We start from the raw sequence: 288,358 nt of genomic DNA on the forward strand, positions 1-288,358 counted from the left end.
GAAGAAATAGAAATGGTATTATTGAGAAAAAGCAGAGTGACTGAAGAAATACTACTAACCAGTTATTTCATTTCTTTGCAAATTGAGATAAATAACTTAAAGTACTTAAAGTTACTTAGGTTAAAAGATACCCACAAAAGACAACAATTTTCCATGACCTTACACAGTCTTCCAGGGGAATCTGCTCAACCCAGGGATCAAACCCAGGTCTCCCACATTGCAGGTGGATACTTTACCATCTGAGCTATCAGGTAAGCCCAAGAATACTGGAGTGGGTTGCCATGATCTTCTTCAGGGGAGCTTCCCGACCCAGGAATCAAACCAGGGTCTCCTGCATTGCTGGTGGATTCTTTACCAGCTGAGCTAGGGGAAGCCCCATATTACACATTAATTTGGATTAAATCTCACCCTCAATCTCTTTGTTGATTGAATTGCTTACCTATAAAAACATATTTTGATATGTTTTCTGTTTTCTATTTCTCAGTTTATATCTCAGATTTCAGAGGAGAAAAGAATGAATTTTCTAGAAATTTGAACACTAAGCAGCAGAAATGACAATTGAATATTGAATATTGTAGGTGTTACTGATCCTTGGCTCAAGAATTCTGACGCTGAATCCTGTGCCAAGATGCTCTTCAATAATCCTGCAGTGGAAGCAGCCCCTTTATAAATCAAGGAGTCAGAAGAGGGGCTTTCCAGGTGCTCCAGTGGTTAAGAATCCACCTGCCAATGCGGGGACCATGGGTTTGATCCCTGGATCAGGAAGATCCCACATGCCTTGGAGCAACTAAGCCCGTGTGCCACAGCTACTGAGCCCACTGAGTCTGTGTTCTAGAGTCTGTGAACTGCAACTACTGAAGCCTGTGTGCCTGGAACAGAGCTCTGCATCAAGAGAAGCCATGACAATGAGAAGCCTGCCCACCACAACTAAAGAACAGCCCCAGCTCGCTACAGCTAGAGAAAGCCTGTGTGCAGCAATGAAGACCCAGCAGCACCCCCCCAAAATTAATTAATTAATTTTAAAAAACTTAAAAAGGGGAGAGGGGCAGGAGAGACACTGGAATGTCTATCTGATCATTTGTGGAATTAAGGAAAAAACAAACAAACAAAACCACCATCTTCAGTCGAAGTAGTAGCTATGGTCAAAAGGAAAAAGGACTAACTAACTAAAAGCTGTAATCCTAATAATTTCCACAGTTTTAACCGTAACACAATTTTAAATTCAATTCTTATAGGATTAGTATTTTGATCTATGATTAAAATTTAATAGGGATTCCACAGCCAGTTTCTGTTGATTGTTAAAAAGAAAAAATCTAATTTCATTAAAAACTCCATGAACATTATCAAAATTTGTTCTTTTATTTCAAATATCTATGAGAAAAATTTCAAATATATATACATAAATCAGTAATGAACTTGTTTTTTTTTGACATGGAGATCATCTTATATTATTTAAAGTGGAATTTAACCTGTATTAAATTTAATTGTTGAAGAGGAACTGAAGAGCTTCTTGATGAAAATGAGAGGAGAGTGAACAAGTTGGCGTGAAACTCAACATTCAAGAAACTAAGATCATGGCATCCTGTCCCACCACTTCATGGCAAATAGATGGGGAAACAGTGGAAACAGTGACAGACTTTAATTTTTTGGGCTCCAAAATCACTGTAGATGGTGACTGCCGTCATGAAATTAAAAGACACTTGCTCCTTGGAAGAAAAGCTATGACCAACCTAGGCAGCATATTAAAAAGCAGAGACATTATTTTGCTAACAAAGGTCCATCTAGTCAAAGCTATGGCTTTTCCAGTAGTCATGTATGGATGTGAAAGCTGAGCACTGAAGAATCAATGCTTTTGAATTGTGGTGTTGGAGAAGACTCTGGAGAGTCCCTTGGACTGCAAAGAGATCAAACCAGTCAATCGTAAAGGAAATCAGTCCTGAATATTCATTGAAGGACTGATGCTGAAGCTGGAGCTCCAATACTTTAGCCACCTGATTCGAAGAACTGATTCATTAGAAAAGACCTTGATACTGGGAAAGATTGAAGGCAGGAGGAGAAGGTGATGACAGAGGATGAGATGGTTGGATGGCATCACCAACTCAATGGACATGAGTGTGAGCAGGCTCCGGGAGTTGGTGATGGACAGGGAGGCCTGGCGTGCTGCAATCCATGGTGTCACAGTCAGACATGACTGAGCAACTGAACCGAAATTTAATTGTCTACTTCAACCAAGACATCTATAGAAAAATACTGAATGTTTGTTCTTCTGATAAAATACAGCAATTATTTACTATATTACTTCCCCGAAGCAAATCAGCCCAATTTCAACACACCCACTGGTGTGTTGAATTCCATGGAGAGGAGCCTGGTGGGTTACAGAGAGTAGGACATGGGGCCACAAAGAGTAGGACATGACTGAGCACACACACAGACAGGCAGCATATACATGCGATATATTTCACCATCCCTCCTATGGAAGCTGCTAGTTAGGGACACATTTTAGTGCTCAGACAGCCCTGGGTTCAAATGCTGACCTCTCCACTCATTAGGTATATTACCTTAGACAAATTACTAGCTTCCTTGGCTCTAAAATGGGAATTGTTGTTGTTTTGTCACTAAGTCGTGCCTGACTCTTTTGTGACCAAATGGACTATAGCCCACCAGGTTCCTCTGTCCATGGGATTTTCCAGGCAAGAATGCTGGAGTAGGTTGCCATTTCCTTCTCCAAAATGGGAATAAGAATCTTTACATTTGTCAGAGCTTAGTTACAATAACTATGAAGACTTAAATACAACCTGGCATGTAGTAATGACTTTAAAAATAGCTGCTATTAGTATTACTGAAGGAGTTTGAATCTTTCGGAGCTCATTAGTGATTGATCAGTGAACGTGATCTTGGACTAGGCAGGCCTCTGCCCAAATCTGCTGCAGTGGTGACTAAGCTCACACTCAGCAAGTCACTGGACCTATGGCATTGGCAGCTGTGACTGCATCTGATGAGCAGAGGCATTGGCAGCTCATGCCAGGCACACCAACACAACTCCACGAAGCAGCAAACGGCCAGGGCCTCCCTCTTATATACCTCAAACCAACACCACGGGTCTGTGGTTTGTCCACGCAATACAGAAATGTGCCTTTTACTCAGAATGAGGCTTAGGAAAATAATGGTTACAAAAATAGAACCATTTCACCCTTCCTGGGACCACTCACCTACCTACCAGTATAGGATAAGAACTTGTAATTACACTTTTCTAAGAATTTCAGAGTCTTAATCTAGGCCTGCTCAATACCAGCTACAGTGAAAGAGAAAACTTCAGTCAACATGAAACCCACTTTAAAGACAAAGAGTATATGTCTATATACATATATATATATACATAAAATGAAAAAAGGACTTTTAAAAATTTAAAGCTGGTTAGAAAATTCTTATGTTATATGTGAATGAACAATATTGCTAAAAGGAAACTAGGTCCTTTTATTATAAAAAGCAGCCTTCAACAGTTAAAAAAAGTATCAAATATAATAGCATTACCTGAAATTCTAACCCCATGATTATGATTTCTAATTAATAGGATTGGCTTTGACACCTGTGACTATAACATGATTTTACTGAGCCTGAGTGAATTAGACTAGACATCAGGAAAATGGAAGGGCAGAGGATTTAAAGAGTCAGCAGACCTGGGGGCTCACTGCTTATTTTACTGTCTAACCCTGAACACCTTTAAACCCATGGATTCTTATTTCTCCTTCTGTAGAATACTGATAAGACTATTTCTCTCCTTTGTTTGCTGTGAGTGTCAAACTAGACTCATCTACTTAGAAGTGTTGTATGAACACTGAAGAGCTGTCGCACCAGGTGGCTATTGCTAGAGAAGCCACATCTTACCATGGATTTATTAAACAGACTTGGGTTGTTGGGAACAAATCTGGAAGCTGGGAGGGTAGTCCCTGGGCACACCACACAAGGAGAACTCTGCCCTCATTACTGGGCAGAACTGCTAAGCTCCCTGAGAACGAGTCCATGCCAACACAGACCCAGTGGATAACAGGCTACTGGCTGCATGGAAATCTCATCTTCCTTTAAATTCTGGAAATACAGTTTCCTTTATTTTGATTCTATAAATTCGGGTGGAGGGACAAAGCAGGAAGATGGACAAACTCACATGACATTAAAGATCATGGATACTGAAGGCCTAAGAAAAAAATAAATCAAGATATTAATCACAATCTCTCCCAATTTTTAAAAATCCAACTCAGTCTCATATGAGCACCGTTACGTTTAGGTGTCAAAGGTGATATACAGACATGAGGCCAGATGGGAAGATGACTTCTATTCCTTCATCTTCAGAAATACAAGAAGCCGTTTACAGCCACTGGAAGAAGACTAAATAACTACAGTTCACACAGCCGACACTCAAGCCTTCATTGCCAGTTATAACACTATTTGGAGAAGAAGCGGAGATTTGGTTTTCTCACTTTAAAAATATTAAATGCCTGACAGGTTTTGTTAAAGTATTAACATTTATTAAATATTTACCATATGCCAGACACTATTCTAAGTGCTCTGGATGTAAAAATTTAATTCTCATAATAATCTTAAGAGACTAGTACTATTATTGTCCCTACTTTTTAGAAGAGGAAACCATGGCACAGAGAAGTTATAAAACTTGCCCAAGATCACATACCTCAATAGGGGAAAAGCCAAGGCCTGAATCCAGGCAGCCTGTAACCAGAGATCAAACCCTGAACTAATAAATACTCTACCGCCTAATAAAATGATGAATAATTAAGTAGAATATACACTTTTAAAAAAAGCATCTCCTAAAGGCCTACTATTCTTACACATATGAAACGAAAGATTTAAAGACACTAGATTTAAATGGAAGTTCATGGGCCAGTCTCCATTTATTAGTTAATTAATCAGGTCATCACATTTATTTGACTTGGGCGCTTGAGGGATAGGAGGTGAAGAGGAAGCAAGGGCTGAGAAAAGTAACTACCACTATTGAAAATAATATTGCTCATCTGGAAAACACCTGACTAATCTAGTCTTCATAAACAGGTTTGATCCTAACCAGTCTCCCTTCTACTCCCAGTTCCCCATATCCTCTCCTTGTAGGGATCCAACAGTTCCTCATGTTGCCCTTTGTTTGTCCAAAAGCCCTGATCAATCATCTCCTGCTGTGCCATCACAATAGAATTTTGCAGCCCAGAGCACTCTTCTTCATCAAGTCCTCTTCAAGTTGGCTCCAGTGGCTGAAGTCAACCAGATATGAAGGCAGAAAGGGTATATCAGACTAACTAAAGCACTAAAGCTTCCCAGGTGGCCCAGTGTAAAGAATCTGCCCCGCAAATAGGCTCATCAGTACCATCTTTCTAGATTCCACATATATGTGTTAATATACAGTATTTGTTTTTCTCTTTCTGACTTACTTCACTCTGTGTAATAGACTCTAGGTTCATCCACTTCATTAGTACTGACTCAAATGTGTTCCTTTTTACGGCTGAGTAATATTCCATTGTGTATGTGTGCATGCACGCACATATATACCATAGCTTTTTTATCCATTCATCTGTCAATGGATATTGAGGTTGCTTCCATGTCTTGGCTATTATAAACAGTGCTGCAGTGAACACTTGGGGACACATGTTCAAAAGGAACTCTTGATTTTACCTCCCTAATCTGTTGCACCCACACTCTTTCACCTCAGTTCAAACCATCCAGAATGCATCCTTTAAGGTGCTTAGGCCAAAATGCCTACAGTTAATACTGACTCCTCTCTCTCATCACCCATTACGCAATCTGTCAGAAGGCCCTGTTGTCTCTGATTCTATCCACCCTACCATACTCTCCACCTGAATTACTCCAACTGCCTCCTAATGAGTCTCACTGCTTCTCCCTGCACGTCCTTCACCTTCAGATTGATAATTCTCAGCACAGAAGCCAGAAAGAAGAGAAATAAAAAAAATACAAGACATGAACTTAAATTCGTAAATAACAAGACACATCAAGTACAGCTGACCCTTGAATAACCTGAGTTTGAACTGTGTGGGTCCACTTACAGATGGATTTTTATTCAATAAATACTACAGTTACCTGATCCATGGCTGGTTGAATCTGTGGATGCGGAGACACAGCCATGGGACTTCAGCAACCTCAGATTTTGGTATCTGTGGTGGGCCCTGGAACCAACCCTCCACGGGTACTGGAGGATGGCTATAACTAACTGTAACACTTACACCTATATCATGACTACAGCAATGATGAAGTACAGGCTACTAACAGGTATGCTGATAGGAAACTCAAATACTGTAAAAGGCACTGCTGTCTGTGACACAGGTTTTTTAAGACTGGGACAATACTTTTTCAAATTTTAATTAAATATGTTTTCCCTTAATTGGGGCTTCTCTAGTGGCTCAGATGTTAAAGCAATACTACTACTAGGTTAATAGTAAAACTCACTATTTATATTTCTACCTCTTGATATAATGAAAAGATTGCGAGTACACATTCAAATGACCCTTGGAAGCAAAATGGAGTAGAAATGGCAGTTAAAATCAGCCTATTTTTCTGAAAGGCATTATTTATTGTCTTAAAAAAAAAAGCAATATTTAATAATTTCATCCCTCACAGTCCTCATTCTGACAAGGCAAAATTTGCAAAGAATCTGCACAGTAACATACTCCAGAGGCAAGAGCAGCTCACAGGAGAAAGTATTAAAGTGAATGGAACATTAAATCAACTGGCTAGAAATAGTATAGCTTTCAGTGTTATCTGTTTATACCTATTTTTTAAAGTGAGAACATTTTAAAGTAGAAATCTCCTTCTGAAGAACAAACATATGTTAAATATTTAATTTCTTGAGACTATAATGAAATCATCAAGAATGAAAAGCGTCAACAAATTTTTTCCTTACAGAGATATGTGAAGTTTAGGTGACTCCAAACCATCAATATTTCTACTTATCTTCCAACTAGAACTTTATTTACTTCTATATCATTTATCCATTCAATTACCATAAAGCCCAGAGCCCCTAAAAGGAAAGCTTGTTTCTATCAAACTAGAAAAAGAATACTGTTTTTAAAAATCAGTCATCTGCTTCTCATCCATATTCATCTTCAGACCAAGATATACTTGTTTATCCCCAAACACATCATGCCCCGTATGTGCCTTTCTAGGTTCTGTATCTGTTATTTCCCAGGCTTCTCCTGGGAACGCCTTCTCCTGCCTCCCTGCAGACCAACTCACCTTTAAACAGTCGGCTCAGACGACCTCCACAAGCAGTCCCCCTTAACCTTTGCAGCTGCAGTGCCCCCCGTGGGCTCCCACAGCACCTCCTGCATTCCACTATTTTCCTTTTTAAAGTTTCTTTATATTGGGGTATGTTCAGTGGCTCAGACGGTAAAGAATTTGCCTGCAATGCAGGAGACCTGGGTTTGATCCATGGGTTGGGAGGATCCCCTGGAGAAGGAAATGGCCACCCACTCCTGTATTCTTGCCTGGAGAATTCCATGGACAGAGAAGCCTGGTGGGCTACAGTCCATGGGGTCACAAAGAGTCAGACACAACTGAGTGACTAACACTATTACTATCACGGTTGATTAATAATGTTGTGACAGTTTCATGAGAACAGCTAAGGGACTCAGCTATACATATACATGTATCCATTCTCCCTTTCATTTCACTAATGCATAATTTATAACATGACCATAACCACTCACTTATTTAGCCCCTAGTAAACTTTCTGGGAGTCAAAAGACTGGGCCATACCATGTCCAACAGAACTGCTGATGAAGAGAACAGCTATGGAAGATAACGGTAAAAGGCTCTGATCATTTTACAAAAGAGCCAAACTTGGAGGTCTACTATTTCCCACAGTTTTGTGCTGGGACTTCCCTGGTGATTCAGTGATTAAGAATTCACTACCAATGAAGGGAACACAAGTTTGATTGCGGGTGGGGGAACTGAGATCCCACATACCAAGGGGCGACTCAGCCCTTTCACTGGAAGCCCGTGTGCTGCGACTAGAGAAGTCAGCACGTCACAACTGAGACTCCACGTGCCACAGCTAGGACCTGGCACAGCCTCATACACGGATAAACACTGGACAAAAGAAAAGCAGATCTGCTATATATGCTACCAATTATCCTACCAATCTAAGGCTCAGCCAGTAGATTTTTTCCCCAGGGAAGAAATACATCTCCACAACCGACATTTAAAACAAGTGCCTTTGATTCACACAAAGTCTATTAAATGCATATAAACATTCACACTTATCAGATATTTACCAGAAAAAAAAAACAAACCCTATTTAGATTATGATTCATCCAAAAAATAGTAAGCACACACACAAAAAAGCATACCACAGACACTTCACAGGGAACGTGGGTGTGGTTACTGAATACTACAACTCATGCCTTTCAGGGTCAAAAAGTGCTTGAACTTGGGCAAACTCCAAGAGATAGTGAGGGACAGGGAGGTCTGGCGTGCTGCAGTCCATTGGATCACAAAGAGTAGGACACGACTTGGCAACTGAACAACAACAAGATGACTAAACTCCCACTGTAAACTGCAGAACCATGTGTGTAGTTACGATTACCACCTACAATGTCTGGTCAAAAGATAGAGAAAGGAAGTATGAGAGGTGAGTACATAGCACAGCAGAAACACCCATGCACAAAACTTAGCCACCAGAGACAGTAAAGTAATCTACAGAGATGGACAGGGGATTCAAGAGGTATGCAATTACCATATGTACACTCATGCTTTATAAGATCACGGTTTCATTTCATTTTTACAGTCACCATGTAAGACAGTTATTGCTAACCTCGATTTAATGGTTTAATGATTTCCGATAAGCCCGGAAAGATAAAAGCAACCTCACTTGTCCCATGTGCCTCCATTTCCCTCAATGGACAATGGCCCAAGTTCTCTGAGCCTGCACCACAAATCAGGTACTAGGGACGGATATATACTTGGGGTGACCACTCATCCAGGTTTGCCTGGAATAGCCAGTTTCATTGGTATCCCAGCATAATTATCAATAGCACCATGGTTCAGAGAGTAAAGAATGTGCCTACAACGCAAGAGACCAGAGTTCGATCCCTGGGTCAGGAAGAAACCCTGGAGAAGGGAATGGCTACCCACTCTAGTATTCTTGCCTGGAGAATTCCATGGACAGAGGAGTCCAGCAGGTGAGAGTCTGCGGATCACAAAGAGTCAGACACGATTGAGTGACCAACACTTTCACTTTACTTTCACTCTCTAAAGTGTCAGGTTTGAACAATTATATAGTCTCCTTAAGCATAAAAGAAAAAAAATCTACTTACATAAAAATATATCTAGCCTTTGTCTGAAACGAGACTGAAGCATTTGGGGAGAGCATCACTATTTTGATAAAAATGATGACTGTTATCATTCAATGAATTTTTCACATACAAAGTCCTTTACACGTGTAACTTACGCTTCAGTTTAGTTCACTTGCTCAGTCGTGTCCGACATTTTGCGACCTCATGAACCACAGCACGCCAAGCCTCCCTGTCCATCACCAACTCCCGGAGTCCACCCAAACTCATGTCCATCGAGTCGGTGATGCCATCCAGCCATCTCATCCTCTGGCGTCCCCTTCTCCTCCTGTCCCCAATCCCTCCCAGCATCAGAGTCTTTTCCAATGAGTCAACTCTTCACATGAGGTGGCCAAAGTACTGGAGTTTCAGCTTTTGCATCAGTGCTTCCAATGAAAACCCAGGACTGGTCTCCTTTAGGATGGACTGGTTGGATCTCCTTGCAGTCCAAGGGACTCTCAAGAGTCTTCTCCAACACCATAGTTCAAAAGCATCAATTCTTCGGTGCTCAGCTTTCTTCACAGTCCAGCTCTCACATCCATACATGACTACTGGAAAAACCATAGCCTTGACTAGATGGACTTTTGTTGGCAAGTAATGTTTCTGCTTTTCAATATGCTATCTAGGTTGGTCATAACTTTCCTTCCAAGGAGTAAGCGTCTTTTAATTTCATGGCTGCAGTCACCACCTGCAGTGATTTTGGAGCCCCAAAAAATAAAGTCTGACACTGTTTCCACTGTTTCCCCATCTGTTTGCCATGAGTGATGGGACCGGATGACATGATCTTCGTTTTCTGAATGTTGAGTTTTAAGCCAACTTTTTCACTCTCCTCTTTCACTTTCATCAAGAGGCTTTTTAGTTCCTCTTCACTTTCTGCCATAAGGGTGGTGTCATCTGCATATCTGGGGTTCTTGATATTTCTCCCGGCAATCTTGATTCCAGTTTGTGCTTCTTCCAGCCCAGCGTTTCTCATGATGTACTCTGCATAGAAGTTAAATAAGCAGGGTGTAAATATACAGCCTTGACATACTCCTTTTCCTATTTGGAACCAGTCTGTGGTTCCATGCCCAGTTCTAACTGTTGCTTCCTGAGCTGCATATAGGTTTCTCAAGAGGCAGGTCAGGTGGTCTGATATTCCCATCTCTTTCAGAACTTTCCACAGTTTATTGTGATCCACACAGTCAAAGGTTTTGGCACAGTCAATAAAGCAGAAATAGATGTTTTTCTGGAACTCTCTTGCTTTTTGGATGATCCAGCGAATGTTGGCAATTTGATCTCTGGTTCCTCTACCTTTTCTAAAACCAGCTTGAACATCTGGGAATTCATGGTTCATGTATTGTTGAAGCCTGGCTCGGAGAATTTTTGAGCATTACTTTACTAGCATGTGAGGTGAGTGCAATTGCATGGTAGTTTGAGCATTCTTCGGCATTGCCTTTCTTTGGGATTGGAATGAAAACTGACCTTTTCCAGTCCTGTGGCCACTGCTGAGGTTTCCAAATTTGCTGGCATACTGAGTGCAGCACTTTCACAGTATCATCTTTCAGGATCTGAAATAGCTCCACTGGAATTCCATCACCTCCACTAGCTTTGTTCATAGTGGTGCAAGGCCCACTTGACTACACATTCCAGGATGTCCGGCTCTAGGTGAGTGATCACACCATGGTGATTATCTTGGTCGTGAAGGTCTTTTTTGTACAGTTCTTCTGTGTATTCTTGCCACCTTTTCTTAGTATCTTCTGCTTCTCTTAGGTCCATACCATTTCTGTCCTTTATCGAGCCCATCTTTGCATGAAATGTTCCCTTGGTATCTCTAATTTTCTTGAAGAGATCTCTAGTCTTTTCCATTCTGTTGTTTCCCTCTATTTCTTTGCACTGATCACTGAGGAAGGCTTTCTTATCTCTCCTTGCTATTCTTTAGAACTCTGCTTTCAGATGCTTATATCCTTCCTTTTCTCCTTTGCTTTTCGCTTCTCTTCTTTTCACAGCTATTTGTAAGGCCTCCTCAGACAGCCAGTTTGCTTTTTTGCATTTCTTTTCCATGGGGATGGTCTTGATCCCTGTCTCCTATACAATGTCATGAACTTCCGTCCATAGTTCATCAGGCACTCTGTCTATCAGAGCTAGTCCCTTAAATCTATTTCTCACTTCCACTGTATAATCGTAAGGGATTTGATTTAGGTCATACCTGAATGGTCTAGTGGTTTTCGCTACTTTCTTCAATTTAAGTCTGAATTTGGCAATAAGGAGTTCATGATCTGAGCCACAGTCAGCTCCCGGTCTTGTTTTTGTTGACTGTATAGAGCTTCTCCATCTTTGGCTGCAAAGAATTTAATCAATCTGAATTCAGTGTTGACCATCTGGTGATGTCCATGTGTAGAGTCTTCTCTGTGTTGCTGGAAGAGCGTGTTTGCTATGACCAGTGCAAAGTCTGAGTTTTTGGCAAAACTCTATTAGCCTTTGTCCTGCTTCACTCCGTACTCCAAGGCCAAATTTGCCTGTTACTCCAGGTGTTTCTTGACTTTCTACTTTTCCATTCCAGTCTCCTATAATGAAAAGGACATCTTTTTTGGGTGTTAGTTCTAAAAGGTCTTGTAGGTCTTCATAGAACTGTTCAACTTCAGCTTCTTCAGTGTTACTGGTTGGGGCATAGGCTTGGATTACTGTGATACTGAATGGTTTTCCTTGGAAACGAACAGAGATCATTCTGTCGTTTTTGAGATTGCATCCAAGTACTGCATTTTGGACTCTTCTGTTGACCATGATGACTACTCCATTTCTTCTGAGGGATTCCTGCCCACAGCAGTAGATATAACTTACTCTTACCCAACATCAAATGAGAAAACTGCAATAGAGGATTCCAATCACACAGTGAACTGAATGGTACCTAGACTGAATGGTCCATTCAGGTAGATGGAGGCACTGTCTCAATTCACTGGGACAGAAACCAGGTCACAGACAACGACTCTACTAAGACGAAAGCCACTGGTGCATTCAGGAGGAGATGCAGACAATCTCACATAATTACCCACTAATCTCATCTTCACAAACTCAGCCATATGGAAGAATAGTCATTGTAATAGTCAATGTGTAATCTGATAATCATATTTGCCTTTAAGATTATTCTGGTGATAAAAGGAGTCAACTTGTAAAGTTGTAATACACACACATACACGTGTGCGTGCGCACAGACGCAGCAACTGTTATATAATTTAAAAAAAAAGATACAAATACATATTCCTCGCATACAAAGATACCCAAGAAACTGTTAACAGTGGTACTTTTAGTTAAAAGATGAAAAATGAAAGGAGGTAATCTTCTTTTGCATTTTATCCCTTTCTACACATTTTGTACTTACTGAATTACTTAAAGGTAGCGATTTCTTTCAATATAGAAGTTAATCCTTAGTCACAAAGGGGCTCTGGTGCCCTCAAATCTATAAGCATTACTGGAAAATATTAAGAGTCGTATTCAGAAAAATAGCACAAGTAAATTAACAAGGTTATACTTTAGCACTGAGAGGTACAGCATCTCTGTGAAAAGAAGGAACTGGGGACAGAAGGGAGACTGGTTAGGACAACAGTGTTTATGAAGACTAGATTAGAATAGGTATATTTCCTAAAAATCCTTAAATTTCTTGCTCAGGTATAATCACTGTAAACAAAGTGGAGTCAATGGGGAACTGGGGCAGAAATAAATCATAAATCAAAGTATCTAAGAAATTAAAATAGACATCCTAATTATCTCATTCAATCTATGAAGATTTTATTAAGTTTGATTCAGTGTCACTGGCAATCAATCCTGGAACATTTAGACTGCCATGACACTGGATATCACAGGCACGGGGAAAGGGAGAAGATTTAAACATAGGGAGCCACTGCTCTTTATCATTCCCAGGGATGCTGGGCCCCAGTTTGGGAAAGCACAATCCCAGATACACAGGTACATGCCACAGTCTAATATGAATGGCAACCTGGGAATGCAGACTGTCCAGCCCTGCCCAGAGACTGATGATCCCTTCAACACTTGATTCCGTGTATAGTCCATCTCAAGAAATATGTCTTTATAGTAACATTTTCAATAAGGCATAGGATGAATCTCAGACACGGTCACAGTCATGGTCAAACTTTAAAAAAAAAATCTATTTTCAAATTTCTGAATACAAATATATTTGTTTTAGAGAAGCTGTAATGAACTATCTACAGATAAACAGGTAGATAGGCAGACAAAAAGATCATAGTACTGGCCACAGAGCAGTCTACCTTCTAGCTGCATTGCATGAGCAGTTTGATCTTTCTTGTTTCTCCCAGCGCCAACATCAGGAATTACGTACGTCTGCTTATGTTACATTCTGCATGCAGGCCACTCATACCACATGGTATTAAAGTTGAACAAACCTTTAGGTCTACACCTGTTTGTATTTTTGTTTAAACTGTCCACTAGGCACTATTTAATACAATCTAAGTTTTCTTTAAGTTGTTACAGAATATTGAGCAGAGTTATACAAGAGGTGCTTGTTGGTTATCTATTTTAAATATAGTAATGTGTACATGTCAATCTCAAACTCCAAAGATACACAGGGGGCCAAGAGGCACAAGACACCAAGAAAAGATGCTCAACATTGCTGATTATTAGAGAAATGCAAATCAAAACTACAATGAGATATTACCTCACACCAGTCTGTATGGCCATCATCAGAAAGTCTATAGTAAATGCTTGAGAGGATGTGGAGAAAAGGGAACCCTCCTACCCTGTTTGTGGGAATGTACACTGTATAATGACTATGGAGAACAGTATGGAGGTTCCTTAAAAAACTAAAAACAGCTACAAACTAATTTTTTCAAAAATATTTACTTACTTATTTTTGGCTGTGCTGGGTCCTCATTTTGGCGCATGAACTCTTGGCTGCAATAATGGGCTCAGCAGCTGTGGTGCACAGCCATAGCTGCCCAGTGGGCATGCGGGATCTTAGTTCCCAGACCAGGGATCGAACCCAAACACACGTCCCCTGCACTGGCAGGCGAATTCCTAACTACTGGACCACCAGGGAAGTTCCTACGAACTAATTTTTAACTGGGCATTTATTTTCTTACTGACTTGAAGGAGTTCTTTACATACGGGTATTAACTCTAAAAATATATATGTAATAATATTCACACACGTACACACACACAAACATATAGAGAGAATACTTTTTATGAGTTGACATATGCAAAGTTTAATTTTTTTAATGTAACTACATACATAAATCATTCTCTTTTTAAATCTTTACATCTGTATTTTACTTTATCTTTCCCTGAAAACCCCAAGTCAGTTATTTCTGAACATTCTCTTCTAGTATATTTATTACATTTTTATATTTGTTAGTTGTTATTTTTAATCAATATAACATTCTTCTGGGCTGTCTATTCTGTTTCAAGCACTGGTCTACTTTATGCTATTTTTGACATCATACTATTTTTGAATCACTATTTATTAAAAAGCAGAGACATTACTTTGTCCACAAAGGTCCGTCTAGCCAAGGGTATGGTTTATCCAGTAGTCATGTATGGATGAGAGAGTTGGACTGTAAAGAAAGTTGAGTGCAGAAGAATTGATGGTTTTGAACTGTGGTGTTGCAGAAGACTCTTGAGAGTCCCTTGAACCGCAAGGAGATCCAACCACTCCATCCTAAAGGAGATCAGTCCTGAGTGCTCATTGGAAGGAGTGATGTTGAAGCTGAAACTCCAACAACTTTGGCCACCTGATGTGAAGAGCTGACTCATTTGAAAAGACTCTGATGCTGGGAAAGATTGAAGGCAGGAGGAGAAGTGGACGACAGAGGATGAGATGGTTGGATGGCATCATCGACTCAATGGACATGAGTTTGGGTAGACTCTTGGCAGTTGGTGATGGACAGGGAGGCCTGGTGTGCTGTGGTTCATGGTGTCGCAAAGAGTCAGACACGACTGAGTGACTGAATTGAACTGAGTTTGCCTTTATTATTCTTTATATAAATATTTCTTGGCTCTTATTTATTTTATAAATACGAAATTCAGAATCACTGACCTGTAAAAAATTCCTGCTGATATTTTGATTAGATTATATTAAACTTATAAATCGATGTAAAGAGATGGAAAATAATTAATGAATTGTCTTCCATAGGGAGTCTCTGCATCCTGAAAGAAGGTTAATGCTTTCCTTCCTACATGCCACTTGCAGTTCTCACAAAGTTTAATCCTCAGCACAATTTTTGTTGCTACTATGAATGGGTTCCTTTTTCTCACATTTTGCAACAGGTTATTATTATTATATAGATCATGATATTGCCATTATTTGCATTGGAACTTTACTACAGTTTATCAGTTTTAGTTGATTGTGATTTTTTTTCATTAGCTACAAATAATTTTATCCTCCTTTCCAACTGTTTTCTCTCTTGCGCTTTTTTCTTAATATACTGATTAGGTATTTCAAAGATATTTTGGGCAGTAGCGTTGACAGCTAGTTTGTTGCTTATTCTAATAAGAGAAAAAAATCCTGTGTTTCACCATTATTGGTATTTTGGCTATTAACAGCTTGATTCCAATTTTGTTTATACAATTATAGCTACTTCCCAGACAACAGAAAGAGCTGAAATATCTCTCAACAGTGAGATAGAGGGTGATTTTATTTTGCTTCACATTTTCCCAGTAAATTATCGACTAGGTTTTCTCAATCTACCTTTCTATATTTTAAAATTCCAATTTTACTGATTTATGTTTTTAAAAAAATCATCCATTTGATTAAGATTCTCAAACATATGTGGAGAAGTATATACAAAAGCATTACCACTTTTCATTTAGATAACTACAGTTATATCCCATAACTGCCCGCTGTCTATATTTGTGAAATGAGACTAGCCATAAACTCTTCCAATTTATTTTCCATGTTTCCTAAATTGAATGGACACACACATCCTTACCTCACTATTTCTAAAATTTCTTGCTTCAGGAGAACACTTTTAACTCCAAATAATCTTGGTTAGCAATGAGTATCTTGCAGAAGGCAAGAAAGAAGCAAACCCTAAAAAAACCTTTCTCTTTAGAAATATTGTACTGTTCCTTGTAAAAGACAACAAATCTAAACATAATATCTAGATACAAATTTCTCAAAGTAAACCTATTCTGCTAATAAAAATGACCTTCTTCTTTTTAAAAATATATTCATGCTTATGACCACAGTCCAAGATGCCATAAAATATTAACAATCTGATATTAGGAAATTAATAACATCCCCTAATCTCAGCTTCATGAAAACCAGATTCTAATACTGTTTAAGACTTGCACATTAATAAATGTGTGTGGCAATCTCTTCAAATCTTCAGCAAATCCTGTTTCTTTATTTCATTAAGTAACCATTATACTGAATCTGTCTTGCCATCTGAAACAGTTTGAGATCATTATCAGAACAGTATCAACTTCTAATAAAAACAGCTACATTTTTCATTTTTACCCTACCAGGAAAATTTCAAAGTGCTAAAAAATGCAAACTGCTAACCATTTCCTAAAAACAGAAATGAAATAATTAGGTCACAATAGATGGCTCCTTTCTCCTAGAAAAAAAAGATGATGATGAATGCAACTGGAATGTTTATTGTCACTGAAATTCTTCAGGCCTGGATTCCAGGCCTTGATGCAGGTTACTATGACAACTTACATTACAGAAAATATTCCTCCTTCTTTCTCCACAAGACCATTTCAAGCCTCCTGAAGCCTGTTTGGACCAATCTATAACAACAAAAAACACCTCTTTACAAGTTTTAACAAAAATGCCCCCATCTAAACCCTTAAAACCAAGAACAAGCATATAAAAATAAATTCCATTAAATCTACAGGGGATAGAACACCTAACCTGAAAATGTACATACAAAGCTTCAAATACAAAATGCTGAGAGTACTCTGAAACTGCTCCCCATTACCAGAGGCACAGGGTGTATTACCACCATATGCTTCACTACAGAAACTATGGGAAATTACTTGCAAGGCAGTTTTGAAAGAAGATTATAGAGCTAAGCCGTGTTTACCATTATTTTCCCCTCACTAATGCTTTTTACAGGAAAGCACCAGAAAAGGAGGGTGGGGGAATACTACAGTGCTATTTAGAACAGAAAGAGGCATAAATAAGCAATCTGTAAAATCTAAAGTTGGTTTTACCTCATCTTTTACACAAAACATGGGCTTTATTTTGTAGTTAGCTCTCACACAGCCTCAACTTTATAAGATGCCTTTTGATAAATAACACTGTGAATTATTCTCTATCCTCATTCTCTAAGAGAATAATAGCTTAGGAGAAATTGCATTGTGATGGAGAAAGGTGACGTAGCAGAGTTATTCTGATCTTTAAGTCAGTAAAAATTTAAAGTAGCTGCATTAAAAAAAAAAGAGGTAGTTTTACAATAATGCAATACTAAGAATTTCAAAGTTGGTTTTGCTGCTCATCAAAGTTAACATGACTAAAACGATATGCTTCATTTGAGAAGGCTAGGGAACTCACATATGCTGTTCCTGTGAGTAAGCTGGCTCAGTAGTTGGCATGGGCAAAAAAGTTTTGTTAGTTCAAACTAAGTTTTATTTAAAAAAGAAAAACAGAGCAGTATGCATAATGCTAAAGGGGTCTCTTTGCTCTTGAAGTCAAGACTCAAAGACTGTTACCGAGCATTTGAGAAGAAACAGTGAAAAATGAAAACTCTTCAGCAGTAAACTCCAAGCAACTCAGATATCGCTGTCCTATTTGTATCAGTAAATAAGTACTAGTGTTCCAAGAGAAACAAAATAATTGAAGCATTCAAATCCAAATGTATACCATCCTTAAATGTTAAACCTGAAGCACAGTTCCTTCATGGTGTAACTTAAACATCAATCCTCCTGTATAGAAAATAATGAATGTGTAAGAGAAAGACCTGTAGAACAGTTCTGTCAATAATAGGAGCTAAAACTAAAACTTAAGTGATGATACAACCATGGAGAGAACTTTAGTCAATGGAGCTACATAATACAATTCTTCCTTATGCTTTTTTTTCTTTTTTGTTTTTTTGATCATGCCCACTGCATATACTTTATTTTTATTTTTTTAAATTTTAATTGCAGGCTGATGACTTTACAATATTGTGGTGGTTTTGCCATACATTCACATGAATCAGCCATGGGTGTACATGTGTTCCCCATCCTGACCCTCCCTCCTACCTCCCTCCCCATCCCATCCCTCAGGGTCATCCCAGTACACCAGCCCTGAGCACCGTCTCATGCATCTAACTGGGACTGGCAATCTATTTCACATATGATAATATACATGTTTCAATGCTATTCTCTCAAATCATCCCACCCTTGCCTTCTCCCACAGAGTCCAAAAGACTGTTCTTCACATCTGTGTCTCTTGGTTTTTTTCTTTAGACTATATTACAAATTGCAGGGCTCAACTAGGATTTTTCAGGGCTCACATGAATATAATGAATTTACCTTATTATAACCAGACTATCCTTCATTCTCAACACTTGGAGCCTTCTGGTCATAGTTTTCGCTAATGCCAGAGCAATGCAGTAGAGTCCACAAGAGAACTGAACTGATGTGGATGTGAACTTGTGGTTTTAGGAATCCACTCCTTCCACAGCCTAGCAATTACCAGAAGGCTCTAAGGGGAAATTAATTTATAGGAGACCTTCAAAACTTATCATCTAGGCAAAAATGCAAGCACATAACTTTTGTAAATGAGGGACTAAGGAATTTATATGACAGCTTGCTGGTTGGTGCCCTTAAAGAGTTTATTCACCTGTAAAATGTGAGCAGTTTATTCGTAAGTGATTCACTGACTACAAACAAGGTCAAATTATTTCCCCTCTTGAGACCAATAAGTCACCTTAATGTTCAAGAGACAAGAGGCCATACACATCGAGCATACAAAAATCAAGGGGAAAATAGTTGTGTATTCCCACCTCAGGGGCTTTTGTGCCCCATTATTTAATGAAGCCAGTTATTACATTCAGATGGACACTCAAACTATAAGATATATTTCAGACTTACCAAGATCTTCTAATCTTCAACTGTTAGAAATTACTTCTCTGTTTTAAAAGAAATTGCCAAGTTTAAAGCATTAATAGAATAGTGCTCCGGAAGCCCAAGAATGGTGATACACCAGTTTGCAAAATTTTGCCTCAGACTCCAAGTTTGAATCTAGAATTTATAAGGCAGTGAGACAAAAGATACTATTGCTAACCACGCTTCGTACTTATTTAAATGAACTGTTTACAAATGATTTGCCAGTGAACACAAGCTCTGAAAGTCTCTCAAAACTTTGAAAATTATTCTTTAAAAAGCCACTGGAAGTGGTAGTCTTCTAGGATGCAGGAATGGAGTACAAACTTGCTGACTCACCTTCTCAGGCTGGAGTCCCCAACTGGGAGCAGTGTGAGGTAGTCTTGAAGAAGGGTGGAGCACCAGACAGGTATTCTACGCAGGAGGAGCTACGCAGGCACCTGAAAAGGTCCACAGTGTTCTTAGAATCCTGGCTAACTTTTATCTTAGACATGCTAAATCATTCCCATTTTAACTTTTAATGAAAGAGAAAAATACACAAGCTTTTAGCTTCAAATGGTTTTTCCAAAAAGAATTTTTCCTCCCCTCATGGTCCCTCTCCTCTGGTCATCTGACTGCAATGCCTGTGGGGTAGATTGGTTTGGTTTCAATTAGTGTGCCTTTGAAAGAGGAATTTTCGTTGTTTCTCTAAAAGGTCATTTGATGGGCCCATGGTGTTCTAGGAAAGATGTTGTGCCTTCTTTTTCTCCTGACCAAAGTTCTCTGAAATACCACAATAATTTCTTGAAAGCAGTTTAGCAGTTAGACATTTGGAAAACTGCCTAACGCCAGGGTCTAAAAATGAAGCTGAAGGGGAGAACTTGGGGTTTTCAGTCTTTAAAAAATAAAAACAAAACCATGCCACATTCTTCCTTGGTGAGTACAAATGACAACCACTGGCTAACCTAAGAAACAGGGTAACTTGGCACCAGTTCTTTTGACCATTCACTTGCCTAATACTGTGAGAATGTGAAACTCTGCCATGACATTAGTTATAAAGAAAGCCAAAGAAAGAAATCTTGGCCACAAGATGGGAATTGACGCAATTCTTATGTCTGCCACATTCAGACTATGCCTTTTGCAGACGTTTCTGGGTTTATTTATAGAAAGGCTGACTTTAGTAACAAGACCATGTTCCATTAATGACACTTTTTAAAAATATACCAAAACACCCAACTACTTTTATTGTGAATAGGAAATACCACCCCCCAAAAGTTGATAGTCCTTAAAGTCTTAGCTATGACATAAAACAAAGTATCAAATTAGAAACATTATAGAACTATCTGCTGCTGCTGCTAAGTCACTTCAGTTGTGTCTGACTCTGTGCAACCCCATAGACGGCAGCCCACCAGGCTCCCCTGTCCCTGGGATTCTCCAGGCAAGAACACCAGAGTGGGTTGCCATTTCCTTCTCCAATGCATGAAAGTGAAAAGTGAAAGTGAAGGCACTCAGTCGTATCCAACTCTCAGCGACCCCATGGACTGCATCCTACCAGGCTACTCCACCCATGGGATCCTCCAGGCAAGAGTACCGGAGTGGGGTGCCATTGCCTTCTCCAACTATCTGGTGGACCCCAAATCTGAGGCAAGCTATCAGAAAATATATACTTTCCAAACACAACCGAGGAAGGGAAAATTAGACCAAACCTCCCTCTTCCAGAGAGCACTGGGTTCTCCCTGTTCAGCTTCTAAACCCCTGCGAGGAGACACTGCTTCCAAATCTGGTTACTAGTCAAGTACTTCATATAAGTCAATAGCTGTTGTAAAAGTGCCCTTCATTTTCAGGTTACTTTTTCCATGGTGTTACAGCTCCAAGAGCAGAGGTACATTAGTGCATGCTTCTAAGTTTTAAAGAAAAGAGTAGCACTCACATTAAAATATTTTCTAATGAAAACATTTAAGCCAACTAGATACCATAGAATTCCTGTTTCATCATCTTCTATCAGATGGGTTATAGAGCCTTCTGCTTCAACAAGACCTACCTACCTCCTCAAGAAGCTACAAGACAGACACAGATTTGCAGCTAACACCCCTTTGGTAAAAGAGCATGTCCACGGATTATGACATTGTCCAAAAAGCAAGAGGGGTCCACTCTGCTGGGAGAGAGGGCTTGCAGAGAACTGGGTGGTGAATTCAGAGCCACGTGAGAAGAGGCAAAATAGACCAATCACCCTGATTTCTACCTTGGACTTAGAAGCTAGCTGTATGTAGTTTGGCTGGCAAAGGGATTCTTATTAATCTAATTCAGAATTTCTTTCCCCATCCATCTTCTTTTCTTTAAAGCCTCATCACTCTTTTTAGCTTTGCTTTTAAGCAAGTCTTTTGGAATTGGGAAGTGGGTACTTGAAAGTAGTTTTTAAAATTGACATTTGTTGTTTAGTCGCAAAGTAGTGTCCGACTCTGTGACCCCGTGGACTGCAGCACGCCAGGCTACCCTGTCCTTCACTGTCTCCCAGAGTTTGCCGATTCATGTCCATTGAGTCCAGATGCTATCTAACCATCTCACCCTCTGCTGCTCCCTTCTCCTGCCTTCTATCTCTCCCAGCATGAGGGTCTTTCCCAGTGAGTCAGCTCTTCACATCAGGTGGCCAAAGTACTGAAGCTTCAGCTTCTGTATCAGTCCTTCCAATGAACATTCAGGGTTGATTTCCTTTAGGACTGACTGGTTTGGTCTCCTTGCTGTCCAAGGGACTCTCAAGAGTCTTCTCTAGCACCAGAGTTCGAAAGCATCAGTTCTTCTGTGCTCAGCCTTCTTTATGGTCCAACTCTCACATCTGTACATGACTGGCTTCCTGCCAAAAACCAGATCAAGTTTGCCAGGCTTGTGAGGAAACCACCTTGGCAGCAGACCTTCTAGTTCCAGTCAAGCCTTCCTGTGGACCACTTACAGCACAGGAAGAAATCTGGGCTGCAACCTCATGAAACATCCTGAGCCCCAGCTGCCCCCCCCAGGACTTTCCTGACTTCCTAATACAAAGAAACTAGGTGAGATAAAATGCTTAAGTCCCTAAGTTTCTGGCAACTTGTTATGCAGCCAAACAGCCTTTATTTAAATTAGCTTGTAAGAATGCAAACAGAAGTTGTTGATGTAAATGAACACAGTACCAGGATATTATGGGCTTTCCAGGTGGTTTAGGGTAAAGAATCTGCCTGTCAATGCAGAAGTCACATGAGATGCAACCCCTGGATAAGGAAGATTGCCTGGAGTAGTAAATGGCAAGTCACTCCAGTACTCTTGCCAGGATAATGCCACGGACAGAGGAGGCTGGTGGGCTACAGTTCATGGGGTCACAAAGAGTCAGACATGATTAAGTGACTGTGCATACACACATAGGATATTGCAATTCCTATATACTGAGTCCAAGCAAAACAGGATGATTACGGATAACTCAAGAGCAAAGTAAATCCCAGTTTCTAAGAGGTGTTGCCTTTTTTTCCCATTAGAATGCAGAGAATGCAAAAAAAAAAAAAAATTTTTTTTTTCCAAGAAGGCAGGCCCTTCATTTGCTTGTATTAACAGATGTCTCTGCACAACTGCTGATTAATTGTTGGATATATTCTCTTTCCCCAAACTAGGTCCACCAGGATGGATAATAAATGGACAGCAGGGGCATTTTTATTACTGTAGAAATCAGAAAAGAGCTTATCACTGCCTATTCAAGTCTCACAGGTGATATAAGAAAAAGCCTAAAGGAAGCTACTCTCTACTCTCCAAGATGCCAGAAAGTTCAAAAAGCACATTCCTTCTTATTGAAAAAAGAAAGCCATCTAACATTCAAATGTAAATATTCAACTGTAAATAAAATGTGATGGCACATTTTCATAAGTGCTATCCCTTTGTTTTCACAAAATAAAACCACAAATATAAAAATCAGAAATTCTCCTAAATTTCTAATTTTTTCTAATAAAAGAAAGGTAGGAACATTCAGGTTTTTTTTTCCCTTTTTTGATACCAAAGCTCACAGATGTCCCACATCTTTGAATCATCAGCTCTGCTAAGAGCAACATGCAAAGGTAGTAAGGAAAGTATCTTGGGTTCTACATATTCCATATGAAATATTAAAACAATAACATGACTACAGAAACAGTAACGGAGATTTTCTATGGAAATGAATCCATTATGAGGCTATCAGCTATATTAGTTTGTAAAGCAGAGAGCAATGGTAGTAACAATAAAAATAATTGTTCAATTTTAATAAACATTTACTAACTCCTTACTATATTTAAAATACAGTAGAAATTTAAGGGGCTTTCCTGGTGGCTCAGATGGTAAAGAATCTGCCTATAATGCAGGAGACCGGGGTTCAGTCCCTGTGTCGGGAAGATCCCCTAGAGAAGGGAATAGCAACCCACTCCAGTACTCTTGGGGCTTCCCTGGTGGCTCAGATGGTTAAAAAAAAAAACAAAAAACAGATAGTAAAGAAATTATGAAGGTAAAGTAACAAATGAATTTCATTCTATCAACTGTGCAGCTTTGTGAGATGTAACTAATATTGTATTGGCCAACCCAATATGTAGTAATAATACCACCAAATAAATGTTTTGGAAGCATTAAAGAGACTTGTAAAAAAAGCCTACAGTAGAGTTCATATCCTGGGAGATGATCAAGGAGTTTTTGTGAAATAAGTCTTTCTACTTGTATTATGGCTGTAAATTTTCTTAGCTTTTTCATATTAAGATGTTTGAAGTCCCTAGATGACAAAGATGAGGTTCACAAAGATTAGACAATTCGATTTGAACCCAGTTAATGTCTTTTAAATGGTTGAACCCATGTATCCTGTGGCTCCTGCATTGGCAGGTGGATTCTTTACCACTTGAGCCACCTGGAAGCCCAAGTAATAGTTCAGTTTGCTCAGTTGTATCCGATTCTTTGTGACCCCATAGGCTGCAGCACGCCAGGCTTCCCTGTCCATCACCAACTCCCGAAACTTGCTCAAACTCATGTCCATTGAGTCTTTGATGCCATCCAACTGTCTCTTCCTCTGTTGTAAGCTTCTCCTCCTGCCTTCAATCTTTCCCAGCACTGGGGGCCTTTCCAATGAATCAGTTCTTTGCATCAGGTGGCCAAAATGTTGAAGTTTCAGCTTCATCATCAGTCTTTCCAATGAATATTCAGGACTGATTTCCTTTACGATTGACTGGTTTGATCTCCTTGCAGTCCAAGGGACCCTCAAGAGTCTTCTCCAACACCACAGTTCAAAAGCATCAATTCTTCGGTGCTCAGCTTTCTTCACAGTCCATCTCTCACATCCATCCATGAGCACTGGAAAAACCATAGCCTTGACTAGATGGACCTTTGTTGGCAACGAAATGTCTCTGCTTTTTAATATGCTGTCTAGGTTGGTTGTAACTTTTCTTCCAGGGAGCAAGCATCTTTTAATTTCATGGGTGTAGTCACCATGTGCAGTGATTTTGGAGCCCAAAAATATAGTTGCTCACTGTATCCATTGTTCCCCCATCGATTTGCCATGAAGTGATGAGACCAGATGCAACAAGCTTTGTTTTCTGAATGTTGAGTCGTAAGCCAACTTTTTCACTCTCTTCTTTCACTGTCATCAAGAGGCTCTTTAGTTCTTCTTCGCTTTCTGCCATAAGGGTGGAGTCATCTGTGTGTCTGAGGTTATTGATATTTCTCCCAGCAATCTTGATTCCAGCTTGTGCTTCATCCAGCCTGGCATTTCTTATGATGTACTCTACATATAAGTTAAATAAGCAGGGTGACAATATACAGCCTTGATATACTCCTTCCCCAATTTGGAAGCAGTCTACTGTTCCATGTCCAGTTCTAACTGTTACTTCTTGACCTGTATACAGATTTCTCAGGAGGCAGGTAAGGTGGTCTGGTATTCCCATCTCTTGAAGAATTTTCCACAGTTTGTTGTGATCCACACAAAGGCTTTGGTGAAGTCAATAAAGCAGAAAAAGATGTTTTTCTGGAACTCTCTTGCTTTTTTGATGATCCATGGGGTTGCAAAGAGCCAGATAGGACTGAGTGACTAAGGCACACCCACAAGGGATGTTGGCAATTTAATCTCTGGCTCCTCCACCTTTTCTATATTCAGGTTGAACATCGTGTACTGTTGAAGAGTTATTTTCAGAAGATCAACTGCAGAGTTTGTAGAAAGTAGCCTCAAATCATCTAGGTGTCTTTACTGAAGATCCTTTACTCTGGCTTGAGTTGGCCCCAAACCAAGAACACTGTTAAATGCATCCAGATGAAAGGACAAACATAACCACGCTAACAGAAGCTGCGCTTCCCTACAGAACACTTACCAGAGAAATGTTACACTGGGACACATGAGAGAGCTACATCCAGCAGCTCTTGGAAAAGGGCCGCAGGATGACCGCTGTGGCCCAGTGATCGGAGCGGAACACGTGGCTGGATTAACGACTACACCCAGCGAGCACTGGGAAAAGAGCCGCAGGATGACCGCTGTGGCCCAGTGATCGGGGCAGAACACGTGGCTGGATTAACGACTACACCCAGCGAGCACTGGGAAAAGGGCCGCAGGATGACCGCTGTGGCCCAGTGATCGGGGCGGAACACGTGGCTGGATTAACGACTACACCCAGCGAGCACTGGGAAAAGGGCCGCAGGATGACCGCTGTGGCCCAGTGATGGGGGGGGGGGGGAACACGTGGCTGGATTAACATTTTAAGAGGAAACCAATGGGAGAGAAATGTTAGGTAGGAAAAAGACCTGAAGAATAGAAAAGGAAGCAGAAACAGGCTTCTTCGGCAAAGGACATATCATAAGGCTGTCTTTGCCACTTCTCAGAAAGTGCAAGGCTCTGGGAAGACACAGTGATTTTCAGAAGAATTTAGGTGGAATTGCTATACCCTTCTGAACCCCTATACTCCTCCAAGACTGGCACAAACTCAAAAGAAATTAACTGGCCTTTAATTTAAATGAAGTAAACTACAAAGGTTAAAAAAAAAAACCCAACACCTGATAAAGTTGTGAATTGTTATCAGCAGATAACAATTTCTCTGAATACAATGAAAAGATTCTTCGGCGGCTTCCACAGTCTGTTGTGTTATTTGTCAGACCCACGCCCCTCCTGCATCATGGAACTCTGTCTTGTTTCTTCTTTATAGTCCCAGCGCCTAGCACCAAATCTAGCACACTCAATAAACGAGGATGAAGGGCAGGCCAGGAGGAGGGTCTAGATAAAGCAGGAATTTGACATGCTATTTCCTGAGGTGGCAATGCAGGCAGCCAGCTGACAAATTTCTCTTTTCCTTTTCTCCCTACAAGGACGGACTGGTGGGGGAGACTGGAGGAGGGTAATTTTTTTAACTGAAAGAAAACAATTTTTAACTAACAAACTTGTGGCTTTATTTTTTGCATTAATATAAGTGAAAGCTCAAATACTGATTTCAACTGACACTCCCCAATCACCCTGGAAATTTTCCTAAAAACTACAGATTGATCTAGTTAACCTCTTCCTAGCTTATCAGATTTCATTATTCAGCTGGATTGTTATCAATTAACCATCTGTTCAATACTGCTATCAGACAACAGGAAAAATCCCAAGGTTGTTTTTAAACACCTGACAGTTCTGACTAGAAGGTTGTTTGCATGGATGTTTTAAACTTTCTCCCATTTTTTTCCCTAATGGTTTCAACAGAACTAATTTTTAAAAGCCCCTACCCTAGGTGGTTCAGTGGTAAAGGATTTGCCTGCCAATGCAGGAGCCACAATAGATGTGGGTTTGATAAGATCTCCTGGAAGAGAAAATGGCAACCCCATACCAGTGTTCTTGCCTGGAGAATCCCATGAACAGAGGAGCCTGGTGGGCTACAGTCTATGGGGTTGGAAAGAGTTGGACATGACTTAGTGACTAAACATGAGGGATTTCTTTTTTAAATAATGTGAATTAATTTCAAGTGACAATGATTTTCATTCTTCATTTAAAATAAGGGACGGTAGAAAATGTTTAGCCTGTGTCTAAAAAAAAAAATAATAATAAAGAGCAAAGAATATTCTACTACTAAAATTGAAAATTACTATAGTACGTTGGCATGTTCAAGTACATGTTAAACAATTACCTAATTTCCTAAATTACACTGTTTCAAAATTACGTTAATCTTGAATAAATGTCATTTCAATACAAAGAAAAGTATAAGCAATAAGGCTACCTTAAGCTGAAGAAAAGAGTATCTTTTAAAAGAGTATGTTCAAACAATACTTATGCCAGGCACTTGTGTGGATTACACTTCACCTATTTCTGAAGCCTTATCATTTCTTGCCTGAATGTCTTAAAGAAGGGACATCCTTGGATCGTTTTTGGAATTACCATCTCCCACAGTTTGTGGTCCACTTCTGATGTACTCTCTCCCCTTGCTGACAGCACATGGTATTGACTACAATGCTGTGTTAATAACGTCCACTTTGGCTCCAGGCTAATCAAAAGAAACCTGAGAGGGGAGACTGCACAGATCACAGCACCTATGATGGATTCAACTCAGACCTTGTTCCAGTTCATACCAGCTCGCTGTGTAGTGATGAACTCCCAGGTGTGGGAAAACGGCAGAAACTCACAAGGGCTACAAGAGGGGAAAGAGGATAAAGAAGGGGAAATTATTAAAGCCAACAGAAGCAGCAGCAAGTCACAGAGAACTTCACCAGAGTTGTGAGACGCCAATGACCACAGGTCAGACACGAGGGGAACTCAGAGAATAAGCCAATGGATATCTCATCTCCCACACACTTTGGAAAGAATCTGGGTTAGGAGGGCAGAAGGGCTCCCCTAAAAGGCAAGCTGCCCTGGCATACTATGCACAGTCTGCATCTCAGAAGTCCCCAAGGGGCACATGGAATCCAGAAGCCCTGATGGCCCCTGCTGACCCAAGAAGCGCAATGTCACATGCACTGTATGAATTCAGGGCTCCAAAGAGCAAACTCGCCTTGTCCTCTGCACGTCCTAGAGGCAGAACAGCCCGCACCCTCCCCCAGCTCTGCTGAAGTAACTTTGGAACAGTCAGAACCTCCCTGGGCCTCAGGGTCTCATCTGCAGGGCCAGCTCTGGGAAATGAGCGCAGCTGAGTGTCTGTTCACTGGCAACATCCCTCTGGCACTGGAAGGCCACAAGATCCTGGAGGAGGAGGACCTGATGCATGTCAATCATCAAGGCCACGCCCACCTTCCTGGTGCAGGGAGAACCCAGATTGGGATGCTGGGGAAACCAGACTAGATGCAAGTATTTCAGCCCTTTCAGACTGAGGGCAGGCTCGCTACATGCCAGAGACCAGAACTGTCTGCTTCTTCTGGTGTTTCTCTCAATACTGTAGTTTACAGCCTTTTCTGGGTCAAGCCACTGGGTCTCCCGTATTGGAGGCAGACGCTTTAACCTCTGAGCCACCAGGGAAGCCCGTTCTAAGTACTTTATGCATATTATTTCATTTACTTTCATTAATTCATAAGAATCTCTCATTTTCTTTTAGCCACAGACTTCACTGTTTGAATATTTGCAATTACTATTCTATACACAAATTTTAATTTCTTACAAAGCTCTATATTCTGTATTGCTAGGTCACTTCACTGTCCATTTTATGCCACATTTCCATCCAGAACTATTTCCCCAAATCACAATCTGGCTGATTGTATGCTGTTGTTCAGTTGCTAAGTTGTGTCCAGCTCTTTGCGATGCCATGGACTGTATAGCCCACCAGGCTCCTCTGTCCATGGGATTCTCCAGACAAGAATACTGGAGTGGGTTGCCATTTCCTTTCCTAATTCCTGATTTTCTGATGAGGTAAGAGACATGGGGTGGTTAGACAGTTTACAACCCAGCCCCCTGCCGCCGTGCACAACACCCTCCCCCGCCCCCCACTAGCAAACAGCAGTCCGCACACACGCCCAGTCCTGCTACTGCGTCCATGCTCTGAAGCTCCCCTGGCACGGAACCCAGCAGCTGGCTCTCCTGACGAGAAGGCCTTCTCTCCCACAAATGACTGATTTCAGCCATCCCTCCCTAACTTCCACATCAGTAAGATGGGGTAAGACCACCACTTTCTCCCCATTGAAACAGAATGTTTTTATGTGAAAATGACTAACCAATACATGAAAAGATGCTCTACACCAGGGGTCCCCAAGCCCTAGACAGGTACCAGTTCATCGTCTGTTAGGAACTGATTCGCACAACAGGAGGTAAGTGGTGGGTAGAAAGTGAAGAAGAATCAAAGAACCTCTTGATGAAAGTGAAAGGAGAGTGAAAAAGTTGGGTTAAAGTTCAACATTCAGAAAATTAAGATCATAGCATCTGGTCCCATCACTTCATGGCAAATAGATGGGGAAACAGTGGAAACAGTGTCAGACTTTATTTTGGGGGGCTCCAAAATCACTTCAGATGGTGACTGCAACCATCAAATTAAAAGACTCTTGTTCCTTGGAAGAAAAGTTATATGCTAGACAGCATATTAAGAAGCAGAGACATTACTTTACCAACAAAGGTCCATCTAGTCAAGGCTATGGTTTTTCCAGTAGTCATGTATGGATGTGAGAGTTGGACTGTGAAGAAAGCTGAGCACCGAAGAATTGATGCTTTTGAAGTGTGGTGTTGGAGAAGACTCTTGAGAGTCCCTTGGACTGCAAGGAGATCCAACCAGTCCATTCTAAAGGAGATCAGTCCTGGGTGTTCATTGGAAGGACTGATGCTAAAGCTGAAACTCCAATACTTTGGCCACCTGATGTGAAGAGTTGACTCACTGGAAAAGACTCTGATACTGGAAGGGATTGGGGGCAGAAGGAGAAGGGGATGACAGAGGATGAGATGGCTGGATGGCACCACCGACTTGATGGACCTCAGTTTGAGTAAACTCCGGGAGTTGGTGATGGACAGGGAGGCCTGGTGTGCTGCGATTCATGGGGTCACAAAGAGTCAGACACGACTGAGCGACTGAACTGAACTGAACTGATGCGAAGAACTGACTCATTGGAAATGACTCTGATGCCGGGAAAGATTGAAGGTGGGAGGAGAAGGGGACAACAGAGGATGAGATGGCTAGATGGCATCACTGACTCGATGGACGTGAGTTTGAGCAGGCTCTGGGAGTTGGTGATGAACAGGGAAGTCTGGCGTGCTGCAGTCCATGGAGTTGCAAAGAGTCGGACACAACTGAGTGACTGAACTGAACTGAGCAAGCAAAGCTTCATCTGTATTTACAGCCAATCCCCATCACATGCATTACCACCTGAGCTCTGCCTCCTATGGTTCTGCACGGCATTACATTCTCATAGGAGCTCGAATCTTACTGTGAACTCTGCATGTGAGGGATCTAGGTTGCCCATTCCTTATGAGAATCATCTTGAAACCATCCCCCCGATGCCTGTCCCAGTCTGTGGAAAAACTATCTTCCACAAAACCAGTCCCTGGTGCCAAAAAGGTTGGAGACGTCTGCTCTACACTGTATGTCATCAGGGAAATGCAAACGAACACAATGAGATCCACTATACGCCTATTAGAATGGCCCAAATCTGGAACAGACACCACCAGATGCTGGTGAGACTGTGGAGCAACAGGAACTCATTCACTGCTAGTGGGAATGCAAGACAACGTGGTCACTTTGGAAGGCAGTTCGGTGGTTTTCTTATAAAACTAAACATACTCTTACCATACAATCTTGCAACTGTGCTCCCTGGTACTGACCCAAAGGAGTTAAAAACTATGTGCACACAACACCTGCACATGGGTATTTGCAGCAGCTTTATTCATAACTGCCAAAACTCGAAAGTACCCAAGACGTCCTCCAACAGATGCATGGATAAATAAACTGTGCCACATCCAGACAGCAGAATATTACTTAGCATTAAAAAGAAATGAGCTAACAAGCCCTGCAAAGACACAGAGGAAACATAAATGCCTGTTACTAAGTGAAAGAGCCAATCTGAAGAGGCTGCATACTATAATCCAATGATACGACATTCAGGAATAGGTAAAACCATGGAGACAGTAAAAAGACTAGGGGTTGCCAGTGGTTAGGAGAGAGGGTGAGATGAATGGGCAGAGCACAGAGGATTTTCAGGGTAGTGAAAATACTCAGCATGAGGTTATAATGGTGGATACATATCATTATTTGTATGTCATTAGGATACATTTGTCCAAACACACAGAATGTACCATACCAAAAGCTAACAGTCACGTAAACTATGGGCTTTCTACCACAAGGACGTGTTACTGTAGGCTAGTCAGCTGTAACAAATGTGCCACTCTGGTAGAGGGATGTTGATGATGGGGTAAGCTATGTGTATGAGGGGGTGGGGGTAAACAGGAAATCTCTGTACCTCCCCCTTGATCTTACTGTAAATCTAAAACTGCTTTAAAAAAATGAAGTCTTCCAAGTCATGCCCAACAACAGCTGGCACACTGCAGATACCCAATAATTGCTAATTCACTCCTTCACCTCATGTAATCACTACTCAGACGGAGGCCACCCTCTGCCCAGCCCTCCATGTTTACATCTAGCTGAGGCCCTGGTCATACTGGCTCCCTGCACAGCCAAAGAGCAATCACAGGACGGAGAATGCCTTTCCCCCAAAAAGCACCAGTGTGTGTGCCCCTGTGACGGACACAACCTGAATCTAGAGATGCCCGGGGAGCTATGGACAGCAGAGGACTTGTCTGAAGCCAGCAACAAAAGATCCCCCATTTCTAGGCTGTTGGCCGGTATACTACTGCAACAGGCCACAGGCCCACAGTTACAGCATTTGACAGAAAAAAAACAAAAAACCTTTAGCAAACCACAGAACAACTGTGGGATGTTTTTTAGAACATCTTTCTGTACAGTGCAGCAAAGGCACGTCACCCTCAGAGTTTACCTGAAAGTTCGCTCCTACTACTACCAGCCAACAGATCGGGAAAAATCAAAACCCCACACTCAGAATCCACGTGACCTGCATGTGAAAAATGAAAGGCTCACAAGAAGGTCTGTATCACCACCCTGGATGTTTTCCTCTGGACACATTCCAGCTTGTTAATGTTCAGAAAACTTGGATCCCAAATGGCCTGATTTGCACGGAAGATTTATTACCTGTGCTGATCCCTCCTTGGCTTTTCCAGGTTAAACTATTTTCATTAAATGTTAAATAGGTACCAAATATGAAAAATGAGATGGTTAGATAGCATCATTGACTCAATGGACATGAATCTGAGCAAACTTCAGGAGACAGTGAGGACAGGGAAGCCTGGTATGCTGCAGTCCTTGGGGTCAGAGTCAAACATGACTCAGCAACTGAACAACAAAGAATTTCAAGGGAGCAAACATTTGTGTACCCATAACCAATTTTACAAAGAAAAAGTAAATTACTAAAACCTCTGAAGCTCCTTTTGACTCTTCCTTATACACTCCCTTTATCCTCCACTAGCAGGCAATAACTCTCCTAAATTCTGTGTTTATTCTTGCCTTTTAAAAATAGTCAAATCACACTTCTGTATCCCTAAACTACTGTATCCATAAAATCTACTGTTTAGTGTGCTTAAATCTCTGAACTTCATCTAAGTAGAATTAGACCACATATGATCTTTGCAATCTGCTTTTTCCACTCAACATTATGTTGATATAGGAATCAGTGATCCATTCATTTTCAAAGCCGGGGAAGGGGCCGACACGCACAGGTGTGGGCTGAGGCTCGCTGTTTCTGGGCAGCATCCCTTCTGACTGAGTGCTGCCACGCTGTACTGGCTGTTCATCATTTCTAGTATTACTCCATTCTACAGTAGTTCACTGTATAAACTATACCTCAGTTATGTTTTATACAATCGATGTTTTGTTTTCTTCCAGGTGTTCTGTGGTGGGCCACGTAAAGCGCTGTGAACAGTGGTGGCCATAACAATATCCGTTTTCAACTTTATTAAAATCAGTTTTCCTGAAGACTGTGGTAATAACCACTGGGGTTCATAAAATTTTCTAGATAAAACCCAACTTTTTTTTTTTAATGAAAAAGTGCAAATTAGAAAGGAAAACAGCAAGGAACACTACCCTTAGGAGGATATGATCAGTTTCTCAAAACACTGGCTTAAATTATACACATGTATCTGTATGTCTACCCGTGTCAGTAAATGAGCGCCTTACTATGGGTGACAGTCAAAAGGCTCAGAATCGCCTTCTAGTTGATTAACTCTCTTTGCCTACGTCAAATTTAACTCTCTTTGCCTTTGTCAAATTTACCAGATTTACCATTTACCGTTCTGATTTTTAAATTCCAATCACATATTTATTTAATTTCTCAAAGCTCTATCTAGTTCTCAGACCTCCTCTGTCATGGTTACATTCATTCGCTATTTACTCACATTTTCAACCTTCTCATTGCTTCAGTACAAAGCTGTTTCACGTTCTCTGTCTGACAGCTGTATCTGGAATCACTACATGTCTAATTCTGTTCCTACTATTTTGTCTGGTTCTATTGGTGACACTTTGCTTTACTTATCTATTTTATAGTTTTTGACTGTGAATTAAGTTTTCTTGTGGTTACATTTTTTTGAACTCTTTGAAGCCTAGATTGAACAAAGATTCCTCCAGAAAGACCCTGTGCCTGCTTCTGCCTTGAGCTACTGTGCCGGAACCACTGTTTACAACTGTATACATTTCCCCCTTTGGGGGCTCACCTGGATAGATCCAAATTAGGGCTGTAAACCTGCATGGATACTGGCTACTGGTTATAAAATATTAGATAGGCAGTTTTCCTTCGAGTTGCTAAGGGGCTGGGAGGAGGTCAGGGGGAAAGCTGTGTTTCTTGTTCAACACTGTGCTATCGAAGTAGCCTTCAGGGAGGTGGTCCCAGAGTTCTGTGGAGACATCTTATATCAAACATTTTCCCTTAGCACAGACTCTGGGCTTTGTCTCCTGTCTCCAAAGCAACAGGAGCCCGAGGAAATCAAAGCATACATTTGCTGGATTTGGCAAGTGCTCTCACGCTGGATGTCCACTCACCTCTCTGGGTTCTCACTTTCACTTTCAATCCAATGTTTCTTTCTCAACAATTTTATAGCCATATTTATAAAATTTATCTAGCATTTTTATTTTTAGTTTGTGGTGGAAAAACAGAGTATACAGTGTCAAATACCACCAGAAATGAAAGTTTGGGCTAACTTCTTAAACAACCGGTGTTTCCTATTAGCTTGTACTAAACTTGTTCCACTAAAACCATTAGGTGTTTTTCATATGAGCTGTGTTGTTTCCTCATCTCTGTACTTGCATAACTGTTATTATTTTGAATCTAAATGCAGAAATTCATATTCTGACCCATTAAATTTAGTCTTTCCTTGTTTTAAGTCATTAAAATCATTCTGAACTCTCCATCGGTCATTTTTAGATTTTCATCTACATCCTCAGACTTTTCCATTCACAAACTTGATTAACATACCCCTACAGATCAATCCCAAGTTGAAAAAGATGTGGACTCTCATATTATTCAGCATATAATTCACTATGAAAATAATTTCTGAAAACAACTGATGTATCTAGAAAGTAGCACCCAATATCTCCAATATTATACAAGCTGTTTGCCTAGAAATGTGCTTTTCTATCAATAAAATCAGTGTTTTATTATCTTTACCTCAGTGCCATTTAAGGATGATTATAAAGAAGTTTTAATATAGACCCTTGACATGGGGATTGCTATGCTTCCATCACACACCACAAGTCAAATTTGATACCGACGTGAAAGTAGGAGAGTAGGTTCAAGTTAACAAGAAGGATGCCTTTGAAAACTATAAGGTAGAAATCATCAGTCACCCTCTAAGTGGTGCAGACAAGTAAAATCCTGACAGTAACAGCAAGATCCTTCAGGAAAGGCTGAGAGTCACTCTGAGGTGAACACGCCTTTGTTTCAGTGATTAATTTTACAAGAAGCAGCATGGCCATCCAGCACGCCTGCCTCATTCCACCTCTACGGGAAAGAGATCAGCAACTAAAAAACACATTAATGTTATGTAGGGTGACCATATAATTTATCATTAGGACAAAAGTTCATCTTCTATGCCAAAATAAGACAAGTGAAGCAGGCCTGACCCAGCAGATCAGGAGAGAATTCACCCTAACAATATATATGTCTTTCCTTTTTAAATAAAACCATTGCCTCAGTATTTCCTTATACTGCCTATAAACCCTAAAAGCACTCATCCATTGCTTATTTTCTACTGGACAAAATCTAAATTTACAGGATAATATGCTAATAATGTCCTTTAACACTCCTCAATATTATATTTAATATATTGTTTGTTAAGGGTGGCAGTTTGATATCCTTCATTCTTAAGATGAAAGTTTTAAAGGAATTTATCTTTTAAAAAAATCACTGAATTAAAATTTCATTCCATGAATTGAAAACAAAAACTAGCTTGATTTTAATTATTCTTGAAATGAGACTATCCCGACAGTCCAAAATTTCCATCCCCTGGCAGAGGATACTCAAGGTAACCAAGAAGTCCTCTCCCACAAACCTAGGACTTAAGCACTGCCCCGACCCCACTCCCACTAGCTAACATGGGGACACTGTTAAAAGTTTTCAGAGCACAAACCCACCTTCTGTTATCTGGGATTTTGTTCTGTTTGACCAAAGTAAGTGGTTTTCTTTTTTTTTAAGGATGGAAGTTACCAAACATATGACTTCTCTGAAACAAAAACTTGAAGATTTGTCAAACCCTGGTCCACCCATGTGTCCTAAGGGCAGTGATCCGCTGGAGCTGAGCAGGGACTGCCCCCTCTTCCCCCGCCTTAGGTAATTCTGCGCTCTCTAATTTGCCACAGTCCTCACCACTCATCTTTACACCAAAGCCACTTTTCCCTTCATGCCATCTCCCTGCCTGCTGCAATGAGTGCAAACTCTGCCATAAAGGGCTTGTAAATAAACACGCACCCCCACACACGAGAAGGCTCACTCATGCAAGACCAGGGCACTGTGGGCCCAGAGCCCCCAGCACCACCCCAGGCAGCATTCTGTGCTCAGTGCAGGCTCCTCCTCAGCTCTGCAGCTTCTCCATATGCCAGCCTCATTCTAGCAGACCAGCTTCCCCAGTGGGCACTTAACTTTCTGTCCTTTAAGAAATCTCTCCAAGGCTATTTTCTCATTTGTTAAATGAGTAAATTTACCTCGCAGAATTGTGAAGATAAACGAAAATGTGAGTGAAGAGCCTATCACAGCCCTGAACACATGATAACCACTTAGTTCATGGTTCTTACTATTATTTAGGTCAATAAACCCTCAAGCAAAACAAAGAGTGAGCCACTGGAATAAAACCACTTTTGGATAAGCAAAAAAATACAAAAAACAAACAAAAAAACACAAAAACCCCTGTTTTATGGAATTTATTGGGTTTCAAAAAGTTATAATTTGCTTGCTTTTAAAGACTAGATAACAAAACTGTTACATAAATAAGAAACAATAAATTCAGCTGCATCACATAACCACATAGTAGAGAGCAGGCACCTGTGGCCCAGAGGGACATTCACTCAGAGAGATTTCCAGAACTGTTTTGTGCTAATTTCCCCATTCTCCTCATCAAGGCAACAATTTTATTTCTTGTAAGGTGCTTTTAGTGAAAGCACAGAAATGATTACAGAAGAAGAGTAAAGACTCCACAGAAAGCATCATGGTTACTCCATCTTTTTAACCAAAAAAACTGACCACTTCACTGCATATACGTATGTGCTTTTTTCTTAAAATAGAACACGCGAGGGAAGTCTTTGGTTTTTCTTTCTCTAGAGAGAAAGTCACATGTAATTACGAGTAATAGAGCACACCGACGCACCTAGCCAAAACAAACAGCAACAAAATGTCCACATTTGTGGGTTCAGAACCTCCTTAGGACAAACTCTGCAGGCTTTTAAAGACACGGCATGTTTGCGTGAATCAGTCTTTAACCATGAGAGAAGGGTACTTAGAAAACTTGATAAAAACATAAGAAGCAGACCTAAGTATGAAATCCAGTTTCTCACATGTGATGTTTTAAATCAGCACTCTGAGGTTTGCCACCGTGAGCCTCAGGGCACACAGGGTCTTCTCCAGGGGGCCTTCCCTGATTCTCCTCTCCCACCTCCCACAACGAAAGCTGGCCCCTGCGTCCCTGAGTCCTGACTCCACCTCAGCAGCGGGAACTACCTGTGCTGTTGAACCATCCTCAAACCTTGTGAGATTTCCTCAAGGTGCTGGCTCTGTGTCACCACCACTCAACTCAGGACAAAGAATACATGAGTACCAGCCTCTCTCGTCCACAGTGAACCTTCAGGATGAAATGGCAGCTGAAGTCCACAGCGGTGGAGCCATGCCTGAGTTAGAACCTGAGCTCTTCTGCCCTACTCTTCCACCCCTGTGAGTTTGGGCAAATTATTCTGTGCATCAATTTTTGCATAGATTAAAAGGTGAGGAAAAAAGCAGAGACTCTCTGAGGTGGTTGTGAGATTTAAATGAATTAGTGCATATAAAGTGCTTAGGACCTGGCACATTATAAGTGCTCAGATAGATTATACACCAAATGACTCTCATCATTTAAAAATCGACCTACATTTCCTCAGACTCCTCAATTCAGTGCTACCTCACTTTTCTGGAGACGATCACAAAGGCTCTCCTCATCGCCAGAAGTCAAGTCCTTACCCTACTTGGCTTCCATCTTCAGCCTCAACGCAGCTGGCTAGCTCTTCAATTATGAGGCCGTCTCCGCCACATTTGGGAGGGCGCTTCTTCTCTCAGTCTTTCTCTCTAATTTACCTTCCTGCCGGGGCCAGTGAGTGCTCCCCACAGCTGACTCTCTTCTTTACCAGCTTCCAGCTCAAGCTTACCTAGTCATTGTTCTTCATCTACTACCAACTGTGGTAACTACTGCCACATGTTAGTAAGTAGAGTGGAAAATTCAATATATTTTCCCTTTGGGGGACAGCAATAGAATATAGTGACATATAGGTTACATTTATATTAAGACTTAGGAAAAAAAAATATATGCATGCCATTGACTCACATCTATTCTACAGGTAATGTATCCAACCTCTCTCCCCAAATCATGTATATCAAGTTTAACTACCAAACTGCATCTACCACATACTCAAATATGTAAATATTTGCACATTGCATTCACCAGGCTGTAGCTTGTCTAAAGTGTTTGTACGTATGCGTGGGTGTCAAAACCTTAGCTTCACCTCAGCTAGAAATGTTTAAATCTTTAGCCCATATTTTTTCTCAGAAAATTACACCTGAGACTCACTCAGTCTTTAGGCTGTCTAAAGTTGGTATAATGCAAACAGACATTAAGCAGATAATATACACATGTACTACCCATGCTACCATAGTTTGGGCAAAACCCACTTTCCACATTTTGTTGAGACTATTCACTAATCAAACTAATGTGACCGCTAATAAGCACACCTCTCTTTTTTATTAAATAGACTACACAAATAATAATGTAACCTTCCAAGATATTGCAACAGCCGAGATGAGTTTCAACATCTGTAATATACTCCTGGAAGATTTTCAGCAGAAACAGCCTGTGCTAGTCTGTGACAGTGCTGAGGCTGATGGGGGAAGGAATGCATTGCCCAAAGGTGTGGGGGGGCCACACTTGAGAGGGTGTTACAACAGACAAATGCTTTGGGGACACTTAGCTCATTACCTACTGGGTGGATTTTCTTTGGTGGAATCAGCAGCTTGCTAATTAGCATGATGAGTGTTAGAAACAGGATCACATTGGTGAAATTAGATAATTCTAGTAAGTGAGCTTGCTAAAGTGTTTCAGAGACACTTCTACCCTTGAATGAACAGGGTAAGATCATCTCAGTTCAGTTCAGTCGCTCAGTTGTGTCTGACTCTTTGCGACCCCATGAATCACAGCACACCAGGCCTCCCTGTCCATCACCAACTCCCGGAGTTCACTCAGACTCATGTCCATTGAGTCAGTGGTGCCATCCAGCCATCTCATCCTCTGTCGTCCCCTTCTCCTCCTGCCCCAATCCCTCCCAGAATCAGAGTCTTTTCCAGTGAGTCAATTCTTCACATGAGGTGGCCAAAGTATTGGTTTCAGCTTTAGCATCAGTCCTTCCAATGAACACCCAGGACTGATCTCCTTTAGGATGGACTGGTTGGATCTTCTTGCAGTCCAAGGGACTCTCAAGAGTCTTCTCCAACACCACACTTCAAAAGCATCAATTCTTTGGTGCTCAGCTTTCTTCACCGTCCAACTCTCACATCCATACATGACCACGGGAAAAACCATAGCCTTGACTAGACGGACCTTTGTTGGCAAAGTATTATCTCTGCATTTCAACATGCTATCTAGGTTGGTCGTATCTTTCCTTCCAAGGAGTAAGTGTCTTTTAATTTCATGGCTGCAATCACCATCTGGAGTGATTTTGGAGCCCAAAAAAATAAAGTCTGACACTGTTTCCACTGTTTCCCCGTCTATTTCCCATGAAGTGATGGGACCAGATGCCATGATCTTCAGAATGTTGAGCTTTAAGCCAACTTTTTCACTCTCCTCTTTCACTTTCATCAAGAGGCTTTTTAGTTCCTCTTCACTTTCTGCCATAAGAGTGGTGTCATGTGCATATCTGAAGTTATTGATATTTCTCTTGGCAATCTTGATTCCAGCTTGTGCTTCTTCCAGCCCAGCATTTCTCATGACGTACTCTACATATAAGTTAAATAAGCAGGGTGACAATATACAGCCTTGATGTACTCTTTTTCCTATTTGGAACCAGTCTGTTGTTCCATGCCCAGTTCTAACTGTTGCTTCCTGACATGTATATAGGTTTCTCAAGAGGCAGATCTTACTAGTGAAGCCTGAATCTCTGATGGTAACTTAGAGACCAAGAATCTTCTCTGCCATGCTGTTTTTTGTTTTCAGTAAGCATTTCTCGAAAGGTGTACCAGAACACCTAAAGACACAAAGCTCAAGGCTTACAAGTCAACTGCATGTGTAGTAGTTAAGTTGAAACTTGCTTTTAACCTGATTGTGAGGTTGTAACAGAACAGAGAAGCCCTGCTGCTTCAGGCTTCTTTCGCAGACACCCTCATGTACTGACTCTCTCAAAAAAGACACCTAGAAGTTGGCCAAGACCAATGTGACTGTGGAAGAATGTTCTGGATACCTGTTATATTAGATGATGTAGTCTTTCTATGATTGAACTTGACATGGAGAATGTGAGTGATGTTTAAGCCTACCATTTGCAGACATTTGCTGTGATAATCAAATAATTTAAAAGATGTGAGATTGACCTGAAAACTGTAAGGCGCCACCATTATGTGTAATACTCTCATAACTTTATTGACTATACCTTGAAACTGAAGGACGCTGGCCTGGCTGTTACCCTGCCTCTTTCCTGGATATGAATTTTTTCCATGTGCCTGTTTTTTAAGGTTCTCATCCCATGGCTTTCGAATTGGCTCCCCACCAAAATACACGTACACGTGCAGGTTTCTGTCTAAAATCTAAAACATTCTGGACTGCAAGTGAAACAATATTTATTATCTATTAACACAATTAATATCATTATTAACAAATTATATACATAGTATATAATTAATGTAATACTAAATAAATAAAGATAGGAATGAGGGAGCTTAGAGGTTTTATGACTGCCACTGCAGGTATTCTTGCTAAACAGGAGAGGCTGGCCAGTCTGGCTTCCAGGTATATATGGGTATTATATTTAGGCATTGCCCCAGTCATTTAAGAGCTTAAAAATAACTTGATTTGACCTTAGAATTTTACAAAGTGTTCCAGATCGGCTCTCTCTATTGGAAGCTCAGACGCCTCTGCATACTTGATTAGAGTCTATTTTATTTTTTAAGATAGTATGTTAGAGGAGTTCCATCTTCATTTCCAAGACAGGCCTAAAACTTACTGTCATTAATATAATGCCATCAAATTGCATTCACTCAGCGCTGATAAACAAGTACTTACTTTTATCTATTCTCTCTTGGGTGCCTTTGTTATCAGACGAGGAAATGCCTCCATCTCCCACACTTCCTTCAGAGACAAGAAGGGCCAGGTTGGGTGGGGGAGTGAGGCCTGGCCCTACTGCTAACAGAGAGCACTTGAGGATCTGAACAGAGAAGTGTGGCAAATCTGAGTCCCTCATCAACCACTATGTGACCTCTCACTTCTATTCTCCAGGGGCTGCTCTTCTAAAAGAGAATATGGTAAAACAACCTCCCAAGCCTCTCCCAGGGTCAACACCACCACACCTCTATAGGAATCCTACAGGTTAGAACTCGATGTCCGTGGTTCTTAATTATAAAAACCAGTATCTTCTCCCTTATTTATAGCTGCCTCACAACCTAGTTGTTCTCAGTAGTGACTTTCAAAGGGCCAACTCTGTTGCTCTGGACAAAATCAAAGAACATATTTAAAGAGCAAGTTTCTCAGTTTTTTTTCCTTACAAGTATTTTAAGTTGTGTACTTAACTTCACAAGTCCTATTGCTTAAAAATGATTCACAAAGGTAGTACACACTTAACTGTCTTAGCTTGCTAAATATCTGAAAGACAGAAAAACAATTTTCCTGCTAAATGTATGAGGTTAAGAATAAAAATTCCAATGATTTGCGTTGATTACTTCCAGAAAAAAAATTATCAGTTGAATGACAAATGCTTGCTAAGAAGTTAGGCTGTTCCTTAGAGAAAAAAAAAAAAAGATGGCTATGGGCAAACTCCCATATAAGCCAGTCAATTTCTGTCTGTGTGATGATTATGGATGTAACCCATAATCTCAGCCATTTCAAAATACTTAAGTCACACCCAACGGGGAGGAACCCATGCAAACATCTTGTCGATGTCATAACAGGGCAGGCATGCATTTATCAGCAGTCAGAATCAGTGGAATGGAAGGCCATGGCATAAGGACTTCATGGAAGGAACCCTGGACCAAAGAGGGTCCTGACGTTGCTATTTCTAATCCGTCCTCAAATTCTCCTAGCTGAACCATCTTGGGCTACTCATTTAGGCTTTTGGAAGGGACTTATCTGACTGTAAATTATCTGATCTATTTCCAGTAACTGTTAACAGTCAATATGAACACAAAAATGGTTGAAAAACTGAACTGTGGGACTTCCCTGGTGGTACAGTGGATAAGAATCTGCCTGCCAGTGCAGGAGACACAGCATCAATCCCTGGTCTGGGAAGATTCCACATACCGTGGAACAACGAATCCTGTGCACCACAACCACGGAGCCTTGCCTAGTGCCCCAGATCAGCCACTGCAATGAGAAGCCCACACACCACAATGAAGAGGAGCCTCTGCTCGCAGCAACTAGAGAAAGCCTGCGCCGAAACGAAGACCCAGCGCAGCCAAGAATAAATAAATAAATTTTTTATTTAAAAAACAGGAAAACAGGCCACAGTCACAGGCGAGATGCAGATCACATCCCCCAAGAGACACATGACTGCCAGATCCAAGACCCTTAAAGGAACTGACAAGTGTGTCATGGGTGAGAAAAACAGAAAAACTGAATTGTGTTCTGAAAAAAATCTAAAGTGAGGAGAATCAACACTGAGGGATTAAGCTTCAACCAGGGAAACATCCTTCAGATTCTAACCAAAAATCAAAACTTTCCTGGTAATCTGTGCAAAACCAGGAGAGTCCCTGTCATGCGGTGTCAGGATAAGGTGAACTGGTTTTTCTTTTTCTTTTTCTCTTTTGGCCACAGCCTGCAGCATGTGGGATCTTAGTTCCCTCACCAGTGATTGAATCCATGTCCCCTGTAGTGGGGGGCTTCCCTGGTGGCTCAGACAGTAAAGAATATGCCTATGATGCAGGAGACCTGGGTTCGATCCCTGGGTTGGGAAGATCCCTTGGAGGAGGGCTTGGCAATCCATTCCAGTATTCTTGCCTGGAAAATCCCATGGATAGAGGAGCCTGGCAGAAAGTCGACACAGCTTAGCGGCTAACACTTTCACTTCTCTTTCCTCTGTAATGGAAGCCCCGGGAGTCTTAACCACTGGACCATCAGGGAAATCCCAAGGTGTACTGTTTTCAACACAGCAGATAGGAGACTAGAGACAGTGGTGGCCTGGGATGGAGAGAAGACCCATACAAAACTTGTTCAAAAAGCTTGCAATAAAGTCCAAATTCCTCAGTGCAGCAGGTAAGATACTGTCGGGGCTCAGCCACATTTTCAGCCTTGTTTCTCTTTACTCCCAACAATACCCCCAGACTGAGTGACTCCAGACACTGTTCTACGTCCCAAGGGTATACTCTACATACCTACGATCCTGGGCTGGCCTCCACCGAGCTCCTCTTTCCAGCCCTGGGCCCACCTTCACACCACTGTCCATCTGTCACATTTCTTTTGGTCCTTCAGTCCACGATCAGAGCGAACTGTCTTCTAAATAGATTTCTCTGCTTTCCATGGTTGTAAGGAACAAGCCCTTCCTCTTTGCTTTTGCTATTATCTTTATTTCCATAAGGAGGCTTTTGAAAGTTCAAGTTTGCTTTGTTAACTGTAAGCTTCCTGAAAGGCAGAAGCCATTTCCTGCCTCTGTATTACCATCCACAGCAAAGAGAATTCCTTGGACTTCACGTATGCTTCATGAATGTTTGTCGGCTGAATAAAAGGTGACCTCAGTACACTGAACTTGAAGGCACAGAATCCTGGCTAATTCTGAAACAATCTCAACATTTCCCAATGTAAAATCGGAAGAGGCAGAACTCTTAATGCAGGGCAGAGTTGGAAAAATTGTGTTTCTCATAACCAACACTGTCATCAACAAAAAACTAAACAAACTTCAGGGCAAGGTGATATCCCTTCCCCAGGGGAGGATGGATGACTCCTATGCTGAGCTCCTGCCATTCCCCACTCCACGATGCCCATCTAACCTTAGTGACACCACAACTAGCTGCAGTTCTCCAGCAGGCCACGTTCTCCCTCCCACACTGTCCCTTTGTACCTGCTATTTCATCTGTATGGAAGACACACGGGAGAAAGAGCCTTTTCATCCTCAAGTCTCAGTTCACTCAGAGAGTGAACTTTCCTTTTAAACCTCCCCCTGAGTTCCTCAGACAGACTAAGGACCACCTTTCCAGCAGTACTCACTTCCAACCCCTCCCCCAGGATCCCACATCTCCACTTGATTATTATCACATTCCAAAAATGACTTCTTCAAAGGCTCAGCCCAGATAAAAAGGAGCTCAAAGATAAGACTGGTTCTTTTTCACTTCTGCATATCCAGCCCACAGGCCCTCAACAGATGCTGTCTGAAGGGATCAACAATGAGTAAAGGTGCTTTACAAACTACCAACCTTGTTTATATTCACTGTAAGGACTGATGCTGAAGCTGAAACTGCAATACTCTGGCCACCTGATGCAAAAAACTGACTCATTTGAAAAGACCCTGACGCTGGGAAAGATTGAAGGCAGGAGGAGAAGGGGATGACAGAGGATGCGATGGTTGGATGGCATCACCAGCTCAATGGACATGAGTTTGAGTAGACTCTGGGAGTTGGTGATGGACAGGGAGGCCTGGCATGCTGCAGTCCATGGGGTCGCCAAGAGTCGGACACGAATGAGTGACTGAACTGAACTGAACTAAACCTTGTTTACCTACAAATAGCTAATCTTCCCTGTTTACTAGGTGGGGCAGTGGCAAAGAATCTGCCTGCCAAAATGGGAGACCTGGGTTTGATCCCTGGGTTGGGAAGATGCCCTGGAGAAGGAAATGGCAGCCCACTCCATTATTCTTGCCTGGGAAATGCCATGGACAGGGGCACATGGCAAACTATAGTCTGTACGGTTGCAAACAGACAGGACTGAATGACTGAGTGTGTGTGCACGCATGCGTGCATGTACACACACAGACACACACACACACACACCCCTAAGCTCTACAATGCATTCAGGGTGAGCTGCTCAGCCACTGCTTTCCTTGGAAGAGGCTGACAAGCTAGATTGCATCCCTAGCAGTTTTTACCAGACCCGAGTACCACTCCTATAGAAATCCCAGGTGGTGCTAATGGTAAAGAACCCGCCTGACAATGCAGGAGATGTCAGAGATGCAGGTTCCATCCCTGGGTCTTAAGATCCCCTAAAGGAGGGCATGGCAACCCACTTCAGTATTCTTGCCTGGAGAATCGCATGGACAGAGGAGCCTGGCGAGCTATTGTCCATAGTGTTGCAAAGAATCGGATATGACTGAAATGACTTAGCACGTGCCCACAGAAACAATACTACCCATGAACAGGGTTCCAGGCTGGCCTTTGAAGCCCTATTCTATTTGAAAAGATCTCAAATAATTAAAATTGTTAGTAATTTGAGGACTCTCAGAGCTAGAAAGGAGAAGGCAATGGCAACCCACTCTAGTACTCTTGTCTGGAAAATCCCATGGACAGGAGCCTGGTGGGCTGCCGTCTATGGGGTCGCACAGAGTTGGACACGATGGAAGCGACTTAGCAGCAGCAGCAGAGCTGGAAAACATAATACGGGCACACTTCATCTTCTCGCCCTTCACTTCACTGAGCTACAGAGATAGTGCATTTTTCACAAATTGAAGTCATGGGGCAATCCTGTGTTGAGTTAAGCCTATGGGCACCATTTTTCCAACAGCATTTTCCACAGAATTGTTTCTATGTCATTTTTATGTATTTCTCACAATATTTCAAACATTTTCACCATTATACTTGCCACAGTGATCTATGACTAGTGATCTCTGATGTTACTACTTAGTGGCACCGTGAACCCTGCTCTTAGGAGAACCTAACTGCTAAATGTGTGTGTTCTGACTGCTCCACCCACTGGCCTTTCCCCTGTTTTTCTCTCTCTCCTTGAGTGCGTGCTAAGTTGCTCAGTCATGTCTGCCTTGTGCGACGCTATGGACTGTAGCCCTCCAGGCTCCTCTCTCAATGGGGATTCTCCAGGCAAGAATACTGCGGTGGGCTGCCATGCCCTCCTCCTCTCTCTCCTTGGCCCTCCCTATTTCCTGAGACACAACAATATTAAAATCAAGCCAGTTAATAACTATACAGTGGCCCTGAAGTGTTTATAGGAAAGGAAGAACTGCATGTCTCTCACTTTAAATCCAAAGCTGGAAATGATTAAGCTCAGTAAAGAAGGCATGTTGAAAGCAGAGGCAGGTCAAAAACTAGGCCTCTTGGGCCAAAGAGTAAGCCAAGTTGTGAATGCAAAGGAAAAGTTCTTGAACGAAATTAAACGTGCTATTCCAGTGAACAGAGAAATAAGAAAGTGAAACAGTCTTATTGCTGATATGAAGTTTTAACAGTCTGCTTAGAAGATCAAACCAGCCACAACATTCCCTTAAGTCAAAGCCTATTCCAGGTGAAGGCCCTCACTCGCTTCAATTCAGTAAAGGATGAGACAGGTGAGGAATCTGTAGAAGAAAAGTTTGAAGCTAGGAGAGGTTGGTTCATGAGGTTTAAGGAAAGAAAGTGTCTCTGTAACATGAAAGGACAAGGTGAAGCAGCAAGCGCTGATGCAGAAGCTGCAGCAAGTAATCCAGAAGATCTAGCTCAGATCATTCATGAAAATGAGTACACTAAACAGCAGATTTTCAGTGTGGCTGAAGCAGCCTTCTGTTAGAGACAGATACCACCCAGGAATTTGATAGCTAGAGAGGAGAAGTCAATGCCTGGCTTCAAAGCTTTGAAGGACAAGCTGACTATTTTGTTAGGGGCTAATGCAGCTGGTGACTTTATACTGAAGCCAGTGCTCTTTAGCGTTGTGAAAATCCTAGGACCCTTCAGAATTAACACTAAATCCACTCTGCCTATGCTCCAAAAAGGGAACAACAAAGCTTGGATGATAGCACATCTGTTTACAACATGGTGTGCTAAATATTTTCAGCCTATTCTTGAGCTCGGGGGGCAGAGAAGATTACTTTAAAAATATTACTATTCACTGAGAGTGCACATGGTCACCGAAGACCTCTGATGAAGATGTGTAATGAGATTAATGTGATTTTCAAGACTGCTAACACAACATCCATTCTGCAGCCCATGGATCAAGGACAAATTTTGGTTTTCAAGTCCTATGATTTAAGAAATACATTTCATATGGTTATGGCACCCACAGGTAGTGATTTCTCTGATGAAACTGGGAAAAATAAACTGAAAACCTTCTGGAAAGGAATCACAATTCTGGATGCCATTATGAACATTCATGATTCCTGGGAAGAGGTCAAAACATCCATTCATAACAGGAGTCTGGAAGCAGTTGGTTCCAATCCTCATAAATGACTGAGGGATTCAAAATTCCAGTGGAGGAAATAACTGCAGATGTGGTAGAAACAGCAAGAGAACTAAAATTAGAAGTGGAGCCCAAAGAAAGTGAAGCCACTCAGTCGTGTCCGACTCTTTCCGACCCCATGGACTGTAGTCTACCAGGCTCCTCTGTCCATGGGATTTTCCATGCAATAGTCCTGGAGTGGATTGCCATTTCCTTCTCCAGGGGATCTTACCAACCCAGGGCTCGAACCCGGGTCTCCCGCACTGTAGACAGACGCTTTACCATCTGAGCCATCAGGGAATCAACCAAAGCTGTAACTGAATTGTTGCAATCTCATGACCAAACTTGAATGGGTGAGAAGTTGCTTCTTAAGGACAAGCAAAGGAAGTGGCTTCTTGAAATTAAATCTCAATCTACTCCTGGGGAAGACTGTTGAAATGACAACAAAGGATTTAGATTATATCAACTTGGTTGACAAAGCAGTGGCAGGGTTTGAGAGGAATGACCCCAGTTGTGAAAGCTCTGCTGTGGGTAAAATGCTAACAAACAGCACTGCATGTTACAGAAAATTCATTTGTGAAAGGAACAGTCAATGAATGAAGCAAACTCCACTGTCGTCTTATTTTAAGAAATTGCCACAGCTATCTTAACCTCAATAATCATCACACTGATCAGTCAGCAGCCATCAACAATGAAGTTAGACCCTCTACTAGCAAACAGACATGACTTGTTGAGGGTGCATGTGATTCTTAACATTTTAGCAATAAAATATTTTAAAATTATTACATTTGTCACTTTAGACATATGCTATTGCATACTTAATAGACTATGGTATAGTGTAAACACAGCCTTAAATGCACTGGAAAACCAAAAAATTCATATGACTTTGCTTTACTGCAGTGGTCTGGAACTAAACCCGCAATATTCCTGAGGCACACCCATATTAATAGAAGTTCCCTGCCTGTGTTGTGGGCGAGACTAAAATCCTAGCCTTCCCTTTTAATGTAAATACCATGGAGAAAGATAACCTGCAGTCCGAACCACCGTGGTCTTTACGGGATTCACATCATAATCAGACAGTGCTCTCTTTGTGGATTGGTCATGGCCCCTCTTATGTGTCAGGTGGCTTTCTCCCTCCTTCCCTTTTCGACCTCCACCACGTGTATGGTCAGGAAGAATTGGTTAAATATTAGCCCAAGTAAAACATAAATGGAGCTTCTAGAAGAAAAACTCATACACTGCCTGCACATTTATGCTCCCACCATAGCTGGGCCCGCAACAAGGCTGAACCCTCCCTCTACTTTCCCTGGAATCCCAGCTCACTGAGGACTTGCACTGCCCGCCCCAAAGCTTCTCTGCTGTGCTCAGGCCCCCACCTCAAAGCTATGTACTTTCGCTTGCTAATAATCCCCACCTCACTTCACAGAGAAAACAAATGGCAACTGGACAGGAGTTCCCTCCCCGAGCATCTGCCCTTTCTAACTCCAAATTTCACCCATTTATTTTTAACATTTATGTGTTTATCGGGCTGCACTGAGTCTTAGTTGTGGCATGCAGAATCTTTAGCTGCGACATATGGGATCCAATTCCCTGACCAGGGATTGAACCTGGGGCCCCTGCATTGGGCACACAAAGTCTGTGGCTAACTCCAAATTTTAAATGAAGGACCTCACCATCTGGCAGACCACTTCACAGACTCATCATTGTTATCTCAGTTTAATCCCCATGCCAGGTTTCTAAGGAAGATATCAGCACACCCAGATGACTGATAGATGAGCAAACTGAGGGTTAAAGGAATTAAGGAATTCAAGGATGTGTCCACAGTGCCATGATCACTAAATGACAAAACAGAATCTTGGTCTCCTAACGCTGAGTTCACATTGTACTGTACCACATATTTCAGGACAGCCTCAACCTACCTTCTCGACTCTCCTTCACACGTCCCGTGGTTTAAACTAATTGACCAACTGAGTCTACACAAGCACTTTACAAATAAATTGCCTTTGCTCTTTAAAAAAAAAAAAAGCTTTTTCTGATTGTAAGATACATGCGGATTATAGAAAATTCTGGAGAACACAGAAAAAAGATGAAAGCATAAGATTAAGTCATCCATAAAGTACTTCCCTGGTGGTACCGTGGTAAGCATCTGTCTGCTAACTCAGGGGACACGGGCTCTATCCCTGAGCCGGGAAGGTCCCCCGTGCTGTGGAGCAACTACTGAACCTGAGCTCCAGAGCCTGCAAGTGGAAGCCACTGAAGCCCCGGCATTAGAGCCCGTGCTCTGCAGCAAGAGAAGCAGCCCCTGTTCTCTGCCCCTACTGGAAGCCCACACGCAGCAGTGGCCCGTGCTCTGCAGCAAGAGAAGCAGCCCCTGTTCTCTGCCCCTACTGGAAGCCCACACGCAGCAGTGGCCCGTGCTCTGCAGCAAGAGAAGCAGCCCGTTCTCTGCCCCTACTGGAAGCCCACACGCAGCAGTGGCCCGTGCTCTGCAGCAAGAGAAGCAGCCCCTGTTCTCTGCCCCTACTGGAAGCCCACATGCAGCAGTGGCCCGTGCTCTGCAGCAAGAGAAGCAGCCCCTGTTCTCTGCCCCTACTGGAAGCCCACACGCAGCAGTGGCCCGTGCTCTGCAGCAAGAGAAGCAGCCCCTGTTCTCTGCCCCTACTGGAAGCCCACATGCAGCAGTGGCCCGTGCTCTGCAACAAGAGAAGCAGCCCTTGTTCTCTGCCCCTACTGGAAGCCCACATGCAGCAGTGGCCCGTGCTCTGCAACAAGAGAAGCAGCCCTTGTTCTCTGCCCCTACTGGAAGCCCACATGCAGCAGTGGCCCGTGCTCTGCAGCAAGAGAAGCAGCCCCTGTTCTCTGCCCCTACTGAAAGCCCACACGCAGCAGTGAGGACCAGCAAAACCAAAAATAAATGAATAAATAATTTTAGACAGTCATCCCTAATAATAAGAGTAAACGATTTACAATCATACACAATGTGGATGAATCACACAGCGTTGAGTGTGAGAAACCAGACACTAAAGAGTACATGTTGTCCGATTCCATTTATAAAAGAAACAAAAAATACTCAGAGCTACAGAATGCCATTAGGAGTCAGGAGCACACGGGGGTTTATGGGAATGAGGGTAACATCCTAGTTCTTCATCTGGGCACTTGTTGCATGAGTATGTTCATGTGTGAACATTCAATGAAGCTTAATTTATGATATGCATGCATATGTGTACACAACTGTACATGTACAAACATACATACATGCATGTAATATGCTTGAAGTCAGACAAAGTGTTTATATTCTGGTGTTTTCTTCCTGGTGCTTCTTTTTCCATTGTTAAATTATGATCACACTGTATATAAAACTTTATCTTCTGTCATTTCAGTAACAAAAAGCATATGCACTTACCCCAGTTACTAGAAATGCTTCATCAACACTTTTAATAACTGTGTGACAGTCTCTCTGGTGCCTGCATCAGTGCCCTGCGATCAACCACTGAGATGTTTCCAATGTTGATTATTACAGATACTGCTGTAGTGAATGCCTTTACCCTTTCAGTCACTTAGGCACTCTCCTGCTCTCCTTTATATATTTATAATATTTATCTTACAGCATATTCTGCCACATGTAATCACTTATCATACCCTCACTGTTCATAATAAGCTTCCCCAAACTACAGACCCACATTACCCTTCCTTGCAACCTCCACAGAACCATCCTTCTAAACACAGTAAGTGCTTATTATTTGTTTAAGTGTTTCCAGAAGCCAAAGAAAACCTTCTTTCCTACAAACCTAGATTTCAGTTATCATCTCAGTCATCCATATAAAATGAATGATTCAGTCAGCTATATTCCAACTCTTCGTTTAGTCTGCACAGCTAAATACTTAAGAGGCAGTTTATCATGGTTCCTCTTGAGGGGATAAATGTTAGCTAGAATTCATCCAACAACTAACAGTGTTGTTGTTAGTAGTTAGTGTGTTGATCCAAGTCCTAAGGATCTAGTGAGAATCAAACAAGTTCCTCCCATCAAAGTTTACAGTCGGTGGAGCATTACATAAATACAGATCTTGCATTCAGGAAACCATAGTCTAGTAGGAAAGGTAACATGAAACAAACCCCAATTCCTTCTGAGCTTTCAAATCACAACTGTACAGATGGGAACAAATACCGGCCCCAGAGCCAAGCTCTGAAGACTTGGCCTGGGTGGGTGCCTTCATGTCTGTTGTCTGTGAACAAAGATGCTTGCTGTCTTTAAAATACACTTAAAGTAATTTTACAAACACTACTAATTCCATCATATCTGATAATGTAAAAAGTACAACACGTTTAAAGTGCTAATAAAAAAGAGATGCAAATACGACAAACATAAAAGGAGAGCTAATAAAAATAGCTAAGTAGCGTAAAAAATATTTGGGAAGAAGCCTGAAGAGCAAAGGATGAATGGGGCGAAAGTGAAAAAAGTTAACTTATACCTGTTATAACCTAGCAGTCATAAGTAACCAAAGAACTTCAGAAGCTTCTCCATCCTGAACACAACAGGATGATCAGAACCAAAGGTGGAAAGTTGGCCCAATGTTAGTTCAGGAGGCCAGGAAATTGCTCTAGAACAAAAAGGCTGAGCACACAGGGCTGAGCCCATTGAGGCTCTTGCAAACCAGGAGGTGATGAGTGACCCTGGACTCCAAGGCCTACTAAGGGGCTCCCCAGGGCTCCAAAGAGACAGTGGAGGAGCCACCTGCCTCAAGAGATTTTTAATATGGACAAAGCCGCTCCACTTCAGAAAGCGATGCCACACAGAACATCCAGCAGCAAGGGCAGAGCGGGCTATAAAGCTTCAAAGAGCCAACTTACACTCCTTGAACCGGATCAGGAGACTGCAAGCTTAGAGTCTTCTTAGTCACTTTGAACCTGTGAACAAATGAGCTTAAGAAGAGCCCCTCAGAAGCTCAGCTGTTTGAAGTAGAGAGCCTCTGAAATTACAATGCAAAGGAAGGAGAGACATATACACGCATGTGGTGGAGAAGGAAGGCAAGACGGACTCCTGAGGGAATGAGCACCTCCTTCAGGAGCAGAGGTTAGCCAGGTTGAAGGGTATTTTGGTAGGGAAGGGAAAGGGTAAACCATTTTTTTCATGAGATCAAATAGCACGTTTAGATGTTTCAGCATCAGTGCATGAAACAGCGTGTTAATTCAGTTCTGCTGGAGCCTGGCTTGTCCAGATGACAGGGGAAAGCTGGAGGGCAGCCAAGCTGGGAGGCAGGGCAGCCACAGGGTGGGAGGCCAGCGGCAGATTTCACAGATCCTGTGGGCTGCAGAAGAGTCTGAACTCAAGCCTGCAGGCAGTGACGGAGTGGAGTTTTCAGCAAGTCAGTGAGATCCATGTATCCAAAAGCTCTGGTGATATGCAGAAAATGGGTCTCAGGCAGGGAGACCAGTGACGTGGCAGCAGTCCAAATGAGAGATGCTAAATTAGGGTAGTGAATGATGGAGAAATGGAAACGATTTCCTGAGCTATCCAGAAGGGTGCTCAGGACGAGATGAATTAGTCAAGGTGAGGCGGTACAGGAAAGGCAAGATTAGGAACAAGGTGGATGAGGGTGCCACAAAGCCAGGTCAAGCATCAAGGAAGAAGTCCCTGATCCCGAGGGACTGCTGTGTGTCTTGTGGAGAGGGGTCTGCAAGTCACAGTACAGAAACAAACAGAATTTTGAAAAAAATATTCCAGGTGGCTCAGAGGCCCCCTGCTGTCCACATATAACTGAATTTTAAGACATCATAGGTGTGGGAGGTAGGAAGGAGGTCTCAAGCAACCTTTCTCAACCAGGAGGCTACTAACAAAATACAAGGGACATGTCTTCACCACATGGCCCAGGTTCTGCCTGCTACACGGTGGAAATACCTGTAACCTGGACTCTGTGACAACCAAAAGATACCCCATGTATCTCCAAATGGTACCTCTGTTTGGGAGCTTCTGGTCAAAAAGGAGAGGAAAAAGCAAAGAACATTTAGTCTGAAAGATCAGAGATGGAAGGAAAAGCAAATCTCAGCCTCCCCTCCAGCCAACAGGTCAACCCCATGTCCAAACACACCACTGTGTGACCCTTCTCTCCATTTACACCACTAGCACCTTACTACTCCATCCCTGGCGTGAATTACTACGGTCATTTCCTCACGGCTCTTCCTGCTTCCATTCTTTTTCTCTCCTTTTTATTAAGTCACCATGCTGTACATGACTTCCCTCGGGACTTATAACTGTTTCTGTACTGTGTGACTCCCTCACCCATTTCATGCCCCCCATTCCTACCCCTTATTTGTGCAATTGTAAAAGCCTGCACACGTAAGTGAGATCGAGATCATATAGTATTTGTCTCACTCTAACTTATTTCACTTAGCATAATGTCCTCAAGGTCCATCCATGTTCCGGCAAATGATGGAGTCTCTTTCTTTTTCCTGGCAGAATAATATTTCACTGAATATGGACACCACATTTCCTTTATCCATTCATCCACTGATGAGGACTCAGGCTGTTTCCACATTTTGGCTTCCCGCTTCTATTCTTTTTTAAAGACTATCTATCTACTCATTCATTTGGCTGTGTGGGATCTTTTGTTGCAGTTTACGGACTCTCTAGTTGTGTCCTGCTTCTGTTCTTAATTTCCCTTTTCACAAGACAGCAAAGTGAACCTTTTCAACATTACTATTTTATTTAACAAGTACTTTTGTAATGTTTGGGGCTTCCCTGGTGACTCAGATGGTAAATAATCTGCCTGCAATGCAAGAGGCCTGGGGGTTCAATCCCTGGGTTGGGACGATGCCCTGAAGAAGGGAATGGCTACCTACTCCAGTATTCTTGTCCGGAGAAATCCATGGACAGAGGACACAATCCACGGGGTCACAAAGAGTCAGACACGACTGAGCGACTAACCCTTTACAGTGTTTACGATCTGCCATCCTCTGCTCTACAAGCATGAACTCACTGAATACTCAGAACACTGGGAGATGGGTGTCATTCCTAATCCAACTCTACCAGCAAGGCGCAGAAGTTACCGGACTACTCCAAGGGCGCAGAGCCAGTATGTGCAGGGCTGGGATTTCAACCCAGCCAGCCAGCCCCAGAGTTCATGCTCTTGCTGACTACTCCATGTTACTCTCCAATTCATACATTCCTCTGCTCAAGACCGTCAACTGTCTTCTTACCCAAGAGTAAAACCCAAAATCCATGTCACAGCCAATAAAGCCCTAGTACAGGGGTCCCCACTACCTCTTCTCCTTCATCTCCTACAACTGGTCTGGCTACTCTGATGGGCACACCCCTATGTGCCTGTTCCAGGGTCTCTGCACTCACTGTTCCCTCCACCTGGAGAGTGTCTTCCTCCAGACAGCTACAGGGTTGGCACCTTCACTTCATTACTGTCTCTACTCAAAGGTGCTCTCCTCAGTGAGGACTTCCTGCCCATCCAATACCAGATTACATCTCTGCTCCCACACTAGTATTCTCAATTTCTCCACTCTCCTATATTTTTTCCTCCAAAACATTTATCATTGTAAAATGAGTGTACAATTACTCATTCATTTATTATCTAACTCCCCCTGGTAGAGTACACTTTTCGTGAGAACTGGAGTCCGTGTGTTTTGTGCTCTATTACAGCCCCACACATGGAAGGGCATGCAGTTTATTTTTGAATGAATGAACAAAGAGCGGTGACAAGGAAGCCAAGGAGAAGTTTTGAAGCAAAGAGAGAGAGGTCAATAGTGTAAACACGCTACAGAGAACTTTGGTCGTATTCGGGTTTTCATATTGAAAAGCTCCCATTGATTCCGGCAACTAGGATATTGGTGCCTGTGGCAAAAAAATGTTTCCAAGAAATGGCACCTTTGGAGAGTGAGTTGGCAGGTAAATGCAGCAGAAGCAGTAAGCACAGACAACTCCTGTAAGAAGTAGGCTGTGAAAGGAGACACAGGAGCAGGACAGTCAAGAGAGACTCGGGCATGTTCTTTCCAGGCTGAGGATGAGGAGCTGAGGAAAAGTGAGACAGAAATTTAATGAGGGACTTCCCTGGTGGTCCAGTGGCTAAGACTCTGCGCTCCCAATACAGGGGCCGGAGTTCAATCCCAGGTCAGGGAACTAGATCCCACATGCCACAACTAAGACCTGGCACAGACAAATAAATAAATGTTTTTTTTAAAAAAAAAGAAAGAAAAGAAAAAGAAATTCAATGAGTGGAAGTGTTGTCAATGGAGAAGGCTGTGGGGATGGCTGCCTCCAGACTGTGGGGGTGGGGAGGGCCGCCCACGTCAACTGGCAAACTTTCTCCTCCCACCCTGGATGACTGACACTGACAGTGTTCTCTCTAACTCAGGTGTTCCCTGACCATCGATCTGGACAGGCTGCAGACGACTTAGAACGAGGTCTCTCCGAAGAGCCCGGAGGCCTGTCCAGACCTCCAGTTCAGACAGAGTTCGGCGGAGCTGGGTGAGGGGAAAGGCACCAACTCCTCACTGAGACACTTCACACACTTTCATTTCCACATACACGCAGACATCTCTCTTATTCCAAACCAGCCCTGAGTGGCAAATCAGTAGCCCCATTTAAAGACTGGGGGGCATGAGGCTGGGCCAGTATCATAACTTTTCTAGGGCTACCCAGGTCCAGCCTGGCTTTTAACTGAAGTGGTACTCTTTCCAATGTGCACTGCATGTCATTACTCAGGAGAATATAACACGAGGAGCTGCCCTATGGCATCTTACTTAGTTCCCTGACCACGGATCAAACCCTTATGTATTGGAAGGTGCACTAACCACGCCCATCAGGGAAGTCCCCCTAACTTTTTCAATGTACAAACTTATTTCTAGAAGAATAATGTAATCTTATTTTCGATTTTCCAATATGAAAATTACTATTATTAAAAGATGAACATGATTTAGCACTCAGAAGCCAATGACGGTAAATAAGAGTGACAAAATATATTGCCCACATAAATAAAACCTCGTGGAAAACTATCAAAACTCTCTTGTTAAAGCCTGTATTTTTATCTGATTTCTAATCAAAACAAAGAATAAAGCATATACTTCTGAATGAGAAAATGCCTTTCTTCATGCATAAAACTTGGATAGCACTGGAGTTAAATATAGCAAGATCTGTGCTATATCTGAATATGACCAAAAATAAAAAATAAAATTGCCAAAAATAAGTCTTCTAAATCCTACAGCAAAGCTGTGAAATAAATAGGTAATAAATGCTATTGGTGCTAAAACGCTTTTGGCAACTTCAAGGTCATGTAGTTCAGTTCAGTTCAGTCCAGTCCAGTCACTCAGTCGTGTCCAACTCTTTGAGACCCCGTGGACCGCAGCACGCCAGGCCTCCCTGTACATCACCAACTCCTGGAGTCTACCCAAACCCATGTCCATCGAGTCCGTGATGCCATCCAGCCATCTCATCCTCTGTCGTCCCCTTCTTCTCCTGCCCCCAGTCCCTCCCAGCATCAGGGTCTTTTCCAATGAGTCAACTCTTTGCATCAGGTGGTCAAAGTTCTGGAGTTTCAGCTTCAACATCAGTCCTTCCAATGAACACCCAGGACTGATCTCCTTCAGAATGGACTGGTTGGATCTCCTTGCAGTCCATGGGATTCTCAAGAGTGTTCTCCAACACCACAGTTCAAAAGCATCAATTCTTCGGTGCTCAGCTTTCTTCACAGTCCAACTCTCACATCCATACATGACCACTGGAAAAACCATAGCCTTGACTAGATGGACCTTTGTTGGCAAAGTAATCTCTCTGCTTTTTAATATGCTGTCTAGGTTGGTGATAACTTTCCTTCCAAGGAGTAAGCGTCCTTTAATTTCATGGCTGCAGTCACCATCTGCAGTAACTTTGGAGCCCGGAAAAATAAAGTCAGGGTTACTGGCTACTCTGCATGACCTTTTCTGGGCTCCAAGGTCATGCAGAGTAGCCAGTAAACATGTATACACAAGGGCTTCAACAGTGTCTTTCTTCTCCAGCACAGGGTGGCTGGAGGTCAGGTGGTGCGAATGGTAAAGAATCTTCTGCTAATGCAGGATTCCCAGGTTTGATCCCTGAGTCAGGAAGATCCCCTGAGGAAGGGAATGCCAACCCCCTCCGGTATTCTTGCCTGAAAAATCTCATGGACAGAGGAGCCTGGCAGGCTACCAATCCATGGGGTCGCAAAGACTCAGACATGATTGAGTGTGTGCACACAACACACACACACACACCCCCAGGGTGCGAGCATCCTGGGGCACAGAGCCTTCCCACAAAGGCATGTCACACCGTGCACCCCTCTTCAGTCCCACTCCCAGTATTTTTATACAAGGAAAAGCAGGCTTAAATAAGGATCAAGGTGAGGAAAAGGGTCTGGCTAGAGAGGGCATGTCTACTTGTCATGGCTTCCTGACTAGAAAATAAAAGATGGGAAAATGAGGAAATGACAAGAACAATCTCCTTGAGTGAAGCCCATGTATGAAAAGCTGAAGATATCTTTTCATGATGTTAACCAGGTAAACTACCCACTTCTCTTCCATAAGAGCACCTAGCCCAGAGCTTGGCACATAACAAGAGGCTCAAAATGCTTTCATCTCCCTTGTTCTACTCTCCCCACCTGAACCCATCCAACTTTTAGGTGGCAAAAACTCAGGGTCCAAACCACAAAGATACAGAACATTTAGGGGAAAACTAGAGGCTGAGTGCAAAGAAATAAATCCTACAATCACCTCCTAAGTGCCCCGTACACTTGGTGACCTACCAGATACAAAATTGGGAAAGAACTGGAATTACTGCACGCTGAGGGTGTGAGGGGTAAGTTCTAAAAGGAAATCAAAGTCCTAAAAAACTAAAGTCAAAAGAACATGTGGATGATTATGCAAGAAGTAGAGGCCAGAAACATTAATAAAGACATAAATACTTCAGAGTCATAGTGCATCAAGTGAATATTTTGTAAAGAGCAACCACATGACAAAAACACTCAAAGCTTTAAGCCTTCCTTGGCCCTGGAAAGTCATGAGACTTTTTTGGCTAGAATAAGGAATGTTTCAGAGAGAGGGGAAAAAGAACTTCCATACCTCTAGGTGGCCCCCATTTTTAAGCAACTACCTCTCTACCTTAACTGAATGGCCAAGCGATATCCAGTTATTTATACAAGTTACAGCAACACCTGGACAGTACTGGGCATCTTCAGGTCTATAACTCTGCTTTTTCTACCAATTTGTCCTTCCTTCCTTTGAATTCGATCACTGTGTAATCCACAGCTGCTGACTAACATGTTATCACATGACATGCAAAGTAATATGACATGGTAAGGTTTTTTTCATTAGCACAGGATTACTGAAAGAAAAAAAAAACAACCCTAATCCCTTTAATGATGTACTTAGAAAAAAGGATTATCTACAAAAAATCACAAGAGTAACACTAATTAAAAGGTGTCTCAGTTTATTTGTGAATTTTCCATAGAGCCTCAATGTATTCATTTTACCTGATATGTGCAAAGGTTATTTCATGGTATACATAAAACCAGCAAAGAAGGAATGTAGGAGATAACCAAGCCTGGCTTTTGCGTTAGGAGAAGTAGCTTTAACAGTGATAAAGAAGGCAATCAATATACAAATCACAACTTGTATTACTGTCTTACTCATTACAATAATGGTTATTAAACATTTATTATACACACAAGAAGCACTGGTATCTACAGACTAGTGAATAAACCAGGCATTATTTCTGCTCTCAAAGGCATGAGAGAAACATGAGACAAATAATAATTATAAATTGTGGTAAGCATTAAGAAGGAAAAGCTAACTCTATGAGGGAGACAATAAAGGGGTTCTAAGTTGCATGACTTTAAGAGTGGCCTTCTCAGAGAAGACCGTTATAGAGGATATCAGAACCAGCACAGAGGATGAGAAATTCCTCGAGGGGGTGATCCTAAAACAGACCACCAGCAGTAGCCCTAGCTGAGCTGGCTGTAGAGTTGGATCCTGCGGCTGACCACAGATGATGATGGGGGACGCTGCCAAACCACACAGGACCTTGTAGATTTTATATTTCATCCCAAGAAGAAGAGCTCTGAAGACTTTAAACAGCAAGTGACTTCTTTTTTCCCTTTCTGGCTGCTGGTGGGAAGAAGGGCTGGAAGGAGGGCAGAGCGTGAGCAGCAGGTCTCTACAGTGAATGAGGATGGTGGCTTGAACTAAGATGGGAGCCCAGTGGAGACTGAAATCCGGTTTCAAAGAGATTATGCCAGAAAAAGTAGACAGGACTTTGTGACAAACTGGCTAGGTGGGGGTGACAGAACAAAAGACCTAGTGGAAGCCGACTCCAGCCTGAGCCACTCATTAGGTAGACGAGATGAAAAACAGAGGAGGAACAGAGGAGGAAAAGTGGATTAATCCTGAGCTTGGTTTTTGAGAAGTTGCAGATGCTGCCATTTATTGGCTAAGATGTGTCGGGCATCACTTTTACTAATGATATCCCCATTTTACAGAAAGCAAACTGTAGCTCACAGATGTGGAACCAGCTCCACCAAGCTCATTCAGCTGGAGTAACAAAGTTACACTTACCACCTGAGTCTGGCTGGCTGGCTGTGGGATAAGCATTCTTTCCACTATAGAGAGCTCTTGGAAAGTACCTCTGCCCTCTGAATTTTGAAATCTATCTAGGGCTGGAGCAAGCTAGCATACAAGGAAAGTAAACAGGTGATACGTTAGTTTTAAAATCCATATCCTCAGAGTTATGCTGTACAATGCTTTCCTGTCTCACTCTCATCCTTGCTCCATTTCTACCTGCAAAAGATTTTTGCAATGTTTTAAACATTAGCAAGATATCTGGGACCTTAATGCCGTACAATAAACAAGCAAAGTCATTATTCCAGGAATCAACCATAATGAAAAGAGCAGTAATATTCAATGACGAACAATATTTTTACTCTCAAGTTATTACCTGTATCAACATAAGATAGACCAATTAATGAGTAAGAAATTCTCAAACCCTTATCACAGCTCAAAACGGCCAAGGCATTCAAGTCAAAAATTAACACAAGCCACCCAGTAGAGGCTACAAAGGCCAAGCATTGAGATTCACATTAAAAAATTGAAACCTTAATAAAAATAAAATTTTAGGCAAAAAGAAATGATACCACAACCTTATCGTCTAAAATCTGCAATTCACAAATATCTCAATCAAATGCCAAATTCAGGAAACATGCACCCTAAAAGCAATCTAAACATTCTCCCTTCTTTTTAACTGCTTTTCCCTGCAGCATGCTGACACTTCAGCAAACTAAAATGCCTTTCCTCCCTGCACAATCTCACGATTTCCTCCCTCTCAGATGTCCCCTTTAGCTACTGAAGCCCCCAAATTAGGCATCATCGACGAACCTGGAAAGAATTCAAAGCATTACTGCCAACTGTGTCTCTTATTGAGAGCACCACTTTGAGACTCTTAAAAGGAGAGAAAATGAGGCAGGGGAGATTTTTGGAAGGTTTTTACCATCTATATTACAAATTTTATTTTTGTTGGGTTTGATCCTTCAAAAGAATGACCATCAAATCATACTCGTTCTTCTTTAAATGGGGGATGGTCACAGGTAATGTTTATGGTTTGGGGACAGTTCCCCATGGGGATAAACAGGATTAAAAGTCCAATTAATATGCCAGAGAGAAGATAACATCTCACATAGACCACCCTCCAAAACTACAGAGCTCTTCTCTGTCCTGCCTCCTGATTCCCGGGTCCATTGAGAGCTTCCCGGGTCCAGAGGGCTAGCTGGCATTCACTGCTGCCTCACCCAGGCAAAGGTTGGGATGCTGAAAATCCATCAAGAAAGCTTCCCATTTTTCTGTTCCTTCACAACATGACTGCCAACTCCTGGCAGACCAGACATGAAAGACTTCAGAAAAAAGAAAATAAAAAGCAAAAATAAAAGACTACCTGGGGTCTCCTACCAGAATGGGTGGTTAACCCAATCGACACAAAATTAGAGATCTATACACATTTAAAGGGGTTTCCTGCGGACAAAACAGACCTAACGAAGAACTGCTGAGCCACATTATACTAGAAAACTCATAAATGTTCGTCCTCGCTGTCACCAGGCTGCAGGATTAAAAACAAAAACAAAAAATGCAATGCGTCCATGTATTGACTGCGCTAACCTGACGGGTTTAAGTCAGCTATGAAACGTGCCCTGCATCTACTTCCCGTCTGAATGCCTAAAGATCAGTGGACAATCACATCCGACGCTTGCACTGCTCAAGATGCCGTTTGATGCTGAGAAAGTAGTGGTGTAGCAACCCCAGGCGGCTCTAGGATGCTAAAATAACAACGCAACACTCGATTAGAAGTCCAGGTACTCGGGTTGTAAGACACTGGGCCACCCGTGGACCTCACATTCAAAGCTCACGTCCCTTCAGGTTCAATCTTACTAAGCTTTCCGCGACGAATCCTCTCAAAGTTTCTAGTTGAAAAACGGAATTACTTTGAAAGTCCCCTCATCTGGACTCCCCTCCCCAGACGGATTGGCGGCAAGCGGGAATAGGAACAGGATGGTTAATTGTTCAAACAACATTTAAAAACCTGTAAACCAATCATCGTTTCAGAGGAAAGAAATAAGCTTTCACCAAGCCGACGCTGGGCAAGCGAGCATCCGATTTCTATTCAGAGAGAAAAATATTAAAGAAGCCAGTCATACGTTTCCCTTCCCAACAAAAGTGGCCTCTAAACTCCCCGGCCAAGGACACTGGGAGGAAACAGAGAGGCTGGGAACAACCTCGTTGTCTTGGTCAAGGCGCGGGTCTGCGGCGGGGTGAACGCGCAAAAGGGGAGACAGCAGGCAAAAGGTGAACCGGAGGAAGCCGGAGCCCGCGGAGGCGGCGGGGTTGGAGCTGACCGGGCGAGGAAACCCGAGGTGCAGAGAGAGGGGCGGGGAAGGGAGAGCCCAAAGGCTCCGGGAGGAGGAGGGAGGGGTCCCCGGACGCTGCCCAGAGATCGCGGCCGCCCAGTAAAGTTAATACTTACTCAGTTTCGCAACTGCGCCGCCCCCGCAGGCCGCCCCGCGGGGCCGGCTGGGGCGCTGGGGACGCGGCGGCGGCGGCCGGAGCCCAGCGGCCGCCCAGCGCCGGTCCCCGGCGGCGCAGCCCCGCGCGCCTCGGTCCCCGGCGCTCCGCCGGCCGCGCGCCCCGCACCGGCGGGAGGCACCGGCGGGAGGCCCCGGCTCCGCGGCGCGCCCTCTCCGCGCACCTCCGGGCCGGCGCTAGGTGAGCGCGGACGCCCCGGGCGGGGGTGCCGGGGTGTGCGAGCGCGCGGGCAGCCGCGGCGCCGCCGGCGGGAGCTGCTCCCGGCGCCGCGCAGATGGCCGCGAGCGGGCGGGCCGGTGAGGATCGGCGAGCAGCTGGGCGCCGGGCGCGGTGAGGGGTGCCGGACGAGCGCGGGCGGCGGACTCGGCGGCCGGCTCGCTCCCGCGGCCGGTGCCTCTGGGCGGGGGGCGGCTGGGGGCCGGGCCGGGCCGAGCGGCAGGCGGCTCCGCCCCTTAGCCGGGCCGCGGGCTGAGCCCGCGAGAGCGGCGGCGCGGGGGCGCCCCCCTCGGCCGGGCGCTCGGGTTACAGCCGCCGCTCCCCGGCTCCCCCTCCCGCGCCTCGCCGGTTCGCCGGCGCCGGGAGAGACATTGTAACGGAACTGGGAAGCCAGCGCTGCATTGTGGGATCTTTTAAAGCGGCGGGGAGCGCGGCCCGGCCGCCCCGGCCCCCGCCCCCTTCGCCGGCGCGGCCCCCGAGCCACCCGGCCCGCGACGCACCCCCGCCCACCGAGGCCCGGTGGACCCGAGAGCCAGACACGGTGCCTCGCTGACTCTCACGGAGCAAAATCTTCCATCGCCCGGGGGTGAGACTTGTAAAACTGCCCTCCTCGGTCACCCCGGAAAGTAGGAGGCTTTTTCTGCAGACTCTGTTAAAAAAAAAAAAAGGAAAGAAAAAAAAGGGCCCTTCCATCCCCCCAGGACTGACGGTCTGAATTGCTTTTCATCTGGAGTGGCAGTGATTCAGCGACCCCCTTCTCAGCAGCAGGCAGTGACAGAGACAGGAGACGAAAAACACAGCGAATGAATCAGACGTGAGTAACCAAGTTTAGAAAGAGCTGGGCTCAGATTCAGAAAACCGCTCCCCCACCCAACCTCAGCCCCTACACACATCTACCTTAGAATAGAGCACATCGTCGAGGAAGGAGAGCGGTGTTTTTATTTGGAAACGCACATGTATGTGTCGTTTTCACTGTTCCACCTCTTTTCTTTGGCATGCGGTTACTCTAGTCACCGGACAAAATTCGGTCTTCGGTTCAGACTTGTAGTCACACAAGCTCACAACTCAGGAAGGGCTTTCAGTTTGGAGGGAGATGGTATGAGGATAGATGATGAATGAGACGCAAGGAAGCATTTCGAAGATAAAGTGTCCCTTTTGATTCTCCAGACACTCGTCTTTTTGTTGGTTTTTTAATAATTGAAACCGGCATGATTACATATGAAGCACAGCTTGTGACCGCTCACCTTACTTAGGCTTGACTTGTTTGGAGTTTGAGTTGGTAGACTTTTTGTTTCTTCCTCTTGTTTTTTTGACCTTTAGCTCTTGCACAGCTCATTAGTTCCTCTGCTTCGGAGGTGAACTGAGGAGAGAGGTGATAAGACTCAAATTTGGCTAATCAACAGTTGGAGGATTTGGGGACAGGAAGAGTTCTCTATGATTCAAGTGTAAAACCCAGGGGAACTTTTTGAAAGATGGAGGGCATTGGATCCTCTTCTCAGAGGAGTTTTCCAGCCTTAATGTTAACATTTCTTAAGCTTTCATTCCCTGTCAACCTTTCACTCCGCTGAATAACATCAGTCACTGCCTGATTGCCAAATGTGATGGAAAAATTCAGCCCCCAAGTGACATTTGCCACTGTTGACCCCTTCTTTTGTAGAACCTGCCTCCCTTGTTTTGCTGGAACAGTCATCCTTTTTTTATGGAGGTCCTGAAACAGGGATGAGTGATAACAGTATGGGGTGTGATTATTGTTGAACCTGGGCTCCAGCTCTTAACCAAGCAGAAGAACCTTAATCTTGTTTCTGTTGATCACCAGGAGGGTGCTGACCTCGGTTTTATCATTTGTCCAGAGGTGAACAAGTTGACTGACTCATGACAACCACCTTTCATACGACCAGCATGTAAATCAAGATGAAATTTATTATGATTGAGTAACTGTGTCCACTGTTTAAGAGAAGCACTTGCTAGGATCCAGGAACCTGTTGAGGTGTCCTCATGCCCATGTGTTGTCCTCTTGGTGGCTACAGATGCCAGTGAACTTACCACTGTCCAGCCTGGATAAACCGAGACAAGTCTTTTCCCTACCTTAGCCCCACGTGGTTAATTCATTCTTTGTTCAGCATATAGTATAATTTGTTTTGAGCTTTCTTAGCTGTAAATCACATCCCTGTTAAGCCTTCCTGAGATCACACCAAATGTCCTTGGCAGGATTTGTAAACAACCTTTATTTCTGGTCTCTAATTATATTCCCTGAAAGTAACCTAACTTGAATAAGTGAGTATTCATGCACTTAAAGCCCTGTGACACAGTCAGATTTTGTATGCAAGAGAAGAATCTGAGAGGGTGGATTCAGAAAAGAGGAGAATCCCAAGGGAGAGAGACATATGTCTCCTCTTTCCTGAATCAGTGCGAATGAACTAGTCAAAAGCACCTAAAGTTATGTTGTATGTATTATTAGTTTCCTGCTGCTAACTGTAAACAAGTTACTGCAAACTTAGAGGCTATAAGAATGTGTTATTACATTACCAGAGATCAGAAATCCCAAAATCAAAATGTGGGCTGTTGTTTGTCTTGGAGGCTTTAGGGGAAAATCCACTTAGTTGCCTCTTCTAGTTTCTCCATCTCTTGGCTTATGGTCTCTTTCTGCATCTTCAAGGCCACAGAATGGAATCTTTAAATCTCTCTTTTATGACTTCTGCTTCATGGTTAGGAAGACACCTCTCTTTCTGGGCTAGGCAAAGAAAGTAGGACTTGATGAAGATGCATTTCTAGCCATATATGTCATGAACTGAATTGAGTTATTTGCAGAAAGAAAAGATACTGTCTTCATTACTAGTGAAATTGTTATCTGAATAGCTTTTTTGACTGTGATTGCTAAAATGATGCCTCATTAGTCCAATAAAACCTCTTTCCTTTTGGTGACCTATATAACTGAAACCCAAGGTGTTAACCCACTAAGTTCACATGTGCAGTTCATGGAAATTAATTCCTTTCTCTGGAAATCCCTGGCAACTCTTTTTGTTGTGTCTATGGAATCATATGGCTAAGCTGGAGAAATATGTATCTAGGCCAGCATTTCCCAAACTGGTCCACCAGGACACCACCTTGTAAGATGGGATGCTGGGAAGACAGTTGTACTGTGCTCAGATAAGGCCCATGAAACACAATTGTGTCTATGGCTTAGGCCAGAAGAAGCTTGTCAGTGGGTCAGATCCATTAAGAGCCACGTGTGTTGGGAGGAAGTCCCAAGAGAGAAACAAACATTTTTGTCTCGAAGAAGGTATGTGTGCTGGAAGGAGTGAATTGTGGACTTTAACTTAGACATCCCATTATTATCTAACTCCACTGTTTTTCCTTCTTTCCCCCTCCTTCGTCACACTCTGTGTTTTACCCAGAGTACTTTAATCTCAACCAGTGGCTCAGGACCACTCCTAGGTTCTCTTACCATGTGACCCTGAAATTGCTCCCCAACCTCGCTCCCCCATCCCCTTCGTAAAGCCAGGGGCTATCTTGTATTTGTCTGTGTATCCCCCGTGCATGACACAGGCCTGGCTCAGACTGGGAGCTCAATTAATATGAGTTGAAATAACAGTGAAATGAATGAACGACAGTATAAATGCAGTAAACTCATGTCACCTGCTCGTGTTATATTTGCCTTGGATCATTTTTCTAATGCATAACGAGCAGAGAGTTCCATTTCATTAAATAATAAACATAGCAGAAACATAATAAATATGGTATTGTGCTAGGTTCTGAGCTTAACGCAAATTGACATGACATAATCTCAGCCTTCTGTGAGCTCACAGTCCATCTGAGAAGAGTGGTGCTAAAGAGGAAAAAAAAAAAGTGAAGTTGCTCAGTCGTGTCCGACTCTTTGGAACCCCATGGACTGTGGCCTACCAGGCTCCTCCATCCATGGGATTCTCCAGGCAAGAGTACTGGAGTGGGTTGCCATTGCCTTCTCCAGGGGATCTTCCCAACCCAGGGATCGAACCCAGGTCTCCCGCATTGTAGGCAGACGCTTTACCATCTGAGCTGCCAAGGAAGCCCAAAAGAGGAAAAAAGGCAAATAATGCTAGTTGCCTATCCCATTCTCTTTCTCCACTTCTTTCTTAGAAATAGAAACCTGATTTTGTGCTCAATGAGAAGTTCTCTCTCACAGCCTTCCTTGCAGATGGGGGCTACTAAGTTTTGGCCCTGTGGACGGAAGGTGTTGTATGGGCCTTCCAGGAAAACTCATTTGTGTGTCCTCATTTATGAGCACGGCTGACTCAAGCACTATTCTTGCCTAAAACACAGATGTAATAGCTGGAGTTACAACTCCAGTCTTGTGACATCAAGGCTACCTAGAAGCCTGAGGTCATCTACTAAAATTTGTACAAATGGGATCATTTAGAGTTTTTCAGAAACTTACCAAGCCTGCATTTAGTCACTGTTACAAGTTTAGAAGGAAAAAAAAAAAATCTCTCTTCAGTATGTGTGTAGAAAGCAATTAAATGTGTTTTTTTATCCTTCCTAATGAAAATCTTGTACACATACTGAAACACAGCAAAGATCTATAATTATTGTGATTTGCTTGACCAACATAAAGGGCCTTTTTAGAAACAACCAACAATTCTCAGATCTATAAGAATTTTAAATTTAATGATAGTTTCTTGTTTAAAAAAATAATAAAACATTTAGATGCCAAATCATAAACAGCTCCTTAAAAGACCCTCTAATAATGTGATGGGGAAGGAGGATGATGATCAATATGTTTTATTAAACAGTGAAAAGCAGTATGAAAAGAAAAAGCGTAAACTATAAAAGGAAATTATAACAGGGTATATCGAAAGGAATAAATGCAAATATATTTAGAAATAGGATTTAAAATGTGATTGGCTTCTTATTTAGGTAGAAGTTTTTGAGAGGCTAATACCATGAAAGTTTTCTTATTTTTTTAATTATAGGCCAGAAGAGTAGATTTAGTCAGCTGAGACTAGCTCAGCAAGAGCCTGTACTGGGAGTAGAATATTGGGGAAAAACAGTGAATGCGGTACTTGATGTTATGAAGTTGTACCTTTGTAAATATGTGCAGTAAAATCTGAACTGTCTGACATTCTTTCAGCCTGAAAGCCACTCACCAACTCCCTCCATGTCTCCAGTGCTATAATTGGGGTTTATAATGATGATCCCATATGACTGAATTATAGCAGCAAGATTAAATTATCTCCTGCTTTGCCTTCATGTATTCAATTATATATTTTTATTAATTGCAAACTGGAAATCTGATCTGTTTATAACACTGCTGGTTTAACCAGAGCCTCCTTATCAAGGACCCAGTCATGGACAATAATAAAGTTTATAGTTCCTGGAAAGGAAACAGCCCAACAACGAATTTAAAATGTGAGATTTATATGATCATAGTAAGAATAATTAGTATAAAATAATTTAGAATCATTCAGCAACATTTGAAAGAACTGTAACATATATTGATTAATAATAAATGCTGCACATCCAATTCTTTTAACAAGTATAATAATTCATATTCTGTAAGAAGAGAGAAATTAGAGTATGAACAAAGTAAATCTTCATTTCAAATTTGGTAGAAGGTGGACTGTTAATGTTAGCAGAAGGGCAGATATTAGGTGTAGGGCCAGGAATAGGGAGCAGCAGAGGATGAGATGGTTGGATGGCATCACCGACTCAATGGCCATGAATTTGAGCAAACTCTGGGAGATAATGGAGGACAGAGGAGCCTGGCATGCCGAACTCCATGGGGTGGCAAAGAGTCAGACACGACTTAGTAACTGACCATCGACAACTGGAATATTATACGCTGAGTGGGATTATATGTCCCCATTTGGTTAGGGTCCTGTCAAGCTGTTCCTCTTCTCACCCTTGGTTTCCCCAGAGATGTATTGCTATTGTGACAATAAAGGACCTCTAGTAAACACAAGATGAGCCTGTATCTTAGATCAGGTTCTCTGGAAGTGGAGTCTAAGGCAGGGATTCTGTGCTTCAGAAAAAGGGGGAGGGGAAGTGCTTCCTATGGGAAATCCAGAGCAGGAACTGGGTTGCAGAGTTGGTCCCTTGGCGCAAAGAGACTGGCCTTTTACACCGCTATTATTGGTCACTCATTGGCTGTGGGTTGGTGGTAACACCTAAGGCATGGCACCTCCTGTTCCCCAAGGGCAAAGAGGATTCTCTGCGACGGAGGCACCTGCGTTTAGTAACCGACACAGCCCGAGAAAGGGATCTGAGAAGGGTACCAGCAGTACCCACTAACAAATCAGAGCCCCACACCAACCCTTACTGATCCTGTAACAACTGAAGCATACTACTAAAAAGTTGCTCAGAGGCCAAGTACCACGTGTGACCATGTTTCTAAAGGAAGGTATGTTCAGAGCACAACTCGGCGTTGTGAGGAGCCAACTCCCTCCCTCCTCACCTGCACGTCATGCTAAGCAGGGGTGGATGGTGGAGGCTGAAGGGACTGAGGTGCAGTGCCCAGCAAGGAAGGAGCAAAGGATGTTAGGGAAATATAGGATAGCTCCAGACAGGCTGGGGTGGGACAAGGGCACCTTGGGTTAAGGCTTATGTCTGAGGCCCACTTGCCAAGCTCCCCCTTTCTTCCACTGCCCCCAGAAACGGTACTTGCCTATTTATCTTTCTTCCATCAATCCCTGAGCTGCACACCAGGGTTTCTGTCTTCCCTGGCCACTGGAGCTGTACTTGCCTTTCTTCAAACAGCTTTTCCACAGCTCTCTCTCTCTTTTTTTTAATTGATTTGCAGTCTTATGTTAGTTTTGGGTATACAGCCAAGTGATTCAGTTGTACGTTCCTTTTCAGATTCTTATCCCTTTTCCCCACCACTCTTGATATAATGAACATTTAACTTCAGCTCCTATGACATCCTATAATACTTTGACAGCTAAATATGATAGTGGACATGGGGAGATTTTTAATTTGTCAGTCACTAAGTTGTGTCCCACTCTTTGTGACCCCATGGACTGCGGCATGGCAGGCTCCTCTGTCCTTCCCTGTCTCCCAAAGTTTGCTCACACTCCTGTCCATTGAGTCGGTGATGCCATCCAACCATTTCATCCTCTGTCGTCCCCTTCTCCTCCTGCCCTCAATCTTTCCCAGCACAAGGGTCTTTTCCAGTGAGTCAGCTCTTCACATCAGGTGACCAAAGTATTGGAGCTTCAGCTTCAGTATCAGTCCTTCCAGTGAATATTCAGGATTGATTTCCTTTAGGTCTGACTGATTTGATCTCCACGCAGTCCAAGGGACTCTCAAGAGTCTTCTCAGCACCACAGTTTGAAAGCATCCGTTCTTCAGCATTTAGCCTTCTTTATGGTCTGACTCTCACACCTGTGCATGACTACTGGAAAAAACTGTGGCTTTGACTAGATGGACTTCCGTTGGCAAAGAGATGTCTCTACTTTTTAATACACTGTCTAGATTTGTCATAACTTTTCCTCCAAGGAGGAAGTGTTTTAATTTCAGGGCTGCAGTCACTGTCAACAGTGATTTTGGAGCCCAAGAAAATAGTCTCTCACTGTTTCCACTGTTTCCCCATCTGTTTGCCATGAAGTGATGGGACTGGATGCCATGATCTTTGTTTTTTGAATGTTGAGTTTGAAGCCAGCTTTTTCACTCTCCTCTTTCTTTCACCTTTATAAAAAAAAAAACTCTTTAGTTCCTCTTTACTTTCTGCCATTAGGGTGGTATCATCTGCATATCTAAGGTTGTTGATATTTCTTCTTGCACTCTTGATTCAGCTTGTGCTTCATCCAGCCCAGCATTTCTTATGATGTACTCTGCATATAAGTTAAATAAGCAGGGTGACAATATACAGCTTTGACACACTGCTTCCCAGTTTGGAACCAGTCTGTTGTTCCATGTCCATTTCTAACTGTTGATTCTTGACCTGCATCCAGATTTCTCAGGAGGCAGGTCAGGTGATCTGGTATTCCCATCTCTTGAAGAATCTTCCACAGTCTGTTATGATCCACACAGTCAAAGCTTTAGCATAGTCAGTGAAGCAGAAGTAGATATTTTTATGAAATTCTCTTGCTTTTTCTATGATTCAACGGATGTTGCCAATTTGATCTCTGGTTTCTCTGCCTTTTCTAAATCCAGCTTGTACATCTGGAAGTTCTCAGTTCACATGCTGTTGAAGCCTAACTTGAAAGATTTTGAGCATTACCTTGCTAGCATGTGAAATGAGCGCAATTGTAAAATAGTTTGAATATTTATCCATCCCAGGCTGTTTCCCTTTCTAAGTTTAGCTCCATGAGCCAAGCCCAGTGTGGGTACTATGGTTGGTCTTTGAGAAAAACAGAGGCTGTGCTGTAAGGCTGCATTTCAGGGGAACACCCCAAGGCTATCAAGGGAGGTGCTGAGGAAAGGCTCTGTGGTCTTGTGGGGGAGTGAGGGAGGCAGATGGAGAGCCCCCCGGGAGACACAGGTGTGGGCAGGTGTACAGGAGAGGTTACAAGGCAGTTAACCGTGTTCCTCTAGCAAACTCAGAGACTTCCCTTCTCTTCCTCCCCTGGCCCTTCAGCCCCAAGCCTTCCACTGAAGGCACCATTTTAGACTAATGGAAGGTACATTTTTGACATGAATGAATAGATGAGTATGGGGCAAGAGTGCAAGATACTGGCTATTATAGGCTCTGAAGGAAGGGAGGAAGACCATAATTTTTTCCCTAATCAGGGAATGAAAGAGATGTTCCCTTTACCCTGCAGGCTGGGATAGAAATAAATGACTCCAAGAACTACTGACGTTGAGATTATGAATAGTACCACCCTGGCTGGAACCAGAATATTTCCCGATATGGTTCTCAAATAAGTAAGGAGTTGGGGTGCCCTTAGCAGTATCGCCCACATAGGTGCCGTGTGACACAACGGGGTGGCTGGTGAAGACAGTAATGGTGCCATCGTCTTATTCTTCACACTTTTCAGGAGAGGCCCTTCCCTTCCTGCTGCTGCTCAGCACCCTGGGTGGGGATCCCAGTCTTCCTGACCTGCATGGGAGGTAATTCAGTCTGTTGAAATAAAAGAGCTTTAAGAGAACTTTAAAGCTCTTTTCTCAGAAAGATTGGGAGGATGTCAAGACAGATCTTGGTTCAAGTCCTGACTCTGCTTCTTACTATCTGAGGCCTTAACTTTCTTATCTGCCAAAGAAGTACGGGGTAGGGGAGAAGAGGATAATATTGGTAGCATGTAAAGAGTTACAGTGATTAACTGGAATAATGTGTGTAAAGCATTTACATGGCTTGATAACACTTATCAACATTTACTGCTTGATAAGTAAGTGTTGTTGTTGCTATTATTATTATTACCTGCAGGCTTATAGGTGAGTATATACTTTCAGTTCAGTTCAGTCACTCAGTCGTGTTCGACTCTTAGCGACCCCATGGACTGCAGCATGCCAGGCCTCCTTGTCCATTGCCAGCTCCTAGAGTTTGCTCAGACTCCTGTCCATTGAGTGGGTGTGCCATCCAGGCATCTCATCCTCTGTTGTTCCCTTCTCCTCCTGTTCTCCATCTTTCCCAGAATCAGGGTCTTTTCAAATGAGTCAGTTCTTTGCATCAGGTGGCCAAAGTTTTGGAGCTTCAGCTTCAGCATCAGTCCTTCCAATGAATATTCAGGCTTGATGTCCTTTAGGATTGACTGGTTTGATCTCTTTGCAGTCCAGGGGACTCCAAGAGTCTCCTCCAGAACCACAGTTCAAAAGCATCAGTTCTTCGGCACTCAGTCTTCTTTATGGTCCAGCTTTCACATTCATACGTGAGTACTGGAAAAGCCATTGCTTTGAGTAGATGGAACTTTGTCAACAAAGTGATGTCTTGGCTTTTTAATACTGTTCTAAATACCTCTAACATAATAAGTTTTAAAATATAGCAACCCATATCATATATACTATTATAATACCCATTTTATAGATTAGGAAGCCAAATCATAGTCCGTCATTAGATGTGGCACAGCTGAGATTCAGATCCAGGAAGTCTGGTTTCAAAATCTACACTTTTTCCTATTATGGTATGTGGTTAATGAGTGAGGCAAGACTTAAAAAGAGTTGAGAGAATGAAGCATACAGTTGGCATGGGTTCAGGTTGCAGAGATTAGACTGGAATTGTAAAATGAGGTCTGGGTTAAGCAGATCCCTTTCACCTGGTCCTCCAAGTGTGCTGAGGCTGAGGGATAGAGAGTGAGGATTGGGCAGTCCCAGCAGCATCAAAGCTTTCTCACCATGGACTGCTCACCCAGCAAAAAAAAAAATAAACCTACTATTTTAGAATGATTGATAAGTTTCCAAGTCAATTTATAAGCAAACCAGGCATATAGCTCACAAGTGAACTATGGCTAAGACAATGATGTGCATTTTCAAGAACATTCCTGGTCTTACATGTCTTTTACCAGAGAAGAGACCATCCTGGTAAATAACCCATTGAGTGCCAGTTCTTCTGCTTAATTAGCTTTGTGACCCTGGGCATGTCCATTTGCCTTCTTGCACCTCTGTGTGGTGGAAGCGTGGCCTGACAGAGGTTCTTTGACGTCACCATTGACTGATAGAGCTGGCTGCCTGGTGGGAATCCCCTTTCCTCTTCCAGTGTTCTCTGAATACCCTCCATCTGTGTTTATTCCAAGTGGACCAAATATACAGGTGGGTCTGCATTCCTTTCACAGCAAGGGCTTATAGAATTACCTTAAATGTCACATCTAGCTCTAACATTCTGAGCATATGAATCAGAAATTAAAATGATTAGTGCCATTGAAAGAGAAGAGACATAGAAGGCTTGCTTCAGCTGCTAATAATGACCCAAAGAGCAGTTCAGAAATCCAATTAAGAAATACAGGAAAAAAAAAAAATGAGTTAGGCTTCATTTGCACCAGGAACATAATACTCAGTGAACATAACTCTGTTATTTATTTATTTTTTAACCTTATTCTGTGACTTCACTCCTAGCATTCAATTTGTATATTGATTTCTGAGCATTGATTTCCAAAACAGTCATCATCCTGTAAGGAATACAGGCCACCAGGGCTTTATAACAAATAAGTGGACAAAGACTGGATACTTTATGAAGAAACAGCCTCGTGTTTCTTGCTGCCCTCAAAACTGTGACGTCCATGTACTAATAGGGGTCGTGACAGCATGTCAAGCTGCAGGAAGAGTATCAACTGCATAATACTCTAGTGATTCTAGACAGAAGTAGATAATCAATTCAGCCCTGGACAGCTTCAGAGAGTAAGTCAAAAAGAGATCTTTTTATTTCCCTCAGGGCAGAGATGTTTTTTGGTTCTGTGTTTTAATTTTAGCACCTGCTGTTTCCTAGGGAAGTGTTGCATAAAACAAAAACTCTGTTTATTAGATCCAAATGTCAGGAATTAATCAGAGATGAATAGCATGTCAATTTCCCTTCTCCTGTAATATAATAAAAGAATAATCATGACTGTAACTCTGGGGGTCTGTGCAGGTAAGGAGTCTAGTCCTCTTTGGCCATTTTATGTAGCCACAAATAAAGGAATATAAAGGAGTTATTAGGAACAAGTTAAGTTTAAAAAAGCAAGACAGAATGAAACATGGGAGCTAAAATTCCAGGCCTTGGCAATCAATCCCTAGACCTGGGTGCTCTGCAGAAAAAGGAAACTGATAGAGACTCCATGGCAGGTCATTTTAACTTCTGCCTTTCCAGTAGTCTGGAGTTGGAAGAGGGAGATAGTGATCTCGGGTAGGAACTGCTTTACATGTAATAAATAGTTTACTGTGAGTGCTCAAAGGACATCCTTAGGATATATTTTAGAGACAGTGAGGAATTCACATGAATAAATAAAATTCAAGTTTCTAAAACTGAGAGAAAGTACACTATGGTGATACCCTAATTTCTTAGTATGGGCAGAAAGTAACATGGGCAGAAGAGAAGATGCATTGGGAAGTAACATAGGTTTAAAGGAGGTTTGAAAGGTTTTTAAGACCAGAATATAATCCTCCCAGGGTGTGGATAGCATCTTGGAGTGTTCCCTTCTTTCAAACCGGCTCTCCAGCAGCCAATTCAGTAGTCACTATGCACAGAAGAGGTGCTTGCATGAGTCTTTTTGTTAGATAAATGAAAAGCAAATTAATGCACTTTTCAGAACTCCCTTCAGAGTCCTGAGCCTGAGCAAGGACAATTAGCAAAAGCCATAGACTATTTGAGAATGAAGTATATTGAAGTCTTCTAATGCTGGTTGTCAGTTTTTAACCCTTCTTCATCCTCCTCCTCACTCTTGCCCCACTCTTGAGAACAGAGCCCTGTAGATGCCTCCAGGCAACCCGGAAGTGAATGGATTAGCATCTAGAATAGGGCTAATAGGGCTGACTTCAGGCTGTTTATCTGTCTGGGCCTTCATCTCTGCATGTATAAACAGAGATGATGATAATGAATATTTACCAAATAATGTGATCTGACCTAGGGTGGGCCCCAGTTCAAGGTAGCCTTTATCCTTACTCTTACTATAGACATCAGAAGTTTCAGGTTGAAGGCCTGATGTTTTAGTGAGATGCTTTCCCTTCTATCTCATGGTGGGACAGTGAGTCAAGTGTGAGACCAGAAACCCAGCCTCTTTGTTAGGAACGGGGAGAGGAATGCCCTGGTGATGATTCAGAAGCGAGCACCGATATCAGTTGGGCAAGTATGAGACAGAACAGTTTCTTCACATAGTTGTTTGTTTTTTTGTGTCCATTCTGCTGATAAACATCCTCACTCAGAAGTTATTACTTCAAATGAAAAATACTGATAAGTCAGGTGATTTGGCTGAACCGATTGCTGAATCTCTCTGTCAAGCAGTCAAGTCCATTGTCACGGACAAACTGAAGCTGAGAAAACTTGAATTACTGCCTGTCAGTTGAGCTGGATGGGGTCTTAGGTTCATCTCATCCGATGTCTTCGATTACTGGTTGAAGAGTCAGAGCAAGAGATGTCTGGGGACTGCTCAAAATCATGCAGTGAATTAGACTCAGAGTTAAGACTCAAGACTGGATGCAGACAAACATTTGTATTTATTGAGCTACACACCATTTCTATTCCTTGTGTCAATAACTTGTATCTCTCTGCAAAATAGTCAATGCAGCAATAAACCGGGATAAGTGAAATTTGTGAGTGAAATTGTGCTGACAGGTTTGGGGTTGCTTAATAGTCTCTGAAACCACAAAGAGCATTTGATTCAATAGTTTGCAGCCAATTTGAGAATTTATATTTATTTTCAAAAGGTGCTTTCATTTTCAGAAGTTCAAGAAATCTCTGTTTGATGTTCAGTCTTCAAAAAGGCTGGGTGGGCTGGTGATACCCGTGGTGATGGTTCTTTGTGGCCAGTGCCACCGTTAGACCAAGTACTGCTCAGAAAGCAATTCGATGCAATTTTGGAGGAGCCCAATGTCATGTCTTTCTGATTATAGTACGTGCGGTTGTCAAGCGAGAGAAACCACATCCCTTGGTGAGTTCTGCAATCAATGGGCTGTGAGCAGTCAGCCATGCTCGTGGGGAACAGCTTGCCACTGTATTTAAGACATAAGACTTAACCCTGGATCAAGCTGCTCAAAATTGCCTTTTTACTCAAGATCAAGCATCTTCAGAAGTCCTCTTGTATTAAGGAACTATTAAGTTGCACTGAAATAAAACAGCTAGAAAGAAGAAAAAATATGTGTACTTGAAAGATGCAAAAAATTACCTTCATCGGGGTCTTTTCTGCTATCAAGATTCTTCTAGTTGACTTTTTTTTTGGCTGTGCTGGGTCTTTGTTGGGGCTCAAGGCCCTCTTCCATCTGGCACAGGGGCTTAGTTGCGTCATGTGAATTCTTTGTTGTAGCATGTGGGATTTTCGGAGAAGGCAATGGCACCCCACTCCAGTACTCTTGCCTGGAAAATCCCATGGATGGAGGAGCCTGGTAGGCTGCAGTCCATGGGGTCGCTAAGAGTCGGACACGACTGAGTGACTTCACTTTCACTTTTCACTTTCCTGCATTGGAGAAGGAAATGGCAACCCACTCCAGTGTTCTTGCCTGGAGAATCCCAGGGACGGGGGAGCCTCGTGGGCTGCCATCTATGGGGTCACACAGAGTCGGACACGACTGAAGTGACTTAGCAGCAGCAGGAGTGGGATTTTAGTTCCCCGACCAGGGATCGAACCCACATCCCCTGCACTGGAAGGCAGATTCTCAACCACTGAACCACCAGGGGGGTCCTCTAATTTGCATTTTGATATGTTTTCCTTTTCTTAATTTTAAACCACAAATTTTCCTTGTGCCAATTAGAGTGAAATGAAATAGAAGTCAGTCACTTCCTAAATTCCTCTTAGATCATGAACATTCTTTCTCTCCCTGTGGTCATGTGCATGCTGCCTCTACCAGTCTGAGACCCTCATGGCAGGCAGTAATCAACGTCCTGGAGATGGGATCAGGGAAAACTCGAGCCTCATTGTTCCCATCCTTCCCCCTAGATGGATGCCTGTGTCCGTCTTGGTTCCTTTCCTCCACACTCAGCTGTGTCTTTCCTTCTGCTCATCTCTTTATTCACGCCTTGTACACTAGAGGCTTGAGCACAGGAGATTTTTCTTCCCTTCTGTTCTCTTTCCTGGTTACCTTTAGACTCCTCTCCTTGTACACCCCTGTTCATTATATTCTCCCTCCCATGTTATTCCAAAAATCTACCTGTAATGCATGGCTGGTAAGCATATTCATTTTGCTTACAATTAACCTCAAAAGAGGACTGCACATTTTGGTGTGTTTTTAAATTAAAGAACCACCAGAATACTTCTGAGAGTTCCCTTTGACTTTATATTAAAAGTATTAATATTCATTTCCCACTCCCCCCACCATATCCTTCTCTAATTAAACTTAAATTCCTTACTGAAAATATTTTTAAAAAATATTTCTGGCTCACATCTTGAGTGCTGCAGTACAGTATTGTGTTCCAGTACCTTTCATTGCAGATATACCACAGGAGGTAAATGAGCCCTTTTGAAATAATTTTGGAACCTGGCCATTTTTAGAACATTGTTTCTATGAGAAAACAAATTCCCAGCTTTTAGAACATGATTTATTTTAAGTGGGGTATTTCCTTTTTCTGTTTGGTACAAAAAAAAAAAAAAATCTTTTTGATGTGGTGACATAAAATCAAAGAGACCTGCCTTAGTTTTTACCTTGTTTAATATTTTCATAGTAGAAAAAACTGAACCTGTTGATTTCTTACATTTTATTGTTCTAGGGGGCATTTTAGAGACCTTTGCAATGCATGTGGTTGGTGATTTGTGAATTTTTCATAATTAGAGTATGTGGAGACTGCAGTTGTCCACTATTTCTGTTTTTCCCCTCTTCCTTCCAGGCCACATAGAGAGACTGCCATGATTTTCCAGTCTGCCACGGAGCCAGGTGTGGCCGTGGGACTGGATGCTTGCCAATGGAATGCGAGTACAAGCGGTTTGAAGAACTTTTGCCTTACCTGCTTAAGTGGATCTCCCTGGCGGGAGACTCCCTCTCTTTCCCCTACTTGACCAGCTAGACCTGAACAGCCCTGCACACCAGCTGTTGAGGGCAGAACTGTTGCCAGCCTGGGTCTCCAGTGACTGACGCAGAGCTGCCCACCAAGCTGGGGCACTTATCTTGCCCCGTTAGCTGGGAGACAAATAAACTTCATTGTCCTTGGAGCCATGTACTTTGGGGCTCTTTTCTTAATGGCAGTTTAGTCTACTCCATAAAATTACTACAAAAATTTTTTACAAGATGTCCTATTGTATTTAACCTCAGTATACTGAATAATCAAACTATATAAACACAGAGTCATTTTCCACAGAAAACAAAACTCTGTAGATATTTGTCTTTGTTTCTCCTAGGAGTTTTCTCTATGCATTAAGAAATGGCTAAGGCTAATTTAATCTTCCATTCAAACATAAAAATCTGTTTGCCCAAGCCAGACATATTTTCCAAAGAGTAAGGCTCATTTAATCTTCCATTCGAACATAAAAATCTGTTTACCAAGGCCAGACATATTTTCCAAAGAGTTGTTATTCGAAAAGGGTAATATGTTCTGGCCTTCATTATATCTATTAAAGGAAAATAGGTAAAAGAATACCCACCTCAGAAGCACATTTCTTTGATATAGTATCCCACGATAATCCTATTTTAATTAGGGCCAAATTCTGCTTATGATCAAATGCGGTCTCAAGAAACAAAATTCTTCAGGGGTCACTTTATAACACAATAAGGAAAGAAGCATAAAGCAAAGTTAACATCATTGAATTTCAAACAAGAAAAATTATAAATTGGAATGAGGGCAGAATCACACACATATTCATGGTTTGTTTTTATACCACAGTTGGTGTCATATCTAATGGTACTTCTTTGCTGAATATTTTTGTTTATATAAGTTGTTGATTTGCTTTGTTTTCCTCACAAAGTAAAATAACATTTATAATTAAGGCTTTTTGTATGCTTCTTCCATGGTATCCATTAGAATAGATACTGATAAAATAATATAAAATATGAAAGTTAAAATAAATAGTGCCAAATTGGCCCATGGCTAAAGAGATAACATGTAGGCTTTGAATGAAATAGGGATGAATTCATTCCTCAAAATCTAAAAATTGAAGAAGTAGGAAATGGGTTACAGAAGAATCTATGTGATTAATGTTGCTGTTGTTTAGGCGCTAAGTCACCTCCAGCTCTTCTGCAACCCCATGGACTGTATAGCTCACCAGGCTCCTCTGTCCATGGAATTCTCCAGGCAAGAGTACTGGAGTGGGTTGCAATTTCCCTCTCCAGGGGATCTTTCCAACCCAGGGATCAAACCCATGTCTCCTACATTGGTGGGCAGATTCTTTTCCACCAAGCCACGAGGGAAACACTAGTGGATATTACTGTATTCTTCATGGAACTCAAAACTCTGGGTAAATTCTGAGACAGAACTTTTAAGAGGATAATATAGGCATTCAGTTCAGTTCAGTCACTCAGTCGTGTCTGACTCTTTGCGATCCCATGGACTGCAGCATCCAGGCTTCCCTGTCCATCACCAACTCCCAGAGCCTACTCAAACTCATGTTATCAAGTTGGTGATGCCATCCAACTATCTCATCCTCTGTTGTCCCCTTTTCCTCCTGTCTTCAGTCTTTCCCAGCATCAGGGTCTTTTCCAGTGAGTCAGTTCTTTGCATCAGGCGGCCAAAGTATTGGAGCTTCAGCTTCAGCATCAGTCCTTCCAATGAACATTCAGGGTTGATTTCCTTGAGAATTGTCTGGTTTGATCTTCTTGCAGTCCAAGGGACTCTCAAAAGTCTCCTCTAACACCACAGTTCAAAAGCATCAATGTTTCGGCACTCAGCTTTCTTTATGGTCCAACTCTCACATCCATACATGACTACTGGAAAAACCATAGCTTTGACTAGATGGACCTTTGTTGGCAAAGTAATGTCTCTGCTTTTTAATATGCTGTTTAGGTTGGTCATAACTTTTCTTCCAAGGAGCAAGCATCTTTTAGTTTCATGACTGCAGTCACCAATTGCAGTGATTTTGGAGCCCAAGAAAATTAAGTCTGTCACTTTTTCCATTGTTTCTCTATCTGTCTGCCATGAAGTGATGGGACTGGATGCCTTGATCTTTGTTTTTTGAATGTTGAGTTTTAATCCGCCTTTTCACTCTCCTCTTTCACTTTCATCAAAAAACTCTTTAGTTCCTTTTTGCTTTCTGCCGTAAGGGTGGTGTCATCTGCATATCTGAGATTATTGATATTTCTCCCGGCAATCTTGATTCCAGCTTGTGTTTCATCTAGCCCAGCATTTTGCATTATGTACTCTGCATATAAGTTAAATAAGCAGAGTGACAATATACAGCCTTGACTTATTCCTTTCCCAATTTGGAACCAGTCCGTTGTTCCATGTCTGGTTCTAACTGTTGCTTCCTGACCTGCATACAGATTTCTCAGGAGGCAGGTAAGGTGCTTCAGGAAAATATTTCATTTTCTCCTGACATATTTTAATTAGTAGTAAATTCATCTTAAAAAGAATACAATCCATTAAGTCCCCTACATATGAATGAATTTCATTCTGAGAGTATGTTTGTAAGGCCAATTTGTAAGTCCAGCAAAGTTAGCCTCTGTTCAGTTCAGTTGCTCAGTCATGTCCGACTCTTCGCAACCCCATGAATTGCAGCACGCCAGGCCTCCCTGTCCATCACCAACTCCCGGAGTTCACTCAGACTCGCATCCATCGAGTCAGTGATGCCACCCAGCCATCTCATCCTCTGTCGTCCCCTTCTCCTCCTGCCCCCAGTCCCTCCCAGCATCAAAGTCTTCTCAAAGTACTGGAGTTTCAGCGTTAGCATCATTCCTTCCAAAGAAATCCCAGGGTTGATCTCCTTCAGAATGGACTGGTTGGATCTGCTTGCAGTCCAAGGGACTCTCAAGAGTCTTCTCCAACACCACAGTTCAAAAGCATCAATTCTTCGGCCTAGTACCCAACTAATACAAATGGCTACTCGGTATTGTACTGTAATAGGTTTATAATACTTTTCACACAAATAATAGGAAAGAAGCACGAAAAATCAAACTTTTTTAGTCTTACACTACAGTACCTTGAAAAGTGCAGTAGTCCAGTATTATAGCTGGCATTCAAGGCTTGGCATCAAGTGAAAAGGCAAGAAGAGTTACTGACTAGAGGAGAGAGGAGGTGGGACATCTCCTCTTAGAGCTGAAGGATCATAAGCAATAGGAGATGGAGGGCCAGCTGCAACTTTCCTCATGCCTGATGTTGATGGCACAGGTTTTGGTTTCTTGCTGACGTAGACGCATATTCTCATCTTGAAAATTGTAACGTTCTCGTGTTGGGGACTTACTGTACTGGACTTTAACTCTGTCTGCCAGTAAAAGATTATGATAGCAATTATCTAGATCTTCTTTACTCATATGAAGCTTTTTACTTCAACTTTATACCAACATCTGTAGATCTTTGCTATAGTAAACATTGCTTCCCTTCTTCCACCAATCCCTGGCTGCCTGACTAAACCAAGTGGAAGCATCGTAACCGGCCATCGACCGATGAGAGAACATGCTTATATCAGGGGGAGCCAGTATAATACGGATCATAGGTCTGAAAAGAACCTTGATTAAATTTTGTGTCTTGGTTTCTGTGCTTAAAAATATAACGTATATATTATAAGCCACTTTATAGTAATTGACTGCAGTGTGACGGTTCTTCTGGAGTCTTAGTGCAAAGAATCTTCAAATGCTGGCTTTAGTGCTACTCAACTCTTTGATAGATCCAAACTGGGCCTCAACTTCCTTATCTGCAAATGGGAAGACTGTATTAATTTTTTTTTTTTCCCTAAACCCCATCTAGAGGAAGTCTCTACCTGCAGGAAATAACGTGGCACACAACTCTTCATTTAAAACAAACATAAAGACAGTTTTTAAGAGGAAACAGTATCACAATGGGGAGGGAGGAATAAAGGGCTGAGGAGCACGTGACTATGGTGAGGGCCCTGAAATGGGTCAGCCAACCAGAGGACCAAGTCCAGCCTGCTGCCTGTTTTGTTAAGAGCTAAGAATGACTTTTCCATTTTTATTTTTTTAAAAATAATACTAGTATTAACATTAATATTCTTCAAGGTGGATAATTTATTTATTGTTTTTTATTTTGGACCATATTTGAAATGGTTTTGGAGTCTTTCCGAAAAGTTTGGTAGCTTAGGTGTAAGAGATGGAGTTGAAAGGATCAGAGACTGAAATTAACATGAAAGATTCAAGAAAAGGAGAGGAATGAGTGTTCAAGAGGGCAGTGTTGAAGTCACTTGTCTGGAGTCCAGATTGATTGGTAAAGCAAGGGAAACCAGAAGGAACTTGATCAGCTAGGATTAGAATGAAGACTTAAGAAAGAAATGAGACCAAGATGTCATTTCTATAGGATAAAGCAAGGAGAAAAGATAGAAATCAACGAAGATGAAATCAGAAAGAAGGACTTCTCTGCTTCACCATAACCAAATTAAAGATCTTGTAATATTGAGACTAAGGTGTAAGATCTGGCTATTATGGGGACTGTGGGAATGTCAGAATAAATCTGAAGATGCAATTCAAGGAACGTCTGCTTTATCCTGGAAGACATTTGTTCCACAGGAAGTTTTTCTGTCCATGGATAAGTGATGTCTGAGCTGTTGCTAGTGGGACTAGGTCACAGAGAACAGCCTTAGCCAGAGAATCTTAACTTGAACCTCAGGGGTTTGGTTGAAACTAAATAGTCCTTTGGAGTGGAGCTGAACAATGACTCAACTCATGGACTTTGGCTCACTGGGCACCCTTTCCCTCCCTCCTAGGGAAACTAAGATTGAGTGAATAATAGCTGTGAAATACTCCCTTGAGAACAAGACTCCTACACACTAATAAATACTAAACGCTTTTTCATTACAATTTAAGTGAATGACTTGCTTCCTTTCGAAATGCCTCATAAATGAATGGCATGAGAAAGAATGATATTTCTACAAAATGTTGCTCATTAACACTAATTTATTTTAGACCCATGAATGTCTACAGATTTTGTTGATTGAAAATTAATTTGCATAAATATTTGAGGAATGGTAGGAAGGAACTTAATAAATATCCGAACCGTTTAATTATTTGAAGTACCTAGACTTAACTAAAATTTACTAAAGGATAATTTTAAAGCTGATTCATTAAATAGTGATATTTGGGCCTCATTTGAAATTTTAAAAAATCTTTTATTTTTTTTTTCCTTCAGCTCCTGTTTTATCTCTTCTCCCCTTACGCTTGGTCCCAATCCCCATCCCATCCCCCTTGCCCCCAGATATTCTTTCAGAAATTCAGCAGTAATAGGAAGGAAAATATTCACATATTCCAGAAAGCAAATAATTTCTTGGTCTTCATGACATAAGAATACTAGCTCTCCCACAGAGAAGCAAATTGGATGACAATTTTAGGATAATTGAATTGTTTGGTGCTTTTCAGGTTGTTGGGAAACTGGTGCTGTGAAAACCAGTTTATTTTTCAGTGCTACCTGTAGTTTCCTCTAGCAGGAGACTTTTTATTTACACATTAAAAACAAAACACAGAGCAAAGACTTGCAGATTTGTGAGTAGGTTTATGTTATCCAGTGGCTTTGAAAATGGATACTTGGTAAACTAAATTAAAACAAATTGAGTTGCCCAAATTTTCAGTGAGTTCCATATAATAATTTGGAGTGTGGATACTAATTTTAAACCATCTTTTTTACCCCTTTTGGGATGGAGATGAGGGGTTGGTAATTAGGGCTTTCAGGTATGAAATAATTGATAATGATACCAAACAAAATGGTTGGTAATCACAAAGAGATTAAGGCACAAAAAGAAAAGTATCTGGGCAGAGACAGATCATGGAACTGAACAGAAGCTGAATGACTTAGGCCTTTGTTTCTCAACATTGATCATGCATCAGAATTACCTGGAGGGCTTATAAAAACACAAATCTCTAGGTCCCACCCCAGGAGTTTCTGACTCAGTTGATCTGGGATGAGGCCTGAGAGTTTCCTTTCTACCAAATTTTCCAAGGATATGGATGCTGTTCATTCACTTTAAGAACCACATTTTGGTTGGTTTAGGCAGTGTCTAGAGACAGAAAGGTTTAATAAGAAAGCATTGAAGGACTTCACTGGTGGTCAAGTGGTTAACAATCTGCCCACCAGTATAGGGTGGTAGTGGTTTAGTTGCTAAGTCATGTCCAACTCATACGACCCCATGGACTGTTGCCTGCAAGACTCCTCTGTCCATGGGATTCTCCGGGCAAGAATACTGGAGTGGGTTGCCATTTCCTTCTCCAGAGGATCTTCCTGACCCAGGGATTGAACTTGAGTCTCCTGCATTGCAGGCAGATTCTTTACCAACTGAGCTGATGTGTAGGTTCTGTCCCTGGTCTGGGAAGATCCCGCATGCCACAGAGCAACTGTGCCTGCATGCCACGACTGTGGCAGCCTGCACACCTAGCGCCTGTATTCCACAACAAGAGATACCATGGCATGAGAAGCCCATGTTCTGCAACTACAGTAGCCTCCACTTGCCTCGCTTGATCTGGAGAAAGCCCACGTGCAGCAATGAAGACCCTTTGCAGCCAAACATTTATTAAAAACCAATATTAATTTTAAAAAGTGTTGATGACTATGATAAGAGATAAGCCAATTTATAGAGGAAATTAAAGGGAAGAAGGAATTAAGACAATGGAGTGATGACTAAAGTAAAATTAAAATAAAAGTAAAGTAAACTTTAATTAAATGACAAGCTCTGTGCTAGACTCTTTACCTTCACATTTCTGCCAGGTAGTCAAAATTATAATGTTACGAAAAAGCACAAGATGTTCACATGAGTGGATAAGAATGACTATAGTAAAATAGCTTTGCAAGGTCAACACAGTTAAAAAGTGGTCCTGAGTTCAAAGCCACTTAAGAGATAGACAAGGAGAAAGACAGATGGAGATCAGAATACCATACTTATTACTGATTAAGGCTGGGAGGGATAATGTGGGGTTAGAAGCGCAGCATGCTTCTTAATGCTATAGCTCAGAAATAGGCAGACCAATCTACTGGGCCAGGCCAGATGGACACGTCTCCTCCAGTGGGGGCCTCCCCTTGTAAAACTTCCAACATGGAGGACAAGATGTGCATATATGTGCATTACTGGAGCCGTTCCCCAAGGAAGGAGAGCTTGACAGTGGCTGAGCTTTTGCAGGCCCTATTTACTTTTCTCAAATTTATCATTCAGTAATTTGCTGTTCATTCTCTGAGACACATTGTTAAAAGAGTAAGGAGGCTAGAAATGTTACAAGAACTGAGGTCTCTCTAGATGCAAGGAAAAACATGAGGAGCCTGGAATAATAATCCTCCCCCTGTAGGTAGGAGAACCTAGGACAAAAGCTGACTCTTTCCCTCTAAAGCCTGCTCTGTTTCAGTGATTCTATTGCCTTCTAGAAAGAAAGCACAGCAAAGACTAGGGAGTCAGGAATGATATTTTAAAAGCTAGGATTCTCGGGACTTCTCTGGCAGTCCGGTGGTTAAGACTTTGCCTTCCAATGCAGGGGGTGCAAGTTCGATTCCTGGTCAGGGAGCTAAGATCCCACATGCTTCATGGCCCAAAAACGTGAAATATTAAACAGAAGCAATATTTTAACATATTTAGTAAGGACTTTAAAAATGATCTATATAAAAAAAAATAAAAACTTTAAGGAAAATAAAAGCTAGGATTCTTAGTAAAGAATCCTAGGAAGATGCAAGGTGAAGGAACCAATTCCGTATTTTGGTAGCATGATAACCTGAATTACTGCTGCCCAACCACTGGCAATTGCCTGCAAGGCTGAACACTGGAAATACGCCTGACTGATGGCTGAGTCAGCATCCTGAGGCTGATTGATCTAAATTTCATGCACATCTTCCTAATCTGCTTCTCTCTGATTGTGGCCATTTTGACTAGTTTTTGTTTTCAATATACCGATGGCTGTTATTTTGCTCCTTAGGAAAATGGCTTAAATTGACATTTGGACACATTTGGGAAGGAAAAAAGGAACTAAAGAGCAGACCTATTCTACTCAAACAATGTGCAATCAGGCTACTATTCCCAGCAGTGCCATCTGCCACAAGTCTCAGCTCATCACAGCTTCAGAGGTGTGTGCCCTGTTGCCTGGAGAAGTGGAGGGCCTCTTCCGTTCCCCTTCGTCTGTGCCCTCACTGCAGTGTCAGCCTGCTCTCCAGACATTCTTGCAGTGGTGCACATGTCCACATCCAATGGATGAGGGCAGGCTGACCCTCAGAGAGGTCCCTCACCACCTGACTTTTCCTGCTCAGTAGAGCACTTCCTGGGCACAGTGAAAGTTAAGTTGGACTTTGTTGAAATGTGCCTCTGGAGGCACAGTTTAAAGCTGATATATTAATTGTATGCCAATAACTACCACTGCTTCTGTGTATCTAATTGAGTACCTTATGTAGTTCTAGGGCTTCCCTGGTGGCTCAGAGGTTAAAGCATCCGCCTCTGATGCGGGAGACCCGGGTTCAGTCCCTGGGTCGGGAAGATCCCCTGGAGAAGGAAATGGTAACCCACTCCAGTATTCTTGCCTGAAGAATCCCATGGACAGAGGAGCCTGGCAGGCTACAGTCCACGGGGTCACAAAGAGTCGGACACGACTGAGCGACTTCACTTCACTTATGTAGTTCTAAGACCCTTAAGGATTTTACCCCAATAGTGAAGTTTTATGTATTCAGTGGGTTTTTGTTGTTGCTGTTTCAGGGTAAATGTTTGAATTTTGACAGTTCTTGCTAGGAACACAAAAGAGAAATCAGAAGCTGCGCACAAACTAAGTAATTGAATGGCTGAAGATGGATGTAGGGAAAAACAATGGGAAACTGGTATCTGAAATGACTGAAGTACAGAAAGGCCTAGAACCTGCACACATTTTTAAAAAGTTCTCTAAGATGTCTAGATTTATTTGGCAAGCCAGAAGGTTTGTATTAGTTTATTATCGTTTAGTGGGGATAAGAGAATTTAAACCTGAACTTGAAGTTAGACCTATAGTTTTATCAAAATTTTAGTTAAAAACAAAAGAAAACTTTTAATATCTCTTCTAGAAGTTTTAAGCATCTATATAAAAATTCTCAACACTTGGAAAAATTGTAAATTCGCAAGTATTGTTGTTGTTCAGTTGCTAAGTTGTGTCTGACTCTCTGCGACTTCGTGGACTGCAGCACACCAGGCTTCCCTGTCCTTCACTATCTCTTGGAGTTTGCTCAAACTCATGTCTGTAGAGTTGGTGATGCCATCCTACCATCTCATCCTCTGTCATCCCCTTCTCCTCCTGCCCCCAATCTCTCCCAGCATCAGGGTTTTTTCCAATGAGTTGGCTCTTCACATCAGGTGGCCAAAGTAGTGGAGCTTCAGCTTCAGCATGTGTCCTTCCAGTGAATATTCAGGGTTGATTTGGTTTAGGATTGACTAGTTTGATCTCCTTGTTGCCCAAGGAACTCTCTAGAACCACAGTTTGAAAGTGTCAGTTCTTTAGTGCTCAGCCTTCTTTATAGCTCACATCCATACATGACTACTGAAAAAACCCTTAATTACCATAAATGTGTCTTCCTGATTATTTTCTTAATATTAGTAAAATGACTTCAAAATTTCCTTCTGCTAAATAGCACTGAGGTTAGCGCAGGTGTTCACTGTAGTTTATAAATACTCATTTAAAAACAGAGATAGGAAGAAAATGAAGAGAGCAAGCTTCTAGTCTACATTCTGCCATAAGCCAGTGGTATGATCTAGGGCCTGGTTAGTTTTCTTGTGATTATAATACCTATTGTAGTGTTCAGAGATATATCATAAAGACAAAATGAGAACACATATACAAAGCACTGAAAAAAATTTGACGTGTTACATGACTTTTAAAGTAATTTTAGGGACTTCCTTGGTGGTCCCTATAAGAGTGGCTAAGATTCTGTTTTCATTGCATAGGGTCTCAGATTCGATCCCTAGTCATGGAACTAAGATCCTGAATGCCACTTATGGCGTGGCCAAAAAGAAAAGGAAAAAGAAAGTAATTTTATTATCCTCATCATCATTTTAAATAGATGAATAGCATAAACTAAAGATGTTTGGCTTAGGGAAGTTAAGATTGAAGTGGTAAAGCAAAGTGTCTTCTGAGATTTGAGGGCTGCTCAGTTGATCTGAAGGACATACTTTAAAAGCTGGTGGGAATACAGTCCAGTAGTTTTCAGCATAACATAATAAAACAGCTATCTGCAGCCATGAGCAGATGGCCTTATGAGCAAGTGATCCAACTGTCCATGATGGTGTGCATGCCAAGGTCCTATACCGATTGTCAGGGACGCCTTTTGTGACATTTGCTGCTGTAATTTATCATTGGACCAAGAGTCCTCTAAAATCCTTGACAACTTTCAGAGCCTTTGTTCCTGTGTCCATCCAGATAATGAATCAATGGATTTTGTGGTCATTTGACTCTGTTGACTGTGTTTATATGACAGGATAGAATCAGGTGGGAAAATATATTCACTTAGGCATACAGTAATGATCATATGTGTTCTCCAACACAACAGTGGTATTTGCAGAGCATGGGAGGGCAGAGTGCTTAGTAGGGAGGCCTTAACCCTTCCAGAAGTGCCTTCGTGAAGCAGCAGTGCTTGAGACTACCAGTCCCAACCTTTTTGGTACCAGGCACCAGTTTCATGGGAGGCACTTTTTCCATGGATGTGGAGGTGTGGGAGGAGGCTGATGGTTTGGGGATGACTCAAGTGCATTACATTTATTGTGCACTTTATTTCTATTGTTATTACATTGTGGTATATAATGAGCTCAGGCAATAATGTGAGTGATGAGGAACAGCTGGAAATACAGGTGACTCTTCTCTCGCTCACTTCCTGCTGTGCAGATGGGTACCAGTCTGTGGCCTGGGATTTGGGGACCCCTGCTTTAGCCAGTCATTTGATGTTAGCAATAAAAATCCAGTTGAATATATTATATACTATATTACATTATATAGCATCATTTGCTCCATATGAGGGCTATCTTTCTGATTTAAAATCAAGGAAAGCCTTCCCTTTTTTGAGGAATTAGAATATTTCCTTATTCCAGTAACAAAGCTTTATAATTTAGTCTGTCCATTGTCCTCGCTTTGAGGAAACACATCGCAGATTTGAAACAATCATGACAACTCTGATGGTTCTCAGAGTTGCCTTGTTTACATTAGCTTTTCCCCACTTGGTTTGAACTTCCTTTCTCTTTTATACTGTTTTAAACTGTTAAAAGCAAATTTTAAAAGGATGATCATACTTTTAAAATAGTCACTTAGATACCTTCAGTTGATTTTGCTAAAAAGTCTTTTATGCTTTCTTTAGCAAACAACCTTTGCTGTTTTCCACAAAGACACAGATGTGAGTGTGTGAGTGCACACATAAATGCACACACAAAGTGTACTCTTCTTTTCAAAATATGCAAGAAATTAATAAAGCACAGTAAATTATTTGCAGCTCTGAAGGGTTTGACAACCAAATAAATCTGATTATGTCCTTCTTTCAGGTGATACCATATTTGCCTAAAGATCAGGATGATCCATTGTTTCTTGGTCTTCTCCAGTTGCAGAATCTGTGACATATATTACTTCACAGTCCCCACGAGGTTTTGGACAGTGAAGAATTTGGGACTCTTTTGATGCTTATGGCAGATGTTAATTTGAAGTTCAGAGATGCATAGTCTATGCCAGTTTTTCTTGCCATTTATTTATTCAAATTGTATTCCTGTAGCCTGACCCTCATTCCTGATGATAGCACTTAACCCTTTCATAAAGAAGCTTCCTTTTGTCTTCGTAAGCTCCCTTGAAGTCAGCTATTACAGTGGATATTTGGCTTTCAATTCCATGGACATTCTTTTGCTTTTTCAGAAAACTCTGGAAAGCAGGCACCTTCATCTTCACGTCTGAACCTGCCACAGATCTAACATGGAAAGTTTTTGTATTTCATTTTGAACACAGATTCTGCATGCCTTCTATTGTAAGCAGCTAAATTTTTTTGAAAGGAAGTTATCTTTTTAAAAATATTGAAATATAGTTGATTTAAGATGTTGTGTTAGTTTCAGGTATATTATATTGTTACTTGGCATTTACATGTATATTACAAAATGAACTCCACAATAAATCTAGTAACCCTGTGTCCCAATTCAGAGTTACTACAATATTGTTGATCATATTCCTTATGTAGTATGTTAATATCCCTGTGGGTTATAAATTTCATAACTAGATATCTGTGCCTTTTAATTTCCTTTACCCATTTCACCCGACCTTCTATGCACCTCTGTTCTAGCAACCATCTATTTGTTCTCAGTATTTATGAGCCTGTTTTCATTTCATTTTGTTTGTTTTGTTTTTTAGAATCTACATATAAGTGAGGTTGTACAGTATTTGTCTTTGCCTGTCTGATTGATTTCAATGAGCTAAATGCCCTCTAGATTCATTTATGTTATTGTACATGGCAAGATTTCATTTTTAATGGCTGGGTAATATTCCATTATGCATATGTGTGTGTGTGTGTCTTTGTATATGTAAATCACATCTTTATTCATTCATCCATCAATGAAAACTTAGGTTGCTTCCATATTTTGGCTATTTTAAATAATTCTTCCATGAACATTGAGGTGCATATATCTTTTGGAATAAATGTTTTTGTTTTGTAAAAAATACCCAGAAGTGAAATTCTTTGATCAAATGGTAGTTCTCTTTTCAATTTTTTAAAGAAGAACCGTACTGTTTTCATAGTGTCTGAGTCAATTTTCAGTCCCACCAACAATGCACAGGGTTCCTTTTTCACCATATCCTCACCAACACTTCCTTGTTATCTTTTTGATGATAGTCATTCTTACAGGTGTAAGGTGGTATCTCGCTGTGGTCTTCATCTGCATTCCTCTGATTCAGAAAACAGAGATCATGGCATCCAGTCCCATCACTTCATGGGAAATAGATGGCGAAACAGTGGAAACAGTGGCTGACGTTATTTTTTTGGGCTCCAAAATCACTGCAGATGTGCAGCCATGAAATTAAAAGACGCTTACTCCTTGGAAGAAAAGTTATGACCAACCTAGATAGCATATTCAAAAGCAGAGACATTACTTTGCCGACTAAGATCCGTCTAGTCAAGGCTATGGTTTTTCCAGTGGTCGTGTGTGGATGTGAGAGTTGGACTGTGAAGAAGGCTGAGCGCCGAAGAATTGATGCTTTTGAACTGTGTTGTTGGAGAAGACTCTTGAGAGTCCCTTGGACTGCAAGGAGATCCAACCAGTTCATTCTGAAGGAGATCAGCCCTGGGATTTCTTTGGAAGGAATGATGCTAAAGCTGAAACTCCAGTACTTTGGCCACCTCATGTGAAGAGCTGACTCATTGGAAAAGACTCTGATGCTGGGAGGGATTGGGGGCAGGAGGAGAAGGGGACGACAGAGGATGAGATGGCTGGATGGCATCACGGACTCGATGGACGTGAGTCTGAGTGAACTCTGGGAGTTGGTGATGGACAGGGAGGCCTGGCGTGCTGCGATTCATGGGGTCGCAAAGAGTCGGACACGACTGTGCAACTGAACTGAACTGAACTGATAATTTGAGATACTGAGTATCTTTTCATGTGTTTGTTGACCATCTGCATGTACTTTTTGGGAAAATGTCTGTTCAGATCCTCTGCCCATTTTTGAATCAAGTTGTAGTTTGTTTGATGTTGAATTATGTAAGTTCTTTGTATATTCCAGATATTACCCATCATCACATATGTCAGTTGCAAATATCTTTTTCTACTCAGTAGGATGCATTTTCATTTTATTGACAGTTTCTTTCACTATGCAAAAGGTTTTAGTTTGATATTATCTCATTTGTTTATTTTTGCTTTTATTTTGCTTGCCTAAGGAGACAAATCAGTGTGTAATCAAGGATTGTGATGCCTCCAGCATCATTCTTGATCTCAGGGTTGCTTTGGCCATTAGAGATCTTTTGTGTTTCCACACAAATTTTAGAATTATTCATCCTAGTTCTGTGAAAAATGCCATTGGGATTATATTGACTCTGTAGGTTACCTTGGGTAGTACAGTAATGTTAACAATATTAATTCCTCCAGCCCATGAACACAGAGTGTCTCTTCATTTGTATTCTCTTCACTTTCATCAGTGTCTAATAGTTTTCAGAGTACAAGTCTTTTACCTCCTTGGTTAGATTTATTGCTAGGTATATTTATTCCTAAGTATATTTCTTTTCGATGAAATTGTGAATAAATGAGATTACTTTCTTTTTTATAATTCTATTTATTTTTGTATGTGCTGGGTCTTCACTGCTTTGTGGGCTTTGCTCTAGTTGTGATGAGTGGGGGCCACTCTCTGCTTGTGGGTGTGTGGGCTTCTCATTATGGTGGCTTCATTAATTGCAGAGCATGGGCCATAGGGAGAAGGAAATGGCAGCCCATCCCAGTATTCTTGCCTGGAGGATTCCATAGACGCAGGAGTTTGATGGGATGACAAAGAGTTGGACACTGAGTGACTAAAACACATGGGCCCTAGGGCATACGGACTTCAGTAGTTGCAGCATGTAGGCCCAATAATTGCAGCTCCCAGGCTATACAGCGCCGAGTCAATAGTTGTGGCAAATGGGCTTAGTTACTCCGTGGCATGTGGAATCTTCCTGGATCAGGGATTGAACCTGTGTCTCCTGTATTGGCAGGCAGATTCTTTACCACTGAGCCACTTTGGAAGCCTGAGATTGATTTCTTAATTTCTCTTTTCAATAGTTCATTATCATTGTATAGAAACACTGAATATTAATTTTATATCCTGCAACTTTACTGAATTCTAGTTTTTTTGGTGACATCTTGAGAATTTTCTGTATATAGTATCATGTCATCTATAAACAGTGACAGTTTTACTTCTTCCTTTCCAATTTGGATTCCCTTTACATCTTTTTCTTGTATAATTGCTTTGGCTAGGACTTCCGATGTTATGTTGAATAAACTTGGCGAGAGTGAGCATCTCTGTCTTATTCTTGATCTTAGAGGAAGTGCTTTCAGCTTTTCATCTTTGAATGTGGTGGTAGGTTTCTCATAGATGACCTATATTATGTTGAGGTGTGTTCCTTCTGTGCCCATGTTGTTGAGAGTTTTTAATCATAAAGTGGTTATTAAATCTTCCCCAAAGCCTTTTCTTCATCTGTTGAGATAACCATGGGTGTCCCTGATGGCTCCATGATAGAGAATCTGTCTGCAATGCAAGAGATGCACGTTCAATCCGTGGGTCAGGAAGATCCCCTGGAGAAGAAAATGGCAACCCACTCCAGGATTCTTGCTAAGAAAATCCCATGGATGGCGGAGCCTGGAAGGCTATAGTCCATGGGGTTGCAAAGAGTCAGACATAACTGAAGTGATTGAACATGCATGCATTGAGATAATCATATGATTTTTATAGATTGATTTGTGGGATATTGTACATCCTAGTACCCCTGGGATAAATCCCACTTGATCATGGTATATGATCATTTTAAGGTACTGCTGAATTCTCTTTGCTAGTGTTTTGTTGAGGATTTTTGCTTCTATGATCATCAGTGACACTGGCTTATAGTTTTCTTTCTTTGTTTCCTTCTTTCCTTTCTGTGGTGTCTTTGTCTTGTTTTGGTCTCAGCGTAACACTGGCCTCCAGAGAAGGCAATGGCACCCCACTCCAATACTCTTGCCTGGAAAATCCCATGGACAGAGGAGCCTGGTAGGCTTCAGTCCATGGGGTTGTGAAGAGTCGGACATGACTGAGCGACTTCACTTTCCCTTTTCACTTTCATGCATTGGAGAAGGAAATGGCAACCCACTCCAGTGTTCTTGCCTGGAGAATCCCAGGGACGGAGGAGCCTAGTGGGCTGCCGTCTGTGGGATCGCACAGTCAGACACGACTGAAGCGACTTAGCAGCAGCAGCAACACTGGCCTCACAGAATAAGTTTGGAAATAATCCTTTATCTTCAGTTTCTTTTGGAATAGTTTGAGAAGGAAAGCCATGAATTCATCTTTAAATGCTTGGTAAACTCATCTGCAAAGCCATCTGGCCCCGAACTTTACGTTTTGGGTGGAGTTTTTTTTGTTTTTATTTTTTAATCACTGATTCAGTTTTGTTGCTGGTAATTGGTCTTTTCATATTTTCTATTTTTTTCCGAAGTCAGTCTTGGAAGATTGTATGTTTCTAGGAATTTATCCATTTCTTCTAGGTTGTCCAGTATATTGTGTGTAATTATTTATAATAATCTCTATGAGTCTTTATATTTCTCTGGTGTCAGCTGTAAGTTCTCTTTCATTTCTGATTTGATCTATTTGGGCCCTCTGACTTTTTTTCTAATTGAGTCTGACTGAAATTTTATTAATTTTGGTTATTTTTCTAAGAACCAGGTCTTAGTTTCATTGATTTTTTTATATTGTTTTTTTCAGTCTCTTATTTCATTTATGATCTTTATGATTTCTTTCCTTCTACTAAATTTGGGGTTTGTTTGTTGTTCTTTTTCTAATTCCTTTAGGTTAGATTGTCTATATAAGATTTTCTCTTGTTTCCTGAAGTAGGCTTGTATCATTGTAAACTTTCCTCTTTCAAGTGTTTTTGCCCCATCCCATAGCAGCTTGTACGGTTACAAATCTGCCTGCAATGCAGGAGATCTGGGTTCGATCCCTGGGTCAGGAAGATCCCCTGGAGAAGGAAATGGCTACCTATTCCAGTATTCTTGCCTGGAGAATTCCATGGACAAGGAGCCTGGTGGGCCACAGTCCATGAGGTTGCAAAGAGCTGGACGTGACTAAGCAACTAACACACACACACAGATTTTTGTATCCATTTTCATTTTTCTCCAAGTATTTTTTGTTTCCTCTTGATTTTGTCAGTCACTTATTGGCTGTTTAGTAAGCATATTGTTTACACTCCATGTGTTTATGTTTTTTGCAGCTCTTTTCCTTATAGTTGATTTTTAGTTTCATGCCTTTGTGGTGGAAAAGGTGCTTGATATGATTGCAGTCTTACAGTTCTTGAAACTTTTTTTGTAGCTACCATGTCATCTATTCTGAGGAATGTTCAATGTACTCTAAAAAAATGTGTATTCTGCTGTTTGGGGATGGAATATTCTGTAGATATTAATTTTATCCCAGTCTGAAATGTCATTTAAGACACGTTTTTGTTTTTGAACCTTCATGCTAGCTCTATACATGGTTGACTTGCTATCTTTACTATATATTTACCTTTACTGGTGAGATTTTTTTTCCCTTCATAATTTCCATATTTCTAGTTGTAGCCTTTTCTTTTCTGCTTAGAAAAGTCCTTTTAAACATTTCATGTAAGAACAGTTTAGTGATGAACTCTTTTATCTTTTGCTTGTCTATAAAATTCTTTAGTTCTGCTTTAGATCTGAATAATAACCTTGCCAGATAAAATATTCTTGGTTTTAGGTTTTTCCTTTCATTGCTTTGAAGCTATCCTGCCACTCTCTCTGGCTTGCAGTTTCTGTTGAAAAATCAGCCAATAGTGTTATGGGAATTTCCTTGTATATAACTGATTTCTTTTCTCTTGCTGCTTTTAAGATTCTCTGTATTTAATTTTTGTCATTTTAATTTTAATGTGCCTTGGATTAGACCTCTTTGGATTTATCTTGTTGGAGACTCTCTCCTTCTTGAACCTGAATATCTGTTTCCAAGTTAGGGAAGTTTTCATCTATAATTTATTCAGGTATGTTTTCTGCCTCATTTGTGCTTAGTCGCTCAACCATGTCTGATTGTTTGCGACCCCATGGACTATAGCCTCCCATGTTCTGTCTGCGGAAATTTCCAGACAAGAATACTGGAATGAATTGCCCTTTCCTACTCTAGGGCATCTTCCCAGCCCAGGGATTGAACCCATGTCTCTTGCGTCTCCTGCATTGGCAGGTGGATTCTTTACCACTGCACCACCTTCTGGGACCCCTGTAATGTGAATGTTAGTATGCTTGAGGTTGTTCCAGCGGTCTCTTAAACGGGGCTCACCTGGGTGGTTTCCACTATTCTGTGTGTGTGTTGGCCCATTCTTCTGTATCATGTATCTACTGTTGCTTCCTTCTAGTGTATTTTTTTATTTCAGTTATTGTACTCTTCAGCTCTGTTCGGTCTACTTTATGGTTCCTAACTCTTTGTTTAAATTCTCACACTATGTTCATCCAATCTTCTCCTGACTTTGGTGAGCACCTTTAATCACGACCATCATTAATCAAGCAGATAGATTTCTTATCTCCACTTTGTGTAGTTCTTTTTCTGATGTTTTTGTCTTATTCCTTCATTTGGAACATACTCTTCTGTCTCCTCATTTTATCTAATCCTTTGTGTTTATTCTTTTGTGTTTATTTCTAGGCGGGTAGTTATGTCTCCTAATACTGGAGGAGTGGCTTTATGTATGAGATGTCCTGTGGGGCCCGTTTACATGCTGTCCTGTGGTTACCATAATGATAAGCTTTCAGGGGTGTCCTCTATGTGAGCTGCAAGGGCTTATCTATTGTGTGGGGTCAATTTCTGTGAGCATGCTGGTCAATGGGTTTGCCTTTGGCTCAGTTAGCTATGAAGTTCTGTCTCTTGCTGTGGCTGTGGGCTCACTGGTAGACAGAGCTGGTTTCCCAGGCTGCTGGCTGCTTGGCTTCTGTGGGCCCACTGGTTGGCAGGGTAAGCTGCAATACTAATTAGTTCAGAGGGAAAATTCCAAAATGGTGCCTGCCGGTGCAGGTGTCATCAAGATAGATCGGACTCCAGAATTGGCTGCCATCAGAATTTCTGTCCTTAGCAGGCATCCCCATTGCCTTCTCCCTCTCTGGCAGGCTCTCCAAGATCAGCAAGTGGGTCTAACCCCAGCTACTTTCAAACTCCTGCCTCTTTGCTTGTACTTAGAGCATGTGAAACTTTTTTGGGTCTTTTAAAATGGAGTCTGTTTCCTAAAGGCCCCACTGATCTTCAAAGCCAGTTGTTCTGGGGGCTCATCTTCCTGGTGCAAGACCCCTGGGCCTGGGAGCCCGACATGGGGCTCAGACTCTTCACTCTCTGGGGAAGACCTCTGCAGTTGTGGTATTCTTTCATTTAGGGTCGCTAGGGGTGTTTGTTGTTCCTGAGCATGTCGCGCCTTGGCCATGCCTGTCTGCCTCATTGTAGCTCCTTCTTTTTGTCTTCAGCTGTGGAAAGTCTTCTGCTAGTCTTTAGGTCATTCTCATAGACTGTTTCTCTGTAAGCAGTTGTGATTTTGGTGTGCCATGAAAGGAGGTGGGCTCAAGGGTCTTCCTACTCTGCCATCTTGGCCACACCTCAAACATGTTATCTTATAAATAAACAAACAAATTAATAAGTCACCTTATCTTCTTCTGTTTATACAGCTGTTGACATATGATTGAATTTTTAATTTTGAGGCTAGATATCCTGGTTTGTGGGCTTCCCTGATGTCTCAGCAGTAAAGAATCTGCTTGCAATGCAAGAGCCACGAGTTGATCCCTAGGTAGGAAAGATCCCCTGGAGCAGGGCATGGCAACCCACTCCAGGATTCTTGTCTGGAGAATCCCATGGAAGAGGAGCCTGGCAGACTATAGTCCATAGGCAGCAAAGAGTTGAACATGACTGAAGCAACTTAGCACAGCACATCATCATGGTTTGCGCCTACTCATTACTTGATTTAAATTGTTCTGACTCCAGAACATGTGTAATTAAGACATTATTGTTTTTTAAACAATCAAAATTATTTAGCTGGGCAGTAAACTTGGCTTTTTTGTTATATAGTCTGTTTCAGAATAGAATAACTAGGGGAATTCCCTGGCTGTTCAGTAGTTAGGACTTGGTGCTTTCACTGCTGGTGCCTGGGTTGAAGTTCTAGCTTGGGAACTAAGATCCCATAAGCCTCAGTGCATAGCCAAAAAAAAAAAGAAAGAAAAGAAACCCCCAAATATCTAATGTTATAGTAATTTCCTAGTTTTTGACCTGTCACTATGAAGTTTTGTACCATTGTAATTATTTTTGTTTTAAAAATTACGTGAAATGTTTTAAAAGAGTCAGTGCAAGGTTTATAAAAGATATCTGATACTACTTAAAATTATATCATTTTAAAGAATGACAATAACAAATATAGCTATAAAAATGGCAGTGTAATTTCATATATTATTTTTCTCACTTATATCCTTATTAAGTTTGCTAATTAGTTCTGTAAATAATATTTTTAATTGCTCTTGTTGTTGCCATCTTCCTTGGGATGTGAAGGCTTTCTGCCTCTTATATCTTATAAAGATTTTGTAAAAAGAATTCAGATGACACTGATAGTGATTCGTAAACCACAGTTAGATGAAGTTAATTTTCCTTCATCAGATTTGGGGTAGAGGGGTAGTTTTAATCTCTCGGTGATATTTAAAAACTCAAAGGCAACAAGACTGCATAATTAATTCTGGTTTACCTTGGTAATTTTTTCAGTTGTAAATTTAAAAATGATCCTTCTAAACTAGATATCTATATAGTTTTTGCAATTTATATATGGGAGGACATTTTGAAAATAGGTAAATAGTGCCATTTCTCATAAAACTTTTACCCAGCTAGCTTTAGTGTCCATTGATGCTGCAATTCATGGGGTCGCAAAGAGTTGGACATGACTGAGAGACTAAACTGAACTGATGATCTTTTGTCTCCATTATTGTTTTCCTTTATTAATTGATATTCTGCTATAAGGAAGCATGATCCCTTCTTATTTATTTCACTGGATATGGACTCTTAGATTCTTATTTTATTAAATAGGTTATAATCTATTACTATCTTCACGCATTCTGATGCTCAGATTATGCTAGATTTGCCTGGGGGAACCTCCAGTAATTATTTAGTGTCACTTTTATGTACCCCATTATTTTTTATTTATTTGCTTATTTGTGGCTGTGCTGGGTCTTTGTTACTGTGCATGGGCTCTCTCTAGCTGTGGAGGACAGGGGCCACTTCCCAGCTGTGGTATATGGGTTTCTCATTGTGGTTGCTTCTCTTATTGCAGAGCATGATCTCCAGGTATATGCGCTTTAGTAATTGCAGTACACAGGCTCAGTAGTTGTGGCACAGGGGCTCGTTTGTTGTGGTGCTCAGGTCCTAGAGTGTGGGCTCTGTAGTTACAGTACACAGGCTTAGTTGCACCACAGCATGTGGAATCTTTATGGATCAGAGATTGAACTGTTGTCCACTGCATTGCAAGGCAGATTCTTATCCACTGTACCACCAGGGAAGCTTTATACCCCGTTATTTTTTGAATAATCCTTTACTTTTTGTGAAATAAGATGTTCTGAGCTCATCTTACGCTTACTCTGCCTCAGTTGTGAAATCAGCCATTTCTCCAGGCAGCTATATTTCCTTTTAAAAGAGAATGACACCAAGATCTGAGTGTTAAATGTGCTTATTGCTACTGGTATGCTGTTATTTCCAGGCCATTTCAGAGGGAAAAAGATAGGTAGATATGTAATTTTAAACTTTATAGTTGCCATGTTTAAAAAAGTAAAAAAAGAAGCAATTGAAATCTATTTTAGTAATATGTCTATTTAACACAATGTATCCATTTCAACATACAATCAGTATAAAAAGTTATTAGTGAGATATTGTATTTTGTCCTTCTTGTAGTAAGTCTTCCTAAATGAGTGTGTATTTGATACTTACAGCATGTCCTCAATTTGGTCTAGCCTCATGTCAGGGGTTCAGAAGCCATATGTGGGTAATCCCTGCTCTGTTGCACAGCTGAGTTCTAATTTCCTTACTTTCTGTATTGTTTATCCCATTCCTCGATAACGAGAAACCTGGCTCCCATTATTTCCAAAAGCCTAGCATTTTGCTCAAGCCTAGAATATGCAGGAACAAGTCTCAGAATGGCTAATTTATGCCACTGGAAAAAAAAAGCTGATTAATGTTTGTTTTAAGTTTTTAGATCAGAAGCATACAGTGAAAGCCATAAACCTTATATATGCAATTCAATGAATTTTAACCAGTGTCTACACCTGTGTAACCTACCTCTCTAGCTTTTCCGTCACCTGAGAAATGACCCCTGCGCTCCTTCCTAGTCTGTCGTCTGCCCCTTCCAGAGGCAACAGTTTTCCTGACGCTTTCCATAACGGAATAGATTTTCCTCTTCTAGGAATTACATAAGTAGAATCACATTGTTGTTTTTAGTGTGTGAGTCTGGCTTCTTTCTCTTAGTATAATGTCTATGAAATTCATCTAGTAGTTGCATGTGTCAGTAGTTGTTTCTTTAGCCACTGAAAATTGTTGAATTGTATAGATGTACACTCTGTTTCTTTTTTTTGTTTGTTTTGTTTTATTTTATTTATTTATTTTTACTTTATAATATTGTATTGGTTTTGCCATATATCAACATGGATCCACCACGGCTGTACATGTGTTCCCCATCCTGAACTCCTCTCCCACCTCCCTCCCCATACCATCCCTCTGGGTCATCCCAGTGCACCAGCCCCAAGCATCCTGTATCCTGCATTGAACCTAGACTGGTGATTCATTTCTTATATGATATTTTATATGTTTCAATGCCATTTTCCCAAATCATCCCACCCCCTCCCTCTCCCACAGAGTACAAAAAACTGTTCTATTTATCTGTGTCTCTTTTGCTGTCTCGCATAGAGGGTTATCATTACCATCTTTCTAAATTCCATATATATGTGTTAGTATACTGTGTTGGTGTTTTTCTTTCTGGCTTACTTCACTCTGTATAAGAGGCTCCAGTTTCATCCACCTCATTAGAACTGATTCAAATGTATTCTTTTGAATGGCTGAGTAATACTCCATTGTGTATATGTACCATGGCTTTCTTATCTATTCATCTGCTGATGGACATCTAGGTTGCTTCCATGTCCTGGCTATTATAAACACTGCTGCACCAGAAAGTTACTAGAACTAATCAATGAATATACTAAAGTTGCAGGATATAAAATCGACACACAGAAATCCCTTGCATTCCTATACACTCTGTTTCTATATACAATTTACACACTCTGTTTTGGGGGCTTCCCAGGTGGCTCAGTGGGTAAAGAATCTGCATGCAATGCAAGAGACACAAGAGCTGTGGTTTCAGTCCCTGGGCCAGTAAGATCCCCTGGAGAAGGGCATGACAACCCACTCCAGTATTCTTATTCTTGCCTGGAGACTCCCATGGACAGAGGAGGCTTGCGGCCTACAGTCCATGGGGTTGCAAAGAGCTGGACACGACTGAAACAACAGATCTCAGGAGAGCCTGTGGAGCCAAGGCAGGTTAAGGGTGAGAGCAGGACCCACAGGCATGGGGATCTCTAGTAGCACTGAGCACCTTCCCTGGGATGTTCTTCCTAACGAGAAACACAGAGCTCTGACTTCAGCCACAGCAATAGATACCAACACAATCTTACAATTTACAGTTTAGGTCCCTTGGCAAGATTTTTCAGTAACCGTGGTGACACATTGATCTGTTGTTTCCAGGGCTGGATTATACTCCAGGGGAAAGAGATGCACAACAGCATTTACAGACATACATGTGTAGACAATAATATCATTGTCAGTCACTGCCAAACAAAACAAACTTTATGGTTGTTTTCTTCCCCAGCCATTTGTTCTAAGTGATACTTCAGGTTTCACTTTAAAATCTGGGATTGCATAGTGTTCAGAATTACTTAGTTGCTATTGAGATTGAAATGGAGTTCTGGCTTTTAAGAGCTGCAGAATGGGACCAAACCAAACAAAGCAACAACAACAATAATAAAGCCAAATGGTAGACATGAGATCAAAGCTCCTGGTCAGTTCACAATCCATCAACAAATTTTTGTTTAATTTTTAGACTGCAGAAGGGTTGATTAAGGCACATTAGTGAGGATGTTACTAATAGTAAGCCCAGTATTCTTGGGATCAACCCAGAATGTATTTATTTTCCCTCAGAGCAGCAGCAGCACACAGAGTAGGGACAGATGGCAAGATTTTTTTTTAATTCTGTCTCGGACATGTTGATAATAAGTAAGTACGAGTTTTGATTATAGGACCGTCTTTTTTATCTTGTTTTTCTTTCCTTCTTGCGTGATAAAACCTCAGTCTTTAGACTTCCATTTGTTTTCTTTTTTCCTTTTGCTTTGCTTCATACTTTTTCTGGTTTTGACCAAGTTTCCCAAGTCATTTTGATTAAAAAACGGAATCTTGATTTTATCTCTTGGTCATATTTTGTGATTATAAAACATGAAAAAATCTTATATCCAAAAACTTTTAGCATTAGTGTAATCAGTCCTCTGTCCATTACTGAGACCAAATAGTGTCATGCTGCTGCTGCTAAGTCGCTTCAGTCATGTCCGACTCTGTGCAACCCCATAGATGGCAGCCCACCAGGCTCCCTGTTCCTGGGATTCTCCAGGCAAGAACACTGGAGTGGGTTGCCATTTCCTTCTCCAATGCAGGAAAGTGAAAAGTGAGAGTGAAGTCACTCAGTCGTGTCTGACTCTTAGCGACCCCATGGACTGCAGCCTACCAGGCTCCTCCGTCCATGGGATTTTCCAGGCAAGAGTACTGGAGTGGGTTGCCATTGCCAGTGCTAATTCAAAAAGGCAAATTATATTGGTGACCTGTAGCAGCCTCACAGATTAATTTGCCTATTTAAAAAATCAATTACCACAAAAGTATTAATAGAAGCATGACATCTTTGTAGTTCTTTTCAACACATTTTGCAGATAGTGAACTATGCTAGTTTAACCTCCATAAATACACTTGGAGATGTGTTTGTGTTAATAAATACACAGTAATATAGATAGCACTTTTATAAATGAATAAAGTCTTGTGCTTTCTGAATAAAGAGAAAAAAAATTAAGCTCAGAAGTTACCCTTTCCATTTGTGCTTACAGAAGCAACTTATTAATCAGGGCTGGTCTAGTTTTCCTTCTTACAGGCTGTCTTAGAAGGGGAATTGTGAGTTAGGAAACACTGAGGGGACCACCCTAAGGATTACAGGCCCCAGCTTTGTGTATAATCGGATGAAGGACATCCTCAAGGTTTTTAAATTGCCTGTTTAAACATTTCCCTTGTTTGTTGGTGATTTGCTCCACTTGCCATAAAAAGGGTATATTTTATAGGGCCTGGCTTCCACGAAAATCAATCATGACTTTCCTCAAATTCTGAGGAGTTTTTATGAATTAGTTTGTTCGTCATTGTATGAGATGTCTATCTGGAGACTTTATACAAAGAGGATATAGAAATGAGATCCTATATGTTTAAACTGTTTTTCCACATGTACAGATATATTAACAAATACTATCACATACCCTTTATAGTCAACAAAACAGTCGACATGCAGTACTTGGGTGCAGGCTCAAAAATGATAGAATGATCTGGGTTCATTTCCAAGGCAAACAATTCAGTATCGCAGTAATCCAAGTCTATGCCCCAACCACTAATGCCAAAGAAGCTGAAGTTGAATGCTTCAGTGAACACCTACAAGACCTTCTATAACTCACACCAAAAAAGATGTCCTTTTCATCATAGGGAACTGGAATGCAAAAGTAGGAAGTCAAGAGATACCTGGAATAACAGGCACTTGGCTACAAAATGAAGCAGGACACAGGCTAAAACAGAATTTTGTGAAGAGAATGGGCTGGTCATAGCAAACAGCTTCTTCCAACAACACAAGAGATGACTGTGTACATGGACATCACCAGATGGTCAGTACTGAAATAAGATTGATTCTATTCTTTGCAGCCAAAGATGGAGAAGCAAGATGGTGGAAGAGGAAAGTGAAAAAGCTGACTTCAAACTCAACATTCAAAAAATGAAGATCATGGCATCCAGTCCCAGCACTTCATGACAAATAAATGGGGAAACAGTGGAAACAGTGACAGGCTTAATTTTCTTGAGCTCCAGAAGCACCGTGGACAGTGACTGAAGCCATGAAATTAAAAGATGCTTGCTCCTTGAAAGAAAAGCAATGACAAACCTAGACAGTATATTAAAAAGTAGAGACATTACTTTGCCTACAAGGGTCCATCTAGTCAAAGCTGTGGTTTTCCAGTAGTCATGTATGGATGTGAGAGCTGGACAATAAAAAGAAACGGAGCACTGAAGAACTGATGACTTAAAACTGTGGTGTTGGAGAAGACTCTTGAGAGCCCCTTGGACAGCAAGGAGACCAAACCAGTCAATCCTAAAGGAAATCAGTTCTAAATATTCAATGGAAGGGCAGATACTAAAGCTGAAGTTCCAATACTTTGGCCACCTGATGTGAAGACCAAGTTCACTGGAAAAGACCCTGATGCTGGGAAAGATTGAAGGCAGAAGAACGTGATGACAGAGGGTGAGATGGTTGGATGGCGTCACTGACTTGATGGACATGAGTTTGAGCAAGCTCTGCGAGATGGTGAAGGATAGGGAAGCCTGGCATGCTGCAGTCCAATGGGGTTGCAAAGAGTCAGACATGACTGGTTGACTGCACAACTGTTCATTTGAGATTAATTGAAATTTTTTCCCAGTATATTCAGTATATTTTCTTTTATAAAGAAGTAGCTCAATTTATGTTTTTATAAAGATATTTTATGGACAGATATTTCAGTATGTATCTGTAAAAATAATAAGTTTTTTAAATTAAAAAAACCCACTCTCCTTGCTATAATTCTCACATCTGTAACATGAATGTAAGTTTTGAAAAGTTGGGAAATAGTTTGGGCTATACTGGTTGTAATTGTAAATAATAAATTGATATTATCTGGAAGTTAGGGGAATTGCCAGTCACAGGTGTGATTATAATCATTGATGAAGAAGGACAATATTCTCTGTTGTGACTCTGAGCACTGACCTTAGTCATAGCAATGGAAACCAACACAATCTTACAATCTATAGTTTAGGTCCCTTGGCCAGATTTTTCAGTATCCATGGTGAGACACTGATCTAATATTTCCAGGGCTGGATTTAACTCCAGGTGTAAGAGATTCCCAACAGTATTAACAGACTGATAATATTCTCTGTTGTGACTCTGGTATCAAATAGAATATATAATTCACATGAATCATTTGATATCTGTACTAAGAAATGAAAGGTAAAAATGGGAAGATAATTTTGGAAGAATTTAGAATTGTGGAATTATGTCCAAGGAGGGTCTTATTAACTATTGAAAGTCCTGTTTACTTTGATCTTATCAACCCTGTTAATTCTCAAGTTTGAGAAAAACCCCGTTATACATTTTTAGGGCCCTATTTCTCAGTTAATGAATATTTCTTGAGAAATTTATTCTGTGCATTATTTAATCTTTTCCAGACCCTTACTGTACTTTGGTATTCTTTTAATTGATCCACATTTGATTTCCTGTGACATTTACGTAGATGATAAGAAGTCAGACACATCTAGATGAGCCCCATGGAGACTAGAGAAGGCGAGAGGGAGGGGCATAAAGCTGGTTGGGGGGGGACACATTTCAGGGATCAAATGGTAGTAGGAAGTCATCAACATAACTAGAGAGTGAGATAAGTCACGCCTTCAAATTCAGGATCAGATAGCAAGCAGGAATTGCACAATGCATCAATTACAAAGTTACCTGAAAAATTCCCAAATATCCTCAGACGACATATTCTCAATCTATGGGTAAAAGAAGAAATCACAAGAAAGTTTAGAAAATATTTTGAATAGAGAGAAAATGAACATACAACATATAAAAACTTGTGGGATGCAGTCAAGGTAGTTTTAGAAACAAATTTATGACATTTAATGCTCAGACATGAAGAAAGGTCTCTGCGGCTTCTGTTTATCTCAGAAGAAAAAAAAGAAAAACTAGAAAAAGAGAAACAAATTTAACTCAAAATAAGCAGAAGGATGGGAATAATGGAGATCAGTAGAAATCAGCGAAAAAGTAAACAGAAAGAAAATAGAGAAAATTAATTAAATTAAAAACTGGTTAATTGAAAAGATTAATAAACTTGAAAAACTTTATCTAGACTTTCTCAGTTCAGTTCAGTTCAGTTCAGTCGCTCAGTCGTGTCCGACTCTTTGCGACCCCATGAATCACAACACGCCAGGCCTCCCTGTCCATGACCAACTCCGTTTTTTCAGGTTTCTGAAGTCTAGATAAAGTGTTTTCAAGTTTATACAATAGACTGGGAAAGACTAGAGATCTCTTCAAGAAAATTAGAGCAACAAGGGAACATTTATTGCAAAGATGGGCAAAATAAAGGACAGAAATGGTATGGACCTAACAGAAGCAGAAGATATTGAGAAGATGTGGTAGCCATACATAGAAGAGAAGTGAAGTGAAGTGGCTCAGTTGTGTCTGACTCTTTGCGACCCCGTGGACTGTAGCCTGCCAGGCTTCTTTGTCCATGGGATTCTCCAGGCAAGAATACTGGAGTGGGTTACCATTTCCTTCTCCAGGGGATCTTCCCAACCCAGGGATTGAACCCAGGGCTCCTGCATTGGAGGCAGACACTTTAACCTCTGCGCCACCAGGGAAGCCCATAGAAGAACTATACAGAAAAGATCTTCATGACCAGATAACCAGGATGGTGTGATCAGTCACCTGGAACCAGACATCCTGGAATGCAGAGTCAAGCGGGCCTTAGGAAGCATCACAACAAACAAAGTTAGTGGAGGTGATGGAATTCCAGTTGAACTATTTTAAAACCTAAAAGATGATGCTGTGGAAGTACTGCACTCAATATGCCAGCAAATTTGGAAAACTCAGCAGTGGCCATAGGACTGGAAAAGGTCAGTTTTCATTCCAGTCCCAAAGAAAGGCAATGCCAAAGAATGCGCAAACTACTGCACAATTGCACTAATCTCACACGCTAGTAAAGTAATGCTCAAATTCTCCAAGCCAGGCTTCAGCAATATGTGAACCATTAACTTCCAGATGTTCAAGCTGGATTTAGGAAAGGCAGAGGAAATTGCCAACATCTGCTGGATCATCGAAAAAGCAAGAGAATTACAGAAAAACCTCTACTTCTGCTTCATTGACTATGCCAAAGCCTTTGACAGTGTGGATCACAACAAACTCTGGAAAATTCTGAAAGAGATGGGAATACCAGACCACCTGACCTACCTCTTGAGAAATCTGTATGCAGGTCAAGAAGCAACAGTTAGAACTAGACATGGAACAACAGACTGGTTCCAAATCGAGAAAGGAGTACATCAAGACTGTATATTGTCACCCTGTTTATTTAACTTATATGCAGAGTACATCATGCAAAATGCCTGGCTGGATGAAGCACAAACTGGAATCAAGATTGTCAAGAGAAATATCAATAACCTCAGATACGCAGATGAAATCACCTTTATGGCAGAAAGCGAAGAAGAACTAAAGAGCCTCTTGATGAAAGTGAAGAAGGAGAGTGAAAAATTTGGCTTAAAACTCAACATTCAGAAAACTAAGATCATGGCATCTGGTCCCATCACTTCATGACAAATAGGTGGGAAAACAATCAAACAGTGACAGACTTTATTTTGGGAGGCTCCGAAGAAATACAAGCTGGAATCAAGATTGCCGGGAGAAATATCAATAACCTCAGATATGCAAATGACACCAACCCTTACGGCAGAAAGTGAAGAGGAACTAAAAAGCCTCTTGATGAAAGTGAAAGAGGAGAGTGAAAAAGTTGGCTTAAAGCTCAACATTCAGAAAACGAAGATCATGGCATCCGGCCCCATCACTTCATGGGAAATAGAAGGGGAAACAGTGGAAACAGTGTCAGACTTTATTTTTTGGGCTCCAAAATCACTGCCGATGGTGACTGTAGCCATGAAATTAAAAGATGCTTACTCCTTGGAAGAAAAGTTATGACCAACCTAGATAGCCTATTGAAAAGCAGAGACATTACTTTGCCAACAAAGGTCCGTCTAGTCAAGGCTATGGTTTTTCCAGTGGTCATGTATGGATGTGAGAGTTGGACTGTGAAGAAAGCTGAGTGCCGAAGAATTGATGCTTTTGAACTGCGGTATTGGAGAAGACTCTTGAGAGTCCGTTGGACTGCAAGCAGATCCAACCAGTCCATTCTGAAGGAGATCAACCCTGGGATTTCTTTGGAGGGAATGATGCTAAAGCTGAAACTCCAGTACTTCGGCCACCTCATGCAAGAGTTGACTCACTGGAAAAGACTTTGATGCTGGGAGGGATTGGGGGCAGGAGGAGAAGGGGACGACAGAGGATGAGATGGCTGGATGGCATCACCAACTTGATGGACGTGAGTCTGAGTGAACTCTGGGAGTTGGTGATGGACAGGGAGGCCTGGCGTGCTGCGATTCATGGGGTCGCAGAGAGTTGGACACGACTGAATGACTGAACTGAACAAACTGAAAATCACTGCAGATGATGACTGAAGCCATGAAATTAAAAGTCGCTTGCTCCTTGGAAGAAAAGCTATGACCAACCTAGATAGCATATTAAAAAGCAGAGACATTACTTTGTCAACAAAGATCCGTCTAGTCAAAGCTATGGTTTTTCCAGTGGTCACGTATGGATGTGAGAGTTGGACTATAAAGAAAGCTGAGAGCTGAAGAATTGATGCTTTTGAACTGTGGTGTTGGGTGTTGAGACCCTTGACAGTCTCTTGGACTCCAAGGAGATCCAACCAGTCAATCCTAAAGGAGATCAGTCCTGGGTGTTCATTGGAAGGACTGATGCAGAAGCTGAAACTCCAACACTTTGGCCACCTGATGCAAAGAATTGACTCATTGGAAAAGACCCTGATGCCCAGAAAGATTGAAGGCGGGAGGAGAAGGGGACGACAGAGGATGAGATAGTTGGATGGCATCACCAACTCAATGGACGTGAGTTTGAGTAGGTTCCGGGAGTTGGTGATGGACAGGGAAGCTGGTGTGCTTCTGTCCACAGGGTTGCAAAGAGCCAGACATGATTCAATCATGATGTCAGTCACATCCGTGATTGAACTGAACTGAACTGAAACTTGAGAGAAAGAAGAAAGAAAACACTAATGACCAATATCACAAGTGAAGAAGCGAACCTTACTACAAATTCAACAAATTATCTTGTGTTCTTACACATTCATTGAGTCTGTCCTTAATTTGTTTTTTATCAGCCCCCAACATTTAACGGATGATAATGGTATATTATGAGCAACACATGAAACTGACAAATTCCTAAAAAGGTGCAAACTAGCAAAGCTCACTCAAGAAGGAACAGAGTATATGAATTGTCCTGTATCTGTTCAGTTCAGTTCGGTCACTCAGACGTGTCTGACTGTTTATGACCCTATGAACCACAGCACACCAGGCCTCCCTGTCCATCACCAACTCCTGGAGTCCACCCAAACCCATGTGCATCTAGTTGGTGCTGCCATCCAACCATCTCATCTTCTGTCATCCCCTTGTCCTCCTGCCCTAAGTCTTTCCCAGCATCAGGGCCTTTTCAAATGAGTCAGCTCTTCGCATCAGCTGGCCAAAGTATTGGGGTTTCAGTTTCAACATCAGTCCTTCCAGTGAACACCCAGGACTGATCTCCTTTAGAATGGACTGGTTGGATCTCCTTGCAGTCCAAGGGACCCTCAAGAGTCTTCTCCAACACCACAGTTCAAAAGCATCAATTCTTTGGCACTCAGTGTTCTTTATAGTCCAGCTCTCACATCCATACCTGACCACTGGAAAAACCATAGCCTTGACTAGACGGATCTTTGTTGGCAAAGTAACATCTCTGCTTTTTAATATGCTATCTAAGTTGGTCATAACTTTCCTTCCAAGGAGTAAGCCTCTTTTAATTTCATGGCTGCAGTCACCATCTGCAGTGATTTTGGAGCCCAGAAAAATAAAGTCAGCCACTGTTTCCACTGTTTCTGTATCTGTAGACGTAATGAAATTTATATTCATTTAGGTGGATTTGTTTGACTTGAGAGCCACTGTGAAATAGGTGGTTAAGGTTGTTCAACAAAAACTCTTGCTATTCTGCCTGTCCTCACAAAATTTCTCTATGAGCCCATCCAATCAATTTTCTATTCCTCTTGAGTCTAAGAATAAAGTGTTTCTAGTCACTGACTCTCAAATGTACTTGGTTTTGCTCATGCAAACAGGATGAATTAATTTTCAAATAAGAATAGGATGAATCATGGAAGACTTCACAGGGGAAATAAAATTTAATTTGGGTGTTAAAGTGTAAGGATTAGTGGACATGGGAAAAAGGTAAGAAAAGTTTTCTCAATTGTAGTGCCAGGCTAGGACATTCTTGATGAATTTCCAAAATGGCCTCTATTCATTGGAAGGGTTACTGAAATTGAAACTACAGTTTCATTTCTGTACCTGGAATACAGTTGGAAACCAAGATTAAGTAAGAGATTGATTAAATGCCAAGAAACATAATTTGTTACAGGAATGATTTATTTTCCTCTAAGAAGACAACAGGCATTTTGGTCAGGGCAAAGCTTTTCGAGGAGATTTTTAAGTTATTAACTGATTGAAGAACAAATTCTGTCATGGATAAATGACTAACTTGGAGACCTAAAACAAAAGCATAAGTATTTTCTAAATAAAATAGCTTACCTGGGATCAGTACTAGAATTAAGTTTATTTAAAATTTTTATAAATGAATGAAAACTTCAGATTCACAAATGATATGATATTTTTCTAAGTGGAAAGATGCCAACTGCAAAGGGAAAATCTAAAACAATATCTGAGGCTGAGTTAATGGACTGCTGCTGCTAAGTTGCTTCAGTCGTGTCTGACTCTGTGCGACCCCATAGACAGCAGCCCACCAGGCTCCCCCGTCCCTGGGATTCTCCAGGCGAGCACACTGGAGTGGGTTGCCATTTCCTTCTCCAGTACATGAAAGTGAAAAGTGAAAGTGAAGTCGCTCAGTCGTGTCCGACTCTTGACCCCATGGACTGCAGCCTACCAGGCTCTTCTATCCATGGGATTTTCCAGGCAAGAGTACTGGAGTGGGGTGCCATTGCCTTGTCCGGAGTTAATGGACAGGAAAGTGGCAAATGAGTTTCTTTCTGACAAATGTAGATTATCATTCACTTACATAACAATGTTTCAAACTATATTTATCAAACAATGAGCTTTAATATGTAGCCACACTTCTAAAAAGGAATTCAGGAGTTACTGTAAACTATTCCTATTTCCCTGATTTTAAAAGGAAAATTAAATAAATAGAAAAGGGAAGAAAAAATGGGTGTGTTTGTGAAAATATTTTAATGTCATTAAAAATGTTCAAGTTCTAACCAATGTCACCAGGCATCCTAAATTGCCTAGAAATGGCTTGCATGTACGCTCAGCCACTTCAGTCGTGTCCAGCTCTTTGCAACCCCAGGGACTGTAGTCCGCCAGGCTCCTCTGTCCATGGGATTCTCCAGGCAAGAATACTGGAGTGGGTGGCCATGCCTTTTTCTCCAAGAAATGGCATAGTGTTACATTATAGTCAAAATTTCATTAAACTCCAGAAAACAAAGGAGTCGTCGTTTTAAGAAATCCAGCAGAGTGTCTTTGAGTAGATGGCAGTGAGGAGCACAGGTTGTAATTTGTAATTACATCTCTGTGTATAGTCACATGTTTACTTCTTCTCCATGTCAGTCAGCATGAAATAATTATGTGTTCCAGATTGGCGTGCATTCAAAGTTCTGTTTTAAAAGTTCACGCAGATATCCCACTTTGCTTTAAGAAAAATCTGCTCCTGGTGTCATGCTCCCCTCTGGCATTCCATAAATGGGCACCCTAGCGATCAGAATAGCTAATAAGTAGGACAACTTAAGAATAGCTTCTCACAAATCAAACTAGAACAAATGTGAGATCCACCTAGCAGTAACCAATATATGCTTTCCTAAATCATATACACACATTTCAGCTCTGAGTATATCCTATTAACAAATTTAAGTTTGAGCCTCCCTTTAGGTTGGGCTCTAATAACGCAGTTTAAGAAGTGAGAAAGGCTTTACTTGTTCAAGAAAACTGAAGTAGAATATTAAACAAAGAATATTTAACCACATTTTCCTTGTGGTGTGTGACAGCATCGTTTTTCTTCGGTTTAGCCCTTATACACCTCAGTGCACCATTTAGGTGAACATAATGGTCTTCATTTCAGCCCTTTGTTCCCAGCAGCCTCCATTTATGAGGTTATTTAAAAAAACACTTGAACAACGCTGTTATGGCTGCTTCCTCAGTTACATCTGTGCTTAGGTCAGGCAGTAAAAATAGTGAATGTTCAGGGGGTTAGGTAGGGCCCAAGGAGATTGAATCGTGAAAGCAATTACAGATGATAAAAATCTTCCATTTTCCTACTCAGAATTCTAAGAGGATCTTTATTCAGTTGCCCTACCCCTTCCTCTGAATCCCTTCATTTCTATGTACTGGAGAAGTCTGTATGCCACTTAGTTCCAAAAAGCTCTTGAGGAAAGGGTCTGAGTGGTTCTGGTCTCGAGGAAAACAAAGGGTGAATTTATTAAGTACAAGAGCACAAAATTTCCGCACGTCCACACTAAGTGCACTCTATTAATAGTTCAGTGGCTTAAATCAGATAGTCACCAAAGAATCACAGATTTGGTCCTTCACACACATTTTGTTTTATTTTTTTAGTTAAGAATTAAGTGTTTTTACAAAAAAATTTTTTTATGCTGCTGTGTTTGTTTATTACTTATGCATATATTTTTGGCTGCACTAGGTTGTCGTTGCTGCAGGGGGCTTTTCTCTGGTTGTGGTGAGTGGGGGCTGCTCTCTAGGTGTGGTGCACAGGTTTCTCATTGTGGTGGCTTTTCTTGTAGAGCACGGGCTGTAGGCACGTGGGCTTCAGTAGTTGCAGCCCACGGGCTCAGTAGTTGTGGCACACGGGCTTAGTTGTTCTGCAGCATGTGGAATCTTCCTGAACAGGGATCGAACCTGTGTCCCCTGCATTGGCAGGCAGATTCTTATCCACTGTGCCACGAGGGAAGCCCCAAACACACTTTAGATCCTGAATATCCTTACTCTGAGCAGAGAGAGAATCTTCTGTAATGAAGTAAGCGGTCCGTGTTTCTGACTCCACTTTTAACCTTCATTCTCAATTGTTTGTGATGTAGGTGCTCAGCAGAGAGCATGAAACTGTCTAGGATCAGCGTCTTTGAATAGGGGTATGTTTCCAGGGCTTGGAGTGACAACTGCACGTGAGTCCTGGCTCAGTCGAGTGGCAGGAGTTCTCTAAACCAACCTAAGTCTCTTGGTTTGTAGGTAGTAGTAGTAATAATAACAACAACAAGGCTACTTTTTCCCCTCACATGTGTTTGATTCAGTTTAATATAGTTTTACTTGGAGCTGACTGATACGCTGTGTTTAGTCCAGTGTCCTAAGTTTATGTGGTCCTTACAGAACAGCAGCAAGGCTACTTGTCTGGTGCTTTTCCATCCTGAAGATGGAAAGAGTTGTGTTTGAAAATACTTTGTAATCTGTAAAGCATCCTGCTAATGTTCATTATTGCTATTGTTCCTTGTATTTGATAACAACACTTCTACCATTGTTATTTCTTAAGCCAGTTTTCAGCTAGCCTCTGCGTGGATTCTGAATTGTTTGAAGTGGACAATGACTGGCAATTGATTATTGCCCTCTGCTTGCTATGCACGCGTAGTCCAGAGGCACACAGTGCACAGCCCTTGGCAGGTGTCCCACCATTGTTTCAAAAGCCGGAGTGGGTTTTGCTTTTGCTTGCTGCAGCACCAACATAAACTCAGATTCCCCTTGGACTCTATGGCTCCACCTTCAGTTGCCTCACTTAAAATATGCATGGTGGTTAAGTATTTAAATATTTTTCTGGTTTTTGCTTGATCTTCAGAACTTCATAAAACATTTAAAAAAATCTGTGTGACCTTGAACAAGTCATGTAATCTTTCCAAGCTGTTTTTTCATTTATAAAAGCGGTTAAACTACGTTATCTTCTGCAGTCTTCTCCAACTTAGAGTTTTTGTGATGCTACTGTAATGTTTCCCTAAATGGTTAGAAACTGTCACCAAACAAGGATGCCATGTGTAATAGGGTTTTCCTATTTTTTGAATGGATTAACATTTTTAGAAACTCTTTGGCTAAAGAACTTTCTGTGAACTCGGTGTCTTACTCACCAACCTGTTGACTTCAGGGTATTTCTGCTGCTGCTAAGTCGCTTCAGTCGTGTCCCACTCTGTGCGACCCCACAGACAGCAGCCCACCAGGCTCCCCCATCCCTGGGATTCTCCAGGCAAGAACACTGGAGTGGGCTGCCATTTCCTTCTCCAATGCATGAAGGTGAAAAGTGAAAGTGAAGTCGCTCAGTCATGTCCGACTCTTAGCAACCCCGTGGACTGCAGCCCACCAGGCTCCTCCGTCCATGGGATTTTCCAGGCAAGAGTACTGGAGTGGGGTGCCGTTGCCTTCTCTGAGGGTATTTCTAAGTGAATTTAATATTAAGAAAGATTAAATTTTGACACCCACAGGCATCATCATCTCTGTTTCAATCTTTTCATGCATATAACATGTCAGAGTTACTACTGTGCAAATCAAAAGGGTTATTAACCATCACGATTCCAGGTACCAACTAAGCAGAAAAACCCGTTGTCTCCATGGTACATCTTCAGATGTGGGTGAGAGCTGTTCAGGCCAAGACCAAGGGTGCTGTCCCGAGGGTGCTGTCCTCTAATGGATTCTTTATTCACTGGAGAAAAGCCTTCTCAAAGTGAGGGATCAGAGCCTGATGGGACACTGTGGACCCCTGGAGAGCTTGATGGAGCTGTGCTTTTTTCCTTTCTGTTTCTCTTCCCAGGGCCATTACAATCTCAGATTCTCTCTCTGTGGTATCCAAAGCATAAAACTAGTAGAGTTTTGAACTTCTCTGGTGGTTCAGTGGTTAAGAATCTGCTCTCCAAGCTGGGGTCGCAGGTTCAGGCTCTGGTCAGGGAACTAAGATCCAGATGCTGAGGGCCAGCTAAGCCCCGGCGCTTCAACTACTGAGTCCACACGCTGCAATGAAGACCCAGGGCAGCCCAAATAAAACTAAAAACAAGCAAAAAAAAAAACCCCACATAAGCAGAGTTTTAGGTAGTTTGATGCTTACACGTACTCTGCATATAAACGTGTATTTACATATCCATAGACATGTATAAAGGTATGAATGTATGTATTAGTATCAATCTTTAAATACATTATCTTTGCTCTCAAGAAATTTATTGTCTTGAAGGATGGAGATAGAAATGTGCAAGTGCTTTGGTAACCTAGGTGTTCCTAAATAGAGATATACACATGGATTATCCAAATATTCTATGGCAGCTAGCCGTTACTGAATATATTCCATGTTTCAGGACCAACTTAAGCTCTTTATACAAGTTGGCTCAGCTAATCCTTCTAAACCACTTTGTAAGGTAGGTGCTATTTGATGTATGTATATTTGTATGTATGTATATCTTATGTATTTTTTCACTAAGTCATGTCTGACTCTTTGTGACCCCCTTGGACTATAGCACGCCAGGCTTCCCTGTCCTTCATCTCCTGAAGCTTGCTCAAACTCATGTCCATTGAGTCAGTGATGCCATCCAACCATCTCATCCTCTGTCACCCCCTTCTCCTCCTGCCTTCAATCTTTCCCAGCATCAGGGTCTTTTCCAATGAGTTGGCTCTTCGAATCAGGTGGCCAAAGTATTGGAGTTTTAGTTTCAGCATCAGTCCTTCCAATGAGTATTCAGGACTGATTTCCTTTAGGACTGACTGGTTGTATCTCCTTGCAGTCCAAGGGACTCTCAAGAGTCTTCTCCAGCACCACAGTTAGTTATGTATAACATAAATATATATATGTGAGGTAGATACTATTATATATTCAATTTATAGGTACTATTATATATTTAAATCACACAAAGATTAAGGAATTTGGTCAAGGTCATACAACCAAGCAAGTGGCAAAGAGGTAGGACTCCACCCAGGCATTTGGCTCCAGAACCCAGGCGCTTATCTCCTCCCCTAGGCTGTGTGTCTGGTAAATGCAGTTTCCAGCCAGCCTGTGGTGGGTAGGTACTCTGAGCATGCCTCTCTGCACTTTCCTGGGTTCTCACTGAGTGGCTGGGCACAGGATTAGTGGCTTGTCAGGAGCCTCGCCAGCAGGGTGGTCCTACCAGATTCTATCCTTCACTGTCAAAGGCCGTTTGTAGACTGATTTGTAGACTGTAGACCATTTGTAGGCCGTTTGTAGACTGATCTTACTTAGGGTTTGAGATGGAGATTTGCGTGCAGGCAGTTATGTAGTTGGTGAGAGCTCTGAGGAGCCCCTGTGAGGGGCTGAGGGAACAGGGAAGAGTCAACACCCTTGAGAGGGACAGACCTGGGCTGTGATGCAGTTGTCACCGAAGCCTCAGCAGATCTCCAGTAAAGTTCAGGAACTGAAGTCCTCTTTCTGAATTGAGGTGATGGTGCTGGGCCTTTGCATATACCCCTCCCTCAAGTAGTCCCTGGATGCAGGCTGCCCAGGGAGAGCAGGGCAGCCCTCTTTGACTGAGAGCAGTTCCTGGGGAGGAGGTCAACTATGAGGCATCAGCAGATAGCAGTCCCAGCAGCAGAGGTAATGGGGGTGCAGCCTGCAGGGGCATTTGCAGCCACTCTGATGCTATGAGTCATGGTGAAATGGCAGGTGTTCACTGTAGTGCTTGAAGAAAGGAGTTCTCTGCTGTTCCTCTGCAGTGTTCCTCTGCCTTCAGAAGGCAGATCATGTTCTGGAGAATGATGTGTGTCTGTGATGGGGATTGGTGAGCAGGAATGAGGGGGACGATGCTATCTCCCACTGCCACTTCTTTCCACACTGGGCTGGATTACCAAAGCTCTTGGAAAAAGAGGTCGGGTAGACTCAGACTTTGTCTGTCTCTCCGGAAGGGGATGACTGATGGGCAATGTCTCCCACTCCTTTCCCTTGAAGAAAATTTCTTGCCCCTTCTCTGGGAAATTAAAGTAATATATCCATCTAAGTGGAAGCTGACTCAGTATAAAAGCCATAGCTCAGGTAAGTTCTATATTAAACCTGATATGCTGAAATGATAAAGTAACAAAAATATGTTTCAATAGGCTTCTCCTTTCGCAACAGCATAGAATTATTGCCCTCTTCTCTCCCTTCTCTTCTCTCCCTATCCTTGGGGTGTATGTGCATGTGTGTGTGTTGGGGAAACCATGGAGGTTTGTTGTATATTTATAGCAATGTTTATCATGTATTGAAAGGCGCCTATATGCCATATACGTTGAGAATTAAGGGCTTCCCTGGGGCTCAGCTGGTAAAGAATCTGCCTGCAATGTGGGAGACCTGGGTTCAGTCCCTGGGTTGGGAAGATCCCCTGGAGAAAGGAAAGGCTACCCACTCCAGTATTCTGGCCTGGAGGACACTCCATGGACTGTATAGTCCATGTGGTCGCAAAGAGTCGGACACAACTGAGTGACTTTCACTTTGTGTATTCATATATTATTGCTAACTAGGGCTTCCCAAGTGGCTCAGTGTTAAAGAATCCGCCTGCAGTGCAAGGCGTCATAGATTCAACCCCTGGGTCAGTAAGATCTCCCGGAGGAGGAAATGGCAACCCATTCCATTATTCTGACCTGAAAAATCGCATGGACAGAGGATCCCAGTGGCCTGCAATCCAAAGGGTCACTCAGAGTCGGATGTGACTGAGCACACGCACACCCATGTTGCTAACTATCCCAATAACCCTACGCAGTAGGTATTAATCACACTGTTTTCCACAATAAGAAATTGTTGCCCAAAGAGTTTATGTGAATTGCTCATGATACATAGCCATTAAGGGATAGAAGCACGTTGTGCAAATCCTGAACTCACATCAACTCTCCTTGTGTCTCATCTGGGGTGTCTTGGGTCAGTAGTTAGCAAGATGAAAGGCAAGACAATAAGTTTCGGTGTGAATGATTAGGACTGTACTTAAGCTCCTGCCCACCTTCTCCAATCCACTCTTTGTATCCTGTGTGTGATGGCAGGAGCTAATTGCTTACCCATCCCCAGTAACTCAAAGTCTTCATTTACCCAGAAAACTTTAATAACTGGTTTTTGCCTTGCTAGTAACAGCCTCTAATCTTCCTAGTAGAAGGTGGTGTATTTTCCTCTCACAGCTGGTCCAGGCTTCCATTACAATAGAATAGTTAACTGTTCATCTGTGGCAGGAACTTGAATAGGAATACACAGTATACAATTGTATAATGTTGTACTCCAAACTCAAAAGAATTTGCCTTTAAATGTTGTTTACAGCATGTTTCCATGCTATTTAACATTGAAGCTGGTAAACTTATCCGAGGACTTAAGACCCTTCTTGCCAGACATCTGCAGAGAATTGTTATTGTGTCCAGCTCTTTTATGCCCCCATGGACTGTAGCCTGCCAGGCTTCTCTTCCATGGGATTTCCCAGGCAAAAATACTGGAGTAGGATGCCATTTCCTTCTCCATGGCATCTTTCTGACTCAGGGATCCAACCCATGTCTCCTGTATTGCAGGTGGATTCTTTACTGCTGAGTCACTCGGGAAGGCTTCTGAAGAGAATGCCATTGCCTAAGTGATTACTCCTCGTGGTGGAAATGATTGGCTTTAGTGCTTTTCAGTTAGAGAGAAGGGCCCTAATCTTTGCCACTTGCTCCCAGGTCAGGAACCACCACCCCCCCCCCCCCCCCCAAAAAAAGAGATAAAGTCACTGTGATGGCACTTTGGTCCTTACCTTGGACTCAGAATGGGTACAAAGCTGTGATCTCCCATCTCCCAAGAGCCTTCCCAAAGATGCCTCTTCCACAGGGGTCTGGTCTCCTACATGCCCAGCCCTTAACCCATGATACTTTTTCCTTAGACAGTACCACGTTTTAGAGAAAGAAGTAAGGTTGTCAAATTAGAGCAGGTTAAGTGTTTGTGCATTGAGTTACTGAAAGATTAGCCCTTATGCTGAAATACTCAATGGCTGCAGAAGAAATCTGAGAAACACCATTTAATATTATTAAAAACTTGAAGGGACAGGAGCTGAGTCATGAGAAAAGAAAGAATTGAGGAGCAGCGTCTAAGGGTTTCTAAGTCTTTCTGACTGAAGACTTAGAAACGTGTTAGGATCTGTACTGGAGGGAAAAGGAGGAAGTAGAGCTCTTATCAGCTTTTACTGTAGTCAGCTTCAGTACTGTCTTACATCAGTGGCACACAGATGGTTAAATATTGCCTACAGGTAACTTGAATGACTTAAAAGCAGTGTAGCTTTCTGAATTGTGACCATGAGAAAGATGAGTGCATTCGGCTTATGATATTGTTTGGTAAAAGATTACAGCAAAATCTTTAGTGACAGCATGATATATTAGCGAGCACAGCATAACAGGACAGAAACACAGTAAGACACACACGCTGAGCAAGGATGCCATAGGCAGTTCCCACCATGTCAGGCAAGACCCCATAAAGTCCACCCTGAAGAGCAATTTTGTTCAGCACAGACCCTATAGGCCTTAGCAAGACAACTAGGACATAAGTTGGGCTATGAAAAAATTTTTTTGGACTCTGCTGGGTCTTCATTGTGGCCTGGGGGCTCTTTCTTGAGGCACACAGTCTTCTTGCACACAGGCTTAGTTGCCCTGTGGGGTCTTAGTTCCCTGACCTGGAATTGAACCCACATGCCCGGCATTGAAAGGTGGATTCTTTACCACTGGATCACCAGGGAAGTCCCAGGACTGTGAAATATTAATTGCATGCTGCTGCTGCTGCTGCTGCTAAGTCACTTCAGTCATGTCCTACTGCGTGACCCGATAGATGGCAGCCCACCAGGCTCCCCTGTCCCAGGGATTCTCCAGGCAAGAACACTGGAATGGGTTGCCATTTCCTTCTCCAGTGCATAAAAGTGAAAAGTGAAAGGGAAGTTGCTCAGTCATGTCTGACTCTTAGCAACCCCATGGACTGCAGCCCACCAGGCTCCTCTGTCCATGGGATTTTCCAGGCAAGAGTACTGGAGTGGGGTGCCATTGCCTTCTCTGATTAATTGCCTATAAAGCTGTTAATTTTGTAGCAACCTTATGAAGAAAGGTTAGTGTAGTAGAGTGATAAAAATCCTGTGGCACTGACAGTGTCATATGGAGTTCACCCCACAACTTCTAAGCATGTTACAAATGTATGGTTTTGCAAGAGGGAACACTCCAGAACAGATAGGCTGGCTGTTTTATCTGAGGGCTCCCAGCAGAATAAATAGAGCCAGACCATGGTCCTTAGTACCTCCTGAAATTATGCTTCTTATTTCCCTTCCCTGGTAGCTCAGCCGATAAAGAATCTGCCTGCAATGCAGGAGACTGTGGTTCAATTCCTGGGTCCAGAAGACCCGCTGGAGAAGGTATACGCTACCCACTCCAGTATTCTTGGGCTTCCCTGGTGGCTCAGCTGGTAAAGAATCTGCCTGCAGCATGGGAGACCTGGTTCGATTCCTTGATTGGGAAGATCCCCTGGAGAAGGGAATGGTTACCCAGTCCAGTATTCTGGCCTGGAGAATTTATGGACTGTATAGCCAAGAGTTGGACACGACTGAGCAACTTTCACTTTCTGATCCATTGCTCATGATTTTCCTTCCTGCCTAAGAAGAAACGGTGTGACTGTATCCCATCACCCCCACCTTCTCCTTTCTTTCAAGTACAATCACCTAATCATCTTCTTTCTCAGTCACTGTATTCCACTCACCCACTCTGCTGTCTTTGATAATGCACAGTGCTTATTGCCTACAGTTTTTAGTGTGTTTGAAAAATATAGTTTGCCATGAAGTTCATCTTGATTTTTAAGATCTGTCTCCCCTTAAATAGAAGAAATAGGGAATTTATTCGTACTCTAAAACTATTCTTATACTTTTTATGTTTTTACCCAAACTTCTTAAATAATGCTAAACTCAGACCAAGCAGTCAGCAAACACATGGTAGAAAACGAATGAATGAAGCAGTTGTGTCTGTTAGGAAGTGCCAAATCACTAGTAGCAATTATGTGACAACAATGACTTTTAAAAGACAAATATTTATTTTCCTTATTAAAAAAAAAAAGTCTGCAAGCAGGAAGTCTAGGGCTATATAGTAATTATTCAATATTGTCAGTGCCCTCAGGCTCTTGCTGGGTTTCTGTTCCATTATCTTTAGCATGTAGAGACTTTTTAAAGGTTTCCTCATGGTGTTAAAATTGCTGCTGAAGTTCCAGTCATTATATATCTCAGTCATGAAGAGGAAAAAGGGAGAAAGGACAAAAGGAAAAAACCATCCAGATGAGTTCACCTCCATTTAAGAGTATTTCTGGGACTCCTCCCCAGATGACTATTGCACGTCTCTCATTGGTGACCTCTATTTGTAAGGGAATCTGAGAAGCGTAATCTTTGGTGCTGCACATTGTCATGCTGAAAAGAATTAGATTCTATTAATATTAGGCAGGAAGACGGATATGAGATCGGCAGTTACTAATCTCTAAGTAATAATCAAAGTTGCCTCGTGATTAGGGCTTAATCTCTTAGTATGTCTACAAGATGAGACGTTCTCTCAGTGTATCTGGGGGCGGGGAGAGTAAGAGTGCTTTGGGATTTAGACAAGGAAATATGTGAAGAGGTTTTAGATCAGTTATCCTAGATGGAAATGGTGAGTCAGGGATTTGAAGATGTCAGGTTGAGACTGTAAGGAACTGGAGATTTTGATGAAGTTGAAAAAATAAGTATCATGGGAATGACAGGCATATAGGAGCTAGAAAGAGAGGCAGCTGTGGTCTGCATGTGGAACATAGGATTTAAGACTCTAGAGGCTTAGCTGTTCCAGCAAGTGGGGGAAAAGCTTCAGGCCCTGGTTTTCGAAATACAGAGCTGAAGGTCTTCAGAGTGGAAAAGATTGATAGGCTCCCACGGAATAGAATCATATCTATTGAATGAAAAGCAAAAGCGAGCGAAAAGTGAAAAAAGCAAAATTTGCTCAGTTGTGTCTGACTTTTTGCAACCTCACGGACTATATAGTCCATGGAATTCTCCAGGCCAGAATACTGGGGTAGGTAGCCTTTCCCTTCTCTAAGGGATCTTCCCAACCCAGGGATCGAACCTAGGTCTCCTGTATTGCAGGCGGATTCTTTACCAGCTGAGCCACAAAGGAAGCCCAAGAATACTGGAGTGCGTAACCTATCCCTTCTCCAGCAGTTCTTCTCGACCCAGGAATCAAACCAGAGTCTCCTGCATTACAGGTGGATTCTTTACCAACTGAACTATCGGGAAAGCCCATTCTATTCTACTGAATGTGCTTTACATATTTCTTAGCTGTGCCAAGCACAAATGGATTTTCTTTTGTGCTGAAAAAATAATTACATATTAGAAAATAGAGGGGGAGAATCTTCACATTTCCATGTCTACACAACTCATGTTTCAGTTCCACATGGTTTACATAGTTGCAACTATAGCTTACAGATGATTGCCTATCCTTTTAATTCAACATGATAATGTAAGCATTTTCCATGTTGTAACATAGTTATTAGAATTAATTGGTGGGTTCTAAATAAGTATTTCAAATTACAATTTGGGGATACTCCAGATCCTCCATCAATGTCACTTTCTTGTGAAACCAAAAAAAAAAAGAAGAAGAATTGTGGAATTTCAAACAAATTATAAGAAGTAAAGAGGGACATGACTCATTTTTGTCTTGCTGAAACTCATGGGTTTCTGGTTTCTCTTATCTTGATGTTACAAATATCACTGTTTCGCCAACTGCATTCCTCAACCATTTGAAGTTAGAGATGTTATAAATGTGTGGGGTACAAATCAAGATATGTATGCAGTGGATGTAAGAATTTCATTAGATGGATCTTCCTGCATTCCAGCCCCACCCCAAGGCTTTCCTTTAGAAGGCACTAAGAAGATAAGCTTGGACCTCCCTGATGGTCCAGTGGTTGAGCATCTGCCTGCCAGCAGGAGACGTGGGTTTGATCCCTGGTCTAGCAAGATCTCACACGAGAGAGGTAAGCCCATGCACCATGACTGCTGATCCCATATGCCTAGAGCCCATGTTGTAGAATAAGAGAAGCCACCACAGTGAGAAGCCTGCACACTGCAATGAAGAGTAGCCTCCACCCACTGCAACTGGCAAAATCTCATGCACAGCAATGAAGACCCAGAGCAGTGGAAAAAAAAATTTTTTTTAAGTAAAAAGCAAAAAAAGATGAGTTCTATATTCTTTTTCCTGGTACAAGTAAGAAAGTTATAAAATTTCACTGGGTTCTTATTTCTTTACCCGGGACCAAAGAGCATCTTTTGTTTTCTCCTGAGTTGCAAAAAATTTACTTTAAATTTGCTAAAAAATGATAACTTAGTGGAGCAATAATTCATTTTACACTATCGCTGCGTTGGCTATTGAATTCAAAGAGTACTCAGTTTCTCCTGTTTTGACGTCCTTCTTTATGCAATTTAAATTCAACTGTTTACTCACTAGGACACTCAAATCTCTTGATGTTGCTTCCTCCTGGCTGATGTGTCCAGCAGACTCCCCACCAGGGTTCAGTTCACCCACTCTTTTGGGTCACCTTATGTTGCTATAGAAACTCATGTGGCCCTGTGGATAGAACTCCTGCAAAAGTAAGTTTTCCATTGTAGACCAGGCTCAATGCCACTTAGTAAACTTTATACTTGTCCCTGGCCTTTTCTCCCCCCATTTCCCCTGCAAAAGCTGATGCAAACATTCGCAGTCAACCTCTTGCACGTGGATTCTTCAGGGTTCTTCCCTGAGTCCTTTCTCTTCTCTCTTTGTTCATTCCCCTGCTGTAACTACCATTTGTTGAAGATCTATCTCTGAACTCCACCCTGATCCCACACTGGATGCATGCACATTGCACCCAGTACTTGGATATTTGTGCTCTTTGGATATCACACAGGCATCTCAGAATTAAGCTCATTATATTTTATAAATGTTAAAACTTTCTTGTTGCAGCTTCTATACCTCTTCAGCCACCAATTCAGAAATCTTGAATGATTGTTTACTGTTTCTTCTCCCTGACCCCAGATAAGTATTCTCATGGTGATAGCTTATGGTGAATGGTGTCAGATTTGTGACCTCTGAAGAAGAAAATTTAGCTTCGGGACCAGAGATGAGGCTTGATTCCTTAGAGCTTTTGTGTAGCATAGTTCTATTACAGTGAAAAAGGAACAGAGAAAGCTTCTGACATAGACATCAGAAGGGGACAGAGAGTGCCCCACTTGCTAGTCTTATCAAGGCCTTATACAATTTTTAAGTTGGTTACTAACAATAGAAAGGTCTTACCAGACCGGCTCCCACAACATCTTAAGATAACGAGATTAGTCTGAAGGTTGCTGTTAAAAGGAGAAATATGTCCTCAGTTCAGTTCAGTTCAGTCTCTCAGTCATGTCCAACTCTTTGAGACCCCATGTACTGCACAGCATGCGAGGCTTCCCTGTCTATCACCAACTCCTGGAGCTTGCTCAAACTCACGTCCATTGAGTCAGTGATACCATCCAAACCTCTCATCCTCTGTCGTCCCCTTCTCTTCCCGCCTTCATTCTTTCCCAGCATCAGGATCTTTTCCAATGAGTCAGTTCTTTGCATCAGGTGGTCAAAGAATTGGGAGTTTCAGCTTCAGCATCAGTCCTTCCAATGAATATTCAGGACTGATTTCCTTTAGGATGGACTGGTTTGATCTCCTTGCTGTCCAAGGCACTCTCAAGAGTCTTCTCCAACACCACAGTTCAAAAGCATCAAATCTCCATTATTACTTAGAAAAAGTTCAAATTCTTTAACACAGCAAAGCCCTCGGTAATGGGAGCTCACTCTTACCTTCCTAGTGTCATCTCTTGCCTCCACCATTCTCCTGCAGTCAGCCACACCAAACATTCATTTCAGCAATGTACCCCTCTTTCACATTGTACCATGCTATCCCTTCCTTCCCCAGGTGGCACAGTGGTAAAGAATCTTCCTGTTATTGCAGGAGATGCAAGAGACGTGGATTCAATCCCTGGGTTTGGAAGATCCCCTAGGGGAGAAAATGGCAGACCATTCCAGTATTCTTGCCTGGGAAATACATGGTCAGAGGACTCTGGCAGGCTGTGGCCCATAGGGTCACAAAAGAGTTGAACATGACTGAGAATGCACTCATGCTTGCTGCCCCATGGATGTTCTATTTTCTGCTGATCATCTGCTGGGCTTCAGCTGATTCGCCTACTTCCTGACCTCTAAGCAAAGTCAGGGGCTTTCCCTTCCCTCTTCCCCCTCGTTCTTCAGTCATACTTCTATCACCACTGTCATCGCATTTTACTGTGGCTGTTGATGTTTCTGTCTCCTGCACTAGATTATGAGTCCCTTGAAGGCAGGGATCAGATCTCAAGATAAAATATCTTCCTAGTGTCTGAAAGATATTAGTTATCTGGGAAATGTTTAAAAAAAAAAAAGTAGCAACCTTCTTACACTGGGTCCTCTGTAGCTCCCATCTTGCACTCATTTCCCTTCATCCTTCTTGAATGAATTCTCAACGCCATGTAACTATCCCCACCCTTTACTTCCCATTCACCTTTCCAACTTGGGATACTCAATTCAATTCTACCATCTCTGCTTCCAACAGGCACTCTTGGAAAAGTCAGTGTTACTGGCATACTGCCAGACTCCATACACACTTTGCAGTACTTGACTTACCTGATTTACCCCATGCCTTTGACACTGGAGCTACTCTCTTTATTGCAAACCAAGCATTCTCTCCCTCTCTCTCTGACACTGGGCACTCCTCTGCCATCTCTACTTCTTTGTCCTCCTTTGTAAACTCTTATCTGCTTGCCCTTCTCCAAGGTTTGATCCTTAGTCCACCTCTATCCTTTTTTTTTCCCATGCTCGGTGTAGAAAATGTCCACGGTGTCATTTCAGCTCTGCAGGGTTTTTTTTTTTTTGCCATGTGGGATTTTAGTTCCTCAAGGGATCAAACCCTCACCCCCTTCATCGGAAGCTCAGAGGCTTAATCACTTTTGCTAAGTTGCTTCAGTTGTGTCTGACTTTTTGAGACCCTGTGGACTCTAGCCCACCAGGCTCCTCTGTCCATGGGATTCTCCAGGCAAGAATACTGGAGTGGGATGCCATTTCCTCTTCCAGAGGCTCTTCCCAGGGATCCAACCTATGTCTCATGTCTCCTGCATTGGCAGGTAGGTTTTTTACCACCAGTACCACCTGGGAAGCCTAAGGAAGTCCCCTCGCCCTGCAGTTTTCACTACACTTTCTAATATGTCTCTCAACTGTATCCAGCCCCCACCTCTCATCTGCACTTCAGACTTGAATATCCACCTGAAATAAGAGGGAAGCAGGGTAGCAGCCATACACAACCTTTAAAAGAATGACATAGCCCAAGGACACAACATAAGCTGATTAGAACCAAATAGGTCCAAGATGGCAGACAAGTCAACTTCTACTAGACCTTGAGCCTCAGTATATGCTGGTTTATTGCTTACTGTAACACATCAGCAAGCTAAATGACACACCCACAGGCTTCATGACAGTTCCAAAACCAAGCATCAGAGGCCAAAAGGTGGGTGGTGGCCCAATTCCTGGAAGTCCCCTAGCCCTTGCCCAGAATAGCTGGAATATTCCTCCCACTCAGCCTATGAAATTACCCAGCCATATAAAAACTGACAACCCAACACCATGGTGCTGGTCTCGCCTTGTGAGATGGCCCCCACTCAGTCTGTAGAGTATGTTTCTTGCTAAATGAATCTACTTCTTACTTGACACTTTGTCTCACTGAATTCTTTCTGCAGTGAGACATCAAGAACCTGAGTGGTGGTGGTGTTCACTTGGTTGTGTGCAACTCTCTGCAACCCCACGGATTGCAGCATGTCAGGCTTCCCTGTCCTTCAGCATCTCCTGGAGGTTGCTCAAACTCATGTCCATTGAGTTGGTGATGCCATCCAACCATCTCATCTTCTGTCACCCACTTCTCCTCCTGCCCTCAGTCTTTCCCAGCATCAGGCTCTTTTCCAATGAGTCAGCTCTTCACATCAGATGGCCAAAATATTGGAACTTTAGCTTCAGAACCAGTCCTTCCAATGAATATCCAAAATTGGTTTCCTTTAGGTTTGACTGGTTTGATCTCCTTGCTGTCCAAGGGGCTCTCAAGAGTCTTCTCCAGCACACAGTTTGAAAACATCAGTTCTTCAGTGCTCATCCTTCTTTATGTTCCAGCTCTTATATCCATACATGATTACTGGAAAAACCATAGTTTTGACTAAACAGATCTTTGTCAGCAAAGTGATGTCTCTGCTTTTTAATATGTTGTCTAGGTAGGTTTTCTTCAAAGGAGCAAGCATCTTAATTTCATGGCTGCAGTCACTATCCACAGTGATTTTGGAGCCCAAGAAGATAAAACCTATCACTGTTTCCACTTTTCCCCCATCTATTTGCCATGAAGTGATGGGGCCAGATGCCATGATTTTAGTTTTTTGAATGTTGAGTTTTAAGCCAGCTTTTTCACTTTCCTCTTTCACTCTTTAGTTCTTCAGTTTCTGCCATAAGGGTGGTGTCATCTGCATATCTGAGGTTATTGATATTTCTCCCTGCAATCTTGATTGATTCCAGCTTGTGCTTCATCTAGCCTGACATTTCCCATGATGTACTCTGCATATAAGTTAAATAAGCAGGGTGACAGTATACAGCCTTGATGTACTCCTTTTCCAATTTTGAACCAGTCTTTTGTTCCATGTCTGCTTCTAACTGTTGCTTCTTGACCTTCATATAGGTTTCTCAAGAGGCAGGTAATGTGGTCTGATATTCCCATCTCTTTAAGAATTTTCCACAGTTTGTTGTGATCCACACAGTCAAAGGCTTTAGTGTAGTCGATGAGCAGAGGTAGATGTTTTTCTGGAATTTTATTGCTTTCTCTATGATCCAATAGATATTGGCAATTTGATCTCTGGTTCCTCTGCCTTTTCTAAGTCCAGCTTGTACATGTGGAATTTCTTGGTTCATGTAGTGCTGAATCCTAGCCTGAAGGATTTTGAGCAGTACCTTGCTAGCATGAGAAATGAACACAGTTGTACTATAGTTTGGACATTCTTTGGCATTGCCCTTCTTTGGGATTGGAATGCAAACTGACCTTTTTCTAGTCCTGTGGCCACTGCTGAGTTTTCCAAATTTGCTGACATACCGAGTGCGGCACTTTAACAGCATCATCTTTTAGGATTTGAAATAAAGAAAGTGAAGTCTCTCAGTTGTGTCTGACTCTTTGCGACCCCATGGGCTGTAGCCTACCAGGCTCTTCTGTCCATGAGATTTTCCAGGCAAGAATACTGGAGTGGGTTGCCATTTCCTTCTCCAGGGGATCTTCCTGACCCAGGGATTAAACCCAGGTCTCCTGCACAGTAGGCAGACACTTTACCGTCTGAGCCACCGGGGAAGTCCAAAAAAAGAAATAACCTGAGTTCAAGATGCAATCTACTTTTCTAAGTTGCATGATTTCACAACTGCCCATGGGACATATATATATGTTGCATAACTCCCTTAATCACCAGTGCTAACCTGCATGAAACATCTGCCCTCTAGCCTTCCTCATCACTGTGCACCCCTCCCTCTCCACACCAAAGGCTCCTGGATTCATCCTGTGAGTCAGCAGAACCACCAAGCAATCAGTCAGCTTCCAGCCATCTGTGCTTTCTCTCGCCTCCCTCCTCCGCAGCTAATTCTTGAGTTCTCAGTATGGCATGCACCCTAAGCCCTCCCCTTGCAGGAGCACAGATGTTGTGCTCCCCTATGTTGTGAAGCACAGATCCCACCTTGTCCTTCCTTATTTTAAGCTGTTGAATGGTTTTCTGTCCTCTAGGCTTAAGCAGACATTCTTGAGCAGAGCTCAGCAGGCTCACCTTGAACTGGCCCCAGCGCCTTCTCCATTTCCCCTCCAGGCACTCACTGCTTTGCTTGTTTATGCTCTAGTAACCTTGAACTGCTTGTAGTTCCACCTTACCTCTTTGTTTTGTTTGTGGTAGTCTGTCTGCCTAGAAAGCTCTTTAACTCTTATTTGCCCTGATGATCTTAATCATAACTCAAATCTTCTTTCAGGACGTTTTCTCCACCTCTCCAGGCTGGACCCCTTTCTCCTGCACACTCTTGCCTGACATTCTTCTTCAGCTTGTATCACTTTATACCAGAGATTGTCTTCCTCTGTTACCATTCAGCTCTCATCACTTCATACTGAGATTGTCTTTCTGTGTTACTGTTTCCCTCAGGGAAAGACTAGGGACTCTGGAATTATTCTGCTTGGGCTCAAACCCTGTGCCACACCTTATTATTAACAGCTGAGTGACCTTGGAAAAGTTTACTAAACTCCTCCAATTTTGAGTCTCCTCAACTAGCAAAATAGAAATCAAAATAGAAACTAATTTACAAAGTTGTTAGAAAATTAAACACAGATGCACAGAGCCTGCCTCAAGGCAAACGCTCAGTAAATGTTTTATAACATGATTATCATTCTTCTGCACTTTGCCTTATCTGTTCTTATCACCAGATCTAAGCAGTGCTTGGCATATTGCAGGTACTCACCCTATAGTTTTTGAATTGAATGAAGTTAAATGAATGAATGAATGAACTGGAGAATATTTATGCATGGTGTCACATTAAGAATGTACAAACGGGCCAGACAGAACAAATCTGTTAATAAGTGCCACTTTATCAGTTTTGCAGGTTAAGTACCAACATTCTATGTTAGAAAGAGGCTGATATTTAGGTATTTGGTGCTCTGGTGGAGAACTGCTCCATCGACCCTTCAGGGTGGGCGCATTCACTCCTCCCTGGCTGGGAATGTAATGCTGACTTCTCACAGCTAAGTGAGTAGCTCTCTCTGGTCACTGCTCTGGGCCAGAAACAGCCACTTTATTCAAGGTGCTGCCCCTGCCTACATCTAAATACTGGTTGGCAAGAGGGACCTTGCTTCAACTCAGCAGGGCCATCCCAGCTGTAGGACGGGGTGAGGCTCTGTTGGGACTTCATTACAGCTCAACTGTTCGCTCTGCCCGATCCTCCTTCCTTAACATTTGTACAAATATTAACCCCAAGAACACACCTTGTAACACCCAATGCATAGTCTTCTGTTTTAGGGTCTGTTTCCAGGAGAATTTAATCTGCATCATTTTGTGAACCATAAGAGTTTGGTGAATTACTTGTGTTGTTTTTGTTGATTGTACTGCAAGATTTGCAGGATCTTAGTTCCCTGATCAGGGAACTGGGGCCCATGGCACTGAAAATGCCTGCATCCTAACCATTGGACTGCCAAGGAAGTCCTGCTTTTAGACACAATGTATATGACAAGTATAGGAAGTGACTCACAGCATGGCTGACACAAAAATGGAAGATATGACGATGATGATTTTTTCGGGGTGTTAGAATTTAGATGGGGCTGCCAAGATAGAAGTGATTGGTCGTGCCAGTTCTAATCCCAGCTCTTGCTGTACTTTGGGTAAAATAGGTTGTAAGTCCTTTAGGCTCTGTGCCCTCTTGAATGTATTTTTTGTCACTTGTGTTCTACTGGGAAATGCAAGCGTGGAAAGTAAAAACAAAAGTCCCTGAGGTTCCTGCCCATGGCATGCTCTTGGGGAAACTGGTAAACCCAGTGTTGTGATCTTGTAGCCCCTGGCAGGCAGTGATTGAGTCAAGTGGCGTGCTGCATTTTTATTCCTTAAAAAAGGGGTGGTAACATTAGAAACAATGTGTTACCTGTCCATATTATGTTAGAATTTTACTTTAAAAGTATTTGTGGTAGAAAAAAACTCACTACATAACTAAATCAAAGAGGTTTTAGTTATTAAGCTTGCCACAAGGGTCTTGCTCAGCATAAGATAATTCTTAGTATGCATGACCAGGGCAGGTTGGTTTTTGTTTTTTTTTTTTAAAATTATAAAGTATATGATAGTTTTTTGTAAGAATTACAAGGGAAACAGGTGTACATTTGACTGTACATAATACACACACATAAAAAATTAAATAGTACAGAATTATACAAAGTAAAAGCCTTCTCAGGTGGCACAGTGGTAAAGAATACACCTCCCAGTGAAGGAGATGCCAGAGACATGGGTTCAGTTTCTGGGTCAGGAAGATTTTCTGAAGTAGGAAATGGTAACCCACTCCAGTATTCTTGCCTGAGAAATCCTATGGACAGAGGAGCCTGGCAGGCAACAGTCCATGGGGTTACAAAGAGTCTGACACAACTGAGCTACTGAGCAAGGCACGGCATACGAATTAAGAAGTGGCAGTCCTCCCCCAACCAATTCAACACTATATCACTCCTCAGAAGTAGTCACCATGAAGAGTATGATGTACATCTGGGAGAATGTATCTCTTGTATATTTATAATATATAATAAAGTATTTCTCATATATTTATATATTTATAATTTATAATAAGAAATATATTTATATTTATGGTGAAAATACATAACCATGGATAAAGAATCTAAAAGTTAAATTTCTTAAGCTAATAAAGGTAGATAGGAAAACTTCTACTCTCTCCATCATCCTTCCGTTCAGTTGAATCTCCTGAGTATATAACATTGCTAGAATATTGCCATTTTTCTTTTTCCTTCTTTCCCAAAACATCCCATGAGAACACTGGTGGGCCCGTGTGTTTCTTGGGAAGTTCAGCTTCTTTTGAAAATGGTGATATTATCTCATCACACTGCAACCTTGTTAGGAGGACTCCTTCTTTCTCCCGCTTTTTATTTCTTGAGTCCCCACATTCCTGCTGCACTAAGCGAGATTTGCTGCTTTCATCAGTTCATATCACTTTCGGCTCAATAACAACAGAAAGCTAGAAAGTTTCTGCTTCTTACCACATTGCTAGTATTTCTCTTTCAGACGGTGGGTACCTCCGACTTGTTCTTTCTCCTGTCCCCAAAACCAACTGCGTTTCCAGCAAAAGGCCTCAGTCTTTCCTGCAGAAATCATTAAGAGAGAACTCCAAGTCTTCAGGCCCATAAGCCATGAAATGCACTCCCATTGAAAATGATACCAATTTCCTTGGAAAGTTCTAAGACAAAAAGTTTGAACATAAAAGATTAGAAATCATCCAGTTTCATTTCACTGAAGATGTATTTTTAACAGCACAGCAGAATGATCTAATATGCAAACATTAAATATGTCAGAACTATGAGTGACTTAGAACCAAGTGCATTTAGAGACCAGAATATGGACAGATACGTTTGGATAAATAGATTCAAAGATTTGATGAAAGACCTGGACCAAGTCCTTTGTTTTAAGAGAGAAGATGTTACTGCTGCTTTTGAACATTTGCAGCAAACTGGGCAGAAACTAACTGATCTAAAATTGTGCCAGTTAAGTGAAGACATTTTTTAAAAAAGGGGGTGTTAGCCAAAGTTGGAATTTTTAATAAAGGAGTTATAAATCTAGATTTTTCAGGTTTAGATGAAAACATGTGGTCCTTAATTATAGACAGCTACTGTTTTTCTTAAATAAACAAAGGGCTAATTTATATTTGGGTTTTCTTTATCATAAAAAGTAGATAGAAATAGACACCAAATTGCTATCTCTGCAGCCCTAACTGCAAATAGGATATGTTTTTTAGATTCTTACTGGCCATTTGCAAGTCTTTAAATCCTTGCTTTGGAATTAGCCTTGTCATTAAAACTCCTCCTTTAAAATGAATGGGACTTCCCTTCAAAGAAGAGCATTCTGTGGAGTGATGAAAGGCCTGTGCTATGTAATGTCCACCAGCAACAAAGGGATGCAATTATGATAAGAATTTAAATGTGAAATGAATCTGTGAAATGAAATTGTGAAAAACATAAACATACTGAAAACTTAATGTACATTATGGTAGAATTCTTTAGAGGGAAAAATTAAAAGCTGCAATGTGTCAGAGAATCAGTCATGAAATCATTTCTCTGAGACAGTAGAACTGATAGGCATGGAAACCGTCTTTTACGTTATCCATTTTATAGGCCTAGAACTTTGATCTTAACGTGGTCATCCTTCTTAGAACAAAAAAGATGGTCCAGGAGGTGGGTAGTGATCTTCAGAATACAGAAAGACTACAGATCTTTCAATTGCCATCGTGGTTTTGTACCAGACACCATTTAAATTTTTTTCTCAGTCTGTTGTAATAAGCATACCTGAGGCAGTCAAGCACAGACCTTCATACGATAAATGTTTTGAAGGCAGTGGCTATTAGACACACCTTGGCTGTTATTTACTCAGACCTAATGCAGTTCACCACACCTAGGTAAATAGAAGACGTTGCCCCTGCAACTATCAGCACAGCTGGTGCCCAGGACAACATACAACAAATCCTACTGCAAGGATCTAAGCCTGAGATTGGTGATTTTACACTGAGAGTCTCTTGAATCTTCCTGGCATTCATGAGGTTAAATCCTAGAACATCTAAGAAGAAAGAAAGTAAGTACTTCTAACACAACGCTGGGAAAGGGCTAATAAATTCTTCAACATTAGCACCATAGTCTGATGCAAATGAATTTAATCTCCTTTAATCTCCTTGATATTCAGGGAGAAATGCAAGCTAGTGGATTAAATATGCAAGTCTTCTTTTGTTGCCAGTATTGCAAATATGACAATAATCTTGTATCATCAACATTACTGGAAAGCTACTTCTTAGCTATAGTGAACATATTTCCCTATTGAACATTTGTACACTTGGAATTTTGATAATGAGCACATTAATTAATTTTCAAGATCCTGAATGTTTTCTTTCATAAAATTTTGATTTTTGGAAATAGACAAAGAAGTTTTCTGTGTATGTTACTACACCAATATCTTTTGAAATAGATAAGCTGTTTTACTTTTGCCATAAGTGTATTGAAAGCTTTTTTTGGTGCTATCTTAAAAAGATCTGCTAACCATAAGGTTTTTATGAGAAAGCAAGAGATTAGGAATTTTTAGACTTTCTATCTAATACCAAAGTATTCACAAGATGATGAGAAATATGTTCTCATAGTAAATATTTTCTGTTATACTTTTATAGCCAAATGTTTCAATAAGATATTTCAAACTCTGGAATCACTCCCACTCATATGAAGTTTAAATATGTATTTCTCAAGTCATTAATTCATTATCACATTGGTGGAAGTGTATTTATATAGCTCAGTGCATTACACTTTCTGCTGACAGTAAGAAAAGAATTCAGAAAAGGATGAGCTGATTTTGTAAACTGGTTGTCTTGATAGGTTATGGATTTGTACTTAGTCTAGGGCTCTTTCTCTGAATTAGGGAGGAGGTTAATTTTGGTTTTGTAATGGGCTTCCCTGGTGGCTCAGACCGTAAAGAATCTGCCTGCCAGTGCAGGAGACTTGAGATCTATCCCTGGGTCGGGAAGATCCTCTGGAGAAGGGAATCGCCATTCTTGCCTGGAGAATTCCACGGACAGAGAAGCCTGCTGGGCTACAGTCCATGGGGTCACTAAGGTTGGACACAACTAAACAACTAACACACACACACACACACACACACACATTGGTGCCTGAAGTGAAAGCAGAATGCCTCTTTTCTACCACCATATTAAAAAAAAATCAGTATCTTTCAGAGATTATATTATCTGGAAAGGTCAATGGAAAGCAAGAAAACTAAGATAATGACATCTGGTCCCATCACTTCATGACAAATAGATGGGAAAACAATGGAAACAGTGACAGACTTTATCTTTGGGGGCTCTAAAATCACTGCAGATGGTGAGTGCAGCCATGAAATTAAAAGACACTTACTCCTTGGAAGAAAGCTATGACCAACCTAGACAGCATATTAAAAAGCAGAGACATTACTTTGCTGACAAAGGTCCTTCTAGACAAAGCTAGAGTTTTTCCAGTAGTCATGTATGGATGTGAGAGTTGGACTATAAAGAAAGCTGAGTTCCAAAGAATTGAAGCTTTTGAACTGTGGTGTTGGAGAAGACTCTTGAGAGTTCCTTGGACTGCAAGGAGATCAAACCAATCAATCCTAAAGGAAATCAGTACTGAATATTCATTGGAAGGACTGCTGCTGATGCTGAAGCTCCAATACTTCGGTCACCTGATGCGAAGAACTAACTCATTGGAAAAGACCCCGATGCTGGGAAAGATTGAAGGCAGGAGGAAAAGGGGACGACAGAGGATGAGATGGTTGGATGGCATCACTGACTCAATGGACATGAGTTTGAGCAAGCTTCGGAAGTTGGTGATGGATGGGGAAGCCTGGTGTGCTGCAGTTCATGGGGTCACAAACAGTCGGACACGACTGAGTGAACTGAACTGAAATTAGGAGGTACCCCCAGACTTCTTCAGATAAAGCATGTGTATGTGTGTGTGTGTGTGTGTGTGTGTGTGTGTGTGTGTGTAAAGAAGGGATTAGAGAATGTACTTCAATGCTTAAACAAAACGACTCTTCCAAAGACCCTTAACTCTGAAAATCCTCCAAACTTTCTAAGTCATTCATTCTTCATCAGGACAATAGAAAGCTTCTAAGAAATTCAAGAGGCACACTCACATTTTCTTCTCTTTTTAGTTTGTGATTTTGAGATAAAGTTAATTGATACGGACTTCGGTTAGCCATTCGAGACAAAAACTACTTCCTTCAGAATCTTTTTCTTCATTTCATACAGGAAGGGCATATTGGTGGGTTTGTTCCACTCTTTTCTGGATAGAAATATGGCTTCAGTCATTAGTCATTTATTTCTTTGACCAGAAATTTAACAAATATTTAGTGAGCATCTACAGTATACATAGCTAGGCACTGTGGAGGATAGAAAGATGAAAGAGGCGCAATCTGCCTGTGTTTAACCAAAATAATAGCAACACCAAGAAGAATGTGATCAGTGTCTCAAGAGATGGTCACTAAAACTGTGATGTTACTGATTGCTGTGCTTTGTCTGCTACTCTTGGTAATTATGCCTAGAAACATCCAGAAAATACTTCCATGTATCCATACTTTTAAGTCATAGTGATCTGTAGGTCCAGACAGAGCAAACTATAAATTAAAACCACATGACCTGTCAGAAGAATTTGTGATGAGAGAGATGAAATTCAGTCAACACTATTGCCATCTAAGTTATAAGAACAGCTCTCTTTGGTAACTTGTTAGATATGCTCATGTTATAAGAGTAGAAAATGCCTGCTTTTAAAAAATAAATATAATGTGAAGATAATGTTCAATGTTTTTTTTAAAATCTAAATGACAATAAAAAGTTTGAAAATATTTTTAAAATTTAAAAATATTTAAACTGGTTTAAAGTTAGGTAGAAAACAACCAAGCAAATAAAAAGCAGAGCTTCTCTCTTGCTTTAGCTCCAAAATCAAAGAGTCTAATGTTTATGGGAGATGATGTTATATTGTCACAGGATTTAAAAATTTCATTATCAGTGCAAAATAAGTCAAACCTATAGTCAACTTCTTAATGTCACAAGCATATATCAACATTTGAATATGAAACAAGTCTATATTTCCTTTTTTGAATTATTCATTTTTGTATCAGAGATAATGTTTATGCAAACCAGTGAAAATTTGTTGGCTATAAGTACATTCTTTGGTGGTTTACTGTTAACCCTCCAGAGATAGAAGCTGTAATTTTTATTTCTCAATTTTCATTTTAATTCACATAGTTAAAAAAAAGCCCCTAGTTTTTAAAGGCAGTTAAGCATGTTCAACTGGAAGACCTATTGATTCATCCTTTTGAACACTCACCGTGGAGATAGGTAGTATTAAATCACAGCTGAATTTAGGTACTATATTTCACACAGCATTTGCATTTTTAAGTAATGATGGTTGTGAAAAAAAGCCTGTTTTCGTTCATCAGAGATAATTTCTTTGACTGACTCGTTCAATAACAGATCTGACAAGGCCTTTGGTGACTGAGTTCTCTCAAGGCTCAAGCCAATGTCAGCTTAACCGGCCTCTTCCCACCTCATTATATTGATAGTCTATTTAGAAATTGCAGACTAACTGTGTAACAGCAAATAACCTGGTTCAGCATGATCAAAACCTCATGTCTCCTGTCTACCCAAACCCGTTCCTTAAAGAAGAGGGTAAATTTGTCCAGCCCTGAGTAAAAGAAGTTTGTAAATGAATAAAGATATATTTGAAAAATCTCAATCCTCCATTCATTTAGTTATAGAGCTTAATGAGCAGTATTACTGTACTCAGCGTGCACATATAAATGCTTCTAATGTCACCTCATTGATGTTTTATGCGTTTTGGCTCCTGCTCTTCTTCAGATCCTCTGTAGCAAGTGTCTGAATAAGTGCAAGTGCATCTTAAATATAACTCCGAAGTTCATTGCTGGAGTTAATTTTGTTTTCATTTGGCTTTGAGTTGCTCAGGGGAGGGGCTGCCTCTCCTGTTTCCTTTACAGTTTTCCTGATAGCAAGATGTGCATGCTTGCCACTGGGACTCAATGGGCATCATCACTTGCTTGCCATCAGAGCTTTATTAATAAGCAAAGAACTGAAAAATAAGGTTGGTTGGAAGCATGTGATAAAGCCAGATGGAAGGCCTTATCTGCCAGGCAGATTTGGACTCGATAATGTGTAAGTGTGAGCAGGGTGAGCGGAGCCACAGGAGCTGCACCAGAGGCAGCCAAGCTCAGCAGGTGGACAGAGTGGTGGGTTTGGGGGAGAGGATGGACTAGGCAGTGTGCAGCCTAGAGTTTAGGCGATACATATAGAGTGTAAATGTATATCACAGTGAAGGAAAGCCCTGATCATTAAAGTCTGAAGGAAGCGGTGAGATTCAGAGTTGGAAGAAAATAATTGAGCAAAAAAGGGAAGGAGAGACTATTCTAGTATGCTACAGACATTAATGGAATTAATGAAATTTCAACAATAAAATTATTTTTGACAAAAATTCATGTCTTCCTCACCAGGTTAAATAGTTTTTTCCTCCCTCCTTTCCTTCCTTGTGTCTCCTCCTTCTCCTCTTCCTTCTTCAACAAACACTGTCAACAAATCCTACATTTTATTCCACCCCCAACCCACCCAGTGTCTTGGTTTGATTTTGTTGATTGGAAACTGCCTTCCTTTGGACTATTCATTTCTGCAAAATAAGTTATCAGACCTTGAAATGAATGACACAAAAAAGTTTAAGAATAAATTCTCTGGAGATTTTTTTTCTCAGATAAGTACGCAGAGTGTTATGGACATGGGTTTTTGAAGAGTCCTTTGGGTTCCACAGTTTCCTTGGACTCTCTTGGCAGAGATCTGGAAAGTCTCTCCGGTTCCTCTAAGATTTGCATGTCTGCTCAGTCGCTTCAGTCGTGTTGGACTCTTTGCAACCCCATGGACTGTAGCCTGCCAAGCTCCCCTGTCCATGGCATTCTCCAGGCAAGAATACTGGAGTAGGTTGCCACGTCCTCCTCCAGGCGATCTTCCCGACCCAGGGATCGAACCTGCATCTCCTGCATCTCCTGGATTGCAGGTAGACCTTCACCCGCCAAGCCACCTGGGAAGCCCATCTAAGATTTATGTCTGTTAAATGAGGCCTGACTCTCTAGGAATGTGACCTGGAGGGAAGTACATGTTGCTTGCTTCCATCGGCATAGCCTGCTTTTCTTGTCAGACCCTCCTCCCCTGCTGTGTGTGTATGTGTGTGTGTGATAGCGAGAGAGAAGGAGAGAGAGGGGGCAAGTGAAGTGTCTTTTATCAAAGGTATTAGCATATAGGGCCAGAGGACTGAGCACACTCCTGTGTGTTCGAATCTAAATTGAATCACCAAGCAAAAGACTCCATTAAGAGAAAGGAGAATTGGGACTTCCCTGGTGCTGTCAATCCAGGGGCCCAGGTTCCATTCTTGGTCAGGGAACTAGATCCCCCATGCTGCAACTAAGAGTGTGAATGCTGCAACTGAAAGATTCCACATGCCCCAATGAAGATTGAAGATCCCATGGACCACAACTAAAACCTGGGTTTTTTTTTTTGTCGTTGTTGTTGGTCAGTCAGTCATGTCTGACTCTTTGAGACCCCATATACCCCATGGAATTCTCCAGGCTCAGAATACTTTGAGTGGGTAGCTTTTCCCTTCGCCAGGGGATCTTCCCAACCCAGGGATTGAACCCAGGTTTCCTGCATTGCAGGTGGATTCTTTACCAGCTGAGTCACAAGGGAAGCCTTGTGCAGCCAAATAAATAAATATTTTTTAAAAAGAGAAAGCAAAGTGGAACTCTAAGTATAGTCGATGCTGATCTGAGAAGTTCCAGAACTGTAATGCTAATATTGGAGTCACTCTTTAGGAGGGACCAGTGTGACTCAGTGAGGTGCTGCATGCATGCATGCTGGGTCGCTTCAGTCATGTCCGACTCTGTGTGACCCCATGGACAGCAGCCCACCAGGCTCCTCTGTCCTAGGGATTCTCTAGGCAAGAGTCCTGGAGTGGGTTGCCATTGCCTTCTCCGATGAGAAGGTGCTAAATTTAGGTAAAAGATTGGAATGGTTGGAGTTGTCTTTCCTGGTCCCAAGTCACCAAAGTAATGAAGCTTAGGAACAGCATCTCTCCAAAATACTTTGTTTTTCGTTTACAAAAAGGAGGAACAAAATGCTCCTTGTTTTGGAAGTCATCAACTGCTCTAAATCTATAATCAGCTTTATTCCAGGAAAGAGGGAACTGTTTCAACTGAATGATTTTCAGAGATAGTATGCATGTATGTATGCATGTTCAGTCATGTCCAGCTCTTTGCGACTCCATGGACTGTAGTCTGTGAAGCTCCTCTGTCCAGGGAATTTTCCAGGCAAGAATACTGGAATGGGTTGCCATTTTCTACTCCACAAAGACAGTATATTTTTGGTAAATTGAAGATATATAGCTTTATAGTTTAAAGTTCAGTCTCTAGAGTCAAACAAACCTGGGTTTAAATCTTTGTCTGATATTTTATTTTATTTTATGAATTTGGGCAAGTTGCTTAAACTCTGTAACCCTCTGTTTAATAATCTATAAAAGAAGGATAACAATAGAACTTATCTCTTAGGATTTGGGGGAGGATTTAATGAAGTTAAAAACATAAAGTTCTTGGAACCATGCCTGACATAGAGTAAATGCTCAATAATGTTAGTGATTTTTACCATTATGATTATTTTCAGTCTAAGTTTTCCTTCTCCCAGATTAATATTGAATTGCTATTCTTTTTTTTTTTTAATTTATTTTTGGCTGCACTGAGTCTTTATTGCTGTTTTAGGCTTCTCTATTTGCTACAAGCAGGAGCTGCTCTCTAGTTGCTGCTCACAGGCTTTGGAGCGTGGACTTAGTTGCTCCGCTGCATGTGGGATCTTCCTGGACCAGGGATCAAACCCGTGTCACCTGTATTGACAGGCGGATTCTTAACCACTGGAAACCGAGGAAGTCTTGAATTGCTATTCTTAGCTGACTGTGTTTTTTCCTGTCTCCAAAATATCAATGTACTAGAGTCAGCTATCTAATACTTTAGCAACATTTTAATTATTTATCAGGTACAAATGACTTTAGCAGATGCTATATGAGAGATGAGAAAGACATGAAAAATTGAATATTGGTCATGAGACTCCTGTTGCCAGGTTAAAGAGACAGAAGATAAATACACAGAAAAAAGAGAAGAAAATGTGCAAGTGAATTCTTTAATAAATTAATTAATGTGCTATTAACAGAATTAATAAAAGAAAAATAAGTGCTGTAGTTTTTATTATTAACATTTTAACAGTTTTTTGGTTAAATTATTCATACTCATGGGGGAAATGTAGACAGAACACAAAAGTATACACTTTCAAGTATATTTCAAGATTCCTTCTTTTATTTTTATTATTTACTTTCTGTTTCAGGAACTTCCTTTAGGCATTCTTTTAGAGTAAATCTGTTGATGACAAATTCTCTTTGTTTTATAATGTGTTGATTTCCTCTTCATTACCAAAGGATACTTTCACTGGATATAGAATTCTAGGTTGCTGGATGTTTACTTTCAGCACCTGAAAAATGTTGTGTCACTTTCTACAAGCCCTCATGGCTTCTGATGAGAAATTCTCTGTCTTTTAATTGTTTTTCCCCTCTAGGTAAGACATCACTTGTCTCTTGCTGCTCTTAAGAATTTTTTCTTTGCCTTTGGTTTTCAGAAGTTTGACTATGATGTGTGTTAGTGTAGAATTCTTTTGAGTTTCTATTTGGAGTTCCCTGGTGGCTCAGAGGTTAAAGCGTCTGCCTGCAATGTGGGAGACCTCGGTTCAATCCCTGGGTCGGGAAGATCCCCTGGAGAAGGAAACGGCAACCCACTCCAGTGTTCTTGCCTGGAGAATCCCATGGACGGGGGAGCCTGGTGGGCTACAGTCCATGGGGTTGCAAAGAGTCGAACACAACTGAGCGACTTCACTTCACTTCACTTCACTTCACTTAGTGTCTTCAATATGTATGCATTGTTCCAAATTTGGGAAAATTTCAACCATTATCTAAAGATGTTTTTTCAGCCCTGCTTCTTTCTCCTGTCCTTCTGGAACTCCAGTGACACAAATGTTAGGCCTTTTGTTATACAGACTCTGTCCCCACTCCCCCACCCTCCCACCCCATTTTTTTTTTTCCTAGTCCATTTTCTCTCTGTTTTGATTGGGTTATTTCTATTGTTCTGTCTTCAAGTTTACTGATTATTTTTTCTGTCCTCCCCATTCTCTTATTGAGCATATCCATTAAGTTTTTTTCTTCTTTTTTTGATTATTGTATTCCTCAATCCTGAAATTTCTATTTGTTTCTAATTTATATCATCCTTATAAAAACTACAGCTTTCTATTGTTTTCATTTCTTTCAAGCAGGTTCACAATTGTTAAAGTATTTTTATGATGGCTGCCAGAAAGTCTCTGTCAGATAATCCAACATCTGTATTATTTCAGTTAGCATCTAAACAGACGAATATTGATTTTTCTCCTTCAAGTTGCGATTTTGCTGCTTCTTGTATGATGAGTGATATTCATTTGTATACTAGACATTTACAGTGCCACGTTATGAAACTCTGGATCTCATTTAAATTTTCTGGTTTAGGAGAATTTCTCTGACACTTTTCCAGAGGGGATGTTAGTGGGAGGCTGCCTCCTCAATGCCAGGTGGTGGTAGAAGTCTGGGTGCCCACTTGGTCTCTGTTGACAGCTGAGGGACAGAGTGGGCAGGAGGGGTCCTATAGCTGATAAGCAGGCAGAGAAGTCAGGCTCCCCACTAGGCCAGCAGCGACATGACACTGGCCAGGGGGAGACGGTGCCTCCTTGCTGCTCCCTATCTGGTCTCCGCCGATGCAGCTTTGAAGGTGGAGTGCCTTGCTACCACTGAGTGAGGGTGGCGGTCCACATCTAACACATATGGGGAGATACAGGGATGCTTCGTTACCACCAGCTGAGGTTCAAACTTCAGGCTCCCCCTGTGATCTCTACTGACATTGGGAGTGAGAAGCAATGTTACTGTCAGGCTAGAATGAAATTCCTGGCTCCACTAAGGGAGAGGGTGGCCTGCTATGGGCCAGCAAGATCTCTAACCCCCTCTTGGCCTTTGCTGACAGTGCTGTGAGTGGGCTGTACATTTTTCTCTCACCTTTGGGGTGGTGTCAGTGGAGACATTTGGAAGCCAAGCCCCGCTTAGCACCAATGGTGGAGACCAAGTGGGGAGCAGGAATGAGGTACCCCTCGCCCTTAGGCTAACAGTGGATTGGGGTAGGGGCAGTTATTGTCTAAGAATTCTCTATCTTCCTTGGTTACTCCTTTCCTTCCTTGGTTACTCCTTTCCGAGTCCTTTGGTTCGAGAGAATTGACTTGCCTTGGGGCTGTTTTTCCCCTGTCTGTGCTCATTGGCTCTTACAGGTGACTGCTTCTCCAGCAAAAAGAAAATCCAGGGAGACACTTCAGTGTCTTTCCCCAGGTCCTGAGCTCTCTACCTTCTCTCTACCTGTCAAAGTCTTCTCTCTCTTTTTTTTAAATTGTTTATTTATTTTTGGCTGCACTGGGTCTTCATTGCTGTGCATGGACTGCAGAGAGTGGGGGCTACTCTCTTTTGGTGGAGCATGTGCTTTAGGGTGTGCAGGCTCCGTAGTCGTGGCTTGAGGGCTCTGGAGTATGGGTTCAGTATTTGTGGCTCATGGACTTAGTCGTTCCATGGCATCTGTGGTCTTCCCTGACCAGGGATCGAACTGGTATTTCCCACATTGGCAGGTGAATTCTTAACCACTGGACCACCAGGGAAGCCCCCAGAATCTTCTTACATTTATTTTACATATAATGTCAGGAGAACTGGTGAACATGTAAATTTATTCTGTCCTTTGTATTATAAATAATTTTCCAGTGAACATCTTTATGACTAGAACCTTAGGATAGATGAACAGGAAAGGAAGTAACCAACTTGAAGAATGTGAACATATTTAAAATTTTTGGTATCTTTACCAAATTATTTTCCAGAAGGAACATACCCACATGTACTTTTACTAGCAATGTGTAAAAATACTCATTTCAAAAGATACCCTAGACAACTGTAAAATTTTCCTAATTTTAAAAATGCAAATTGGTATGAGAGTTAAATATCTACCATGCTTTTAAATAATATGAAGGATTAGCATCATTTATCGGAGAAGGCAATGGCGCCCCGCTCCAGCACTCTTGCCTGGAAAATCCCACGGACGGAGGAGCCTGGAAGGCTGCAGTCCATGGGGTCACTGAAGGTCTGACATGACTGAGCGACTTCACTTTCACTTGTCACTTTCGTGCATTGGAGAAGGAAATGGCAACCCACTCCAGTGTTCTTGCCTGGAGAATCTCAGGGACGGGGGAGCCTGGTGGGCTGCCATCTCTGGGGTCGCACAGAGTCAGACATGACTGAAGCGACTTAGCAGCAGCATTATTTATTATAAAATAATCCACCAAAAAAAAGGTATAACAATCATAACATCACCTTTTTGAATGCTTAAACAGTGTCAGGCATGCTGCTGAACCTTTAACATTTTATTCTCATACCAACTTAATGAGATAAGTATTATGATCTTCATTTTATGAGACTTGGCGAGTAGAGACAATTTGCCTAGGTCACATAATTAATAAGTGGTAGAACTGAAATTTAATCCAGTGTTCTCCAGCTCCAGATCTCTCTTGTGGATTCACTGTGGGCAGTAATAGTGAGCTGATTTGTTTAAATGATTCACAGGCTCATTCACTGTCAGAAATGGAGGGCAGCATTAGAACATTTCCTCACTGAGTATCAGCAGATGGCACAAGAAAAAAACCTTATTCAATCTACTGATTCCAATTTCAATATACAGCTATTAATAAGTGGTGATGGAGAAAATCAATCAAAGATGCCAGATCTTCACCTTAATTGCAGACTATTCAGTTCAGTTCAGTTCAGTCACTCAGTTGTGTCTGACTCCTTACGACCCCATGAATCCCAGCACGCCAGGCCTCTCTGTCCATCACCAACTCCCAGAGTTCACTCAGACTCACGTCCGTCAAGTCAGTGATGCCATCCAGCCATCTCATCCTCTGTCGTCCCCTTCTCCTCCTGCCCCCAATCCCTCCCAGCATCAGAGTCTTTTCCAATGAGTCAACTCTTCACATGAGGTGGCCAAAGTACTGGAGTTTCAGCTTTAGCATCATTCCTTCCAAAGAAATCCCAGGGCTGATCTCCTTCAGAATGGACTGGTTGGATCTCCTTGCAGTCCAAGGGACTCTCAAGAGTCTTCTCCAACACCACAGTTCAAAAGCATCAATTCTTCGGCTCTCAGCCTTCTTCACAGTCCAACTCTCACATCCATACATGACCACAGGAAAAACCATCGCCTTGACTAGACGGACCTTAGTTGGCAAAGTAATGTCTCTGCTTTTCAATATGCAGACTATTAAAAACCTTCAAATCAACATCTAGTTTTAAATTATGTGAATGATTTATTTTATGAGAACTAATGATCAAATCTGGAAGAAAACACAAGCTGACTTCTATCAAATTGGGGTTGGGTGGGATTAGATGTGACTAAGGCATCAATATGCTAAGGGATGGAAAAAGATACCTTTTGCTTTTAAAAAATTTTCACTCAAGCCCTTTAGAGATGAACTTTGATTACCATTAACACTCTGCTATGATGACAGTGCTTGAAATACTCAGAGGAATGAGCCAACAAGATACTTCCTTTCCAATCTCATCTAATATAGCAATTATAATTTGAATCAGAGCCAAGGGAATTATAACAATTGCACAGAGTCAAATGGCAGGAAAACCAAGGTTTATTCCTCACATTTAGACCATCATTAGTGAAACCCTATGGACAGTCTGGAGACTATGAAAAATGTCATAAATTGGTGCAGGTGATTTTTATGCAAAGTGGACAGAGGTACAGAATTATTGTAAAAAGAATTTTTATCTAATAATTTGGAAGTCTAGAGAATGTGCCTGTATACAGAGATAAGTTAGGCCCCAAAGTTCCAGTTCAGCTATTTACCACAGCTGATTAAACTGACCCTACATAGAGAGAGATCAATTGTTCCCTGTTGCTGTGGTATGGTATCATTTGAACAGCCCAGATTTTCCCTTTGTGTCACTTGTTAAAATGGGTGGTGTGTGGAAATGATAAGACATAAATCAAAGTATGATAAAAATACTGAAATCCACATTTAATGCCTGTAGTTGCTTGCAATGGGATTCTGATAAAAAGCCTATTATATATAAAGTTTAAATATTACATTAATCAGAAGGCCTGCTACTGTTGACATCTGTTTTTATATTTAATTTTTGTTAATTAACTGTGTTTATTTAGAGAGAAGACAATACCTTATTAAATAGCTTTTCATACAAATACAAATGAAAGATTATTTGACAACCAATATGCAAACAGCATGTATTCATTTGAGAAAATGTTTGAGGGAAATCTTTTGCCTGCAAAATTTATTAATATATTATATTTATATATATATGTATTTATCATTCTTTTGCTTATTTATTCATTTATTTATATAAATCCTTGTTATTTATATCAGTTCAGTTCAGTTCAGTTGCTCAGTCGTGTCCGACTCTTTGCGCCCCATGAATCGCAGCATGCCAGGCCTCCCTGTCCATCACCAACTCCAGGAGTTCACTCAGACTCATGTCCATTGAGTCAGTGATGCCATCCAGCCATCTCATCCTCTGTCGTCCCCTTCTCCTCCTGCCCACAATCCCTCCCAGCATCAAAGTCTTTTCCAATGAGTCAACTCTTCGCATGAGGTGGCCAAAGTACTGGAGTTTCAGCTTTAGCATCATTCCTTCCAAAGAAATCCCAGGGCTGATCTCCTTCAGAATGGACTGGTTGGATCTCCTTGCAGTCCAAGGGACTCTCAAGAGTCTTCTCCAACACCACAGTTCAAAAGCATCAATTGTTCGGTGCTCAGCCTTCTTCACAGTCCAACTCTCACATCCATACATGACCACAGGAAAAACCATAGCCTTGACTAGACGGACCTTTGTTGGCAAAGTAATGTCTCTGCTTTTGAATATGCTATCTAGATTGGTTATAACTTTTCTTCCAAGGAGTAAGTGTCTTTTAATTTCATGGTTGCAGTCACCTTCTGCAGTGATTTTGTTATTTGTATGCATGCTTGTTTTTCTGTTTCTCTGGAGATCATTAAACATTTTCTCCAGGTGAGGAAACCCTCCATTTCTTTATAAATTATTGAGAAAATTGATTAGTAACACTTCAGTTGTCAACTCTATGCTCGGATGACATACAATGCAATCCATTGTGACATAAAGATGAAGGTTAACTCAACCCTGATGAAATTTGTTGAAGATAAAATTAGGAGATGTAGTCAAAGCATGAAAAATGCAAAAGAATCTGATTAAGTTTTGCTTCCTCTAATGAGATGAGACTTCATATGTAGAAGCTAGAGTGATTTACATTTAATACATATATGTTTGTTGCACTCAAAATTCTAAAAAAAGGTATTTATTTTTATAAAAACAAGGAATTAATATGAAATTTGGAGAAATAATGTATATAAATAAAATAACTCAAAACATATTCAGTGGAAGACCATACCTGTCCATAGTTCATAGTACTTGTATACGGTTGGATATATATGAAAAGAGTCAGTCACTCAGTTGTGTCCAACTCTTTGCAACCTACTAGGATCCTCTGTCCAAGGAATTCTCTAGGAGTGGGTAGCCATTCCCTCTCTAGGAGATCTTCCTGATCCAGAAATTGAACCTGGGTCTCCTGCATTGCAAGCAGATTCTTTACCATCTGAGCCACTAGGAAGCTCATTGGGTATATATAAACAGTATATGTGTTTGTGTGTGTATATATATAATTTAAGTATTTTTTTATGCTGAGTTCAGTTCAGTCGCTCAGTCATCTCCAGCTCTTTGCAACCCCATGGACTGCAGCATGCCAGGCTTCCCTGTCCATCACCAGCTCCTGGAGCATGTTCAAACTCATGTCTGTCAAGTCAGTGATGCCATCCAACCATCTCATCCTCAGTTTTCCCCTTCTCCTCCTGCCTTCAGTCTTTCCCAGCATCAGGGTCTTTTCCAATGAGTCAATTCTTTGCATCAGGTGGCCAAAGTATTGGAGTTTCAGCTTCAGCATCAGTCCTTCCAATGAATATTCAAGGCTGATTTCCTTTAGGATTGACTGGTTTGATCTCCTTGCAGTCCAAGGCACTCTCAAGAGTCTTCTCCAACACCACACTTCAAAAGCATCAATTCTTCAGTGCTCAGCTTTCCTTATAGTCCAACTCTCACATCCATACATGACCACTGGAAAAACCATAGCTTTGACTAGACAGACCTTTGTTGGTAAAGTAATGTCTCTGCTTTTTAATATACTGTCTAGGTTGGTCATAACTTTTCTTCCAAAGAGCAAACATCTTTTAATTTCATGGGTGTAGTCACCATCTGCTGTGATTTTGGAGCCCCAAAAAATAAAGTCTGTCACTCTTTCCATTGTTTCCCCATCTATTTGCTGTGAAGTCATAGGACCAGATGCCATGATCTTAGTTTTCTGAATGTTGAGTTATAAGCCAACTTTGTCACTCTCCTCTTTCAGTTTCATCAAGAGACGGTTTAGTTCTTTGCTTTCTGCCATAAGTGCGGTATCATCTGCGTATATGAGGTTATTGATATTTCTCCCGGCAATCTTGATTCCAGCTTGTAGTCTTGATTCCAGCTTGATTCATGTAGTCTGGCATTTCGCATGATGTACTCTGCATATAAGTTAAACAAACAGGGTGACAATATACAGCCTTGATGTACTCCTTTCTTGATTTGGAACCAGTCTGTTGTTCCATGTCCAGTTCTAACTGTTGCTTTTTAACCTGCATACAGATTTCTCAGGAGGCAGGTCAGGTGGTCTGGTATTCCCATCAGTCTCAGAATTTTCCACAGTTTATTGTGATCCACACAGTCAAAGGCTTTGGCATAGTCAATGAAGCAGAAGTAGCTGCTTTTCTGGAATTCTCTTGCTTTTTCTGTGATCCAGTGGTTGTTGGCAATTTCATCTCTGGTTCCTCTGCCTTTTCTAAATCCAGCTTGAACATCTGGAAGTTCAAGGGGACTGTTGAAGCCTGGCTTGGAGAAGTTTGAGCATTACTTTGCTAACATGTGAGATGAGTGCAATTGTGTGGTAGTTTGAACATTCTTTTGCATTGCTTTTCTTTGGGATTGGGATGAAAACTGACCTTTTCCCGTCCTGTGGCCACTGCTGAGTTTTCCAAATTTGCTGGCATATTGAGTGTGGCACTTTCACAGCATCATCTTTTAGAATTTGATATAGCTCAACTGGATTTCCATCACCTCCACTAGCTTTGTTCATAGTGAGCGCTTGACTTCACATTCCAGGATGTTTGGCTCTAGGTGGGTGATCACACCATATATATTTTACATATATATATATATATTTTTTACATATATATATATATATATATATATAAACTTTTAACTTTGGGAGATAAGAAAGTTTAACAGTATGTTTTGTTATATATGTTTTAACCGCTTTTGAGAATCAAAGTATTGTTGGTTATAGCTGTAGGAAATAAGAATTATATCCATGCCGCTGCTGCTGCTGCTGCTGCTAACTCGCGTCAGTTGTGTCCAACTCTGTGCGATCCCAGAGACGTCAGCCCACCAGATTCCCTCATCCCTGGGATTCTCCAGGCAAGAACATTGGAGTGGGTTGACATTTCTGTCTCCAATCCATGAAAGTGAAAAGTGAAAGTGAATTGCTCAGTTGTGTCTGACCCTCAGCAACTCCATGGACCGCAGCTTTCCAGGCTCCTCCTTCCATGGGATTCTCCAGACAGGAGTACTGGAGTGGGGTGTCATTGCCTTCTCCTTGCTGCTTGGAAACAAATGAATGTATTTACAACTTACATTTTATATCAGACTTGATATAAAAGAATACTTACACATTAATAAGAGAAAAAATAACCCAGTTGAAAATTTGGCAAAATATGAGAGAACCTGAAAAAAATTGAACCTCAACTGTGATCAACTATAATGAATGAGATATGATATATTGCTCACTGAATTGACCAAGAAAGGGCAAATATTCAGAGTTGGTTGGTGATGGTATAGGGACATGGGTGCTGTTGATAGAAGTGTAAAGTAGTATATATTTTTAGAAAACTTTTTGACAGTATATTAAAAATGTAGACATGTAGCTGATTAATTCCATTGTACAGCAAAAGCAGCTATGAATGAATGAGTGAATTCGCTCAGTTGTGTCTGACTCTTTGCGACCCCATGGACTGTAGCCTACCAGGCTCCTCTGTCCATGGGATTTTCCAGGCAATGGTACTGGAGTGGATTGCCATTTCCTTCTCCAGTGGATCTTCCCAACCCAGGGTTCGAACCTGGGTCTCCCGCATTGTAGACAGATGCTTTACCGTCTGAGCCACCAGGGAAGTCTATACCTTAATTTAAAAAAATAAATGTATATGTCCTTTAATCTCACAATTGGACTTAAACAATCTATCATATAGAAATATTCATATACCTGCACTAAGATATCTGTGTTTGAGTGTTCACTGCAACCTTGTTCATAATACCATAAAGAGTGATATTTAAATGTTCATTTATAGGGTAGTAATGACAAAAATTATGGTTTTCTGGACTGCTATGAATTCATTAACCAGGGAACTTTATATTAGGACCATACAATTTATCATCCAAATTAGGCTATTTTTGACAGTGAAAAAGGGCACTATTAATAGTTAATCCAGGACAGTGGGATAAACCTAGACATGTGATTGCTGAACTCAGTATGCACTGATGTGGAAAAAAGCCCAAAACACATTGTTAGGTAAAGAAAGCATTTGAAAGAAAGAAAGAGAGAAAGAAAAAGAAGAGAGGGAGGAAGGGAGGAAAGAGAGAGAGGGAATTAAAGATATATATATATATATTTGAATCTTTCAAAACTAAAACTGTGGATGTGAATATTTGTATAAATGCCTAGAAAGAAGAACAGAAAAATACACACTAGACTGCTAATATGTATTAACTTCTGGGGCGGGCTGTGGAATTAAGGAGAAGGGTAAAGATAAACTTATTCTTTTAAACTCTTATCTACATGTATGTATGTATATATGTGTATATATATATATATGTGTGTGTGTGTGTGTATATATATATATATATACACACAATGACAGTCATTTATGATTACAAAATGAAAGAGCAATAAAAACCTTCCAGAAATTAAGATCATTAAAGAATGGTCTTAATTTAGTCCAGTCCAATAATTTAGTTTTGTTAATTGTGATGATTGTTTCAGCTGATTTGGTCACCTCCAAGTGAAGACACTTTTCATACTGTTCGTGGGGTTCTCAAGGCAGGAATACTGAAGTGGTTTGCCGTTCCCTTCTCCAGTGGACCACATTTTGAAAAACATCTATTTCTGCTTTATTGATTATGTCAAAGCCTTTGACTGTGTGGATCACGATAAACTGTGGAAAATTCTGAAAGAGATGGTAATACCAGACCACCTGACCTGCCTCTTGAGAAATCTGTATGCAGGTCAGGAAGCAACAGTTAGAACTGGACATGGAACAACAGACTGGTTCCAAATCGGGAAAAGAGTACATCAAGGCTGTATATTGTCACCCTGTTTATTTAACTTATATGCAGAGTACATCATGAGAAACGCTGGGCTAGGAGAAGCACAAGCTGGAATCAAGATTGCTTAGAGAAATGTCAGTAACCTCAGATATGCAGATGACACCACCCTTATGGCAGAAAGTGAAGAAGAACTAAAGAGCTTCTTGATGAAAGTGAAAGTGGAAAGTAAAAAAGTTGGCTTAAAGCTCAACATTCAGAAAACAAAGATCATGGCTTCAGGTCCCATCACATCATGGGGAAACAGTGGAAACAGTGACAGGCTTTCTTTGAGGGGGCTCCAAATCACTGCAGATGGTGACTGCAGCTATGAAATAAAAAGATGCTTACTCCTTGGAAGGAAAGTTATGACTAACCTAGACAGCATATTCAAAAGCAGAGACATTACTCTGCCAACAAAGGTCCGTCTAGTCAAGGCTATGGTTTTTCCAGTAGTCATGTATGGATATGAGAATTGGACTGTAAAGAAAGCTGAGCACCAAAGAACTGATGCTTTTGAACTGTGGTGTTGGAGAAGACTCTTGAGAGTCCCTTGGACTGCAGGGAGATCTAACCGGTCCATCCTAAAGGAAATCAGTCCTGAGTATTCATTGGAAGGACTGATGTTGAAGCTGAAACTCCAATACTTTGGCCACCTGATGTGAAAAACCGACTCATTGAACAAGACCCTGATGCTGGGAAAGGTTGAAGGCAGGAGGAGAAGGATGACAGAGGATGAGATAGTTCGATGGCATCACCGACTTAATGGATATGTTTGAGTAAACTCCAGGAGTTTACTCAGAATGGACAGGGAGGCCTGGCTTGGTGCAGTCCATGGGGTCACAAAGAGTCAGACACGACTGAGTGACTGAACTGAGCCGAACTGAAGACCCTAAGATGTCTAACTACAAGGCTGAAGGCAATGAAATGATTTTCAACAAAAACCCTTTCTCAGTATTAATGAGTAACTAGTGTTTTGTTGTTATCAGATAGAATAGAAAGGTACAATCATGAATAACTGCAAATTTTATATTAAAGAATTTAACAGAGTTTCATATGTTAAATTCTTTAATATAACAGTTTCATATTAAATTCTTTAATATGAATATATTAAATTCATATCTTTAATATGAATATATTAAATTCTTTAATATAACAGTTTCATAGTCATTAAATGTCAAGTGAAAACTGTATAATTATTTTTAAAAGTTTGTTTTTATTTGAAGGATAATTGCTTTGGAATATTATGTTGGTTTCTACTGTACAACAATTTGAATCAGCCTATAAATTGATTATAAATGTTGTGATCGAAGTCCTAATTATACTGCCTTATACCAACTTCTGTGTTGATGGAAACAGTTCAGACTGCATCTGACTTTGCTAGTGACTTCCTGATGGAAAAAACAATAGCTGCAGGGTTCTTTCCATGGTAAAGATTTTGCTGGTCAGTCCTTTAGGTCTTCAGAACACCATGGTTGACAGTCATGCTGGACCAGCAGTTTATTCATTCAGTTTTTACCATGTGCCGGCTACTGTTCTAAGCACTGGAGAGACAGGAAAACATTAAAAATCCTTGCCCACAAGGAACCAACTTTCTAGTTGTGACTAAGTGGAAGATAGACATTAAGTGATAAGTAAAAAAAAAATATTAGATTGTGTTGAGTATTATCGTAAAGGTAGATTGAACAGTGTTTAGTGAGATTAGCTTAGTGAACAGGAGGGATACTTTATTATTAAATAAAGTCGTGAGGAAAGGAAAAGACCTGAAGGAGTTGAGGGAGCAAGCCAGGAGGATAACTGAAAAACAGGAGAAGCAAGTGCTCAATTTGCTAGTGTGTCTGAAGACCTAGGAACAGTGAGGAGGCCAGCATCACTGCCCCAGAATGAGGGGAGTAAAAGGACTTGAAGAATTGAAGTCAGAGAGTTGGGAACCTGCTCTTGTAGGGCCTGTGGGTCACCATAAAGACTTACTTTTACTCAGAGTAAGATAGAAAGACACTGAAAGATCTTAAGTGAGGGTGAGTTGATTTAACTTACATTTTAATAGGATTACTCTTTAAGCTCTTTCTTCTATCAGCTGCCTTCATCCATTTAAGAAGCTAACTCACTAGGGTTCTGATTGACTATTGAATTCCTTTATGGCACGTACTTCCGGGGAAGGGTTGATAGAAGGTATCTCTAGAAATGTACTTTTATTTAGATCTTAACCTCAAATAACCTCAAATAATCTCAAATAATTGTCTGAAAATAACAGACAATTTTTATCCAGTCCATGGAAGAAGAAAGCCAAAATGTTTTATTCAAGTATACTTAGATTCTAAGGAGAAATTCAAAACAATTGGAATCTTGTGTCTCAAGAGAGATCAAATCTCTTAAGTACATCTTTATTTTTTTATCTCTGCTGCCCTAGACTTGATTCAGGACAACATCATTTCTTCCCTGGAGGACTGTGATCATCTCCTAACTGGTTAGCGGACTTTGAACTAAACTTCCCTTCTGTCAATGCCATAGTACAGATATCGTTCCTTTTCTAAAAGGACGACAGCGGCTTCCCCTAACCTGTCTTTCTGCCTGCATCCTTGCTCTGCCTTTGGGATGCTTTCAGTTGTGTCACCACAGAACTTCTTCTTTTATGGAAATGTTATTCTCAACTAAAATTTTTAGATAGCTATGTAGAGGACTCAGGTTAAACCTTTTAGGATGGCAGAGAGGCTTAATGATCTTATCTAGTCCTGCGTACCTCCATCTAGTCTCACACTCTCAATGTTATCTTTAAAGAACTACCAAAAGCTTCCTGAATGTGCTATGGTTTACTTTTATCCCATATCTTTTCACAGGCTGCTTCCTTGGTTCACTTCTACTTGTAACTTTAGACTCAGTCCATGTACTGTCTCTTTTTGGGAAGGTGGGGTTACCTGCCTTTCCTGTATGCAACCACAGTTCAGTTCAGTTCAGTTGCTCCGTAGTGTCTGACTCTTTGTGACCCCATGAACCACAGCACTCCCTGTTCATCATCAACTCCCAGAGTCTACCCAAATCCATGTCCATTGAGTCGGTGATGCCATCTAACCATCTCATCCTCTGTCATCCCTTTCTCCTCCTGACCTCAATCTTTCCCAGCTTCAGGCTCTTTTTAAATGCGTCAGCTCTTTGAATCAGGTGGCCAAAGTATTGGAGTTTCAGCTTCAACATCAGTCCTTCCAGTGAACACCCAGGACTGATCTCCTTTAGGATGGACTGGTTGGATCTCCTTGCAGTGCAAGGGACTCTCAAGAGTCTTCTCCAACACCACAGTTCAAAAGCATCAATTCTTCGGCACTCAGCTTTCTTTATAGTCCAACTCTAACCAGAGTACAGTTTGTAATTATATAACTGCTGATCTTTCTGCCGTAAGGGTGGTGTCATCTACATATCTGAGGTTATTGATATTTCTCCTGGCAATCTTGATTCCAGCTTGTGCTTCTTCCAGCCCAGCATTTCTCATGATGTACTCTGCATATATAAGCAGGGTGACAATATACAGCCTTGACGTACTCCTTTTCCTATTTGGAACCAGTCTGTTGTTCCATGTCCAGTTCTAACTGTTGCTTTCTGACCTGCATATAGGTTTCTCAAGAGGCAGGTCAGGTGGTCTGATATTCCCATCTCTTTCAGAATTTTCCACAGTTAATTGTGATCCACACAGTCAAAGGCTTTGGCATAGTCAATAAAGCAGAAATAGATGTTTTTCTGGAACTCTCTTGCTTTTCCGATGATCCAGCGGATGTTGGCAATTTGATCTCTGGTTCCTCTGCCTTTTCTAAAACCAGCTTGAACATCTGGAAGTTCACGGTTCACGTACTGCTGAAGCCTGGCTTGGAGAATTTTGAGTATTACTTTACTAACGTGTGAGATGAGTGCAATTGTGTGGTCGTTTGAGCATTCTTTGGCATTGCCTTTCTTTGGGATTGGAATGAAAACTGACCTTTTCCAGTCCTGTGGCCACTGTCCTGTTTCCACAGTCCTGTGGCAGAAAGTGAAGAGGAACTAAAAAGCCTTTTGATGAAAGTGAAAGAGGAGAGTGAAAAGTTCGCTTAAAGCTCAACATTCAGAAAATGAAGATCATGGCATCCGGCCCCATCACTTCATGGGAAATAGATGGGGAAACAGTGGAAACAGTGTCAAACTTTATTTTTTTGGGCTCCAAAATCACTGCAGATGGTGATTGCAGCCATAAATTAAAAGATGCTTACTCCTTGGAAGGAAAGTTATGACCAACCTAGATAGCATATTGAAAAGCAGAGATATTACTTTGCCAACAAAGGTCTGTCTAGTCAAGGCTATGGTTTTTCCTGTGGTCATGTATGGATGTGAGAGTTGGACTGTGAAGAAAGCTGAGCGCTGAAGAATTGATGCTTTTGAACTGTGGTGTTGGAGAAGACTCTTGAGAGTCCCTTGGACTGCAAGGAGATCCAACCAGTCCATCCTAAAGGAGATCAGTCCTGGGTTTTTATTGGAAGGACTAATGCTAAAGCTGAAACTCCAATACTTTGGCCACCTCATGCGAAGAGTTGACTCATTGGAAAAGACCTTGATGCTGGGAGGGATTGGAGGTGGGAAGAGAAGGGGATGACAGTGGATAAGATGGCTGGATGGCATCACCAATTTGATGGACATGAGTTTGAGTGAACTCTGGAAGTTGGTGATGGACAGGGAGGCCTGGTGTGCTGCGATTCATGGGATCGCAAAGAGTTGGATACGACTCAGTGACCTAACTGAACTGAACTGCTGATCTACTTCATTGGTTTATGTACTATTTAGAGGGAGAGTCTTAAGTTTTATTTCCCTTTGTATTTTCAAGACCTAACATACAGCAAATGATAAATAAATAATCGCTGAAGGAGATAAAGAAATTACCTTGAAGAAAGTAAAGAGGGAAAATTGGTATGTAATTTATAAATGACTCCTGTCCTGAATTATAAGGAGAAATGGAATAGAGATGCCAATAACTGACTGAAATTATGTGAGGCAAAAGAAACTGGGTAAGCACTCTCCCTTGCCCAGAGTTCATTAGCTACTTAAAATAAATCAGAATACTGAAGCAGAACTTGCAAGTTATGACTGCTTTTACTATTAATATCATTATCATTAGTGTCTCAAATGAACATTTTTGTAATTCATACATAGATCTGTTAATCTACATTTGAATGTAATTTTTTTTCTTTAAAATTCCAAAGAATATGAAGGTATCATAGTGGCCTCTTGATAGATTAGACTAGAGGAAGAATTGCTCCTCTAACAGCTATTGCTACATTGATTGAAGCTGTTTCAGTAGATTTGCCAAGGAGATATGGGAAAGTACTTCTTGTGATAAAGTCTGTGACAGTTAAATGGACTTAGGTACAGATAACAGAATGCATTTATTTAATTTAACAAAGATTTGACCAGCTATGATGGGCTAGGTACTGGCGATAAAATTTTAAACTAAAAATTATGCTACCCTAAAACCCATACTACTTGTATTAGAATGTCTTTTCTAATTTCCATTCTGTAAATGAGCATGGGGGAGAAATGGTGTGAGACCAAAAGATTCAACAGGTCTAGTTTGGCCTTGAAAATGAGGGAAGTGGAAGAAATCTGAAAACTTAGCTTTCTGTCATACCCCTGGCAATTCTGTAGAGTCAGAACTGAACTAAAGGAAACTTTGTTCGTACCACTTTCCCGATGCGTAAGTTTCTCTCATGGAACAGAGATGTGTTTACTTTCAACACAACATTTTGCAATTCTGATTGGCCTTAATTCCTTTTCCCATATATGGTTTTTGTATCTGTATTGAAATTTCCAAAAATTCTTATCTTTCATTTTTTATAATTATTCATCTTCATGAACTAGGACACTCCATATTTGTATTAAATTTTTTAATTTATTCATTTTCTTTTTGACTGCATGGGCTTTCTCTAGTTGCAGCATTCAGACTCGTTAGTTGTGTCGTGCGGGTTTAGTTGCCCCAAAGCATGTGGGATCTTAGTTCCCCAATCAGGGACTGAACCTGCATCCCCTATATTGGAAGGTAAATTCTTAACCACTGGACCAGCAGGGAAGTCCCTGTGTTAAAATATTTGAAAAGAGAATATTACTACTTCCAGATAGTAGAGTGACATATTGGGGATACAGTAAACTTTCTTAATGCTAAACAATGAATAACTTTTGCAGCTAAGTTATAGGGTAAATGTATAGTGTGTTATAGCAATAAAAAATCATTTGTCATGTTTTCTCAATTATTCCTTTGGCATTCATAAATATTCAGTGTACAAATCCAGGTAAAGTAGGTGATTGCTAGGTAATCATCATAGCAGCAACTGGAAGTTACAGATCATATGTTAAATTAGTGAATGGATACAAAGATTTGGTCAACTCAGTTGGAGGTGACTTTTTATTTTAGTCTTTATCTTATTCCCAAGGAGAATCTGGTGGGATATTGACAAAAAGAAAAAAAAAAAAAAACAACCTAGGAGAAGGCAATGGCACCCCACTCCAGTACTCTTGCCTGGAAACTCCCACGGACAGAGGAGCCTGGTAGGCTGCAGTCCATGGGGTCGCACAGAGTCGGACACGACTGAGTGACTTCACGTTCACTTTTCACTTTCATCCACTGGAGAAGGAAATGGCAACCCACTCCAGTGTTCTTGCCTGGAGAATCCCAGGGACGACGGAGCCTGGTGGGCTGCCGTCTATGAGGTTGCACAGAGTCGGACACAACTGAAGCGACTTAGCAGCAGCAGCAGCAGGAAAGAACACGAGGGTCATAAATAGCAAAGTGTTCTGGAGCTGACCTGCTAGCCCTGAAAAACAACTTTATGCTGCATTACAATGTATTTTTTCTATTACTCTATTATTATTATTCTGTTTCTATCACTAATGTTTGTCTCTCCGTATATATATGTGTGCATGTGTGCTAAGTTGCTTCAGTCATGTCTGACTCTTTGTGACCCTGTAGACTGTAGCCCACCAGGCACCTCTGTCCATGGGGTTCTCTAGGCAAGACTACTAGAATGGGTTGCCGTGCACCCCTCTAAGGGATCTTCCTGATCCTAGGATTGAACCCATATCTCTTGAGTCTCCTGCACTGGCAGGCAGGTTCTTTACCACTAGTATGACCTGGAAAACCCTTATAGGTTATTATAAAATATTTAATGTAATTCCCTGTACTATGCAGTAAATCCTTGTTGTTTATCTATTTTATATGTAGTAGTACATCATGAGAAACACTGGGCTGAAGAAAGCACAAGCTGGAATCAAGAAATATCAATAACCTTAGATATGCAGATGACACCACCCTTATGGCAGAAAGTGAAGAGGGACTAAAACGCCTCTTGATGAAAGTGAAAGAGGAGACTGAAAAAGTTGGCTTAAAGCTCAATATTCAGAAAACGAAGATCATGGCATCTGGTCCCATCACTTCATGGCAAATAGATGGGGAAACAGTGGAAACAGTGTCAGACTTTATTTTTTGGGCTCCAAAATCACTACAGATGGCGATTGCAGCCATGAAATTAAAAGATGCTTACTCCTTGGAAGGAAAGTTATGACCATCCTAGATAGCATATTGAAAAGCAGAGATATTACTTTGCCAACAAAGGTCCGTCTAGTCAAGGCTATGGTTTTTCCTGTGGTCATGTATGGATGTGAGAGTTGGACTGTGAAGAAAGCTGAGCGCCAAAGAATTGATGCTTTTGAACTGTGGTGTTGGAGAAGATTCTTGAGAGTCCCTTGGACTGCAAGGAGATCCAACCAGTCCATTCTAAAGGATATCAGCCCTGGGTGTTCTTTGGAAGGAATGATGCTAAAGGTGAAACTCCAGTACTTTGGCCACCTCATGAGAAGAGTTGACTCATTGGAAAAGACTCTGATTCTGGGAGGGATTGTGGGCAGGAGGAAAAGGGGACGACAGAGGATGAGATGGCTGGATGGCATCACGGACTCGATGGACGTGAGTTTGAGTGAACTCCAGGAGTTGGTGATGGACGGGGAGGCCTGGCGTGCTGTGATTCATGGGGTCGCAAAGAGTCGGACATGACTGAGCGAGTGAACTGAACTGAACTGAGTATGTATCTGTTAACTCTCAATTCCCAATTTATCCCTCCTTTCCCTTCCCTTTGGTAACCATAATTTTGTTTTCTACATTTGTGAGTCTATTTCTGTTTTGTAAGTAAGTTCTTTTTTTTTTTTTTTTTTTACATTCCACATGTAAGTGATGGCTCTGATGGTAAAGAATCTGCCGGCAGTGTGGAAAATCTGGGTTTGATCCCTGGATTGGGAAGATCCCCTGGAGAAGGAACTGGCAATCCACTCCAGTATTCTTGCCTGGAGAACCCCATGGACAGAGAAGCCTGGCAGACCACTGTGGTCTGACCACAACCACATGATATGATGATGATATAAGTGATATCATAATACTTGTCCTTCTCTATCTGACTGCTTCACATAGGGTGATCATCTCTAGGTCTATCCATGTTGCAGCAAATGGCAAGATTTCATTCTTCTTTATGCCAAGTCATATTCCATTGTGTATGGATATCACATCTTCTTTATCCATTCATCTGTTAATGAATGCTTAGGTTGCTTCTATGTCTTAGCTATTATGAAGAGTGCTGCCATGAACACTGTGGTATATGTATCTTTTTAAATTAGAATTTTTCTGGATATATACCCAGGAATGAGATTGCTGGATCATATGGTAGCTCTATTTTTAGTTTTCTGAGATAACCTTCAAACTGTATTCCCTAGCTGCTGCACCAATCTACATTCCCACCAACAGTGTTAGCAGGCTCCCTTTCCTCCATACGCTCTGGAGTGTTTATTACTCATGACTTTTTGATGATGACCATCCTGACCAGTGTGAGGTGGTACTGGTCTATAGTTTTGATTTTATGTTCATTTTGGTAATGTTGAGCAGCTTTTCCTGTGCCTGTTGGGCCATCTGTATGTTTCCATATCTTTTGTAACAGATTTTTACATAATACTTAGCAATTAAACTTATAAATACTATAGCCATACAGTAATAAATTATTATAGAATTTAATAAGTTAAATCTTAACAACTCAACCCTTGGGTGCTAAATATGTATCTGTTGGAAAAATTAATGAGTTAGTTAACAAAGCTGGCAAGTTAGCAAATCATTCATCGTAGGAAAAAAAAAAGATTCCAGCAAAAGAAGTGGGAAACACTTTTAGGGACTGAATTTTTAGGCAGAAAACTAGTGCAGCAAAAGTCATGTTTCCATTGTTTCTTTTTCACTGGAGTAGGATGTGGGAAAGATAGAGGGATCTCTGGGAAGAGAACTACTGACAGTACAATTAGTGTTGATAAAATGGGCTTAGATACCTGGACCATGATTTAATATCCTGGAAAGATAGGCTCATGACGCTAAAGGTGAAACTCCAGTACTTTGGCCACCTCATGAGAAGAGTTGACTTATTGGAAAAAACTCTGATGCTGGGAGGGATTGGGGGCAGCAGGAGAAGGGGATGACTGAGGATGAGATGGCTGGATGGCATCATGGACTCAATGGACGTGAGTCTGAGTGAACTCTGGGAGATGGTGATGGGCAGGGAGGCCTGGCGTGCTGCGATTCATGGGGTCGCAAAGAGTCGGACACGACTGAGCGACTGAGCTGAGCTGAACTGGCTAGAGTGAGGTGCATATTGCAAAATGGGGAAGAAGAAACATGTTTTCCCAGAGGTTAGCTGACCTGTTCAAGAGGGCTCTTGTTGAAAATATACAGAAAGCAGAATAAACTCCCAGATAAAACCCTGATACTGATTTCTTTGTAGGAGAAAAGATAGTATACAGAAAGAAAAACAGGACTGAAAGAGTTTCTCAGTGATTCACATGGGAAAATAATTAGAGGAGATTGGAAATATTACTTAGAAATTCAAACACCAAAGCGTATGTAAAGCATATAGGTTGTAAATGAAATAAATGCACCATTGCAAAATGTATACACATATATAAGGTAATGAGAAGTAGTGAGACTTGTTGGAAGCATTTTTATGAAACAGTTCATCTCATGCACCAAATAAATAATTACTAAAAATCTGATAGGAAGGAAAGTATAATAGTACAGTATGTCAAGAAGATGCAATTTTAAGGAAATCCATAAAATACATTCCTTTTAAATGGATAAAAGGGACAGAAATGATGTTGAACTGACTTTAGAGAGGAAACAGATGATGTATTCTTGATATATTTGACACAACTAGCAGAGAATCAAGATATACAGTAATAATGGGAATATGAACTTCCAGATGTTCAAGCTGATTTTAGAAAAGGCAGAGGAACCAGAGATCAAATTGCCAACATCCGCTGGATCATGGAAAAAGCAAGAGAGTTCCAGAAAAACATCTATTTCTGCTTTATTGACTATGCCAAAGCCTTTGACTGTGTGGATCACAATAAACTGTGGAAAATTCTAAAAGAGATGGGAATACCAGACCACCTGATTTGCCTCTTAGAGAAACCTGTGTGCAGGTCAGGAAGCAATAGTTAGAACTGGACATGGAACAACAGACTGGTTCCAAATAGCAAGGCAATGGCACCCCACTCCAGTACTCCTGCCTGGAAAATCCCATGGACAGAGGAGCCTGGTAGGCTGCATTCCATGGGGTCGCTGAGGGTTGGACACGACTGAGTGACTTCCCTTTCACTTTCACTTTCATGCCCTGGAGAAGGAAATGGCAACCCACTCCAGTGTTCTTGCCTGGAGAATCCCAGGGATGGGGAAGCCTGGTGGGCTGCGGTCTATGGGGTCGCACAGAGTCGGACACGATTGAAGTGACTTAGCAGCAGCAGTAAGGCTTATTTAACTTCTCTGCAGAGTACATCATGAGAAACGCTGGGCTGGAAGAAGCACAAGCTGGAATCAATATTGCTGGGAGAAATATCAATAACCTCCGATATGCAGATGCCACCACCCTTATGGCAGAAAGTGAAGAGGAACTAAAAAGCCTGTTGATGAAAGTGAAAGAGGAGAGTGAAAAAGTTGGCTTAAAGCTCAACATTCAGAAAACGAAGATCATGGCGTCCGGTCCCATCACTTCATGGGATATAGATGGGGAAACGGTGGAAACAGTGTCAGACTTTATATTTGGGGGACTCCAAAATCACTGCAGATGGTGATTGCAACCATGAAATTAAAAAATGCTTTCTCCTTGGAAGGAAAGTTATGACCAACCTAGATAGCATATTCAAAAGCAGAGACATTACTTTGCCAACAAAGGTCCGTCTAGTCAAGGCTATGGTTTTTCCAGTGGTCATGTATGGATGTGAGAGTTGGACTGTGAAGAAAGCTGAGTGTCGAAGAATTGATTCTTTTGAAGTGTGGTGTTGGAGACGACTCTTGAGAGTCCCTTGGACTGCAAGGAGATCCAACCAGTCCATCCTAAAGGAGATCAGTCCTGAGTGTTCATTGGAAGGATTGATGCTAAAGCTGAAACTCCAATACTTTGGCCACCTCATGCGAAGAGTTGACTCATTGGAAAAGACTCTGATGCTGGGAGGGATTGGGGGCAGAAGGAGAAGGGGATGACAGAGGATGAGATGGCTGGATGGCATCACTGACTCAATGGACACGAGTTTGAGTGAACTCCAGGAGATGGTGATGGATAGGAAGGCCTGGCGTGCTGCAATTCATAGGGTCGCAAAGAGTCGGACATGACTGAGTGACTGAACTGAACTGAACTGAACCAAATGGGAATATAATCTGGCCATCCGCTGGAAGCCTTTGTCTGCTGAATACAGAGCATCTGACATGTTCTTGACCTGTTTGATGGAAATTCTGACTCCCAGAGGCTGAAGCAAAATATCAAAACTCATCCCGGAAGTGGCGGAACTAATATGCTAGCATTCTGTATTTTTATAAAAAAGAAAAGAAACTGCACATGATTGTGTGTTGGATGCATTTTTATACTTATTTTCAAAACCTCTGTGAGGACACAGGAGGGACTGGTGGCATCGTTTCCTCCGTTTCCTGGAGGTTGGTGACTGAGGTAAAGGGATAGCATAGATAATTTTCACTGTTTGTTTTATGTTAGAAACTTTGAAGTGCTTATTTCAAAGGTAAGTTAAAATAATAAAAGACACCCCTGAAAACAAAAAAAATATAAACTATCATTTATGCTTGGTAACAGGGAAGGATTCTTTTAAGGTAAAACAACATTTTGCATAAGACTTTAATAAAACCATTTATATTGTATTACAATAATGTGATATGAGGAGGCCTCTTAAGCAGTTTACCAGATTAACCAGAGAATTTCCTGCTGTCTGTAAAATACACTGTTAGATGGTGCAGGCTCTCTGGATGCTCCCAGCTGGGAGTCCTCTTTCTTTCCTCATGTCTTTGGCTCCCTCCGTGTGGGGTGCGCACTTATCAAGACTCAGTTGCGTGTGTATTCAAATCTGATTATGTCCATTGTACTTGATATTTTAAGACATGTAATTTAATTAAATACTAAACTGATGAGATATTAAGTGTGGAGTGAAAGTTATTATTTCTTGTTAACATCTGAATGCTTTGGAAAGACTATAAAAATAAGATGCTAAAACAAGTGCTGTTAGAACAGATATGAGCAAGAGAGCTGTAAGAGACTGGGGGGAAAAATCACAAACTCTACATGGTTTTAAGACTCCAATACTTATACAGTATGGTTATATGTTATATTTTTACTCTATTTTAAATAAACTGAAACTAGAAATGATAGACTGTGTGTTATGGCTGTACAGGAAAGACAATGCATAATTCCATTCAGCAATCACACAAAAGGACTTGATGCTCTATCTTAAAGTTTGATGAATGAATGTATATTTTAAAGGTCTAAGTTATAATTATGCACTTCATTTTTTTATGTGTTGTGATTTTTATGTGTTGTGATTAATAGTTTCTGTCTGACGAACTGACCACAGACCTTATCCTTTGTTGGCTTAAATACCTGACTTTTTCGTAGAAAAATGTTAGAAGAGGAGCCATGTCTTGTTCATCTTTGTAACCCCTGTACATCATGTGGATCTAAGAACACAGTATATGGTCAGTTAATGTTTAATTGATGAATGTTAATTGTTAAATGTTAATAAATGAATAATTACTATGCCAAAAGAGTTGAAAGTGACATACATATATATTTTTTAAATTAATTAATTTATGTTTGACTGCACTGGGTCTTCGTTGCTGCGTGCAGGCTTTCTCTAGTTGCAGTAAGTGGGGACTACCCTTAATTGTGGTGCACAGACTTCTCGTTGCAGTGGTTTCTCTTGTGGAGCATGGGCTCAGCAGTTGTGGCACATGGACTTAGTTGCTCTGCATCATGTGGAATCTTCCAGGACCAGCAATTGAACCCATGTCCCCTGCATTGGCTGGAGAGGCAATGACAACCCACTCCAGTACTCTTGCCTGGAGAATCCCATGGGCGGAGGAGCCTGGTAGGCTGCAGTCTATGGGGTCGCAAAGAGTCGGACATGACTGAGCAACTTCACTTTCACTTTTCACTTTCATGCATTGGAGAAGGAAATGGCAACCCACTCTAGTGTTCTTGCCTGGAGAATCCCAGGGACGGGGGAGCCTGGTGGGCTGCCATCTATGGGGTCGCACAGAGTCAGACACGACTGAAGCAACTTAGCAGCTGCCGCAGCAGCAGCCCCTGCATTGGCAAAAAGTGGCATATATTTTGGCTTAGTCCTGATACTGAGGAATCACCAGACCTGTCAAAAAAACTTAAGGTGAAGTGAAAATGGCCCTAGGGGGAAACTGAATTCAGGAGCTGAAATAAGAGAAAGAATAACCAGGTCAATATAAGGAGCTGGAAAATCTCATCTTTAGTCAGTCTAAGAACTAAAATACAAGTTTAGAGTCAAGGCCAGTAGAAAATGACAAAGAAACCAGAGAGGGGGGAAAATCAACATATTAGGAGTTGCATAGCAAGAATAAATTCATTTGAAATTTTATGGCCATGCCCTTTTCAACATTCTTCTACTGACTTTCAAACAAGATACTTAGAATGAGCTTTCAATAGATGAAATTCTGGAAATTGCTAATTGCTGCTGCTGCTGCTGCTAAGTCGCTTCAGTCATGTCCGACTGTGCGACCCTATAGACAGCAGCCCATCAGGCTCCCCTATCCCTGAAATTCTCCAGGCAAGAACACTGGAGTGGGTTGCCATTTCCTTCTCCAATGCATGAAAGTGAAAAGTGAAAGTGAAGTCGCTCAGTCGTGTCCGACTCTTAGTGACCCCATGGATTGCAGCCTACGAGGCTCCTCCATCCATGGGATTTTCCAGGCAAGAGTACTGGAGTGGGGTGCCATTGCCTTCTCCTAGACCTAATTCTATAGGAGTTTGTTGGTAAGAGGAAATGAAAGTTTTCTTGGAAGAAAACTCAATCATTTTAGAGTGTGTGATAACCAGGGAGGGGGAAACTTTTCTTAGATGCACATAGTAGACCAGAATTTCCCAAAGCATGTTCCATGGAACCTGAGATTGCAATATGCTACATTCTCTGGACTACACAGAGTACATTTTCATTTCTTTCTTTTTTAATTGGAGTATAATTGCTCTACAGTGTTGTGTTAGTCTCTGCTGTACAATGAAGTGAATCAGATGTATGTATACATATACCCCCTCCCTCTTGAATCTCCCTCCCACTTCCCGCCACCCTCTTCCCACACCTCTAGGTCATCACAGAGCACCAAGGTGAGCTCCTTGTGGTATACAGCAGCTACCCACCATGTTTTACACATGATGGTATGTGTATGTCAATTGCAGTCTCCCAGTTCATCCCAACCCTCGGCCCCCTGCCATGTCCACAGGTTCTTTGCATCTGTGTCTCTCCTCCTGCCCTGGAAATAGGTTAATCATTTTCTTAGTTATTTGTTCTCTATTCTCTGTTTCTCCTTCTGGAATGTAATCATCACACGAGAACTGGCTCTTCTGGCCTGTCTTGCTTACTGCCACAGGTCCACAGTCTTAAATAGTGCCTGGCATGTATGAAGTGCCTCAGGAGTATTTATTAAATGAAGGGCCAAGGAACAGTGTGGAGCAGTAGGAACCCAGATAGCCCCAGAAACAGCAGGGACAGAGGTTCACAAAGAGGATCGCAGGTGAAAGTCATTGTGAACCCAAACCCCTACCACCAAATGGGCTATTTTATTTATAAATTGAAAAATAAACAGAGCTCCTTTTTTTTTTTTTTCCGCCCACTACAAGGCATCATAGTAGAGATGCAAGGTTCCAGGCATGAATCGGAGAAGGCAATAGCAACCCACTCCAGTACTCTTGCCTGGGAAATCCCATGGATGGCGGAGCCTGATAGGTCACAGTCCATGGGGTTGTGAAGAGTCAGACAGGACTGAGCGACTTCACTTTCACTTTTGACTTTCCTGCATTGGAGAAGGAAATGGCAACCCACTCCAGTATTCTTGCCTGGAGAATCCCAGGGACGGGGGAGCCCGGTGGGCTACCATCTATGGGGTCGCACAGAGTCGGACACCACTGACATGACTTAGCAGCAGTAGCAGGCGTGAATACCTAGGAGCCTGGTGGTAATATTGTTAGAAATAGAGAAGACATATCTCTATGGAAGGTGAAAAGGCTCGTTAATTACTTTTATGGAAATTCTTATCTACTTGGTTTATGGGGAAAAAAAAGTTCATTGGCTGGTGAACATAGTTTCAGTAATTTAAAAATACAATTTATGAGACTGTTTCATAGTAACTGTAGGAGCTACTGTATCATTTCTCTCTAAATCACTCAAATGAAAAGACAGATTGATTATGTAGTCATCTTAATTAAAGAGATCATGTTCGTATCATAATCTTTTTAAAAAATGACTAAGCTGGGAAACTTCAGAACAAAAGAAAGAGAGAAAAGTGCTTCCTGCCTTTGCATATATCATTCCACAGGGAGCCGTAGCTCTCAACACTGGTAGAATCACCTGAGAACTTTAGGGAACAAACAGATGGCAATGGCTTGTCATCCCAGAATTTCTGAAGGTGGGGCCTCCGCATCAGAATTTTTAACATGCTCTCAGGGTGAGTCCTATGTGCAGCAGGCTGAGGACAAGGAAACGAGGCCTGCTATAAAGGGAAGTACTGGAGGCTGTCTTTTATGAGAGTAAGTCTGGACTGTAGTGGGAGCTGAAACAAATTCATGTCCGCAGTTTCGAATCTGAATGCTCTAAATATGTATTATATGGAACCTCTTTAACTTCTCATATTACTATACATTTTTTTTCCCACTGAGGATTCAGTTCACTGATCTGGAAGTAGACTCTTCAAAAAAGACAGAACTGGAAAGGATAAGATCAGACCCACTGGAAATGGTCCCTATTTTTATGTCTGACTCTTTGCAACAATTTGGACTGTAGCCTGCCAGGCTGTTTTTTCCATAGAATTCTCCAGGCAAGAATACTGGAGTGGGTTGCCATTCCTTTCTCCAGGGGATCTTCCTGACCCAGGGATTGAACCCGGATTTCCTGTGCTGCAGGCAGATTCTTTACTGTCTGAGCCATTGGGGAAACCCCACCAAGGTCACTGTATACCCAATCTGATTTTTTAAAATATCTTTTTGAGGTAAAGATTGTGACCCACTGAAATAATTTGTCAAGAGAGGTTGTGAAGATAATTTCTTTATAAATACTTGAAATTAAACTCGTGTTATATATTTTGAGGTCTTTGCATTGAGCTCTGCCTAGTGAAAGAGAGATAGTCCAGATGATTTAGGGAAATTATTTTCCAACCAGAAAGCTTACTTATTTTATGTTTTAATCTATGGTTAAATTTTGCTGAAGGACTCTGGAAGTCGGTTCGGTGGTGTCTGGTACTGCGACCACATATTCCATTTTTAGGAAGATGGCTAACAGGCTGCCCAGTGTGGGTGTGGATGCAGGCCTGGTCCCTGACGATTGTGACAGTGTGGCTTACTCCAGTAAAGGGACACTCCGTTTCCTTATTCTGCTCCTCCCCTCCACTGTCAGTCAGCTTTCCCAACATCACAGTCAGTCCTCTGGGCCACTACTCTAGACTGAATACTTAACTCTTTACAACTCCATGGACTGTAGCCCGCCAAGCTCCTCTGTCCTTGGGATTTTCTAGGAAGAATACTGGAGTGGTAGCTATTCCCTTTTTCAGGGGATTTTCCCAACCCAGGGGTCAAATCCGGGTCTCCTGCATTGCAGGCAGATTCTTTATCATCTGAGCCATCTGCCTACCAACAGTTATGCTCCAGGGTATCACAATACTGCTACAAGATATTGATAGATACTGTTAATATCTCAGCTTTCTTGATGAGGAAAGAGGGGCATGGAAATGTAAGGCAATTTTCCTAATCACCCAGCTAATGAGTCTTAAAGCCATCCTTGGAGCTGAGGTTGGTCTGGCCCTGCTGTCCATCTCAAAAGCATTATGTTAGTATTTGCTGGTTCATCATTTCACTGTGGATGGATCCCCAGATCACACTCTGGGCTGCTACCCACTGGAGTCAGATCCTGTCTATCCAGCCTGCAACATGGAACACTTCTGCCGCTTCTTACTCTTCACTACGTGGATTGGTCATCCTGACCCTGGATACCACACCCAGGACATGTGGCATCTAGGAAAATCGCACCAAAGGGTAAAACTAGGGATAGGCTGGAAAAATCAAAGCATTGCCCTGCTGCCCACAGCCTGTGGTTTTGCTCAAAGAGTAGTCCAATGGTACTTTAGTCTCCCCCTCAACCATTTCCTCCTGTTCCCCTAGGCTAGAGGGTCATGGTTGCTTTCCGGCTATGACCTTTAGACTTTCCCTCTTGCAATGGAGCTGAACACTTCTGCTAGGATTTTTCTCTTTAGAAGACCCCAGGAGGCTTATCCATAATCAGCAGATCAGGTCTCCCTACAGTCTTTATAACCAAATTTTTTTTAAACTATGTATTTAAAAGCAAGTGGTGGCTATCATTGCTGCCCTAAAAGTATTACAGTTCCCTTAAAAGCAGGTGACTGACTTTTATCCAGCACTATAGATATTTCAAATCAGAATCATTGACTTATTGAATGCCTTTGCATAATTTATTCCAAGAAGCAAAAAGTCATCCACTCAGAACCTGGTTAACTGCCAGGAGAAATCAGTGTCATGCTCTTTAGAAAAATAAGGGGGAAAAAGTGTTAATTGTTGTTTATGATGAAAAAACTAGTGAATTAGTCCCCTAACAACATAAAGGTATCCAGTATTGCTTAATCAACACAAAACTATCTGGAGGCTCAGAATAACTGGCTCTGTGAGTCATATTAGACACCAGCCTATCCTCATTTGCATCTGAAATGATACTGTTCACCTCAAGTGCAGTAGATCTTATCTGAGGAGACCCACTTAGGTGAAGAGTTCTCCAAAGCGAGAGAACTTATAGTACAAATATTTTGGGTAAATCATGAGGATGATCAATTATATACAATTAAAATGCCTAGGAAAGTATGACTTTGAGTCAGGTGCTAATTTTGTTTTTCTTATTGACAGTGTCAAATATTTTAAAAGGAAATTTACGTAGAAGGTCCAGTTGCCCCAGATCAGTTTGTAAAGAAATGCAAAGCACATTAGATTCTACCTGCTGAGTCTTGAGCCTTATAAGAGGCTCTTTCGTTGATAATAATGTAAAGATTTTTTATAAGTATATAGATGCTATGGCAACCCGCTCCAGTATTCTTGCCTGGATAATTCCATGGACAGCAGAGCCTGGTGGGCTACAGTCCATGGGGTCTCAAAGAGTCAGGCATGACTGACTGAGCCCACACACAGATGCTGTCAGTGGATTCCAGGAAGATCCTTGAAGAGAATATGGTAACAAGGGTATTAAATAGTTTTTGTCCTTTGAAAAGGTTAGTAATAAAGCAAGTTGAGAATGAGTAGAAAATTTACTGGGCCTAAAATCTTAGAACCTGGAAAGTGAACAAGAGAATAACATTTGCTGATCTATTTATTATCATATTAAATTCTCTACTTGTTTTCTTAATGTTCCATCACTGCATGTGGTATGTTATACTATGGAAAATATCAGGTCAGTGCCATAAAGTAAATGTTTTGGACTCAACTGCATTAACAGCTGCACAAATAGATTGAATGTGGAATGTATTGTTTAGCGACTCAGGCTGATGGAATGCTATCAGGAGTCAGCACAGTAGACACCTGGTGGTTTGGCTTGCTCGGTACTACTTCTCCTTAAGTATAACACACCTGTCCTTTTGGGGGTCACCCCTCCACTCCCGGTCCACATGGTTTCAATCAGGTGACTATATATTTGTACAGATGTGAGAGTTGGACCATAAAGAAGGCCAAGTGCCGAAGAACTGATGCTTTTGAATTATGGTGCTGGAGGATGTTCCTGGACAGCAAGGAGATCCATCCTGTCAATCCTAAAGGAAATCAACCCTGAATAGTCATTGGAATGACTGATGCTGAAGCTGAAGTTCCAATACTTTGGCCACCTGATGCAAAAAGCTGACTCATTGGAAAAGACCTTGATGCTGAGAAAGACTGAATGCAGAAGGAGAAGTGGGCAGCAGAAGATGAAATGGTTAGATGGCATCACCAACTCAGTGGACATGAATATGAGCAGACTCGGGGAGATGGTGAAGGACAGAGGAACCTGGCGTGCTGCAGTCCATGGGGTCAGGAAGAGTTGGACCCTGAACAACAAAAACAACAGCAATATATTTGACATCAGGGATGGGGTACATGATCCAGATCTGGTCGATGAGAATACAAATCCTCTTGACCACTGGGAATGGTTCCTGTTGACCATGTAACCCACCTCAGGACAGTTAGAGTCCATCCTAGGGCTTCAGGAGCTGACAGGAAAGAACACACTTTTGCAAGAGTAGAGTTGCTGAGTTCACAGGATATAAAGATGAGTGAAACTAATAATCATTGTTAATGTTACACATGAAATAAACGCAAACCAAAGAACAAAGAAAATTGATCCAAAAACAAAGAAGAGCTTAGATGTGGAGAGAGGTCAATACCTAAAGATGTTTGAACACTTGAATCATATTCTACCCAAAACCCTTGAATATCCCAGGTATGTGAATCATCATCTTTGCTTTTGCTCAAACCAAATAATACTATGTTCTGTTCCTTACAAATAAGCTATCTTATTAATATACCTAATTCAGATAATGGTAATAGTAAGTAGCTATTTTAATAGTGTCAGAGAAATGTAATAACCAGGCAGAAATTTTAGAAGAAAAAAAATCTATGCACATCAAATAGCACCCAAAGTGAGAATATATTTTATTAGACCATTTCAAGTTTTAGATAGGTTTACAGAATGTTAGGACTATCATGATTACTTCTTTCAATTTTCTAATTGTTAAATTTGTAAGAAAACTGAGGTCCAGAAGGAAACATCTAAAATATTCAATTAAGATTATTGACAAGTGCTTCCCTGTGATTAAAAAATGGAATGAACACTGTGTTGCTGAAGGAGTCCTGTTTATGTGACCCCATGAACTGTTCTGTCTCCTCCACTATCTCCCTGAGTTTGTTCAAACTCTTGTCTTTGAGTCAATAATGCCATCCAATCATCTCATCCTCTGTTGCCCCCTTCTCTTCCTGCCCTCAATCTTTCCCTTCTTCAGGGTGTTTTCCAATGAGTGGGCTCTTCGCATCCAGTGGCCAGAGTATTGGTCTTAAAAGATTTCTGTTTTTCAAGGGCAACTTTGACTATTAGGAACCAAGTCAATACTATTTTTCATGCAATCTAATCTGGCCAAAAGGAACTTTAGGAGTGAAATAGAATGTGTCTACTTTATGTAAGTGAAAGTGAAGTTGCTCAGTCGTGTCCGACTCTTTGTGACCCGTGGACTATAGCCCACCAAGCTCCTCCATCCATGGGATTCTCCAAAACTCAGTTAATTCCTTTTCCTTAAAAGCGACTTCACTCTTCCTTCAACTAGGAAATGTAGATAAAATTTACAAACAGGTATGCATCCAAAAACATGAGTCACTTTATGTAATGTTAAAATATTTAGTTTGTTTACTCTTTAAAGGAATAATAAGTGCTAACCCTATTGAAGTCAAACTTTGGCTAAAAGTACACTTAATTAGAAATTAACTTTAATTTTTAAGCAACTATCAGTATTTTCCCATCACCAAAGTTGATCTAGTCACTGGGGAAAAGTGGGGCTCATGGAGCCGAAACAGATGGCTGACTTAGATAGTCTTCACTCTTTCGCAGGTTGACTGCCATGGAATGCTGGCCTGGCAGAGGATTTGAGGACCCTGAATTTGTCCTTAAAAATTACACTTGGGAGCAATTAACCCAGATGATTGGTACTTTGAAATATGTTTTAAAATTTATTTTAGTCACTGACTGATTTATAATTGTGAATATGAATGTAGAATTATGGGTTCGACTTTTCATGGGAAGATTTGAAAGGTTTCAAAACAGAAAAGGAACTATTCCTCCCATCTTGGAAAAAAACAACAGAACACAGTGGAAATATTTCACATCACATGACGATAATATATAAATAGCAGGAGGATTGTGTCAACTCATTATTAGTATCAACACCGGGCACACTTTCTACTCATCTATCTTTTGTGAAAAGTATACATACTAAAACAAAGCTAAGCCCATTGTTAGCTTTGAATACAAAAGGTAATGGGTTATAGCAAGTAAGCTCTCCTGAAAAATATAAGGTTATCCAGTTTCCTTGAAATAATCATTGAAATTTTGAAAACTGAAGAAACCCAGCAGAGATATGAACACTGATCAGAAGAACATATAGATAGACATTGAGTGAAAAAGGCTGCAGTCACCCAATTCATGTTGGAAACTCCATGATTAACAGCATTGTTGGTTCATAGACCAGTGACTTGAGCTACTGTAACAATTTGGCAAATGATTGACCACATTCCATGTTGTTAGAAAGTCATTAAAATTTTGCTTAGCTGATTACATAGTAATTATACAGAAACTGTGGTCTGAAAGCACTATTACTAATAAACACTGAGAATATAATAGGAAACAATACAAGTAGAAGCAAATATGATTATTTATATACTTAAAGTGCTGGTAGCATTTCCTCTGTTTCAGTTCAGTTCAGTCGCTCAGTCGTGTCCAACTCTTTGCAACCCCATGAATCACAGCATACCAGGCCTCTCTGTCCATCACCAACTCCCGGAGTTCACTCAGACTCACGTCCATCGAGTCAGTGATGCCATCCAGCCATCTCACCCTCTGTCGTCCCCTTCTCCTGCCCCCAATCCTTCCCAGCATCAGAGTCTTTTCCAATGAGTCAACTCTTCACATGAGGTGGCCAAAGTACTGGAGTTTCAGCTTTAGCATCATTCCTTCCAAAGAAATCCCAGGGCTGATCTCCTTCAGAAGGGACTGGTTGGATCTCCTTGCAGTCCAAGGGACTAAGGGGGTTAAATGAAAATCTTCAGAAATTATGTGAAACTCATCAAGAAAACCAAGTCAAATATTAACATGTTGCTAGTCTGAAGGCAAAAGGAGAAGGGTGTGGCAGAGGATGAGATGGTTAGATAGCATCACTGACTCAGTGAGCATGAATTTGAGCTAACTCCAGGAAATAGTGGAGGACAGAGGAGCCTGGTGTGCTACATTCCATGGGGTTGCAAAGAGTCGGACATGAGTTAGTGACTGGACAGGCACACACAGTCTGTAAGGGGCTCCAGGTTAGAGCAGATTGTTTACTGCTGTTGTCATGCCCACTGTTCCCTTAGGTAGAGGCTTCAATAAACAGCTGGCTTCAGGTCACATGCTTCCTTTAAAAAAATAATGTAGAAGCAAAACAGGTTAAGATGAAAATACCCCATTATGCATGTGTGATTATTCTCAAAGACTTTTCTATATACATGCGAACATATCAGGGCCAGGACTAGGCTAGGCAAGTGAGGCATCTAGGGTGTATAATTTACATAGATACAAAGAGTCATGTGCCATAGGCATCTCAGTCACTTCCTCCTGGTCCTGAATATATGTATTCCATCCTCCTGCAAATATATGTATGTAATTTTATACAAATTTACAAATAATATACTTAAAATGGGATCATAGTGTATGTGCATAACTTGCTTGATTCACTCAACAATATATGCCGAGCACCCTTCCTTGTGAATAAATATAAACCTGTATCATTCATTCAAATATCTGCATAATATGTTGTAATTTGAATGTATTACAATGTATTCAATTCCCCCTCTGTTGATGGATGCTTGTATCACTTCCAGTTTTGGAGTACTGCTCATCATATTGCAATTTTATATATACATGCAGTTTTGTGTATTTGTATATTTTGACTGAATAGATTATTGTCAGCAATACAGTTGTACTTTCAACTAATGTTCACATTTTAAAGGTTGATGAGTACTGACAACTTTCCCTCTAAACTGCAGCAATGACAATCAAACTTTCGAAGATGGTGGAAATGTTCTCTACATAGTCCAAATATGGTAGCCACTAGCTACATGAGGTCACTGGGCACTTGGAATATTGCTAATGATACTGAAGAACTAAATTGTAATTTTATTCCATTTTAAATCTAAAATTTTTAATTGACTGTCTGGCTTTCTTGGCTTGTGATCATTGGTTAGGGTGTCTGTAAAAACATTGAAGATAGCTGTGAACAAGCTGACTTTTCATGTTCTGAGCTTTAATTAGAATCCTTCATGTGCCTCACCATGTTGTAACATTTGTTGTTGGTTTCTGTTAGATGGTTTTCATCAGAGTAACAGAGACAGCTAGTGTGCTAATCCCAAAGAAATTCTGTGACCTCTTACTATGGATGCTGGAAGAGCCAGTTACTTCCTCTGTTAAGGGGAAGTCTATGGACATGTTAAGAGAGAGAACATTTAAATCCTCTTAAGCAGGGATCCCCAGCCCCTGTTCTATGGCCTGTTAGGAAGAGGGCTGCATGGCAGAAGGTAAAGTGGCAGGCGAGTGTGAAGTGTCATCTTTTGCTCCCCATAGCTCACATTACCGTCTGAACCATCCCCCACCCTCACAATCCATTGAAAAATTGTCTTCCATGAAACCAGTCCCTGATGCCTAAAAGGTTGGAGACCACTGCTCTTAACAGTTAGGTGTCAGTGCATATGTGAGTGCAGAGCTAGTTAACAATTCTCCTTTCCCTGCATCCAATCTTAAATCTGTGGCAGCCTTTCTGATAATAAGCAACCAGCATGAAATGAAGAACTGACAGCTAAGCATGGTCAGAATACAAGGATGGAATGAGATGAGCCCCAGGTTATAGTTTTTACTCACTAACTCAGTTCTGAGACTGCCTGCTTATGAAATTCATATAAAATAAATCCAAAAAATTATTATAGCTTAAACCGCTATGGGGCTTCCCTTGTGGCTCACCTGGTAAAGAATCTGCCCACAATTCCGGAGACCTGGGTTCAATCCCTCGGTTGGGAAGATCCCCTGGAGAAGGGAAAGGCTACCCACTCCAGTATTCTGGCCTGGAGAATTCCATGGACTGTCCAGTCCTAATAGAGTTTTGCCAAGAGAACACACTGGTCATAGCAAACCCTCTTCCAACAAGAGAAGACTCTGCACATGGACATCACCAGATGGTCAACACTGAAATCAGATTGATTATATTCTTTGCAGCCAAAGATAGAGAAGCTCTATATAGTCAGCAAAAACAAGACTGGGAGCTGACTGTGGCTCAGATCATGAACTCCTTATTGCCAAATTCAGACGTAAATTGAAGAAAGGGAAAACCACTAGACCATTCAAGTATGACTTAAATCAAATCCCTTATGATTATACAGTGGAAGTGAGAAATAGATTTAAGGGACTAGATCTGATAGAGTGCCTAATGAACTATGGACGAAGTTCGTGATATTGTACAGGAGACAGGGATCAAAACCATCCCCATGGAAAAGAAATGCAAAAAAGTAAAACTGCTGTCTGAGGAGGCCTTACAAATAGCTGTGAAAAGAAGAGAAGGGAAAAGCAAAGGAGAAAAGGAAAGATATAAGCATCTGAATTCAGTTCCAAAGAATAGCAAGGAGAGATAGGAAAGCCTTCCTCGGTGATCAATGCAAAGAAATAGAGGGAAACAACAGAATGGGAAAGACTAGAAATAAGGCAATGGCACCCCACTCCCGTACTCTTGCCTAGAAAATCCCATGGATGGAGGAGCCTGGTAGGCTGCAGTCCATAGCGTTGCTAAGAGTCGGAAACGACTGGGTAATTCACTTTCACTTTTAACTTTCATGCATTGGAGAAGGAAATGGCAACCCACTCCAGTGTTCTTGCCTGGAGAATCTCAGGGACAGGGGCTGCCGTCTATGGGGTCGCACAGAGTTGGACACGACTGAAGTGACTTAGCAGCAGCAGCAGCAGCAGAGATCTCTTTAGAAAATTAGAGATACCAAGGGAACATTTCATGCAAAGATGAGCTCGATAAAGGACAGAAATGGTGTGGACCTAACAAGCAGAAGATATTAAGAAGAGGTGGCAAGAATACACAGAAGAACTGTACAAAAAAGATCTTCATGACCAAGATAATCACGATGGTGTGATCACTCACCCAGAGCCAGACATCCTTCAATGTGAAGTCAAGTGGGCCTTAGGAAGCATCACTATGAACAAAGCTAGTGGAGGTGATGGAATTCCAGTTGAGCTATTTCAAATCCTGAAAGAAGATGCTGTGAAAGTGCTGCACTCAATATGCTAGCAAATTTGGAAAACTCAGCAGTGGCCACAGGACTGGAAAAGGTCAGTTTTCATTCCAATCCCAAAGAAAGGCAATGCCAAAGAATGCTCAAACTACCACACAATTGCACTCATCTCACACGCTAGTAAAGTAATGCTCAAAATTCTCCAAGCCAGGCTTCAGCAATATGTGAAGCGTGAACTTCCAGATGTTCAAGCTGACTTTCGAAAAGGCAGAGGAACCAGAGATGAAATTGCCAACATTCGCTGGATCATCGAAAAAGCAAGAAAGTTCCAGAAAAACATCTGTTTCTGTTTTATTGACTATGCGAAAGCCTTTGACTGTGTGGATCACAATAAACTGTGGAAAGTTCTGAAAGAGATGGGAATACCAGACCACCTGACCTGCCTCTTGAGAAATCTGTATGCAGGTCAGGAAGCAACAAGTAGAACTGGTTATGCAACTATATATATATATATATATATATATATATATATAGACTGATTCCAAATTGGGAAAGGAGTATGTCAAGGCTGTATAGTGTCACCCTGTTTATTTAACTTTTATGCAGAGTACATCATGAGAAATGCTGGGCTGGATGAAAAGATTTCCAGGAGAAATATCAATAACTGCAGATATGCAGATGACACCACCCTTATGGCTTAAAGTGAAGAAGAACTAAAGAGCCTCTTAATGAAAGTGAAAGAGGAGAGTGAAAAAGTTGGTTTAAAACTCAACATTCAGAAAACTAAGATCATGGCATCTGGTCCCATCACTTCATGGCAAATAGATGGGGAAACAGTGGCTGACTTTACTTTTGGGGGCTCCAAAATCACTGTGGATGGTGACTACACCCATGAAACTAAAAGAGGCTTACTCCTTGGAAGAAAAGTTATGACCAACCCAGACAGCAAATTAAAAAGCAGAGACATTACTTTGCCAACAAAGGTCCATCTATTCAAAGCTATGGTTATTCCAGTGGTCATGTATGGAGGTGAGAGTTGGACTGTAAAGAAAGCTGAGCGCTGAAGAATTGATGCTTTTGAAGTGTGGTGTTGGAGAAGACTCTTGAGAGTTCCTTGGACTTCAGGGAGATCCAACCAGTCTATCCTAAAGGAGATCAGTCCTGGGTGTTCATTGGAAGGACTGATGTTGAAGCTGAAACTCCAGTACTTTGGCCACCTTATGCGAAGAGCTGACTCGCTTGAAAGGACCCTGATGCTGGGAAAGATTGAGGGCAGGAGGAGAAGGGGACGACAGAGGATGAGATGGTTGGATGGCATCACCGAGTCGATGGACATGAGTTTGGGTAAGCTCTGGGAGTTGGTGATGGACAGGGAGGCCTAGCATGCTGTGGTTCATGGGGTCACAATGAGTCGGACACGACTGCGTGACTCAACTGACTGATTGGAGCCATCATTCATAGTGTTTTCTGTTCCTGTCCACTAGAGTATTCTTTTAAAAAAATATTTATTTTGGCTGCATCAGGTCTTACTTGCAGCACAAGGGCTCAGTAGTTGACCCGCATGGGCTTTAGCTGCCCTGTAGCATATGAGATCTTTGTTCCCCAACCAGGGAAGTCCCTGGAGCATTCTTAACCAAGACTTCAAGTTAAGAACACCTTTTTTTTTTAAATCCCTAATTTTATAAGTATTATTAAAACCAGAAATGAGGGGACTTCCCTGGTGGTCCAGTGGCTAAGACTCCGCTCCCAATGCAGGGGGCCCAGGTTTGATCCGTAGTGACTGCGTCAATTTTCATTCCTAACAACAGTGCGTGAGAGGTGTGTGAGAGGTGCATTTCCTCTCCATCTTTCACCAACACTTGTTGTCTCTTGTCTTTAATAGCCCCCATGATAGGTGTGAGGTGGTATCTCATTTTGATTTTCATTTCCCTAATGTTTAGTGACACTGAGTACAATTTCATATGTCTTTTGGCCATTGGTATATTTTCTTTGGAAAAGTGTCTCTTCAAATCCTGTGCTCATTTTTTTGTGACTCTGTTGGATCTTTCTTTTGGCACACACACTGTCTAGCTGTGACCTGTGGGCTTAGTTGCCGTGCAGCATGTGGGATCTTAGTTACCTGACCAGGGATTGAACCCATGTCCCCTGCATTGGAAGATGGATTCCCAACCACTGGATCACCGGGAAAGTCCCTGTGACCATTTAAAAATCAGATTTTTTTTTTCTTTCAATATTGAGGTGTATGAGCCCTCTGTATATTTTGGATATCAGTCCCTTAGTGGATACATCATTTGCAAATATTCTCTTGTTTGGTAGATTGCCTTTTATTTTGTTGCTTGTTTCTTTCCTGATGTGAAAGCTTTTAGTTTGATGTAGTCTCATTTTCTTAATTTTGCTTTTGTTTCCCTTGCCTGCAGAGACCTAAAAAAATTTAAAAATTGCTAAGTCCAGTGTCAGAGAGATTACTACCTACATTTGCTAGAAGTTTTGTGATTTCAGGTCTAACATTTCACTCTTAAATCTGTTTTGAGTTTATTTTTGTATGTGGTGTAAGAATGAAATCCAGTTTCATTTTTTTGCACATAGCTGTCCAGTTTTCTCAACATCATTTGTTGAAGAGACTGTCTTTTTTCCCAGTGGGTATTCTTAGCTCCTTTGTCACAAATGAATTGACCATATAAGTGTGGATTCATTTCTGAGCTCTCTGTTCTGTTCCATTGATCCCTGTGTCTGTTTTTGTGCCAGTATCATAATGTTTTGATGATGGTAACTTTGTATTATAGTTCATGCTGCCTAGCCAAATGTTAACTTAATTCTCAGCATGGTGAGGAATTTACCTGGTGTGCTAGTTTAGAAAGATGATGTTAGTGTATATTTGTGATAATATTAAAATTAGTATAGATCAAGAAAAACTACATTGATTTTATTTAAAAATTTTAAATTTTATGTTGGCATGTAGTTGATTAACAATGTTGTGTTAGTTTCAAGTGTAAAGCAAAGTGATTCAGTTACACACATACATGTATCTATTCTTTTTCAAATTCTTTTCCCATCTAGGTTATCACAGAATATTGAACAGAGTTCCCTGTGCTATATGGCAAGTCCTTGTTGAGTATTTTGAAAATAGCAGTGTGTACATGTCAACCCCAAACTCTTAATCTATCCCTCTTGCCCACCCTTCATCCCTGGTAACCACAAGTTCATTCTCTAAGTCTGTGAGTCTATTTCTGTTTTGTAAATAAGTTCATTGGCATCATTGTTTTTTAGATTCTACATTAAGTGAGATCATATGATATTTGTCTTTCTCTGTCTGACTTATTTCACTTAGTATGATAATCTCCAGGTTCATCTATGTTGCCGCAAATGGCATTGTTTTACTCTTTTTAATGGCTGAGTAGCAGTCCATTATATGTACCACATCTTCTTTATCCATGTATCTGTTGATGGACATTCAGGTTGCTTCCATGTCTTGGCTACTATAAACAGTGCTACAGTGAACACTGGGATGTATGTCTTTTAGAAGCATGGTTTTTCCTGGATATTGCCCAGGAGTGGGATTGCTGGATCATGTGGTAGCTCTATTTTTTGTTTCTTTAGGAACCTCCATGGAGAAGGCAATGGCACCCCACTCCAGTACTCTTGCCTGGAAAACCCCATGGACGGAGGAGCCTGGAAGGCTGCAGTCCATGGGGTCGCTGAGGGTTGGACATGACTGAGTGCCTTCACTTTCACTTTTCACTTTCATGCATTGGAGAAGGAAATGGCAACCCACTCCAGTGTTTTTGCCTGGAGAATCCCAGGGAGGGGGAGCCTGGTGGGCTGCTATCTATGGGGTCACACAGAGTCGGACACGACTGAAGTGACTTAGCAGTAGCAGAAGGAACCTCCATAGTGTTCTCCATAGTGGTTGTACCAACTTATATTCCCACCAACAGTGAAGGAGGGAGGATAAACTGCATTTTGAGACACCTCTTGCTTGTAACGGCATAGAAACCAATCAGTATGATCTTGTGGTTCCAGCAAGAAGAGGTTTGGAGTATCATGAAGTCATGAGGATGCAGGATGCAAAGAGCTGGGGCAGGCAGGGATGAAGGTGATGCCTCCAGGACCTTTCTCAGCTATCTAGATCCCACCAATATTTGAAAACAAGAGGAGATCAGTGAAGAAAGTGATGATTTATAGGGTAATGGAATTAGACCGTCATCGTTCTTCAGAATCAAGTTCATAAAGCAAATGCAGGCAGGCATAGTTTCTGTGGTTGTTACCACTTGATTTGGGAGACATTTATTAAGAGAGTTGTTTTGGCATAGAAAGAGCAAGAGATAATTTCTTAAAGGTTAAGACCGTATTTCTCCGTAATACAAATTGTATACCATAGCCTTTTACAACTGCAGCTGTTACTCATGAAAAAGTTACTTTAGAAAGATGGTAAGTTGCTTAGATTTATTTTTGCTTCTAAAGTTACAGTGATGCATTAACTTTAATTAAAAGGGAACTTCAAAAGTATTCTTTTATTCTATCTTATCTCCCTTGTCTATAGATCTATAATATACTCAGTCTTCATGTATAGTCTGTACTAGTTCAGACTCAGGATAGATTGCTTCCACTGTACTCCTTAGAATATTCTGTGTCAGAGACAGCAAATTAATGTGTATGTTATTTTCTTCACTTCATCTGTATTTAAATTCTCATCAAATTTTTGTCTTCATCTTAGCTATATTGAATAAAAACATAATCAAACAAAGGCAGGCACTAAATCCCTAATGGTTACTGTTTGCTTTTTATTTTTTAACAGAAGTAGTCACAATCAAATCAGAATCAGAACATAAATCTGTCTCCCATAGATGTCTTAGCAGTATCTATAGCTTTTCAAACTATATATATCAAAGTAAATAGTCTTGGAATTTTTTTTTAACATATCCAAGGAATCTGAAGAATTTCTTTACCTTAAGCAATTGGAACAAATGGGAGTTTGTAGGCTTTTTGGCTGGGATTTTCTCAGTGGCCTCAAGGAAGATCTTTCTCATCCATCCTTCTGTAATTAAATGTCAGGCATTTAGAAAGATGAGAAGCAGGCTGTCCACTCAGAAGCACCATCTCACCAATCAGGAAGAGCTCCCAAGTTAAGGATCTCCGAGATTCCATACCAACAACAATAGAAAAGAAGTTGGTGCTGCAGGGGGATCTGGATGTAGTCAGAAAGGCAGGAAGATGCCCACAAATGAAAAGTAAGTCTGTAATTTCTAACACATGCTCTTGCATATCTTCTTTGAAGGATTTTAAATGCTATTCGAATTCCCTCAACTGCTTTCCTCCTCCAAGGTTGAATCACTGCTAACATTTACTAAAGGAAAGTGGATTCCTTCTCTTGGTCTGAAGAACAATTGTTAAGTTTTTGCTCAGTCTCAGTGAAAATGGTAATCATCCTAGTGGAGGAATTAGATGATTTAAATAATTTGGGGGAAGTTGAGCTTTGTTTTGTGGTCCTGCTCTCTTCCACTTACTATTTGATCTCAATCACTTTTTAAGTCTCTGTCCACCCGTTTCCTGATCTACAAAACTGAGATAATAATAGTACCCCAAAGTATGGGAGAATTGTTCCATATTGACATAAGCATTGTTAAATACATATGCTGGAGTAGCCTTTCTACCTGGTGACTTTCAAGTATAAAATCTTTGTCTGATAGGTGAAGGACAGTGACATCAACATTGGGCGTTACTTCTGCACATGGGATTTGAGTTGGCAATTAAGAAAAATGAGAATATGGTCCTGACCTTACACATTAAATTTTATCTATGTGCATAAAATATGCAAAGTTGTTTTCAGCTTTGAAAACTTATTGAGGCATGCACTTTGTGTACTTTTAATGCATGTTATCTATCAATAAAAAGTTAGAACAAAAATGTTGATACAGGATACAGGATACTTGGGGCTGGTGCATGGGGATGATCCAGAGTGATGATATGGGGTGGGAGGTGGGAGGGGGATTCAGGATGGGGAGCTTGTATACACCCGTGGTGGATTCATGTCAATGTATGGCAAAACCGATACAGTATTGTAAAGTAAAATAAAGTTAAAAAAAAATTTTTTTTAAGTTAGAACAAAAATAAACAATTACTATGGCGATCCTACAATGTGGAGTATGAAAAAATGAAGACATTTATAGCCCAGCTGAAATTAGAATTAATATCTTCCCTTTTTGGGAACCACCAAACTAAAAATAAAGTAAAAATCATCATAAATCACTACTAACCTGGTACCCTTTATAAAATTGGAATTGGTTCCCAAACTGAATGAAAAGATGAGCCTATTTATAGGACAACCAAAAGAAATGACTTACACTGTGTCTACACTCTTTGAACATGACCTCCTAGAAAGTTTCAGGAAAACAAGTCTTCAGAGGAGTCTGCTAAATTAATCTGTGACCCACCAAAAGCAGGAGAGAGTTTTTCTTCTCACTCTAGCAGAAGAGTTCTGGGACAGAATGGATGACTGTGCTTATCAGGTGCCTCTCTCTGAACCGGGCATTGAGTTTGGAGGGGTGAAGCTGTTACCTGGCTTTTGACGTCATGGGGAGTGAGAGCACTGTGACCCACAGTCCCCAAGGCAGCATGTTTTGGGAAGACGGTTTCCTGGAAAGAAGTGAAGATAAGCAGACAGCGTCTACTTTTCTTTAGGTAGCATGTAGAGAAGTTTAGACGGTCTCCTGCCTGATCACAATTTCAAAGTGGAGACCTGAAGAAAGCCAGGAACTGATTTAAAGCTAGCAGTTGCAATTTAGGCAGGACCAGTGAGGACAATGGCTAAGGGCAAGAGATGTGATAGGACCTGATATCAGGATGTAGTGTCTACAGAAATGACTGACTCGTTGACTGGAGAGGACCTATGAACTACAGGGAAGATCCAGGGTCTGCACCTGATACAGAGACAAGAAGAGAAGTCAGCTGAGGCAGAAGAAAATGATGAGTTCAGTTTTGGACATGATGAGCCATAGAAAAGAATAGTAAGTTGAGAAAACATGAGTAAACCATACAATAAAATTTTTTTTAAAAACCTAGATTCATTTGACAAATCCAAGATTTACTTCATTGAAAACATTTACAAAAGGGAAAGAAAGAATTCAGTAACTGAGTTTCTTCTGGCAAAACAAGTTCATTGTGCAGCCTGCTTTATTTGGGTAACTGAAGCAACTTCGGTTTCTATTGAGAATATCTTTGTTCCACTACATTTTATTAATACTAAGAACACTGCTTTAAAGAATATAATTTTTCTCATTTCAAAGTAATTCATACCTTTTAGGGACAATTTGAAAAAAGTAAGATAAGACAATAAATCATATGCACTAATAAATATCTTGACACAGTCCCATGTTTTCAGTTATAAATAACTTTTGTCATTATAAGAAACAGTATTGCAATACTGAAAAAGATCACTAAAGAGCATTTTTTCCTTGCATTTCAATGCCTTGAGATAGCCACTGATAGTATTTGTGACTATGTTTTTATGCCGTTCACACACACACACATATACACATATAGATGCAAATTTATTTAAATAAGGTCCTATCACTTATCCTTTTTTAAATCATCTCTATGTTTTTAAAAACTGTTTTATTATTTATGTTTTTTCCATGTCTTCCTTCTTCTCTTATCATTTCTTTATTCTCTCTCCCAAACAACTTATATTAATTATATATATACACTTAGTAAATCATGTATTGAATATTTTATAAATGTGTATGTTTATATGTGTGTTTATAATGTATGATATCAAAATTTGGAGGAATCAGTCATTGCTTTGACATTGTTTTTAAAATCTAGGGTCATATTATAGACACTTTTTTTTTCAATTAAGGAGCTTTTCCCCATAAAAATACATCATGAAAATCCCCCCCAAGTCAGTTGCTTTAGGTATCATGTAAGTGTGTTTTAGCTATTTGTTTTTTGTAAGATCTTATATCTCATAGCATACAGCAGGGACTTGAGAATGAATATGTTGATATTATCAATAGTTTGAAGCCAAGCTCTTGAGAACAAAAATATCTGGGCTGAGTAATTGGTCAAAGCTCACTTATGTGAAGCATGGAGTGACTGGACTCAACACTTCATGAGGTTGATAATACTTTTACTCCCATTTCACACATGAAGCAAATAAGGTACACAGACTAAAACATAACTTTTCCAAGAACACAAAACCTGTGCACTGCAAGCCTCTACACGCCAGTCTCACAGATGCCAACCAAATGGTTGTTTTGTAAAGTAAATGGTAACCATGATAAAATCAACATGCCCTTCTTGTAATGGGGTAATTTATCTTGAGGACTCACACCACAGTCTATGCCTGGAGCTCTTCATGCTTTTGCCGTGGTCTTCTGTGATGAGTAGTGGACATCTGCTTTCACATTCCATCTGCAGAGGACAAGGATGAGACACAATGAGGGTAAGTTATTTGATCCAATGACATACAAGAAGTCAGCAAAGGAAAGAGACCAAAGAAACAGTTCTGTTGATCCCCAGGCTAGAATTCTGCCTCCCAATAAAATCTGAATTCTGGAAAACCCCACACAGCTTAAGTTTTCTTATAAATGTGAATCTCAGTACTTCTTTAATTTATGGCTTTTAAGGGGGGCTTGGTCTGGAGCTGATGCATAGCTGGGAAGGCAGAGCCAGGCTGCATCTCTCCTGAGCTGGGTGTGCGATGGTGATCGCCCGTATCGGTCTCGCAGAGAGCCTGTTGAAAGGCAGAGCCTGGGTCCACCCCCTGAATCAGAAATCTGGCTGAGGGAGCCTGGAATTTGCGGGATGGACTCTGTGGTATACACTTTTAATAAACATGCCAGATAACTTTCATATATACACATATTTGAGAAAAACTGTCCTTTAAATGTCCGTTTGGGGCATCTTGGCTCGGTGGGAAAGGCAGCCATTTACTGCCACTACTGGCTCTTGGGGAATTACTTAAATTCCCATAACAATAAGGTAGGGATAACAGCGCTTATTAACACACAGGATTATTGTTAAAAGTAACGTATGTAAAGATTCTGGCACCCAGGGACTAAATGGCATTCAGCCTAAATTAATCATAGTAAGAGCAAAAGCTCGTTGAAGGTATTCTGGAAACCATCAGTTCAGTTCAGTTGCTCAGCCATGTCTGACTCTGCAACTGCATGGACCGCAGCACACCAGGCCTCCCTGTCCATCACCAACTCCCGGAGTTTACTCAAACTCATGTCCATTGAGTCGGTGATGCCATCCAACCATCTCATCCTCTGTCATCCCCTTCTCCTCCTGCCTTCAATCTTTCCAAGCATCAGGGTCTTTTCAAATGAGTCAGTTCTTCGCATCCGGTGGCCAAAGTATTGGAGTTTCAGCTTCAGCATCAGTCCTTCCAATGAATCTTCAGGACTGATTTCCTTTAGGATGGACTGGTTGGATCTCCTTGCAATCGAAGGAACTAAGACTCTTCTCCAGCACCACAGTTCAAAAGCATCCATTCTTCAGCGCTCAGCTTTCTTTATAGTCCAACTCTTACATTAGTACATGACCACTGGAAAAACCATAGCTTTGACTAGACAGACCTTTGTTGACAAAGTAATGTCTCTGCTTTTTTAATATGCTGTCTAGGTTGCTGATAACTTTTCTTCCAAGGAGTAAGCATCTTTTAATTTTATGCAATCACCATCTGCAGTGATTTTGGAGCCCCCCAAAATAAAGTCAGCCACTGTTTCCCCATCTATTTGTCATGAAGTGATGGGACCAGATGCCATGATCTTAGTTTTCTGAATGTTGAGTTTTAAGCCAACTTTTCACTCTCCTCTTTCACTTTCATCAAAAGGCTCTTTAGTTCTTCTTCACTTTCTGCCAAAAGGGTGGTGTCATCTGCATATCTGAGGTTGTTGATATTTCCCCCGGCAATCTTGATTCCAACTTGTTTTCCATCCAGTCCAGCATTTCTCAGAACCTGGTTAATTTCATGTGGTTTTCAGTTGGGAAAGAAATTTTTTTTTAATCAGTTTTATATTTATGTATTTATTCGGCTGTATGGGTTCTTAGGTGTGGCGTGCGAACTCTTAGTTGTGGTCCTTGGGATCTAGTTCCCTAAACAGGGATCAAACCTAGGCCCCCTGCATTGGGAGTGCTGAGTCTTAGCCACTGGACCACCAGGGAAGCCCCCAGAAAAGAATTTTGAAGAAAGAAAGTTAGGAACCCAATGATACGCAGTGACTAACCCCTAAAGGAGGTCAGGATTCTCAAACCCCGAGTGAAGCAGCATCACTCCCTCATTCTTTAGGAGTAGATGGATGGGTAATACACCGGGAGGCTGAGCCAGGCAGAGGAGGGCAGTTGTGAAGCATATGCAGATGGGGCGGCACTGTTCAGATAATGGTGATAAAACTATATGGAAGTTAGTGCCAAAGGTGAAGCAGTGATGCCAAGACAAACTGGAAAACAGCAGCACACATGCAGGCCTCTTGGGAAAAGATTAGGCTGTGCCAAATTAGGAAAAGCAAAACAAACCGCAGAATCTTCATGAATTATAGCTTTGTAAGTGCATGTGATAGGAAAAAAAATCCATATGTTTTCTCAAAAAGAAGCAAACAAAAAAAAATGAAATTTAAAAGCAATTCTGATGAATAATGTGAAAATTTTATCAGGAGAGCTTAAGTAGGAGTAAAAGACCTCTCTCTTTGCTTTAGAGATCTTAACTCTGGAAAGAATAAGTAATTGTTTCTTAAGGCCTGTTTCAGTGAGAAGCTGCCCCTGTTCCATAATAACATGATAAAATGGTGGCTTTCATCTAACTTTGTGTAAGTCCTATCTGAATTAGGAATTTTAACAAAAGATCGTTTCCTTTGGTAGTTTCCCTTTGTTATGCAGCTTGCTTTATGTTCTCTTATGCATTGTTCCTTTCTGAAAAAACCAAGTTAATCAAAGCCTGGAATGAAGATATGAACAGTTATCATTTCTGAACTAAACCTAAGCTTAGTTAACTTAGGCTGGGTACTTGAAGTGAAGTGAAGTCGTGCAGTCGTGTCCGACTCTTTGCGACCCCGTGGACTGTAGCCCACCAGGCTCCTTCGTCCATGGGATTCTCCAGGCAAGAATACTGGAGTGGGTTGCCATTTCCTTCTCCAGGGGATCTTCCCAACCCAGGGATCGAACCCGGGTCTCCCGCATTGCAGGCAGACGCTTTAACCTTAGGCTGGGCGCTTAGTTAAGTCCTAATGGTAAATGTTTTTATGATGCCCATTTTAGTTACAAGGAAATAAAGTAGCTGGCAAAATTTTTAACCAAGCTGGTAAGGTCTGAGGGGGGATTGGACCCATGCCTCAGACTATGCACTAATTACAATTTGGAGAGAGAGAAGGATTGTGCTTGTTGTTTGATGTAAAGAATTTGGGAGGGAAGGTCTTGATTCCTTCAGTGACTGGAGAAACACTGCTTGTGTTAGATTCTGTTATATGTCCACTCCAGTATTTGCCCTGCTTTCTATTCCTGAAATCATCCCCTCAGAGGCCCAAAGGGTAGCATTACAGCAATGAATGAGCCATCTGTCACTGAATGTTTTGGCTACAAAGCTTTATTTTGGATCCAGTAGGTGAGAGAAAGATCTGACAGGGCTTCTGCAGGGTGAAGTCCAGGGCAAAGGTCTGGTAATGACTGCTGGTGAATGAAACCCTTCACTTCCACCCCCGAAGGGCTTCCACCTGCCTGCTCTCCAAGTTTATTTTGATGATCTTGGAAATATTAGCAGGAAATGATTCTGGCTACTGTCATACTGCTTCACTTTTGTTATCTGGAATGAAGGAGAACTTCCCTGATGATGTAGATGGAAAATAAACAAAACATTTTAATGATTTTCAAGATGAAAATCATTTAAATCATAAGATGATTTTCAGCCTGTGGCCAAGAATACTTTGAATATTCTTTATTTTTTAAAATTAAAAGATCATGCTTTCATGTAGATTCCCAAAATTTATTTTTGAAGCAAAGTTTTCTGCTTTGGCAAAGATGCCACATTAAACAAAAAAGCATGGACTTTCAGAAGTCCGTATTTCAGTTTAGGAAATCAAGATAGGTAACAGTTTAAAAAAATTGAATGCAGGAAGAAAACTTTATTATACTCGCACGAATATAGCAGTTACTAATCAAAACCTGTTTTTTTTACTAACCAGAAAAAAAAAAAAGACACTTCCTGATAACTGGCCTCAGAAATGGGCTTGAATCTACAGGAACCAGGGACTGTACTTACCAGGAAACTAGCTACAAACAACTTTTGTTCCAGTCATACAGAAAAAGGCACCTCAGAATTGTTCTATTAACTTCTCAGCTTCTAACAGCGTGGCTGGCAATTGACCAATCATAAACCTGAGCTCATCTTTAATAACCTCATAGGTTTGGGCATTCGGGCAACATATAGGCATTAAATTGGTTTAGGATATCTGCCTAGAACACCTCAATACTATGATCACCATCATCCCTGGGCAAGTAATTAATAAGGCACTTTAACACTGGTTGGTACCTTGTTGACCACCTGCAAGGGTGCAGAATCTAAGAGAGATAAGATTGACCCAAACATAAAGGAGACACAAGTTGTTTTAACTGAGCAATTGAATAAAATAAATAATGTGATTGATTTGTATCATGTGTCAATGGAAGAACAATGTGCATAGCTTGGTTTCTTTCACATACTTCCTTGGAGTGATAACAGTATGCCACTTAAACTTTGAAAAATTTCATGTCTAGAAATTTAGACATGGTTCTCAATATTATTTCTAACTGCTTCTTCCTGTGCTTACAATATGTTTATCTTTCAAGAATATGATAAACCTAACAATATTTTTATTAATTCTACTTGCTAAGTGTGGTCACTCTAGTGGCTCAGATGGTAAAGAATCTGTCTCCAATGCAGGAGACCTGGGTTTGATCCCTAGGTTGGGAAGATCTCCTGGAGAAGGGAATGGCAATTTACGCCAGTATTCTTGCCTAGAGAAATCCGTGGATAGAGGAACCTAGGGGGCTACAGTTCACGGGGTCGCAGAATCGGACATGACTGAGCAACTAATACTTTCACTTTCAAGTGTGGTAGACAGAAGCTTAAAGTGGTCCCCCAAGATTCCATGCCCCCCAGTCTCTGGAGCCTGTGAGAGTGGTGTATTGTATGGCAGTGTTAACCTTTAGAAAGAGAGATTATTCAGGTAGATCTAATCTAATTGCAGGAACCCTTAAAAGCGGAGAGCTTTGTCTTGCTGATGGCAGAAGAGGAAAACAATTTCAAGGCAGGAGAAGGATTTCATGTACTAATGTTGGCTCCACAATGGAGGAGTCATGTGATGAGGAATGCAGGCAGTCTCTAGAAGCTGACAGCAGCTAGGGCTAAACAGCCAGCCATGAGATGGAGGCCTCCGCCCTTGGTAACAAGGAGCTGGGTTTTGCCCATGGTCAGAGTGTATTTGTGAACAGAGTCCTCCCTCGAGCATCTGGATAAGAGCTGCACCCAGCTGACACTTTGACTTTGACCTTGTGGGACTCTAAGAAGAGAACCCAGCCAAAACCTTGAGACTTTCACCTTACAGAACTGCATGCTAATAAAAGAATGTTGCTTTGCTTTGCTGCTGCTGCTGCTAAGTCACTTCAGTCGTGTCTGACTCTGTGCGACCCCACAGATGCCCCGTCCCTGGGATTCTCCAGGCAAGAACACTGGAGTGGGTTGCCATTGCCTTCTCCAATGCATGAAAGTGAAAAGTGAAAGTGGAGTCGCTCAGTCGTGTCCGTCTCTTACCGACCCCATGGACTGCAGCCCACCAGGCTCCTCTGTCCATAGGATTTTCCAGGCAAGAGTACTGGAGTGGGGTGCCATTACTTTGCTAGTTTGTGGCAATTTGTCACCCAGCAGTAGATAAATGTGTTATCTGTTACGTCTAGACAAATGGGACTCCTGGCTGAGTGATGGAATAAATGAACCTCATCTAAGCTTTCATTCTAAATTTCCATGATCCTGTGGCTTCATCCTCCCTGACATTTCTTCATTAGCATTCATTCTACTTAGTTGGGCACAGGAGTATGATTCGGCTTCGGTGTGCAGCTCTCTGACAGCCTGGAATGAATGAAGCTGCACTTAATTGTCAATGAGCTGATGTAGGATTTAGCTGCTGAAGTCAGGTTCACCTGCTCCCCTGTGCAGGGAAATCACCCAGATGGTAAAAATTTGCCTCAACCGTCACTCACTCCTATAAACTTTGATTTTGTTGTGGTTGTGGTTCAGTCGCTCAGTCATATCCGGCTGTTTGCGACCCCATGGACTGCAGAACACTAGGCTTCCCTGTCCTTCACCATCTCCCAGAGCTTGCTCAAACTCATGTCCACTGAGTCAGTGATGCTATCCAACTATTTTGTCTTCTATCATCCCTTTCTCCTCCTACATTCAGTCTTTCCCAGCATCAGGGTCTTTTCTAATACCAGGATAAAATGTTTAAATTAAAAAAAAAAAGGCAGATTAATTACAGGTTGTTAAGACTGGGATGCTGCAGATGGGGAAAAAAAAAACACCTCTCAGTCTTAAAATCATGCAGATTCTCAAAAGGTACCTGAGGTGCAGCACTCACTGCTGTTCCTCTTGGACAGATGTTCTAGAGAGCTTGTGCTGCTTATATATTCATAAGGGAGCTGCCATGGGGCACAAGGGGAGGCAAATCCAGCTAATTCTGGAAGGATATCCCACCTTCCCTTCAGAACTGGGACTGTAAAGCCTTTTAAAAACATGAACAGAAGCAAAATGACCTGCTTTATGTTTTATCTTCCTTCTCTCCTCGTCCTGCGTATGAAAAGAGGCAGGAGTCCAAGCAACTATCTTCAGGCCTGATAAGCTAATGTCAGTGTTACCCTTAAGTGTGCGTGGAAGGACACAACCCCCATCTACTGGCTAAGAACCAAGGTGGAGCAATGAGTTCCAATTCCTTATTTTATCAGAAAATTAGAATCTTCTCATCTCAAAAATAGGGAACCCAATACTTATCTCCTAGGGCTGTCATGAGAGTTAAGGGTAAAGTGTGTGGAAAGACTTCAGCACTCTGCCAGGCAGTTGTAAAGCCTCCCCATGGAGCAGCTTTTGTTGTTATTTTCACTGCCTGCTTCTCTGGAAAAGGCACAGCAGTGTGTGCCTGGAGCACATTGTTAATTCCTGGGATGGCTCTTGCAGCTTAACATTTAATTTTTAGCTTCCAGTTAGCAATGGCCAGGCAGCACAAGAATTATAGGGCCCTCTGATGCTGGATGGGGATTAACTTAGTTAAAATGTGCCAAGCACTTTCAAATATAGCACTGATTTAGGAGCTGCGTTTAGAAATGATCCTGACAGATGTACGACATTCTGTGCACATAGTTATATCTTTGGGCATACACACCTAGTTGATAATCATCAATTGTAGTATAGGTCTTTATAGAGACTATAGAGCCTTATAGCAGGATTTTGATGGTAACTAATGTCTGTTGTCAGATTTTATAGTTTGTAAATTGTTCTGTGAGATGAGTGCAATTGTGCGGTAGTTTGAGCATTCTTTGGCATTGCCTTTCTTTGGGATTGGAATGAAAACTGACCTTTTCCAGTCCTGTGGCCACTGCTGAGTTTTCCAAATTTGCTGGCATATTGAGTGCAGCACTTTCACAGCATCATCTTTCAGTATTTGAAATAGCTCAACAGATGTTTAAGCTGGTTTTAGAAAAGGCAGAGGAACCAGAGATCAAATTGTCAGCATCTGCTGGATAATGGAAAAAGCAAGAGAGTTCCAGAAAAACATCTATTTCTGCTTTATTGACTATGCCAAAGCCTTTGTGGGGATCACAAGAAACTGTGGAAAATTCTGAAAGAGATGGGAATATCAGACCACCTGACCTGCCTCTTGAGAAACCTATATGCAGGTCAGGAGGCAACAGTTAGAACTGGACATGGAACAACAGACTAGTTCCAAATAGGAAAAGGCTGTATATTGTCACCCTGCTTATTTAACTTCTATGCAGAGTACATCATGAGAAACGCTGGGCTGGGTGAAGCACAAGCTGGAATCAAGATTGCTGGGAGAAATATCAATCACCTCCAATATGCAGATGACACCACCCTTATGGCAGAAAGTGAGGACGAACTCAAAAGCCTCTTGATGAAAGTGAAAGAGGAGAGTGAAAAAGTTGGCTTAAAGCTCAACATTCAGAAAACAAAGATCATGGCATCTGGTCCCATCACTTCATGGGAAATAGATGTGGAAACAGTGTCAGACTTTATTTTTCTGAGCTCCAAAATCACTGCAGATGGTGATTGCAGCCATGAAATTAAAAGATGCTTACTCCTTGGAAGGAAAGTTATGACCAACCTACATAGCATAATCAAAAGCAAAGACATTACTTTGCTGACAAAGGTCTGTCTAGTCAAGGCTATGGAAGGACTGATGCTGAAGCTGAAACTCCACTACTTTGGCCACCTCATGTGAAGAGTTGACTTATTGGAAAAGACTCTGATGCTGGGAGGGATTGGGGGCAGGAGGAAAAGGGGACAACAGAGGATGAGATGGCTGGATGGCATCACTGACTCGATGGACGTGAGTCTGAATGAACTCCGAGAGTTGGTGATGGACAGGGAGGCCTGGCGTGCTGCAATTCATGGGGTCGCAAAGAGTCGGACATGACTGAGCGACTGAACTGAACTGAACTGAAAGTGTTCTGTGCAGTTATTATAATAGTCCTTTAGGTTGCAATAAAGTATCATCATTGTCATTGTTATCTCCATTATACAAATGATGACATTAAGACTGAGGAAGGCAAAGTGACCCCCCCAAAGTTGTGCTTTAAATTCCTAGGGAATAAGATTGTTATTTTCTCTGTAAATGTCTTTGTAAAGGGCAACTTACTCCAAGAAGTTATTGATACACTCAATTATGGAAAGACAGATTAACTCTTTTATGCCACCAGGAAACCAAATTAGAGATTATCTCTGCATAACACAATGATTTATAACATTCTCAATTGGCTATCAAGACAGGTAAATTAAGCAATTAAAGTTGGAAACCTTCAGTGTATTCGTACCTAAGAATAGAGCTGAAGAATGGGGTGATATTGTATTTGTGATATTTAAAAAGAACCATGCACTACATTTCCTAGGCAGTTCTATTTCTCCGTTTACTCGTTCACAACATAAATTTTGAGAAAAGAAAGATATGTTTTGTCGTTTGCTTTCATTTCTAATTGTATATCTGTGGTCATGGAAAAGTAAACTTCTTGTCTGTAAATTCAGAGATTCAAAAAAAATTCTGGAGTTGTAGCCACTTAGAAGCTCATTTATAACCGCTCTGTAACCTCAGCCTCGTGAAGTCACTTCATACGGATCTGTCTTTGCATCTGCTTTCTTTCCTCTGTCTACATTTTGGAACAGGTGGAATCTTGGTAATAAAACCACTAAAGTCTATGTTACTGTAACCATTGCAGGAAAAGAAGTCACAGACTGACCCTCTGCAGAGTGTGTTTGAGGAACGGGTAATGCCACCCCACTCCAGTACTCTTGCCTGGAAAATCCCATGGACGGAGGAGCCTGGTGGGCTGCAGTTCATGGGGTCGCTAAGAGTTGGACACGACTGAGCGACTTCACTTTCACTTTTCTCTTTCATGCATTGGAGAAGGCAATGGCAACCCACTCCAGTGTTCTTGCCTGGAGAATCCCAGGGATGGGGGAGCCTGGTGGGCTGCCGTCTCTGGGGTCGCACAGAGTCGGACACGACCGAAGCGATTTAGCAGCAGCAGCAGCAACCTTAACCCATTTCCTTGATGATACTGTTAGAAATGACAGATTGCTTATGTGATCAAGATGTTTGTATTTTGCTCCCCACCAACCTAGCCAGCTGTTTCTTTTTTTCCAATAGCTACCCAAGCCTCAGTGCTTAATGTGGTTCCCGAAACACAGGGCCTTGGGCAGTTGCCTGCAATTTGCCATAGGTTGCTTGGCATTAACACATACATTCTTATTTCTACGACAACAGTATTTCTACATGTATAACTCTGGTGCAGTTTAGAGTGATGCTGCTGAGTTTCTAGGGACCTCTGCCTTGAGGTGATGAGATGTGGATCATCTGACAGTAAAACCAGAAGGAATCTATCCCCTGGGGAAAAGCATATGCCTTTTAGATAAGCATGGAAGTAACCATCAGCTGGGCTTCCTTGCTGGCTCAGTGGTAACGAATCCACCTGCAACGCAGAAGACACCAATTGGATGGGTCAGGGAGACTCCCCACCCCCCTACCCCCAGGGGAGGGCATGGCAACCCACTCCAGTGTTCTTGCTTGGAAAATCCCACGGACAGAGGAGCCTGGCGGGCTGCAGTCCATAGGGTCACAAAGAGTCGGACACGACTGAAGTGACTTAGCACGAGCACAACCGAGAAGCTGAGCTGTCCGCAGACATTTTGCTCCTTGGTCTCTCCCTCTCGCTCAGTTTGTTGTATATTTTGATGATATCAGAGCATCTGAGTTAATGAGGAGTTTTGTTCCCTGTGATGACGTAGAGAAATGTATTGTGTACCAGGTATTAGTCTGGGGCTGATGAGGATCAGGGAATCACCTGACCACTGCCAAATATCAGTCAGGAGGACTGAGCATCCAGCGAGGCAGGAGCAAGTGGCCAGGACTCTCTCTTAAGTGGATGGAAGGGCAGTGGGGTGGGGGGTGGGCTGCCTCAGTGGCTGGTCCAGATCAGTCCACATGGAGCAGGGTGTGAAATGGGATTTTTCCTGTTGCATCACTGGGGGATTAAAGGCACCAAGTACTTCACATTCTGCATTTACAGTGACAGCAGCAGGAGGGCCAGCTACCACCTCCAGGGTGGAGTGAGAGGAGGCAGGGCTGAGAAGCAGCCAGTAACCAACCACTTTCCCTACTCTCTCCCACCCCCAGCTAAGGCCCCCAAGTTAACATGGTGGGGGGTGGATGGGGAGATAAAATGCTGTCTTTAAAAAGGTGCTATGCTTGTGCAGAAAAGTTATTCTTTCTGCATATATGCATTATCACCTCTCGAGAGCAGACAGGGAAGGGAAATCCCAAGATCATTGCCAAGAAAGTTTGCAGAGGTGGGCATAGGGGTAGGTGGAATGAGGGTGGGGGTGGATGGGGTGAGGGTGGGGGTGAGTGGAGTGGGGGTGGGGTGGGTGGAGTGGGGTGGGGAGGGGAGGGGAAGAGGTACCTGAACTCTTCTGCTCTCTCCAACACCCCCTCCACCCTCCCACCCCCCTTCTCAGGGAGGAGTAAGAGTAAGGATCTCTCCTTTGAAATTTGAGACCCTTTGGGCCTGCTGAGCTTAGAGCTCTTGGGACCTGGAGAAAGGTCAGCAGAGAGAGGCTGGGACGGCAGGTCTCCCAGACATACTGGCGCTCCCACCATCTGGGGTGAGGAGATGTGAGTTGAGTCAGATGCGGCTGGGTTGTTTTCTGAAAGAGGAGTTCTCTGAAGCAAGAGGCTGGGGCGCTGATGACCCGTGGAGGGAGCTGAGAGTGAGTGAGTGGTTTCCTTCCAAATCTAGCAAACATGCCATGGAAGGGTTGGCCTTGCAGAAAACCCGTGTGTTTCCAGATCAGTGTTTGACTCCCTGACACACAGATGACACCAAAACCAATCATTCTGTGCCAGAGGAAGAGCAGCGACAACAGTCTCACTCAGTCAGGGGTCAAGTACGGAGGCCCATTTCTTCATTTTCTCGGGACTCTGATGCTGGGGGAGATAGTGTGGAGAAGAGGAGAGCAGGGAGTCCTGTTCAGGTGAGAGACTCCCATGTCCCTGAGACCCACCACCATCCCCACCACGCACGTTCCTGTACAGAGAGCCCAGCGGGAGCTAAGGAGGCAAAAGGAACAATGCTTGAATCCAGCAATGCTGAGTTTTCCAACAAGTAGTACTGTGTCTTTCTTTCTTTCATTATTTCCTTTTTCCCCCTTGCTTTTCTTTCTTCCTTTCTTTCTTCTCTGGGTCTTTGTTGCTGTGCGCAGCCTTTCTCTAATTGTGGCGAGTGGGGGCTGCTCTCTAGTTATGGTACACGAGCTTCTCGCTGCGGTGGCTTCTCTTGTTGAGGAGCTTGGGCTCTAGAGCCTGCAGGCTTCAGTAGTTGCGATGCATGAATTACGGCATGTGGAATCTTTCCAAACCAGGGATCAAACCCCTGTCCCCTGCGTTGGCCGATGGGCTTCTAACCACTGGACCACCAGGGCAGTCCAATACTGCATCCTAAACACTGGAATTAGACTATTCTAATAAGTAAAATAGCTGAAAACGTTTTTAAGCGAGTTGGTAAGCAAGGGGGAAAGGAGAGTATTGACAGAAATGTTTGGAGGCCATTGCTTATTGGAAGAAATTCTTTGTTTACACACAGAGCGAACGGAGGTTCTTCAGTAAACTGGAGCTGATCTGACTGGGCAGACTCTGGAGCTTAAAGAATACAGTGCATCAGGCAAAGTGAGTGCTTCCAACAAGGGAGGGAGAGAAAGAAAAGAAATAGATGGAGGGAGGAAGGCAGGCAGTATAGCTTTCTTGGCTTCTCCCAAGTGAAGGGCTGTTGGAACTTTAATGAATTTGAGAAGCTGCCCTCAATGGCGTCTGAGTGAAAAGGGTGTTCTTCAATCTGTTGTGCTACATCTAATCCTTGCCTGATAACCAAAACCAGTGGCTGCTCCCTTTCATAATTGTCATTTAAGTGTCTTTTCTTTGAATTGAACATGCATAGTTTGATGCATAGATTGAACATGCATAGTTCCTTTCATCAGCAAAATCTTTCGTTTTTACTCCCCTTCCCTTGCTCTCAGAAATGTCTTCCCTTTGACTTTTTTAAAAAAGTATTTTAACAGGCATTATTTTCTAAGTCTTTCATTTCCCTTCATGCACATAAGTTATCTGTTGATTTCATGCCCTGGATGTAAGAAGCAGTGGCTAAATCAATACTCCTGAATACATTTGCAAGAGAAAAGAATTTTTAAGCAAGTTTTCCTAGGCATGAAAATAGATGAACTGCTGGGATAGATTATTCCTCTCATTTCTAGAAAACAGAATAGTTATAGATTCTTTTCACTAAAGCAGAAAGAGTTTATTTCTTGCCATTCTCTATACTGTTTGATGCCAAAAGACTAAGGCAATGTCTGTAGTTATTTGGACAAACTGTTGCCACTGAGATTGCCTACTTTTTTTGATTAAAAAAAAAATACTTTTCCTCTTTTCTTGATCAACGAAATTTTATCCCACCTCCTACTTCCAACCTGGCTAAATGTAATCATCAAGTTGCCAAAATAAGTGACCTTTAAATTGAGAGTTTTATTGAAATAATCAACATAGACGGCTGCTGCCATCCCTGTATGAAGGGTCACAAATACATCACCTTGAATGCTCGAAGGAGCTTTCTGGAACGGTATAAATTTTACTCCCACATGCTTTTGATTTTATAAGAGACCATAACTTCTGGAATTCCTAATAAAGAAGAAAAAGGGTTATTTTTAGTGGATGCTTTTAGAAGAAACAATTCGACATATTCTGCCAGCAGCCTTAGAGGCTGTGCAGGTGCCTTGTAAATACCCAGGTTTAGCTGATGTCAGGAACACATTTATTGCTTTGATACTATTAATAATACAGACATTTACTATCCGGTATGACTCCATAGGAGAGCTCACATCAAGCACACTTAGATCACAGGATCTAAGAAAAGCTGACTTTGGGGTATACTTGAAAAAACAAAACCATGAGATATACACTGTAGACTGTGGATTAATGACTGTTTATAGATATCAAAGGTTTTTATTTTTTCTGCTCAAGATCTTCTTAAGCAAAATGAAACAAGTCAGTTTATTTGTTTATGGCTGCCCGGGGTCCTTGTTACTGTGTGCAGGCTTTCTTCAGCTGTGGTGCGTGGACTTTAGGGTGCACTGGCTCGGCAGTTGTGGAGCACAGGCTCAGCTGTGGTGTGTGGACTCTAGGGTGCACTGGCTCAGCACTTGTGGAGCACAGGCTTAGCTGCTCTGTGGCATGTGGAATCTTCCTGGACCAGGGATTGAACCCATGTTCTTTGCATTAGCAAGTGGATTCTTAACCACTAGACCATCAGGAAAGTCCAACAAGTCAGTTTTTGACTTTTATATATGTGTATATATATATACACATATATATAATCATTTGCAAAGAAGTTCACCATGTTTTAAAACTATTGCTTTCTAGATTCCTTTTCCATAGACTTCCCCCCACCCCCACTCGCACCGCTCCCCACTCACCACCGCCCCCACCCTACCACCACCCCCCCCACCCTACCACCCCCCCCCCCCACACACACACCAGAGCTTCCCTAGTGGCTCAGATGGTAAAAAACCTGCCTGCAATGCAGGAGACCTAGGTTCAATCCCTGGGTCAGGAAGATCTTCTGGAGAAGGGAATGGCAGCCCATTCCAGTATTCTTGCCTGGAGAATTCCATGGACAGAAGAGCCTGGCAGGTTATAGTCCATGGAGTTGCAAAGAGTCGGACACGACTGAGCAATTAATGCTTTCACTTTTCAGTGAAGGTATTTTGTTAAACAACAACTTTAATGAAACATTTGCAGTGAGTCACTAAACTGTTGAAAGGGATTCTTTTTTCTCTTCTTTACTTTTGGGTATTCTGTAAGGGTTTGCTTACTGCTGTCTAATCCTCCTCCAGAAATGTTCACTCTCCAGCCTAATGGTAAGGACTGTGAGAGTAACCTCAGGCCACAGTGCCAGACTTCTTTGCTCCTGACTAAAGAAATAAAAAAAAAAAGAACTGTGTACCTTTCAGTCATTTTATAACTGAGATCTATACATTTTAAAATTATGTTTAATTTTTTTTTGTTACTAGGAGATAGAAAGTATTGAACATCTTATAAAACAAAATGAGGATTGACTGTAATTGGGTAAATATTTCACAATATAGTTTGATGAAATATATTTTAATATTTTAATTACCTTATGAAATAAAGCACACTGAACAGCAAAGAAGGCATGTAAAATTTACAGCCATGGGGGTTTTTCAAAGTATCTTGAAATTTTTGGTAGTCCTGCGAAGCACTCCAATTACGATAAAAAGAATCAGTGTCTCTGACACATTTTCTCAATTGTTCTGAATTCAGAAAAATTATGGGCTAAAATACCATCTTTTTTAAAGAAAAGTTTCTTTTCATTTTCTTATTTTTAATCGAAGTATAGTTGATTTACAATGTTGTGTTTATTTTTTAAATTTTTGGCCACACCCTGTGGCATTCGGGATCTTAGTTCCCCAACCAGGAATTGAACTTAATTGTGTATACAAACTTTTAAGAATTTGCAAAGTCCAGTATAAAAACCAATTATCTAGGCATTATCTTCCGTTGTCTCTTGCAAGTCTCTCACGATTTTACAGGGCACCAAGGATATGACTCTCAATCTCTTCAGTCCTTGGTTTCCTTATTGAAGTCAGGCTGACTAATAAATAAACATGTGAATAGTGACAATGTCAGGATTCAATGGCATGCTGGTAAATGTTTAACAACTGGCTCTTGAGGGGAAAAGGAAGCCTGATTTACAGCTTTTGCCCATTTCTGTGACGTAAATACTCCCACCATGGTCTGTTTCAAGCTACAGCATGAAGTCATCTGCCTTGCAAAATTCCTGAAATTAACAGTCAGCGCTCAGGCTCTCCTGAGCTGGTCCAAGCCAGTTGTAGCACATCAGCGTGTCATAATTTATTCACTGTTCTGTTCTGATCAGTCAGCTTGAAGGTCAGTAGGTTTGTGGTCCCCCAGTATTTTTCAGTATCGTTGTTGTTCAATCACTAAGTCGTGTCCGACTCTTTGTGACTCCGTGGACTGCAGCACGCCAAGCTTCCCTGTCCTTTAGCATTTCCAGAATTTGCTCAAACTCATGTCCATTGGATCAGTGATGCCATCCAGCCGTCTCACCCTCTGTCGCCCCCTTCTCCTGTCCTCAATCTTTCCCAGCATCAAGGTCTTTTCTAATAAGTCAGCTCTTCGAATCAGGTGGCCAAGGAATTGGAGCTTCAGCTTCAGCATCAGTCTTTCCAATGAATATTCAGGGTTGATTTTCCTTAGGATTGACTGGTTTGATCTCCTTGCAGTCCAAGGGACTTTCAAGAGTGTTCTCCAGCACCATAATTCAAAGAACTAATTCTTTGGCGCTCAGCCTTCTTTATGGTCCAACTCTCACATCTGTATATGACTACTGGAAAAAACATAACTTGGACTATACAGACCTTTGTCAGCAAAGGATTGTCTCTGCTTTTTAATATTTTATCTAGGTTTGTCATAGCTTTTCTCCCAAGGAGCAACAGTCTTTTAATTTCATGGCTATACTCACCATCCACAGTGATTTTGGAGCCCAAGAAAATAAAAACTGTCACTGTTTCCACTTTTTCCCCATGTATTTGCCATGAAGTGATGGGACCAGATGCCACAATCTCAGTTTTTTGAATGTTGAGTTTTAAGTTTTTCAGTATGCACGCTATTCCATTTACATAAGAAAGCAGCACCTTTCTTCTGGCTTCCTTCTGACACCTCTCTCTCCATCTGTACCATTCTCTGGCCTTGCATATAGACTGATGAGTGACCTGTCCTTCCTTGGTGACAGCCTACTGTGGTTTCCTCCAAGTGTGTGAAGACTACATTATGCTTCTGGGACCAAAATTAGGCAATTGAACAAATGTCTATTTGCTAATATGTTTTAAAAAACAGTTGTTGTTAAAATGGCCTGTTTTACTCATTTCTTTATCTTTGCAATTTTGGTTGTATATTTTGTGTATTTATAAAATACTTGAAGATATCAACTAGAAGATATCATTATACTCACTGAGTCATGTCCTCCTGATTTGATCTCTTGGAAGCAGACCCTGAGATAAGTATTTGAGTGCAGTTTGTGAGGTGCAGGAAACACCACTAGGGGAGCAGAGAAATGATGCAGGGAAAGTAAAGCATCCCATCAAAGGTATATTATTGAGTCAGCTACTGAGTGAATGACTACTGCTTACTTCTCCTGGTAAACCCTAGTGAGTAGCGTAAACACATGCTTCAGAATTACCCTGTCCGAGAGGCAGGGAGCTGGGACATGGTTGAGGGCTGCTTTGGAGGTTGTTCATTTCTGGTCCTTCCATTCTGCTAGGGACATGGGCCAAAGATGCAGATATTGGCAGTTGGAAAAGGCCCACGTTGAGAAGTCAGAGAGTAAAGGCAGGCAAGGACAATGTCTGCTGTGTTTAGAAGCTTTTACCAATTATGGTGGAGAAGGAAATAGCAACCCACTCCAGTATTCTTGCCTGAAGAATCCCATGGACAGAGGAGCCTGGTGGGCTACAGTCCACGGAGTCTCAAAGAGTCAGACACAACTGAACACATAGCGTACACACACCAATTATGGGCGTGCTTTATAAGTATTATTATTTTACATAATATATAAAATAGATTTTATATATTATAAAATATATAAAGGATCTCCAGTTTCTTATACAGCATGTGCATGGCACCTAAAGAGACCAAAATCAAATCAATCTGTTGATCAAGGCTTCTTATACTAGTTGGACATTTCTGTGAGAATCTCATGGAGAAAAACAGTTCCAAACACAAAAGCCAGAAAGTGAAGTTGCTCAGCCGTGTCCGACTCTTTGCGACCCCATGGACTATAACGTGCCAGGCTCCTCCTTCCATGGGATTTTCCAGGCAAGAATACTAGAGTGGGTTGCCATTTCCTTCTCCAGGAGATCTTCCCAACCCAGGGATTGAACCCGGGTCTCCCACATTGTAGGCAGACGCTTTACCATCTGAGCCACCAGGGAAGTTCCCAAACAAAAGCCAGAGACACCACTTACTCTGCCTTTTTTTTTTTTTGGCCACGCCTTGCAGCATGTGCGATCTTAGTTCCCCAACCAGGGATGCAACCGTAGTCCTCTGCATTGGAAAGAGGATTCTTAACCAGTGGGCCACCAGGGAAGTCCCAGCCCCACTTATTCTTTAATGCATCAAAATTTGAGAGTCTGTAGAAGCTGATTCCCAAATGCTGGAAGAGGAAAGTTTGTTATGGAACAACCATCTGGGGTTCTATAGATCCAGGGTTGCCCTCTAGACCCCCTTTCTCTAGAGCTATGGCCATCTCAGAGAGGATGGAAGCTTGGTGCCCTTTCCCACTTACCTTGTCCTACTCACCTCTCCCATCTGGCTATCCCTGAATATTATCCTTTTATAGTAAACTCATAAACAGAAGGAAAAAAAAATTTTTTTTTGAAATGTGTGAGCAACTTCAGCAAATTAAACCCCTGGAGGGGGTGAAGGAAACCTATAATCTATATATATTTGGTCAGTTGAATCACAAGTGACAACTTGAACTAGAAATTCGCATGTTAAGCATGTGGGATAGGATGGGTGGAGCTGTCTTGTGGGACTTTAACATGTAGAATCTGATGGGCTACCTCCAGGTAGATAGTGTCAGAATTGAGTGGAGTTGTAGGGACACCTGGCTTGTGTCATAGAATTGCTTGGTGTAAGGAAAAAACTCCACACATTGGATTTTTTTTCCAGAGTCTTAGAAGCAGGCCTGTGGATGTTCACCAACTCTGCTTAAGCATTTTATTATTATTATGATTTTTATTTTTATTTGGCCTTGTTGTGTGGCCTGTGGGATCTTAGTTCCCCATGTAGGATTGAACCTGCAGTCCCTGTATTGGAAGCATGGCATATTAACCCCTGGATCACCAAGGAAGTCCCTCTGCTTAAGCATTTTAGAGAGGAAATCTTCGCCTTTGGTCACGCAGTTGAATAACATCTTGCCTCCCCCTTATTCGCATCCTCCAGTATTTGTCTTCCTAGATTTTCTGTGATAAACACTGAGTATTTTTAAGTTTTCTTTTATACAGACTATTTTCTTAAAACTTAAATTAGAAACCGTGCTAGGTACAGCAGCTCTTCCAGGAAGTCTTGCCTGGTTCCACGTCTCTCCGGCCACCTGTCCTCCAGTAGAGGCTTATATGGAAATGGTGTGCTTTGTGTTAGTGGTTCCTGCAGGACTGCAGTCTCCACCAGGTGTGGGCCTGGTTTCCTCATCTTTGTCTTCTCATTGTTGAACACAGTATCTGGTAAATAGTAGGTATTAAGAAGTACGCAAAACCACATTGCTCTTTAGGAGCATATGAAAGAAACCCAGGAAGATAAACATTCTTTGTGAAACAAAAACATTTATGAGCCCTTTTGAAGGTGAATGTTCTTCTTATAAACTATAAAAACTGATAGGCTTTCATAAACGAGCATTTGTGCTTAATTTCTAAAAGGATTGATTTGGTTAGTGTTCCTGCAGTAAAAATATTCCAGTGATTCATGATCTTGGACCAATCACCTATGTGTGTCTGTGTGTGCCTTTTGTTGTTCATCAGATAATGAATATGGATGCCTTTTACAGGACATTGTAGACAGCGATGTTATCTGTGATGATCAAGATCATCATAAAGGCAGTTTGGTTTATTAATCCCTTAACTCAAAATTTTTTTAGTAAAGAATGTCACCCCTTTCCAGTATTCTTGCCTGGAAAATCCATGGACAGAGGAGTATGGTGGGCTATAGTCCATGGGGTCACAAAGAGTCAGATGTAACTTAGCAACCAAACAGCAACAAACAGCAGCACGTCATTTGTTAAAAGGCACTAAAGGCAAAAGAAAATAAGAAAGAAGTTAAAAAAAGATGGTGAACTAATTAAAAATTTCCTGCTAACAACTTGTACTATTATGCAAAAAATAAAATGTTAGTCTGATGATGTGAGAAATTCCCTTTGCAAAATATGACTAAGAAATGAAAATTTTTCAATGGTTTATGGAAATATATTTTGTTTCATTACTCTAGGGTCACACCCTGTATAGTCAAAGCTACAGAAGAAATTATTGGGAGGTGTTACACAATTTATTTTCTTGGAGAATCATAAGGTGAGGTTTAAAACCCCTCTACCTGATAGATTCCACCAGTGGTCTGGCTTAGACTAGAGAACCCCTTGAGTTTTCTTCAGTTCTCAGAATCTGTACCAGTGCCTAAATAGGTCAGACTGGGTTAGAATAAATTGATTTCAAGAATAAATTCATCTTTATAAAGAGAGGAAAATGCTGCAATTCAGTGATAATGCTATATCTATTTTGAACTCCTGGGATTCAAATTGTTATAAATCTGAATCATATAGATGTTATAGTATGCAGATGATATAGTTGAGATGCTGGAGCTTGCTCTCATGATATTAAAATTAATCCTACCAGGGAATGCTGAATGTGAAGCAGAAAAATATATTCTCAAATGAATATTTGTTTTCATGTTAAAACAATAAAAATCATCATTTTGTATCATTTGATATTGGCTGGTAATTCCTTATGATAAAACAAGATTTTCTCCCTCCCCTCACGTCCCTTTCTTTTTTACCCTAGAGGTTACATAGTTAATTCTTAATTTGGTAATATTTTTATGAGTTCCTGATAGGTGCACATAAAAAAACAAAGGAATTGCTGAGTCAATGACAACATGAAAAGCACAGTTGTCTCACTTTGTGTTGACAAAGGGGAAGAGGAAAAGAAAGGTAAAGATTGTATGAAAACATCAGCTTTTAAAAAATGGAGAATGGTTAAAGTGCTCTTAAAAATGGCCAGATTTATAGCCCTAAGACTAAAGGCCCCATTTATTCACAGAGGAGGCTGGAAGGAGTTATCTCCACTGCCTGGTGACTCATCTGAGGAGCAGGAAGATTCGCCTGCGGATGGGAGGATAATTTGGTTTTCTAGAACGGTTCACTCTTCTTCAGTTTACTCACAAAGGTGCTAATTAAAGGAAACTGTTATGGTGTTACTTCTTCACTTTCACATCTGTTCCCTGTGAGCTGGACACAGAAAACTAAGCCATTTTGTAGAAGCATCCAGGGCAGTTGGATGGCAGTGGTTTTGAGTCATTGTTGTGGTAAGTTGGAGTGTAAACCAGAGCCTGTGGATGAAGGGATCAGAGCCACATAATCCATGAACTCCCCCTGTTCAGGTAAATAAACTGTCCATGCCAAGGTTAGGAATCATAGCAGCCAATCCAGTTTACAAAACAAAAACAAAAAACACACCAAAAACCAGCCAAACCCCCCCCCCCACTCAAAAAAACAGTAGCTTTTGCACAAAAGAGAGATGAGAAATAATGAATATGCTTTCATTTTTTTTCTTAGAAATATGGATGCTATTTGTGCCTGGCATTTTCCTAGGTGCTTCCCATGTATGATATCGTTTAATCCCCACAGGAACCTCAGGTGTAAGGGAGGTATTATTGTTATTTTTGTTGTTGCTGAGTCATACCCAATCTCTATTTTGACCCCCCATGGACTGTAGCCCACCAGACTCCTCTGTCCCTGGAATTCTCCAGGCAAGAATACTGGAGCGGGTTGCCATTTCCTTTTCCAGGGGATCACGTCTCCTAAATTGTTTACCACTGAGCCACCAGAGAAACCTGTAGATATTATCACCCCCATTTACAGAGGGCAAACAGGCATGCAAAGTCATGCTACTACAGTGAGAAATGAGATGGTTAAGTGATAGGTGGTAAGTTGAGGATTCTAACTCAAGCAGTCTTAGAACTAAAAATGAAATGAAATATCTTTATGTTTATACTTAGATTTAGACAGAGAAACAATCAGGACATATTGTGTAACAGAAAGCCTGGTAGTCTTTACATGAAGAGTTTATCTTAAACGAACCCAAGTGTATCATTCAAGTTTTGCCTACCAAGACAACATAGAATTAAACACTTAGAATTAGGACTTCCTAGTGATACAGTGGAAGAATCTGCCTGCCAGTGCAGGGAATGTGAGTTTGATCCCTGGTCTGGGAAGATCCCACATACTGCAGAGCAACTAAGCCCATGAGTCACAACTACTGAGCCCACATGCTGCAGCTGCTGAAACCCTCGAACCCTAGAGCCTGTGCTCCACTACAAGAGAAGCCACGGCAATGAGAAACCTGCCCACCACAACAGAGAGTAGCCCCTGCTTGCAGCAACTAGAGAAAGCCTGCACAGAGCAACAAAGGCCCAGTGTACCCCCCCCAAAAAAGCCTTAGAATTAAAAATTTAGATCTTAGAATTAAAAACCTCCAGAGGGACTCCCATGGCCATGCAGTGATTAAAACTTTGACCTTCCAATGGAGGGGCCGCAGGTTTGATCCCTGGCCGGCGAACTAAGATCCCACATAGCATGTGCTATGTGCCACAGCCAAATTAAAAACCAAAACCTCCACAATCTAGTCCTGTGATATAGTGATACTGGCAAGAGTCTCACGTACTCTACGAGTATTCCCCACAACCCTCACTGCCCATATTATGTGATTTCAAGTGTGAACACTAATTTGAATATCCAAACTGGGACTCAGGGGAGAAGCTAGTATAAAAGGTTAAAACAAACTCTTGCTTCCATTGTACATTGCCTGTGGGACTATCAAATATCTAAGAAAAGCTGTAAAATAATACCATCCCAATGATCTCGTTCCATTACTATACACAAAGCCCATAAATGGTTATTGTTATTGCTGTTTTCGTAGTCCATTTTATATAACATAGATATCAAGGGGCAGAGAAATCTAGTAACTTTTCACTACCTTTGGGAAAAATATTGATGAAAAATCATTTGTGGTATAGAAAAAAATGCTATTTTAAAAAATATGGGTCCCAAGTACTTATTCAGCAAACTTGGGAATCTGTAGAAATGGAAGATTTTAAGTGTTTGGTAAAACTCTCCTATAATTTGCTTTCAGTTTCAATTCCTATCAATAGGAAACTTTCCTCTGCTGTTTCACTATTTATTCATATGCTGAAGAAAATAAGAATTTTGTCACTGTTTCCTTTTCATTGCTGTCTATTTGTTGGCATAAGAAAATCATTCTCTATTGGTATCATGTTATCCATTGAATAGGAATCAAAAAGATCCCAATTATACTTCTGAATTACAACTTTTCAACTTCTGAAAAGTATTTCTGGATTTTTTCAATGATTAGAAGGTATTTTGGATACTATCAATTTCCAATGTAGTACCTGCCATCACATTTATCGTGTTTCATTCCTACTGTTGCCATAGATGGTTAACTAGGGGTGGCCAAAGCTTCTAGTCTAAATTATAGATAACAAAGAGAGAATATTCTGGAGGGTACATCATCAAGATTGCCTTTCCGTACCTGCTTTGTCATATGACTTTTTTTGGAAGTTGTATAATTCCGTTTTATAAACTTAATTTTGTACACCATTCGAGGTTTGGCAACATATTATTTTCTACTACATGATCAGAAGAACATTCCGCTGGTGAAAACATAGGAAACATATGAATAAGTCTTCTGGTGTATAACATTTTTAAAATTTAATTTTTGTAAAGACAAAAATTCCTTTTCTTGCTTTCCTATCCCAGTGTTAGTACTCCAGTCATCAGCTGTTTCTGTTTTGGAAAGCCTTTCAGTTGCTCAGTTCATTTCAGTTCAGTCGCTCAGTCGTGTCCGACCCTTTGTGACCCCATGAATCGCAGCACGCCAGGCCTCCCTGTTCATCACCAACTCCCAGAGTTCACTCAGAGTCACATCCATCGAGCCAGTGATGCCATCCAGCCATCTCATCCTCGGTTGTCCCCTTCTCCTCCTGCCACCAATCATGCCCAGCATCAGAGTCTTCTCCAGTGAGTCAACTCTTCGCATGAGGTGGCCAAAGTACTGGAGCTTCAGCTTTAGCATCATTCCTTCCAAAGAAATCCCAGGGCTGATCTCCTTCAGAATGGACTGGTTGGATCTCCTTGCAGTCCAAGGGACTCTCAAGAGTCTTCTCCAACAACACAGTTCAAAAGCATCAATTCTTTGGCGCTCAGCCTTCTTCACAGTCCAACTCTCACATCCATACATGACCACAGGAAAAACCAGAGCCTTGACTAGACGGGCCTTAGTCGGCAAAGTAATGTCTCTGCTTTTGAATATGCTATCTAGGTTGGTCATAACTTTTCTTCCAAGGAGTAAGCGTCTTTTAATTTCATGGCTGCAGTCACCATCTGCAGTGATTTTGGAGCCCAAAAAAATAAAGTTCTGACACTGTTTCCACTGTTTCCCCATCTATTTCCCATGGAGTGATGGGACTGGATGCCATGATCTTCGTTTTCTGAATGTTGAGCTTTAAGCCAACTTTTTCACTCTCCTCTTTCACTTTCATCAAGAGGCTTTTTAGTTCCTCTTCACTTTCTGCCATAAGGGTGGTGTCATCTGCATGTCTGAGGTTATTAAGATTTTTCCCGGAAATCTTGATTCCATCTTGTGTTTCTTCCAGTCCAGCGTTTCTCATGATATACTCTGCATAGAAGTTAAATAAGCAGGGTGACAGTATACAGCCTTGATGGACTCCTTTTCCTATTTGGAACCAGTCTGTTGTTCCATGTCCAGTTCTAACTGTTGCTTCCTGACCTGCAATACAGATTTCTCAAGAGGCAGGTTAGGTGGTCTGGTATTCCCATCTCTTTCAGAATTTTCCACAGTTTATTGTGATCCACACAGTCAAAGGCTTTGGCATAGTCAATAAAGCAGAAACAGATGTTTTTCTGGAACTCTTGTGCTTTTTTGATGATCCAGCGGATGTTGGCAATTTCATCTCTGGTTCCTCTGCCTTTTCTAAAACCAGCTTGAACATCAGAAAGTTCACGGTTCATGTTTGCTGAAGCCTGGCTTGGAGAATTTTGAGCATTACTTTACTAGTGTGTGAGATGAGTGCAGTTGTGCAGTAGTTTGAGCATTCTCTGGCATTGCCTTTCTTTGGGATTGGAATGAAAACTGACCTTTTCCAGTCCTGGGGCCACTGCTGAATTTTCCAAATTTGCTGGCATATTGAGTGCAGCACTTTCACAGCATCCTCTTTCAGGATTTGAAATAGCTCCACTGGAATTCCATCACCTCCACTAGCTTTGTTTGTAGTGATGCTTTCTAAGGCCCACTTGACTTCACATTCCAGGATGTCTGGCTCTAGATTAGTGATCACACCATCGTGATTATCCGGGTCGTGAAGATCCTTTTTGTACAGTTCTTCTGTGTATTCTTGCCATCTCTTCTTAATATCTTCTGCTTCTGTTAGGTCCATACCATTTCTGTCCTTTATCGAGCCCATCTTTGTATGAAATGTTCCCTTGGTATCTCTAATTTTCTTGAAGAGATCTCTAGTCTTACCCATTCTGTTGTTTTCCTCTATTTCTTTGCATTGATCGCTGAAGAAGGCTTTCTTATCTCTTCTTGCTATTCTTTGAAACTCTGCATTCAGATGCTTATATCTTTCCTTTTCTCCTTGGCTTTTCGCTTCTCTTCTTTTCACAGCTGTCAGTCATGTCTGATTCTTTGCAACACTATGGCCTGTAGTCCACTAGGCTCCTCTGTCCATGGGGTTTCCCAGGAAAGAATTCTGGAGTGGGTTGCCATTTCCTCCTCTGGGGGATCTTCCCAACCCAGGTCTCCTGCATCTGCTGCATTGCAGACATATTTTTTACTGCTGAGCCATCAGAGAAAGTTTAGATAGGCTGTTTGTTCGAGGTCATTGTGTTACCATGTGATGTCAGGAGATGGTTTCTGTCACTCACTCCAACATTTAAGTTTTCTCCAAGTATAATGTTGCATATTGTTTCAGCTTTCCTCTTGTCAGTCATGCACTTCATGAGCAACCCCAATCTGAACTGAAAGGAGTGAGTCATGGTTGATGTAGCTATGGATGTGTGATGCAGTTTCGGCCAAGGAGACAAACATTTTTATGCCCATTTCACAGAATAAGTGATGGAACTAAATTGTGTTCCTGACCCCAAGGTCAGCCATTGTCTTTCTTCTGCACATGGGAGCACCCAGGGAGAGGATGTGTATTTTTAATAATGTGCCTCAGTGTTATTTACCATCTGTAATATCTGTTGCTGCATAACAATCCCCAAACGTTGTCACTTGTAACAACAAACATCTATTGTCTCACACAGTTTCTGAGGTTCAGGCACCCAGGAAGGGCTTAGCTGATGGCCTTGGCTCAGGCTTTTCTCATATAGTTGCAGTCATACTTGGTTCAGTGCCAAGACATTTGATGGCAGCTTCCAGAAACAGAGAAAATTAAAGATACAGGGATTTGGGTTAAAAGTTCTATTAAATTTTTTCACAGTCTTTGTATCAGAAATTTCCCAATTGTAATTTGTGAGATCTTAGGGGAAAAGAAAACAGTTACTGTAAATTTCTGTATTTAGCATTTGTCATACTATTATTGCAGTTATTTACATAATATGTAATAACATATATTGTTATATATAATGGTTCTCCTTTTAGACCAGGAGTCTTCAACACTGGCCATAAATTATAATTCCTTAGGAGCTTTCACAAAATATTCATACATGGGCCCCAGTTCAGTTCAGTTCAGTTCAGTCGCTCAGTTGTGTCCAACTCTTTGCAACCCCATGAATCGCAGCACGCCAGGCCTCCCTGTCCATCACCAACTCTCGGAGTTCACTCAGACTCACATCCATCAAGTCTGTGATGCCATCCAGCCATCTCATCCTCTGTTGTCCCCTTCTGCTCCTGCCCCCAATCCCTCCCAGCATCAGAGTCTTTTCCAATGAGTCAACTCTTCCCATGAGGTGGCCAAAGTACTGGAGTCTCAGCTTTAGCATCATTCCTTCCAAAGAAATTCCAGGGCTGATCTCCTTCAGAATGGACTGGCTGGATCTCCTTGCAGTCCAAGGGACTCTCAAGAGTCTTCTCCAACACCACAGCTCAAAAGCATCAATTCTTCGGTGCTCAGCCTTCTTCACAGTCCAACTCTCACATCGATACATGACCACAGGAAAAACCATAGCCTTGACTAGATGGACCTTAGTCGGCAAAGTAACGTCTCTGCTTTTGAATATGCTATTAGGTTGCTCATAACTTTTCTTCCAAGGAGTAAGCGTCTCTTAATTTCATGGCTGCAGTCACCATCTGCATCCTATCCAATTAAATCAGAATCTCTAGGTATGAGTCCCCCAAGTCATTAGCTTTTAAAAAGCTTCCCAAGAGATTCTAATAAATATCTAGAATTGAGAACAGTTATTCTCATAATTAATTCTTATTTTTTGTGTATGTTATATAAACTTTTGGGGATTTAAGGACAACTGTGGATAAATATGATCTGCACCTTCAAGAATTTTTATTTCCATTTCACAAAAAAATTGATGGGTCTCACTTAGAACCCAGGTTCCTGACCTCAAGGCCAGCCATTGTCTTTCTTCTATATATGGGAGCACCCATGGAGAGGGTGCTTATTTTTAGTAATGTGTTTTTTTCTTGTATTATTCTTAAAAATCATTTTAAATTGGAGGATAATTGCTGTTTGGTATTTATTTACCATCCATATTGCTGTCTGTCACTGCATAAGAAGTCCCATACTTGTCACTTGGAACAACAAACATCTATTATCTCATATAGTCTGAGGTTCAGGAACCCAGGAGGGACTTAGCTGATGGCTTATCTTTCTCCATAGATAAATGTGATCTGTACCTTCAGGAATTTTTTGGTATAATTTCAAGGAATTAGACATCCCTGATTTAGGCTGTGAACTCCTCAATTGTTGCAACTGTCTTTTTCATCTATGTGTATTTTTAGTATGAACTTTGCTCTGCTCTTACCCACTTCCACTTCTAGAAGTGAGAGTTCGAGTCTTGGCATAAGGATGGACACTATATAGACCAATGGATTAGAATTGAGAATCTAGAAATAAACACACACATCTATGGTCGATTGATTTTTGACAAGGGGGCCAAGACAATCCAGTGGGAAAAGAATAGTGTCTTCAACAAATGGGGTTGAGATAAACTAGATATCCACATGCAAAAGACTGATGCTGTACCCCTACCTCACACCATATACAAAAATTAATGTAAAATGAAACAACAACTTAACATATAAGATTTAGATCCACAAAACTCTTAGAAGAAAATATAGCCCTTAAATCTTTGTGAGTTTGGATTTGGCAATGCATTCTTAGATATGATTCTAAAAGCAGAAAAAGGATAAGTAAATTGTACTTCATCAAAATTTAAATCTTTTGCTCGTCAAAAGACATTATCAAGAAAGTGATAAGACACCCTACACAGTGGGAGAAAGTATTTGCAAATCATATATATGATAAAGGTGTAATATTTAGAGTATACAAAAAATCCTATAACTACACCAAAGAGACAACCCAATTAAAGCATGTACTGTGCACTTGACTAGACATTACTCTAATGAAGATAGATGGCTAATATGTACCTGACAGATGCTTAATATAATTAGGCATTAAGGAAATGAAACTCAAAACCACAGAGATACCACTTTACACCCAGTAGGACGACTATTTATTTAAAAACAAACAGGGGACTTCCCTTGTGGTCCAGTGGTTAAGACTCCACACTCTGAATGCAGGGGGCACGAGTTTGGGCCCTGGCTGGGGAACTAAGATCTCACATACCTCACTTCATAGCTTAAAACAAAAACCAAAATGCAGCTCTCAAACCCACAAAAACAGAGAATAAATCTTGGCAAGGATATGGGGAAATTGGAAACCTTGTACACTGCTGGTGGCAATATAAAATGGGTGCACTGGTGGCAATATAAAATGGTGCACTGTGGAAAGCAAATTGTTGTTTTTCAAAAAGCTAAACACAGACTTATCATATGATCTAGCAATTACACTCCTGGGTATATACCATAAAGAACTGAAAAACAGGTGCTAAAAAACACTTGTACACAATGGATGTGCATAGAAGCACTATTTACAATAGCTAAAATGTGAAAGACACTCTCTGTCCACTCTCAACAAATAAACTTAGGATATATATGAACAGTATTATTCAGCCATTAAAAGGAACAAAGTTTTACAACATTGTAAAGCAAGTATACTCCAATAAAAATTAATTTAAAAACAGAACAAGGTGTTGATACATGCTACAATGTCGATGAACCTCTAAAACATTACACTAAATCAAAGAATCCAGACACGAAGAGTTCCATGTTGTGGACAACAGACGAGTAGGTAGACATGTAGTACATCTCTCTGCATGGATATATCAGGAATACACCTTCAGACACAGCAGTGCGTGCAGAACACCAGCTGAGCGCGAACAGGAGTATCTAATCAGCGGAAAAGAATATACAGAGCCACGTAAAACTCGAGATCAAGCCCTGAGCCTTTGGAGTGGGAGCACTGACTCCAAGACCCTAGACTACCAGAGAACTAACCCTAGGGAGTATCAGATAGTGAGAACTCACACAAAGGAAACCACTTGAATACAAGACGTGGCATCGCCCAACCACTAGTAGCCCCCTGTGCAGGATGCCTCATCCAAATAACAAACCAAACAAAACTACAAACCCAATCATCAGCAGACAGGATTACCACCTCACGCAGCCTTGCCCATCAGAGAAAAAACGAAACAAAACAAAACAAAACAAAAAAGCTCAGCACAATCTCACCCTATACGAAGCTTACACAAGCCACCACACCAACCTTAAGGGGCAGAAATCAAAAGAAGAAAGAATTCAACCTAGAAGCCTGGGGAAAGGAGACCTCAAGCAAATAAGTTTAAAAAAAATAAGGAAAAGGCAGAGAAATACTGTACAAATGAAGGAACAAACTAGGATTTGAAATAGCTCAACTGGGAAATTTAGTGAGTCCTTGCCTCGTGTTAAGTGTTTTATGTGCACCGTGTCATGTGATTCTCTCCAGCACTGTGCAACAGGTATTTCACCTCAGCTAGGCCACAGGACTGGAAAAGGTCAGTTTTCATTCCAACCCCAAAGAAAGGCAATGCCAAAGAATGCTCAAACTACTGCACAATTGCACTCATCTCACACGCTAGTAAAGTAACGCTCAAAATTCTCCAAGCCAGGCTTCAGCAAGCAATACGTGAACTGTGAACTTCCAGATGTTCAAGCTGACTTTAGAAAAGGCAGAGGAACCAGAGATCAAATTGCCAACAGCTGCTGGATCATCAAAAAAGCACAAGAGTTCCAGAAAAACATCTGTTTCTGCTTTATTGACTATGCCAAAGCCTTTGACTGTGTGGATCATAATAAACTGTGGAAAATTCTGAAAGAGATGGGAATACCAGACCACCTAACCTGCCTCTTGAGAAACCCGTATGCAGGTCAGGAAGCAACAGTTAGAACTGGACATGGAACAACAGACTGGTTCCAAATAGGAAAAGGAGTCCGTCAAGGCTGTATATTGTCACCCTGCTTATTTAACTTATATGCAGAGTACATCATGAGAAGTGCTGGTCTGGATGAAGCACAAGCTGGAATCAAGATTGCCGGGAGAAATATCAATAACCTCAGTAATGCAGATGTCACCACCCTTATGGCAGAAAGTGAAGAAGACCTAAATAGCCTCTTAATGAAAGTGAAAGAGGAGAATGAGAAAGTTAGCTTAAAGCTCAACATTTAGAAAACTAAAATCATGACACCTGGTCCCATCACTTCGTGGGAAATAGATGCGGAAACAGTGGAAACAGTGTCAGACTTTATTTTTTGGGGCTCCAAAATCACTGTAGATGGTGATTGCAGCCATGAGATTAAAAGACGATTACTCCTTGAAAGGAAAGTTATGACCAACCTAGACAGCATATTCGGAGAAGGCGATGGCACCCCACGCCAGTACTCTTGCCTGGAAAATCCCATGGATGGAGGAGCCTGGTAGGCTGCGGTCCATGGGGTCACTAAGAGTCAGACATGACTGAGTGACTTCCCTTTCACTTTTCACTTGCATGCATTGGAGAAGGAAATGGCAACCCACTCCAGTGTTCTTGCCTTGAGAATCCCAGGGACGGGGGAGCCTGGTGGGCTGCCGTCTATGGGGTCGCACAGAGTCAGACACGACTGAAGTGACTTAGCAGCAGCAGACAGCATATTAAAAAGCAGAGACATTACTTTATCAACAAAGGTCCATTTAGTCAAGGCTATGGTTTTTCCAGTGATCATGTATGGATGTGAGAGTTGGACTGTGAAGAAAGCTGAGTGCCGAAGAATTGATGCTTTTAAACTGTGGTGTTGGAGAGTCCCTTGGACTGCAAGGAGATCAGTCCTGGGTGTTCATTGGAAGGACTGATGTTGAAGCCGAAACTCCAATGTTTTGGCCACCTGATGCGGAGAGCTGACTCAGTGGAAAAGACCCTGATATTGGGAAATATTGAAAGCAGGAGGAGAAGGGGACGACAGATGATGAGATGGTTAAATGGCATCACTGGCTTAATGGACATGAGTTTGGGTAAACTTCAGGAGTTGGTGATGGACAGGGAGGCCTGGCATGCTGCGGTTCATGGGGTCGCAGAGTTGGACACAACTGAGTGACTGAACTGAACTGAATGAAAGAAATCAAAGATGTCATAAACAAATGGAAATAACTTCCATGTTCCTGGGTAGGAAGAGCACACGTTCATATGCTATTTTTTCCCATAGTATAAACATGTTTTTTTCTCTCTTTTTTTGAATGTTTTATATTATATTGTGGTGTAGCGAATTAATGGTGTTGTGATAGTTTCAGATGAACAGTGAAAGAAAGCAGCCATGCATATATATGCATTCATTCTCCCCCCATCCAGGCTGCCCCATAACATTGAACAGAGTTCCATGTGCTATACAGTAGCTCCTTGTTGGTTATCCATTTTAAATATAGCAGTGTGTACATGTCTATCCTAAACTCCCTAACTGTCCCTTCCTGCCAGCAACCACACATTCAGTATCTAAGTCTGTCAGTCTCTTTTTGTTTCTGTTTTGTAAAAAAGTTCATTTGTATCAGTTCTTTTTAGATTCTACGTATAAGAAATGTCATATATTTCTCCTTCTCTGTGTGACTTACTGCACTCAGTATGACACTCTCTACAGAGTGACTGCAAATAGCATTATTTCATTCTTTTTAATGACTGAATAATATTCCATTTTATTTAAGTGCTACATCTTTATCCATCTTTATGAATAAATCCATCTTTATCCATTCCTCTGTCAGTGGACATTCAGGTTGCTTCCATGTCTTGGTTGTTGTAAATAGTATATGCTACTTATACCCTTATGTTTAACACTACCACATCTAACAACACCTTCCTGGATACTAAATTAATAAGTCTTCAACACATGTTCAGTACTTGCCTCTGAGAAGCTCAGAATATGCTGTGCATTAAGTGGGACTCATTACAGTTCACACATGGTTACTGTTACACCAGGTTGAGAGGAATAATTACAGCATTTAGTTTTGTAATCCCTTCAATTAATAAAGCAGATGTTTCATAGTTCACACAGGATCGGCAATAAGGCTATTTGTAGGTAGATCTAGGCTCACTGCCAGTTCTGATAGAGTAAATCCAAGTCAATTCATAAAAAGTGCATTAAACAGGCATTTTTTATTTCAGCCACTCTGTCCTTCCCTCAAGTCTGTTCACAGTCTCTCATCTTATTCGTGTCAATGCATGCCACCATCGACCACCCAGACATGCAGCATTGGAACATGAGATTCACTGTGGAGTCTTCCTTTCTGTTGCCTCCTGGCACCTCCTCCACTACCAAGCCGCATCTCTCCGCTTTTGTCCGTCTCCTGTGTCCCCTCTTAATCCACCTGCCCACTTCTCTTACCAGGGCTCTTGCAACCGGGGCTCCACTTTTGCTCTTGTCCTCCTCCACCCAGTTCTCTGTAAGTCAAGCAGAGTGACCTTTGCAGAAGTGGAGCCAGACATGGGGGTTTCTACGTAAAACTAACCAAACTGATCACGGACCACATCCTTGCCTAACTCAATGAAGCTGTGAGCCATGCCATGTAGGGCCATCAACACAGACAGGTCCTAGTGGAGAGTTCTGACAAAACGCGGTCCACTGGAGAAGGGAATGGCAAACCGCTTCAGAATCCTTGCCTGGAGAACCCCATGAGCAACACGAAAAGGCAGAAAGATACGACACTGAGAGATGAACCCCCAGGTTGGTAAGTGTCCAATATGCTACTGGAGAAGAGTGGAGAAATAACTCCAGGAGTGAACAGGCTGAGCCAAAGTGAAAACAACGCCCACCTGTGCATGTGTCTGGTGGTAAAAGTCTGATGCTGTAAAGAAGAACAATATTCCATAGGGACTTGGAATGTTAGGTCCATAAAGCAAGGTAAATTGAAAGTGGAAAGAGAAAATGAAGAGGAATTAAAGAGCCTCTTGATGAAGGTGAAAGAAGAGAGTGAAAAAGCTGGCTTAAAAGTCAACATTAAAAAAACAAAGTTCATGGCATCCAGTCACATCACTTCATGGCAAATAGATGGGGAAACAATGGAAATCATGACAGACTTTATTTTGGGGGGATCCAAAATCAGCTGTGGAAGTAAAAGACGCATGCTCCTTGAAAGAAAAGCAATGACAAACCTAGAAAGCATATTAAAAAGAGGAGACATTACTTTGCCAACAAAGGTCCATATAGTCAAAGCTTTGGTTTTTCCAGTAGTCATGTACAGATGTGAGAGCTGGAGAACAAAAAAGGCTGAGCACTGAAGAATTGATGCCTTTGAACTGTGGTGTTGGAGGAGACTCTTGAGAGTCCCTTGAACTCCAAGGATATCAAACCCATCAATCCTAAAGAAAATCAGTCCTGAATATTCATTGGAAGGACTGATGCTGAAGCTGAAGCTCCAATACTTTGGCCACCTGATGCAAAGAGCTGACTCATTGGAAAAGACCCTGATGCTGGGAAAGATTGAGGGCAGGATAAGAAGGGGATATCAAAGGATGAAATCGTTGGATGGTATCACTGACTCAATGAAGATGAGTTTGAGCAAACTCCAGGAGATGGTGAAGGACAGGGAAGCCTGGCATGCTATTGTCCATTGGATTGCAAAGAGTCCGATATGACTGAGCAACTGAACAATTCTACTTAAAGGGGGTCTTCCCTGGTGACTTGGTGGTAAAAATCCGCCTGCCAATGCAGGAGTTTCAGGTTTGGTCCCTGGGTCAGAAAGATCCCCTGGAGAAGGAAATGGCAACTCATTCCAGTATCACTGCCTGGAGAATCCCATCGGTGAAGGATCCTCTCTGGCTACAGTCTGGGTCACAAAGAGTCGGACACTACTGATCATGCATATATTCTAACTAAAGTGGGTGTCCACCCCCAATATACGTCAGCCATTATTAGCTTTCAGCCCTTGTTTGTTTCTTTCATAACATTTTCAATTTTAAAATTATTTTATTACTGTTTGTTTGTTTGTTTGTTAGCTTTTCTACCTTTAGAATGAAAGTTCCATGACAGTGGGGCTGCATCTTAGTGACTGTAGTCTGTCCAGCTTTGTCAGTGACCTGGTCACTGCTTATAGAATCAATGTGTCATTTCCCTGAGGTCCTTCCAACTTCCTCTGGCTCTTCCACAACTGCAGCCCTCAAGCCTCTGCAGATTCACTAGAAGCAGGTAAAATGATTGGGAGAAGTTAAACTGTCTGTCTTATTTGCTGCCCAAAGGATTTTCTTATGTATTAAAAAATTTTTTTTTCTTCCCCCCAAATATATGTGTGTGCAGGAAAGATGTGAGTAGGGAAGAAGAGTGTGAAAGATTCACACATTTTCTTTCCAACTTGTGAGAGGTAGAAATGGAAAGGGAAAATCTTTTGTAGAAAGTATGAAAATTAAATGTCTTTGGAGGCAGGGTCATGATTGATTGCCATGCACCCATTTCATGTAAAGTGAACCTAGTAAAAGATACATCACTGTTAAGAATTTGGGGAAAATAGGTAATAAGGACCTACTGGATAGCACAAGGAACTGTACTGAATACTCTTTAATGGCCAATATGGAAAAATGATCTATTAATTAAAAAAAAAGTGGAGGTATTTTGTTTTTGCTATCTAGTTACTAAGTCATTTCCTGTTCCTTTGTGACCCATGGACTCTAGTTCACCAGGTTCCTCTGTCCTTGAGATTGACCAGACAAGAATCCTGGAGTGAGTTGCCATTTCCTTCTCCAGGGGATCTTCCTGACCCAGGAATTGAACCTGTGTCTGCTGCATTTCACACAGATTCTTTACAGCTGAGCCACCGGGGAAGTCCTGAGACAAATATGTGTGTGTGTGTGTGTGTGTGTGTGTGTGTGTGTGTGTATGTGTGTGTGTGCAAAGATTCACTTCAATATATACCTGAAATTGACTCAATATTATGAATCAATAAAAAAAGAATTTGGAAAAAAAGGCATAAGCGATCCTTTTGGGTTTTTCATAGTTTTACCCTAAGTAGATATACAAAATTTCCTTTTCTTATATCAGCTTATCGTTTGTTTTCTCTCTCTTGACATATGTTCACCCTTTTTACTCTTGTACTTTCACCCGATGTGGTTCACCTTTTTTACCCAGTGAGGTATCTCATGTGATTCAGCCAGTTTCCCAAACACATTTTGTCCCATCAAAAAGCCATATCTTTTAAATTACTTTCTAAAAGAGACCAGGTCTCCAGAAAATTTGGGATATAGCGCATCTGGTTTAATTCAGGGGATGTTCCCAGAAATGGCAGGATCATTTCTATGTGGGCTCATAGGCGAATAGCCTTAAGGAGATGCTCTCCAGACGATCAACAATCCCTCTTTGCTGATCAGTCCTCCCACTTGCAGTGATGTTTATGACGGTCAAGTGAAAGTGAAAGTTGCTCAGTCATGTCTTGAAAGTTGTTCAGTCATGTCCGACTCTTTGCGACCCCCGGGACTATAGCCTGCCAGGTTCCTCTGTCCATGGGATTCTCCAGGCAAGAATACTAGAGTGGATTGCCATTCCCGTCTCCAGGGAATCTTCCCGACCCAGGGATCGAACCCAGGTCTCCTGCATTGCAGGCAGATTCTTCACACTCTGAGCCACCAGGGAAGTCCTGTGAGGGTCAGAGGACCTTTAACAATAAAAAAGTGCTTCATGATCTTTGGGCTTCCTTGGTGGCTCAGAGGTGAAAGCGTCTGAGCCTGGTGGGCTACAGTCCACGGGGTTGCAAAGAGTCAGACACGACTGAGTGGCTTCACTTTCACTTTCATGATCTTTATTCTCTGATTCCTAAGTCATTTTCTTAGGATACGTTATGGTTTGCTTATTGTTCGCTTATCCCCTCACCACCTTTTTTAGATGTAAGTATTGCTTGCATCTTTGCATGAAATGTTCCCTTGGTATCTCTAATTTTCTTAAAGAGATCTCTGTCTGGTCTTTCCCATTCTGTTGTTTTCCTCTATTTCTTTGCATTGATCGCTGAAGAAGGCTTTCTTATCTCTCCATGCTATTCTTTGGAACTCTGCATTCAGATGCTTATATCTTTCCTTTTCTCTTTTGCTTTTCACCTCTCTTCTTTTCACAGCTATTTGTAAGGCCTCCCCAGACAGCCATTTTGCTTTTTTGCATTTCTTTTCCATGGGGATGGTCTTGATCCCTGTCTCCTGTACAATGTCACGAACCTCATTCCATAGTTCATCAGGCACTCTATCTATCAGATCCAGGCCCTTAAATCTATTTCTCACTTCCACTGTATAATCATAAGGGATTTTATTTAGGTCATACCTAAATATGGTATGGTCTAGCGGTTTTCCCTATTTTCTTCAATTTAAGTCTGAATTTGGTAATAAGGAGTTCATGATCTGAGTCACAGTCAGCTCCTGGCCTTGTTTTTGTTGACTGTATAGAGCTTCTCCATCTTTGGCTGCAAAGAATATAATCAATCTGATTTCGGTGTCAGACTTTATTTTTTTGGGCTCCAAAATCACTGCAGATGGTGACTGCAGCCATGAAATTAAAAGACGCTTGCTCCTTGGAAGAAAAGTTATGACCAACCTAGATAGTATATTCAAAAGCAGAGACATTACTTTGCCGACTAAGGTCCATCTAGTCCAGGCTATGGTTTTTCCAGTGGTCATGTATGGATGTGAGAGTTGGACTGTGAAGAAGGCTGAACACCGAAGAATTGATGCTTTTGAACTGTGGTGTTGGAGAAGACTCTTGAGAGTCCCTTGGACTGCAAGGAGATCCACCCAGTCCATTCTGAAGGAGATCAGCCCTGGGATTTCTTCGGAGGGAATGATGCTAAAGCTGAAGCTCCAGTACTTTGGCCACCTCATGGGAAGAGTTGACTCATTGGAAAAGACTCTGATGCTGGGAGGGATTGTGGGCAGGAGGAGAAGGGGACGACAGAGGATGAGATGGCTGGATGGCATCATGGACTCGATGGACGTGAGTCTGAGTGAACTCCGAGGGATGGTGATGGACAGAGAGGCCTGGCATGCTGCGATTCATGGGGTCATGAAGAGTTGGACACGACTGGGCGACGGAACTGAACTGAACTGATTGCTTGCATACATTTTGACTTTTGTCAGATGTTATGGGTCAAAACTGTTTACCATAACACACAATAAATGGTGGAATAGCAAGGTATTCTGATAGCAGCATAAGTGCTGAACTGAGTGAAACATTTGCTTTGGTCTAGAGTGGTATTCACTTCACTACAGGAAATATTCAATAAATATTGCAAGTAACCTTTGCAAAGAAAACAAAGGAAAGAACAGCCATTGCCTAGCAAACAATACATGTTTTAGAAACCATGCAACTCAGGAAAATGATGTTGAGTACTCTTTGACTGAGGATCTTTGCAGTATGGTGAACTAATACTCTTTAGCCAGGAATGTGAACAATACAGTTTGTTGGCTAGATCTCACAGACTGAGAAGGCACCAGGAACTTCGGTGGGGAGGAGGGAAGACATCTCTATGCATAAAGCTTATTGTAATGTATACTATGTATATGTGCATCACATGTACTCCCATTACATGTTACTTTTTAAAAGAAAATATTTCAGAGATTTATAGAAACTTAATCAGCACTGTGTATAGCATTATCAAATTGGGTCTATATGTATTCCCTACAAATGAATTTCCAGACAATGCTTAAGTGAATGCTCCCAACAAATTATAACTAGATTTAGATAGTATACCTGGTGGTTCATTTCTTTGTGCAATCAAGTTAGTTGATGATATTTTCATTTACAGCTTACAACTGAGAAAACAGAAATCTGGCTATGTCATCCAAATAATTCCACTGGACACTGCTGCCTCTCAGAATTCAGTGAAACAGGTATTTAGACGATGAAACAGTTATTTACAATTTTAATTTACTTTGCCCTGTCGTTCCTCACAAATCATCTGTATGCTGCCTTGTAAGTGCCATGTGCTTGCTGTTAATTAAAATCCTAAAGCAGCAGAACCAGCAAAGTGTGTCATTATTATTCATAGTACATTGTTGGCTAAGCCTTTTATGATAAATGTGTAACAAAAATTGTACAATGTGAATATTTATGAATTATCCTATAAAGAAATTGAGCTCTAAAGAAAATCTAAACAAACTATACTTCAAGAGGGAAAATCTAGTTTATAAAAGAGGAATGTATCAGATAATCTATTGTAATGATTAAATGAATGAACTTGTTAAAACAGGAATTGGCTATAAAATGTCATAAAATGTAGCAGATTAAGCTACTTTTTTTGAAGTCTTGCCAGATTTTTTTTTAATGAGTTAATATATTGCTTTTTAACAAAGAACTCCTGCAGGCAGAAAAGAAATTATATCTGACTTGAAAATTCCCATCATGCTTCATTCTCTGGTGGAATTTTGCAGCCTTGATGGATTTGTTACATAATCAGCTTTCAATGACTTCTTTTATTATAAAACAGAATTCTTGCCTAAAACAGCCCCACTCCCTTTTTTTCCTGCTTCCAGTTTCTGAAATTACAAATGCATTTAAACAATGATCAAGTCATGCTGCAGCAGGCACAGGGAGCAAATGAATAACTGCAGCAAGAAATTGCTAAACTTCGGTCTGAAATGCTAGCATTGGAGAAAAACTTGAAATCAATAGTACTCAAAAGTGTGAGCTAATAGAAAATAGGATATAGCTCCATGGGAAATAGGATATAACTGCTATTTATCTTTGCTCTTCACTTAGCACATGGACAGCTGGTATATGCAAAACATTAATAAAAACAGTGACTTGCCATTTCTAACTATGTGTATTTGGACGTATACTGATGCAACTGTCATACTTTTTTTTTTTTTTTAATACTGGGCAATATAACAATTAGAAAGAGAAATGAAATTTAACTAATGCAATAAAAAGACTATTTCACTTAAAATTTGCTTTACGATCGACCCAACATGTAGTAGATAGAACTCCTCAAACTCAAAGTATCCTTGAGCCTTCGGATCCCATTGAAAATATGTTGCTGCTTTTTATTTGTTTCAGATAAAACATCTCAACCTTCCTCCACATATTATTAATATGTTAATTTCCTCCATATTAACCCAATGTATTTTCTCAGCAAAAACCAAAAACCAAACAAAAACAAAAACCAAATTTCTCACTACAAAATAAGAGATGTTTTCTTACAATCATGTAAAATCTGCCAAAGATATATGTGAAGTTTATATAAGTATCAGCAGCTATTGCTACAAACTCTTTTAATGTAATATTTTACTAACAAAATAGTTCTTATCTGGTGATGATGGTCACACAATGTGAGTATGCTTAATGCCACTGAACTCTATACTTTAAAATTGCTAAAATAGCAAATTTTGTATTTCATATATTTTGCTAAAATTAAGAAAACACAAACAATTTTAAAAGTATAGTTTTGCAGTGTTCCCTGGATGCCCACCACCAAGCTTAAGAACACTTTATTGAACTTTGCTGTTTTATGAGACACCTTCTAAGATCTCATCCTTCCACGTCTGTCTTCACAGCCCATCCCTGTCCTGATTTGAATTTTGTGTTGTTATTCCCTGGTCATATCATTTATTTATTTTCAATTAATTAACTAATTAATTCATTACTTTTTAGTTTTTGTTGCACTGGGTCTTCTTTGCTGCCAGTGGGCTTTCTCTAGTTGCAGTGAGCGGGGGCCACTCTCTCATTGTGGTGCACGGGCTTCTCTTGTTGCAGAGCAGAGGCTCTAGGGTGCTTGGGCTTCAGCAGTGTATCATGTGAGCTGAGGAGTTGTAGCGTGAGGGCTTAATTGCTCCCCTGCATGTGGAATCTCCCCACATCAAGGATCGAATCCATGTACCTTGTATTGGCAGGTGAATTCTTTTCCACCAGGGATAATTCTTTCCACCAGGGATAATTCTTATCCACCAGGGAAGCCGTATTACATCATTTAGTCTTGCATGTCAAAGAACTTTATAAATGGAATCTCATACTATGTCCTTTTATGCAATAGCTTTTTTTTTTTTTAACCTTTAATCCCTGAGTTTCATTCACATTGTTACATGTAGTTGTACTTCAGTTATTTTCACTGTTATATAATATTCTATCACATGGCTCTACCATATCTACTTATTCATTTATGGTTGATCTTTTCATTGATATTTGGTTGCTTCTCTTTTTTCCTTTTTTTTTTTTTTTGGTTTTACATATATGAGCCTTTTTTCTCCCTGAATCTATGAACAATTTTTTTTTAATAGTAGTATTTTAGCTGCCCCTGGAACAAATGACAGCTCTATCGATTCCTCTACTTCAGTGTGCCTGCAGTTTATTCAGAACCACACAATCTAACAAACATAGAGATGCCCTATTTTCAAAGATGAGAATAAGTGGCAGATATTCATGACTCCCACATCAGGAGCACCGACTTTGTAGTCAGACAGACCCAGTTTCAAATACTCCCTCCTTCTCTTAGAAATTATATGAAGTTAGATAATATCTCTGGGCTTCAATTCCCTTAAGTCTATTTTGGGACTAATAATATCTATCACATAGGGGTGTTGAGTAGATTTAATTAGATAGTCTACTTAGAGTACTAATTATTTAATACATTCTCAGTAAATAGTAATGATTAGTGATACCATAATTACAAAATAAATGGCAAGCAATCTCGAGAAAGAAGAATGGAACTGGAGGAATCAACCTGCTTGACTTCAGGCTCTACTACAAAGCCACAGTCATCAAGACAGTATGGTACTGGCACAAAGACAGAAATATAAATCAATGGAACAAAATAGAAAGCCCAGAGATAAATCCAATGCACCTATGGACACCTTATCTCTGACAAAGTAGGCAAGAATATACAATGGAGAAAAGACAATCTCTTTAACAAGTGGTGCTGGGAAAACTGGTCTACCACTTGTAAAAGAATGAAACTAGAACACTTTCTAACACCATACACAAAAATAAACTCAAAATGGATTAAAGATCTAAATGTAAGACCAGAAACTATAAAACTCCTAGAGGAGAACATAGGCAAAGCACTCTCCAACATAAATCACAGCAGGATCCTCTATGACCCACCTCCTAGAATATTGGAAATAAAAGCAAAAATAAACAAACGGGACCTAATTAAAATTAAAAGCTTCTGCACAACAAAGGAAACTATAAGCAAGGTGAAAAGACAGCCTTCAGAATGGGAGAAAATAATAGCAAATGAAGCAACTGACAAAGAATTAATCTCAAAAATATATGAGCAACTCTTGCGGCTCAATTCCACAAAAATAAACGACCCAATCAAAAAATGGGCCAAAGAACTAAATAGACATTTCTCCAAAGAAGACATACAGATGGCTAACAAACACATGAAAAGATGCTCAACATCACTCATTATCAGAGAAATGCAAATCAAAACCACAATGAGGTACCATTTCATGCCAGTCAGAATGGCTGCTATCCAAAAGTCTACAAGCAATAAATGCTGGAGAGGGTGTGGAGAAAAGGGAACCCTCTTACACTGTTGGTGGGAATGCAAACTAGTACAGCCACTATGGAGAACAGTGTGGAGATTCCTTAAAAAACTGGAAATAGAACTGCCTTATGACCCAGCAATCCCACTGCTGGGCATACACACTGAGGAAACCAGAATTGAAAGAGACACGTGTACCCCAATGTTCATTGCAGCACTGTTTATAATAGCCAGGACATGGAAGCAACCTAGATGTCCATCAGCAGACGAACGGATAAGAAAGCTGTGGTACATAGACACAATGGTGTATTACTCAGCCATTAAAAAGAATATATTTGAATCAGTTCTAATGAGCTGGATGAAACTAGAGCCTATTATACAGAGTGAAGTAAGCCAGAAAGAAAAACACCAACACAGTATACTAATGCACATATGTGGAATTTAGAAAGATGGTAACGATAACCCTGTATGCGTGACAGCAAAAGCGACACAGATGTATAGAACAGTCGTTTGGACTCTGTGGGAGAGGAAGAGGGTGGGATGATTTGGGAGAATGGCATTGAAACATGTATATTATCATATGTGAAACGAGTCACCAGTCCAGGTTCAATGCATGATACAGGATGCTCGGGGCTGGTGCACTGGGATGACCCAGAGGGATGGTATGGGGAGGGAGGGGGAAGTGGGGTTCAGGATGGGGAACATGTGTACACCTGTGGCAGATTCGTGTTGATGTATGGCAAAACCGATATACTATTGTAAAGTAATTAGCCTCCAATTAAAATAAATAAATTTATATTAAAAAAATAAAATAAATGGCTGTACCAAGAATCACTATGCAGAGATACTTCAATTATTAAAATAAAGAAACTTAAATTTAAACTCCAGGGAAGGTTACTGTAACCTAGATCTCAGAGCTAAGAGCAGCAGGGCAAATGAGTTGGCGACCCAGCACAGCCATCATCCATAAGATAAGGCAAGGGTGCAAAACGTCCTCGCCTTCTCTTTCTCACCCCAGGTCCCCATTAAGCTCCTAGTTAATCCAGCTGGGCCTTGGTGAGCAGTGAGGAGTAGAGTGATTAGGGAGATAGACAGTGACACAAGACCACAAGGAGGATTTCTTGGAAGCTGGACTACAGTCCTTCTCCAGCTCTCTATTCATGTTGAGCTCATGGGCAGCACAGAGAGCTTGTGATTAACCCTCAATCATGAACAAAATGACATTACTGCTGCCTAACTATAATCTAGTTGGGAAGTTAGAAATCCTTATAAGACTATTGGAGAGTAATGAAGAAAAGGTGATTGTGCAACTGTGAGTTTTAATTTAATAGCCGTATCCTAAGAAAAGCTATATGATACAGTAAATCATTATCAATTAAAATTGGCTATTTGTTTCAAACCTTGCCACTTTGTTTTTTTAAAAGGGCAAATGTTCCCTACATCTGTGTCTTTATTCCTCCCTGCAAATAGGTGCATCAGTACCATCTTCCTAGATTCCATGTTTATGCATTAGTATACAATATTTGTTTTTCTCTTTCTGACTTATTTCACTTTGTATGACAGACTCTAGGTTCATCTGCATCACTACAAGTGACCCAATTTCATTCTTTTTTTTATGGTCAATTAGTATTCCATTGTATATATGTACCACAACTTCTTTATCCATTCATCTGTCAATGGACATTGACATGTCCTGGCTATTGTAAACGGCACTGCAGTGAACACTGGGATGCATGTGTCTTTTTGTATTATGGTTTTCTCAGGATATATGCACAGGAATAGGATTGCTGGGTCATGTGGTAGTTTTATTTTTAATTTTTTTAGGAACCTCCATACTATTCTCCATAGTGTTTGTATCAATTTGCATTCCCACCAACAGTGAAAAAGGGTTCCCTTTTCTCCACATCCTCTCCAGCGTTTATTTTTTTGTAGATTTTTGGATGATGGCCATTCTGACTGGTGTGAGGTGATACCTCCTTGCAGTATGGATTTGCATTTCTTTAATAATGAGCAATTTTCAGCATCTTTTCATGTGTTTGATGGTCATCTGTATATTATCTTTGGAGAAGTGTTTGTTTAGGTCTTCTACCCATATTTTGATTTGAGTTGTTTGGTTTTTTGATGTTGAGCTGCATGAGCTGCTTGTATATTGTGGACACAGTAAGGGAAGGAGAGGATGAGACCAACTGAGAGAGTAGCATTGACATATATACACTGCTGTGTGTAAAATAGCTAGCTAATGGGAACCTGCTGTATGCACGGGGTGTTCAGCTGGATGTTGTGTGGTGACCTAGATGGGTGGGATGGGGGGTAGGAGGGAGGGTCAAGAGGGAGGGGACATGTGTATCCATATGTTTTACTGCAGAAACTTAACATTGTAAAGAAATTATACTCCAATTAAAAAAATAAAAGGACAGTATTTAAATAAAAATATAAAGGAGAAAGTGCTTATAATTCAGTATTTTGTTCCCTATCCAAATGTCATCAGCGGTGGTTCAACACGATATCTCCATTTCAAGTTAATTTGCTGTCTTTGTCTGTGTTCATCAGTATCTTAAAAAGTGGTTGTTCACTTGATTGACAGGGAAGGTGGATCAATTCCCTGCAGTTTAAGTGACTGAGCCTGACCAAGGTTACCTGCAGACAGGGAGTCGTTTTCACAGACAGAGCTGAAATATTGAAACTCGTCGCTCTATACCTCTCCATTCCCTGCATTCCCAACTCAAGTAAAGATCTATTTTTGTCTGGGAGGTCCAAGCAAGGCATCATGTTGGTGACAGGATGAATGGCTCTCACGGGGAACCCGAACTCCAGCTTCTCAGTGACAGCCTGACCCTGCCTCTCCCCCCGGGGTGCTTTGCTGCTTATCAGTGGGACGAAGACAAGCAGACGGAGGTGCCACTGTGCTGCAGTGCCTTCAAACATACAGCGCCCATGGATATAAATCAGGACTTCCATTTCTGAAGCAATTCAGCAACTCTTTAGCCCAGAGGATGGTTACAGTTTAAGAAGATATATTTGCAGAAGCCTTTGAGAGTCGTTTTACATTAAGATGTCCAGAAAACAAAGCAAATGAATTGAAAAAAACAAAAGCATCGGCCACTCCATTGTAAGATTGAAAAGACTTCTCTACGTATACTGGTTCTGAAAGTAAATCTACTCTTCTCCCCGGGTGGCAAATACAGATGTAAACACCTAGCTAGCAAAATTTTCCTCTCTGGGTGTATGCATTGCGTTGTTTCCAAGAATACTGGTTTAGTGAAGGTGTCAGCTGTCATACTTACAGCCGTCACTCATGCCACAATTGAAATGATGTGCTCTGTATTCGTCCACGCTTAGGACAGGATGCTTATCATCTAGCCAGGAAATGAAGCTTCTGACATTCTCTTTAGCTGTTAAAGATAAAATGCCTAAATATGTGCACTAGCTCACTGCTGAGTAAACATCTTCATTCACAGTACACCTTTGATAATCCTTCCTGAGGTCATCAGAGGATGTGTTTTCCCTCTGACCATACTGAAAGCAGTTGGAGACAGCTAGTCTGCCTTCCTTGCCTAAAGGGGGTGACTGCTTTTAGAAAAAAATTCTAAGAACAATAGACACTGTTAAAAAGAGATAAACCAGGGTGTTAGTTTCCACCATACTTCTTGCGTCCAGAGAAGCCAATAATTCTACAAGTAATTAGGGCGTAACACCTCTTTAAAGGTATTCATATAGTCAAGGATTTTTCTCATGTGCTTCCTTCTAAAACAATTGCTTACTACAGAATGAAAATCTGTTGAAATTGAATGTGAATCTGAATTTGTTTTATTCTAGAAAAAGTGGAGAGGAACTGTCTCATACAGATAGGCCCATCAGAAAATAATTTCAAAAGATTTGTTATCATTTTCCCAAAGGATCTATCTTGGGAATCACCACTGGCATATGTGCAGGAATGGCCCAGCTGTTTATTACTGAGATGTAATTGACACATGACATTTATTAGTTTCATGTGTGTGGAATGGCCAGGTTCTGATAAAGACAGTTGGTTAGGAACCTGGTCTTGTCTTTGCTCTTTCACCTCAACAAGCGATATTGCCTTCTTTTGGTTATTTCTCTAGCTACTTGATCAATGTCCATCAGGTTTCTAGAGTAAAATGTTTCCAGAGTTTATGCCTTCTGCTCATGGATAAGTATAAGTTGGTTTTTAGCATCAAAATGTCAGAGGGCTGTTTTGTTGGAAGGTGAGGAGCTCCAAACAGCAGGTAGCTGGTGATTGAGCTTTCAGATGTTTTCTGTGATGCTGAGTTAGAGGGTACATGCTGTGGTCCCTCCCTGCTCATTACTAAGTTCTGGATTCCTCCTCCTTACTTAAGTGTGGTGGGAATCAGTAGCATCCTTGGTACCTGGAGGTCTGTTAGAGATGCAAAACCTCAGATCCCTTCTTCAGAATCTGCATTTGAACAAGATCTCCAGCTGACCTTTAGGCACATGAAAGTTTGACAAGTGTTTCTGTACTGTATCAAAGAGTCATCCTATTTGTACTTTGCTGATCTCTCCCTTTGCCCTAGTAAGCCACCCCATATTTCTTCACTATTCAATTTAATTACCCATGGATAGGGATTACAGGTTATGTTCTGCCTTTTCTGGTAGAATATGAATTCTGGATTAAGGAATGACAGTACAAAAACTGGGACATTTATATATTGAATCTTAGACAGTCTGAGTATGTTGCATGAAAAATGTATCCTTTGGACTTCCCTGGTAGCCCAGTGGTAAAGAATCGGCTTTGCAATACAGGGGACACAGGTTCGATCCCTGGTTGGTGAACTAAAATCCCGTGTTGCCACAAAGCAACTAAGCCTGCACACCACAACTGGAGAGTCCATGCACCCCACTGAGAAGAGCCCACAAAGATCCTCCATGCTGCAATGAATTCCTGATGCAACCAAATAAATAAATGAGTAAATTAATTTAAAATGTATTATTAATGTATTGGTCTAATCAAAACCCCTGGCTAAATACAGTATTTACTGTGCTATGTGCTAAATTGCTTCAATCATGTCCGACTCTGAGCGACCCTTGGGCTTTAGCCCCCCAGGCTTCTCTGTCCCTGAAATTCTCCAAGCAAAAATACTGGAGCGGGTCACCATGCCCTTCTCCAGGGGATATTCCCCACCCAGGGATCAAACCCACATCTCTTATAGCTCCTGCATTAGCAGGTGAGTTCTTACCTCTATAATGATAATTATAATAATAATATCATAAGTAAAACAAGAGAATGAAACTTTTTTTTGCCTCCGAATTTCCATATTTCATGTTTTTGTCAATATCATAATTGCCATCACATTGGGAAAGGATCAAACTGGTTTAAACCTGAAGAAAATAAGTAAATAGATGCGAACGTCTTAGAGAAGGTTCCTGAAGCTAATGTCTTCAGCATCTGAAAATTTAAATGAAAATGTGTCTTTTCTCTTCTTGAAGCTGGATACCATGGATAATTTTTGTGTCACACATGTCTGTGTCACAAAAGTCTAGACTGGGGGAATGTCACAGTTCTACTCGTTCAAGTCATTGAGAATACTGTGATGGTCTTTTCATTTGACCACTTTGGGATCATATCAGTGACTTCAGCTCAAATCTCCATAAGCACTTTGTATTAGATGTGATCAAATTTTATGAAAAGAAAAAGAAATTATTCAACAGTAAGCAAATAGGCAAATTACAGTATTCTAACACCCTGCAATGAAAATTGTTTATAGTATGCCAATTACTGGGCTTCCCAGGTGGCTCAGTGGCAGAAAATCTGCCTGCAGTGGAAGAGACACAGGTTCAGTCCCTGGGTCAGAAAGATCCCCTGGAGGAGAAAGTAGCAAGCTAGTCCAGTATTCTTGCCTGGAAAATCCCATGGACAGAGAAGCTTGGCAGGTTACAGCTCATGCGGTTGCAAAGACTGAGCGTGTGTGCGAGTGAGCACGTGTGCACACAGACACACACACAGACATGCTGAAAGTGAAAGTGAAGGTTGCTCAGTCGTGTCTGACTCTTTGAGATCCCATGTCCATGGACATGTCCATACAGTCCATGGAATTCTCCAGGTCACAATACTGGAGTGGGTAGCCTTTCCCTTCTCCAGGGGATCCTCCTGACCCAGAGAGCAAACCCAGGTCTCCAACATTGCAGGTGGATTCTTTACCAGCCGAGCCACTAGGGAAGCCCAAGAATACTGGAGTGGGTAGCCTATCCCTTCTCCAGCAAATCTTCCTGACCCAGGAATCAAACCCGGGTCTCCTGCATTGCAGGTGGATTCTTTACCAGCTGAGCTATCGTTAATTACTTGGTGTACATTATCTTCAATTCTATTACATTATTCTGGTCTTAGGGTTCAAGAAACTAAGGCTCAGAGAAATCTAAACACTTTCCCAAGTTTATACAAATAGTAAATGATGGAGTTCTCAAACTGAAATCTGCCCTTCCCACAGATTGTATCTTAAGAAGCTATATAGCTATTAATCACTTGACATATGATGAGTAATTGCCATTTCAGAAAGAAGGGAGAGGCAGCTGCAGGTAGGAGCCTCCTGCAGTGCTCCTCAGCCATGCACAATGGAGTCCTTGGCACTGCTGGCCTGTAATAACTGTCTATTGAAATGCTAGGTTGAAGTGAGCCCAGGTTTCCAAAGATCTGGCTTGAACTGCCCATAAGGGATTTGTGTTCATTTGGCAATTTGTTTCTATAACTATAGTAACTTTTACCAATGCTGCTGTTTCCTGGAGGTATTTTCTCTATTATTAGTGCTTCTCACTTTTATATTCTGCCTCTCCATCAGTCTCAACCTCCACCCTAGGACTTCCCTAGTGGTCCAGCGCTTAATCTATCTGCCAGTGCAGAGTACACAGGTTTGATCCCTGGTCCAGGAAGATCCCATATGCCAAGGGACAACTAAGCCTGTGTGACCCAGCTACTGAACCTGCGCTCTAAAACAAGAGAAATCACCACAGTGAGAAACCCATGCACTGCAATGAAGAGTAGCCGCCACTTGCTGCAACTCGAGAAAGCCCTTGTGCAACAGTGAAGACCCAGGGCAGCCCAAAATAAATAAATAATAATAATAAAAAACTTCTGCCCTAAAAAGACAGCCAACCACTACCCACAGACATGCTTCCTTGACTCTGATTCTCCTTCATACTATTGTTCCTACATCCCTTTACCCTCTTACTTCTTGAAAGAGTAGCTGTGTCACCAGGTCAGTTCAGTTCAGTTGCTCAGTTGTGGCTGACTTTTGCCAACCCCATGGACTCCAGCATGCCAGGCTTCCCTGTCCTCACCAACTCCTGGAGCTTGCTCAAATTCATGTCCATTGAGCCGGTGATGCCATCCAACCATCTCATCCTTTTCATCCCCTTCTCCTCATGCCTTCAGTCTTTCCCAGCATCAGGGTCTTTTCTAATGAGTCAGTTCTTTGCATCAGGTGGCCAAAGAGCTGGAGCTTCAGCTTTAGCATCAGTCCTTTCAATGAGTATTCAGGGTTTATTTCCCTTAGGATTGACTGGTTTTATCTCCTTGCTGTCCAAGAGACTCTCAAGAGTCTTCTCCAACACCACAGTTCAAAAGCATCAATTCTTCGACACTCAGCTTTCTTTGTAGTCCAACTCTCACACCTATACATGACTACTGGAAAAACCATAGCTTTGAATAGATGGATCTTTGTCGGCAATGTAATGTCTCTGCTTTTTAGTATGCTGTCTAGGTTTGTCATAGCTTTTCTTCCAAGGAGCATGTGTCTTTTAATTTCATGGCTACACTCACCATCGCAGTGATTTTGAGCCCAAGAAATTAAAGTCTGTCACTGTTTCCATTGTTTCCCCATCTGTCTGCCATGAAGTGATTAGAACAGATGCCATGATCTTTTTTAAATGTTGAGTTTTAAGCCAGCTTTTTCACTCTCCTCTTTCACTTTCATCAAGAGGCTCTTTAGTTCTTCTTTGCTTTCAGCCATAAGGGTGGTGTCATCTGCATATCTGAGGTTATTGATATTTCTCCCAGCAATCTTGATTCCAGCTTGTGCTTCATCCAGTCTGCCATTTCACATGATGTGCTCTGCTTATAAGTTAAATAAGCAGGGTGACAATATACAGCCTTGACATACTCCTTCCCCTATTTGGAACCAGTCTGTTGTTCCATCTCCTCTAACTGTTGCTTCCTGACCTGCATACAGATTTCTCAGGAGGTGGGTAAGGTGGTCTGGTATTCCCATCTCTTTAAGAATTTTCCACAGTTTGTTGTGATTGCTGTTATCACTTACTGTCTATATATCATTAGTTTTCATTTATTTCTGAACCTCTAACCCTCCAGTTTTCTCTTCCATCACTCACTGAATCAAATGTAACCCTGTTTAATGGGTCTTATTATACTAAGGCCCAACATTCTTTTTAATGGAGGAAAATGAAATAGAATATAAACTACCTTTTTGGATTAGCTATTCTAAGCCATCTTTATGCAGTGGATTTTATATATTTTTTCTCATCATCTACCCCTGATAGTAACCTTGTGATATTTTAAATAATCAGTATCATTATTTAAAACTTAAGAAACAGGTTCAGAGTCTTCAATAAAAATAAGGCAGAAATCTGACCCAAACCCAGTTCTATCTGGCTCAGTATGCCATGCTCTTCTTAGGGTACTAAGAAAGAAAGAAAGGGAAAAGGGAGAGAAATCTGGAATGGAAAGAAAAGAGGAGAAAAGGACTGCAGGCAAGTTGGAAGTAAAGATTTGAATTCAGGGAAGTTTCTCTGCAACAAGGAAGAGATTCATGGTGGCCATTCCATTAGTTTCATTGCTACTACTGTTTTTTAATTTTATTAACAAAGGTCCATCTAGTCAAGGCTATGGTTTTTCCAGTAGTCATGTATGGATGTGAGAGCTGGACAATAAAGAAAGCTGAGTGCAGAAGAATTGATGCTTTTGAACTGTGATGTTGGAGAAGACTCTTGAGAGCCCTTTGGACTGCAAGGAGATCCAACCAGTCCATCCTAAAGGAGATCAGTCCTGGGTGTTCATTGGAAGGATTGATGTTGAAGCTGAAACTCCAATACTTTGGCCACCTAAAGTGAAGAGCTGACTCATGGGAAAAGACTCTGATGCTGGGAAAGATTGAAGGTGGGAGGAGAAGGGGGTGACAGAGGATGAGATGGTTGGATGGCATCACCGACTCAATGGACATGAGTTTGAGTAAACTCCAGGAGTTGGTGATGGACAGGGAGGCCTGGTGTGCTGCAGTTCATGGGGTCGCAAAGAGTTGGATAGGACTGAGCAACTGAACTGAACTGAGCAAGAATACTTTAACATTGGGCTTCCCGGTGGCTCAGCAATAAAGAATCTGCCTGCAGTGCAGAAGATGCAGGGGATGCAGGTTTGATCTCTGGATCAGGAGGACCCCCTGGAGGAGGAAACGGCAACCCACTCCAGTGTTCTTGCCTGGAGAATCCCATGGACAGAGCAGCCTGGTGGGCTGCCGTCTATGGGGTCACAAAGAGTGGGATATGAGTGAACACACACACACATCCACCTTAATATAGGCCTAAACATCACAGACAAAGGGGAAAAACAACATTAGCAACAAAAATGCAGTGTACTCAATGGAAAGACCTCTGATTCTCTCATTCAATTATGTTTTCATTGAAAAATGTTTTGCATTTAGGATATCAGCTTGCTAATATGGACTTCCCGGGTAGCTCAGTGGTAAAGAATCTGCCTGACAAGCAGGAGACTTGGGTTCGATCCCTGGATCGGAAAGATCTCCTGGAGAAGGAAATGGCAACCCATTCCAGTATTCTCTTCTGGAGAATCCTATGGACAGAGGATCCTGGTGGGATACACTCCATAGGATCACAAAAGAGTCAGACATTACTTAGCGACCAAACAACAACAATCTACTTGCCAATGCTGCCACCTTGCTCAACTTTCTGAGGTTTCTGCTAATGCCCAAGAAACTAGGATATAGAGCTGATACGGAAGGAATTTACTGATCTGTGTGTGCTATTTAAATTTCTTGAAATTATTCAGATTTTTCTGGCCTAGAAATCAGGGCAGAATCTCAGGACAGATGGCTTGGTAATGAGTTTTTCACCTCTTTCAGCTGCCAAGCAATTTGGAAATTGCACGAGGCCAGGCCCTGTCAGTGCAGTTTGGCGCTTCAACTTGAAGACTAGTCTGACACCAGGAAGTTGTCAGCATCATCAGCTAATGCTTAGCAAATGTGGCACACCAAGTGTCATGGAAATGGAAAGAAAAAAATGTTCTGTTCCGATTATAGCCTCCTCACATGTTTGGGACGCAACCAATTTCTCTGTTCAGTTAGACGCTCAACTTCTGTCTCCAGTCCAGGCACTCTTCTTAGTTTTGTTCTCCTGAATTTGGTTATCTATTGGGCATCTCTACTTGAATATCATGCAAATACCTCAACATGCCTATCCTCAAAACTGAGTTCTTGATATCACCAGAGAAAACTCTTCTTGCTGCAGTGCTTCCTATTAATATCTTCAGTTCAGTTCAGTTCAGCCCCTCAGTCATGTCTGACTCTTTGCAATCCCATGGACTGCAGCACACCAGGCTTCCCTATCCACCACCAACTCCCAGGGCTTGCTCAAGCTCATGTCCATCAACTCAGTGATGCCATCCAACCATCTCTTCCTCCTCGTCCCCTTCTCCCTCTGCCTTCGCTCTTTCCCAGAGTCAGGGTCTTTTCCAGTGAGTCAGTTCTTTGCACCAAGTGGCCAAAGTATTGGAGCTTCAGCTTCAGGATTAATCCTTCCAATGAGTATTTAGGACTAATTTCCTTTAGAATTGAATGGTTTGATCTCCTTGTTGTCCAAGGGACTCTCAAGAGTCTTCTCCAGCACCACAGTTCAAAAGCATCAGTTCTTTGGTGCTCAGCTTTCTTTATGGTCCAACTCTCACATCCATACATGACTACTGGAAAAACTATAGCTTTGACTAGATAGACCTGTTTGGGTTGGTCATAGCTTTTCTTCCAAGGGGTAAATAAGATATACCTTACAATATTTATATTCTTATTTATAGAAAATAAGAATAAGAAGATATTTATTAATATCTTAATAAGTATTAATATCATACAACCATCTAACGGCTTCCCCCATGGCACAGCAGTAAAGAATCTGCCTGCAGTGCAGGAGATGCAGATGTGATCCCTGGGTCAGGATCCCCTGGAGGAGGAAATGGCAACCCACTCAGTATTCTTGCCAGGACAATCCCACGGACAGAGAAACCTGGTGGGCTACAGTCCATGGGGTTGCAAAGAGTAAGACACGACTGACTAAGCATGTCTACTGGTTACATCTGAAGCCTTTCTTGACTAATCATCTCCCTCTCTGCACTATATCCATCCACTCACCAAGGTGTGTTGGTTCTGTTTCCTAAGCATTTCCTGAATCTGTCCATTCCCATCCGGACCATCAAATTTGGCCCATACAACATATTAAAAAGCAGAGACATTACTTTGCCAACAAAGGTCCATCTAGACAAGGCTATGGTTTTTCCTGTGGTCATGTATGGATGTGAGAGTTGGACTGTAAAGGAAACTGAGCACCGAAGAATTGATGCTTTTGAACTGTGGTGTTGGAGAAGACTCTTGAGAGTCCCTTGGACTGCAAGGAGATCAAACTAGTCTATCCTAAAGGAGATCAGTCCTGGGTGTTCATTGGAAGGACTGATGCTGAAGCTGAAACTCCAATACTTTGGCCACCTCATGCGAAGAGCTGACTCATTGGAAAAGACCCTGATGCTGGGAAAGATTGAGGGCAGGAGGAGAAGGGGATGACAGAGGATGAGATGATTGGATGGCATCATGGACTCGATGGACATGACTTAGGGTAAACTCCGGGAGTTGGTGATGGACAGGGAGGCCTGTCATTCTGCAGTCCGTGGGGTTGCCAAGAGTCGGACACAACTGAGTGACTGAACTGAACTGAACTGAGTGTAGGTCCCCCACTGAAGCTCATTACCTTTTCTTCTTCTGCCAAATTCATTTTTTCTGTGAAGTTAGGGTGATACTGAACATCAGATCATGCCATTCTCTCGGTGGAAACTGTTCCATGCTTTCTACTGGTTGGAAAATGAAGTCTGAACATCTCAACATAACTTAGAAGGCTCTTATCCACCTCTTCAGCATTATTTCTTACTAGTTAGTCATTTAGTCAGCAGATATTTATTGTGTTTCAGACCTTGTTTAGGCTCTAGATAAACAGTAGAAACTTACATGCTATTGGGAGCACACAGTCAATAAACATGGAAATAAATAAGTGAATAACGATTTTCAGTTCAGTTCAGTTCAGTTGCTCAGTCGTGTCTCACTCTTTGTGACCCCATGAATTGCAGCATGCCAGGCCTCCCTGTCCATCACCAACTCCCGGAGTTCACTCAAAGTCAATGTCCTTCAAGTTGGTGATGCCATCCAGCCATCTCATCCTCTGTCGTGTCCTTCTCCTGCTGCCTGCAATCCCTCCCAGCATCAGTCTTTTCCGATGAGTCAACTGTTCACATGAGGTGGCCAAAGTATTGGAGTTTCAGGTTCAACATCAGTCTTTCCAAAGAACACCCAGGACTGATCTCCTTTAGAATGGACTGGTTGGATCTCCTTGCAGTCCAAGGGACTCTCAAGAGTCTTCTCCAACACCACAGTTCAAAAGCATCAATTCTTCGGTGCTCAGCTTTCTTCACAGTCCAACTCTCACATCCATACATGACTACTGGAAAAACCATAGCCTTGACTAGATGGACCTTTGTTGATTTTAGGTACTGACAAGTATTCACAAGGGATATGTTCATAGTATTTACCTCCTACCAGCCTTCCCTTGTCCCATCTAAACTAACTTATGTGCTTCTGACTGTGCTCTCCTGTAAGCACACGTTCTTGTTGTTGTTGTTTAGTCCCTAAGTCATGTCGGACTTTTTGCGAACCTGTGGCCCACCATTTTTGTAACCCACCAGGCCCCTCTGTCCATGGGATTTCCTAGGGAAGAATACTGGAGTGAGTTGGTTCCCATTTCCTGCTTTAAGGGATCTTACCAGTCAAGGGGTCGAACTCCTGCACTGCAGGTGGATTCTTTACTACCAGTGAGCTAGCAGGGAAGCCCAAGCACATGTTAAAACTGTTGTAATTTAGCATGCTTTATTTTATTTCTTGCTTATCTGTCCTCTGTGCTTGATCCTCACAGATTCGAGAAGAGCGAAGATTCTTTTTTAGATTTTTGTATCTGATCCCAGTGCCTAACTGTTGCCTGGCATGTCAGGTGTTTAACAAATATTTATGAAATAAATAAATGTTATTACTTCCTTAGTATAAATTGATTGATAAGTTCTTATCTGATTGGGTGAGAAAAACGTATGGTGACATAAAAAATTGAGTGAAAATAAAAGCAAAATAGGCCTTCTGAAATTTGTGCTTTTCAGTTATTACAGACTTACAAGAATTATGCTGAACTTTCCAGGATAGAAATGGAGTAAAATATTCACTCCAAAACACTAAATCCTTGCAGATAATAAAATTCTATATATTACTGATGTCTTAGCTTTTCTCATTTGCTAAGAAAACCAAATTGAGAGAGAACTTTGGAAAATTGCAAGATGATAAAAATATGGTCTGTAAAACACTTGCAAGGAAGAAACATAGATGGCTTCTATGGCTTTATTAGGCAAAAAGAAAGAAAGCAAGAAAATAAGAAAGCAAGAGGGATAGAAATGCATGATCATGTTGGGAGATGCTATGTTAATACCGTTGGTTTGTTCAGTGTGCTGACCTTTCTAAGATTGTACCTATTAATCCATTCTATCAGACTTTAAGTTTTTGTAAGGAGGAGTAGAAAGGTGTTTTGCCCTTTGAAAGGAAAATACCATGACCACATGATCTTCCATTTTCAGGCTCTGTGGAGAGCATTTTTGTCTACCTGTGCTCACTGCAAAGCAATAAACTCACACTTGAATCAAGGTTTGGGTTGGCTTTTATTTGTTTTTCTAAAAAAAAATAGTTTGTCCCACCCTTAGAACAAAGTATTTGGTTACTGATTTTTACTGCTTTATCCTGCTATGGGTGAAAGCAACTTCTGGAAGACTTTGAGTGCCAGCCCATTATTATTTTCTTCTTAAATTCTTTCTTATAACATCCTGTGCTGTTTCTGTGGTGGTTTAGGGTGTGTACCAGAGTTTCTATTACAAACGTTAGCTTTCAAAAAAATCTTGGCATACAAACGCCAAGAATAGTTGTCTTATCAAATTCTTTTAAAGATGAATAGTGCTTTTTCACTCACCACCATTCCTCACCAAGCTCACAGCTTGAAAATATTCCATTCTATGTATCTATGGTTGGAAATCATAGTTGCTGGGTTTCCAAATGGAAACAGTCACAGACAGAATGCAGCACAATGTTTTGGAAAAGCCATGGGCTTTGGAGTTACAAGCCACCAAGCCACCCCCCTTTTCATCTCTCCTCAATTCTTTATGTCAAATTTACCTCTTGAGTCCATCAGTTCCAAACTGGTCAAGGACTTGGTGTTGGTGTCCTTGGAGTTGCTGGTGTAGCCAGCCTACTGTCTTTGTAGAAACCCTTTAAAGCTTTGTAGAAGCTCCGGGAGATGGCAAAAGACAGGGAAGCCTGGCATGCTACAGTCCATGGGGTTGCAAAGTGTCAGCCCGGACTGAGAGACTGAACAACAATAGAAACTCCTGCATATAAACTCCAGTACATAAACCCTTGGTGGGACAGAAAACCTTCCACATACTTCTTAACAATGATAATGTACCCTATACTTTTCGGTATATATCCTTTACTGTCAAGTAGTTAGGCTACCTCTCATTCCATAACTTAAACCATGAGTGAAAGATGGACTAGTAAGAAGAACCTGGTCTGGAAAAATACCTTGCTAACGAATTCTACAAACCTGTGTGGCAGCCAGATGAAGACTCTGATGTCCCAACTGTTTAAAAAAAGAGAAGATAGAAGTACAAAGATCACAATTACCAGTGGCCACTTGGAAAAACCCATAGAGAGTGCCCCTGGCAAAGCTCCTCAGAGAGATGGCTTCCCAAATATGGAAAATATAAAACAAAACCTTCTTTATTTATGAAAATGATTTGAATTTCTCATTCTCTAGGCCTTACGGTTTTATTATGAAAACCAAATTCAGTTTGCTTAAGGGGTGAGAAAGAACCACTTCCTCTTGCATCAAGTTATGGAATAGCACATTTTTAAAGCTCTGTAATTTGTTTCTGGGGTAGCATTAGATTGTCTTACGTAAGTCTGCCTTGGTCTTTGAAACACAGAAACATTTTACCCTTGACACAATTTGGAATTTGGAACTGCCTGTGAAAACATGAAGAACTTCATTTTTCCATTTGAGAAGTCCCTAAACACAAATTGATAAATTCTCAAAGAACTTCAGTGCAGAGTTTTCAGGCTAGCACTTCAACTGCCAAGACCTATATTCAAAGTGTTTGAACTGCCAGAAAAAACACAGCTGTTATTCCATATCTCAGGCGATCTGCGCACTATCTTTTAGGTAGAAGAGATTGCAAACTGGGCCAAAGGCTAGATGCAAGTCCTAGAAGAATAAAAAATCAGTACTGGGAGGGAACCTACCCAAAGTCCAAGATATTAACACTAAGTTGGAATATCAGAAGCTTTAAATTAGTGCTTATTTTGAAAGGACTCTCTCTCCTCCTGCTTTCAAAAAAAGAAAAAAAAAAGTCACAGGCATCCATCAACCAAAAGTTTTCTCTGAGCCTTCAATTCTACTCTTGATAAATGCTCTTGTGTTTTGTTTTACCTACAATTTAAAGGGTTGTGGTAGCCTAGAAGCTGGCCACCTGGGGTAATTTCATGGCCTTGTGGGTGATGAGTGTCTCATGAGGTCAGGGCGGCTGTGACAGAGACAGTCTCTGATATTTTCATAAACCAAATTGGATTCTTGGCACATTCTGAGCTTGGATAGCATGAGTTTCCAGCCCTGCTCCTTTGCTTGATCAATTTTGCTTGAATTTCTGCTCTGATAATGTGATAAAGTGGGCCATTTTTTAATTGAACTCTGATAATGATCTAAATACAACAAACTGTTCAAAGAATAAAGGAGTTTGTTTCTTAAAATGTGAAAAGCATCCTTGTATTTTCTCAGTGTCTTTTATTATTAGAGTATATGTTCCGATGCCTAACACCCCCAGGGTGAGTCCGCTGCTGTAGAAATAATATAAGCTTTGGGCTACGTGTTATTTCCAACACCCACGCTCTAACTCCTGTCTTTTCCCACCACTGGTGCAACTCCCCAGGGTGTTAGGATATTCTCATGAGAAACCCTGTCCTAGATATTCTGGGATCTGCTCAGTAAAACCAATTGGTTGCTCACACTCTTTCACTTCAATGAGTATATCTACCTTATGTCAGCCTGTTATAAATAATGTTTTGATTAACCCTTACAAAACCCCCTATTTGCAGATGGAAAAATGAGTCCAGAGACTTTAAGTATTTTGTCCAAGCATACACAACAAAGAAGTGGCATGCCAAGAAGTCAGTTTATGTTCTCTGGAACTACTGTTCTTAGATACCATTGCTTGCTTTGAGATCCTTAAGCACGTATGACAATGGAAACCATGTTTCTTCAGGCCCATATGGGACTAGTGATGGGTTCAGTGAGGTACCAGTATGGCCCAGGGAGTGCACTCAAGGACCTAATTTGTGCTTTCTCTCTGCCATTGGATTTTGTGGGTGCTGGTGATGTAAAAATTTATTCAATACTATAGCAAATTGATATTTCCATTTCAGAAACTTACATAACTTGCAGTCAATATTAATTACATCAAATATGTGTGCTCAGTTGTGTACTCAATCACTCAGTCATGTCTGACTCTTTGCGACCCCATGGACTGTAGCCCACCAGGCTTCTCTGTCTATGGAATTCTCCAGGCAAGAATACTAGAGCAGGTTGCCATTTCCTTCTCCAGGGGATCTTCCGGATCCAGGGATCGAACCTGCGTCTCCTGCATTGACAGGTGGATTCTTTACCGTTGAGCCATCTGGAGAGCCCAATGCCATCAAATATCAATGGTCTATTATTCCATAGGTCTCAAGAGAATTATAACTAGCACCTAAACATACATATTTCCTATTACAATTTAATGAACTGCCTCTGAGCTTCTTGTTACCAGGTACTTTATTAAATGTAATGAATGGCTTCTCTTAGGCAATTCTTTTTTTCAGGATGCAGGTAACGCTGAGACTCACTCTAGCAGCAGTAGCTATGATTTTAATAGGATTCATGCCACTGTGATCCAGACTTCAGGATCTCCTAATGAAAATCACAAAACTATTTGAGTAGGGAGAAAACCTTAGAAATCAACTTGTCCAAAAGTCTTAAACTGACAGCCTCCAGGTCACAGATGGTTCTGACTATGTGTTGTTTTTTCTCCAAAGTACTGACCCTAGTTGAGTTCTTACAGTGTTGTTGTTGTTGTTGTTGTTTTGATAATTGTGTCTCTGTTTCATTTATGTATTTATTTTTATGTTTGACTGTACTGGGTCTTTGTTGGGACACACAGGCTTTCTCTTGTCATGGTGCACAGGCTTTGTTGCCCTGTAGCATGTGGGATTTTAGTTCCCCAACCAGGGATCAAACCCCAGTCTGCTGCATTGGAAGGCAGATTCTTAACCACTGGATCACCAGGGAAGTCCTGAGTTCTTCTAATTTTTTTGAATTGGTTGCCAAAATTTTTGAGTGTGTTTCAAATAAAAAAATCTAAATGTTAGGCTTCTCTTGAAAAATTGAAATATTAGGCATCACTGGGCCTGCATTCCTGCATAGAAACCACCAGCCACAGTGGGTAGCAGATGCTGCTGTAGATGGGGCTGAATTCTGGCAGTCTCTGACAGGCTGGCAATATTGTAGACAGTGGTCTGTTGACCTTGATCATTGTGTTTGTATTATTGTTTTCTTGTTGTGGAGGCAAGATTAAAGATATTTCTCTTTGTCAAAAATAGGAAAATAGGATATAATCTGAAGGAGTACTGTATTAAAAAAAAAAAAGAACAGGTTTCTTTGTGGAACAGAAGAATGTGCCTTTTGGTTAATATGCAAATGAAGTATCTTGGCTTCAAGTTTATTTATGTTATTTGCTTGGCCCTGTAACTCTTGCCTGGAAAATCCCATGGATGGAGGAGTCCGGTAGGCTGCAGTTCATGGGGTTGCTAGGAGTCGGACACGACTGAGCGACTTCACTTTCGCTTTTTACTTTCATGCACTGGAGAAGGAAATGGCAACCCACTCCAGTATTCTTGCCTGGAGAATCCCAGGGACGGGGGAGCCTAGTGGGCTGCTGTCTATGGGGTCACACAGAGTCGGACACGACTGAAGCGACTTAGCAGCAGCAGCAGCAGTAACCATTTGAGAGCTATGACAGGGTCTTCTCTTGGCCAACTGAATGCAGAGATGAAAAGAGGTTAAATGGCTTCTGCAGGGTTAATATTTTTAGGCCATATCTAGAGTGAAGTGTAACTTTAGTACAGTGCTTTTCACGTGGAAGAAAACAAATTCTTGAATTACTTTGTGGGCTGAAATCTAAAAAAAAATTATCTTAGTGTTTTGAAATGTTTTAAGAAAAAGAAGATGAATTGAGGCATGATATTAAAGAAATTTATATAAATTCAAAGTGGACACACAAACTGGGGGATAAAAACTTAGTTCTATGGGGACTTTGGAATTAGCTGTCTTTCCTCTTATCAGGTACTTAAGCAAGACAACCTTTTGCCATCTTCTATGTCTGTCAGGTATGTATTTTGTCCACCCATTGCAGAACTGTACTGGAGTGTATCTCTAATCAAACTATTAGGCTAGAATAAATACTTTTAAGAAAAAGTTCTCTCTCTCTCTCTGACACCCACACAGGTGCGCACACACATACAAGCTCAGGAAAATAGTCTATAAAATTTATATTTAATCATTCATATTTTTCAGGGTTCTTGTCTTTTTCCTCTGTTACTCTAAGATTTCTGTACTTCTTTGGTTAAATTAAATGGTATAGCTTCCTACCCATAAACACGAACAGAAGTCTCAGGAAACATTGAAAAATAAAGACACGGAAAAGAGGGGCCTGTTTTCATACCTTATTTTTTTTCAATCCAAACTAACCACAGGAGTCAGTTCTTCTTGGAGGCAAAACTATCTTGAGAAGTTACAGGTCCATTCCTTATCATCCGAAAATACCTAAGATATCAATCCAGACACTTTTCAAGGTGCTCCAGATACAGTCATTCTACATCTTAAAGGAAAGTAGGAAAATTTCTACACATGCCGAGGTTCTAGAACCTAAGTGTAGCCTCTTGATAGTTCACATTCTCTCTCAAATATTTTATTGGTTTCTGTGATTATTATTATTTTATCTCAAGAGGAAGAGATTCCAAAATGCCAATCATGCTCAGAAATCACTGACAACCTGTCTTCACTGTCAGGAAGGTGTTTCTCATGTTTACCCTTGACACTGCATGAGAACCTTTACAATCATTGCCTCTGTTTAGTCACGTTAAACAGAAAACAGCTGATCACCATCCTCAAGAGAAAATGATTTTCCCCCTCTAGTCTCACCTCAGTCTTCTTTTCTGTTGTTTAATAATTGTGGGGTTTTTTACACTATTTATTTGTTTATTTGTCTGCACCGAGTCTTAGTTGTGGGACACGGGATTTCTAGTTGTGGCATGTGGGATCTAGTTCCCTGACCAGGGATTGAACCCAGGCCCCCTGCACAGGGAGCCTTGAGTCTTAGCCACTGGACCACCAAGGAGTCCCAGTTGTGGATTTTTAAAAAGTGGTTCAAAGATAAGGCCTGCGTGATGTCAGTGATTTCCAAAAGAGAGTTAAAAGGTGGTCAGGGACCCTGGCATACTGCATTATCCCAGAGTATCTGGAGGTCCCACACTCTGTGTGTTCTCCTGAGCAAACACCACAGATTTGGCCACTCCTGCTGCCCTGCCTGCTGGAAAGGGCCCCAGGCATCATGAACCCTGGCGGGGAGACACCTTGAGATGCTGGCACTTGCTATTGAGGCAGCAGAGAGGCAGTGTGGCCTGCATTGTGAGGAGGTATTTGCAGGAAGGTAATTTAGAGGAAAAAGCATAGGCTTTGGATCCAGACGGTAGGACTTCAAACCCTGATTCTGCAACTTATATGACGTATGATCTTGGACAAACTTCATAACCTCCCCGTTTATGTTTCTATTTGCAAAACGAAGTCCCACCCTGGTCAGAATGGCCATCATCAAAAACTCTACAGATAATAAATGCTGCAGAGGGTGTGGAGAAAAGAGAACCTTCCTATATTGTTGCTGCTGCTGCAGCTAAGTCACTTCAGTCATGTCTGACTCTGTGCAACCCCATAGACGGCAGCCCACCAGGCTCCCCCATCCCTGGGATTCTCCAGGCAAGAATACTGGAGTGGGTTGCCATTTCCTTCTCCAATGCATGTAAGTGAAAAGTGAAAGTGAAGTCACTCAGTCATGTCTGACTCTTCGCGACCCCATGGAATGCAGCTACCAGGCTCCTCCGCCCATGGGATTTTCCAGGCAAGCGTTGGTGGGAATGTAAACTGGTGCATCCACTAGGGAGAACAGTGTGGAGGGCCCTTAAAAAACTTAAACTAGAGTACTATATGGTCCAGCAATCTTACTCCTGGGCATATATTGTGAAAAAACAATAATTCAAAAAGATACATGCACTCCAGTGTTCATTGCAGTACTATTTGTGATAATCAGAACATGGAAGAAACCTAAAATGTCCATTGATGGAGGAATGGGTAAAGGAGATGTAGTACATATATACAATGGAATAATCCTCAATCATAGAAAAGGACAGAATAATGCCATTTGCAGAAACATGGGTGGACCTAGAGATTGTCATGCTGTGTAGTAAGTCAGAAAAGAAAGACAAGTATCATATGATATGGCTTATATGTAGGGTCTAAAAAATGGTACAGTTGAACTTATCTGTAGAACAGAAATAGAGTTGCAGATGTAGAAAACAAGCCTACAGTTACTGGAGCAAAAGGGGAGGGGGGCAAATTGGGAGATTGGGATTGACATATATGTACTACTATATATATATAGCATATATATGTACTACTATACTAGTAGTATAGTACAGTACATAGTACATAGTATAGTGCATATACTATATATATAGTGTATATGTGTGTGTGTGTATATATATATACATATGGTGATTGCAGCCATGAAATTAAAAGACGCTTACTCCTTGGAAGGAAAGTTATGACCAACCTAGACAGCATATTAAAAAGCAGAGACGTTACTTTGCCAACAAACGTCCGTCTAGTCAAGGCTATGGTTTTTCCAGTGGTCATGTATGGATGTGAGAGTTGGACTGTGAAGAAAGCTGAGCACTGAAGAATTGATGCTTTTGAACTGTGGTGCTGGAGAAGACTCCTGCAAGTCCCTTGGACTGCAAGGAGATCCAACCAGTCCATCCTAAAGGAGACCAGTCCTGGGTGTTCATTGGAAGGACTGATGCTGAAGCTGAAACTCCAATACTTTGGCCACCTCATGTGAAGAGTTGACTCATTGGAAAAGACCCTGGTGCTGGGAGGGATTGGGGGCAGGAGGAGAAGGGGATGAGAGGATGAGATGGCTGGATGGCATCACCGACTCGATGCACATGGGTTTGGGTGGACTCCGGGAGTTGGTGATGGACAGGGAGGCCTGGCGTGCTGCGATTCATGGGGTTGCAAAGAGTCGGACATGACTGAGCGACTGAACTGAACTGAACTGAAGGACCTACTGTATAGTACAGGGAACTCCCCTCAATACTCGGTAATGACCTATATGGGAAAGGAATCTTTAAAAAAGGGGATTTTATATATATATATATATATATATATATATATATATATATGTTTAACGGATTCACTTTGCTGTATACCTGATAATAACACAACATTGTAAATAAAATATACTCCAATAAAATTTTTAAAAAACAGTTCTATGAGAAAGAGAAAAATTAGTTCCAACCTTACCATGTTATAAGGATGATATCAGATGTAAAATGCATCAAAGCTCCCTGCTAGACTTATAGAATATATTCAATAAATGCTATTATTGTTGTTGTCGATTATTATTATTACTCCCATGTCAGGAACATTTCTTCTCTCTCTCCTTCTCAAACTTATATTTTTGTTTGTCTTAGATTGTCTGGGAATTCAGTACTCAAAATAAAAGTCAGCACTTAAATTCCATTCAAGGTCTTCTGAAGTCCACCATCCTTTCTCCTGAGTGTTAGAAGGAGCGAGGCTGAAGGTAACTGGTACCTTCTGTTAGTAGATGGAAGTGTCTTGATGAGAGGTTACTGGTAGGAGGCACTACCCTTTAAATTTCAAGTTCATACTAATTACTCCACCTTCAGAGCATTTATTCCTGCAGGACTTGAAGTATTTTCTAGAGCAGACTATTAAACTATCAACATCTCTGATGGAAGATCACCCCAGATGTCTTTGTTCAGACAGGTCCCTCTTTTCCATTTCCATATCACCTTGCCCTATAAAGGAGCAGAGTCTGGTGGTCACAAGCTGTGCCTATTAAAATTAAAAATTAAAAGAATAGCCACATGTGACTAGTGGCTGCTGTGTTGGAAAGCACAGATTATAGAACATTTTGATTACCGCAGAAACTTCTTTTGGACCATACTGCTCTAGAGCCAAAATGACCCGCCAAAATGACTGGATTTAAATGATATCTTTAGCACTTACTGTCTGTGGGACTTTACATAGGTAATTTAATCTTTCTGTGCCTTGGTTTTATCGTCTATAAAATGAGGATATTAGAGTCAACTTACTGGAAGCCTTAATGAGAAATTAGATGCATTAATGTATGTAATATATTTAGGGCTACCCTTAAGTATCACATGGTATTTTCTCAATAACTGCTAGCAATTACTATTAATCAAAAACCAGAAAAAAACAACATCTATTTCAGAAAGAAAACAGAATATATAGATCAAATGAGGGTGGCTCAGAGTCATTGCCCATTATCTGTATTCCTTAGATCCACATGATCCAAAATTGTGAAACTCATCATAAGACTTTATGATTTTCTATGTCCATGTCTGTTTTCTTTACAGACTTCATGCTTTGGGAATTCAAGGACTAGTGTCTTATTCCCTTTCATACCCCTAACACCTGCCATGGGGCACTGAGCACTCATGACCCTCAATTAGTACTTTAACTTCAATAGTCTTGAACTAACTTAAGTGCTCAAGAACCAACAGGCTTCTTACTTACTATTAATATTATTTTAGAGGGAACAGTAGGATTGGAGTTTAGCTAATTCCTTTATATTTTTTAACCAGATAGGGATAATGAATGTATAGTTAGGTTTAAGGACAATAAGGAAGAATATTTAAAATCCAGAATGGATGAGAATATTCAGAACAGATGATCACTTCACAAACTGAGAGGAAGGAAATGAAATAGAGAAAATTAAAAAAAAAAAAAGGAAATAGAGCTGATAAGTCATCTGGGAGAAAGTTCAAAGAAAAATTTTCCCTACTTCAACATTTTACCACAGGCAGATCCTGAAGCCCTAGATATAATTATCTTGGCTGGAATGCCTGGGCTAGAGTAAACAGAAATCTGAGTGTGTCAACAAATTATTTAATTAAGTAGAGTAGGTGGCAATGTGCAACCAAAGTCATGATGTGCAACAGGATAATGTGATTGAAGGCTTTAGCTGTGATGGAATGTGGAGAAACTAAGACATGAGTGAAAAATTATGCAGTCCTGGAGACCGACCTCTGGACCTGGTTAGCCAACATGACAAATGAAACAAGAAATAAGACTTTTTTTTTTTAATGGAACTCTCTTATCCAGAAAAAACACTTCTTGTGTATAAACATAAATTTAAAAGTAATTGAGATTAAGCCATCACTTTCCATGAGACAAGGGTCAGGAGCAGGACTGCAAGTATCATTAAAAAGAGCCTGAAGATTTGTGCCATCAACATAGAAGTGGCAGTTAAAAGCAGAAGTGAAGTGACTAAGAGGTAGAAAAGCTAGAAATGAACAGATGCTCAGGCAGGCAGCACGCTAGGCTGCTCATATTGGGTATATTTTACATTTCACTCCAAGTTCACAAATATTAGGACATTAACATGCACGCAACATGGTCTGTATCCCATCTTGCCATATTTTTGTTACTAAGTTAGAAAGAATTAGGCAGCACGGACTGTATGCAGATGCATCAGTCAGCAAATGCTGTGTCAGGGGAGATCAGGAAGGTCAGCTGGGTTTCTCTTTTCCAAAGAAGAGCCTGGTCAGTTGTACACTGAGCATCCTTTGTAGGGCTATTCCTAAAGTGGTCACCCATGTCCAGAAAGACTGTGAAGAAGGTTAGATTGCTGGTGACATTTTCTTTAAAGGTGACAGTGGCCAAGCCTCCTAGCGCATTTATTTTCGGTACAAGCAGCAAAAACTTAAGGAGCATGTAGTATGTTGACTCAATGCATGGAAGACATTTTTATTTGACTTCAGTATGTCATTTACCCTAAGTAGCCATTAATAAAATGTAGCTGCACTGTGATCAGTTGCTCCTTAGTTATCAAGTCATGTCTGACTCTTTTGAGACCCCATGCACTATATAGCCCACCACATATAGCTCACTATATAGCCCACTATATAGCTCTCTGTCCATGAAATTTCTCCTTCAAGAATACTGGAGTGGGTTATTTCCTTCTTCCAGGGGTTCTTCCTGACTCAGGTATTGAACCCAAGTTTCCTGCATTGGCAGGTGGATTCTTTACCACTGAACCACCAGGGAAACTCTTACAATGATCAGTAAGTTCAAGTTCAGTCACTCAGTCATGTCCGACTCTTTGTGACCCCATGAATTGCAGCATGCCAGGCCTCCCTGTCCTTCACCAACTCCCGGAGTCTACCCAAACCCATGTGCATCGAGTCGGTGATGCCATCCAGCCATCTCATCCTCTGTCATCCCCTTCTCCTCCTGCCCTCAATCCTTCCCAGCATTAGGGTCTTTTCCAATGAGTCAACTCTTCACATCAGGTGGCCAAAGTATTGGAGTTTCAGCTTTAGCATTAGTCCTTCCAATGAACACCCAGGACTGATTTCCTTTAGGATGGACTGGTTGGATCTTCTTGCAGTCCAAGGGACTCTCAAGAGTCTTCTCCAACACCACAGTTCAAAAGTATCAATTCTTCAGCGCTAAGCTTTCTTACTGTCCAACTCTCACATCCATACATGACTACTGGAAAAAACCATAGCCTTGACTAGACGGACCTTTGTTGGCAAAGTAATGTCTCTGCTTTTTAATATGCTGTCTAAGTTGGTCATAACTTTCCTTCCAAGGAGTAAGCATCTTTTAACTTCATGGCTGCAATCACCATCTGCAGTGATTTTGGAGCCCCCCAAAATAAAGTCTGACACTGTTTCCACTGTTTCCCCATCTATTTCCCATGAAGTGATGGGACAAGATGGCATGATCTTCGTTTTCTGAATGTTGAGCTTTAAGCCAACTTTTTCACTCTCCTCCTTTGCTTTCATCAAGAGGCTTTTTAGTTCCTCTTCACTTTCTGCCATAAGGGTGGTGTCATCTGCATATCTGAGGTTATTGATATTTCTTGATTCCAGCTTGTGCTTCTTCCAGCCCAGCGTTTCTCATGATGTACTCTGCATATAAGTTAAATAAGCAGGGTGACAATATACAGCCTTGACAGACTCCTTTTCCTATTTGGAACCAGTCTGTTGTTCCATGTCCAGTTCTAACTGTTGCTTCCTGACCTGCATACAGGTTTCTCAAGAGACAGGTCAGGTGATCTGATATTCCCATCTCTTTCAGAATTTTCCACAGTTTATTGTGATCCACAGAGTCAAAGGCTTTGGCATAATCAGCAAAGCAGAAATAGATGTTTTTTGGAATTCTCTTGCTTTTCTATGATCCAGCAAGACCTAGGTAATACCAGACTGTCATTATGAAACTGTTTCTCAGAAACTTTCTGTTGAGTCGGGAGCTTTATTCATGGATTGACTGAGGCCATGGGATGAGAACAAGGTTTTCATTGTTTTACAAGCTTATTGATTAAGAAATATGAGTATGTTTGACTAACTGACCTCTCTTCAACTTCTTTGTTTAATCTCCATCCATGTCTAGGGTTCTGTAAGCAGATGATGACTCTGATTCTCTAGTGGAAAACTTGTTAAGTTTCTTTTTGCAAGATTGGGAAACAGAACATGTGTTCTGGGCCACCAGGTTCTCATCTCTGTCTTCAGCATACATAGTGATGCATTCCTGGAAATGAAATGAAGTTTCATCCTTCCCAATTTTCATTTTTACTTGAACCAAGATAGTAGTTTACTAATTCATTCAATCAGTCATATAATCTATATATTTTGAGTGCCCACTATATGTGCTAGGTACTGAGCCAGGAACAGAATAAAAGGGTCTTTGTACTTGTGTTAAAAAAAAAATTACTATCTTTCTCACCACCTGTGTTTATTAACTCTGACTCCTTTTGACATAATGTAAATGCAGTGTAGAAAAACATCTTCCACCTAATATCTATGGAGACTGCAGCTGCACACATAAAGAAATACTCAAGACAGTGTGTGCCATTCTCCTATTTGCAACTCTCACCTGCTCCGAGTTATGGCCAAGAAATACTGTATACAGAAAGGAGATGTCTGTAAAAGGCACCATTTGTCTTCCCAAGTTGTGAAGTCATTGGGAGAAGAGTATTTAGCTTCCTCTATGCATCTGGTCCCATCACTTCATGGGAAATAGATGGGGAAACAGTGGAAACAGTGTCAGACTTTATTTTTGGGGCTCCAAAATCACTGCAGATGGTGATTGCAGCCATGAAATTAAAAGACACTTACTCCTTGGAAGGAAAGTTATGACCAACCTAGATAGCATGTTCAAAAGCAGAGACATTACTTTGCCAACTAAGGTCCGTCTAGTCAAGGCTATGGTTTTTCCAGTGGTCATGTATGGATGTGAGAGTTGGACTGTGAAGAAAGCTGAACACCGAAGAATTGATACTTTTGAACTGTGGTGTTGGAGAAGACTCTTGAGAATCCCTTGGACTGCAAGGAGATCCAACCAGTCCATTCTGAAGGAGATCAGCACTGGGATTTCTTTGGAAGGAATGATGCTAAAGCTGAAACTCCAGTACTTTGGCCACCTGATGCAAAGAGTTGACTCATTGGAAAAGACTCTGATGCTGGGAGGGATTGGGGGCAGGAGGAGAAGGGGACGACAGAGGATGAGATGGCTGGATGGCATCACCGACTCGATGGACGTGAGTTTGAGTGAACTCCAGGAGTTGGTGATGGACAGGGAGGCCTGGTGTGCTGCAGTTCATGGGGGTTGCAAAGAGTCAGACATGACTGAGCGAATGAACTGAACTGATGCACCTGAAACTCCATTACTTTGGCCACCTGATGCGAAGAGCTGACTCATTTGAAAAGACCCTGATGCTGGGAAAGATTGAGGGCAGGAGGAGAAGGGGACAACAGAGGGTGAGATGGTTGAATGGCATCACTGACTCAATGGACATGGGTTTGGGTGGATATGGGTTTGGGTGGACACGACTGACCGACTGAACTGAACTGAAATGATTCACCATTCTAACAAAGGAAAAATCACTCTGACCAAAAAGAAAGAAACAAAATTATGTGTAGTCATATATATATAAATACATAATTTTATATGGCATATGTAAAGATATAAATGCATGTGCAAGTTAATGTTTATTTTAATTATATATGTATAATTTACCAATGTACAAATACTGATACAATGGAAAATAATATTTAAAATTATTTTTATTTTTTAAATTATGAAAATATGATAATACATTTACAGGAGACTTGGAAAATACAGAACAAAGTTACATATAGCTCCACTGTATATTATTAATATAATTATTTTTTAAGTGGATAAATTTAGATTTTTAGTTGAAATTTCAATATCAGACTCTCAAAAATTAATGGAATGAATATATAGAAAAATAGAAGAATATAGTAGACCTGAGAAGTACCATGAGCCAACTGAACATAAGAAAATAACTTAAAATTTTATATAAGGAAGCCTTCATTGTAGGCATGGACTTGATCAAGTATCATCATATGTTTGTGTGTATGTGTGTGTGTGCGTGCACACAGGAGTGCATGGCCCATGTGGGTGTGTTGGGATGGGGTGGAAGCTGGGGGAGGATGAAGATACCCTGAGAAGGGGACTTTGCTGGTGGTCCTGGGGCTTCCCTGATAGCTCAGTTGGTAAAGAATCTACCTGCAATGAAGGAGACCCTGGTTTGATTCCTGGGTCTGGAAGATCACTGGAGAAGGGGTAGGCTATTCACTCCAGTATTCTTGGGCTTCCCTTGTGGCTCAGCTGGTAAAGAATTCGCCTGCAACGTGGGAGATCTGGGTTCGATTCCTGGGTTGGGAAGACCCCCTGGGAAAGGGAAAGGCCTCTCACTCCTTCTGGCCTGAAGAATTCCTTGGACTGAGTCCACGGGGATGCAAAGAGTCGGACATGACTGAGCAACTCTCACTTTCTTTCACTTCCTGGTGGTCCAGTGACTAAGACTCTGCTCTCCCAATGCAGGGGGTCTGTGTTCGATCCTTGATCAGGGAACTAGATCCCTTGTGCCAAGGCTAAGACCTGACACAGCCAAATAAGTAAACTAATTTTTTTTTTTTTGGTAAAAGGAAGGGATGCAGAGCACAGAAACAGAATCCTTTGGCATCTTCCATCATAATTATTGCATGGGTATGGATGGTACTTCAATCATGACCAGTAGTGATGGCAGGAGAAGGGATAGGATGGGAAATAATGATTAGGGAATGCCAAGGTGATGGTACCTTGACTACATTAATAGCATATACTGCTGCTAATTTAACACATAATACTATATGTTTATATTTAATATTTTGACATATATGTACACATATACACAGATATCTATGCATAAGTTATGTACCAGTAGTAAGTAGAAGAGTCTTCTACATTTTCAAAGTTTATAAATTATAAACAAAGTTTATAAATTATAAATGAGCTTTCTTTAGATGATAGCAGGGTTAAGCCACCTTTATTTATAAATATAAACTATATGTCAAAAATAATTTTAAAATCCATCTGTTTGGAATTTGGAATAAAAAATGAGTATATTTTAAAACTACTAAAATATGTATATCATTTATATCCATACCCAGCTATGATTACATGATTTTTTAAAAGCTGATAATTATTTCAGTATTCATCTAAAATATTCTGATTGAATGAGGAGATAAATCTGTGATTAAGAGATTAAAGGAACATGTATATGTAAAATCACCAAAGAGTATACTTGAGAGAATTCACAAATGCTTAAGGAAAACTTACGTAAATATTTTTTAGAAACTTAAATGCAAAAAGGTTCTAAAAGTAGTATGTTATCTCATAAATATGTATCATTCTAAGAGTAACGCTGAAAGCAGAAAGCATTCCTTTTTGGGATAAACAATATTTAATGAAAATAGGAAAACACTTTGGAAGCATCTTGATTGCTAAGTGTTTACATCAGCTACAACTATCTCACTAAAAAATAAACATAGATGTTTCAGCGAAGAGGACAAGTGATGTATGCTTTTACTTCATCAAATCTGGCTTAAGGATTAGATATTTCAAAAATATTGTTTTAAGAGCTTTAAACTAAGAACTAAGTTGAACAATAGAGTATATTTTCAAGGAAATTTTAGCTACAAGTTCCTTTCACTAGCTCTGCAGTTACTTTCCTTCTCCCAGTTATGGCCTCGTGGTCTTAGAACACAGAACAGAAGGCACGGACAGAAGCATGGGTGAAAGAGACACTGGGCTAGAGGATGGCATGCCCACTGATGCTAGGGATTTGAGATCCACTCGGCAACCCACTCCAGTACTCTTGCCTAGAAAATCCCATGGACGGAGGAGCCTGGTGGTCCAAGGGGTCGCAAAGAGGCGGGCACGACTGAGCGACTTCACTTTCACTTTCTTTCACTTTCATAAAAATAAGTGGCTAACATTGAGTGCTTACCACATGCCAAGTATTATGAAAGATGGTTTTTCATTTATTTAAAAAATGTAATCCTTCCAAAACCCTGTGAGAGTTACAATCATCACCCCCATGTGCAGGTGAAGAAACAAAGACGTGGCGTGATTTATGTGAACTTGCCCAAGGTTGAGCAACTAGAAAACGGGCAGTGCAGGATGCAACTTAGAAAGCTATGCCTTTAACCACTACTCTCGACGGCCAACCATATGAAAACCCAACTATAACCCTTTATGATTAATTTTCTCTCTGGAAATCAGAGACCTGTAAAATAAGCTGCCCAAGGTTATTTCACAGATTAAGTGCCAGAGCAGGATTTAAACCCAATCTGTCTGACTCCAAAGCCACCCTCCACTGTGCTTTGCTGCCTTTCATTTGAGATGTTGCCAAATACTTGTGCCACATACTGGCATCTGCAGTTTATTGGGCAGATGGCATCTGGTCAAGGGTGCTAGGTGTGAGTAGGGGCCAGAGGAGGAGCCTTGCCTTAAAGCCCATACAACCTGTCCAGTTGTAGGTCACAATTTGTTTTCTTTATGCCATGGTGACTCAAAGGACTGGCATCCTCTACAGTATGGAACTGACCACAGTGTCTCAAAACGAGGTAAAATGTGTGAATAGCCACAAATCATGAGAGGTATATTTGAGTCAAAAAGTCAGACTAGGCATATTGTTAATAATAAGGAGAATAAGAATATCATATATGTACTGGAGTTTCTAGAAATTAAACAAACAGTAAGAAATTTATCTGAATATGTATAATCTGTTATGCAACTAAAATACTGACTTGCTTAGAACCAGATTTTTAAATTAATGTAGCCTTTTGTAGCTAATAATCATAATACTATCCATTATTATAGATAGTAATCAAAATAAGCATTATTCTTTGGAAAAACTTGATGTCAGTAACGCATATTCTTTATTACTACATATCCTAATATTACATAACTCATATCCTAATATTACAGTATTCTTCTGCTTCAGTGCCAGTTGTGTAGATCTGTGGGTGAATTTCCTCAAAATAGCCCTTGAGGGTCTAGATACTTAAAATGTGTATGTGTGTTTTACGATAGCTTGAATGTGGATATGCTGACAATGGAAATAAGAACTTTAGAATTATTAGAAATGCAAGCCCTCAAACAGATTGTTTTTAGTGAATACAGAGGCGTTTTGAACTTTGCCCAAACAGGTGTTTCATGCAGAGAAGGCTGCTGAGACCAAATGCTAAAATTATTAAGGAACCATTAGAGAAATTTGAGATAGAAAGAGTGCAATGAAAGGACAGAATTTGATGAGACAAATGACCTTTCAGCGTTGCTAAGGAATTCTGATGGTGAATTTTTCTCCTAATCCAATAGCCAGCAAGTAAAGCAATAAATCTGAACCCGCCCGACCACTAGGAAATCATTTCTCCTGTGAAAAGGAGTTATAATAGGAAGCAGAACTCAGATGGTCGGGCTGATGAAGTCCTGCCCCCATAGGGCCCATCCTTCAGTGGTGCGCTTTCCCGCGAGTACCGGGGCTGATTAGCTGCTGACTCGTGGAGTCCTGCCCCTGCCAGCGGACATGAAGTGGCCAGACACAGAGCAGGCCTGTTCCTCTGCATCAGCCAGCCTCACCCTCCTCCTGTCCCAGACAGAAGGGACTTCCAGGGCAGTCCGTGCCGACCCAGTGTGACACAGGGACTTCTGCCATGTACTTCTTTTTCCTCCTCCATCTGTTGATTCCTTCAAGTCTGGAGAACTGGAAAAAAAATCCCTGAAGAAATAGAACTCATTGCTGTCCTGCCAGCAGACGCTATAACTTAAGAAAAAGGTTTTTTCTTCACTAAGGAGTGGATGTTATTGAGATTGTTTTAGGGCTCTCTTTATTCGACAAAACTTGAAAAAAATACTTGCTACATTTTGTGGCAAAAAAAAGCAAATACGCATAAATGAAATAAGCAAAGCCTGTCTAAAAGGTATTTTATACCCAAAGTTTCCATTAGACACCGATTTACTATTCTTTGTAAGTTATTGCACGAGTTAAGTTGCTGCCAAGTGAACCATTTTTAAGGATAGAGTTATAGCTGGGGTCTATATCCTGGACCAAGTGCTTGTTTTTTGTTTTTTTCCCTGTTTTGTTTTCCTTCTATCCATAACTTCATTGTTCTGTATTTTAAGAAAGTCTAATTTGGATTGGATTATTCTTTCACCAGGATTGCCTGTTTGAGAAATTTCATGATGCTAACACATTAAGGGATATGTCCTATCAGTGATTATAGCTAATTGAATGAGTTTTCTAAACAACAGAAGAAAAGGTTGATGAACTTCAAGTGAGATTCTTGAGGGATTAATTCACTATTAAATCTACTACTCTGCATCTTGTCCACATGTGGTTATCAGACAGATCTTCCTTTTAATGCCTTGCTCAAGGCACAGCCGTGACATTGGTTAGCTCTCAAGATATGTTAACACAAATAAGATCTCCATTAGGAAAAAAAAAAAATTTAAGCCAAAGCCCTAGGAAAAGATGATGCCAAAAAATGTGTTTTTAAGAAACAAGCAAACAACCTTGTTTCTGATGAGGCTGCTTCTCTGATCCACTGGGAGAGGCTCCCTGGTGCACAGGCCTGGAGTTGATTTAGTATGGAAAAGCTAAAAGATCAACTCTTGAGAGGAGCAATTTGGGGTATTGGGCTGGGAATTGGGAATCTTCGGTTTTAATCTTGGGCTTTGCAGTAACATGCTGGGCCAGGTTAGGCAATGTTGTTGTTTTATCTCTCAGATTTCAATTCTCTTATTTATTAGATGACAGGTAAGGCTTTTTAGCAGATCACTATGATAGTTGCCAACCTAACATGCCATGGTCTCAGCTGCACTTGAACTAGCTTGAATACCTAAGTCAGACGTACTGCTTAATAGTAATTGGAAACACCTTTCAGATTCTCATGTAAGTGTGTTTGGAATTATACAGTGTGTGCATGAGTGATTTTTTTCTCTACTTATTTCTAAGTAATCATGAATATAAGATAGTTTCGTTACGTGTTTAGTTCCAAGAGGGAGAATATAGTTGTAGGATAATTTGGGAAGATTCTGTATTTAAGGGACAGTCACTTTTACTACATTCCTACTGAAAACCCTAAATAGGATTTTACATTTCCCAGGAACTAACGATCCTACAGGTATCCCTGAATTTTATCCAGAAGAGGTCTCAGTGAAATGGTGAGAGTCTGTTTCTTAAACCATGGTTTTTTGTACATTTTTTTTTTCTAATCAAGTAATTAGAATAAACTAATTCATTAATTCATTTTGCTATTTCTGAGTGTCTGCTAAGTGTAGATCACTGCTAGGAACTGTGGAGATTAGAGAAATACATGAGACGCAATTTCTGCCCTCAGTATAGGATTATGTTTATATGCTCACAAGATTGGAGAAGGCAATGGCAGCCCACTCCAGTATTCTTGCCTGGAAAATCCCATGGATGGAGGAGCCTGGTGGTAGGCTGCAGTCCATGGGGTCGCAAAGGGTCAGACATGACTGAGCGACTTCGCTTTCACGCATTGGAGAAGGAAATGGCAACCCACTCCAGTGTTCTTGCCTGGAGAATCCCAGGGACGGGGGAGCCTGGTGGGCTGCCCTCTGTGGGGTCGCACAGAGTCGGACACGACTGATGCAACTTAGCAGCAGCAGCAGCTCACAAGATTCAGACGTTCAAAGAACTAATAGAATATGTCAGTTATTTCCATACTTTATATCTTTTTTTCTTCTCTTTGTTCTACTTATATCAACGCAGGGAGAAGAAACATGCCATTTTTTAAAAGACCATATTGATAGGAGGTAATGCTTTATCACCAGGGAGAAAGTTTTTCTGGTGCAGAGAGGAGTCATCTTTAGTCTGGTGATGCTAGGGTTGAAACCATGCACAAACCATGTCCATTTTGAAACACAACCTGCACTAATCCTTAGGCATCAGGGTGTGCCTGACGTTCATGTCAGCACTCCTTTGAAGGCTGCTGTTTTGCATCACAAAGCAGCTTCAGAGAACCCCTGTGTAGGTGTGGTGCGCATTGCTTCCTATCTCTGTAGCAACTGCAGTGTGTCTTCTTTCCATCCATACAAAGACTGGGAGCGTGAGAAATATCACAGGGCAGAGGGCCTGGGGTGCTGCAAAACTGGACAGGACTCGTTTGCAGTACCCTTGGATGAAGTGCAGATGAGGAAGCCCTAATCTCCTTCCAGATTTTTCATGCCAAACCGCATGAGAAATTGGATCGCTACAGACTGTAACCTTCAGTCAGTGAACGTTGGCTACGAACGACACAATAAACATGAAAGATACATGGTGACCACACCCAGTTGCAGTGAAAGACTTGTTTTACTGTTCTTTGGTGGCAAGACTTGACCTCACAGAGTCACTTGGAGGAGAAAGGAGATATGTCAGAAAGTGGAGAATTTTCAGCCAGTTAAGAATGGTATGAAGGTGAAATTAGTCACCCACCCAGAGTTCACAGGACAGACAAACCAGGACTGCATGACCACAGTTGGAGATGAAGGAAGTCAAGTTTTTGATCTGAACTGTTCTGTCTCTGTGATTCTGTGGCTTAACTCATCTTTTAGAAGTCTCTACTGGAGACTTTGAAGTAGATAAGTGTAGTACAGATTTATTTTCCTTAGTTCTGTCCCATGCAATAGGAATTCTTGGAGTTTCCTGTTATACCAGAAATAAAGGAGTTCTGTGATGAAACACGTTTGGAAACCACTGGACACTTAGACCCTAGATCCCTTTGCTGGGGATTCATGGTGGGCATGACCAGTACATTTGACCAGTGAAAGTGAAAGTTGCTCAGTCGTGTCCGACTCTTTGTGACCCAATGGACTGTAGTCCATGGAATTCTCTAGGCCAGAATACTGGAGTGGGTAGCCTTTCCTTTCTCCGGGGGATCTTCCCAATGCAGGGATCGAACTCAGGTCCCCCTCATTGCAGGCGGATTCTTTACCAGCTGAGAAACAAGGGAAATCCAAGAATACTGGAGTGGGGAGCCTATTCCTTCTCCAGCGGATCTTCTTGACCCAGGAATCAAACTGGGGTCTCCTGCATTGCAGGCAGATTCTTTACCAGCTGATCAAGTTGGTAGTAAAGCAACTTGCTTTAACTTTAACTCAGTATTTCCCAAGCATTTATTTCAAACACTGTAACTCATTGTTTTCATAAAGCTAGTGTCCCAAAATCCACAGCTTGAGAAATGTCCTGTGATAAAAAGAATGTGACTTTTTGAGTCATGTCAGCTTGGCGGCAAGTGTGATTAAAGCCACCGATTAATTGCATGAGCTTAAAGGAGCTTGTTACCATGGTGAACTTTCATGCCTTCATCTGAAAAATGGAGGAAATACCCATGTTGGTTTTTATGGGTATTAAAATAAGTCTTATAAAATGCCTAATGGTACCTGGGCAACAGTAGATACTCAATAAATTATGACAACTTCTATCATTACTATTATCAGGAATTTTTTATTTTTTTCCACTTGTGCACCTAATCATTCCTCTTGCAGTTTAAAATCTACTTCCTTTTATCTGTCTTCAATGGAGATAGGAATAGTGTCATAAATCATTAAAATAACCCTGATTGCAAAATTTGGTAAAACAGCTGTGGCTTCAAGGCCCAGTCTTTGCCATGGGCTGTGTGGTCCCCAAACCCTAATTTCAGGAAGGAGCTTTATTTTAATCATCCCTCCCTGATAAACCAGAGCTGACGGGTGCACTATCGCAAAGGAGCCCTAAGCAGAGTGTCTGAAGGTTGAAGAACATCTGCTCAAACAGTAGTTCCCTTCTCTGAACTTCCACAAAATTTTGTTTCAACTCCAGTTATAGGACTAACATTTTGGGGTTTTTTTTTTTTTTTAAGATAGAGTTTTGAAATATTTATTTATTTATTTTTGGCAGTGCTGGGTCTTCGTTGCTGCCTGCAGGCTTTCTCTAGTTGCGGAGAGTGAGGGGCTACTCACTAGTTGTTTTGCAAGTGTTCCTCATTGCAGTGGCTTCTCCTGTTGCAGAACATGGGCTCGAGGGCATACAGCCTTCAGTAGCTGCAGCGCATGGTCTCAATAGTTCAAGCTCCTGGACTCTAGAGCACAGGCTCAGTAGTTGGGGCACACACGCTTAGTTGCTCTGTGGCAATATAGGATCTTTCCCAATCAGGGATAGAGCCTGTGTCTCCTGCATTGGCAGGTGGGTTCGTTCTTTACCACCAAGCCACCAGGGAAGCCCCATCATTATATTTTGAAGTTCATTATTTAACAATCAGATGATTATCATCATATAACTTTTTATATGTGTCATTTTGTTGGGTATTGTGAGATGATTAGTAAAAAGAAAATTTCATTCCCACTAGGAATTTATAGTCTCCTTTAAATGTTGTGCTATGAATGAGTCATTTCACCTAAACACAGGGAGGAAACAAATTTTCTTAATGGTGTCACTGAATCTTCACTGAATTAAGAAATTCAGAAATCATATGTATGCCACAACTTTTCCCACTAGAGAAAAATACAGTTTAAAATTAGTTATTTAGGAAGGACTATCTTATAAATTTAAATTTCACTTCAATTTTATACCAGGTCTTTAAAATATTTATTCATCAGATTACATTAGTGATTCCATATATTATTATCCTCAGACTCCTTCTGGTAGCTTTCTATATAGGGATCAACAAATATTTTTGAATAAAGGGAATCACGACTAAATTAAGTTCGGTGACTTCTAGATGACACAATATGTGGGCATGTCATTGCGTTGTTTTTCCTTTTTAGGAGACAAATTTAACAGTAAAAGCTAAGAGGGAAACATTGATGTTGGTAACAAGCCAAACGCAGGGCAATAAGAAATTAGCTGACAGTGAGGGAAGGTGGGAAACTGGAGATGCCAGTCTGTTAGAAGGGACTTACAGGAATGAGTTTTCCTACCGCCATCACTGTGACACAGTGCTTTCGATTTTCACAGCTCTGCACCTTCCATTTCAGCTGAGGGGGAAACATTTCTTACAGCAACTAAAGCTTTTCCTCATTTCTAACTTTTAAAACATGAAGATGAACCATAATTTTTCTGTTTTCTTTTCCTCTAAACCAAAATATGACTTGAGTTGTGAATGCATTTTTGGTTTTACTGATTTCTCTTGTAATTTACATTGTTTGGCTCATTGATAGGAAAGTAGGAAAGAATTGTGGCATCTGGGGTTACAAGCAATCAATGTTTGAGTGTTCTTTACGCTAATATTGCCCAACTTATTTTCATCTTATAAACTGCATAGAAACCCTAAGTGTCTTAAAATAGATTCTTCCCAGGGTTCATACAGCTAGTCCAAGGAAGTTACATCACTCCCCACCAGCTCCAAAACACCCAGACTTTCCTCATGTTACTGAACTCACACATCTTCCAAACTAGATCAAGTCTCTTCAACTAAAAATCACAAATTGATTCTGACTCACAGATTAAAGCAATTATGTCACTTAGTGCTTTGTCATACAAACAACATAAAGTGAACCCATATGTTTTGTGTCTTTCTCAAAGTTTTCTCAAGACTTTCAGGACAGATAGAGCATATCTAACTTTACTGCAAAGGTTAATCGTATTTTTTTCTTCCTTAATATATAAAAGCTCACTGTTTCAAAATCACTTGCTTTTCTAACTACAGGTGTACAAGAAAAATAAACACATTATTAAGTGCTTTAGTAATACCAGGTGCTGGGATGTGTGTTCAGTTGCTCAGTCGTATCCAAATCTCTGTGGCCCGATGGATTGTAGTTCCAGGCTCCTCTGTCCATGGGATTCTCCAAGTAAGAATATTGGATTTGGTTGTCATGCCCTCCTCCAGGGGATCTTCTCCACTCAGGGACTGAACCCCGCGTCTCCTGCATCTCCTGCTTTGGCAGGCAGATTTTTTACCACTAGTGCCATGTGGGAAGGCTGGGGTGAAGAATAACTTGGACTGTTACATGCTGCCGATGGGAGTATGAATTGATATGGTCACTTCAGAAAATCATTTTTCAGTATCTACTAAAGCTGAATATGGGCTTCCCAGGTGGCACTAGTGGTAAAGAACCTGCCTGCCAATGCAAGAAACATAAGAGACGTGGGTTTGATCCTGGGTCGGGAAGATCCAAGGGCATGGCAACCTACTCCAGTATTCTTGCCTGGAGAATCCTTATGGACAGAGGAGCCTGCGGGGCTATAGTCCATGTGGTCACACAGAGTTGGACATGAATGAAGCAACTTAGTATGCATACAAAGCTGAATATATGCATACTCATTGACAAAGCAAGGGTTACATAATATGTAGCTGTGTTTATCAAAAACCGTGCATAAGCATGTTCATAGCAGCACTATTCATAATAGCTAGCAACTAGTAACTATCCAAATGTCTACCAACATTGGAATGGGTAAGTAAATTGAAATGTATTTATGTAATTGGATACCACACAGCAGTGAGATTTCAGAAACCACTGCTACACAAAACCATATGCTTGAAGTTCAGAAACTTATGTTGGGCAGAAGAAGTACTTGCAGTATGATTCCATTTACATAAAATTCAAAAACAAAGCCAGAATATGATTGCCTTGGAGTGCTAGGGACTAGGAGAGGGCATGGCGAAGGGCTGTTCTGGGGTGTCTTAAACTCATCAGGCTGTGTACTTGTGACTTGTGTACTTCTCTGAACATGTGTTATATACTTCCCTTAGAAGTATGTTTAAATTCCCTAGTGTTAAAATTAAGATATTGAACTGATGGCACTCCAAATAATGCTATATAAATTAATATGAAACTTGGTTACCATTTTCTCCAGAAAAATCTTAAATGATTCAACACATTTATGACTCAAGTTTTATGAGCTTCCCCTCTTATCCTGGACATTTGATGTCCTGTTTCCTTCAATGCATGAGTTAGTTGCCTCTCTGTGTGTGTCTGAAATATAGCTCCCAGAGGCAAAAGATCATTCATTTTATAACTTCTGTTTACCAAAAGGACCCAAAGTCCATGAATAGCATTTTCTCAATCTTTGCAGAGGCAGGAGGAGGCAGTGATGCTCTGTATGTGACTCCTGACTCAATTTTGCTATAATTGGATTAAATAAGATGAAGTATGTAAAAACTGCATTGTAAACTTAAGTGCAGTTCAGATGTTTGATATAATGTATCTCATTATTTCAAAATATTTCTTAGTAAAATATGCAACATTAAGAAATCGATTAAAAGAATCAGTCAGAAGTGAAATCCTTCAATGAAAAGATCAACTATAAGATAAACCTCTAGATGGGCTTTGCGCATTCACATACATGTATGGAAAGCATTATGACATTCTAAGTGACTGTAAAAAGATGGACACGAACATTCTTAATAAGAAAATATCACTTACCTTTCTGTACTTTTTTTGTACTGTTGATATGTAATCATATAAGATCAAGTATTCTCTGTTTCATAGGATGTTATTTTACCCGCAATTCAGTTTCATTGTGGTATTATAGAATAAGCACCACACTGATGAGGTTCCTTGGGCACCAGACACGCTTCTGTCAGTGGCCAGAGGACCTTGGAAAGGAGTTTAGAGTGGTAAAAAATTAGAGATGAACCTGCCATTTTGCCAATGAGGATGGCAAGGCTGCGAAATACTGGATTATTAGCAATGGATCCAGGACTAGTACACAATTCTCTAAACACTAGTATGCCGTTATTATAATACTTTGTCCAAAGGGAGCAATTTTTTTAAGTTACATAACTTAAAATACATAAATCAAGTCAATTGCAAAATCTTAAGACTGGCATCTGACTATTTCTTCAATTACTCAATCTTTTTATTTTTATAGTTCACTTTAATGTTGAAGAGTTGATATATAACTATCTAGGCTTTTCTGTTCTGCATTAAAGCGTAGGTTTTTCTGCATTAGAATTTAAGCACTACACAATCATACACTCACACACATACAAACATGTATGTTTTAGATGAGAAGTAGCTCATTTCATTCCTTGTAGTTGGGATCTCCCATGATTTTCAATTCCAATTCATTCTAGCATTGAAGATTGGTATAGAGTTGAGGGTCACAAGAGCACAGATAGTACAGGAAAAATAGAAGTTTTCTTCCAAAGATCATAACATTTATTATTATATGTCTCATTTTTATCAAAAATGGAAAAGCAAGTCCCAATCTATTTCATTGCATAGAATAGTCAATGAAACTTTACTACTTTGAAGTTGTAAGAAGTTTGATTGCTAACCAAATTGAGAAAATAAAAGCATAACTTTCCTTTTTGCCAGAGGAGATGAAATAATATAAGAAAAAATTCAAAATTTAGATTTTCACCTAGAACCTTAAAATGTATTTCTCATCTACTAGATGTATAATTTTGTGATGACTAAATCACTTGAAAGCTCAGAAATGGTAAAAACAAACAAACAAACAAAAAAACCCCAAACAAACAGAAAGCAATGAGAAATGGTTTTGAGGTAGCATCTTGCTGCTTTCATCTTGGGCAAGCCATTTGGTCTCTCCTTAACAGGTTTCACGTGACGATTAGGCAGGATTACATCTGTGAAAGTGCTTTGGAAAACAAAGTTTATAATTGTAAAATGGTATTATTGTTATTAACTCAATATATATGCCTGCTAAAAGACTGGCATAATTTTTTCAGTGCTGGCAAGCCCTTTTCAGTTTTGCTTTCCTTCCTCCCTACTTCCAAATTTTCTTCAAGATTTTTTTTGCAAGTATGTTTTCTTGGCCAGCCAAATTTTAAGAATCAATAGGAGAAAACAGTGGATTCCCAGTACATTAAAGAGAAAAATAATTAGTTAAAATGAGAAAATTATTTCACAGTTTTAAGAGATGTCATCAAAAACTCCTTTGGTGAGAAGAAAATCCAGTCTTTGAGTCACAGATCCACACACAGATATCACAGTATAGTGCTGTTGTCAAAATATCATTTTGTGAATGATAATCTCAAGAATTGAAATAGATGGAGAAATGTGCCTCATGGAATATATTTTTGCTGTTGATTGCTATATTTAAGGATAGATGTATTCTAGAAAGAATATTTGTATTTTTGATGGAACATACAATAGCATGAAAAAAATGAAAAGTGAAAGTGTTAGCTGCTCAGTCATGTCGGACTCTTTGCGACCCCATGGACTGTAGCCTGCCAAGCTCCTCTGTCCATGGAATTTTCCAGGCAAGAACACTAGAGTGGGTAGCCATTCCCTTCTCCAGGGGATGTTCTCGTCCAGGAATTGAACCTGGTTCTCCTTCACTTCAGGCAGATTCTTTACCATTTAAGCCACCAGGAAAACCCATATAATGGCATCCGTGCTAAGTCGCTTCAGTCATGTCCCACTCTGTGCAACTCTGTGGACTGTAGCCTGCCAAGCTCCTCTGTCCATGGGATTCTCTAGGCAAGAATACTGGAGTGGGTTGCTGTGTCCTCCTGCAGGAGAACTTCCCAACCCAGGGATGGAACCTGCATCTCTTACATCTCCTGCATTAGCAGGCTGGTTCTTTACCGCTGAGCCAGCATGGAAGCCCGTATAATAGCATACTTTGTATTAATACTTATAGAAATAGATGTATACGGAATTGTCAATAATCTAAACATACCTAGAAACAAGACTAGTTCAAAGAAGTTCTATTCATGTCACAATTGACTCTACTACTTTACTACTGATAGATGTTTAAGATTCTATATTTGCAAGTCATATTTAACTAATATTGATGAAGTGCCTTGGCAAAACACTGTGCATGGTGCTAAGGCTTTGTATAGATGATGAAGGGCATATTTTTCACTCCACAACATTCCTTTCCATCTTATCTCCGAGTTTCTCATTTCTCTAGGTTATAAGCTCTGGGCAGAAATCATGTTTTAGAGTGCAAAAAGGAAAATTGGGGGTGGGGGGGAAGGACATAATAAATGGTCTTAGGAGAAAGAAAGAAGGAACCTAAGATGATAAAAGCTACGAGAAGGAAGTTATGACTTTGAGTTTTATTAATTAAAGAAGAATACATTTGAATCTGTTCTAATGAGGTGGATGAAACTGGAGCCGATTATACAGAGTGAAGTAAGCCAGAAAGAAAAACACCAATACAGTATACTAACACATATATAAGGAATTTAGAAAGATGATAATGATAACCCTGTATGCGAGACAGCAGAAGAGACACAGATGTATAGAACAGTCTTTTGGACTCTGTGGGAGAGGGAGAGAGTGGGATGATTTGGGAGAATGGCATTGAAACACGTATACTATCATGTAAGAAACGAATCGCCAGTCTATGTTCGATACAGGATACAGGATGCTTGGGGCTGGTACACTGGGATGACCCAGAGAGATGATATGGGGAGAGGGGTGGGAGGGGGGTTCAGGATTGGGAACTCATGTACACCCATGGCGGATTCATGTCAATGTATGGCAAAACCAATACAGTATTGTAAAGTAAAATAATAAGAAAAAGAAATGTATGAATAAAGACTCAATATCGTCAAGGTAATCAGTGCTTTCTGACTTCATCTATAAGTTCAATGCAATCCCACTCAAAATCTTAGAAGGTTACTTTGTAAATATTGACAAACTTACTCTAAATTTAATATAGAAAGGCAAAAGACCCAGAGTAGCCAACAGAATATTGGAGAGGAACAGAGTTGGGGAATGATACTACCTGACTTCAAAATCTATTATAAAGTTACAGTAATCAAGATGATATGGTATTAATGAAAGCATAGACAAATAGATCAATGGAACAGAGGAGAGAGCCTATAAAGAGACCCACACAAATATCACCAACAGACCTTTGACAAGGGCTTCCCTGGTGGCTCAGATGATAAAGAAACTGCCTGCAATGCAGGATATCCTGATTCAGTCCCTAGATCAGGAAGATCCCCTGGAGAAGGGAGTGGCTACCCACTCCAGTATTCTTGCCTGGAGAATTCCATGGACAAAGGAGCCTGATGGGCTACAGTCCATGGGATCGAAAAGAGCAACACAACTGAGTGATTAACACTTTCAATTTTCTTTGACAAAGGAGCAAAGACAATACATTATAGCAAAGATAGGTTTCTCAATAAATGGTACTGGAATAACTGAATATCTATGTGCAAAGGAGTGGAGCTCAACACAGACCTTACACCTTTCACAAAACCTAACTCAAAATGGATCTTAGACCTAAATGTTAAAACACAAAACTATATAACTCCTTGAAGAGAGCATAGAAAAAAAATATAATGACCTTGGATCTGGCGATGACTTTTTAGATACAACACAAAAGGCAAAATTTGTGAGAGAAAAAAAGTCGACAAGTTGGACTTCATTAAAAAAATAAAACAAAATTTCCATTTTGTGAAAGACACTGTTAAGAGAATGAAAAGACAAGTAATGACTGCTTAAAAAAAATTGGCCAAACACATATCTGATAAAGGACTGGTATCCAAAATATCCAAAGAAATCTTAAAACTCATTATAAGAAATAAGAAAACAACCAGATTCAAAGATGGGCAAAAGATCTGAAGAAACCCCTCACCAAAGAAAATATAGATGGCAAAGTAGCCTATGAAAATATGCTCCACATCATAGGTTATCAGGGAAATGCAAATTAAAGTAACAATGAGATACTAGTATATACACCTATTAGAATGGCCAAAATCCAGAATACTGACAGCACCAAATGCTAATGAGGACATGTCGGAAGAACTCTCATTCATTCCTGATGGGAATACGAAAGGGTACAGACGCTTTGGAAGACAATATGTCAGTTTCTTAGACCTGAACTTGCGCTTTTATCATAAGATCTAGCAATCGCACTCTTTGGTAATTACCCAAATGAATTAAAGACCTGTCCACACAAAAACCTAGCAGTTCTATCGCAGTTTTATCCATGATCACTAAAACTTGAAAGTTACAGAGATATCCTTCAATAAATGGATGGATGCACAAATTGTAGTACACCTAGACAATGGAATACCATTAACAATAAAAAGAAAAGAGCTATTAAGTCATGAAAAGACATGGAAGAAACCTAACTGTACATTGCTAAGTGAAAGAAATCAATCTAAAAAGTTTATTAAATGTGTGATTCCAAACATACGACATTCAGTTCAGTTCAGTCACTCAGTCGTGTCCGACTCTTTGCGACCCCATGAACTGCAGCACACCAGGCTTCCCTGTCCATCACCATCTCCTGGAGTTCACTCAGACTCATGTCCATCGAGTCGGTGATGCCATCCAGCCATCTCATCCTCTGTCGTCCCCTTCTCCTCCTGCCCCTAATCCCTCCCAGCATCAGAGTCTTTTCCAATGAGTCAACTCTTCGCATGAGGTGGCCAAAGTACTGGAGTTTCAGCTTCAGCATCAGTCCTTCCAGTGAACAGCCAGGACTGGTCTCCTTTAGGATGGACTGGTTGGATCTCCTTGTAGTCCAAAGAACTCTCAAGAGTCTTCCCCTACACCACAGTTCAAAAGCATCAATTCTTCGGTGCTCAGCTTCATTCACAGTCCAACTCTCACATCCATACATGGCCACAGGAAAAACCATAGCCTTGACTAGACGGACCTTTGTTGACAGAGTAATGTCTCTGCTTTTGAATGTGTTATCTAGGTTGGTCATAACTTTCCTTCCAAGGAGTAAATGTCTTTTAATTTCATGGCTGCAATCACCATCTGCAGTGATTTTGGAGCCCCAAAAAATAAAGTCTGACACTGTTTCCACTGTTTTTCCCCATCTATTTGCCATGAAGTGATGGGACTGGATGCCATGATCTTCGTTTTCTGAATGTTGAGCTTTAAGCCAACTTTTTCACTCTCCTCTTTCACTTTCATCAAGATGCTTTCTAGTTCCTCTTCACTTTCTGCCATAAGGATGGTGTCATCTGCATATCTGAGGTTATTGATATTTCTCCCGGCAATCTTGATTCCACTTGTGCTTCCAGCCCAGCGTTTCTCATGATGTACTCTGCATAGAAGTTAAATAAGCAGGGTGACAATATACAGCCTTGACGTACTCCTTTCCTATTTGGAACCAGTCTGTTGTTACATGTCCAGTTCTAACTGTTGCTTCTTGACCGGCATATAGGTTTCTCAAGAGGCAGATCAGGGAGTCTGGTATTCCCATCTCTTTCAGAATTTTCCACAGTTTATTGTGATCCACACAGTAAAAGGCTTTGGCATAGTCAACAAAGCAGAAATAGATGTTTTTCTGGAACTGTCTGCTATTTTGATGATCCAGTGCATGTTGGCAATTTGATCTCTGGTTCCTCTGCCTTTTCTAAAGCCAGCTTGAACATCTGGAAGTTCACGGTTCACGTATTGCTGAAGCCTGGCTTGGAGAATTTTGAGCATTACTTTACCAGCATGTGAGATGAGTGCAATTGTGTGGTCATTTGAGCATTCTTTGGCATTGCCTTTCTTTGGGATTGGAATGAAAACTGACCTTTTCCAGTCCTGTGGCCACTGCTGAGGTTTCCAAATTTGCTGGCATATTGAGTGCAGCACTTTCGCAGCATCATCTTTCAGGATTTGAAACAGCTCCACTGGAATTCCATCACCTCCACTAGCTTTGTTTGTAGTGATGCTTCCTAAGGCCCACTTGACTTCACATTCCAGGATGTCTGGCTCTAGGTGAGTGATCACACCATTATGATTATCTTGGTCGTGAAGATCTTTTTTGTACAGTTCTTCTGTGTATTCTTGTCACCTCTTCTTAATATCTTCTGCTTCTGTTAGGTCCATACCATTTCTGTCCTTTATCGAGCCCATCTTTGCATGAAATGTTCCCTTGGTATCTCTAATTTTCTTGAAGAGATCTCTAGTCTTTCCCATTCTGTTCTTTTCCTTTATTTCTTTGCACTGATCACTGAGGAAGGCTTTCTTATCTCTCCTTGCTATTCTTTGGAACTCTGCATTCAGATGCTTCCATCTTTCCTTGTCTCCTTTGCTTTTCGCTTCTCTTCTTTTCACAGCTATTTGTAAGGCCTCCCCAGACAGCCATATTGCTTTTTTTGCATTTATTTTCCATGGGGATGGTCTTGATCCCTGTCTCCTGTACAAAGTCACAAACTTCTGTCCATAGTTCATCAGGTACTCTGTCTATCAGATCTAGACCCTTAAATCTATTTCTCACTTCCACTGTATAATCATAAGGGATTTGATTGAGGTCATACTTGAATGGTCTAGTGGTTTTGCCCACTTTCTTCAATTTAAGTCTGAATTTGGTAATAAGGAGTTCATGATCTGAGCCACAGTCAGCTCCTGGTCTTGTTTTTGTTGACTGTATAGAGCTTCTCCATCTTTGGCTGCAAAGAATATAATCAGTCTGATTTCGGTGTTGACAGTCTGGTGATGTCCATGTGTAGAGTCTTCACTTGTGTTGTTGGAAGAGGGTGTTTGCTATGACCAGTGCATTCTCTTGGCAAAACTCTATTAGTCTTTGCCCTGCTTCATTCCATATTCCAAGGCCAAATTTGCCTGTTACTCCAGGTGTTTCTTGACTTCCTACTTTTGCATTCCAGTCCCCTATAATGAAAAGAGCATCTTTTTTGGGTATTAATTCTAAAAGGTCTTGTAGGTCTTCATAGAACTGTTCAACTTCAGCTTCTTCAGCATTACTGGTTGGGCCATAGGCTTGGATTACTGTGATATTGAATGGTTTGCCTTGGAAACGAACAGAGATCATTCTGTTGTTTTTGAGACTGCATCCAAGTACTGCATTTCGGACTCTTTTGTTGACCATGATGGCTACTCCATTTCTTCTAAGGGATTCCTGCCCACAGTAGTAGATATAATGGTCATCTGAGTTAAATTCACCCATTCCAGTCCATTTTAGTTCACTGATTCCTAGAATGTCAATGTTCACTCTTGCCATCTCCTGTTTGACCACTTCCAATTTGCCTTGATTGATGGACCTAACATTTCAAGTTCCTGTGCAATATTGCTCTTTACAGCATCGGACCTTGCTTCTATCACCAGTCCCATCCACAACTGGGTGTTGTTTTTGCTTGGCTTCATCCCTTCATTCTTTCTGGAGTTGTTTCTCCACTGATCTCCAGTAGCATATTGGGCACTTACCGACCTGGGGAGTTCCTCTTTCAGTATCCTATCATTTTACCTTTCCATACTGTTCATGGGATTCTCAAGGCAAGAATACTGAAGTGGCTTGCCATTCCCTTCTCCAGTGGACCACATTCTGTCAGACCTCTCCACCATGACCCGTCCGTCTTGGGTGGCCCCACACGGCATGGCTTAGTTTCATTGAGTTAGATAAGGCTGTGGTCCATGTAATCAGATTGGCTAGTTTTCTGTGAATATGGTTTCAGTGTGTCTGCCCTCTGATGCCCTCTTGCAACACCTACCATCTAACTTGTGCTTTTCTTACCTTGGACATGGGGTATCTCTTCACGGGAATGGCAAAACTACAGACTGTAAAAAAATGCATGCTTTGCAGGGATAGGGGAAGGTTGAGATGAGTAGGTGGGGCACAGGGATTCTTAGGGCAGTGAAACTCTTCTATATGAAACTGTAAATCGTGGACACATGTCCTTATACATTTGTCCAAACCCGTGGAATGTACAACTCAAAGTGAAAGTCGCTCAATTGTGTCCAGCTCTTTGTGACCCCATGGACTATAGCCCGCCAGGCTCCCACATCCATTGAATTCTCCAGGCAAGAATACTGGAGTGGGTAGCTGTTTCCTTCCCCAGAGGATATTCCCAACCCAGGGTTTGAATCCAGGTCTCCCACATTGCAGGAGGATTCTCTACCAACTGAGCCACCAGGGAAGCCCAAGAATACTGGAGTGGGCAGCCTGTCCCTTTTCCAGTGGATCTTCCTGCCCCAGGAATTGAACCAGGGTCTCCTGCATTGCAGGCAAATTCTTTACCAGCTGAGCTACCAGGGAAAGTAGCAACACAAAGAGTGAATCCTAATGTAATATATGTACTTTAGTTGATAGTAATGTATTAGTAGTAGTTCATGAGTTATAAAAAATGTAACAGGCAATGCAATATGTTAGTAATAGGGAAGCCTGGAAAAGGATGGGGAGATAGGGAAACCTTCTGTACTTTTCATCTAAATTTTCTAAAAACCTAAAACTGCTTTAAAAAATTAAGTATTAATTAAAAAGTAAGTAAAAGGATCTCATGTATAGCCTCCCTTGGAGGCAATTAACTATTCAATTAGCAAACAAGTTTTTAAGAGTCTTTCTAAAATCTGCTCTAATGTTTGCTTTTAGTGAGGGTCATATTATCTAATCATAAATTGTAATAGTTCATGAGAAAAGAGTTTGAAGTTCTTACTATAGCAACTGTATTTGAATCATCGCAATGTTTTTATGCCAGAATTTTCCAAATTAAAAGCCTAAAGAGTGTTAGTCCTACAAGATGGTCTTGGAAGAAAGTTTCTATGGTCAAATTATTTAGGAAAATACTGAATAATATTCCTCTATTGAAAATTCCTAACGCATATTTACATAATAAAATCTCCCAGAAGTGCTGCCCAAAAGAAATCAATTAGCTGTGTTTAGTTCAAACTTTTTCAATTGTTAAACCACAGAATACCATTTTTGAGTAAAACCTATTAAAATCCAAGGGATGTTAGTTCTGAAAAACATACTTACCAAAGTCCTCATAAGGCACTTAAAAAATGCTTTATTTTAAATAAATTGTGCGTATGCTCAGTCGCTCAGTCATGTCCAACTCTGTGTACTGTTACCTACCAGGCTCCTCTGTTCATGGGATTTCCCAGGCAAGAATACTGGAGGGGGTTGCCATTTCTTCCTTCAGGGGATATTCCCAAGCCAGGGATGAAATCCACGTCTCCTGCGTCTCCTGCATTGCAAGTGGATTCTTTACCACTGAGCCACTGGAGAGATAAATAAATTGGGCCTAGCTAATTTTTACAGCTGTGTTAAAGTAAACTTACAATATGCTATTGAATGTTCATGCACCCCAGCTCCATGCCACATTCATACCTTGAAATCCTATCCCCCAAAGATGATGGCGTTAGGAGATGAGAACTTTGGGAGGTATTTAGACATAAGGGCAGAGCCCTGGTGAATATTAGTGCCTTAAAAAAGAGGCCACAGAGAAATCCCTAACTTCTACCATGTGAAGACAAAGCGAGAAGTCTTCTGCTGTGAAGAAGGAAGAGCGATCTCTCCAGAATGCAACCATCCCTGTGACTTGATGTTGGACTTGGTAGCCTCCAGGGCTGGGAAAAATAAATGTTTGCTGCTTAAGCTACACAGTCCATGCCAATTCATTATGCAGTCCAAACTGACTAACACATAGTATGTACCCTTTATTTTTTCTGGCTTATTTCACCCAGCATAAATATTTTAAGATTCATCCATGTTGTTGCATGTGTAGTTCATTTTGTTCATTATTGAATGTATTTTATTTCATGGCTACTCCAGCATTTTTTAATCCATTGATCAGTTAGTGAACATTTGGATTATTTCCGGTGTTTGGCTATTATAAAAGTTGCTATGCACATTTTTGTGCAAGTCTTTGTATAGACATATGTTTTCCTTTCCCTTAATGCATAGAAATGGAAGAGCTGAATTATATAGTAGGTTCATGCTTAATTCTTGAACTGTTTCTCAAAGTCATTGAATCATGTTATAGTCCCGTTAAGCAAGGTATACAAATTCTTTGTCAGTACTTGGGATGCTCAGACTTGCTAATTTTAACCATTTTAATAGATGTGTAGTAATATCTGATTTTTTAATATTTACATTCCTTAGTGCCAATAGACACTGAGCAATTTTTCATGTGCTTATTTGCCATTTCGTAGATCTCTGATGAAAGGCTATTCAAATCTTTTTCCCACTGAAAAAAATTGTGTTGTTTTCTTACTATAGAGATTAGAAAGTTCCGTATATATTTGGTATATGAGCTCTTTGTTAGAGACATGAAGTAAAGATATTTTCGCTCAGTCTGTGACTTATCTTTTCATTCTCTCTTAACAGTGTCTTTCAAAGAGTGGAAGCTTTCAATTTTGGTGATGTCTCGTCTATCAACTTGTTTTTCCTTTTATGAATTGTGCTTCTGGTTTTGTATTTATTGAATTGTAAGGAATGGATGGGAGTTTTCGTCTGATTTTGGGTTTCGCATGTGGGTGTTCAGTTGTGCCCCCATCATTCATTTCAGAGGCTCCCCTTTCTCCACTGGATTGCCTTTACACGTTTGTTAAAAATCAGTTGCCCAGGACTTCCCTGGTGGTACAGTGAATGAGAATCTGCTTGCCAATGCAGGGAACGTGGGTTTGATCCCTAGTCTGGGGGGCAGGAGGAAAAGGGGACGACAGAGGATGAGATGGCTGGATGGCATCACTGACTCGATGGACGTGAGTCTGAGTGAACTCCGAGAGTTGGTGATGGACAGGGAGGCCTGGCGTGCTGTGATTCATGGGGTCGCAAAGAGTCGGACACGACTGAGTGACTGATCTGAACTGATCTGAACTGGGAAGATCCACAGAGCATGGAGCAGTTAAGCTTGCGCACCACAACTACCGAGCCTGCATGCTATAACTACTGAAGCCTATGCGCCGTAGCAAGAGAAGCCACAGCAATGAGAGGCGCTCACACGACAACATACCCCTGCTCACCGCAGCTCGAGAAATCCCACGTACAGCAGTGAAGACTCAGTGCAACCGAAATTAATAAATAAGTAATTAATCTAAAAAATCAGTTTCCCACCTATTTAGCCCACAGAAAACTCAAGAGATAATAAATGATATCAGACTGTAATTGTAGATTTGTTTATTTCTCCTTTAAGTTATATCCATTTTGCTTCACATGTGCTGAAGCTCCATTGTTAGGTGTCTAAATGTTAAGGATTATTAGGCCTCTTGATGGACTGACCCCCTTTATCATTATGAAATGCTTCTCTATCCATGGTAATGTTGTTTGCTCTGATATTAATGGAGTCACACCAGCTTTCTGATTCACACTGGCAGGCTACATAGTTTTGTATCCTTTACATTTAACTTATTTGTAGCTTTCATACCAAGCTATATACTTGGCTTTATTTTACCCAATCTAACAAGCTCTGTCTTTAATTAATGTTTCAGATCTTTTATATTCAATGTGATTATTTTAACCTATCATGCTATTTATTTTCATTTACCCTATATATTTATTCTATTTTCTCTCTTTCTCACTAATAGTTTTAGATTGAGTTGTTTTGTTTTGGATTTCACATCATCTCCTTTGTTAGTGTATTAGCTATAGCTAACTTTTTGCATTAGTTTAGTTGTTGCTTTAGGATTTATAGCATTCATCTTTAACTTATCACAGTTTAACTTCAAGACTTGTATATTTCAAGTATAACATCCTTCTAAAACATTACCTCCATTGTCCCCTCCCAGTCATTGTGTTGTTCTCATACATTTTACTCTATATATGTTATAATCGCCACAATGTCTTATTAGTATTTCTGACTCAATCTGTTAATTACCTTTTAAAGAGATTTAAATAATATATTCTTTAAAAAATATTTATCAGGGTAGTTACTTACCATTTCTGGTCTTCTTTATTCTTCTTTATTCTTTATTCTTCCAACAACACAAGAGAAGACTCTACACATGGACGTCACCAGATGGTCAACACAGAAATCAGATTGATTATATTCTTTGCAGCCAAAGATGGAGAAGCTCTATACAGTCAGCAAAAACAAGACCAGGAGCTGACTGTGGCTCAGATCATGAACTCCTTATTACCAAATTCAGACTTAAATTGAAGAAAGTAGGGAAAACCACTATTCTTTTTTGCAGGTCCAAGTTTTTATCAGATATCATTTCATTCTGCTTGAAGGATTTACTTTAACACGTTTTGTAGTTATGTTATCTGATTATTATTTTTTCTTTATTTGTATGAAAAAGTGTTATTTCATCTTTAAGATATTTTCATTGGGTGAAAGTTTGTATGTTGACAACTCTGTTTTTTTTTTTTTAATTTAGTCCTTTAAAGATGTTGCTATGTTCCTTATAGCTTGCATTGTTTCAGTGAGAAATCAGTCACTTTTTTCATTGTTCCTCTGTATGTATCGTCTCCAAGGCAAACCATTCAATATCACAGTGATCCAAGTCTATGCCCCAACCAGTAACGCTGAAGAAACTGAAGTTGAACGGTTTTATGAAGACCTACAAGACCTTTTAAAACAAACACCCAAAAAAGATGTCCTTTTCATTATAGGGGACTAGAATGCAAAAGTAGGAAGCCAGGAAACACCTGGAGTAACAGGCAAATTTGGCCTTGGAATGCGGAATGAAGCAGGGCAAAGACTAATAGAGTTTTGCCAAGAGTATGCACTGGTCATAGCAAACACCCTCTTCCAACAACACAAGAGAAGACTCTACACATGGACATCACCAGATGGTCAACACCAAAATCAGACTGATTGTATTCTTTGCAGCCAAAGATGGAGAAGCTCTATACAGTCAACAAAAACAAGACCGGAAGCTGACTGTGGCTCAGATCATGAACTCCTTATTACCAAATTCAGACTTAAATTGAAGAAATTAGGGAAAACCACTAGACCATTCAAGTATGACCTAAATCAAATCCCTTATGATTATACAGTGGAAGTGAGAAATAGATTTCAGGGCCTAGATCTGATAGATAGAGTGCCTGATGAACTATGGACTGAGGTTCGTGACATTGTACAAGAGACAGGGTTCAAGACCATCCCCATGGAAAAGAAATGCAAAAAAGCAAAATGGCTGTCTGGGGAGGCCTTACAAATAGCTGTGAAAAGAAGAGAGGCAAAAACCAAAGAAGAAAAGGAAAGACATAAGCATCTGAATGCAGAGTTCCAAAGAATAGCAAGAAGAGATAAGAAAGCCTTCTTCAGTGATCAATGCAAAGAAATAAAGGAAAAGAACAGAATGGGAAAGACTAGAGATCTCTTCAAGAAAATTAGAGATACCAAGGGAACATTTCATGCAAAGATGGGCTCGATAAAGGACAGAAATGGTTTGGACCTAACAGAAGCAGAAGATATTAAGAAGAGGTGGCAAGAATACACAGAAGAACTGTACAAAAAAGATCTTCACGACCCAGATAATCACGATGATGTGATCACTAATCTAGAGCCAGACATCCTGGAATGTGAAGTCAAGTGGGCCTTAGAAAGCATCACTACAAACGAAGTTAGTGGAGGTGATGGAATTCCAGTGGAGCTGTTTCAAATCCTGAAAGATGATGCTGCGAAAGTGCTGCACGCAATCTGCCAGCAAATTTGGAAACCTCAGCAGTGGCCACAGGACTGGAAAAGGTCAGTTTTCATTCCAATCCCAAAGAAAGGCAATGCCAAAGAATGCTCAAACTACCGAACAATTGCACTCATCTCACACGCTAGTAAAGTAATGCTCAAAATTCTCCAAGCCAGGCTTCAACAATATGTGAAACGTGAACTTCCAGATGTTCAAGCTGGTTTTAGGAAAGGCAGAGGAACCAGAGATCAAATTGCCAACATCCGCTGGATCATGGAAAAAGCAGGAGAGTTCCAGAAAAACATCTATTTCTGCTTTATTGACTATGCCAAAGCCTTTGACTGTGTGGATCACAATAAACTGTGGAAAAATCTGAAAGAGATGGGCATACCAGACCACCTGACCTGCCTCTTGAGACATCTGTATGCAGGTCAGGAAGCAACAGTTAGAACTGGACATGAAACAACAGACTGGTTCCAAATAGGAAAAGGAGTACATCAAGGCTGTATATAGTCACCCTGCTTATTTAACTTACATGCAGAATACATCATGAGAAACGCTGGACTGGAAGAAACACAAGCTGGAATCAAGATTTCCGGGAGAAATATCAATAACCTCAGATATGTAGATGAAAGTGAAAGAGGAGAGTGAAAAAGTTGGCTTAAAGCTCAACATTCAGAAAACGAAGTTCATGGCATCCGGTCCCATCACTTCATGGGAAATAGATGGGGAAACAGTGGAAACAGTGTCAGACTTTATTTTTTGGGCTCCAAAATCACTGCAGATGGTGACTGCAGCCATGAAATCAAAATTCGCTTACTCCTTGGAAGAAAAGTTATGACCAACCTAAATAATATATTCAAAAGCAGAGACATTACTTTGCTGACTAAGATCCGTCTAGTTAAGGCTATGGTTTTTCCTGTGGTCATGTATGGATGTGAGATTTGGACTGTGAAGAAGGCAGAGTTACAAAGAATTGATGCTTTTGAACTGTGGTGTTGGAGAAGACTCTTGAGAGTCGCTTGGACTGCAAGGAGATCCAACCAGTCCATTCTGAAGGAGATCAACCCTGGGATTTCTTTGGAAGGACTGATGCTGAAGCTGAAACTCCAGTACTTTGGCCACCTCATGCGAAGAGTTGACTTATTGGAAAAGACTCTGATGCTGGGAGGGATTTGGGGCAGGAGGAGAAGGGGACGACCAAGGATGAGAATGGCTGAATGGCATCACGGACTCGATGGATGTGAGTCTGAGTGAACTCCGGGAGATGGTGATGGACAGGGAGGCCTGGTGTGCTGGGATTCATGGAGTCACAAAGAGTCGGACATGACTGAGCAACTGAACTGAACTGATGATATCACCCACCCCACCCCACCCCCATGTGACTTTTAAGATTTACTCTCTAATATGGTCCTCAGGAATTTTGTTAAGATGTACCTTGGTTATCTTGTTAATTATGCTAGGAGATTTTTGGAGCATTTAAATTTGTATGTTTATCATTTTTATCAACCTTGGAAACACTTGATAATTATTTCTTCAAATATTTTTCTCCCACTTCATTGAGGACTCTGATTATACATATATTTGGCTACTTGAAAGAATACCATAGTTCACTGAGGGCTTTATTTTTCTCTCTGTGTTTCATTTTGGATGGTATTTATGGCTATGACTTCAAGGACACTGAACTTTTCTTCTGAAATGTCTAACCTGTTTTTAATCTCATCCAGGGCATTTTTTACTTCAGCATTATAGATTTCATCTCTAAAAGTTCAGTTTCTGTCATTTTTATATTTTATGTATCTGTATTTAACATGTCAGTTCTTCTGCTAGCTTTTGAACATTTGAGATGTGATAGCAATTATTGATTTACTGCCTTTGTCTATCAGTTCTACCCACCTGTGTTATTTCTGAATCAGTTTGGTTTTTAATCTAGGGCTAATTATTTTCCCACACTGTTGAGGCAAAACCCTTATTCTTATTCTAATTTATGTTTCATGGGTTTTCCGTTTTGGCTTTTGGGATTAGAGCCTGTGTCCTGGCCCTATTTGAGCTTCAGTTATTGTTCTAATAATTTCTACTGGATCCCAGTGTGGATAGTTTCCTCAGACATACACCTAATCAGTACTCAACTGAATTCTTGAGAGGGACTATAGTTCTTTTGAGTTCTGTCTTTGTGCAGCCCTCTCCTCTTCTGTCGGAGAAGGCAATGGCACCCCACTCCAGCACTCTTGCCTGGACAATCCCATGGACGGAGGAGCCTGGTGGGCTGCCGTCTACGGGGTTGCACAGAGTCGGACACGACTGAGCGACTCAGCAGCAGCAGCAGCTCCTCTTCTGTACTGTGCCCTGAGAACTGCAGCCACCTTGACTTTCCTAGGTTCCTGGCTCTGTCTGCTTATTTCAGGGAAACTGCCAGACTCTGCCTCAGTTCTCCTCTGTGCTACCAGTCAGAAAATGTTCTCCAAGCAGTAGGCTGTAGCAGTTACACCGCCTCACTTTACTTGCTTTCCTCCTTATAAGGTCATTGTTCTTTGTTGCCTGATGTCCTGTTGTTTCATATATTTTGCCCATCTTCACAGTTGTTTTAAGTAGGAGGGTAAATTCTTATCCTTTCACTTCATCTTGACTGGACATGGAATTCTGAGTTAACAAGTATAACAATTAGGTCCTCAGTGGAAGAGGAACTTAACATTTACTGAGGGTTTCCTATTTGGGGCACTGTGTTCAGTTCACATTATCTCAAGCACAATGAGAAATAAATACCATGAACTAAAACTGTAGATAAAACAGAGCTTGAAATAGTTTATACAAAACCACACAGCTAGTAAATAGGAGAGCTGAGATTTTAAATGTTGAGAAAGCTCAGTTTGTTTTCATTTTAAAGACATCATCACCCTCGACACTTTATTAGACTTCTGCTAATAAATTTTCCTCCTTACAAGTGAATTTTAACAACCTACCACTAGTATTCCTTTGGAGCGTATGTGATGAGGCTTCGTTCATAGAAGCATGTATAATATATGCTTTTCCTAATTAAGCCCAATATGTCACATTGGTCCCACAGAAAGGATGGGAAAGATACCATAATGCATCTCAATGTGACCAAGTAAAAAATAAGTCAAAACCTATTTCCCACTGATGGTTTACTAGCATCATCTGTATATTCAAAGTCTTGATATATCATTTTTATGTGCTGCTTGAAGCTGAGACCCTCACATGTTAGTGTGCTAGAAAAATTTTACTCTATAGCAAATGTGCACTTTTTCTTTGTTAAAATTTAAAAAGTGGTATGATAAATGCTTTTAGCTACAATTTAAGGGGAAAGGGTATCTGACTGTTGCAAAATAATTTCTGGAGTCAATGTTTCCGGATTTATAATCACCTAAGAAGATACTTTAAAATTGATTTTTTCTTATCACAATATCCCTGTTGTATCACAAGGCAGACACAAGGTTTTGACCCCCTGGAATGACCCATGATTAAGGCGGAACCAATGAGTTACCATAGAATGTTAGTGTAACCACCAGAACAGTGTTGTCTCTGCTTCATCTGAGCCTTCCTTGTGGCATTTTTCCTCTTCAGAAACCAGTTCTTCTCTATCACCATGCTGTGAAATATTACCTATGCTCTCTTGTCCTCAAAAGTACCTTTCCACAGCTAGGCAATGCCTGGAAACCATGTCCTCTCACTATTGAAATGAGAGAGCTTTTAAATTTAAATGTTGTCCTCATCTGCTCATCATCTGAAAATGAGAAACATTGAGATAAGTTGCTGATAATGTGTGCCTATCCAATACCTTCTAGTAAATTCTTCCTAGATGATCAGAGTCCTTCTGGAACAGTTAAATAAATGAACAAAATTATCTCGGGTGCTAATTTCTGGACTGACTTTTAAATATCCTCTTATAGCTGAATGCATTTACATCTGGCACTTAAGAACAAGCCACTTGGCGCGGGGGGAGCTGTTGAACATAAAATTTCATATAGATTGAGTGTAATGTGGAAACATTTGACATTTGAGTAAAGAAGAGAATTGGGAATTAGTCGGTTAAGAGCCAACTGTGTCTCAACCACATTCCAGATTTATAAATACAACTGTTTACATAATTCAGACAACACTTGCATTACATTTGCACTCTGAAATCCATGACATGAATAAGCTCTGTGAAAGGACGGTAGCTGCAGCTAGAGGTCCAATGAGATAAGAAGTTTTACACTTTAAAATTACAAACCCTTTATACTACTAGTTTAGGTGTCTTGCACAGAGAAAGTGCAAGAGAAATTTTTATACTTTAAAATTACAAAAATTATACAACTAGTTTAGGTGTCTTGCACAGAGAAAGTGCTAAATAAATGTTTGCCAGGTTTGAGTCATAGATTGCTCATACCCATGAATACTGGAAAAGTTATGGAGAATTTGACTGCTTGTTCACTGATTCAAGTCAGCCACTCCCTTGATGGACCAGGGAACAGCCGCTTCTCTCACACCCTACAGCTTTGTATTTCTGACCCGCAGAGTGAAGTTGTGGTGAGAATCACCACAGTTGACTGTAAGTTAGTCTGGTCAGTGGCAGCCAATGAATGTTGCCCGTACTTGAATTTTCCACAAGCTTACATATATGACTTATAACTTCTATAGTACCTTCTTAAGGGCAGCTTGAAACAGTTCCAACTGTAGTAGAAGCTTCAAATTTCATTTTAATTATGTGCAATAGTGTAGAAGCTCCCTTTCTTGTAGGAAATGGGAAAGTCTCTTCCCATTTACCTTTCAGGAAATTGACCAACAGGCAGAAAAGGATGTGTACTCACTAGTTAATATCAGAAATGATAAAATGAGATTACATGTATGTAGCACATTATTAAACCAATTACCAGGTCTTATTCAAGAAGACATGACAATGTACCTGGTAATTCCTAGATATTTCCAGGAGGGAGACTGCACTTTCAAGCAGGTGGTAGTTGGAAGCACTGGGATTAGAAAATTAAAATTATTAGCTGATTAGGTTAGATTGTTATTCTATATCTACACTTTGATTCCCTCAATTCCTTTAAACTTCTTTATTTAAATGCCCCTTAGTAGAGATGTCTTTTTCAAAATTTTAATAACATTTCATTGACTCAGTGTAGCCAACATAGTTTCATTTAAACATGTACTCAATAAAAATTGATGAGCCATTTCAGCTTTTGGTGCTGAATCTTCAAAACTCAGTGTATATGTGACACAGTGTATCCTAATGTGGACACTAAATTTTCTTTGGAAATTCTTTTTTTTTTTTTTTTCCATTATGGTTTATTACAGTATATTGAATATAGTTCCCTGTGCTATACAGTAGGACCTTGTTGTTTATCCATCCTATATAAAATAGTTTGCATCTGCTAATCCCAAACTCCCAGTCCAGTGCTTCTCGGCTCTACCCACCACTAGGGCAATCACAAGTCTGTGAGAGATCACAAGACTGTGATCTTTTTTGATCACACTTTATATAGCACCTTATTCTATTCTTCTTCTTTCTCTGTTTTATTTTTCTTATTAGTACTTATGCTACCTAACATATATTTAGACTGATTTGTTTATTTTATATGAGCTGGGATTTTGGTTCATTTACTTCTCTATCTCTAGCACTTAGAATAGAAGCATGTAGTAGGTGCTCCATCAAATGCTCAACAGATCAGCATTAATAAATATGATTGGCATGTGGAGAATTTATTATTTATACAGTACCTACTCTGAATGATGCTAAAGCTGAAACTCCAGTCCTTTGGCCACCTCATGTGAAGAGTTGACTCATTGGAAAAGACTCTGATGCTGGGAGGGATTGGGGGCAGGAGGAGAAGGGGACGACCGAGGATGAGATGGCTGGATGGCATCACCGACTCGATGGGCATGAATTTGAGTGAACTCCGGGAGATGGTGATGGACAGGGAGGCCTGGCGTGCTGCAATTCATGGGGTCGCAAAGAGTCGGACACGACTGAGCGACTGAACTGAACTCTGAACAAGGCTTTGCTGTGCTGTGCTTAGTCACTCAGTCATGTCCAACTCTTTGTGACACCATGGACTGCAGCCCGCCAGGCTCCTGTGTTCATGGGATTCTCCAGGCAAGAATATCAGAGTGAGTTGCCATGCTCTCCCCCAGGGGGATCTTCCCAACCCAGGGATCGAACCCAGGTCTCCCTCATGAACAAGGCTTTAGGCAGATATTAAAAGCCCCAAACTTATAGATCCTAGCTGCCTTCATGGAGTTTGCTATTCTGTGGGATGATCAAGTGAAGCCTAAGTATTCAGTTTTCTCAATAACTTCCCGCTTTATTCTCTCCTCTCAAAATCTAGCAGTACTGCCAGGGAAACAGCGCCATTCACAGGTTTATAGACCCTGAGACTGTCTTTATGACTTCCTCTCCTCTTGAACTTCAAAACTGACTTTGATGTTCATTTTAGTGTTTAGAGAAAGCTAGCTAGCACATGGTGAGCTTTGCCATTGTATCTGTTTGGCTGACATAATTGTTCAGCTCTTGAGGTCAGACGATCCACAAAGGACAATGACTGTATTAAAGGGACGAAATATTTGTCTGACACTTTCCTTCTAGAGGACATCCATCTTGACTCACCTACTTGTCTTGGGTCTGAGGTTAAGTTGTATTTCCATGACATGATCTGCAAAATTTCTCAGCAGTTTCTCAGAAGGCAGAGTCCCCTCTCCTCAACACCATCATTCCTTCCCTAGAAAATACAGAGTAAAAATTATTCCACTTAGAAACGGGAAGACATTTGGCATTTGGCTGACCAGAATGGAATCAGGTTGTTCAGTGTTAAAACAGAAGCTCAATTCTGCTAGGGCAGAATGGCACAGCAGAGAAAAATCAACTGAGAGGCCAGAGGACTTGCATTTGCATCTAAGTTACATACATGCTGGCTCTGTGATCTTGGGCATTTAATCTCTTCAAGCTTCAGTTTCCCCTGCTGAATAAATGCCAAGGGTAATAGCAGTCCTTATCTCCTATGAAAGTTTTGAAGATTAAATAAAAGAACATATGTAAAATGCACTTAGCACTTGGTGCCCAGTCTCAAAACTTTTGCTATCATTAACATTAGAATAACAGACCTCTTAATATTAGACATTTGGAATAAAGCATACTAGATACTAGATACAGACCAACTTAAACAGTATCTTCTCTTAGTTTGAAATTGCAGTGTTAAAAATGAGAGATTTGTTTTGCATTTTCCAACTGTTATATGTCAGCACATGTCTAGAACTAACCCTTGTATATGAATATTTGCATGTTTGTATATATATGTGAACTGAACAGTTGATTGATCAACCAAAATATGTTTATATCCTGATTCCCCCAATCAAATAAAAAATTATCATTAGCTTTTTGCATCTCCCATCTCATACATCACCATACCTCAGAATCTACAAAATGCCCTTTTTGCTCCCTTGAGCTATGGAAATATTGAATTCCTCCACATTTAAACAAATTAGATAAAATTTGTACAAATCAAGTTAAAGAGAACCACTAATTGATTGGATGCTGGGAAAGAAAGGTTGAGGGCAGAAGGAGTAGGGGGTGACAGAGGATGAAATAATTGGATAGCCTCACCAACTCAATAGATATGAGTTTGAGCAAATTCTGCAAGATAGTGAAGGACAGGGAACCTGGTCCATGGGATCACAAAGAGTAGGACACAATTTAGCAACTAAACAATGACAACAGCACCAATTGAAATGTCCTATAAAGCTTATCATTTTTCTGACGTTAAGTGACCAGTGTCACTTTCTTATTGTTTACTGATTTTTAAGTGATCAGTGTTTCAGAGAAAATAAAATATAATTCCCACTGCTGCTGCTGCTGCTTAGTCGCTTCAGTTGTGTCCGACTGTGTGCGATCCCATAGACGGCAGCTCACCAGGCTCCCCTGTCCCTGGGATTCTCCAGGCATTGCTTGACCTCAGTACCAGGGTGAGGTTTGTTTTATTTTTTTACATGAATTATTTTGTGTTAGAAGTGAATTATCAAAAAGTAAGGATCACAACAATGACAACCTTTGCAAGATCTCACCATTCAAGTGGAACCAGAATAGCACACTGGAGTAGACGTGGCTTCTGTCCTCTCGACTGTATGGCCATCAGAGATTAAGAGTTTCTTCAGGCTGACAGAACAAAATACTGGAAGCCACATGGGGTGAAATAAATAACCTAGAGGTTGAGGGGTACATGAAGAAATATGTAGGAATTTTCTTTCACTTCTAAGCGAAGTCAATTTAGATTATGAGGGCATCGACCTGGCAGTTAGAAAGAAGAACTCTCTGTGAACTTGAGCAAATCATTTAACCTATCTGACTGGGCTTCC

The sequence above is a fragment of the Budorcas taxicolor genome, chromosome 5 (assembly GCF_023091745.1).
Source record: "Budorcas taxicolor isolate Tak-1 chromosome 5, Takin1.1, whole genome shotgun sequence".
Lineage (NCBI taxonomy): Eukaryota > Metazoa > Chordata > Mammalia > Artiodactyla > Bovidae > Budorcas > Budorcas taxicolor.